This window comes from Dama dama, chromosome 7, assembly GCF_033118175.1.
Source record: "Dama dama isolate Ldn47 chromosome 7, ASM3311817v1, whole genome shotgun sequence".
In the NCBI taxonomy this organism is placed as follows: domain Eukaryota; kingdom Metazoa; phylum Chordata; class Mammalia; order Artiodactyla; family Cervidae; genus Dama; species Dama dama.
Window position 1 is genome coordinate 32864380 of NC_083687.1, and position 243793 is coordinate 33108172.

At 42.0% G+C, this 243793-nt stretch overlaps 10 protein-coding genes and 48 non-coding genes across 69 annotated transcripts in view; 31 read left to right on the forward strand and 27 right to left on the reverse strand.

Annotated features, from left to right (window-relative positions):
- The window catches only part of ZNF184 (zinc finger protein 184), a 17096-nt gene extending 11823 nt beyond the window's left edge, over positions 1-5273 (forward strand). For all 4 annotated transcript variants that reach the window (XM_061147305.1, XM_061147306.1, XM_061147307.1 and 1 more), the window contains exon 6: positions 1287-5273. In XM_061147305.1, the coding sequence (XP_061003288.1) occupies positions 1287-3247 (1961 nt within the window). In that variant the 3' untranslated portion in view covers positions 3248-5273. The remainder of the gene's footprint in view (positions 1-1286) is intronic.
- ZNF391 (zinc finger protein 391) lies at positions 1331-20363 on the reverse strand. Of its 3 annotated transcripts, none has more exons than XM_061147354.1 (4): positions 20279-20363; positions 16833-16940; positions 10961-16064; positions 1331-1465 (listed from the first exon to the last, which is right to left on the reverse strand). In XM_061147354.1, exon 3 carries the CDS (start codon positions 15984-15986, stop codon positions 14910-14912), a length of 1077 nt encoding a protein of 358 aa, XP_061003337.1. In that variant the 5' UTR covers positions 15987-16064; positions 16833-16940; positions 20279-20363; the 3' UTR covers positions 1331-1465; positions 10961-14909. The 3 variants fall into 3 exon arrangements, with proteins under 3 accessions (XP_061003337.1, XP_061003336.1, XP_061003335.1); XM_061147353.1 differs by having other exon boundaries at positions 16833-16943; positions 20279-20334; XM_061147352.1 differs by lacking the exon at positions 20279-20363 and adding an exon at positions 20047-20272 and having other exon boundaries at positions 16833-16943.
- Positions 20364-37844: 17481 nt separating this feature from the next.
- Positions 37845-37917, forward strand: TRNAK-UUU (transfer RNA lysine (anticodon UUU)). Its single transcript has one exon. It is a non-coding gene; the product is annotated as a tRNA-Lys (tRNA).
- Positions 37918-42084: 4167 nt separating this feature from the next.
- TRNAM-CAU (transfer RNA methionine (anticodon CAU)) lies at positions 42085-42156 on the forward strand. Its single transcript has one exon. It is a non-coding gene; the product is annotated as a tRNA-Met (tRNA).
- A 1826-nt stretch (positions 42157-43982) lies between these two features.
- Positions 43983-47072, forward strand: POM121L2 (POM121 transmembrane nucleoporin like 2). The gene has a single exon (XM_061146171.1). The coding sequence runs from the start codon at positions 43983-43985 to the stop codon at positions 47070-47072; it is 3090 nt and encodes a 1029-aa protein (XP_061002154.1).
- Positions 47073-49283: 2211 nt separating this feature from the next.
- On the forward strand, positions 49284-49357 carry TRNAI-AAU (transfer RNA isoleucine (anticodon AAU)). Its single transcript has one exon. It is a non-coding gene; the product is annotated as a tRNA-Ile (tRNA).
- A 7513-nt stretch (positions 49358-56870) lies between these two features.
- TRNAL-UAA (transfer RNA leucine (anticodon UAA)) lies at positions 56871-56953 on the reverse strand. Its single transcript has one exon. It is a non-coding gene; the product is annotated as a tRNA-Leu (tRNA).
- Positions 56954-61228: 4275 nt separating this feature from the next.
- Positions 61229-61302, forward strand: TRNAI-AAU (transfer RNA isoleucine (anticodon AAU)). Its single transcript has one exon. It is a non-coding gene; the product is annotated as a tRNA-Ile (tRNA).
- Positions 61303-64372: 3070 nt separating this feature from the next.
- TRNAT-AGU (transfer RNA threonine (anticodon AGU)) lies at positions 64373-64446 on the forward strand. Its single transcript has one exon. It is a non-coding gene; the product is annotated as a tRNA-Thr (tRNA).
- A 2260-nt stretch (positions 64447-66706) lies between these two features.
- On the forward strand, positions 66707-66779 carry TRNAV-UAC (transfer RNA valine (anticodon UAC)). Its single transcript has one exon. It is a non-coding gene; the product is annotated as a tRNA-Val (tRNA).
- Positions 66780-73145: 6366 nt separating this feature from the next.
- On the forward strand, positions 73146-73218 carry TRNAR-ACG (transfer RNA arginine (anticodon ACG)). Its single transcript has one exon. It is a non-coding gene; the product is annotated as a tRNA-Arg (tRNA).
- A 650-nt stretch (positions 73219-73868) lies between these two features.
- Positions 73869-73942, reverse strand: TRNAI-AAU (transfer RNA isoleucine (anticodon AAU)). Its single transcript has one exon. It is a non-coding gene; the product is annotated as a tRNA-Ile (tRNA).
- Positions 73943-75071: 1129 nt separating this feature from the next.
- On the forward strand, positions 75072-75144 carry TRNAV-CAC (transfer RNA valine (anticodon CAC)). Its single transcript has one exon. It is a non-coding gene; the product is annotated as a tRNA-Val (tRNA).
- An 804-nt stretch (positions 75145-75948) lies between these two features.
- Positions 75949-76022, forward strand: TRNAI-AAU (transfer RNA isoleucine (anticodon AAU)). The gene has a single exon. It is a non-coding gene; the product is annotated as a tRNA-Ile (tRNA).
- Positions 76023-79423: 3401 nt separating this feature from the next.
- Positions 79424-79495, forward strand: TRNAM-CAU (transfer RNA methionine (anticodon CAU)). Its single transcript has one exon. It is a non-coding gene; the product is annotated as a tRNA-Met (tRNA).
- A 520-nt stretch (positions 79496-80015) lies between these two features.
- TRNAS-GCU (transfer RNA serine (anticodon GCU)) lies at positions 80016-80097 on the forward strand. Its single transcript has one exon. It is a non-coding gene; the product is annotated as a tRNA-Ser (tRNA).
- Positions 80098-80624: 527 nt separating this feature from the next.
- On the forward strand, positions 80625-80706 carry TRNAS-GCU (transfer RNA serine (anticodon GCU)). Its single transcript has one exon. It is a non-coding gene; the product is annotated as a tRNA-Ser (tRNA).
- A 2196-nt stretch (positions 80707-82902) lies between these two features.
- On the reverse strand, positions 82903-82984 carry TRNAS-GCU (transfer RNA serine (anticodon GCU)). Its single transcript has one exon. It is a non-coding gene; the product is annotated as a tRNA-Ser (tRNA).
- A 527-nt stretch (positions 82985-83511) lies between these two features.
- Positions 83512-83593, reverse strand: TRNAS-GCU (transfer RNA serine (anticodon GCU)). Its single transcript has one exon. It is a non-coding gene; the product is annotated as a tRNA-Ser (tRNA).
- Positions 83594-84117: 524 nt separating this feature from the next.
- Positions 84118-84189, reverse strand: TRNAM-CAU (transfer RNA methionine (anticodon CAU)). The gene has a single exon. It is a non-coding gene; the product is annotated as a tRNA-Met (tRNA).
- Positions 84190-87592: 3403 nt separating this feature from the next.
- On the reverse strand, positions 87593-87666 carry TRNAI-AAU (transfer RNA isoleucine (anticodon AAU)). Its single transcript has one exon. It is a non-coding gene; the product is annotated as a tRNA-Ile (tRNA).
- Positions 87667-88470: 804 nt separating this feature from the next.
- Positions 88471-88543, reverse strand: TRNAV-CAC (transfer RNA valine (anticodon CAC)). Its single transcript has one exon. It is a non-coding gene; the product is annotated as a tRNA-Val (tRNA).
- A 1129-nt stretch (positions 88544-89672) lies between these two features.
- TRNAI-AAU (transfer RNA isoleucine (anticodon AAU)) lies at positions 89673-89746 on the forward strand. Its single transcript has one exon. It is a non-coding gene; the product is annotated as a tRNA-Ile (tRNA).
- Positions 89747-90396: 650 nt separating this feature from the next.
- Positions 90397-90469, reverse strand: TRNAR-ACG (transfer RNA arginine (anticodon ACG)). Its single transcript has one exon. It is a non-coding gene; the product is annotated as a tRNA-Arg (tRNA).
- A 6360-nt stretch (positions 90470-96829) lies between these two features.
- On the reverse strand, positions 96830-96902 carry TRNAV-UAC (transfer RNA valine (anticodon UAC)). Its single transcript has one exon. It is a non-coding gene; the product is annotated as a tRNA-Val (tRNA).
- Positions 96903-99165: 2263 nt separating this feature from the next.
- On the reverse strand, positions 99166-99239 carry TRNAT-AGU (transfer RNA threonine (anticodon AGU)). Its single transcript has one exon. It is a non-coding gene; the product is annotated as a tRNA-Thr (tRNA).
- A 3059-nt stretch (positions 99240-102298) lies between these two features.
- Positions 102299-102372, reverse strand: TRNAI-AAU (transfer RNA isoleucine (anticodon AAU)). The gene has a single exon. It is a non-coding gene; the product is annotated as a tRNA-Ile (tRNA).
- A 1931-nt stretch (positions 102373-104303) lies between these two features.
- Positions 104304-110638, reverse strand: PRSS16 (serine protease 16). The gene is made up of 12 exons (XM_061146172.1): positions 110569-110638; positions 110332-110492; positions 109379-109478; positions 109108-109237; positions 107416-107539; positions 107092-107169; positions 106961-107008; positions 106219-106509; positions 105260-105401; positions 104762-104941; positions 104537-104682; positions 104304-104419 (listed from the first exon to the last, which is right to left on the reverse strand). The coding sequence occupies exons 1-12, from the start codon at positions 110636-110638 to the stop codon at positions 104351-104353; spliced, it is 1539 nt and encodes a 512-aa protein (XP_061002155.1). The 3' UTR covers positions 104304-104350.
- A 4396-nt stretch (positions 110639-115034) lies between these two features.
- Positions 115035-115117, forward strand: TRNAL-UAA (transfer RNA leucine (anticodon UAA)). Its single transcript has one exon. It is a non-coding gene; the product is annotated as a tRNA-Leu (tRNA).
- Positions 115118-121136: 6019 nt separating this feature from the next.
- Positions 121137-121209, reverse strand: TRNAR-ACG (transfer RNA arginine (anticodon ACG)). The gene has a single exon. It is a non-coding gene; the product is annotated as a tRNA-Arg (tRNA).
- Positions 121210-122375: 1166 nt separating this feature from the next.
- On the reverse strand, positions 122376-122457 carry TRNAS-CGA (transfer RNA serine (anticodon CGA)). The gene has a single exon. It is a non-coding gene; the product is annotated as a tRNA-Ser (tRNA).
- A 4647-nt stretch (positions 122458-127104) lies between these two features.
- TRNAV-CAC (transfer RNA valine (anticodon CAC)) lies at positions 127105-127177 on the reverse strand. Its single transcript has one exon. It is a non-coding gene; the product is annotated as a tRNA-Val (tRNA).
- A 3529-nt stretch (positions 127178-130706) lies between these two features.
- On the forward strand, positions 130707-145878 carry LOC133059825 (histone H2B type 1-K). Of its 2 annotated transcripts, none has more exons than XR_009693631.1 (5): positions 130707-131876; positions 139206-139334; positions 139939-140106; positions 140717-140832; positions 141945-142159. XR_009693631.1 is itself a non-coding variant. In XM_061147420.1 (5 exons), the coding sequence occupies exon 5, from the start codon at positions 145397-145399 to the stop codon at positions 145775-145777; it is 381 nt and encodes a 126-aa protein (XP_061003403.1). In that variant the 5' UTR covers positions 130877-131876; positions 139206-139334; positions 139939-140106; positions 140717-140832; positions 145373-145396; the 3' UTR covers positions 145778-145878. The 2 variants fall into 2 exon arrangements, 1 of the variants encoding a protein (XP_061003403.1); XM_061147420.1 differs by lacking the exon at positions 141945-142159 and adding an exon at positions 145373-145878 and having other exon boundaries at positions 130877-131876.
- On the forward strand, positions 131902-131975 carry TRNAI-AAU (transfer RNA isoleucine (anticodon AAU)). The gene has a single exon. It is a non-coding gene; the product is annotated as a tRNA-Ile (tRNA).
- On the reverse strand, positions 134315-134388 carry TRNAT-AGU (transfer RNA threonine (anticodon AGU)). The gene has a single exon. It is a non-coding gene; the product is annotated as a tRNA-Thr (tRNA).
- On the forward strand, positions 138038-138110 carry TRNAV-UAC (transfer RNA valine (anticodon UAC)). The gene has a single exon. It is a non-coding gene; the product is annotated as a tRNA-Val (tRNA).
- On the reverse strand, positions 138532-138603 carry TRNAH-GUG (transfer RNA histidin (anticodon GUG)). Its single transcript has one exon. It is a non-coding gene; the product is annotated as a tRNA-His (tRNA).
- LOC133059823 (histone H2A type 1-H) lies at positions 144644-145333 on the reverse strand. The gene has a single exon (XM_061147416.1). The coding sequence runs from the start codon at positions 145064-145066 to the stop codon at positions 144680-144682; it is 387 nt and encodes a 128-aa protein (XP_061003399.1). The 5' UTR covers positions 145067-145333; the 3' UTR covers positions 144644-144679.
- A 161-nt stretch (positions 145879-146039) lies between the features above and the next one.
- On the reverse strand, positions 146040-146383 carry LOC133059828 (histone H4). The gene is given in 2 exon segments (XM_061147424.1): positions 146040-146343; positions 146345-146383. Coding segments are annotated over 2 exon segments (312 nt in total). The 3' UTR covers positions 146040-146070.
- A 6778-nt stretch (positions 146384-153161) lies between these two features.
- Positions 153162-153625, reverse strand: LOC133059822 (histone H2A type 1). Its single transcript, XM_061147414.1, has one exon. It carries the CDS (start codon positions 153605-153607, stop codon positions 153215-153217), a length of 393 nt encoding a protein of 130 aa, XP_061003397.1. The 5' UTR covers positions 153608-153625; the 3' UTR covers positions 153162-153214.
- Positions 153626-153887: 262 nt separating this feature from the next.
- On the forward strand, positions 153888-190745 carry LOC133059824 (histone H2B type 1-J). Of its 3 annotated transcripts, none has more exons than XM_061147419.1 (2): positions 153888-154307; positions 190679-190745. In XM_061147419.1, the coding sequence occupies exon 1, from the start codon at positions 153924-153926 to the stop codon at positions 154302-154304; it is 381 nt and encodes a 126-aa protein (XP_061003402.1). In that variant the 5' UTR covers positions 153888-153923; the 3' UTR covers positions 154305-154307; positions 190679-190745. The 3 variants fall into 3 exon arrangements, with proteins under 3 accessions (XP_061003402.1, XP_061003400.1, XP_061003401.1); XM_061147417.1 differs by lacking the exon at positions 190679-190745 and adding an exon at positions 157674-158668; XM_061147418.1 differs by lacking the exon at positions 190679-190745 and adding an exon at positions 158291-158664.
- TRNAS-GCU (transfer RNA serine (anticodon GCU)) lies at positions 162726-162807 on the reverse strand. Its single transcript has one exon. It is a non-coding gene; the product is annotated as a tRNA-Ser (tRNA).
- Positions 170502-170573, reverse strand: TRNAP-CGG (transfer RNA proline (anticodon CGG)). The gene has a single exon. It is a non-coding gene; the product is annotated as a tRNA-Pro (tRNA).
- On the reverse strand, positions 177980-178061 carry TRNAS-GCU (transfer RNA serine (anticodon GCU)). The gene has a single exon. It is a non-coding gene; the product is annotated as a tRNA-Ser (tRNA).
- TRNAI-UAU (transfer RNA isoleucine (anticodon UAU)) lies at positions 183542-183635 on the reverse strand. The gene is made up of 2 exons: positions 183598-183635; positions 183542-183577 (listed from the first exon to the last, which is right to left on the reverse strand). It is a non-coding gene; the product is annotated as a tRNA-Ile (tRNA).
- Positions 190746-195103: 4358 nt separating the features above from the next.
- On the forward strand, positions 195104-195176 carry TRNAR-ACG (transfer RNA arginine (anticodon ACG)). The gene has a single exon. It is a non-coding gene; the product is annotated as a tRNA-Arg (tRNA).
- A 4342-nt stretch (positions 195177-199518) lies between these two features.
- Positions 199519-199591, forward strand: TRNAM-CAU (transfer RNA methionine (anticodon CAU)). The gene has a single exon. It is a non-coding gene; the product is annotated as a tRNA-Met (tRNA).
- Positions 199592-201439: 1848 nt separating this feature from the next.
- On the forward strand, positions 201440-201512 carry TRNAV-AAC (transfer RNA valine (anticodon AAC)). Its single transcript has one exon. It is a non-coding gene; the product is annotated as a tRNA-Val (tRNA).
- A 437-nt stretch (positions 201513-201949) lies between these two features.
- Positions 201950-202022, forward strand: TRNAA-AGC (transfer RNA alanine (anticodon AGC)). Its single transcript has one exon. It is a non-coding gene; the product is annotated as a tRNA-Ala (tRNA).
- A 1477-nt stretch (positions 202023-203499) lies between these two features.
- Positions 203500-203572, forward strand: TRNAM-CAU (transfer RNA methionine (anticodon CAU)). The gene has a single exon. It is a non-coding gene; the product is annotated as a tRNA-Met (tRNA).
- A 5484-nt stretch (positions 203573-209056) lies between these two features.
- On the forward strand, positions 209057-209129 carry TRNAM-CAU (transfer RNA methionine (anticodon CAU)). Its single transcript has one exon. It is a non-coding gene; the product is annotated as a tRNA-Met (tRNA).
- Positions 209130-211732: 2603 nt separating this feature from the next.
- Positions 211733-211805, forward strand: TRNAA-AGC (transfer RNA alanine (anticodon AGC)). Its single transcript has one exon. It is a non-coding gene; the product is annotated as a tRNA-Ala (tRNA).
- A 2005-nt stretch (positions 211806-213810) lies between these two features.
- On the forward strand, positions 213811-213883 carry TRNAM-CAU (transfer RNA methionine (anticodon CAU)). The gene has a single exon. It is a non-coding gene; the product is annotated as a tRNA-Met (tRNA).
- A 2245-nt stretch (positions 213884-216128) lies between these two features.
- On the forward strand, positions 216129-216201 carry TRNAV-AAC (transfer RNA valine (anticodon AAC)). The gene has a single exon. It is a non-coding gene; the product is annotated as a tRNA-Val (tRNA).
- Positions 216202-216642: 441 nt separating this feature from the next.
- Positions 216643-216715, forward strand: TRNAA-AGC (transfer RNA alanine (anticodon AGC)). The gene has a single exon. It is a non-coding gene; the product is annotated as a tRNA-Ala (tRNA).
- A 1197-nt stretch (positions 216716-217912) lies between these two features.
- Positions 217913-217985, reverse strand: TRNAM-CAU (transfer RNA methionine (anticodon CAU)). Its single transcript has one exon. It is a non-coding gene; the product is annotated as a tRNA-Met (tRNA).
- Positions 217986-224542: 6557 nt separating this feature from the next.
- On the reverse strand, positions 224543-224615 carry TRNAA-AGC (transfer RNA alanine (anticodon AGC)). The gene has a single exon. It is a non-coding gene; the product is annotated as a tRNA-Ala (tRNA).
- A 6277-nt stretch (positions 224616-230892) lies between these two features.
- ZNF322 (zinc finger protein 322) lies at positions 230893-243204 on the forward strand. 4 transcript variants are annotated; one of them, XM_061147397.1, is made up of 3 exons: positions 230893-231187; positions 231973-232061; positions 238855-243204. In XM_061147397.1, the coding sequence occupies exon 3, from the start codon at positions 239037-239039 to the stop codon at positions 240243-240245; it is 1209 nt and encodes a 402-aa protein (XP_061003380.1). In that variant the 5' UTR covers positions 230893-231187; positions 231973-232061; positions 238855-239036; the 3' UTR covers positions 240246-243204. The 4 variants fall into 4 exon arrangements, with proteins under 4 accessions (XP_061003380.1, XP_061003381.1, XP_061003383.1 ...); XM_061147398.1 differs by having other exon boundaries at positions 230893-231043; XM_061147400.1 differs by lacking the exon at positions 231973-232061.
- The last annotated feature ends 589 nt before the right edge of the window (positions 243205-243793 follow it).

The following is a 243793-nucleotide window of genomic DNA, read 5'->3' on the forward strand; positions in this document are numbered from 1 at the left end:
GTGGAAAACATATCCATTTCTTATATTGATTGGTTGTTCCCCCCCAAACTTGTTTTGCATTAATCTTCTTGTCCCTGCTAGAGAAATATTGCTGTTATGAGGCTGCCTGCCCTTCTTGCTGATAGGTGCTACGCCATTACCCATGGTTCCAGGTATGGAGAGCATGGTAGGCAGCTCTGGCTCCCTGCCCTGCTCTTCATGCTTGCAGTGATCATGGTGATGATCACAGCTGGGCTAGCAGGTGATTCAGGGTTTGCTGGGGGTCTGCTGTACCTTCCTGTTACTGGTGGAACCAAAGAAATGCTGTTTTAAATACAGCCTATTTTTCTTTACTAAATCTGCCAACATTGACTAACCTGTCATCTTTCTTGTCTTGGTACAAGACAAACTATCCCAGAGTATTCAGCAGAATAGTGTAACTCTACTTCCTGATTATGTACTTTTCTGGTTTCTTATATTCTTTTGCTTATATTCTTTTGTTTGCTGAAAACTGCTTTCTTTCATTAGTATTTATTATTCATCCATTACACGAAACACTCAAGGATCTTTCCTTATCACTGCTCTTTTTTCACATACATTCTTACATCTTTAGCTATTCTTTTCCTTCCTCTTTTGAGCTGATAGTTTCTATCCTATATTTGAACATTTTAGTTACTCCGCTACTTTTGGCATCTTCCATCCCCTCAAACACCATTATAGTGTAGTCCTTCTTTTCTCTTCCTAATTCTGAAAATGCCTAGGATTGACCTTGTCCTCTTCCTCCACCTAAATTATTTTCTTTACTATTTACAACTTTCTCATTTCTAGCAGTGATACAGCTACTGCTTCAGTTTTCTAGGCTATAAACCATGGAGCCCAAGTCATATCTTCTGTTTGTCTTATCTTGAAATCATGGTTCTTAGATTTTTGTTTTGTTGTTCATTGGCAAGGAATCCCTGTTCAGACTGTCCTTTTTAGATCCAGTCCATCTTGTCTCCTCTTAGCTATGTCTGTGTTCACTCTCTAAATTTACTGTCACCTTAAGTGGAGTTCCCTTCCTGGTAGAGATTATCTGTGAAATTAAATTAGGCAGTGTCTTGCTGCTCTCATATTTTATTTATCATTCTCCTTAGCTCTTTCCAAATTTCTCCCCAAATAATAGGGCTGTATTTGAAAGTTCTCAGAATTCCCTGAGGGCTTTGTTTTTAGTTGCATTAGGTCATCCCCACAGTAACACTTTTTTTTGTTTGTTTGTTTTTTTCTTCCCCCTCAATTCAGATAATGCTGACATTTTCTTTTTCTTTCAGACTGGGTGACAAGACCAGAAAATAGCATAACAGCCTCAGAGCTGGACATTTCTGGAGAAGAGCCATCTCCAGGGGCAGTTGCAGAAAAACACAAAAGGGATGATCCTTGGAGCACCAACTTCTTAGAAACTTGTGAATCCAAAGGCAGTCCAGAGAGGCAGCAGGCAAATGAACAGACACTGCCAAGGGAAATAAAAATAACTGAAAAGACCATACCAACTTTGGAGCGAGCACATGTAAATAATGACTTTGAAAAAAGGATCACTGTGAGTTTAGACCTTTTAACACACAAAAAAATATCTCCAAAACAGACCTCTACTAAACCAAGTGTCAAACAGAATTTAAACGCAGTTAAAAAAGAGAAGTCTTGTAAGTGCAATGAATGTGGGAAAGCTTTTACTTATTGTTCAGCTCTTATTCGCCATCAGAGAACGCATACTGGAGAAAAACCGTACAAATGTAATGAATGTGAAAAAGCCTTCAGCCGGAGCGAAAACCTTATAAACCATCAAAGAATTCATACTGGAGATAAACCATACAAATGTGATCAGTGTGGGAAGGGCTTCATTGAGGGTCCATCTCTTACTCAACATCAAAGAATTCACACTGGAGAAAAACCCTATAAGTGTGATGAATGTGGGAAAGCTTTTAGTCAGAGAACCCACCTTGTTCAGCATCAGAGAATACACACTGGTGAGAAACCATATACTTGTAATGAGTGTGGAAAAGCCTTTAGCCAGAGAGGCCACTTCATGGAACATCAGAAAATCCATACAGGAGAAAAACCTTTTAAATGTGACGAATGTGATAAAACATTTACCAGGAGCACACACCTTACTCAACATCAAAAAATCCATACTGGAGAGAAAACCTATAAATGTAATGAATGTGGGAAGGCATTCAATGGACCCTCAACGTTTATTCGCCATCATATGATTCATACTGGGGAAAAACCATATGAGTGCAATGAATGTGGTAAAGCCTTCAGTCAGCACTCAAACCTCACTCAGCATCAGAAAACACATACTGGGGAGAAACCTTATGATTGTGCTGAATGTGGGAAATCCTTTAGTTACTGGTCATCCCTTGCTCAACATCTCAAAATTCATACTGGAGAAAAACCTTACAAATGCAATGAATGTGGAAAGGCCTTCAGTTACTGCTCATCCCTTACTCAACATCGGAGAATTCACACCAGAGAAAAGCCTTTTGAATGCGGTGAATGTGGAAAGGCTTTCAGTTATCTCTCAAACCTTAATCAACATCAGAAAACTCATACCCAAGAGAAAGCTTATGAATGTAAGGAATGTGGGAAGGCCTTTATTCGAAGTTCATCTCTTGCTAAACATGAAAGGATTCATACTGGTGAGAAACCCTATCAGTGTCATGAATGTGGGAAAACCTTCAGTTATGGCTCATCCCTTATTCAGCATAGGAAAATACATACTGGAGAAAGACCTTACAAGTGTAATGAATGTGGGCGAGCCTTCAACCAGAACATACACCTTACACAGCATAAGAGAATTCACACAGGAGCAAAGCCTTATGAGTGTGCTGAATGTGGCAAAGCCTTTCGACATTGTTCATCTCTTGCTCAACATCAAAAAACACACACAGAAGAAAAACCCTACCATTGTAATAAGTGTGAAAAGGCCTTTAGCCAGAGCTCCCATCTGGCTCAGCATCAGCGAATTCACACTGGAGAGAAGCCCTATAAGTGCAATGAATGTGACAAAACCTTTAGCCGGAGCACTCATCTGACTGAACATCAGAATACTCATACTGGAGAGAAACCTTACAATTGTAATGAATGCAGGAAGACTTTCAGCCAGAGCACTTACCTCATTCAGCATCAGAGGACTCATTCAGCAGAGAAGCCTTTTGGATGCAATGATTGTGGAAAAGCCTTCAGATACCGTTCTGCTCTCAACAAACATCAGAGACTGCACCCTGGCATATGACTCTTCTAGGATCACCCTAAACGTAGGGGATGCATTTATTCGGGGATGCATTTACTCTGGTTTGTCCTTTTGTTCAACACAGAAGAATCAGGGTGGATTGAGAAACTGCCGAAAATACTTTTACTTTTCGCTGTTGTGCTGTGGAATTGAAAGTGCATTGGACTGAAATAATCCGATTATGTTGTTACGCAATTTTGTGACATTGGCAAATTCAGCCATTTTAAGCTTCAGTTTCCTCTGTGAACTGAGGGATTTGGAATAGGTCATTTCGGAGGTCATTTAGAGTTTTATATTCAGTTTTGTATGTTCACAATATATTCTTGAATAGGATTATTACCCATCAGCATTTTGCTGTGTTGCATCTAGAGTATATGTATTTATGCATGTTTTGCTAATAGAAAGCATTTATGTTTCAGCAAGTAGACTGGAGGTCTGTTGTACTCCTGTTCTAACACATTCAAGTTCTTTAAGTACCTGGTTCCTAATAAAAAGAATTGTAAAATACTCTCAAATTAACAATTCAGGAGCATATAATGGCTCATTAAGTCAGTACAGGTATTAAATCTTCCTATTATTTTCTGTTCTGGTATGTTTTAACATTCTAGAAGTTTATCACAACTATATAGACCCTCTACTACAGCTTACACCTGTGCTGTTTAACCCTAGTTACATGGTGAAATCACTTAAGTAACTTTTTATAAAATTCTGTTGCCAAGACTCCATCCCCAGTGACTGATTGGCCTAGGGAGTAGGGTCCAGGCTTCAGTATCGTTTTTAAACTCCTAATATGTACCCTGGTAAAAACAACTGGATTAGACTTCAGTACTCACTCCCTTAGTACCTCCTTGTAGCTACTCCTAGAAGCTCACAGGTAGCTATTGCATACACATAATGTAACTTTGACTGTTAGTTTGTTTTGTAAATTGAATTCTCAAACTTAGAGAGGTAAGGTCAATTTGTTTCCTTACCAAAGTGCAGAAATTAAATGGCTGTATAAAATAATGGTCATTTTATTTGCTTTTCCTTGGCCACCTGATACCATAAGCAGATGACAGTGAGTGATACTCCTGAAGATGGGTGGCCCATTGATTGCATGGCCATTTGTGACAACCCTGGTCAAAATAACATTTGAGCCAGAAAGAAATGTGAATCTAGCCATAAAGAGATTGGCCCTCATATTTTCTCCAGATACAGTCTGATTACGTGGTCAGCTTTTTTAGGAGCAATTGACAATTTCCTAGCCTGGCCTTGAGAATGGGGAGCTCTGAGAACAAAAGGTAGCACTGAAATTGATTATTATTTATATAAAGGGGTTCCAGACTCTTCCCACAAAGGAGGTTTGGGGGAGAGACTGCTGTAGCTCACTTCAAGTGAAAAAAAATCCAGTTATTTTTGCTTATATAATGCCAGTGAGCTGCATCAGATTTTTGTCACTTCCTTAAATGAAGATGCTAGGCAGTGAAGAACAGAATTCAGGAAATAAAGTAGCCATTTAAATCACAGGACTTTTTTCTGTTGTTGTTTTGAAACATCCTTGAAGAAATGTCATCTTGGTATTTCTTAATTTCTCAAGGCTTCCCTTATGTAGGGATTTTATTTATTCCACAGCAGAGAGGTAGACAGACACTGGCAGAGAGGAATGGATCTTAGGTTATAGGATACACTTTGGTTGGAATCTGAGCCACTCCCACAGCATGAGGAAATGAAGTTTCTATATCCAGGTGAAGGGTCCTCCTGTTTCTTTTTTTTTTTTTTTTTGGTCCTCCTGTTTCAAAGGAGATCCCAAAATAGAAAATACCAGAGTTTGTCTGGAATGAACAAGAAGACTCTTGTTCTTTTACCACACTGATTCCCATATGAGGGAACAGAATTTATTTGGGAATTTCTCACTAACCTTGGAAGATTTTACTTTGTTCCTTTAATTTGATCTCTTCATAGATAAGGGTCAGATCAAACCCAGAACACTAGGAATGTGTGATCACTGCCTAACTTAATTCTTCTTTTATTAAAAACAAATCTGATCTTTCATGCCTTTATATTCTCAGACTGGATGTGTGCTAACCACTCCCAGATCATATAGGCCTGGAGAAGAGATAGGCAGTGTGGTTCCAGAACTTAACACGATCTCACAACTCTCTGCTAGCTATCCGAGTTTTCCCAAAGTGGGTGAATTTGCAATTGCTGCTGTTTCTCAGAGATACCAATCTACTTATACACTGTGGTAAACTAAGGTTTGGTCCTTTATCACCTGATCTGTCCCTTAGCCATGCACTTAACCTTCCCTCCTTATTCCTATTTTAAGAGCAGAGTGAGTAATTTTGAGTTTCAAACTTTTTTCTTAATTTTGTCATTTATATGCCATAAACACCAACTATAACACTAACATTACTTCCTTAACATCATACTCAAAAGAGTAGAGCCAAATTAAAATCTAAAGGGGAGATTTTGAAGTTAGAAGTCATAACTTCTTCCTTCCTATAACTTCCGTTATAATTAGTCCAGAAAAGGAGCAGAGAGATTCAGTTTATCTTAGAGGCTTCACAGCCACTGAAGCTGTTCAAAAATAAAAGGATCTCAGAAATAACTAAAAAAGCCAGATAGTTCTTTATGAAGCAAAGAATTCCCTATTATTTACCAAAAAAATCTAATACTAATTTTCATATGTATCTTTGGGTGTCTCAGTGTCCTAGGTTGAGCCTTTAGAGACTAGATGCTGTGAGCTTCAGTATACAAGTGGAGAGGTTGACCTTGAAACAGTATAAATGGTATGACTGTTAAAACAGGAGAGAACATAGCCAAATGTTCTAGTGGATTTGATAATTTGGGAACATTTTGAATCAAGAATAAACAGTAACCACAGAACCTGAGCCTCCTAATTTTACAGTAAGGAGGAAGAAGAAAGACAGTGGAAGGAGGCATGACCCTCTAGGCTTATCACCTCAAATGCTGGGCACTAAGTATTTATAATTGATTAACTGGTTGAAGGTTAAGAAGGGAAAGTACATTAAACGGATGGGGGGAGAGGTCAATACTTCAACATGATCATAATCATGGCCCAAGTCCCTAGGTATATTATAGCATCCAGGCTGGAGAGATAAGGAAATGAAATTAGGAAGGGACTGAGAAAATAGAGGGACACAGGGCCTGTGAATACTGTGATATGAGTTCAGGGGGGCTTAAAGAGCTATGTTAAAAAGTCGAGATGCCTCCCTGTTTGCCTTTCGGGGCTAATAGAGATAGCTGAAGACAGAGCACTTTGAAAAATGTTACTTGATCTCTCTATAGTTCAAGCAGCTAAGAAAGATGACTGTACAACATGAGACAGCATGTGGTACTCAAAATCATCCTTGACCTGAGCTATTGGCACTCTGCCTTTGATACCTGGAACATATCCACCTTCATTTCCCTTAGGATGAATTATTTTCCATAAGTTTCTTGACCCTTCATGCAAAACACCACCTGTAATTGAGTCTGTTTATATTTTGATGACTGACTGCTGACAGATTTCAAGCCCCCTCCTTTTCCCTTATGCTTCCTATCTGGGCAAGCTAAATAAGCAAGCCTGGGTGCTTCCTCCCTTGGTGTTTGGGTAGAGGGTGTTCAAACCACACAATCCCTGGCTCACATGCATGAACCCCAATCCCAGTCCAACCCCATCCCACCATAAACCTGATATGGAAATCCCTCCCTGCTCTCTGGCTATTATCAGGCCAGTTTGGGATCCTGCTGTGCTCTCCCCAGAAAGGTTTTATTTATGGACAATAAACCTTTTCATACTCTATTGGAGCATGTGGGGAGTCATCAGACTTGACATCTGAACCAAATTTTCAGTGGGGAAAATCTGCCTGCCTATGTGTGGGTGACCATAGCACCTCAACCCCAGACTGGTCTTTGCATGAACTAAAGCTCAGGTTTCAACACATAAAGGTGTTAGGAATCAAGTTGTTTCCCTGCAGAAATTCTGGTTCAACTACAAAAACAACCTGCAAAATTAAAATCATGTATATGTGGGACTTCCCTGGCTGTCCAGTGTTTAAAGACTGCATTTCCAATGCAGGGGCGTGGGTTCTATCCCTGGTTGGTCCACATGCCCCACAGTGTGGCCAAAAAAATAAAAATCACGTCAACTTGCTGCATTGAAAGAAGATATAATGTTAAATCACATATAATTACTTTGCTTTCTGTGTGGTCTATCAGTGCTGGGGAGTGTTTATAGTTCAAGGTTTAAGAGATGTAGCAAGACATTTTAAAATATTAATTACCTTTTTCCTGTATAAACTGCAAATATTAAAATTTAGTAGTGGTATATCTGTCCAGCTAATGGTAGAGAATGGTTCCCAGGAAAAATCTATGACAAGACCAAAGTCAGAGAAGTTTCTCTTTCTCTGGATTTGTCCTTGGGAAGATGGTTTTGGGGGAGGGGGGAGATGATATGAATGACCTCAAAGTGTGATGGAACCTGTATTCTAGACCCTGTCTTGGACACACCTTTGTCTCAGATGGGCTCAGATGGGTGCCTGGGCCATGGATGAACTCACCCTTGAACAGGGGTGAGGGCATTCATCTCCATCTTGGACTAGTGAGAAAGCATAAAGGCTCAAGATCCAGGTCCAAGAGAATTTATCCTTACTGAGGCCTCTGGGCAATGTAGTTCTGAGCAGATTACTTTGGGGCCAAGAGAAATCTGGAGCCACGGTTATGGCACTGCCCAAGAAGACCAGGAAACAAGGAGCATGTCTATTGATGAAGGAAGATATTTTCAGGGGCCACTTCTTATGTGGTCCATTTTCACTCCACTTCTAGGCAGCGTCCCAGGCAGAAACTAATGATCATACTTAATTTAACTGAAGAAAATTTAACCAAGAGAGGGAACCAGCAAAGGAGAGTGGAACACTAGCATCTACCACTAGCATCTAACATCTAGCACGTGGGTGGTAGCATCAAACTACCACCCAGAGCCTGAAAGAGCAAGAGCAAAAGAAAAATGTATTCATTTTCTACGGCTGCTGTAACAAATTGGTGCCTTAAAACAACAGATCTATTTTCACAGACTTGTAGTCCAGAAGTCTGAAATCAGTTTCCCTGGGCCAAAATTGAGTTGTTGGCTGAGCCACACTCCTGGAAGCTCTGAGGGTAGAATTAGTTGGGTGGGTAAAGCAGCATGTGAATTTAAGTAGAATGTTTTTAAATCAGTTCAGTTCAGTCACGTACTCAGTCGCGTCTGACTCACTGAGACCCCATGGACTGCAGCACGCCAGGCTTCCCTGTCCATCACTTGGTCTTTTCCAATGAGTCAGTTCTTCACATCAGGTGGCCAAAGTATTGGAGCTTCAGCTTCAGCATCAGTCCTTCCAATGAATATTCCGGACTGATTTCCTTTAGGATTGATTGATTTGATCTCCTTGCAGTCCAAGGGATCCTCAAGAGTCTTCTCCAACACCACAGTTTAAAAGCATCAATTCTTTGGTGCTCAGCTTTATGGTTCAACTCTCACATCCATACATGACTACTGGAAAAACCACAGCTTTGACTATGTTTTTAAATAAGAGAGACCTATTAGACTTGTTTGCATCGATGCTGTCCAGCCATCTCATCGTCTGACACCCTCTTCTCCTTCTGCCCTCAATCTTCCCCAGCATCAGGGATTTTTCCAATGAGTCATCTATCTGCAATGTTCGTGCAATGAACATGAACTTCGGCAAATTCTGGGAGATGGTGAAGGACAGGGAGACCTGGTGTGCTGCAGCCCATGGGGTTGCAAAGCGTAGGACACGACTGGGAGACTGAACAACAGCAATTAGACTTGTTTAAAGTGATAATGAGTCACTAGAAAAGGAGAGTCTGAAAAGTGAAAGGAATGTGAGAGCAAAGTCCTCAAGGAGGCAGAAAGAAATGGTATATAATGTTGGGATGGATAGTGGGTGTGGAACGTGTGAAGGACAGAAGCTTGTGGGTGGGGAGCAGATGGCAGGAACCTTTAAAAGGCAGAGGAGGAGGAGGACTTTTGGAACAAGAATTAAAAAGGGAAGGATAAGATCCACTAGTGGGAGAGGAGAAGCACAAACAGCAGCTGCTGCATTACACACAGGCGTGGGGATTCCTGCCTGCCAAGACCCCAAGGTTCCAGATAAACAGCAGAATGTTCGCTGGATGATTCACCCATGTGGATATTGACTCAACAAATATTTACTGAGCAACTACTCTTTCAGGCACATTGGTGCCACTTAGCATGAAATAGAGCAGAAGTCTAAAAGCCAGATAGATGCCATAGTCACGTACATAGGAGAGATCAGGAGAAGACTGAAATGTGGGAGAGCATGAAGGTAAAATGTGTTCTCTAAGGAGCTGAGATTTACTTTAGTTTCAGAGGTACAGTGAAAAAAGCTAGTAAGAAGATGGGTCCCAGGAAAAGGAATCAGTCAGCATTACAGATATAACAGGAGCTGAAAATTCTTCATTTGACCAGAGGTCAAAGGATGACTTGAACATGAGGTTGGAAGGTATTAGCTGGACACATTGTTCCAAAGAGAATGCTAGTATACATTAAAAAAAATTATTACAGAGAATTTCAAATAAACACAAAACAGAAAAGTGAACTCCGGTGTATTCTTCACCCAGACTAAACAATAATGAATATTTGCCAATCTTGTTTAGCAATCCCTCCCTGACTTTTTATTTAAAAAATTTTATTTTTTCCTGGAATATTTTAAAGTAAGATCCAGACGTCATTTGTCTTCTTGTTTGTATCTTGTTGTAAGTATGTTTTGGGGCTTTCCTGGTGGTTTAGGGGTAAAGATCTGGCCTGCCAATGCAGGAGACACAGGTTCAATCCCTGGATGGGGAAGATCCCCTGGAGGAGGAAATGGCAACCCACTCCAGTATTCTGGCATGGGAAATGGTTGCAAAGAGTCAGACACGACTTAGTGACTAAACACCATCACCACTGATGATCAGTTTTTATCTGATCACCAGATATCATCACCACTTATCTTTTAACCAATACGGACTTTTTCTTCCTTTTAAACATAACCATAATGTCATTATCACAAGTAATAAAATTAACAGTAATTTTATAAAGTTGTTTTGACAGCAGATTGAAGCATTTGCTAGGGTTTCCAAATAAAAAAACTGGTATTTAGGAAGCTGGAAAAGGAATGCTTGATACAGGGACAGGATTAGTTCTTTGATGGTACCGTTAAAAATTATATTGGAAAATATTAACTAATATGGGGGAAGTTCAAGATAAATGTATATAGTAAATCTTTTGTTATATAAAACTAAAGCTTTTTTTGTTATGTATACACAAAATCCATCTCCATATCTAGCATATGTAGATATATAGATATCAGAAGAAGAAAAAGAGGCTGAAAGAACATTTACTACGTTCAGGGATGATCTAAGTAATGCGATCAGGCTTTTATTTATTGCTTTTCAGAGTGTGTTTGTGCATGTTAGGATGGGGGGTGGGCGGCAGGGAGAACGTGGACTCTTTTTTTTTTTTTTTTTTTAACGTGGCCTCTTTAATGAAGCTGAATGAATAGCTAAGAAACTGAGATCTTCAATCTCAGTTCACATATCAGAAAAGTAGATTTAACACAGTAGGCGCCTAACACACCAGTTAAATGAACAAAATCTAACGGAAAAGGGTGAAAACTTCACTCTGCTTTATCAATTATCTGGAAAAAGAAGTGACAGAGATTCAGGCTAGGATACCTTCCCCAAATGAGAGGTTCACTGGTATCGCCACAGCTCGTTGCATTGCATCGCCCACCACAACAGCCTTTAGAATCTTCAGCAGGAGAGACATGAAAGAGGGTTTTTCAACGAGGATGGGAATTGGTCCTAAGACTTCCGGGAAATACAGTCTCAGCGCTGTGTCGACTGCGAGTCTCTGAGCTTTCTGGGAATTGTAGTTCTCAGGTGTAGGACGAACTCTGGCCGATCTAGCTTCAGAGCGCCTCCCAGGAAGCTAGAAGATGGCTCGGGGCGGTTGAGACGGTCGCTGGCCCCCATCCAGTGGCTTCTAGGAGTAGCCGTCTCAGCTTTGTTAGGGGAAATCTGGACACACAAAGGTCACCGAGAAAGTCCAGGAACACAGCGAAAGCGCGGAGCTGAGGCCTTTATCCCCGCGGTGGTCTTCGCACTCGAGCGCCTCCTTCTGGTCGAATGACGACAAGGAAGGCAGTTTGCCTCCCAGAGAACCTTTCTCCCAGTCCACCTACGGCGTTTCCAGAAATGGCCCACGCTGAGAGTCTGGATAGGGGTTCCGTGCAAAGACAGATTGTTCTGAAGACATGCTTCAGTGTGAGCCGAGTCACGATGATTTTGGCCGCACTGGAAGATCCTCCGTTTTTCCTTAGACTAAGACTCCCCGCTCCAGATCACTCTTTTGACCCGACTTCCCCCCCAAAAATTCCAAAAGTTTTGGATTCCACATTGACTTTAGAGTCGCAAATTAATCATATCAGGTTTTCAACTGTTTTAACGTTCTGTATGCATGGCTAACTGCTGAGTTAGCCTGTAACTAACTAACTTAGTTAGTTCTTCCACTTCATGCCTTACATAGCTTACATGAAAGTTAACAGCAATTAAGGAATTGCTGGTCCCTCTTCTTCCTGCCCATATCTAGTCACCAATTTCATAGGATTGTTCCTTTAAATCCAGTTGTGGTTTAGTTGCTAAATTGTATCTGAGTCTTTGCAAGCCCATGGACCGCAGCCTGCCAGGTTTTCTATCCATGGGATTCGCCAAGCAAGAATACTGGAGTGGGTCGCCATTTCCTTCTCCAGGGGGTCTTCCCAGCCCAGGAATGGAACCTGTGTCTCCTGCATTGAAGGCGGAATCTTTACGCCTGAGCCACCTGGAAAGCCCAAGAGGTCCAGTAGTGGGGTCAAACCCTGATCCTTGGGTAAGCTGTTTAACATTTGTAAATTTCAGTTTCTTCATCCCATAATATGTTAAGTAAAATCACTCAAATGTGTGAAAAGAGCTGTTCTGGCACCCAGTAATTACTTGATTATGCAGTGTACTCTGTCCTCTGCTGCTTCTAACCCCACCCCACCCCAAGAAGAATCTTCATATTTGCCTTTCTGAGACTTCCACTAAGAACTCAATATTTATTCACTGGGAAATACACTGTTTGCAAGGTGTGTGGAGAACACATAACTTAATTTTTGTTATCAAAAGTGCACTGTATAATTACATGAAGGCCAATGGAGAAATTAATCTTAAATCTATCAGGCTTTCCTTGAAGAATGGACATTTCCTCCCCATACAAATACAGTGTAAGCAAATGAGCACCTCACTTCACCTGAATGGTCACTTTGCATCTCTACCTGAATAACCACATGGCATACCACTATTTGTCATGATCTTGATCTTCTAGGCACCTTCTCCTTTCTCTAATGCTGATTTGTGTTGTTTTCAGTTTTCTGTTTTATCATATCTTGTAAGCTGCCTTGAGTCATTTGTGATACACAATAGAGTTAAAATAAAGTAGGTGACTATTGTCCAGGATGGCAGTCAGAAGAAATATCTTATTTTTTATTGTGATCCTAGTTTTCCATTTCTGTGGTTACAGGTCCTTCAGGATTGAAATTAAAGACTACAGGCAGATATGAAGAAATAGAATGATAACTATTAGCATTTATTGAGTACTTATTATGTCAGGCACTGTTTTCATTACTTTATATGAATAAACCCACCTCTCATGAAGTGGAAAGCTAAGAGGCCAACATCCTAGGAACTCTGAAGGAGAGCCAGTCCCAAGGCTTAATGTACATAATTAAAGATCACACAAAAATGACCAAAAGATTCATGAGGTTATCTCACCATTCCAAAGATTAAAGCAAATGCACCATTAAATTAAACCCTCTCAATTTAAGTTAAAACTAGAATCCATTTGTTGGGTAGATGGGGCTCCTAAGAGATTTAAGACAATTTCTAACTTCAAAAAAGTTCATGGATCAAAAGCACTTGACAGAACCAGATAACAGAATAAGAAATTATGTAATACGGCAGAATGATGCAAACCATCACTGTAAAAGAATTCTTAAGAAGGTGGGCAATTGAAAGTATCACAGTGAAGGCAGGATGTGAGAAGGGCTTTTATAAAAGATTTCTGGAGATGTTAACACAAGGAAGAAAGTAGGACATGTAAAAGAATGCCATGGAATGATCTGAAAGGAAGCCAAGTGTGAAGAGAAAGGGTGTGACAGAGATAAAGGGTAGGGCCGCCCAGTTGTACTGGGGAGTAATGGAAAATAAATAAATAGATCCAACTGTAGAAGGTCTTCAAGTTAAAGCAGTTTGAACTTTTTCCTGGGGACAAATGGGAAACTAGATTCTTTCTGAGCTAAGTGATAGTTTAGTAAAACAGGTAGATAAAGACACAGAGATAAGAGCAGCAACAGTGTGTTCACTCTGGTAATCTAGGTCCAAACTACCAAGGAGTTGGCAGCAGCAGTAGGAACACAGAGAAAGAAATCAACTATTAAGCCATTTCAAATAAACCCTAGCAGGCTGATTACCCATGATGGAGAAGAATCAGTAAGCAATAATTATGGGGCATTTAGTGACCACTCAGCACTGCGGGATGTTTTGTAGGGATCTAAAATAAGATTACTGTCTTTAAGAAGCTTATAATCTAATTGAATAACCGTAAGTATTATAAGCCAATAAAATGAAATTATTCTGGTTCAACTCTTGCCCCAAAGTCACAGAGCTAATCACTGTTAATCAGAGAAGTGCTGGGAGGTAGAAAAATTCATGGATCAGCACAGAATCATGGATCCCAGAGGCTCAAATTTTAAGGCATAAGAGTAGCCCAAAGTGCCAATTCTGCAAATGTCAAGTAGGAAAAGGACTGAGAGGTAGGTACTGCGTTTGTCCTCGATAGATCAGCTTTACAATATTGGTGAGAGTCAGAACCAGAGGGTACACATTTCATGAAGTCTGTAAACAAAAAATGTTTTTAATATAGGGCAGCATTTTTTTTTAAAAAAAGATAATGTAGGAACTAAATATAAGATTTTTAGGACATTTTTGGTCAGGATAAGATAAAATAATACTAGGATTAATTAGGCACGTTAGTAGAACTATGGATTATATTTTGAGGAAAATATAGTGTAGCCAAAAATGGTGAGGGAGGAAGGAAAAGAAAAACTGTCCTTTAAGTCCAGAGACTGAATTCACCTTATTATTGTTATCCCCAAACGAATGGGTAGATTTTTGTTCTGAAGCCAGCTTCTCTTCTGCTACTAGAGCCAGCAAGCCTGAAAACATCCACACGTAGGATTTCTCTTTTAAGTGAAGGGGCTGATGTGGTTGGGAAAGAAAAGGGTTCACTGGTTTTTCAGGGACCAAAGCTCCATGGAAGAGATGAGGTGAAGGACTGAAAGGTGTAAGGTAGTAAAGGTATATTCTAAGACTGGAGCCCTCCGAAATGCTAGATTGAATATCTTAAGGTTTTTAAAGTTCATCCGCCCTTGTTGGAATGATCACTCATTTGACCACTTAGTTTCCACAAAGGAAGGATGGCCAGCTTGAAACTGGCTTATAGCTAGTGGGAAAGGAAAATTCATACAAGTATATGTTTCTCTTCAGCTATAGGAGGTTATGCTATGTGCTCTTATGCCAAGATTAGTGAAAGATTACTCAGATATTACTCTTTAGTGTGAAGTTGCTGATGTCTAATAAGAGTTGAACTTTGACTGAAGGCTTTGTCACAGCTATTACACTTGAAAGGCTTCTCTCCGGTATGAGTTCTCTGGTGAATAATAAGGGAGGAGCTCCGACTAAAGCCCTTGCCACACACTCTACACTCATGGGGCTTTTCTCCAGTGTGGATTCTCTGGTGTTCAGCAAGGGATGAGCTTCGACTGAACACTTTTCCACAGTCATTGCATTCATAGGGGTTCTCTCCAGTGTGTGTTCTCTGATGTTCAATAAGAGATGAGATCCAACTGTAAGCTTTTCCACATTCACTGCATTCATAGGGATTCTCTCCAGTGTGTATTCGTTTGTGCTGAATTATAGTTGAACGGTCACTGAAGGCTTTCCCACATTCATTACACTTGTAAGGTTTTTCTTGAGTATGAGTTCGCTGATGTTGACTAAGGTTAGTGCTTCGGCTAAAGGCTTTTCCACATTCACTACATTCATATGGTTTTTCTCCAGTATGGATCCTCTGATGTAGACTAAGGTGTGTACTCCGGCTAAAAGCTTTTCCACATTCAGAGCATTCATAAGGTTTCTCTCCAGTGTGAGTTCTTTGATGCTCAATAAGGTGTGTACTTCGGCTAAAAGTTTTCCCACATTCATTGCATTCAAAAGGCTTTTCTCCGCCATGAATTCTCCTGTGGACAATGAGGTCTGATTCATAACTAAAGGCTTTACCACATTCATTGCATTTACAAGGCTTCCTTTGCAGAAAGAGTTTTTGGTGTTTAATTAAGTCTGAATTATCTTTGGAGTTTTTCCTAGATTTGGGGGACCTAGCTCCCTTTGGAATTCTCTGCCGTGTATTAAATTTTGAGCTTAGATTAAATTTACTGGATTCAGGGCCTCTTTCCTTAGTGAAAATCTCCTTGAGAGACACTGACACTTTTCTGATTGCTGTTTTCTCAAAAGAAGATTTCTTCTGTACAGGACATTTTGTCTGCCTTGATAATTGGCCCTTACTTTTACAGGCTTCTTCATCCATAGGATGCTGGGCAGTATTCCCTCGAAGACTTTCCATTGCTGACTCTGAAACTCTAGTTCTTCCAAGACAGCCTGATTGGTGGTGATGCTTCGGTTCAGTTCAAATCTTCCCTATCTGAAAGACATTTAGAGTGCAAATGTCACCTGTCTCCAGTGTGGAGAACAAGGAAAATAAACCACCAGAAATAAGAGACAACTAACTCATGCACACTAGCAACTTAATATAGGGAGAAAGTTAAAACGGACAATGAAAGAGAAGTGAACGAGGCCAGAAGAGATAACAGAGTTCTCACAGTGGATGCAAAGAGACATCAAGAAATACAAGTGGACTGGGTAATATGTTCAGCCCCCCAAAATGAAAATGAGCAGACATACCAATTGATGAGTAGAAAATAAGGGATTAGAAATTAAAATGAGCTATTAGCTATTTAGCCAGTTACTTATGGTAAATGAGAGAAAGGAAACGGATGAGAAGAGTAAAGACTCTCAAATGTAGAAAGATAACCACCCTCCTAAAAGCAAAAAGTGAGAAGACTCTGTCAAGGTTGGATGCAACCATTTTCTCGGTTCTGTTCTTGGAGAGAACAGAATTTCAGAAATTCTAATGATTACACCGCTATCCCCACTGAATCCACCAACCCTTCTTCCAACTAGTTTAGGTACTCTTCTAAACAAGTCTACGACCCCAGATTTAAGAGGTTTAACAACACTTGCCAAGGATCTCATCTTAACAGATCTTAACTTAGAGTTCATTGAGGTCTGCTTGCTCACTGGACAGGAAACAGATTGAGTAACTTAAGTCACCCAGCAAATTACAAGAGCTTAGACTAAAACTCATGTCTCCTAAATTTCAAATTGGTGGTCTTTTCACAACACTACTCACCTAAACAGATATTTTTGGTCAGTCCCGTCTTCAGTTCCCTGAAGATCCAGTCTGTATAGTTGTTCTTCCTCCAACTGGGTGATCATGTCCAGTTCACATACGGGGATTCTGCTGATTAGAAGTGATTTAACACAAGGCTATTGGTGCTGGAAACACAGGGCTATTGAGAGCTCAACATTAATGCTTTGATCTATAGAAAAGATAGTGTGAAATTTCACAAGGCTGTGGTAGGAAGCACTGGAGAAAATGGGTATCTGAAAATTCTGGACTAAAATTGGTTCCAAAAGAAGGGCTATACACACACCCATCAGAATCACTTATGGAACTTGTTACTCTAGATACTGGGCATTACCTCAGACCTAGGGAGCATGATGAGGCCCAGGCATTTGTATTTAGTAAGTTCACATGACTTGACAAGTTGTATTGTCCAACATGAACCTTAGAAGAAACACTCTAGGTTGCCTGAAAAATATGCTCACTGGGACCAGCCTTTCTACAAACATTCTTCTCAGAGCTAGAGGATCTAAAACATAAACTCAGTCTCCCATAAGACAGGTGGTTTCTTTCTTCTGCTGGAAGGTCCAACACAATGCCAAGGATCTTGTTTCCAAGTATTAGGTAATTGCATTCCCAGACGACTCCTTTAAAAAGCTGGCACCCCACATTCAGACTGTACCAAGCAGTCTGTTTATCTTCCTACTCCCAAGGTGGTTCTTACACTTTCCTTATGAGAAGGAAGAACAGCAAGGCCTTCTCTGAGAATACTGACCTACACTTAATATCTAGCAGAGCATCCTGGCTCTAGCAGTAAAATGGGGAAGATATGGGAATCTGTGCCTATTCTTCTGAAAGCACTTCTCTGAACTCTTGAGTTTCCCCATTGAAGCTTTTTCCTTAACCTGTTCTCTTGTAAATTTACCCAGAGCCCTTGGGTATGACAGTAGGCAACAAATTGTATAAATAGTTGCCCTAATGGTTCTGCTCACAGCACAATTTGAGATCCACTAGGTTAGGAGCATATCTGGTTTCACAAGTCTTGTCTTTCTCAGAGACTAGGAACCTTCCAGATGTTGAAGTGAACCTTGGAAGATGTTCATCAAGAAGCCATCCATAGAGAACCTCAAGAGCAACATGCTGCTGCTGCTGTCTGTGTCCAGCTTTGCCAAGAACATTCCTTTCAACTGGAAACAGGGAGTGCAAGACCCTACCACTGAGTTGATTGATAAGTCAGAATTTCTAATGTATTTAGAACCTTGGAATAAAATCCAGTTGCATACTTTATGGTGCTAATATTTCTTAGTAGGAATTTGCCTAACTGCTTAGGTTGGCTGGTCTACATTCTTGCAGCCCAGATCCTTAAGCTACTCTGCCATTATTCTGTTGGCAGTTTTGAGAATTTGTGAGGGTTTTTTGTTTGTTTGGGTTGGAACGTTGATTTCATGGTGTTATTAGAATTTGGAGGGGGCCAATGATGATGGCTATTTCTGCAAAAACAAAGAATGTTCCTTATCCTGCCAGATTTTTAAAAAAATTTTTAATGGTTACGTGAGGCTGGAATGCACCATTACTTTTTATGTAAATACAAAGTATTTTGTAGAAATTTGCTATGTAGTGCAAAATCAAGGAAATACACTTCTTTCTCTTTGAATGATACTAGGAATTGTTCACCATTTTAGGAAAATCACACCACTTATGGTATTAGAGTCATAACTACGACATTCACATATCAGCCTGCATTCACAGCTGTTGCATTCACAGTGATTCTATGTATAGGTACAATAGTCTGTTTTATCCAATCATTTACATGCTGAAATACATATTATTCTAAATTACTTTCCTTTTTCTCTCCTTTTTATTACAATTAAGGTAATATAGTGATATTATACCTGTAGGTAGTTAATATTATCTATAAATTTTATTTCAAGATAGTACAAGGGACGGTAGGTCTTAAAGGTAGAGAATTACTTCTCCAGTGCAATGGAACTAAAGTATTAACAGTTACACAATCGATAAATAGTGAATCTCTCAGGCAGTAAAGTGCAAAGCCTCTAAATCCTCTAAAGCAAAGTCCTCATCCCCAACAGAAGTTCTTGAAGATCTGAGAACATTCACACTCCATAAAGGTGACGTAGGTACAATGGGAATTTTGTATATAGTGGGATATTATTATATTTTTACATGTTACAGCACACCTTGGAGAAGGGTTATTTTTGATAAAATGCTCAGGTTTTTGGAGACAAAGGGAAACCAGGAAGATCTGAAATTTGAAGACAGTTATAAACTGACTCACTGGAACCCTTAAAACATAGACTATCTAAAAATAGGCAGAATCTCCTGAACAGAGAAAGAACTAGAACAGAGTTCAAAGGAGAGAGCCAATTTTGAGGGTTTACTTTCATGCTTCTTAATACTTAATGATTGGTAAAATATGCCAGTTTGATATAAGGTTATCTCTAATTTAGTTAATGTGTATATAGTGTGCAGTATAAGAGTTCCCCCCACCCCGGCCCCCCACCCCACCCATACAGTTGTTCAGTTGTTTTGGCATTTCAAATAAGCTCATGACATGTGTAACTATTATGTATTGTTTGTGTATGTGACACCTATGACAGACACATAGAAACCACACTGAAGAAAATTTCTACATTAAACATTTTTTTTTGAATAGCTCTTCTCCTAGTGCTTTGCCTTCTGGTACAGGGCTGACTACTTCCTGGAGCATTTGCCAATGCACCAAAGAGTTAGCCTCAGCAGCCTCCATTCAACTCTAGAACAGAGGTGGTCAAATCTCCAGGTCTATCAAAAGATGCTCTTTAGACAACCGTGTCCATAAAGATTGGCTCAAAGTCACAACAGATTCACAGAATTTGATATACAGGATGTATCAGTACCTCAACAAATAACACCTGCTATGTTCAAGCATCAACCCTCATCATCAGAATCATTAAAAAATACTACCGCTCTCAGGTTCGGTAATTTCAAGTAAGGTACTTCGTCTCTATGTGCCTCGATGTTCTTATCTGTAACTGAGGATAATAGTACATCTCATGGGGTTAAAGCGAGGATTAATGAGTTAATTCTGCTAAAAACTCTCAAAACACTGCCTAGCACCCGCTAAACATCTGGGAAACACCCCCAATACAGAAGCCCTTCCTCGCCCAGCTAGAACGGAGCAGAACGCAACTCTGATCTTTTCCATCTCCCAGGGGCTCACCCGGAGAACATCACCCGCTGTCGCTGCAGCCGAAGGACTAGGCTATGCCCAGCTGGGAGGCGAGATACCGTGCTGGGTCCCAACCGCGGAGGCACCTCTCGGCCGGATGTGCAGCCAGGCCACCCTCAACCTACTCGCTGCTGTTCCCCGCGAGACCTGTTTCGGCACGACCATTTCACAGAATCTCCAGGCCCACCCGTCCAGGCCCCAGGACCCTGCGTGCCCCACTCACCGGCCGGCTCTGGCCGAGCGCCGGGACACACCCTGGCCCGGACCCTGGCTTAGACGGAACCTGAGTGCGCGGAGCTAGAGGAAGCCGGAAGGATTAATGGGAAACCCTTGAGTCGAACTCCGGATCTCACCAAGTTTCCCGAGGTCACTGACATTTCCACTTAGACTCGTGGGCTGCTCAGTACGGAGAGCCAGTCATTGCCTGATTAACCGCCCAGCCCTTCTTCTCCTGGAGCAGATGACCTGTTATAGGACAGAAACGCTAAGGAGAAGAGGAAGCATACCAACGGCCGTGGCTCCGCGCCTGCGCCGCATCGTCCTGAACCGCCAAGCTTTGCTCAGACTTTCTTGGAGATTATTGCAGAGAACCTTCCCTGGTGTGACACTGAGGTTGAGAACTTGACACTAAAGGCCTGGAAAGCGGATCTTCGAAAGATCCCGGAGGTCTTAATACATTCTACAAAGTATAACCTGGTTTATATTTTTAAACAGCATGCCTGCAGAACTGATTAAAATACAGATTCACATGCTTCCCTCTCGTTGGCTTGAGGAAAGTCTGAGAAACACTGCATGTTCAGCAGGCATCCCAGATAATTCTAATACAGGTGATGCTCAGCCCGTCTCTGTGAGAAACAGGCTCCCCCCACCACACAAACATTCTAGATGCTTAAATGCAATTAAACGTAGGACAGGTCCCCAAAATTCCACCAAAAGATGTAAAGGTTAAAAAAATTAGGAAGCCACTATGGTCGTGAAGATTTTTTTACCTGTGTTTTATCCTAAGAGTTTTATAGTTTTGCTCATAAAGTTAGATCTTTGAAGCATGTTAAATTATTTTTTATATTTTAGATTTAAGGGACTAGATCTGATAGACAGAGTGCCTGATGAACTATGGATGGAGGTTCATGACATTGTACAGGAGACAGGGATCTAAACCGTCTCCAAGAAAAAGAAATGCAAAAAAGCAAAATGGCTGTTTGAGGAGGCCTTACAAATAGCTGTGAAAAGAAGAGAAGCGAAAAGCAAAGGAGAAAAGGAAAGATATACCCATTTGAATGCAGAGCTCCAAAGAATAGCAAGGAGAGATAAGAAAGCCTTCCTCAGCGATCAATGCAAAGAAATAGAGGAAAATAATAGAATGGGAAAGACTAGAGATCTCTTCAAGAAAATTAGAGATACCAAGGGAACATTTCATGCAAAGATGGGCTCAATAAAGGACAGAAATGGTAGGGACCTAACAGAAGCAGAAGATATTAAGAAGAGGTGGCAAGAATACACAGAAGAACTGTACAAAAAAAGATCTTCACAACCCAGATAATTACGATGGTGTGATCACTCACCTAGAGCCAGACATCCTGGAATGTGAAGTCAAGTGGGACTTAGGAAGCATCACTATGAACAAAGCTAGTGGAGATGATGGAATTCCAGTTGAGCTATTTCAAATCCTGAAAGATGATGCTGTGAAAGTGCTGCACTCAATATGCCAACAAATTTGGAAAACTCAGCAGTGACCACAGGACTGGAAAAGGTCCATTTTCATTCCAATCCTAAAGACAGGCAATGCCAAAGAATGCTTAAACTACCACACAATTGCACTCATCTCACATGCTAGTAAAGGAATGCTCAAAATTCTCCAAGCCAGGCTTCAGCAATACATGAACCGTGAACTTCCAGATGTTCAAGCTGGTTTTAGAAAAGGCAGAGGAACCAGAGATCAAATTGCCAACATCCGCTGGATCATCAAAAAAGCAAGAGAGTTCCAGAAAAACATCTATTTCTGCTTTATTGACTATGCCAAAGCCTTTGTGTGGATCACAATAAACTGTGGAAAATTTTGAAACAGATGAGAATACGAGACCACCTGACCTGCCTCTTGAGAAAACTGTATGCAGGTCAGGAAGCAACAGTTAGAACTGGACATGGAACAATAGAATGGTTCCAAATAGGAAAAGGAAAATATCAAGGCTGTATATTGTCACCCTGCTTATATAACTTATATGCAGAATACATCATGAGAAATGCTGGGCTGGAGGAAACACAAGCTGGAATCAAGATTGCTGGGAGAAATATCAATAACCTCAGATATGCAGATGACACCACCCTTATGGCAGAAAGTGAAGAACTAAAGAGCCTCTTGATGAAAGTGAAAGAGGAGAGTAAAAAAGTTGACTTAATACTCAACATTCAGAAAACTAGGATCATGGCATCTGGTCCCATCACTTCATGGCAAATAGATGGGGAAACAACAGAAACAGTGAGAGACTTTATTTTGGGGGGGCTCCAAAATCACCGCAGATTGTGATTGCAGCCATGAAATTAAAAGACGCTTACTCCTTGGAAGGTAAGTTATGACCTACCTAGACAACATATTAAAAAGCAGAGACATTACTTTGCCAACAAAGGTCCATCTAGTCAAGGTTATGATTTTTCCAGTGGTCATGTATGGATGTGAGAGTTGGACTATAAAGAAAGCTGAGCACTGAAGAATTGATGCTTTTGAACTGTGGTGTTGGAGAAGACTCTTGAGAGTCCCTTGGACTACAAGGAGATCCAACCAGTCCATCCTAAAGGAGATCAGTCCCGGGTGTTCATTGGAAGGACTAATGTTGAAGCTGAAACTCCAGTACTTTGGCCACCTGATGCAAAGAGCTGACTCATTTGAAAAGACCCTGATGCTCGGAAAGATTGAGGGCAGGAGGAGAAGGGGACAACAGAGGATGAGATGGTTGGATGGCATCACCGACTCGATGGACATGGGTTTGGGTGGACTCCGGGAGTTGGTGATGGACAAGGAGGCCTAACGTGCTGCGATTCATGGGGTCACAAAGAGTCAGACACGATTGAGCGACTGAACTGAGCTGAACTGAACTAAAAGAGTCTGCCTACAATGCGGGAGACCAGGGTTTGATCCCTGGGTTGGAAGGATCCCCTGGAGAAGGAAATGGCAACCCACTCCAGTCCTCTTGCCTGGAAAATCCCATGCATGGAGGATCCTGGTAGGCTACAGACCATGGGATCGCAAAGAGCTGGACACAACTGAGCAACTTCACTTTCTTTCAACAGTACAACTTCATTATTCTGTATGTGGATATCCAGTTTCTCCAGTTCTATTTGTTGAAAAAAGACTGTCCTCTCCCAATTATATAGTGTTAACACTGGTTGAAAATTCCACTGATACATATGAGAAGGTTTTTTGGTTTTTCCTGGGCTCTCTTTTGAGATTACCACTGTGTAACTCTGTGGTAAATTTTGAAATTAAGAAATATGATTCTTCCAATATGTTCTTTTTCAAGAACTGTTTTGGTTTTGAGGGTCCCTTGAGATTCCATATGTATTTTAGGATGGCTTTTTTCTATTTCTGTAGAAAAACATTGTTGGTATTTTGACAGGGACTACATTGAACCTGCTTTGAGTAGTGTTGCCAACTTAACAATCAGTTCAGTTCAGTTGCTCAGTCATGTCCTGCTCTGCAACCCCATGGACCACAGCACACCTGGCCTCCCTGTCCATCACCAACTCCTGGAGTTTACTCAAACTCATGTCCATTGAGTTGGTGATGCCATCCAACTATCTCATCTTCTGTCGTCCCCTTCTCCTCCTGCCCTCAATCTTTCCCAGCATCAGGGTCTTTTCAAATGAGTCAGCTCTTTGCATCAGTTGGCCAAAGTATTGGAGTTTCAGCTTCAACATCAGTCCTTCCAATGAACACCCAGGACTGATCTCCTTTAGGATGGACTGGTTGGACCTCCTTGTAGTCCAAGGGACTCTCAAGAGTCTTCTCCAACACCACAGTTCAAAAGCATCAATTCTTCAGTGCTCAGCTTTCTTTATAGTCCAACTCTCACATCCATACATGACCACTGGAAAAGCCATAGCCTTGACTAGACGGACCCTTTTTGGCAAACTAATGTCTCTGCTTTTTAATATGCTGTCTAGTTTGGTCATAACTTTAGCCTTTATCACTTATATTACATCTTACTTCCTCTTAGGACAGTAGAGATAAAGAGCTTGGACTCTGAAGTTCTGGCTTAATGTGTGACTTTAAGCAAATGACTCAGTACTCTGAACCTCCCTTAAAGTAGAGATTCTATTATTCACTTCATAGGCTCTTTAGGAGAATTAACTGTGTTATATTGTGAATCAGCTTGGCATAAACTCAAGGAATATTAGCTATAAAACCAAAAAATTAATGAGTTTCGTTTCTTCCAAACCATGGAACAATAACTCAAGAGACAGCGTATGCAAAAATGAGATAATAGACGAACACTAGGCTTATCTATCATCTATACCATTTTTCTTTTCTGTTTTTTTTTTTTTTTACCATTTTTCTAAATTCCATTAATATGTATTAATATGTGATATTTATTTTTCTCTTTCTGATTCACTTCACTCTGCATGACAGTCTCTCCAAAAAAGAGGGGATATATGTATATGTATAGCTGATTCATTTTGCTGTACTGCAGAAAATAGCACAACATTGTAAAGCACTATACTCCAATAGAATTTTTGAAAAATAGATAAATATAAGCCACTGCTTTTCAGTGCTAAAATTAAAAGTTAAAACAGTACAGTAAGTACTGTGGGAGATTAGGAAAACTAGGGAGTTAGGAATGTCATGAGACTAGTGTGATTTGAGTGAGACTCTAAAGTATGGTCAAGAATTAGGTAAAACAAAGAAAGAAGGGCTTTTTGGACAGAAGGAGCAATAATAAACTATTACAATGAAGAATTAATGTTGAATATTAGGAATATAGTTAATAAAATCATTAATTTCTCATGTTTAATGCTTGTTTTTTATATTCCTGGATCTAGGGGTCACATTGAAAATAGACACGTCAGTGAAAATCTACATACTGAATAGGGAGACCCTTACCCCACAAATTCTTCCTTTCACTTGGTTCAGAACATGGGCCATCAGACTTCTACATCCCACCCCCTTATAACCTACCAGGATCCTATGGGGTCTTCCCCAAACAGACCCTTCCCACTTCATATCCTTTGCCTGACTCTTGTTTGTAGAAAAACTTTATTTTCCTGGCCTTGTCCAAGTTCTAGAAAGTAAATTTCATCAAAATGAATAAGTAGAAAAAAGGCAAATAGTCAAGCAAGACAAAATGGTAATAATTTAGCCATTAAAAAAAAAAAAGTCAAGGACCTTTAGTTCCTCCTCAAGGGCTGTAGATAATATTCTGAGATGTGTCCTTTGAGCTGTTTTGTAGAAACTGAAACTCCCCAGGTGGAAGAAGTTAACTGTATGCTGCCCACAAGCACAGAGACCCCAGACCATTTGGAACCAGAAGGTTGATGATGTTAACCTCCCAATTACCTCACCACCAACAAATCAGAAGCATGTACAAGCTGATCATGAAGAGGGAATTCATAAGGCCCGGACTCCATCTTCAGCCTGTTCATGCTGATCATGCTCAGCCACCTCTCCAGTGGACTCTGAACTCTGTGCTTCGTGCCTATGGAAATGACAACAGAAGGATAAGACCCCCTCCAGACAGGGGAACCTTGAAGATCGTATCCCGGTTACTTACTGCCTAACAGAAAATATACACTAATCATCCCTGCCTCCAGACAGGCCATAAATTTTTCTGTACCTATAGGAGTGTAACCTCGGGATTATTGATTATTGGCCAATTGTTTAACTGTTTGAGCACATAACACATGAATGATGGGGTTATTGGGATTGTATTTACCCTTCCTTTGTTTATGTAAGTCTCAAGGAATTTGGAGTGGTGGGCTTGGACATGTACACATGGGGTATAAAAGATTTTCACAAATGCTGGTCAGAGTCCTTGGCTAAGAGGAGACTCTACCTTGGACCCACCGGTGTAATAAACTGCACTCCACTATCTGCGTTGTCCTGAGTGAGTTTGTTTCCCAGAATGCGTGGCTACAAAAATCACACACCCCACAACCCTCTTCCCTCACCTTGTCTTTAAAAACCTTCCCTGGAAGCCAAGTCATCCGGAAATCCAGACCTTTTGAGCACTAGCTACCTGGATTCCTTGCTTGACACCCTTCAATAAATGCTGTACTTTTCCTTCACTACAGCCCGATGTCAGTAAATTGGCTTTACTGAGCACAGGCAGGTAGACTCAAGTTTGGTTGATAACACCTTTTCCAAGTAGAAGGTTGAGGTATTTCATTATGGGGAAACTGATCAGTCCAAAATAAAAGACTCTAGGTGCCAACATTTGGAGGGTCTTCTAAGGGAACAGCTACCCAGTCCAGTATTCTGACCTGGAGAATTCCATGGACTACAGTGTCCAGGGGGCCCCAAAGAGTTCAACACAACTGAGCAACTTTCACTTCATAATAAAATAGCCAGGTCCCTGCCCAGTAATCCTGCAGTGAAACCTATTATTCATCATGTCTTTACACAAAACCACTTAGCTTTCACTCAACATATAGTACTCACTCCTAAGTATGAACCTATAGTGAAGGACTACTAGATATGCTGATATATAATCCCTCCTTTGTTCTCTGAGCTTAATGTTTCTTGCTTTTTTATCCTTGACTGAGAATTAAAAAACAACAACAACAACAGTGCAGGTTTGTCATTGGAAAATCCCAGGAATTATTTTCCGTGTCAAAGGAATAAACTTTCCCCCTTTTCAGTCTTTTTCCTTTTAGACCTAGTTTCTGCTCTTCTTACATCAAAGGTAAAGTGATAACATTAGCAGTCATTCATAAAGAGAGATTAGGTAAAACTCTTGCTTTGTGCAACTCAAAATTCCAAATCTAATGGGAAAGTTTATTTGAAATACATTTAAATACCTCTTAGTAGCCTTTGAGATAATAGTTTAAATGTTGCTTAAATAGTTTTGTCACAGAAGATTTCCTAAAACACCATCTTTCTTTGATAAGAGTTTTTTTCTTAATCTGTGCTCATTTGCATATTTCTCTCCTCTAAATTCTATAGTTTAGCCTTTTCTCTAATCGTCCCATCTGACAGGCTGATTACTTCATTCTCTTTGATTACATTATTCTTAAATGATGCCCTTTCACACCAGTAGCCTTTCCATCTCTTCCTTCCTTAGATTAATATACCATATTTCCCCATATGAAATATTCTGAGTATTTTCAGTTTCATTATCTTGTTTCCAATATAGTAGCTTTTTTTCCCCTCCTAGCACTGGACTCATAGTGAATTTGTATTTTTATGTCTAATAGATGGGAAGCCTAGACCTAGAGCCAGGAAATCAACACTAGAGTGGCAGGACATTTTTCAAAGAAGATTCCTCTGAAGGAAAAAAAAAAAATGGAAGAAATTGCAAAGAGAAAGATTATATTGGGAGAAACCTGGAGGCCAATTTAAGAACCAGCACCTAAACAAAGAGAAATATCTGGGAAAAGATTAGTCACCTTCATGAAAATTTCTGCCAAAGAAAGTGATACAAAACATAATGAATTAGGGAAATTTTCAATGAAACATCAATACTTGTTTCAGAGCAGAGTGATATTATTGCAGAGCATTGCCATGAATGTGGTACACATGGAAATATGTTCAAACAAAACTCAGATTTAATTATACAAAGTAAATGTGACTTAAAGAAAACATAAATGTAGTGGGAAAACCTTCAGAGAGGTTTCATTCATTCATACTTTCATTCAACACCATGCACATCATACTGGAGAACGACCTCATAAATGTGATGAATGTGGAAAGAGATTTAACCAGAGTTCCCATTTAACAAATCACAATAGAATCATGCTGAAGAAAAGCCCTATAAATGCAATGAATGTGGGAAGGTTTTCAGTTATTGCACAGTCCTTATTCAACATCATAGAATTCATAGAAGGGAAAGACATTTTGAGTGTACTGAATATGGCATGATATTCAGTCATAGTACATACCTTACTCAACAGCAAAGAATTAATATGAGATAAAATTTCTATGAATGTAACAAATGTGGGAAAACCTTCAGTGATCACTTAGGTCTTATTCAACACCATATTACCCATACTGTAGAGAAACTTTTAAGTGTAATGATTGTGGAAAAATTTTCAGTTACTGTGCAGGCCTCATTCAACATCAGGGAGTGCATACTGGAGAGAAACCATACAAATTCAATGAATGTGGGCATGCCTTTAGCGATTGTTCTGTCTATTCAACATGAAAGAACTCACACGGAGAGAAGCCCTGTGAATGTGGTGAATGTGGGAAAGATTTTGGTAGCTACTCAGCTCTTACTCAACATCAAAGAACTTACACTGGAGAGAAGCTCTATGAATGTAAGGGAATGTGGGTAAGATTTCAGCAGAAGTACATACCTTACTCAACATCAGAGAAGTCATACAAGAGAGAAACCATATAAATGTAATGAATGTGGGAAAACTTTTACCCAGAGTTCATCCCTCACACATGAGAGTTCATACCAGAGAGAAACCTTCTGAATGTGGGAAAGCTTTTAGTGACTGCTCAGGGCATATTCAACATCAGATAACTCACAGTGAAGAGAAATCCTATAAATGTAATATATGTGGAAAAGCCTTCAGTCAGAATACAGACCTCACAAATCACCAGAAAGTTCATATCAGTGAAAAATCCTATAAATGTAATGAATGTGGAAAAGCCTTTAGTTACTGCTTAGGCCTTATTCAACATCAGATCATTCATATTGGAGAGAAAACTTATGAATACAATAAATGTATCAAAGCCTTCAGCTGAAGGATAGACCTTAAAAAACATCAGAAAACTCATATTTAAGAAAAACTCGACAAATGTAATGAATATGGGAAAGTGTTTAGCAAGAACACATATCTTACAGAACACCAGAAAATTCATAGTGGAGAGAAGGCAAATATACATATACATATACAAAAAAAGGAAATCTGTTAGACAAAATTCTTTTTTTGTTCAACCTGAAAAACTTCATGTAGAGAAAAGCTCTGAATGCCTGGCAAGTCTGACTACTATGGAGAACTTTCCCAGGGAACCAAGAGAACTGTGAAAACTATCAATTTCCTAGAATGACCACATAGTTTAGTGGAAAGAGCACATGTCTGGGTTTGGCAAGTCCTGGATTCTAATTCAGTTCTATTACTAACTAGGTCTATTAGTTATTTTGGGGTAACAAGTTGTTTTGCATGACCTCTTTAGACCTTCATTTACTCACCTGAAAAACTGGAAGACCTGATTAATTGATATTTACTATCCACATTTATTGTTTTTATTACAAATGCAGGCTTCTGTAGATGTGGTTCTTAAATTTTGACTTATTTACATCAAGTGTGATGCAATGAAAATATAGGCCACATGCCATATATACTGTTTATTACCTTTGTATTGGTTCTTCAAAATTGAACATTGTGAATATTGAAGAATATTGAGATAAAATAGTATAGATACCATGAATTATTGCAGTAGGAAGATTGGGATCTTAACTTAAGAATATGATGTTGGATAAAATCCCAGCAAAGAACAAATCAAACTGTTGGTATATAAAGCTTGCTTTTTTAGAATTCACCCAAACTTAATCTTGCAATGTAACTTTCTCAACATTTTCTACTATATTGAATATTGTTGCCATCATGTCCTAGATAAAAAGGAAGTAGAAACATGTTTTGGGGAAATTATCAAGAAAAGAGGAAATTGGGAAGTGCATTTGTTATTTGCACACCTAAATATGTAAAGGTGTGCATATTCATATATGAATGAGAATAAATTTTGAGATTCATAACATCTAGAAAAGTTGGTTGGCCTGTTGTCTGACTTCTTCCTGTGGTTATACAAACAGTGGCCTGAAAATACGAAGATTGATTTCAAAAGCCTATGATTTTGAATTCACTATCTAGGGAAAGAAAAAAATTCAGTTATGGAACTTCTTCAGTACATGGTTTTGAGGGGTCCAGAGTGTCAGACTTTATTTTTTGGGGCTCCAAAATCACCACAGATGGTGATTGCTGCCATGAAATTAAAAGACGCTTACTCCTTATAAGGAAAGTTATGACCAACCTAGACAGCATATTAAAAAGCAGAGACATTAGTTTGTCAACAAAGGTCTGTCTAGTCAAGCCTATGGTTTTTCCAGTGGTCATGTATGGATGTGAGAGTTGGACTATAAAGAAAGCTGAGCGCTGAAGAATTGATGCTTTTGAACTGTGGTGTTGGAGAAGACTCTTGAGAGTCCCTTGAACTGCAAGGAGATCCAACCAGTCCATCCTAAAGATCAGTCCTGGGTGTTCATTGGAAGAACTGATGCTGAAGCTGAAACTCCAATACTTTGGCCACCTCATGTGAAGAGTTGACTCATTGGAAAAGACCCTGATGCTGGGAGGGATTGGGGTCAGGAGGAGAAGGGGACGACAGAGGATGAGATGGTTGGATGGCATCACTGACTCTATGGACATGAGTTTGGGTAAACTCCGGGAGTTGGTGATGGACAGGGAGGCCTGGTGTGCTGCAATTCATGGGGTCGCAAAGAGTCAGACATGACTGAGTTACTGAACTGAACTGAGTTGCAAAGTCTGGTGTTTGTTTCAGTGTCTAAGCAGACTGTTCCCATGTAAGGATAAATGATAATGGACTTGCTACAAACTTTGAGAAAACCTGGACTTCAGGCAGCAATGTATAAGCATTTCTGAATTTATGTATCCTTTTAAGAACTATAAAATCATAAACTTTCTCACCAGAACAGATGCATGACGTATTCACACAGTTTGTGAGCAGTTACAAAATAAAGTTAATAGTACTAAAAACACATATACACTGTACTAACAGTAATTTGAAAGTGTAAAGGATAAGAGACTTTATTCACAATAGCAATAGAAATATAAAATATTTAGGAATGAATTTAATAAGAAATAGGAAAACCAAAAAAATATAAACAGTCTACACATTCCCTTGAGAAATGGGATGCTCATTTGAGGGAATTGATATGGAAAATTGTTAAAGGCACCAAATTCTCAACAGATAAGTCATATAAACTTTGGTCAGCAAATACTCTAACCTCTTAGGGTTAGATCTTTCATCTGTGAAAATGACAGGTTACCTGTCAAGAGTTACTTTAGGGATTAAGTAAGATGATATATGAAAGATGCCAGACACTTTGTGGGAAGTTTGCTATTGTTATTACATAGCATTATTATATATAATATTAATTACAAGTTATAATAACTTATACTATAATATATAGTATAGTATATAACATACAACAATATACTATAATAGTTATTGTAGTATGCTATTACAATATATTATACAGATTGTACACTAACATGTGAACTATTATGTTGTGAACTTGATATAAATCATAAATTACTGAAATCAGTCAAAAATGGTAGGCTCAGAAAGAGTACAACATATCCTTTCTATCAAATGATGATGATAATACCAGTGGCCCTGAATCCAAAATCGACTGGAAATGTAACTTGCCAGAGGACATTTTTTGAAGTCAGATTTATTGGAATATAATTAAATCAATAATTTAAACTTTTCTGAAAACAAATGCTCTGGGCACTGATGGATTTACTAGAGGCTTCGGTCAAACAGTAAAGAAAGAACTGTTCCATTCTTCTAGAGTGTAAAAGAGAATATACTCTTTCCAACTCTTTCTGTGTCTAGTATAGCCTTGATACAAAAATCTGACAAGGACAATATTTAGAAAGAAAATTGAAGCCAGGCTCATTCATGATCATAGATACAAAACTCTTGAATAAAATATTGACCCACTGTCTAGCCACATAAGTGTGAAAGACAATACAGCATTACCAGGCTGGGTTTATCCAAAGAACAAAAGTTGGCTGAAGAATATAAATTCAATCCACACGAATTAATCCTATTAAGGAGGGAATTCTCTGACAGTCCAGCGGTTAGGACACCATCCTTGCATTGCAGGGGGCCTAGGTTTGATCTCTGGTCAGTGAACTAGACTCCCACAAGTTGTGCAGCCAAAAAAAAGAATATTAACATTATTTTAAAAATCAAAGAAACACATATGATCATCTCAATGGATGCAGAAATAAGAGTCTACTTACTTCTCTGTGTGTTTCATTTTGCAACAAAATGTAAAACTAAGCAAAGACAAACAAGGAAGCTTTTATGTCATCAATGTGTAAAGATTCCCAAAATATGTTGTGGGCATCAAAAGCAAACCCCAAACATATGAATCTATATATTCACATATAAGTGAATAAAGAAACTCCAGAAAGTTAAATAACAAATTAGTTAAATAACAAATTGTTAAATAACAAATAGTAGAAACCTGTGAAAGGCAGAGAAAAAGTAGGAACCAGGTAGCTGAGTAACAGGGATGGGAAGGAAACTTTTAACTGTATAACTATTTATACTTTATCTGAACTCTATGAGTGTATTATCTTTTCAAAATACAAAACAATCAAATAAATACAATTTCTTAAAAGCATTATTCAGAAGCCTTATAGGAAAGTGTACCTTCTTTGGAAGAGGTTCCCATTCCCTTGTAGCCTCATGTGTTATTTTCATTCATCCTTAGCTCCAGTAGCTCAGGAGTCAGGCTTTATTCCTGGACAGTTGAAGGTTTGGAAACTGGAATAACTAGTGATTACACAGATGAACATCTGCAGCTCTCCAGATGGGATTAGAAGTTGGAGATGCTTAGTCCTAACTGCAGGGTCAAGCTTCAAGTCTTTGCACAAACATTGACTAGCAATGGTGCCTGTGCATAGCATAATTAAACAGAAGACCCATGGTTAGCAACTCAAATTTATACACATAACTACAACAAGGAGGTATATAAATGGAATTCAGAACCTTTATCTATGAACAAACCATTCCTGTATCCTTTCAAGGTTAAACTCTTGAAATCTGCTTGCACATCCACCTGTGTAAAAGCTCATTTATTGTACCCTGGTAGACCATTCAACATTTATTCAACAAAATGCTGAGGATCTGCTATTTGACATGTTCTCCTCTAGATACTGGGATTGTATCTCTGAACAAAATGCGCAAAACTCTATCCTCATGGGGTCTGCATTGTAATGGGAAATACAGACCAATGAATAAGTAAAATGTGTATGAGTAGATGGTGGTAAGTATGAATGAAAAAATATATGTCTGAATGAAGAGATAATGGGGATGGCTTTTTTCTTTGTAATGTTTTGTAATTTTAAGCATGTTGAACAGGTAAGACTTCACTAATAAAGTGATATTTGAGCAGACCTGAAGGATATGAGGAAATGAGTTAGGCAAATGAGTATTTGCAAAAAGGTGTTTCTAGGCAAAAGAAACAACATGTGCAAAGGAATGAGGCAGGAGTATGCCTGACTTGTTTGAGGAAAAGCTAGGAGCTAAAGGGGAGGGTAAGATAGGAAGGGAGAGCTCTTACATGCCGCTAGAGGCGCTTTGACTTTTTTACTGGACAAAACGGAAACTCTTGGAGAGTTTTGAACACTTGGAGAATTTTGCACTACTTCTGTGTTTAGAATAGACAGGAAAGGGGCAAGGTTAATAGCCGGAGGCCAGTGATGGGTCTACCGCAAAACTTTAGGTGAGAGATTGATAAATTTTCTAGTATGATCGCAGTGGAAATAGTAAAAACTGGTTGGATTATGAATATATTTTGAAGGTGGAGCTGATGAGATGTAGGATCTGAGCAAAAGCAAAGATTCACAGATGCCTACACAAATAGAGTAGTTTTGGGGTTATTTTTCCAGTTCAGTTCAGTTCAGTCGCTCAGTCGTATCCGACTCCTTGCAATCCCATGGACTGCAGCATGCCAGGCCTCCCTGTCCATCACCAACTCCTGGAGTTTACTCAAACTCATATCCATTGAGTAGGTGATGCCATCCAGCCATCTCATCCTCTGCCATCCCCTTCTCCCGCCTTCAATCTTTCCCAGCATCAGGGTCTTTTCCAATGAGTCAGCTCTTCACATCAGATGGCCAAAGTATTGGAGTTTCAGCTTCAGCATCAGTCCTTCCAATGAATATTCAAGACTGATTTCCTTTAGGATGGACTGGTTGGATCTCCTTGCAGTCCAAGGGACTCTCAAGAGTCTTCTCCAACACCACAGTTCAAAAGCATCAATTCTTCAGCGCTCAGCTTTCTTTAGACTCTCACATCCATACATGACTACTGGAAAAACCGCAGCTCTGACTAGACAGACCTTTGTTGGCAAAGTAATGTCTCTGCTTTTTAATATGCTGTCTAGGTTGGTCATAACTTTCCTTTCTTTCTTTCTTTTTTTTTTTTTTTTTTGCAGAAATAATGTTTAGTCACATATCTGGGCCCCTTGAGGCCCAGATAACTTTTCTTCCAAGGAGCAAGAGTTTTTTAATTTCATGGCTGCAGTCACCATCTGCAGTGATTTTGGAGCCCCCCCAAATAAAGCCTATCATTGTTTCCATTGCTTCCTCATCTATTTCTTTTCTTTCTTTTTTTTTTACTGAGATGTGAAAGACTGGTGAAGAGAAAGTTTGGGGGGAGGATTAGGAATTCAGCTTTCAGCAATGTTAAGTATAAAATACTTGTCAAGAAGGCAGCTGGATATGCGAATTTGGAGTTTGAGGGAGCAGTCCAAGATGGAAAGACTTTTGCATATATGTGGTATTTAAAGACTAAACCCTGGGCATGCTAATGGAAGACTCATACAAGAGATAGTTATAATGCAACATGTAATAAGCACTACTGATGGGACTGAAATAATCTCAGGAATTCTGGGTATATTTCAGGAGTTTCTAAACCAGTTTTGAGTCAGCAAAAAGTTCCAGAAGATAGTGGGTAATGTCTGAACTGAGATCCAAAGGACAAGTAGGGAATGGCAAATGGGAAAGGGAGAAGGAATTCCAGAGGAAATGCAACTTCCTCATTCAAAAGCAAGAGGTCATGAAACAAGAATTCCCCTGCCTCCTTTCACTTCAACTCCTCTGTCACCGTTACCCTTCTGTCAGAGGAGGGACTTCAGACATTTGGAGGGAAGTTAAACTGGAGAAATTTAACATTTGAATTCAGTGGGCAATATTTTTGTGGCTTCTAGTTACTTCTGTGTGAAATTCTTAAGTCAGCATCTAGCACTGTAATTTCTGGAAGGTACCGCTCAGAGGCAGCCTCCAATAACAGGAGACTTTGTGTGCAGGGACTTACAAAAGGCCTATTCCCTGAGATCAGCTTCAGAAACAAATATCCTGTTTTCAAACATAGGAACTCCTGGTCCCTGTCAAAATGGATCCAAACATTATCCAATCAGAAATGGAATTCCCCAAAACCTGCCTCCCTTGCAGGCAAAGAAAAATCTCTTGAGATTTTTGATAGGTTCTTCTCAAGTGAGGATTTCCTTATGGCTTTGCTCCATTGGCCCCTCCTTGGTTCTCTCTACAATTCCTCCTGTGGGCCCAGACAAACTTATGAAGAAGCAGGTCAGAGACTGAATATTTGGCAGAATGGGAAAGATCAGACTTGGGGGAACCATCTGGTTCTCAAGAGGACAGAAAAGAGTCCAAGAAAAGGGAAGAGTTAGGAGAAGGAAGGAAAAAGACATGGGAAAAAAATAAAAGAAATCATTCTTATGTTTGAAAAACCATTTGTGGTAGTGCAGTTGAATATCACTTTGCTGACAAAGGTCTGCACAGTCAAAGCTATGTTGTATTTTTTAAATCAGTGGCTTATTTTCTTAATATATGTAGGATTATGACTTGTTATCAAAGCTGTGGTTTTTCCGGTAGTCATGTGAGGATGTGAGAGCTGTGGACCATAAAGAAGGCTGAGTGCTGAAGAATTTATGCTTTCAAATTGTGGTGCTAAAGAAGAGTCTTGAGAGTCCCTTGGACTTCAAAGAGATTAAATCAGTCAATCTTAAAGGAAATCAACCCTGAATATTCATTGGAAAGACTGTTGCTGAAGCTGAAGCTGAAGCTTCAATACTTTAGCCACATGATGCGAAGAGCTGATTCATTGGAAAATAAATTTTTGGAAAATTTATTGGAAAAGCCGGGCAAGACTGGAAGCAAAAGAAGGGGGCGGCAAAGAATGAGACAGCATCAGCAACTCAACGGACAGCAATTTGAGCAAGCTCTGGAAAATAGTGGAGCAGAGAGGAGCCTGGTGTGCTGAAGTCCATGGTGTCACAAGTGTCCGACACGACTTAGCGACTGAACAATAACAACAAATTGAATATCAGTGAGGGCACATCCATTTATAAGCAGAGTGGAGCCACTGAAGCTTGTTGGATAAGCCAGAGATCAGTGTATTGGAACCAACCTTAGCTGCAAGTTTTCTAGCAACTCCATTGTTAAACTATATTCAAACAGTTGAACTAAATCTACTTCCAAATCTTACTTATTTTACCTTTCCTAAGGTATTTACTTTTCTAAAAATCATCTCTCTGAGAATCAGTCTACCATAGAAGTGTGGCACTCAAGTCCCACGTTGTCACCTTCCATGGAAAATTTTCAGCCTTCTGCTTGATAAATTAAGACAATTCTGGTAAATTAAAAGACATTTGTCTGTAACACACTGCCTTGGGGTGCTCTCCTCTCTGATTCCCATCATGGGAACAACTGAAAAAACTGAATCCTTCAAACTGTTATTGTTGTTGCTTTTTTTTTTAATGTGGCCCATTTTAAAAGTCTTTATTGTATTTGTTACAATATTGCTTCCATTTTATGCTTTGGTTTTTTGATGGTGAGGCATATGGAATCTGTGTCTCCTGCATTGGAAGGCAAAGTCTTAATCACTGGACCTCCAGAGAAGTCCCAATATGATTTTGTATACCACTTCATGGAGGAGGGAGGATGATAAATTCCACATTTACTTCTATTACATCCTCCATTCAAGGGTCTTTCAAACTATTATCTGTTTATTATGCCTTGGTTATGTGCAAGCAGATGCAGATTAGCACAATCCACAAGAAGTATTTTTAATATTCAAAGAAAATAACGTCAAATTTCAATATTTATACCTGTATTTGATACAGAGAAGCATGGTAGGAAGATCAAGAAAAGACTAAATGCAAAATATGGTTGTCTTGGGATAAAGTTTTGTGAGAGACACGGAATAGAAATAATAAATGGAAGGAAATAGGAGATTTCTTTTCTCTCTCAGTAGATGTTGTGCATGTGCTATCACTTAAGTCCTGTCCGACTCTTTGTGATCCTATGGACTGTAGCCTGCTAGGTTCCTCTGTCCATGGGATTTTCCAAACAAGAATACTGGAGTCGGTTGCCAGACCCTTCTCTAGGAGATCTTCTCTACCCAGGGATCGAACCCATGTCTCTTTACATCTCCTGCATAGGCAGGCGGGTTCTTTACCCCTAGTGCCAATAGATGTTGGTAGGTGTTAAGTTATTATAGTTTTAAAATTCCTTTGATACAAGTCATTATATCCTTCAGCAAAAATAGAAATTTATGAATAAAAATGTTAAATGTCCACTGGAAAAAATGTGAGGGGGAATGTCAAATTTGTCAAAATTATCTTGTGTCTGTGTGTGTGTGTGTGAGTTCGGTCATGCCCAACTCTTTGCGACACTTTGCCTCCAAGAATATTGTAATGAATTGCCATTTCCTTTCCCTAGGGGATTAAGAATGCTCCCAAAGTCATTGAAGTGTACAAGGGAAACAAAGTAAGCCAAGTAACCTTAGAGCTTGGGTAGCTCAGTCGGTACAGCATCAGACTTTTAATCTGAGGGTCCAGGGTTCAAGTCCCTGTCCACGTGGGAAGCTTAAGCTCTTTCTTGTATTAGACCATACTGATGTTTTATCCCAAGGAAAATTTGGCTTAAACTTTGACCACTTTCACCTGCATAGAGTAAGGAAACACCAAGAAATCAGTTACCTTCAACCTTAACCAGTAGCTGAGATTTGATACTGTGTTTTAAGCAGAAGGAGATCTTAGCAGTTCTTCGTGAGGAACACAGTATAAAATGGTTAAGTGAAGTGAAGTCACTCAGTCGTGTCTGACTCTTTGTGACCCCATGGACTGTAACCTTCCAGATTTCCCTGTCCATGGGATTCTCCAGAGTACTGGAGTGGGTTGCCATTTCCTTCTCCAATAAAATGCTTACAGCCCATGAAATATAAGAAAGCTATCCCTTTAGACTAGGGTGTATTAGAAAAGGAACTGGAAAGTATATTTGTTGAGTAAAGTATTCACTGGGTCAGGACTTCTAGATTTTCAGTTATTCTCTCTCACAGCTGAGCTACTTAGTAGATGGGAAAGCCCTGCACTAAGCCATGGTAATGTCACATGCTAATGATAAACATAAATGGTAGGAAGTTATTTCACAAATACTGCCATATAATCTTTAGGTGAAATGCTCACCCTACCCAAAAATATTGACATATTTTACCATCCACTTCTGCAATTTTGTCCAATTGTGTGTTGATACATTTTCTTACTCAGTGGATTGTATTTTTCTTTAGAAATATACATTTCCTCCCTCCATCTCTGTGGAAGGATTGTACTTTCCATTTGAAGAATATATGATGGTTTACATAGAAAATCTTAAGGAGCTAAAAGCAAACAAAAATCCTCCTAGAACTAATAAGTATGTTTAGCAAAGTCACAGAATACAAGATCAAAATAGAAAAATCAATTGTATTTCTATAAAAAATGGACACCAAAATTAAAATACAGTGTTGTTTTTTTTTTTTAAGTAAAGAAGCACTTAGAAAAAAAAAAAAAAGAAGCACTTAGATAAAAATCTACCCAAACATGTGAACATGTGCCTGCTGGGAACAGCAAAACTACAAAATTCTGATGAAAACAAAGACTTAAATAAATGGAGAGAGATTCTGTGTTCATTGATCATAAAACTCAACATAGCAAAGATGTCAACTCTCCTGAAATTGATGTACAAGTTTAATATAACTTAATATAATTCCTATCAAAATCCAGGAAAGATTTTTTTGTAGCTATAGACATGACTATTCTGAAATTTATGTGGAAAATCAAATGAGTTAGAATAACTAGAATGATTTTGAAAAACAGGAATAAAGTGGAAGAAATCATTCTTATGATTTCAAGACTTATTGTATAGCTACAGTAATAAAGAGTATACATTAACTGGAAGAGGGATAGATAGAACCAGTATAGAGAATACAGAAAGCACCACATACAACTATATCTAAATTATTTTTTTTACAAAAATGCAGGAGCAACTCAGTAGAGGAAGAAAAGTCTTACTCTTTTCTCATGATCATGGGAGAGCAATTGGATACCCACTTAATCCAAATTAAAAGATGCTTGCTCCTTGGAAGAAAAACTATGATAAACCTAGATGGCATATTAAAAAGCAGAGATGTAACTTTGCCAACAAAGATCTGTCTTGTCAAAGCTATGGTTTTTCTGGCAGTCATGTACGGATATGAGAGCTGGACCACAAAGAAGACTAAATGCCAAAGAACTGATGCTTTCTAACTGTGGTGCTGGAGAAGACTCTTGAGAGTCCTGTGAATAGCAAGAAGATCAAACCAGTCAATCCTAAAGGAAATCAACCCTGAATATTCATTGGAAGGACAGATGCTGAAGCTGAAGCTCCAATACTTTGGCCACCTGATGTGAAGAGCCAGCTCACTGGAAAAGACCCTGATGCTGGGAAAGATTGAGGGTGTGAGGTGAAGGGAATGACAGGATGAGATGGTTGGTTGGCATCATCAACTCAATGGACATGAGTTTGAGCAAACTCCCAGACAGTGAAGGACAGGGAAGCCTGGTGAGCTGCCGTCCATGGGGTCACAAAGAGTCTGATACAAATGAGTGACGGAACGAGAATTGGATATCTATAGGCAAAAGAAGCAAACCTCAGCTTACATCTCATATTTTATTTTAAAATTAGCTGAAAATGCTTTATAGATTTAAAATAAAACATAAAACCGTAAAACTTTTGGAAAAAATGTGAGAATATTTGGGGGACCTGGTGCTTGATGGAGAGACAGTAAGCATAACACCAAACACACAGTCCATAAAAGACAAACTTGACTAACTGGATTTCATCAAAATGAAAAACTTTCACTCTGCAGTAGACTGCTGAGAAAATTAAAAAAGAGTTATAGACTGGGAGAAAATGTTTACAAATAACATATCTGACAAAGACATATCTAGAATACACAAAGACGTCTCAAAACTCCTTTTTAAAACAACAAGCAATCCGGTTAGAAAATGGGCAAAAAACATGAAGGGACCTTTTACCAAAGAGGATACACAAATGCGAAATAAGCACATGAAAAGATGTTCAATATCACTAGTCATTTAGGAAATATAAATAAAGACCATGATGAGATATCCCTACACACCTATTATAAGAGATAAAATAACAAATGGTAACAACTGCTAAAGGTTGGCAAGAATGCAGAGAAACTGGATTTGTCATACATTGCATATGGGAATGTAGAATGGTAAAGCCACTCTGAAAAACAGTTTGTCAGTTTCTTAAAGAACTAAACTTAACACACCATACAACTCAGCAATTCCACTCCTAGGCATTTATCCCGGAACAATGAAAACTTATATCCATACAAAACTGTGTACATTATATTTATAGAAGCTTAATTTCTAATAGCTCAAAACCTGAAAACAACCAAAATGTTCCTTAATAGGTGAATAAGTTAAAAACTGGTATATCCATAGTAGTATGGAACACTATTCAACAGTAAAAAAAAAAAAGAATGAACTATTGATACACGAAACCTCAATACATTATCTCTGCAACTTCATGAGAATTTATAATTATAAGTATTTATAATAATTTCATGTGAATTTGTAATTATTATTTCATTGGAATAATGTATTTATTGTATAACACACATACTTTCTCTTCTTCATGGACTTGGCCACGTGGCTTAGTTTGACTAATGAAATGAGAGTGGAAATGTCCAGTCTAATATATCAGAGAAGCCTTCAGCTTACAGTACTAAAGATAAAAGGCTTTTTACCTCTAAATGGGCCCTCTCTAGCGTCGTCACAAAGGCAGCTACAAACAAGAGCTGTGTTCAGGAACTTTCCAAAAGTTCTGCTCTCTAACACGGCAAAAAGAAGGACCTATCTTTAAAAAAAAGAAAGAAAAAAAAAAATCATTTTTTTTTTTAAGTCGAAACGACCCTAAACGAGATGCAATCGAAATTGTGACCCCCGTGTAATAATTTGAGCAACAAATTGAGTTAACTTTATTGCAGGCGCACTGTCCTTGTGAAAATCTTGCCCCATTGCAAGCGAATAAAGCATCTTTTATTCAAAGGATTGTATGTGAGATTTTCGACAAACAACACAGGAGATGGTTAACACGATTCCTGTCTGATGGCACCAGAGTTGGTTACACGATTTTCGAGATTCTCCCAGAGAAGGGTCCATCCCGAGTTTTGCTCCGCGGGCGCTTCCTCTGCCCTTTGTGAGTGGCCAGCGGCTCCAGGTAAAGAACCCGCCTACCGATGCAGAAGACTCAAGAGATGTGGACTCGATCCCTAGGTCGGGAAGATTCTCCTGGAGAAGGAAATGGCAACCCACTCCAGTATTCTTGCCTGGGAAATCCCATGAACAGAGGAGCCTGGTGGGCTACAGTCCGTGGGGTCGCAAAGAGTTGAACATGGCTGAGCTCGCGTGCGTGCATACATACGTAGAGGCTTCGGGAAGGGGGAAAGGTGCTGGGGAGGGGGTACATTGATAAGCTTGGTCACTCTTCGGCAGATTGGGAAACTGCAGATCTGGAGGTGATGATCCGAGGACATCTGATTATGGAAGAGCGGATCTTCTATGTGTATGGGAGAGAGAGGGGAGGCGGAAACCATCAGAATGAAAGGAAATATATATATATATATTTATGTATATATATAAAACAAGCGGTGATATAATCATTGAAAGGAAAAACAGTAACAATATCTAGGAGGTGAGCAGAGTGGCGCAGCGGAAGCGTGCTGGGCCCATAACCCAGAGGTCGATGGATCGAAACCATCCTCTGCTAAAGGGGTCTTTTTATATCTGATTGCTTTCGCTAAGGGTCGGACGCGACTGAACTGAACCGATTTTCGCTAAACTTTATTCCAACCAGGATACAAGAACAGAAACCAAGTCAATTTCTACATCTTCCATGTTTAATCAATAAAAATTCATGAGCTTGATAATCCTTTAGTTTGGGTTGTTTCCCGCCTTACTTTAAAATCCCACGATTCTCCCACTAGGCAATTCCAAAACTCTTCTTATCTGAAGTGGCACACTACTCCGAATTGTAAAATTCCTTCCATCCCTGGTGTCCAACAGAAGAGCAATTGGAAATATTCTTTCTGTCGAGGTGGTCTTATATGTTGTATTGCGACCTCATGGAGAAAGAAGTGATAAATTCCATATTTGCTTCTGCTACATCTTCCAGTAAAGAGGTTTTTCAACTTATTATCTACTTAAGATGTTTTGATTGATTGCATTCTATTAGTAAGTGCAAATATAAATTAAACCCCAAATTTACTTACAACAGATTTGTGGTATCACTAAATATTACAATTTCAGATTTCAATGTTCATACTTGTTTGGTACAGACTAGTATAGTAGGATGATCGAATAAAGACTTTAAGCGTAAACATACATTATATTGGCATAAGATTCTATAAAAACGCAAGTTCAAGGAGAAAGAGATCAATGAAATGGGAAATGTCTAGACCCATTTTTGGACGGTGTGGGTTTTGAAGGGAGCCCTCTCTCCGAGTTCCGTAACTTAACCTTGAAATAATCTTTCTTCAAAGAGTTGTCTTCAATCCATGCCAATTACATTATTAGGAGTTGTTCTAGAAATCTTAAAACGTTGTTTTTTAATTTCTCAGAATGTTAGTCCCCTAGTTCACCCTGACTTAGTCTGAATATTCAGCCTCAAATTAAATCTCCCACTCCTTTGCTCCCCTCCAAAAGCCTCGACCGCTCTGGGCTAGGTGAGGATCGAGAAGAGATAGTCTGGGTGGCTGAGCTAGCGACTAAGCCGGGTGCCTGCGGAGGCGCTCAGGTTCCGGGTTGGCTCAGTCCGAAGCCTCGAGACCCCGCCTGTAGAGGCAGTACGAACAACCGGAGGGTGAGCCGGATTCAGTCTCCGGGAGGCTAAGTCTGGAGTTTGTCATCCAGGAGGCAATGACTGACCCCTACTGGCTGCAGGGACGAAAAGGCAAAGGAAAGAAGTGCGGGAATCCTCACCCAGCAAATCCCACTTGAGTTGCTTCCGGCCGCTGGCGCCAAGAATGCAGTCTGGGCTGCACAGGTCCTCGCGTCCGAGTCTCCAGTCCCGCGCTCCCGCGAGCTCCCCCACCCCGACTCACCCTGCGGGCTCGGACTGCACTCATTACTCCAACTCCAGGGAACAGGAGGGCGCATGGATCCCGCCCGCCGCCCGCAGCCAGGACCCTTCCCGCCGGCCGCTGCGGGAATCTGGAGACTCCGCGCCGGCACAGCTCTAGCTCTGCGTGCCTGGGTGAACTCCGGCAGCGCGCTTCCTCTCCAATCCCTTTCCGCCTGCCGCGCGCTGCAACCTGGAGAGGAGAGATCAGAGGCCCGAGCGTCCAGCCTCTGCCTCAAAATAGCCGAGCAGGCCACCCCGACCCCCGACATCCTGCGTGTCCTGTTTTCACAGGCTGCTGACTTTCGGATGCCGGACCTGGAGGATGTGGAGCGCCCCGAGACCCCTGCTCTTTCCTCGTGCCGGGATGCCAACCGTCATCCGAACACTGCGCATTTCGACCGCGGCTGGGTCGTCGGAAACCTCGGGAGCGGAAACCCTAAATCCAAGTCACCGACTCCGCTTCACTGATCCGCATGGGCAGTTACCTGGGCAAGCTGGGACTTTCGCCATCATCCCCAGCAGAAGGGCGCACAGACTTGTCGGAGAGGCCAGTGAACCGCCGGCCAACTCAGTCCCTTCATCAAGTCTACCGGATTCAGCACGTCCATCGTGCCCACCCTGCCCCTCGACACAGACCTGCGAGGAGGCCGCCGGACTGGGTTCCTTCCAACCCCACCGTGTGGATGGTCAATGAGGCTTGGAGGCGCTTTCCCATGAAGAGATGCCAGAATTCCATCATGGGGCCTCTTCCCTCAGACTGGTGGGAAGGTTACTCCCAGCGGAGTATCTGGTCTCTGCGGCACCCCAGGGCAATATGGAGCCCGGTGACCATCAAGATCGTTCCTCCTGAGCGGACAGTGCCCCCCTCCGCTTCCCCAGCAGAGGTAATCAACTCTGCAGGGTCCTCGCCCTCTGAGAGGCTCCCAGACCCTTGTGCAAAGGAAACGGTGCTGAGGGCCCTCAAAGAGTGCAAGAAGGGGAAAGTGAGGTTGGAAGAACCACTGTTTCATGAGATCTTTGACTGTAAGAGAAGTATTCCAGAGACCAGACCATCTGCATTTAAACCTCTGGTGAAAGAGGGAGTCCTCAATTCTTTTGTGCCCAGGCCTGGGCCTCTGAAGAGAAGCCTCAACCCTTGGAGCTCAGATCACAGCTTGAATAAGAGGCCCAGTTGTTCCTCCATGGACTCCTTGACCAGCACACACACAGGCGACTCCCTTAACTCCAAAAGAAATGCTATCACAAGCTCTTACAGCTCTTCTCGAGATTTCTCGGAATCTTGGAAGAAAAGTATTCCCAGTGCATCACTCCAGATACCAGAGTGGCCAGTAAAAAAGAAAGAAAAAGGTCATCAGTCTCACTCTCCATTCCCACTGGTATCAGATGAGTCCCCAGAAACATCTGACAGCTCTGGACAGCAAAATCAGATTCCACTGCTTCCATCTAGCCCTGAAAACCTGCTGTCTCTCATTCCACCTCCCCAGCTTGGTCATCCAGTCCCTGAAGACCTGGCCTTAGGGAAGAAAACTGGACTCCAATCGAGCAACAAAGCCAGAGAGAATACAACTGAGATCACCACAGACTCTGTCCCTGAGACTAGGTCTGCTATTCAGCCTTCCCTGTCTCTCACCCTGCCTTCTGCAGGCACATCTCCAACCCAGGGCACTGATCCTCAGTTGGAAAGTTTAAATAAGTTACAGAAGTCTCCAGGTCCACCGGCCTTCCCACAACCCACTGGAGAGGTAATCAGTGCAGCCCACTCACCTCTGACAACAGCAAGCCTGCAAGCCCCACTTGGGTGCTCGCAGTCAGAGCCCCTTTCAGGCATCTCTTCGGACTCAAAACCCCCAGCTACTTTCATCCATCTGACCCCTGTTTCTCCCACATCATCAGTCACTGGCACCACACGGCTACCTTCGACTTCTCAGGCTGCCGTATACCTAGACTCATCTGCTGTTATCCCTACAGCCCCCGCTGCGCAAAGTACTTCATTTAGACTGATGAGCAGCCCAGCTCCCAATCCAGAAGATGTGCCTCCTGTTGCAGCTTCTGCTGACTACATGTCAAAACCCATTTTGGGGCTCCCACCCAATAGTGAGACTGGGACCTCCTTATACTCTAGAATTTCAATCACAGCTGCTCCATCTTCAGCTCCGGGTACCTTAACTCCCACTTTCAGGCCTATCTTTGGCAGTGTAAGACCACTTAAAACTATCCCCATGATAGCTCCTTTTTCTTTCAAGCAGGCCTCTCCTCCACCTACCCCTGCTTCTACCCATCTCTTCAATGGCCTGGTCAAGGCCACCTCTGTAGTCATGTCCACCGCACCAGCCAGCACACCCAAAGACTCTTTTAAGCCACCTTTGGATTTTGGTGTAGTGAATGTTACCAGTACCATGGGCAACACTTACTCCATCCCTTCCACTTGCCACACTTTCCTTCTTGGGGCTGCCTGTGCCTTCAAGGCCAGTTTCTCCCCAGCTGCAGGCTTCATTTTGCCACCAAGCCAACGTCCTACCATTCCTACTGTACATACAGTCACTATCTTTAGCCAGGTTCTTCCCAGTGCTGTCCAAATATCCCCTACCAGGAGCACTGCCAATTTTAGAGCTGGTTCTCTGTCCACTTCAGCCCTAGGAAACCCCAGTCAGCCTGCATTGTCATCCAGGATCTCCAGTTCAACCTCAGCATTCACAATTCCCTTGGGGTCAGGCCCAAGGTCACCCTTCCCATTATCCCTGGGAGCAACTCCCCAGCCTGCATTTGGGATTGCATATGGGCTGAAGCAAGGAGCCCCCCAACCAGCCCTTGGCCCAAGCTTCAGTAGCTCTCTCATTTTTGGAAACTCAACAGTGGCATCCTCAACCCCAGCACAAACTCTAACTCAACCATCCTTCAACAGTCCCACTCAGTCAGCCTTTGGAGGTTTGGCACCATCAGCCTCCACCTTTCGCATCCCTCCCAACCTCCGGCCAGATGTTAACAACACTCCAATAGCTATTCCCTTTGGTCAGGCTAATACAAATGGTTTTGGAGTTGTTACCCCAACCCGCTGGACTGGGGCTTGTGGCTCAGTGTTTGGTAGCACAGCCCCAAGACCTTTTGACTTTGGGGGATTAGTAACCCCTATGGACTGTGGGGAGACTGGGGTCAATGTGACTGCTCCAGACATGAGTTCCAACTCCAGAGCATTCAGCACTGGAGCAGTGCCAAGTGGGACAACTAGCACCATCACACCCTTGGGTAAAGGCTGGGGCCAAAAAAACCAGGGTCTGGCCAGCCAGGGCACACCTTTTCCTTTGGGGAGGGCCAACATTTCTGCAAGAAAAGCTATGTTTAGGGGCCCTTCCATGGATCCCTTTGCTCAGAGTGCTCCTGTCCTTGGACGAGTTAAGGCAGGCAGCAGTTTTGGCTTTGGGATGCATTCTTCACCTCCCCAGGGCTCTGTTGGAAAAGGATCTTTCAGATCGCCAGCCCCATCATTTTCCTTTGGCACAAAATCAAAAACCTCAAGGAATAGGGAGCAAGGGCATTCTCGAAGGCATCATTCCCATAAGAAATAACCTGTGTTCCTTGCCATTTATACTGTGATGTGGACCTCAGCGTAGTGAATTGCCTCAGCATCTTCTAAGTCTCTACAGCAAAAATACCTGAGATCTAAGGTGAGAGTTTTGCACATTCACCTTGTAGTCCTAATCTACATTCTAGAAGACAATGAAAGACTAAAGTATGACCGACAATAGCAGAATGGAACTGAGTGGAACTAAATCTTTGGAACTGAACAGAGCCTTGCCTTTCCCTCCCTGCCCATTCCTTTCTGTGTCAAGGATGAGCTCAATCAAGACACTGCCTCCTGCTTTTTTTCTGGGAACAGACATGACAGGGAGGCAACAAGTACAGCCCTCTTGCAACTCTGGGAGGAGGAATAGATTCTTTCTAAATCTCAGCCTTCTTTTATTTGGCCCAAAGAAGTGGTTCCTTTATCTGATTCCCCAGGGCAACCGAGTCCTCATTTCTCTCACCTTTGTTCCTCAATTGGTTTTGGGGGGAATTTTAATTTTTTTAATTTTTATATATTTTTGGAGAAGCTTTTAATGCAGTTTGACCTTGAATCCAACTTTTCCTTGAGGATCAGTGGTTAGCCCATGAGAGTACCCACAGGAGGGTTGGAGAGAAAAGGACACAGTGGTGCAATCTTGCTTCTGCTCTTTACACCATAGGTCATAATTCCTCCAGTATAAGCCAGAAATGCTCAGTTAGGGAACCAAAGCTTACACTTCATTTTTTGTTTTAATTTGTATAATACCTTATATAGTCACCCTTAACATTCACATCTCTCCTAGCTGGGGTAGGTAGGGCAGTAAAACTCTTGGACAGGAGAAAAAAAGAGAAAAAGTACATAACCAATGGGAGGTCTATGAGTAAGCCTCAACATATTCCTTAGCACTTATCTTCCTAATGAAAAAAAGGCAAGAATGATTCCCTGAATACATCTATCTCCTGCTTTATGGATACCTTGAAAGAGACATAATTGGAAAAATAATTTTAAATTGGTTGATACAATAAAAGTAAATTGCTGAAATGAGTTTATGGTATAGGAATTGCTATCCAACTCATGTCTATTCTGAGGCAGAGAGATACTAAGAAACTTGCCCAATCTCAACCAGTTAGTAAAGGTTAGATTTGGGATTTAAACCCTCTTGGCTCCAAAGTCTGTGCTCACTTATCCCTCTCTACAGCAAATCACCAAAGTTAGAACTCTAACCCAGGTATAAATGACTCTAAATATTCATGCCATTTCACCTTTTAAAGACATTCCACAATCCAAGATTTCTGTCTTATAGAGCGGGGAGGGATAAGAGGAAAAGTATGAGACCTTTTCTACTACTCTTTACATGATAATTTAGCATTCATATAGTGATGGCTATATGTCCTGTACTATGCTTTGCACCAGATATTCAGAGGAGATGGAAACTCCTGCTTTGGAGATAATAGTTTAGCAGGTTGATTGGTCAGTGAGCCAGTGATTTCAAAACAAGTGACAAAGGCTAGGGGAATGTAAGCAGAAGACAGAAGTTCATCTTACCAAAGAAGTCTTTGAACTTGATTTCTGTTTTAAGGTGTGTATTCTGGGAATAAACTGGGGAAGGGTATCACAGACCAAAGACAAAATACCTGCACAGGATCGTCCAGAAAACAGAGCAGATCTGTTGGGATAACTGTTCAAGGAGTCTGACAAACTTCAGGAGAAGCAGGGGCAGATCATAGATATGCTATAAACCATGTCCAGCGGTATGGATAGGGTTCCAAATACAGTGGAGAATCCTGGAAAGATTTTAAGTTAGGAAAAACACAAGTTTGGGTTTATATTGCTCTAGTTGCCTTGTGAGGAAGGAATCAAATGGGGACAGACTGGAGGCTGGAAATGTGTGGTAGACTGTGGAGACACCAACAAACAAGACAGGTACACCTTCTATGGAGGTAATTGCCTGATTAACAATCAGAATCAGAATAGTTTGAGCCAGGCCCCAAAGAAGTACAGTTCACTGAGGCCAATTTTTTTTTCTCTTTTTCTTTCGTAACTCCGAGACGGGGGAAGAGTGAAATAGGAACAATGTGAAGATTTAAAAAATTAATGGTAGTTTTTGGTTGTTTGGGTTTTTGTGTTCATTATTCTCCCGGCATTCCCAGCCTCCTGCCCCCAAGAATTTGAAGAAACCAATTCATTTCAGTTTTATTTAATTGGATGAAGAGGAAGAGGACAAACATCAGGTGGTCGGTTAGCTCAGTTGGTTAGAGCGTGGTGCTAATAACGCCAAGGTCGCGGGTTCGATCCCCGTACGGGCCAACTGGTATGAGGTGGCATTTTTGCTACCTTTACACACAGATGAAAATTCTGGTCTCATATCCACTGGGGTGTCACAATTACTGTCTGAGAGATAAAGCTGGTTGAAATCCTTCATTTCCCCGAAGGTAGAAGTCCTGTAAAGAATCCGCCTGCAATGCAGAAGACCCGGGTTCCACCCCTGGATCGGGAAGATCCCCTGAAGAAGGGAATGGCAACCCACTCCAGTGTTTTTTCCTGGACAGTCCCAAGGACAGAGGAGCCTGGCAGGCTACAGTCCATGGGTCGTGAAGAGTCAGACACGATTGAGCGATTAAGCGCAGTACATTGAACCCCATCTACAGGGCGAAAGAATAGCAGTGAGTGACCAGCAAGGAAAGTAGAGCGGCTTTGGGCATGTTTTTCCACTGGTTAACTGATTCTGCAAAGAAACTGAACTTCTTGTACTATATTCATCTATAAATAAACTATGAAACTATTGACGCTTTCTACACGTCCACACTTAGGTTTTAACTAGTTCAGCAAAGGATGAAACAAAGTTTTAAAAATGACAGGTGAAAAAAATGTAGTAATATCAACACAGCAGTAAAGAAAAGTGAAAGTTGGACAGTAGCCCGCCAGGCTCCTCTCTCTATCGAATTATCCAGGTAGAGTGGGAAGCCATTCCTTTCTCCTGGGTATCTTCCCCACCCGGAGATCGAACCGCGGCTTCCCACATTGCATTGCAGTCAGCTATTTACCATCTGAACCACCAGGTAAAAACAGCTTCTTCAATCGTCTCTTTAGAAAAGAGTCAAAGGTCCGTCTAATCAAAGCTATGGTTTTTCCAGTAGTCATGTTTGGGTGTGAGAGTTGGACCACAAAGAAAGCTGAGCACCGACGAACTGATGCTTTTGAACTGTGGTGTTGGAGAACTCTTGAGAGTCCCTTGGACTGCAAGGAGATCCAACCAGTCAATCCCAAAGGAGATCAGTCCTGAATATTCATTGGAAGGACTTATACTGAAGCTGAAACTCCAATACTTCGGCCACCTGATGTGAAGAACTGACTCACTAGAACTGACCCTGATGCTGGGAAAGACTGAAGGCAGGAGGAGAAGTGGATGAGAGGATGAGATGGTTGGATGGCATCACCGACTCGATGGACATGAGTTTGAGCAAGCCCTGGGAGTTGGTGAAGGACAGGGAAGCCTGGCGTGCTGCAGTCAATGGGGTTGCAAAGAGTTGGACCCAATTGAGCGACTGAACTGAACTGAACTGAATTGTCTCTTTATAAGAGGGAAACAGCTGTCAATGGCCAGACCTGGAACACTTAGAACTACAAATAATATGGTTTGGGATTATAATCCAAACTGCAGTGTAAAATACATATTCATAAATCCATACTGATAAAAATAAATGATTGAAAAATAAGTCAGTGAATATACCAGAAGGGATACTTTTCCTTTAAGAAAGAATTCCAACCTAAGTAAGTAAATAATCCCCCGACCCACCCAAGACCCATCCATGGAGCTTAATTCCCTCCCTTCTGGAATATGGGCCATATTCAGTGACTAGCTTCTAAATAGTCCAGTGTTAGTGTTACTTGCTCAGTCGTGTCCAACTGTTTGCGACCCCATGGAGTGTAGCCCGCCAGGCTCCTCTGTCCAAGAGATCCTCCAGGCAAGAATACTGGAGTGGGTTGCCGTTTCCTTCTCCAATAGTCCAGTACAAAGTAGGAAAACGTAGGCACTTCAAAAGGGAGAAAAATGGCAAATGCTACCTTAAAAATGATCTAAGTTGACATCACCAATGGTAAGCCATGCTCCTATCATGTAACATCTGATATAAAGTGATGAGACAAGTGCTTTATCTCTTCGTTCTCTCCCAAAAACCTATAACCTCAAGCTGTCACATGAAAAATATCAGACAAACCTTGACTGGAAGATAGTCAAGTATTCTATAAAAATATTTCATCCACACCAAGAAACAGTCACAGACCACGGGAGGCTGAATACAATGTAGGATCTTGGTGGGGGTGGGGGGAGTGGGGGGATGGGGGGTGGGGGAGTAGGGAGTGGAGTAGAAAGGACATTATGTAAGAACAGGTGTGATATAGACAAAGTCAAGAGTTTAGTTATTAGTAAAATATCAACACTGGTTTCTTAGTTTTAACAAAGGTGCCATGGTAATGTAAGAAGCTAATATTAAAGGAAACTGGGTAATGGGTATAAGGAAATTCTGTTTTCTTTGGAACTTTTTGAAAATCACTTCAAAATAAAGATTTAATTTTCAAAATTCTCATAGAAAGCATGTCTTTTTGCCACCACTTAAATCAGCATCAACACAAATGCCTGGTTGAGAGTAGGTCTATGATAGGTAGTTGTTAAAAGCTGAAGGAATGATGTCTTCTTTTGGTGAGGGACATGCAGAGATGTTTACATGGTGATATATGCAAGAAGGTATATTCTTGTCCTGCAGAATATTCTCCCAGAGTCCCATTCCCATACTGAAATGCAAACCAGACCAATAACATTCATCTTCAACCTATAAAAGACATCTGAAATGGAGCTATATGGTTTATGTTGAACTTGAAGCTCAGTGGACTTCTCTCACAAAATTTCAAACCACACCTGAAATGTTTTCTTTCCCGGCTTGACCCTAAAATATTTCCATTTGTGTCAATAAACAGCTTAACCACTTCTCTTTGTTACATCTTGCCTCCAAAACTGAGGTTAGCTATCACACAGTGGTCCCTTTATAAAATCCAAGTTTTTCAGACAGAACAATGGCCAGTGCAATGTTTTCTTGTGGAGGCTTCACAGAGCTCATACTTTTTTCAGGCAATATTAATCACTCCTTCTTTTTAGAACTTGAGTGATTCAGATTACATTAATGCTGGGTGGGTTTTTCCCTTTTATTTTTACTATTTTAACAAAGCTTTTAAAAGTATGGAAAGCAAAGCACTTTGAGTGAAAATATTCTACAAGAGAAATATTCAAAATTATTAGATTGTGGTGGGATTGCAACCAAGAAAACTAGAGTGCCATTTTATTATACTTGAACACCTAAGCTGGGGATGATGTTTCCGTGGTGTGGTGGTTGGCATATTTGCTTTACACGTGAAAGGTTCCCGGGTCAAAACCGGGCAGGAACAGCTCACTCTTCTGGTTTTTGTCACCTTACCGGCAAGTACAAAACTTTCCTTTGTAGTCTACTGCCCTCATGAAGGTTCACGACTTCAAAACAAAGATTTTCCAATGTATGCTCACAACTACAGCCTTTTAAAGTACTGCATTTTAACATTTCTTTAGCTTCCTCTGACTCCAACTCCAACAAATTCACATGTGTGAATTTTATCTGGAGTATCTCCTTCCAGCCTGTGGCTAGTGTTTTTCTCTCTTAGTGGACTTCTGAAGAAAAAGAGGTTCAGTTTTTGTAAGGTACAGTGTAGCTTAGTCCTGTCTAACATATAGTTGCTCATCTCAAAGGCATGGAAGTATTTTGCTACATTTTCTTCAACAGGCTTTATTGTTTTCACTTTCACCCTTGGCCTATTGGCAATGACTTGAAATGCAAGCAACTGGCCTGTAAGCAATGGAGGTATGCCTACCACAATTTCAAATGAACTATTGAATGAATGCAATCAAACAAGAAGCTGAAACCAACAAATGAAAAGCAAAAGGGAATGTTTCCATATGTCTTCCATCTCTGGCATTTCTTTTCCTACCCAGAAATATTTTCAAAAACCTTCAATATAAAATTTGCGTGTGAAGAAGGTGGAAAGGAATGGAGGAGGAGATGGAAGCAATGAATCAGAAGTTTCCTGTTCCCAGAAACTACATGGAGATCTTGTGTCTGGTGGAGATCATTGTTTAACCTCACAGTCCTTTCCTTTTTCTCCTAGTTCCCCCTTGTCAGAGTTTGTACCCCCATCAGTACTCTCAGGGAATTATTCTGCAGTCTGCCTGGATCAAAGTCTATCTGCTTTGCAATCTTTGGATATTTTGGCCTTAATCTATGATGTTACCATTTGAGAGTTTGCAATGAATGCTCCAGCAGTTACTGGAAACCACTGTTGTTGTTTGTATAATTCACACAACCAGTCTTAATTCTTTTTTGCATCCTGGAATATTTACCACACATGATGGTCAATAAATATTTGTGACTGGATCAATGACACTCAATTTCTTTTTTCTACTATTGTGAAAGTCAATAGAATGGAGTTGGACACCAAAGATGCTGATGGCTGCAGGAACTCCTAGAACCAGAAAGCAAAACTTTTATTCCTACTGTGTCTCCCCTGCACCCTCTGCTGACAAGAAAATAAATATTTAAAAGACCTGGGTCCCTTTTCAAAAAGCAGTCTAAAAGGCTGAATTTGGAGCTGAGAAATGCATTAGAAAAAAACAAAACTGTTTTTCCTCCTGTGTGTCTTCTTCACTACTCACACAGAACACTTTACTTCAGACATGTCTAGCCAGTAAAAATGTGGGAGTATCCCACCACCACCAGCACCAAGTAATTCTGCAACACTAGCTGAGTGTCCTACAGTTTAACTCAATGTGGACATTATTTTTCTGGAGATAGCATCAGATCCCATGCGTTACAAGATTAGTCCCTTTAGACCACTCCCATTTCAGATGCCAATGGAACATAGTAGGTCCTTTTGTCATCCAACACATAAATAGATGGTACATTTCAATAGATTGTTGTAATCAAAAGTCAAATAAATATGCTAAATTCAAACACAGACACACAGTAACAGACATAGGATGTCTTTAATAGACTAACAGACTCTATAGAAACTGAGATCAAACTGCCAACATCCGCTGGATCATTGAAAAAGCAAGAGAGTTCCGGAAAAACATCTATTTCTGCTTTATTGACTATGCCAAAGCCTTTGACTGTGTGGATCACAATAAACTGTGGAAAATTCTGAAAGAGATGGGAATACCAGACCACCTGACCTGCCTCTTAAGAAATCTGTATGCAGGTCAGGAAGCAACAGTTAGAACTGGACATGGAACAACAGAATGGTTCCAAAGAGGAAAAGGAGTACGTCAAGGCTGTATATTGTCACCCTACTTGTTTAGCTTATATGCAGAGTAATCATGAGAAATGCTGGGCTGGAGGAAGCACAAGCTGGAATCAAGATTGCAGGGAGAAATATCAATAACCTCAGATATGCAGATGACACCACCCTCATGGCAGAAAGTGAAGAACTAAAGAGCCTCTTCATGAAAGTGAAGGAGGAGAGTGAAAAAGTTTGCTTAAAGCTCAACATTCAGAAAACTAAGATCATGGCATCTGGTCCCATCACTTCATGGCAAATAGATGGGGAAACAACAGAAACAGTGAGAGACTTTATTTTGGGGGGCTCCAAAATCACTGCAGATTGTGATTGCAGCCATGAAATTAAAAGACGCTTACTCCTTGGAAGGAAAGTTATGACCTACCTAGACAGCATATTATAAAGCAGAGACATTACTTTGTCAACAAAGGTCTGTCTAGTCAAGCCTATGGTTTTTCCAGTGGTCATGTATAGACGTGAGAGTTGGACTATAAAGAAAGCTGAGTGCAGAAGAATTGATGCTTTTGAACTGTGGTGTTGGAGAAGACTCTTGAGAGTCCCTTGGACTGCAAGGAGGTCCAACCAGTCCATCCTAAAGGAGATCAGTCCTGGGTGTTCATTGGAAGGACTGATGCTGAAGCTGAAACTCCAATACTTTGGCCAACTGATGCAAAGAGCTGACTCATTGGAAAAGACCCTGATGCTGGGAAAGATTGAGGGCAGGAGGAGAAGGGGACAACAGAGGATGAGATGGTTGGATGGCATCACCGACTCAATGGACATGGGTTTGGATGAGCACTTAAGAGTTATTGATTAATATATTTGTAATCAGAATCTCAGAAGGCGAAAAGAAAGAGAGAAAAGAGCAGAAAAAATATTGGGAGAGTTAATGACTAAATATTTTCCCAAGATAATGAAATACAGGTATTCCTCACTTTTCAAAAGTTCACTTTGCTGCCACTTCATTTTAAGGAAAGACCTGCATTAGTACCTGTTTTGCAGGGAGCCATTGTAGAGGCTGAGCTCATCAGGAGCAGTGAAGGTGGAACTGCCAAGCTCCTCCCCTAGGAACTACAACTCAGCATCTCAATGTCAAGGCACCACAGCTTTAAACTGTGTCTATAAGCATCTGTGCTTTATTTCCACTTATTTCATGCATCTGTATGCAAGAACGGTGCTAAGATAATCACTTCTTCACACCAGTTCAACTTGTGAGATATTTCATAAGATCATTTCCACTCTGTTTTTGGATGGCATCACCAACTTGATGGACATGAGTTTGAGCAACCTCCAGGAGTTGGTGAAGGATAGGGAAGCCTGGTGTGCTGCAGTTCATGGGGTCGCAAAGAGTCGGACACGACTGAGCAGCTGAACTGAACTGAACTACTTTCTGACAGTGGAGGAAACCTGTACATTAAACTTCAGCTCCAAGGTCAGAGAATTCCAAGCTATATCTAGCTAGCTAGCTATGTATTCAAAACAGCAGACTTTTCATCAGATTAGGTTTGCCAGAAGACAATGGGATAACATTTGAAAGTGATGAGAGGCTAATTTTGTAAAATCTGTAAACCCAGAATTCTCTACCAAGCAAAAAACATGTTCCAGAACTGAATAAGAAATAAAAGTCTTTCCTGACAAACAAAAACTGGAGCGTGTTTCTATCAGACCTGCAAAATAGAGAATGTTATAAGCTGGGCTCAGGAAAAGGAAATACAAAGTAATGAGTATCCACAGAAATGGATACAATAGAGGTACATATAAGGAATATTTTTCCAATTTTAATCACTCTAAAAATGACTGACTGCATTAAGCAGAAGTAGTAGTGACATAGTGTACAGCTATAGCATACATGAACGCAAAATCTGTGGCAGCGATGACACGCAATATAGGAGGAAGTATATTATTGCAAGCTTCTTACATGGTACAGTAAGTAGCATAATATAATTTGAAGGTAGATTTTGATTAGGTGTAGCTGTATATAGAAAACCCTAGGGAAACCACTTATGATTTGTTAAGACATACAAATGATAAGGCAATGCTCTAGATATAATCAAATCATGTAAAATGCTCACATATTTCAAAGACAGGAAGAAAGAGATAAAAGAAAGGAACAAAGGGGAAAAAACACATAGAAAACAACTAATAAGATAGTGGGTTTTTAAAATACAAGTATATCATTTACATCATATCTAAATTAGCTAAATTCACCCATTATAGACAGAGCCCATCAGACTGGATAAAAAGAGTTCAGAGTCAACTATATGCTGAACTATTGTCCAATTTTGCACAAAAACTGTCATTTCCAGGTAAGATACATGCTAAAGTAACTTGATCCCTGGGTGAGAAAGATATCCTGGAAAAGGAAATGGCAACCCACTCCGGAATTCTTGCCTGGGAAAATCCAATGGACAGAGGAGCCTGGCGGGCTACAGTCCATGTGGTTGCTTAGCAACAAAAGCAGTCCTACCGGGAGTGGGGTTCGAACCCACGCAGACACATGTCCATTGGATCTTAAGTCCAACGCCTTAACCACTCGGCCATCCCGGTGGTAGCCCCCAATGTCTACATATCCTATATTACAGGCTTATAATTAGACTTGCTAGTCCCTGGAAGACTATGAATAATTTTACAGGAGATTAGAGACCAAGTTTAAAAAAGAAAAATCCTTTTAATGTTTCTTGGAAAAAACCAATGAAACGCATTAAGTCTAGTTAATATCCATCACTCCATATGTTACAAATTTTTTTCTTGTGATGAAAACTTTTAGGATCTATTCTTTTAAGGACTTCCAAATATTCAATACAATATTGCTATTAGTAACTATACTACCACAGTGTACCTTAGATCTATAACTTATTTTTTTTTTAATTACTGGAAATGTGTACCTTTTGACCCCTTTCATTTCTTTAATATCTGTAGCTTCCCTGATAGCTCAGTTGGTGAGGAATCTGCCCATAATGTGGGAGACCTGGGTTTGATCCCTGGTTGGGAAGAGCCCCTGGAGAAGGGAAAGGCTAACCACTCCAGTATTCTGGTCTGGATAATTTCATAGAATCACAAAGAGTCAGACATGACTGAGCAACTTTCACTATCATCTATTTCCTAACTCTGGCAAACATTTTTATTATATGTTACTTGTATATTTAAACAAACAAATAATGTTTGCTTTATGTCAAAGTAAAATGTTGAGAACACATACTAATCACAAACTTAGGAAAAGACTGTTCTGTAGCAGTGGTAACAAGTAGCCACCAGACCTGAATTTAAACCAATTGATCTATCCATGATAATTGTTTTGTGAACATTTGCACAACAAATCACTGTCAACCCCTGCTTTCTGAAATGAGCCAGTCAGGGATGCACTCACTTCAGTAAACATCCCTTTGAGTGCCATCCAAACAAGAGTCTCTCCAGAAGAACCATGCTTCCACAGAATATGTCAACCCACTGACCCTCTGAAAGTCTACCCTAAGCCCCTTCGCAGAAAATATCAGTCATCAGCTCTTCCAAAGGCATAGTGCCTTACCAGCACTGCTCCCTCCTTAAATGAACGTAGGCTTTGGATTTCAAGCAGTGAGTGGTGAAAATGCCCCCTGTCAAATCTGAAATGCTGAAATTTCACTTTTTGCTGGGACCATGTTTGCTGGGGGCAGGGGTGGAGGGGAAGGAAGGTAGTGTCACTGCTGAAGAACAAATGAAGTCAACATTTATTCCCAATTTGATGTCTGCCAGGTTATCTCCGATTTCTTAGATAACTGCAACAAAATTATTCAGTGAGTAAGTAACAAAAGGCTTGCACTGGCCCATATGGGGACTGAACCCACATCCTTGGTATTGTAACCTATGCTCTAATCAACTAAGCTGACTAACCAACTGGCAAAGAAACACAAAGGTAATACAAAGATTCAGATTGCTGTACCTGCTTAAAACTAAATAATACATCAACAAATTAGACAACAGAGAAAATAGATTCTCAGAAACATACAGTCTACCAGGACTGACTATTGATGAAAGAGAAAATCTGAAGAGCCCTATTACTAGGAAGGAGATTGATCAATAATCAGAAACCTCTCAACTAGCAAATGTGTAGGACCAGATGGCTCCACTAGTGAATTCCACCAAACATTTACAGCCTGAGCTACCCGGGAAGTCTCTTGAATTCCACCAAACATTTAAAGAAGAATTAAGACCCATCCTTCTCAGACTCATCCAAAAAGTCGGAGAGAGAGAATTCTTCCAAACATATTTTACCAGGCAAGCATTGTCCTGATACCTAACAAAGAAAACGATGTCACTTCACATATTGAGGGATGGGGAATTCAGGTAAGAAACAAAAAGCTCATCTTTCATCCTCATCTGTAGCCCAGGCTGTGGCCCAGACCAACTCCTATTATGGTGGCCAGACCCCAGGGGCCACCCAAGTGCTGTTTGTTAATGGTGAGTGTGCCGTCAGAACTTGACTCCTTAGTGTCTATCTGGCTGTGGCTCAACACAACATCCTCTCCTTTCTTTCCAGGGGATGCAGACCCCTGGCATGTGCTAAGTGTAACACAGCCTTTGGGACCCTCTGAGCCAGCCCTTCTTATCCCTAGTGCCTCACATTGCTTGGACATGGCAACTGAGAGACCCTCAGACTCACCTAGCCTCCGCCTTGCGCGACAGGTAAGACAGAAAAAGCTTGGAGTGATTTGCATTATCATTTGCATGCTAATTTGCATGTTCCTGCTCTCTACTAGTGCTGGAGTCTGAACTTTCCAAATTCTCCCCACCTCTCTACAGAAAATCTCCCAGCAGCTGCAGACCTGGCTTGGGCTGGCAAAGGAGAGCCAGGGTAGGGGTTCTGTCTGAACCCTACACCCTCACCAACTCCAGTAGGGCCACCTCAGTCCTGGATGAGAAGGCAGCTTGTTCTGAAAGAAGAAATTCCCAGGAATTCACATTTAGCACCTGTCCTAAATAAAACCATCCTGTGTCTGCAAACATCCTACTCCTGATTAAAAGTGCTTTCTTGCAAAGAGTTATATAAATAGTGATTACTCTCAATGTTCTGTCAATTTTGTTCAGTCACAAAGCCATGTCCGACTCTTTGGGACCCTGTGGACTGACTGCCAAGCTCCTCTGTCCATGGAATTCTCCAGACAAAAATACTGGAGTGGGGAGCTGTTCCCTTCTCCACAACTCAATGTGAATATCATTATTTTAAATGTCAAATGTCATATAAACATGGCTCTTCATGCTCATCTCCTCCCCCTGCAAATCAGCTTCAGGCTCAAATTTTGTTCAACTACTGGGCTGGGTGCCTTGCTGCATGTCTGTCTCTGGACTTCAGACCCTGACCTGTCTCTGCTTCTCACTGTTGCTCTCACTGGACCCTCCTCCCTCAGTCTCCTCCTGCCTAAACTGTCTGTCTCTGTCTCTCAATCTGCTCCTGTTTCTCTGAATATCTTCATTTCTGTCTGTCCCTGTGTCTTAGTCTGGTTCTCTTTCTTTCTCTGCGTCTCTGTCTCTGTCCTTGTCTCTCATTCAGTATCTTTCTACTTTCCTCCCCTCTTGCTTGCTCTGTCCTTACTTACCTCCATTGCTCTGTTTCTGTCTCGCATTTTTGGTCTCTGCGTCCGTTTAGTCACTTTCTTTCTCACTCTCTCTCTGCCTCTATTTCTCTCCCTCAGACTTTCCCTGTCCTTTGCTATCTTCTCAATCTTGCTCTCTCCCAGAGGCTCAGTTTGTGTCTCTTAGGCTCTTCCTCTTGGTCTCTACGGCTCTTCTTGTCACCTCATCTTTGTCTTTCTCTGTCTGTCTTTTAATTTTCCCTCTTTTTCACTCACCAATCTTTCCCCATCGTCAAATGTCACTCTTGGGCAATTCAGCTTCCAATCCAAGGGATTTAGGGTTCTGATCAAGCCTTCCTGCTGAGGACACCTCCAAGTTCTGAGAGATTGGACCCAGTCTCGTGGGGGCCCACTTAGCCTGCCTTAGCACTGCCAACAGTACCATGGTCACCGGTTGGTTCAACCCTCACCAGGACCAGGAGTTAGCAAGTCAAGTGGCCTGAGTGCCTCTGGGAAGCTGGGAAGTGGAGGGAAAGTGAAGACGAGTGGGGTGAGGGGAGGGATGGGCAGGAGTGTGGAAACAGAGGCATAAAGCCCATTGGGTGAGGGGTCACTCCCTGCCGTTCTTGACTCCAAACCCTGGGAAATAACACTGTTATCTCTTCTGAGAGGTCAGTCCTAGCCCATATCACAGGTGCCAGCCTGTAACATACGCTGCCATTGCATCAGAGCCACACATGTTGAGGTCTAGCCTCAGTGTCTCCCATCATTATTTAACGTGTGCACCATGGTCTGACAGTCGTGGGTGCTCGATTCCTGTCGAGAGATGAAAGAATGAGGTCTACCCTCCAATCTTCACTTACTCTTGAGTTTCCTCCTACTTTGCTGGATACACCTTCTCTTATTTGCAAACTTCTCCATTTATTATTTAATGGCTTTGGGTTTGGTCCTGGGCTACCTCGTCTCCTCAAGTATTCTCAGAGCCTCCCTACCAATGTGGCCGTGGTGCCAGGCCTAGCTCTCAGGCAGGTGTTCCAGAATATCGATTACCTCAGTCCTCAGGAAATAGAGCTCGTTCACGCCAAGTACTAAGAATACCTCTTTGTTTCCCCCTAATTCCACGACGGGGGAGAGGAAGAATGCGATTTCTTCTGTCTTTGAATATTAATTTGTGGTCGTTTGGGTTCATTGTGTTCCTTTTCCAGCTCCCGGAGAAGCCGTATTGATTCGTTTCCTTTTAATAGCATACACACGATTACGTAGCCGTGTGTCTGGCCGGTTAGCTCAGTTGGTTAGAGCGTGGTGCTAATAACGCCAAGGTCGCGGGTTCGATCCCCGTACGGGCCAGTTTTTGTGGCGGCTACTGTTTTCTACACTTCCACACAGAACGTGCCGCTTCATCCCTTTTAGGTTCACCACTATTTCCCAATTCATAAAACTCTCGCTGAGAACTTTTAACTGGAATCGTACATCTTTTGTCGTGTTTGACTCGCACTTGCAGGACGAAAGGAGAGCAGTCGGTGACCCACAAGACATACAGCGTCGCTTTGGCACATTTTGATCCACAGGGTAACTGATTCCAGCAAAGAAACCGACCTTACTGGATTATTTTCCTCCAAAAATAGACTATGAAACCATCTACACTTTCTGCATTTCCACACTTGGGTCTTAAACTAGATCAGCAAAAGATGAAACAAGATTTTTCAAATGCTATGTGAAAAACCTCTACCGATACAAACACAACAGGAAAGAAACAGTTTTTTCAGCTGTCTCTTTATGAGATGGAAAGAGCCATCAATGGCCAAACCTGAAACTCTTTGAACAACAAAGACTATATAGTTTGAGATAATGACCCAAACTAAGTATAAAATATGTATTCATGAGTCCATGCTCTTATAAATTAGTGATTAAATAAGTAAATCAATGAATACAGGAAAAGGGATGTATTTTTCTTACTGATGCATTCCAACTAAGGTAAGACACTATTCCCCACCCACCCACCAGGAGATGGAGCTTTAACCTCTCCCTTCTGGAATATGGGCCATCCTGACTGGCTAGCTTCTAAATATCCAGGAAGAAGTAGGAAAACATAGGAAGAAACTTCACAAGGGAGAAAAACGCACACACTACCTTAAAAATGACCAAGGTTGGCATCACTGATGGTAAGCTATTCTCCTATCAAATAACATCTGATAGGAAGTGATGGGACGAGTACTTCATCTCTGTGGTCTCATCCAGAAACCTGTAGCCCCAGGCCTTCACGTGAAAACTATCAGACAAACCTAGACCGGAAGATAGTCATAAAAATACCGGATAAAAATAATTCATCCACACCGAGAAACCATCACAGGCCAGAGGAGGCTGAATGCAATGTGGGATCCTGTGGCTCGGGGGGAAGACATTAGTGTAAGAACAGAGGTGACACACACAAATACATGAGTTTTGTTATTATTAAAGTATCAATGTTGGTTTCTTGGCTTTAATAAAGGTACCGTGGTAACCTGAGAAGCAAATGAAAGGAAACTCTGAAATGGGTATAAAGAAACTCTATTGTTTTTGCAACTTTTCTAAATAGACTCCAAAATGAAAATTTATGTTTCAAAATTCGCATAGGAAACGTGTCCGTTTCCCACCACTTAAATCAGAGCTGAGGCAAATGCCCGGTGGGCAGTAGGTCCATGACAGGTAGTTCTTAAAAGCTGAAGGAATGTGATTGATGTCTTCTTTGGTGAAGGACATGCAGAGATATTTACATGGTGATCTGTGCAAGATGGTACATGCTGCAGATTATTCTCCCAGAGTCCCGTTCCCACACTGAAATGCAAATCAGACCAATGACATTCGTCTTCAGCCTGTAAAAGACATCTGAAATGGAGCTAAATGGTGTATGTTGAACTGGAAGTTTGGTGAGTTTCTCTCACAAAGTTTCAAATAACACCTGAAATGTTTTCTTTCCTAGCTTGGCCCTAAAATATTTCCATTTGTGTCAATAAACATCTTAACCACTGCTCTTTGTGACATCTTGCCCTGTGTTCCCATGACAGAATCCAAGATTTTCAGAACAGTGACCAGTTCACTGTTCCTTTGTGGGGTCCTCACAGAGATCGTACTTTGCCCAGGCTATATTACTCACCCCTTCTCTTTCGAACTCGGAGATGAAAGGTTACTTTAAGGTTGGGTAGGTTTGTTTTTTTTGTGTGTGTTTTTTTTTTATTATTCTTATTTGTGTGTGTGCTCTCAAGTGCTTAACAGCAGGTGGTTCCTAACTTAACTTAGTTTTCCCATTAATTCACGAAATACTTGATAAAGTGCGATAGGAGAGGTAAATCACATTGGACAGAAAAATTTAAATCCTATAGCAGTATGTGATTGCAATGAAGGAGTTCTTCAAATAGAAATAAATGGAAAATGTGACCTACCTTTACAGAAGTACTCGAGAAGCTACAGTTGTTGGGAACAAAACACAAAAGTCTCTTATTGCAAGAGATACGGGCAGCTTCCTGACACTATTCATTAGCACCTGTGGAAGCAATATTGTCTATGCGGCCTAGATATAGAATGCTTGTAGCAGTCTTATGGATTGAGGCTAGAAATCATCTACACTACCTGCCAGCACTCTTCACAGAATTTGAGTAACTAAAAATAATAAATGGAGGTTTTACATTTTCTCAAAGTCACAAGTATAATGACACATTTGGAACAAAGAATCAATGGAGTCTGACATCAGAGTTTGAGCTCTAAAGCATCATTGCATACTGGCTCATGCTCAGAGGAGACGACTATTCTCTGATATGTGTGCGTTAAGTGTCTATTTTAGGAACTCAGACAAGTCAAGAACTTTATGACATTTTTAATGTCAGACATGTCTACCAAAGTTTTCATTATCTGTATTTCTGTGTCAATCATTCTTGCATGTTTACGTTTGCTGAATTCTTACCTTCCTTTTCCCTTTTGCATGCCTTTACTGTCCACATTGCTCTAAAATAAATACGAACAGGCACACTCCTCTCTTGTAACATACTGCTGTTTGACAGTGAGCGTAGCAAAAGATGTGGTGAAGCCCTTTCGAGCGCTCCATTTCATGTTATGTTTCAAGACTGATGAGCACCATCGTCTTCCTTTTATAGATTCGAAAGGGAGAAGTATTAGTATCTCCCATAGGAAGGTGCAAAAGTCAAACAACTTGGCTATAGATTTCAAGGGTTTAGAGGTTCAGAAGGTTTTTCTTGTCTTGGCTCAGCATGTAAACATCTGCGCAATTTCAGACAAGAGAAGGTAAAAGAGTTGATAGAAATCTTGAGAAACAGGAAATAGTCCTCAGATTGTCGTGTTGATCTCAAGTTCTTGAGAAATGCATTGGTGAACCAGGGAAGTGAGAACTTCAAATAATATTAGGAACCAATAGTCTACTGTAGCTGGCTCCGTGGCTTAGTTGGTGAAAGCGCCTGTCTAGTAAACAGGAGATCCTGGGTTCAAATCCCAGCGGGGCCTCAGGCAGCACTGTTTTAAATACAGCAAAACAAGTTAAACAGTGGGATTTGTTTACTTCCCATCAAGCCCCTGAGTACCTCAGAGTACTACCTATGCTCTCCTGGTAGCCATAAAAAGGTGGTCCTCACACATCTAGAGATGACAATTAGAAATGCCCCTTGGTCTTTCCTTCGCATTTTAAATCAGGTCTCAGAAGTTGCCAGCTTGGTTTTGTGGGATCTCTTCAATTATGTTTGCCTCCGAGAACGTTTACCACAATGGAGACGTTTGCTTTTCTTCATGGAATCATTGAATTGTCCTGTCCCACTTTAGAGCCACCCCCTCCCCCGCCAACTCCCACCACCCATATTTGGCACCGACTTTACTAGTGCCTTACAGTCGCGCTTCTCAAAATTTTATGAGCATATGAATGACCTGGTGTGATCCTTTATAATGAGGGTTTTAAATGACTGCATCTGCAACAGGGGCCTGAAAGTCAGCATTTCTACAACCTCAGACTCTACACTACTGTTCCATGGATGATACTTCATGAAGCAAGGATAGGGACTTAACTGGTCTAATTCAGTGAGTGTGTTTTCAAGTTCTGCACTTTCATTATGTTGCAGCTGTCTTCCTGAATCACTAGTGAATCCAGCATTGTTTTTTACTCACTTGTCCTTAGTGAATGAAATGAAATCAAAAAATATAAAAGAAGAGGAAGGACGTTCTGATAAAAATTACGGTAGTGTAAATCAAGTTGTGTTATAACTGTTCCCTCTTTTCGATGTGAAATGGACTCTGGACGATACTGGAAATTTTGGAAGGAGAAGATCTAAGGTTATATCTATAAGAGGATATAAAATAGACAATGACAAAATACACAAAATAATATTCTTTTTTTATTTTTTTTAAGGTGTGGGCAAACTGACTTTTTAAAGCATTCTTTGTTTGTGAACTTCAGCTGTTTAAAAAGTACATTTTGATCTGAAAAGCCTTTGTGCATTCACTGGTCCCGTAACTCAAAGGGCTCTTTGCCACCCGCTGCTTGCATAATTTTTCAGGACATCTGGTAGGGTCAGGATTGGGTACATTGTGGGGCTACTCCTTACCGGCTTTAAAATAAACTTCTAATCAAATTATGGGAAACTAAATCCCAAACTTGCTGATTGGGAAATATTGTCTCTCTAGTCCGTTTCCTGCAACGCTGTGATCAATCCCAGTTTCAGTTTTGCTGAGAGCAGGGGCTTTCAACGCTGCTATTTGTGAAAGATGCCAATGCAGAGCTGACGCAGAGAAACCAGGAATTTCTCACATGGAATTTAATGAAAGACGACAGTTTCTCTGCTGAGCACCTTCCTGGTCCTCCAGGGAAGTGCTGGGAAGAGGGAAAATACAATGAGGAAGGTCAGGTGAAATGAAGAGAAAAACCAAGGCGAGGCAAGGTAGGCATCTGTTGAACAGATTCAGATCTCTCAAACCACAGTCGATCCAGGGTAGTGTGAGTGACGCTGGGTAATAAGTTGACTGATGACGCCCACCTTGACTTATTCGGGCGCAAAGTCCAGTCCCTTGAATTCCCAAACACTACTCCTTTTGGCACTCCTTTCTGAGAGTCAAGTGATCACAGGCCATCGCATCCCCGCTCAGCAGTCTCCTCCAGACTAGCTAGGCCCTCTCGGAAGTTCGGTGGTCTTCAGGACCCTGTGCCAAAATTTTTTAGGGTTAGGGTTAGGAAGAGGAAGAGGAAGAGGAAGAGAGGTGGAAATCAAAGGCACAGGACAGTATCGGGTTGTTCCAATCAAATGCCCTTGGAACCCGAGGACACCATGCCTGATGTTTGGGAAGGTGTTTGGACCCTGCTCCCTCCTAGCTCAGGCGGTGAAGAATCTGCCTGCAATGCGGGAGACCCGGCTTTGATCCCTGGGTCGGGAACATCCCCACTCCAGTGGGTTGTCTCCAGATGTCCAGCCTGGAGAATTCCATGGACAGAGGAGCCTGGCAGGCTACAGTCCGTGGGGTGGCAAGAGTCGGACACGACTTAGCGACTAAACCACCCCCACCACTGAGTTAGGTTTGGTTATGAGCCGTAGAGTTTCGATATTATTCTTTTAGCAAAAGGTTTTGAAACGATGGAAAGCAAGGCACCGCGAGTGAAAACACTCTGCAAGAGAAAGATTCAAAATTGCTAGATTGGGGGCGTTGCGGGCTGGGACGCGGGGAGCAACAAAGGGACCGAGTATGCTGTTTTTCTGGGACATGTAATGCCCGTCAGGGGCGTGGCGTTTCCGTGGTGCAGTGGTTAGCACGTTCGCCTTACACGCGAAAGGGCCCCGGTTCGAAACCGGGCGGAAACAGCTCGATCCTCGGGCTTTTGCTCTCTCAGAGATAAGTGCAAAGATCTCCTACGGATTTTGCTGCCCTGTCGAAGGTACCCGATTCCAAAGTATCCTCAGAGCACCCGCGCTCTCACCGACGGCCTTTTAAAATACTTACTCTATTTCAACATTTCTTGACGTTTCTCTGATTCCAGCAGCTTTACAATGTGTCGATTATAATGTTCTCTCCTACTGCAATTTTGAAGAAAAAGGGGTTCATTTTTTGTGAGGTACGGGGGTAGCTTAGTGCTTATTATGTCCTGGACGCTTAGTGCTCCTTCTGGCCTAACAAAGAGTCGCTCACCTCAAATACTTGGAAGTGTTTCGCTACCTTTTCTTCACCAAGCTTTATTGTTTTCGCTTTCACTGGTAGCCTACGGGCAAATGATTTGAAATGCAAGCAACTGGACCGAAGCAACTGAGGTAGGCCTACAGCAGTACAAGTGAATCAATGAAAGAATGCAATCCAATCAGTCAAACAAGAAGCTAAAACCAACAGACCGAAAAATGGGGCAGGTTTCCAGATGTCTTCCATCTCTGGCAATTCCCCCCTCCCCCGTCCCCTTACCAGAAATATTTTCGAAAACCTTCGACATAAAATCTGTGTGTGCAGAAGGTGGAAAGGAATGGAGGAGGGGATGAAAGCAATGAATCAGAAGTCTCCTGTCCCCAGAAACTACACGGAGATCTTGTGTCGGGTGGAGACCGTTGCTTAATCTCACTGTCCTTTCCTTTTTCTCCCAATTCCCCGGGTCCGCCTGCGGATCCCCACCAGTACCCTCAGGGAAGTATTCCGTAGTCCGCCTGGATCGAAATCTCTGCTCAAAAGTTTCCACCACGCGGTCGAAGCCGACTCGCCGCTTTTCCGGGAGCCCAGGCAGCACGCGGTCGTCTGCAGCCGGACCCAACTACCCACCCACCGAGGCTTGCCTGGGAGGACCGGTCACATCCTGCCGCGGCTTGTCCTTCCGTCGCCCAGACCCGTCGCTTCCCCGGGTTCAAAGGACGGTTCCATTTAGGCACAGAACGGTCCCGGCTGAGATCGGAATGGAGTGGAAGTGCGTTTGTCTGCGTGTGTTTCGAGACAAGGCTGTGGGACAGACATACACGGAACGGGGCCTGGGGGCCCTCGCAGGCAGGGTATCTGGGCCAGCAGCGGCTCTTCTCGGACGGTTCGGGGACTCGGCATCGAGATCGACAGGAAGCGCGCGACGGGCAGGCGGAGAAGGTCCACGTCGCCGCGGGGAAACCAGAACTATTCGCGGAGGACCATCCATGGTCAGGACCATGAACAGCGCTCTCCGGATTGGCCAGGCTGTGTGACGGCTTTCTCAGAAGTGAGAAAGGATAGGGGGAAAGGTTTAAATGGTATATTGACTCGGTGCCGCGTGTGTTTTAGGCACAGACTTTTTAAATTTAAAAACCACAGAAAATACCGCACACGGTATTTCCGTTGTGGCTGCTGTTCAGTCGCTAAGTCGTGTCCCACTCTTTGGGACCCCGCGGATTGCAGCAGCACGCCAGGTTTCCCTGTCCTTCACCATCTGCCAGAGTTTGCTCAAATTCATGTCCGCTGTGTCGATGATGCCATCCAACCATCTCATCTCCTGTCGCCCCGTTCTCCTCCTGTCCTCAATCTTTCCCAGCATCAGGGTCTTTTCCAGTGAGTCGGCTCTTCACATCAGGTGGCCAAAACATTCGAGCTTCAGCTTCAGCATCAGTCCTTCCAATGAATATTCAAAGTTGATTTCCTTTAGGATTGACTGGTTTGATCTCCTTGCAGTCCAAGGGACCCTCAAGAGGCTTCTCCAGCACCACAGTTCCAAATTCAGCCCTCTTTATGGTCCAACTCTCTCATCCCTAAAAGACTGCTGGAAAAACCACAGCTTTCACCAGAGGGATCTTCGTTGGCAAAATGCCGTCTCTGCCTTTTAATGCGCTGTCTAGGTATCTCATAGCTTTTCTTCCAAGGAGCAAGCGTCTTTTAATTTTGTGTCTGCAGTCATCATCCACAGTGATTTTGGAGCCCGAGAAAATAAAATCTGTATTTCTACTTGATGGTTCTGAAAGAAATGGTCACATGTTGAGGTATGGGGAAGTCATTCTAGCTTACATATGTTCATGCCTAATGAATGGTAAAAAAAAAAAAAAAAAAAAAAAAGTCTGTTTTAAAGGTAAAGCTTAAATGCTTTTCTCCCTGAGAGGTGAACACTAGTAGTATTTCCCAGGTACCTGGGACAGACTGATCTGATGTGTACTGGCTGATCTGCCTTTTTGTTTTTTTTTTTGAAAACTTTAAGGAATGTGCCATTTCACTTTTGATGTTTTTTGTTCTGACAAGGAATCAGCTCAGTTCACTTGCTCCGTCGAGTCCAACTCTTTGCCACCCCATGAACTGCAGCACGCCAGGCTTCCCTGTGCATCACCAACTCCTGGAGCTTGCCCAAAGTCATGTCCATCGAGTCGGTTATGCCATCCAACCACCTCATCCTCTGTCGTCCCCTTCGCCTCCTGCCTTCAAATGTACCCAGCATCAGGTTCTTTTCCAATGAGTCAGTTTTTCACATCAGCTTGCCAAAATATTGGAGCTTCAGCTTCAGCATCAGTCCTTCCAATGAATGTTCAGGACTGATTTCCTTTAGGATAGACTGGCTGGAACTTCTTGGAGTCCAAGGGACTCTCTCTCAAGGGTCTTCTCCAACACCGCAGTTCCAAAGCATCAATTCTTTGGTGCCCAGCTTTCTTTAGAGTCCACCTCTCACATCCATACATGACTACTGGAAAAACCATAGCTTTGACTAGGCGGAACTTTGTCAGCAAAGGAATGTCTCTGCTTTTAAATATGCTGTCTACACTGGTCATAGCTTTTCTTCCAAGGAGCAAGCATCTTTTTATTTCATGGCTGCAGTCAGCAACCCATCTGCAATGATTTTGGAGACCCCCCTAAAACAGTGAGAGTGAGCCCCCTCTCACTGTTTCCATTGTTTCCCATCTATTTGCCATGAAGTGATGGGACCAGATGCCATGAACTTAGTTTTTTGAATGTTGAGGCTTAAGCCAACTTTTCACTCTCCTCTTCAGTTTCATCAAGAGGCTCTTTAGTTCTTCTTCGCTTTCTGCCATAAGGGTGGTGTCATCTGCATATCTGAGGTTATTGATATTTCCCCCGGCAATCCTGATTCCAGCTTGTGCTTCATCCAGCCCAGCATTTCGCATGATGTACTCTGCGTAGACCTTAAATAAGCAAGGTGACAATACACAGCCTTGATATATTCTTTTCCTGATTGGGAACCACTCTGTTTTTTCATGTCCAGTTCTAACTGTCCAGTTCTAACTTGACCTGCATACAGTTCCTCAGGAGGCAGGTCCAGTGGTCTGGTATTCCGATCTCTTGAAGAATTTTCCACAGTTTCTCTTGATCCACACAGTCCAAGGCTTTGGCGTAGTCAATAAAGCAAAAGTAGATGTTTCTCTGGAATTCTCTTGCTTTTTCGATGATCCAACAGATGTTGACAATTTGACCTCTGGTTCCTCTGCCTTTTCTAAATCCAGTTTGAACATCTGGAAGTTCATGGTTCACATCCTGTTGAAGCCTATCTTGGAGAATTTTCGCATTACGTTGCTGGCGTGTGAGATGAGTGCAATTGTGTGGTAGTCTGAATGTTCTTTGGCATTGCCTTTCTTTGGGACTGGAATGAAAACTGACATCTTCCAGTCCTGAGGCCTCTGCTGAGATTTCCACATTTGCTGGCCTACTGGGTGCAGCACTTTCACAGCATCATCTTTTAGGATTTGAAATAGCTCAGTTGGAATTCCATCACCTCCACTAGCTTTGTTCGTAGTGATACTTCCTAAGCCCCACTTGACTTCCCATTCCAGGATGTCTGGTTCTAGGTGAGTGATCACCCCATCGTGATTGTCTGGCTCATGAAGATCTTTTTTTGTATAGTTCTTCTGTGCATTTTTGCCACCTCTTCTTAATATCTTCTGCTTCTGTTAGGTCCCTACCATTTCTGTCCTGTATTGTGCCCATCTTTGCATGAAATGTTCCCTTGTTATCTCTAATTATCTTGACTCGATCTCTAGTCTTTCCCATTCTAATGTTTTCTTCTATTTCTTTGCATTGATCACTGAGGTAGGCTTTCTTATCTCTCCTTGCTATTCTTTGGAGCTCTGCATTCAAGTCGGTATATCTTTCCTTTTCTCCTTTGCCTTTCAGTTCTCTTCTTTCCTCAGCTATTTGTAAGGCCTCCTCAGACAACCATTCTGCCTTTTTGCATTTCTTTTTCTTGGGGATGGTCTCGATCACTGCCTCCCGTCCAATGTCACGAACCTCCGTTCTTGACATTGAACCTTGTCAAGAACCTCTAGTTCTTCAGGCACTCTGTCGATCAGATTCTAATCCCTTGAATCTATTTGTCACTTCCATTGTATAATCATAAGGGATATGATTTAGGTCATACGTGAATGGCCTAATGAGTTTCCTTACTTTCTTCAATTTAAGTCTGAATAGCGCAATAAGGAGTTCATGATCGGAGCCACAGTCAGCTCCCGATCTTGTGTTTGCTGACTGTACAGAGCTTCTCCATCTTTGGCTGCAAAGACTATAATCAACCTATATAAATATATATAATCAGTCTGTATAAGTAGACAAGGTATAAAACTGCTGAACACCATGTTTCTCCGGAGCCGTTCTTCGGAATTAGCGAGAGACACTCACACAGGGCTATGGTCCTTAGTTTGGCTTGATTCACACTTTTTCTTCTGTTCCCGGTATAGACTGCTTGTTGATTATTTTCCTTGACACCAGAGTACAGACTGCAAAACGGGGGCTCCCCACTAAGGGAAGTGATACCTCCATGTCTGAACTCCCATTGCCTCTGCGCCAGTGCAGTTCAGCTCTTGGGGGTGGCAGATCCCTGAAATTCCAACTGAGGGAGTCGGGCGGGTTGGCCGGGCTGTCCACGGGGACCACCGCTGTTGCCCGCTGCGGGCTAAAGGGGGCTGCATGGTTTGAATGCCTGGGAGGTTTCTCCGCTATTTGGGGGAATTTTAGCTGACTTTTACTCAGATCAGATGAGACTAGATCTCAGATTCTGTGAACGTTGAGAGGACAAATGGATGAAAGGCAGAAAGCAGTGTTTCTGAAAGGGTCGCCTACCACCTGAGCATCTGAGACCTGTTTCATGACATGACCCTTAAGCTTATGCCCTGAAATCCTCTCCATGGCCTCTCCTATGTCTCCAGCTTCCTTTCACACTTCACTGCCCCCCCTCTCTGCCCACCACCCTGTCCTCTTATTTCCCAGAGATTTGTGAATATGCTATTTGTTCCGCCTCTGTTCCTAGTTACTGTCTCCTCAACCCCGAAACTTGCCCTCCATCATCACTCCTTCAGATAAAACTTCCGCAAAGCTTTCTGCCTAAATCTTCACATTTCTGTCAGTTTCTGTACACCTGTCTTTTACTGCAAAGGCCAGTTAGGCAAAAGATGGCAATGCTGGGGTGAGAAAGAGTTGCACTCTGGATTCCAAGTGTGTGCCATCAAGAGCATTACTGTGCCCTGTCTCTCTCAACACACAAAATCCTTCTCTCAAGGCACTTGTATATTTAGAGGTGTTCCTTATGCCCAACTTGAAAACGAAAAGCAGCATATAACCACGGGGTCTAAAGAGAGCATGTCTGTCTGTTTCAATTTTATGTGGTATTCAATCATTTCCTGAATCCCAGCAGTCTCTGCCTAATGTGATTTCTGCGCCTTTGAGTATACCTTTCGTGCCTTCTTGCCTCTTTTTGCCTTTACCATTGGCTTCTGCATGCTTTTATCCGATGCATGATTTATCATAGAATTTGGCCATGATTCTCCCTCTTAGGGAGTATTAATTACTCTTTTAACGCTAAGAGAAGAATGTGATTCTTATGGCCAAATGCACTTCCAGATCAAAAAGATGTACTTTATTGTCTAACACTTAGTTAAAGAGAATACTGGGCAGTCAGTAACCATCCGCAGACACATCATCAGGGCCCCAAAGAAGTGTAGAATAGATGAGGGAGGTGGAAGCACGGCAGATTAACAGGGAGCAGAAATTAACCAGGAGCACTCACAGCAGAAACCTTGCTTGCAAGGAGTGACTTCTTTCTATCATGTATGGAATGTTCTAAGGGTTAGATTTGCTTGTAATCCAAAATGTAGACCTGGAAAACAACGTTGTAGTACATACACTAACCCTAAATGAAGTGAATGGGTGCGAGTCGTCAGTTCCGGGGTTATTTCTATCTCCATAGCAGAACCAGCGACTTCAGAGGCCTCGCTGAAAGAGACACGCTTAAGCCTTCCTGTCGCAGGGGGCCAGTGGCGCAATGGATAACGCGTCTGACTACGGATCAGAAGATTCTAGGTTCGACTCCTGGCTGGCTCGAAACCTTTTTGACAACTCATCTTCCTGCCCTTGAACCACACCCAAACTCTTCAAGCTTTGGCGGCTCACAAGCGCTACGAAAAGCTCGCTCGACCTTGCTTCTTGTTACCCCGTGGGGCCATCCTGCCTCTTGTGGGAGTGCGAAGGACCCTTCAAAGGCTATCACTGGAACATCCACAATCAAGCATTTTCTGGTTTCCATCTCCCACAGCAAATGCGGAGAAAGGACCACATAGGGACACCTGTACTGAGTTGCACATCAAAGAGGCTTTAAGAAAAAAGAAAAGGAGGACGAGCAACAAGAAAGAGAAAGAAAGTAAGAAGAGAAAAGGCTCGGCAGGTTTCTTCACACCTTATTCCCACTGGGTGACCCTTCACCACCCTCCTCCCCCCTTCCGAATAGAAAGAAGAGTGGCTTTGACTGAGGAACTGTTAAATCCAAGAAAGTCCAGGGTGGTGCGCACCGGATATGGGAGCTGGCCCTGCACCCTGACTTCCAGAAGAGTGCTGGTAGGACAGTTCCAAAAGGGAGGAGTAATACGCCGGTGTTTTGGTGTTTTTGTTTGTTTGTTTGTTTTCTTTAATAAGTTACGCACAAATCCAGGGTTCAAATGGGTAAGACCTTGAGTGGTAAGGAGCAAAAGTCCCCTTGGCCCGTACGGGGATCGAACCCGCGACCTTGGCGTTATTAGCACCACGCTCTAACCAGCTGAGCTAACCGGCCACGGAAACCCCTTCTTCCAAATTTAGTCCTCTACTTGCCCTGGTTACATTTCTTTTTCGTGGTCCTCAGAGGGCTGTTCCACGCGGAACCCAACAAACCCCTGCTGTGACCTCTGCATACAAAACCAAACTCGGACAGCAGCCCTTTGGAACAAAGGGCGCCAAGCGAGGGAGCGGGAGACGAGCCTCACGTCCACTCCCTCTTGGTCTGTCAGTTAGCGGTGTTTGTTGTTGTTGTTTGTCTGTCTCTCTGTTTGTTTTAAGCGGAAGACCAAAGAATCTGGGACTGATCACCGACTCTTGACATTTCTGGATTCAGGATGGTTCCGGTTTGCCATTCTCTGCCCAGGTAGTCCATGGCTCGGAGATTCGTTAGCTCAGCTTGCCCCGGAGAAACAAACTGACTTTGGATGTTCCTGATGATATCTACCACCGCGGTGTTAGTGCCTTGAGGATGTTACCGACCACAGCAATTCTTGTCTGACTCTGGTTGATTTGTGCTCAACTGGCGCAGAATTGAGGTCAGAGGGGACAAGTAAGGACTGCCTGGCAGACCAGTGGGCATTTGCCCCTCTCCGCCCCTCGGTTTCTATCAGCCAAACACTGCCCGTCACAGAATGGGCAGCTGCTAGAGTTCGAGGGCACCGAATCTCGCTTACTTTTCACCCAGGATCATTGAATCAACTTCAATCATTGCAGTCCTTTTCTGGCACTCGAGAGATGGCGGTCACAGAACTTCCTAAGGTCACACAAACCCACACAAGACAAAAGTCGAGCAGATTCCCGACGTCTACTGTACCCGGACGCTGCCTAAAACGTCTGCTCTGCCTCTGGCAAGGAATTCTTCGCTTAGAGGTAGTATTTGCTTAGTGTGACTCATTGACTGTAGCATTGCTGGTCGTGATAGGAGGGCGCACTCAACGTCGATCATTTCCTGAAAGAGAAAACCGATTCGGTGTGGTCAGCTTGGGCTAGCCGGGAGTCTCCTTTGTGACCCGGTGGACTGTAGCCTACCAGGCTCCTCCCTCCATGGGATTCTCCAGGCAAGAACACTAGAGTGGGTTGCCCTTTCCTTCTCCATGGGACACCATTGGAGGGCGGAAGAAAACGACTAGGAGGGGAGAAAGCAAGTTTCCGTAGTGTAGTGGTTATCACGTTCGCCTCACACGCGAAAGGTCCCCGGTTCGAAACCGGGCGGAAACAGGAAAAATGCTTCGGGGTTTGCATTTTGAACCGTTCTCAGGAAACTTCCCGGAGAAGGCAATGGCACCCAACTCCAGTACTCTTGCCTGGAAAATCCCATGGACGGAGGAGCCTGGTAGGCTGCAGTCCATGAGGTCGCTGAGAGTCGGACACGACTGAGCGACTTCACTTTCACTCTTCACTTTCGTGCGCTGGAGAGGGAAATGGTAACCCACTCCAGTGTTCTTGCCTGGAGAGTCCCAGGGCCGGGGGAGCCTGGTGGGCTGCCGTCTATGGGGTCGCACAGAGTCGGACACGGCTGAAGCGACTTAGCAGCAGCAGCAGGAAACTTCCGAGAAACTCGGTAGATGAGGAGGCTTCCGAACTCTCACCGAGCCTCACCCGTAAACCTGGGGGAACTACCGACGATCCGACCCATCGAACTCGTCTTCAGGCACCGTATTCCATCTCCTACGGCAGAGCCTGCACTCAGCCCAGCTTAAGGCGCTTTCTGCGAGCCTTTTACACAACAGCAAATTCTTCCGTAGGCCGCAGCTTCCTCCGAGAAAAACTTCGGTTTCCTCGTTCACGTCAAGGAATACGACCGAAAACCAATTGTGCCTTCTTTTCCTTTGGTTTCTTCTCCGAGAAAGCGTCTCGGCGTCTCATTCTTTTGACTAAGGATGGAAGGCAACGACAATGACGAAACTCTCTTAGGAGAAGCAACAGTAAGGGTCAGTTGGAACTTGAGATTTTGGAGGGGGAGCCGGGGCGGAAGAGGCGTTAAGAGGAAAGGAAGGAGAGAGGAGAACTTGCGCAGACAGAGGCCGGTTAGCTCAGTTGGTTAGAGCGTGGTGCTAATAACGCCAAGGTCGCGGGTTCGATCCCCGTACGGGCCACTGTTCTCTTTGGTCACCTCCTCCGGGAGGCTGCCAACTGTTTTCCGAGGCAACGTACCACTTAGCCTACACGTAGGTCCCGAAGATCGTGCGTAGAGTTCCCTTGCGGTTGCGGCTGTTCCGCCGGGACGCCAGCCTCATCAGTCCTCCAGTGTCTCCTGGAGGATGCTGGCTAACCACGTCGTCTTCTGCCGACGCCTTCTGCTTTTGCCTTCAGTCTTTTCCAGTGAGTTGGCTCTTCGCATCGGGTGGCCAAAGTGTTTGAGCTTCAGCTTCAGCGACAGTCCTTCCAATGAATACTCGGGGTGGGTTTCCTTTAGGATTGACTGCTTTGATCTCCTTGCAGTCCAAAGAACTCTCAAGTCTTCTCCAGCACGAATTCTTTCGCGCTCAGCCTTCTTTATGGTCCAGCTCTCACATCCGTCCATGACTATGGGAGAACCCATAGCTTTGACTGGACGGTCCTTTGTCGGCAAAGTTACAGCTCCGCTTTTTAATACGCCGTCTAGGTTGGTCATAGCTTTTCTTCCAAGGAGCAAGCGTCTTTTAATCTCGTGGCTGCGGTCACCGTCCGCATTGATTTTGGAGTTTTCCCCTTCTGTTTGCCATGAAATGATGGGACCGGATGCCATGACCTTAGTTTTCTGAATGTTGAGGTTTAAGCCAGCTTTTTCACTCTCCTCTTTCACCCTCATCAAGAGGCTCTTCAGTTCCTCTTCGCCTTCTGCCATCAGAGTGCTATCATCTGCCTATCTGAGGTTGTTGATAGCTCTCCTGGCAATCTTGATTCCAGCTTGTGATTCACCCAGCCCGGCATTTCACATGACGTACCCTGCATAGAAGTTTAATAAGCAGGGTGCCAATATACATACAGCTTTGCCCTATGCCTTTCCCAATTTTGAACCAGTCCCTTGTTCCACATCCAGTTCTAACTGTTGCTTCTTGACCCACAGACGGGTTTCCCAGGAGACAGGTAAGGAGACAGTTAGAGTCCTCCAACGTGTTCCAAATCCACCACCCTCACATACCTTTTACCCACTCGTTATCCAGTTTAGCTCTCCACTTACCACAAGCCCAACATTTTTCCAGGCAGGCAGGGTTCTCTTTCCTCTGGGACCAATGGATGAGGACAGAGAGCCGGGCAGGGTCAGATGGTGGCCTAAGGAGAACAGTTTGGTGGGAGGTGGGGGCGGGGGCAGTGGAAAAGATTCCTGGCAACCTTTTGTCAAAAGCGTATTGGATTTTAAGTTGTCTTTCCAAAGTAGTTGCTCAATCAACACCCTTTCTCAAATCCTCAAGAGACACAAAGTAAGGAGTCATTCTGAAAAGGTTTTCTTTCCATGTCTCTGAAGACCCTTTATGATTAACTGACAGCCAAGATTGCTGTCAGTTTATCTTAAAGGGTCTTCAGAGACATGGAAAGAGACTGCCCAAGGTGGTGGATTGATTCAGAATACTTCCTCTCCCTACATGTCTGCAGCACTTTGTCCACTTTGAACAAGAAACACAAGACTGACTTTTTTTTTTTTTTTTTTTTTTTTGAGGCCAGGAATGAAATCTGGACTCCTGTCATCAGTTGACAGCCGTGCATCTCCCATGATTGCTTCCGACTTCAAAGGACAATCCAGTATCATGGTCACTTCTCTGATCACTGTGGGGGTTCTTTCCCCAGCCTTGTGTAGTTTCCCTACCTGTGTGCGCTGACCAGTGTTAAGGTCCATGTGGAGAGCTTCCTGGAGTTTCCTCTTCTCCCGGCTCTCTCCTTTCCGGTGCTCTGTCCTGCCGTCTCCAGCTGTCTTGGTCTCCTGGACTTTATCCGCCCCGACACTTCAACTCAGAGAATTCACCAGCCTCTGCCTGCACTGGGGTCTGGAAACTCTCTCAAGGCAGTAAAAACTCGGGTGCAATCCGAGATCTCACGTCAGTTCCCAGCAAAATTGCTCATTCGTTTCTTTTCTGTCCGGGATTTACCATCCTTCTTTGCCTGATGTTTGGTGTCTGGAAAAGTGTTTCTGATCTGTTTTGCCAGGTTCTGGTTCTTTGAGGCAGGAGGATGCGTCTGATCCTTGTGATTTTGTCTTGGCTGGAAACAGGCCTTTCCGCTCTTTGGAGGAGGACGAGGGGGAAGCTGAGGTCTCTTTGGTTTGTGGGTTTGTGCTCTGGGGTTGCAGGCTGCAGGGGAGCAGAGAGGGGCAGGTTGGTTCGTGCAGCGGCCTGTCCCAGGGGCAGCTGGCATCGCCCTTCTGAGAAACATGGGGCCTCCTGCTGCTTGTGGCAAGCAGTGTGTGCAGATATCGGGCCGGGCTCCAGGGTGCAGCTGGGTCAACCTATGTGAAGGGTTCAGGCTACAGGCCCCAGCGCCGGTCACATGGTCTTCTCCGAGGGGGTGAGTGTGTCAGTGTGAGTGTGTCAGTGTGTGTGTGTGTGTGTGTGTGTGTGTGTGTGTGTGTGCCAGGGCTGATTGTGGGAGAGGAGGGCTCTGCTGGGAGAGCAGGGCCTGAGTCCAGGAGTGCCGAGGGGCTGACGTCACCAAAACGGGCATTCTGATCTCTGGCAGGCCCGCAAGCTGAAGGTGGGCGCCTTCTGATGAGGGGGCGGGAGCCTTGGAAGATGGGCGATCCGCACACTCTTTCCTCGTCACCGCCTGGCTGTCACCCGCAGGGCATCGGAACACACACCTGCTGCACCGGTGCCTCCCCCCGAGTCAATTCTGGTCGTCCTCCTTGGTGGCCGGGTGATGATTGCCACTTGGCAGAGCCTCAGAGGCTGGGACTGGATGAACCAACCAGTGGGACCCGCCCAGCACCTGAGTCCACCGGAGGCACCCCTCTCAGCCCCTTGATGCCTCTAGTCCCCGCCTCCCACCCCCAAGTTCTCCTTTCCTTTAGGTTATTACATCTCCGTGGGACCCTTTCCCCAACACTTTATTAAAGGATATTTTAAAATGTAAAGAGCTTACGTGTAAATTGAGCTGGATGAACTTAACCGAGGTATACTACTCCCACGTGACCACCGCCCAGCTCGAGGCTCAGGACATGCCAATTAGTCCAGAAAATCGCCTTATGCCCCCTCGCCAGTCAGTATTGCCTCCTGCAAGCTCACAGCTGTCTGATTTCTAGCGCCAGGTAAAGTGCCTGCTCTTGAATTTCGCAGAAGGTGAGTCATATAGTATATCCTATGGTAAGACTTTTTTTTTTTTTCCTTTTCTTGCCTAGGACAATAGTTCTGAAAGTGATTTGAGTCTTTACATGTACAATAAGTCGTAGAAGTTTGATCTTCTTATTGCTGGGAGGTTTATTCTTCCGATTTTATAAGCAAACCAAAATTTATCTGTACAAGGAAATGGGACGTTGCTTATGGTACTCACGGTAGGAAAGAGCAGCCCAGCTAGGCCGTCTGTCAGCAGAGTGGCGCAGCGGGAGCGTGCTGGGCCCATAACCCAGAGGTCGATGGATCGAAACCATCCTCTGCTAGGCTTTCTTTTCGTGACTTCCATCCAGTTCGTTTCTCGAGCATCACAGGCACGACACAGTTCATCAGCTTACAGATGCACCTTTCTCCCTTCACCACTTCTAGAACCTTCCTAGTTCCTAATCATTATAAACCAGCAAGCGTTTTCCTTTCCCGTCCTTTTTCTTTTCTTTTCTTTTTCTTTTGTCCTGGGCGGGGGCCCTGGGGCCGGGATGGGGGGAGGGGGTGAGGGTGTAATAACAAAACCGGCCCTCCTCACTCATTTCCAAGAGAGGCAAACCTCTGGTCCTTCTTACTTCGGAATAGTTGACAAGTTTACCGTCCATTTCCAATGGATCAGCACTACTTCTTCCAGGGAATAAAGTACACACTTGACTCCAGTTAAGGTTACGTTTCATATCTTCTTTACACTCGAAAGAAAAAAACTTTTGTTTGTTTTTTTCTTGATTTCTGCCTGAGGACTGGTCCGCGAGTCTCCTACTGTCTGTCCCTTGTCTTTTTATGACTATGCACGCGCTGTGCGACGAGGTGGCCGAGTGGTTAAGGCGATGGACTGCTAATCCATTGTGCTCTGCACGCGTGGGTTCGAATCCCATCCTCGTCGTCCGGTTGGGTTTATGGCTTTCCGTTGTGGCTCAGCTGGTGAAGAAACCACCACCCGCAATGCGGGAGACTTGGATTTGTTCCTTGTGTGGGGGTGATATCCATGCCTTACTTTTCACTCCGACAGTTCTAGTTAACGGGAATGTTTTGTAAATCCTTCTTGAAGGCAATACACATTGCTATTACTTATGAAGATTCCAATCGCATGGACTTTGTGGGAAAAACAGAGGGAAAGGAGTTAAGTTAAAAAACGCAGGAGAATCAGATTACAGAAAATAGAGAAAAACTTCACCGTGACTGTGAGGCAATGTAAGTACTGAAGAAGAATGAGAATTAAAGCTGGAAACACAGCAGGTTAAAAGACTATCAAAGTGTTCCCAAGGAAGGAGGAAAGAACCCGTTCTTTGTGTAAATTCTCTGAAAAAGCCTGCAGTTTGGAAGAATGTTACTGGGCACAAACGTGGAACTATAAGGCTTTCCAAACAGTAATATTTTTTAAAAGTTTTCAGAAATTACAGTTTCCTGTGAGACGAGGTGGCCGAGTGGTTAAGGCGATGGACTGCTAATCCATTGTGCTCTGCACGCGTGGGTTCGAATCCCATCCTCGTCGTCCGGTTGGGTTTATGGCCTTCTGTTGTGGCTCAGCTGGTGAAGAAACCACCACCTGCAATGCGGGAGACTGGGATCAATTCCTGTATGGGGAAGATATCCACTCCAGTGTTTTGGCCTGGAGAATTCCATCAACTATAGTCCACCGGCTCACAAAGAGTGGGACATATCTGAGCAACTTTCACTTCTACATGAGTTACTAAATTTAGATTAAGTTACCTTGAATGTTTTGTAAATCCATGTTGAAAGCAATGCATGTTGCTATTATAAAGACACCAGTCGCATGCACTTTATGGGAAAACAAGCAAAGGAATTTAGTTTGAAAGGCAGGAGAAAATGAAATGAATATGGTAAAATAAAAAGATTTCTGCATCAGAATTCAGCTGGCAAATTCAAGGAGGAAAACGCACAAAAATCTTAGGAAAGTTTTTCTTTCTTTTTTTTTGTACAGTACTGTTTAATGAGTCCTTACACTGTGACAAGAAAATAAAAATCCTCGAAACAACAAGCACCATAAATAATGAGAAAACTTCAAAAAAATCAAATGGGGGAAAAATGTGATACAATTGGGACTGGGAGGATGGTGAGGGAAGTGGGGGAGTGGGAGGGTGAGGTGAGGTGTAGAGGGACCTGCTCTCCTGTACTTATTGCTTTGAAGATGTTCTTATTTGGAAGCCCACTAAACTAACATACTTCAACTTACTTTGCCTGGTTACCCTGTGTTGATCACAACAAACTGTGGAAAATTCTTCAAGAGGTGGGAATACCAGACCACCTGACCTGCCTCCTGAGAAATTTGTTTGCAGGTCAAGAAGCAAGAGTTAGAACTGGACAAAGAAAAACAGAGTGGTTCCAAATCGGGAAAGGAGTAAGGCAAGGCTGTATATTGTCGCTCTGCTTATTTAACTTATATGCAGAGTACATCATGAGAAATCCCGGGCTGGATGAAGCACAAGCTTGAATCAAGATTGCCAGGGGAAATATCAATAACCTCAGACATGCAGATGACACCATCCTTATGGCAGAAAGCAAAGAATAACTAAAGAGCCTCTTGATGGAGGTGAAAGAAGAGAGTGAAAAAGTTGGCTTAAACCTCAACATTCAGAAAACTAAGATCATGGCACCTGGTCCCATCACTTAATGGAAATAGATGGGAAAACAGTGGAAACAGTGAGACCTTTATTGGGGGCGGGGGGTGGGGTCCAAAAATCACTGCAGATGGTGACTGCAGCCATGAAATTAAAAGAAGTTTGCTCCTTGGAAGAAAAGTTATGACTAACCTAGACAGCGTATTAAAAAGCAGAGACATTAGTTTGCCAAAAAGGTCTGTGTAGTCAAAGCTGTGGTTTTCCCAGTAGTCATGTATGGATGTGAGAGTTGGACTATAAAAAAAGCTGAGTGCGGAAGAATTGATGCTTTTGAACTGTGGTGTCAGAGAAGACTCTTGAGAGTCCCTTGGACTGCAAGGAGATCCAACCAGTCCGACTAAAGGAAATCAGTCCTGAATAGTGATTGGAAGGACTTATGCTGAAGCTGAAACTCCAATACTTGGCCCACTTGATGTGAATAACTGACTCACTGGAAAAGACCCTGATACTGGGAAAGATTGAAGGCGGGAGGAGAAGGGGATGACAGAGGATGAGATGGTTAGATGGTATCACTGACTCAGTGGACATCACTGACTCCGGGAGTTGGTGATGGACAGGGAGGACTGGCATGCTGCAGTCCATGGGGTCCCAAACAATCAGACTGGACTGAGCAACTGAACTGTACTGAACTGACCCTCTAAATTGTTCAGAGGAGGGACTAGCTGGGTTCTGACCAAAACTTAGGATCCCTTGACTCTGCAATTTGTGCCACAACATGATAGATATAAGCCATATATCATACCCTAAGAATAGAGAGCAATAGCACTCAGTCAAGCATGGAAGAGCACTAAGCTAAGATCTAGAATGAGTGGAGAATGAAAAGATGTGAAACGAGGGCAGAAGTTGAGAACTAGAGTGTCACCAGTGAGGAATGAGATTATAGAAAATAGAGAAAATCACCACAGAGTGAATACTTGAGTATCCGGGTTGAAAATGAAACTGCAAGAACAAACAAAGTCAGAGGCAGAATGAGGTGAGGTAGAAAAGTTGTATACAGTTCTTTTGTCAAGATACGGAGCAAAATTTGCATTTCCCCTCCACCGGAGGACCGACGAGGATGGGATTCGAACCCACGCGTGCAGAGCACAATGGATTAGCAGTCCATCGCCTTAACCACTCGGCCACCTCGTCTCACAGGAAACTGTAATTTCTGAAAACTTTTAAAAAATATTACTGTTTGGAAAGCCTTATAGTTCCACGTTTGTGCCCAGTACCATTCTTCCAAACTGCAGGCTTTTTCAGAGAATTTACACAAAGAACGGGTTCTTTCCTCCTTCCTTGGGAACACTTTGATAGTCTTTTAACCTGCTGTGTTTCCAGCTTTAATTCTCATTCTTCTTCAGTACTTACATTGCCTCACAGTCACGGTGAAGTTTTTCTCTATTTTCTGTAATCTGATTCTCCTGCGTTTTTTAACTTAACTCCTTTCCCTCTGTTTTTCCCACAAAGTCCATGCGATTGGAATCTTCATAAGTAATAGCAATGTGTATTGCCTTCAAGAAGGATTTACAAAACATTCCCGTTAACTAGAACTGTCGGAGTGAAAAGTAAGGCATGGATATCACCCCCACACAAGGAACAAATCCAAGTCTCCCGCATTGCGGGTGGTGGTTTCTTCACCAGCTGAGCCACAACGGAAAGCCATAAACCCAACCGGACGACGAGGATGGGATTCGAACCCACGCGTGCAGAGCACAATGGATTAGCAGTCCATCGCCTTAACCACTCGGCCACCTCGTCGCACAGCGCGTGCCCAGTCATAAAAAGACAAGGGACAGACAGTAGGAGACTCGCGGACCAGTCCTCAGGCAGAAATCAAGAAAAAAACAAACAAAAGTTTTTTCTTTCGAGTGTAAAGAAGATATGAAACGTAACCTTAACTGGAGTCAAGTGTGTACTTTATTCCCTGGAAGAAGTAGTGCTGATCCATTGGAAATGGACGGTAAACTTGTCAACTATTCCGAAGTAAGAAGGACCAGAGGTTTGCCTCTCTTGGAAATGAGTGAGGAGGGCCGGTTTTGTTATCACACCCTCACCCCCTCCCCCCATCCCGGCCCCAGGGCCCCCGCCCAGGACAAAAGAAAAAGAAAAGAAAAGAAAAGAAAAAGGACGGGAAAGGAAAACGCTTGCTGGTTTATAATGATTAGGAACTAGGAAGGTTCTAGAAGTGGTGAAGGGAGAAAGGTGCATCTGTAAGCTGATGAACTGTGTCGTGCCTGTGATGCTCGAGAAACGAACTGGATGGAAGTCACGAAAAGAAAGCCTAGCAGAGGATGGTTTCGATCCATCGACCTCTGGGTTATGGGCCCAGCACGCTCCCGCTGCGCCACTCTGCTGACAGACGGCCTAGCTGGGCTGCTCTTTCCCTACCATGAGTACCATGAGCAACGTCCCATTTCCTTGTACAGATAAATTTTGGTTTGCTTATAAAATCGGAAGAATAAACCTCCCAGCAATAAGAAGATCAAACTTCTACGACTTATTGTACGTGTAAAGACTCAAATCACTTTCAGAACTATTGTCCTAGGCAAGAAAAAGAAAAAAAAAAAAAAAAGTCTTACCATAGGATATGCTATATGACTCACCTTCTGCGAAATTCAAGAGCAGGCACTTTACCTGGCGCTAGAAATCAGACGGCTGTGAGCTTGCAGGAGGCAATACTGACTGGCGAGGGGGCATAAGGCGATTTTCTGGACTAATTGGCATGTCCTGAGCCTCGAGCTGGGCGGTGGTCACGTGGGAGTAGTATACCTCGGTTAAGTTCATCCAGCTCAATTTACACGTAAGCTCTTTACATTTTAAAATATCCTTTAATAAAGTGTTGGGGAAAGGGTCCCACGGAGATGTAATAACCTAAAGGAAAGGAGAACTTGGGGGTGGGAGGCGAGGACTAGAGGCATCAAGGGGCTGAGAGGGGTGCCTCCGGTGGACTCAGGTGCTGGGCGGGTCCCACTGGTTGGTTCATCCAGTCCCAGCCTCTGAGGCTCTGCCAAGTGGCAATCATCACCCGGCCACCAAGGAGGACGACCAGAATTGACTCGGGGGGAGGCACCGGTGCAGCAGGTATGTGTTCCGATGCCCTGCGGGTGACAGCCAGGCGGTGACGAGGAAAGAGTGTGCGGATCGCCCATCTTCCAAGGCTCCCGCCCCCTCATCAGAAGGCGCCCACCTTCAGCTTGCGGGCCTGCCAGAGATCAGAATGCCCGTTTTGGTGACGTCAGCCCCTCGGCACTCCTGGACTCAGGCCCTGCTCTCCCAGCAGAGCCCTCCTCTCCCACAACCAGCCCTGGCACACACACACACACACACACACACACACACACACACACACTGACACACTCACACTGACACACTCACCCCCTCGGAGAAGACCATGTGACCGGCGCTGGGGCCTGTAGCCTGAACCCTTCACATAGGTTGACCCAGCTGCACCCTGGAGCCCGGCCCGATATCTGCACACACTGCTTGCCACAAGCAGCAGGAGGCCCCATGTTTCTCAGAAGGGCGATGCCAGCTGCCCCTGGGACAGGCCGCTGCACGAACCAACCTGCCCCTCTCTGCTCCCCTGCAGCCTGCAACCCCAGAGCACAAACCCACAAACCAAAGAGACCTCAGCTTCCCCCTCGTCCTCCTCCAAAGAGCGGAAAGGCCTGTTTCCAGCCAAGACAAAATCACAAGGATCAGACGCATCCTCCTGCCTCAAAGAACCAGAACCTGGCAAAACAGATCAGAAACACTTTTCCAGACACCAAACATCAGGCAAAGAAGGATGGTAAATCCCGGACAGAAAAGAAACGAATGAGCGATTTTGCTGGGAACTGACGTGAGATCTCGGATTGCACCCGAGTTTTTACTGCCTTGAGAGAGTTTCCAGACCCCAGTGCAGGCAGAGGCTGGTGAATTCTCTGAGTTGAAGTGTCGGGGCGGATAAAGTCCAGGAGACCAAGACAGCTGGAGACGGCAGGACAGAGCACCGGAAAGGAGAGAGCCGGGAGAAGAGGAAACTCCAGGAAGCTCTCCACATGGACCTTAACACTGGTCAGCGCACACAGGTAGGGAAACTACACAAGGCTGGGGAAAGAACCCCCACAGTGATCAGAGAAGTGACCATGATACTGGATTGTCCTTTGAAGTCGGAAGCAATCATGGGAGATGCACGGCTGTCAACTGATGACAGGAGTCCAGATTTCATTCCTGGCCTCAAAAAAAAAAAAAAAAAAAAGTCAGTCTTGTGTTTCTTGTTCAAAGTGGACAAAGTGCTGCAGACATGTAGGGAGAGGAAGTATTCTGAATCAATCCACCACCTTGGGCAGTCTCTTTCCATGTCTCTGAAGACCCTTTAAGATAAACTGACAGCAATCTTGGCTGTCAGTTAATCATAAAGGGTCTTCAGAGACATGGAAAGAAAACCTTTTCAGAATGACTCCTTACTTTGTATCTCTTGAGGATTTGAGAAAGGGTGTTGATTGAGCAACTACTTTGGAAAGACAACTTAAAATCCAATACGCTTTTGACAAAAGGTTGCCAGGAATCTTTTCCACTGCCCCCGCCCCCACCTCCCACCAAATTGTTCTCCTTAGGCCACCATCTGACCCTGCCCGGCTCTCTGTCCTCATCCATTGGTCCCAGAGGAAAGAGAACCCTGCCTGCCTGGAAAAATGTTGGGCTTGTGGTAAGTGGAGAGCTAAACTGGATAACGAGTGGGTAAAAGGTATGTGAGGGTGGTGGATTTGGAACACGTTGGAGGACTCTAACTGTCTCCTTACCTGTCTCCTGGGAAACCCGTCTGTGGGTCAAGAAGCAACAGTTAGAACTGGATGTGGAACAAGGGACTGGTTCAAAACTGGGAAAGGCATAGGGCAAAGCTGTATGTATATTGGCACCCTGCTTATTAAACTTCTATGCAGGGTACGTCATGTGAAATGCCGGGCTGGGTGAATCACAAGCTGGAATCAAGATTGCCAGGAGAGCTATCAACAACCTCAGATAGGCAGATGATAGCACTCTGATGGCAGAAGGCGAAGAGGAACTGAAGAGCCTCTTGATGAGGGTGAAAGAGGAGAGTGAAAAAGCTGGCTTAAACCTCAACATTCAGAAAACTAAGGTCATGGCATCCGGTCCCATCATTTCATGGCAAACAGAAGGGGAAAACTCCAAAATCAATGCGGACGGTGACCGCAGCCACGAGATTAAAAGACGCTTGCTCCTTGGAAGAAAAGCTATGACCAACCTAGACGGCGTATTAAAAAGCGGAGCTGTAACTTTGCCGACAAAGGACCGTCCAGTCAAAGCTATGGGTTCTCCCATAGTCATGGACGGATGTGAGAGCTGGACCATAAAGAAGGCTGAGCGCGAAAGAATTCGTGCTGGAGAAGACTTGAGAGTTCTTTGGACTGCAAGGAGATCAAAGCAGTCAATCCTAAAGGAAACCCACCCCGAGTATTCATTGGAAGGACTGTCGCTGAAGCTGAAGCTCAAACACTTTGGCCACCCGATGCGAAGAGCCAACTCACTGGAAAAGACTGAAGGCAAAAGCAGAAGGCGTCGGCAGAAGACGACGTGGTTAGCCAGCATCCTCCAGGAGACACTGGAGGACTGATGAGGCTGGCGTCCCGGCGGAACAGCCGCAACCGCAAGGGAACTCTACGCACGATCTTCGGGACCTACGTGTAGGCTAAGTGGTACGTTGCCTCGGAAAACAGTTGGCAGCCTCCCGGAGGAGGTGACCAAAGAGAACAGTGGCCCGTACGGGGATCGAACCCGCGACCTTGGCGTTATTAGCACCACGCTCTAACCAACTGAGCTAACCGGCCTCTGTCTGCGCAAGTTCTCCTCTCTCCTTCCTTTCCTCTTAACGCCTCTTCCGCCCCGGCTCCCCCTCCAAAATCTCAAGTTCCAACTGACCCTTACTGTTGCTTCTCCTAAGAGAGTTTCGTCATTGTCGTTGCCTTCCATCCTTAGTCAAAAGAATGAGACGCCGAGACGCTTTCTCGGAGAAGAAACCAAAGGAAAAGAAGGCACAATTGGTTTTCGGTCGTATTCCTTGACGTGAACGAGGAAACCGAAGTTTTTCTCGGAGGAAGCTGCGGCCTACGGAAGAATTTGCTGTTGTGTAAAAGGCTCGCAGAAAGCGCCTTAAGCTGGGCTGAGTGCAGGCTCTGCCGTAGGAGATGGAATACGGTGCCTGAAGACGAGTTCGATGGGTCGGATCGTCGGTAGTTCCCCCAGGTTTACGGGTGAGGCTCGGTGAGAGTTCGGAAGCCTCCTCATCTACCGAGTTTCTCGGAAGTTTCCTGCTGCTGCTGCTAAGTCGCTTCAGCCGTGTCCGACTCTGTGCGACCCCATAGACGGCAGCCCACCAGGCTCCCCCGGCCCTGGGACTCTCCAGGCAAGAACACTGGAGTGGGTTACCATTTCCCTCTCCAGCGCACGAAAGTGAAGAGTGAAAGTGAAGTCGCTCAGTCGTGTCCGACTCTCAGCGACCTCATGGACTGCAGCCTACCAGGCTCCTCCGTCCATGGGATTTTCCAGGCAAGAGTACTGGAGTTGGGTGCCATTGCCTTCTCCGGGAAGTTTCCTGAGAACGGTTCAAAATGCAAACCCCGAAGCATTTTTCCTGTTTCCGCCCGGTTTCGAACCGGGGACCTTTCGCGTGTGAGGCGAACGTGATAACCACTACACTACGGAAACTTGCTTTCTCCCCTCCTAGTCGTTTTCTTCCGCCCTCCAATGGTGTCCCATGGAGAAGGAAAGGGCAACCCACTCTAGTGTTCTTGCCTGGAGAATCCCATGGAGGGAGGAGCCTGGTAGGCTACAGTCCACCGGGTCACAAAGGAGACTCCCGGCTAGCCCAAGCTGACCACACCGAATCGGTTTTCTCTTTCAGGAAATGATCGACGTTGAGTGCGCCCTCCTATCACGACCAGCAATGCTACAGTCAATGAGTCACACTAAGCAAATACTACCTCTAAGCGAAGAATTCCTTGCCAGAGGCAGAGCAGACGTTTTAGGCAGCGTCCGGGTACAGTAGACGTCGGGAATCTGCTCGACTTTTGTCTTGTGTGGGTTTGTGTGACCTTAGGAAGTTCTGTGACCGCCATCTCTCGAGTGCCAGAAAAGGACTGCAATGATTGAAGTTGATTCAATGATCCTGGGTGAAAAGTAAGCGAGATTCGGTGCCCTCGAACTCTAGCAGCTGCCCATTCTGTGACGGGCAGTGTTTGGCTGATAGAAACCGAGGGGCGGAGAGGGGCAAATGCCCACTGGTCTGCCAGGCAGTCCTTACTTGTCCCCTCTGACCTCAATTCTGCGCCAGTTGAGCACAAATCAACCAGAGTCAGACAAGAATTGCTGTGGTCGGTAACATCCTCAAGGCACTAACACCGCGGTGGTAGATATCATCAGGAACATCCAAAGTCAGTTTGTTTCTCCGGGGCAAGCTGAGCTAACGAATCTCCGAGCCATGGACTACCTGGGCAGAGAATGGCAAACCGGAACCATCCTGAATCCAGAAATGTCAAGAGTCGGTGATCAGTCCCAGATTCTTTGGTCTTCCGCTTAAAACAAACAGAGAGACAGACAAACAACAACAACAAACACCGCTAACTGACAGACCAAGAGGGAGTGGACGTGAGGCTCGTCTCCCGCTCCCTCGCTTGGCGCCCTTTGTTCCAAAGGGCTGCTGTCCGAGTTTGGTTTTGTATGCAGAGGTCACAGCAGGGGTTTGTTGGGTTCCGCGTGGAACAGCCCTCTGAGGACCACGAAAAAGAAATGTAACCAGGGCAAGTAGAGGACTAAATTTGGAAGAAGGGGTTTCCGTGGCCGGTTAGCTCAGCTGGTTAGAGCGTGGTGCTAATAACGCCAAGGTCGCGGGTTCGATCCCCGTACGGGCCAAGGGGACTTTTGCTCCTTACCACTCAAGGTCTTACCCATTTGAACCCTGGATTTGTGCGTAACTTATTAAAGAAAACAAACAAACAAACAAAAACACCAAAACACCGGCGTATTACTCCTCCCTTTTGGAACTGTCCTACCAGCACTCTTCTGGAAGTCAGGGTGCAGGGCCAGCTCCCATATCCGGTGCGCACCACCCTGGACTTTCTTGGATTTAACAGTTCCTCAGTCAAAGCCACTCTTCTTTCTATTCGGAAGGGGGGAGGAGGGTGGTGAAGGGTCACCCAGTGGGAATAAGGTGTGAAGAAACCTGCCGAGCCTTTTCTCTTCTTACTTTCTTTCTCTTTCTTGTTGCTCGTCCTCCTTTTCTTTTTTCTTAAAGCCTCTTTGATGTGCAACTCAGTACAGGTGTCCCTATGTGGTCCTTTCTCCGCATTTGCTGTGGGAGATGGAAACCAGAAAATGCTTGATTGTGGATGTTCCAGTGATAGCCTTTGAAGGGTCCTTCGCACTCCCACAAGAGGCAGGATGGCCCCACGGGGTAACAAGAAGCAAGGTCGAGCGAGCTTTTCGTAGCGCTTGTGAGCCGCCAAAGCTTGAAGAGTTTGGGTGTGGTTCAAGGGCAGGAAGATGAGTTGTCAAAAAGGTTTCGAGCCAGCCAGGAGTCGAACCTAGAATCTTCTGATCCGTAGTCAGACGCGTTATCCATTGCGCCACTGGCCCCCTGCGACAGGAAGGCTTAAGCGTGTCTCTTTCAGCGAGGCCTCTGAAGTCGCTGGTTCTGCTATGGAGATAGAAATAACCCCGGAACTGACGACTCGCACCCATTCACTTCATTTAGGGTTAGTGTATGTACTACAACGTTGTTTTCCAGGTCTACATTTTGGATTACAAGCAAATCTAACCCTTAGAACATTCCATACATGATAGAAAGAAGTCACTCCTTGCAAGCAAGGTTTCTGCTGTGAGTGCTCCTGGTTAATTTCTGCTCCCTGTTAATCTGCCGTGCTTCCACCTCCCTCATCTATTCTACACTTCTTTGGGGCCCTGATGATGTGTCTGCGGATGGTTACTGACTGCCCAGTATTCTCTTTAACTAAGTGTTAGACAATAAAGTACATCTTTTTGATCTGGAAGTGCATTTGGCCATAAGAATCACATTCTTCTCTTAGCGTTAAAAGAGTAATTAATACTCCCTAAGAGGGAGAATCATGGCCAAATTCTATGATAAATCATGCATCGGATAAAAGCATGCAGAAGCCAATGGTAAAGGCAAAAAGAGGCAAGAAGGCACGAAAGGTATACTCAAAGGCGCAGAAATCACATTAGGCAGAGACTGCTGGGATTCAGGAAATGATTGAATACCACATAAAATTGAAACAGACAGACATGCTCTCTTTAGACCCCGTGGTTATATGCTGCTTTTCGTTTTCAAGTTGGGCATAAGGAACACCTCTAAATATACAAGTGCCTTGAGAGAAGGATTTTGTGTGTTGAGAGAGACAGGGCACAGTAATGCTCTTGATGGCACACACTTGGAATCCAGAGTGCAACTCTTTCTCACCCCAGCATTGCCATCTTTTGCCTAACTGGCCTTTGCAGTAAAAGACAGGTGTACAGAAACTGACAGAAATGTGAAGATTTAGGCAGAAAGCTTTGCGGAAGTTTTATCTGAAGGAGTGATGATGGAGGGCAAGTTTCGGGGTTGAGGAGACAGTAACTAGGAACAGAGGCGGAACAAATAGCATATTCACAAATCTCTGGGAAATAAGAGGACAGGGTGGTGGGCAGAGAGGGGGGGCAGTGAAGTGTGAAAGGAAGCTGGAGACATAGGAGAGGCCATGGAGAGGATTTCAGGGCATAAGCTTAAGGGTCATGTCATGAAACAGGTCTCAGATGCTCAGGTGGTAGGCGACCCTTTCAGAAACACTGCTTTCTGCCTTTCATCCATTTGTCCTCTCAACGTTCACAGAATCTGAGATCTAGTCTCATCTGATCTGAGTAAAAGTCAGCTAAAATTCCCCCAAATAGCGGAGAAACCTCCCAGGCATTCAAACCATGCAGCCCCCTTTAGCCCGCAGCGGGCAACAGCGGTGGTCCCCGTGGACAGCCCGGCCAACCCGCCCGACTCCCTCAGTTGGAATTTCAGGGATCTGCCACCCCCAAGAGCTGAACTGCACTGGCGCAGAGGCAATGGGAGTTCAGACATGGAGGTATCACTTCCCTTAGTGGGGAGCCCCCGTTTTGCAGTCTGTACTCTGGTGTCAAGGAAAATAATCAACAAGCAGTCTATACCGGGAACAGAAGAAAAAGTGTGAATCAAGCCAAACTAAGGACCATAGCCCTGTGTGAGTGTCTCTCGCTAATTCCGAAGAACGGCTCCGGAGAAACATGGTGTTCAGCAGTTTTATACCTTGTCTACTTATACAGACTGATTATATATATTTATATAGGTTGATTATAGTCTTTGCAGCCAAAGATGGAGAAGCTCTGTACAGTCAGCAAACACAAGATCGGGAGCTGACTGTGGCTCCGATCATGAACTCCTTATTGCGCTATTCAGACTTAAATTGAAGAAAGTAAGGAAACTCATTAGGCCATTCACGTATGACCTAAATCATATCCCTTATGATTATACAATGGAAGTGACAAATAGATTCAAGGGATTAGAATCTGATCGACAGAGTGCCTGAAGAACTAGAGGTTCTTGACAAGGTTCAATGTCAAGAACGGAGGTTCGTGACATTGGACGGGAGGCAGTGATCGAGACCATCCCCAAGAAAAAGAAATGCAAAAAGGCAGAATGGTTGTCTGAGGAGGCCTTACAAATAGCTGAGGAAAGAAGAGAACTGAAAGGCAAAGGAGAAAAGGAAAGATATACCGACTTGAATGCAGAGCTCCAAAGAATAGCAAGGAGAGATAAGAAAGCCTACCTCAGTGATCAATGCAAAGAAATAGAAGAAAACATTAGAATGGGAAAGACTAGAGATCGAGTCAAGATAATTAGAGATAACAAGGGAACATTTCATGCAAAGATGGGCACAATACAGGACAGAAATGGTAGGGACCTAACAGAAGCAGAAGATATTAAGAAGAGGTGGCAAAAATGCACAGAAGAACTATACAAAAAAAGATCTTCATGAGCCAGACAATCACGATGGGGTGATCACTCACCTAGAACCAGACATCCTGGAATGGGAAGTCAAGTGGGGCTTAGGAAGTATCACTACGAACAAAGCTAGTGGAGGTGATGGAATTCCAACTGAGCTATTTCAAATCCTAAAAGATGATGCTGTGAAAGTGCTGCACCCAGTAGGCCAGCAAATGTGGAAATCTCAGCAGAGGCCTCAGGACTGGAAGATGTCAGTTTTCATTCCAGTCCCAAAGAAAGGCAATGCCAAAGAACATTCAGACTACCACACAATTGCACTCATCTCACACGCCAGCAACGTAATGCGAAAATTCTCCAAGATAGGCTTCAACAGGATGTGAACCATGAACTTCCAGATGTTCAAACTGGATTTAGAAAAGGCAGAGGAACCAGAGGTCAAATTGTCAACATCTGTTGGATCATCGAAAAAGCAAGAGAATTCCAGAGAAACATCTACTTTTGCTTTATTGACTACGCCAAAGCCTTGGACTGTGTGGATCAAGAGAAACTGTGGAAAATTCTTCAAGAGATCGGAATACCAGACCACTGGACCTGCCTCCTGAGGAACTGTATGCAGGTCAAGTTAGAACTGGACAGTTAGAACTGGACATGAAAAAACAGAGTGGTTCCCAATCAGGAAAAGAATATATCAAGGCTGTGTATTGTCACCTTGCTTATTTAAGGTCTACGCAGAGTACATCATGCGAAATGCTGGGCTGGATGAAGCACAAGCTGGAATCAGGATTGCCGGGGGAAATATCAATAACCTCAGATATGCAGATGACACCACCCTTATGGCAGAAAGCGAAGAAGAACTAAAGAGCCTCTTGATGAAACTGAAGAGGAGAGTGAAAAGTTGGCTTAAGCCTCAACATTCAAAAAACTAAGTTCATGGCATCTGGTCCCATCACTTCATGGCAAATAGATGGGAAACAATGGAAACAGTGAGAGGGGGCTCACTCTCACTGTTTTAGGGGGGTCTCCAAAATCATTGCAGATGGGTTGCTGACTGCAGCCATGAAATAAAAAGATGCTTGCTCCTTGGAAGAAAAGCTATGACCAGTGTAGACAGCATATTTAAAAGCAGAGACATTCCTTTGCTGACAAAGTTCCGCCTAGTCAAAGCTATGGTTTTTCCAGTAGTCATGTATGGATGTGAGAGGTGGACTCTAAAGAAAGCTGGGCACCAAAGAATTGATGCTTTGGAACTGCGGTGTTGGAGAAGACCCTTGAGAGAGAGTCCCTTGGACTCCAAGAAGTTCCAGCCAGTCTATCCTAAAGGAAATCAGTCCTGAACATTCATTGGAAGGACTGATGCTGAAGCTGAAGCTCCAATATTTTGGCAAGCTGATGTGAAAAACTGACTCATTGGAAAAGAACCTGATGCTGGGTACATTTGAAGGCAGGAGGCGAAGGGGACGACAGAGGATGAGGTGGTTGGATGGCATAACCGACTCGATGGACATGACTTTGGGCAAGCTCCAGGAGTTGGTGATGCACAGGGAAGCCTGGCGTGCTGCAGTTCATGGGGTGGCAAAGAGTTGGACTCGACGGAGCAAGTGAACTGAGCTGATTCCTTGTCAGAACAAAAAACATCAAAAGTGAAATGGCACATTCCTTAAAGTTTTCAAAAAAAAAAAACAAAAAGGCAGATCAGCCAGTACACATCAGATCAGTCTGTCCCAGGTACCTGGGAAATACTACTAGTGTTCACCTCTCAGGGAGAAAAGCATTTAAGCTTTACCTTTAAAACAGACTTTTTTTTTTTTTTTTTACCATTCATTAGGCATGAACATATGTAAGCTAGAATGACTTCCCCGTACCTCAACATGTGACCATTTCTTTCAGAACCATCAAGTAGAAATACAGATTTTATTTTCTCGGGCTCCAAAATCACTGTGGATGATGACTGCAGACACAAAATTAAAAGACGCTTGCTCCTTGGAAGAAAAGCTATGAGATACCTAGACAGCGCATTAAAAGGCAGAGACGGCATTTTGCCAACGAAGATCCCTCTGGTGAAAGCTGTGGTTTTTCCAGCAGTCTTTTAGGGATGAGAGAGTTGGACCATAAAGAGGGCTGAATTTGGAACTGTGGTGCTGGAGAAGCCTCTTGAGGGTCCCTTGGACTGCAAGGAGATCAAACCAGTCAATCCTAAAGGAAATCAACTTTGAATATTCATTGGAAGGACTGATGCTGAAGCTGAAGCTCGAATGTTTTGGCCACCTGATGTGAAGAGCCGACTCACTGGAAAAGACCCTGATGCTGGGAAAGATTGAGGACAGGAGGAGAACGGGGCGACAGGAGATGAGATGGTTGGATGGCATCATCGACACAGCGGACATGAATTTGAGCAAACTCTGGCAGATGGTGAAGGACAGGGAAACCTGGCGTGCTGCTGCAATCCGCGGGGTCCCAAAGAGTGGGACACGACTTAGCGACTGAACAGCAGCCACAACGGAAATACCGTGTGCGGTATTTTCTGTGGTTTTTAAATTTAAAAAGTCTGTGCCTAAAACACACGCGGCACCGAGTCAATATACCATTTAAACCTTTCCCCCTATCCTTTCTCACTTCTGAGAAAGCCGTCACACAGCCTGGCCAATCCGGAGAGCGCTGTTCATGGTCCTGACCATGGATGGTCCTCCGCGAATAGTTCTGGTTTCCCCGCGGCGACGTGGACCTTCTCCGCCTGCCCGTCGCGCGCTTCCTGTCGATCTCGATGCCGAGTCCCCGAACCGTCCGAGAAGAGCCGCTGCTGGCCCAGATACCCTGCCTGCGAGGGCCCCCAGGCCCCGTTCCGTGTATGTCTGTCCCACAGCCTTGTCTCGAAACACACGCAGACAAACGCACTTCCACTCCATTCCGATCTCAGCCGGGACCGTTCTGTGCCTAAATGGAACCGTCCTTTGAACCCGGGGAAGCGACGGGTCTGGGCGACGGAAGGACAAGCCGCGGCAGGATGTGACCGGTCCTCCCAGGCAAGCCTCGGTGGGTGGGTAGTTGGGTCCGGCTGCAGACGACCGCGTGCTGCCTGGGCTCCCGGAAAAGCGGCGAGTCGGCTTCGACCGCGTGGTGGAAACTTTTGAGCAGAGATTTCGATCCAGGCGGACTACGGAATACTTCCCTGAGGGTACTGGTGGGGATCCGCAGGCGGACCCGGGGAATTGGGAGAAAAAGGAAAGGACAGTGAGATTAAGCAACGGTCTCCACCCGACACAAGATCTCCGTGTAGTTTCTGGGGACAGGAGACTTCTGATTCATTGCTTTCATCCCCTCCTCCATTCCTTTCCACCTTCTGCACACACAGATTTTATGTCGAAGGTTTTCGAAAATATTTCTGGTAAGGGGACGGGGGAGGGGGGAATTGCCAGAGATGGAAGACATCTGGAAACCTGCCCCATTTTTCGGTCTGTTGGTTTTAGCTTCTTGTTTGACTGATTGGATTGCATTCTTTCATTGATTCACTTGTACTGCTGTAGGCCTACCTCAGTTGCTTCGGTCCAGTTGCTTGCATTTCAAATCATTTGCCCGTAGGCTACCAGTGAAAGCGAAAACAATAAAGCTTGGTGAAGAAAAGGTAGCGAAACACTTCCAAGTATTTGAGGTGAGCGACTCTTTGTTAGGCCAGAAGGAGCACTAAGCGTCCAGGACATAATAAGCACTAAGCTACCCCCGTACCTCACAAAAAATGAACCCCTTTTTCTTCAAAATTGCAGTAGGAGAGAACATTATAATCGACACATTGTAAAGCTGCTGGAATCAGAGAAACGTCAAGAAATGTTGAAATAGAGTAAGTATTTTAAAAGGCCGTCGGTGAGAGCGCGGGTGCTCTGAGGATACTTTGGAATCGGGTACCTTCGACAGGGCAGCAAAATCCGTAGGAGATCTTTGCACTTATCTCTGAGAGAGCAAAAGCCGGAGGATCGAGCTGTTTCCGCCCGGTTTCGAACCGGGGCCCTTTCGCGTGTAAGGCGAACGTGCTAACCACTGCACCACGGAAACGCCACGCCCCTGACGGGCATTACATGTCCCATAAAAACAGCATACTCGGTCCCTTTGTTGCTCCCCGCGTCCCAGCCCGCAACGCCCCCAATCTAGCAATTTTGAATCTTTCTCTTGCAGAGTGTTTTCACTCGCGGTGCCTTGCTTTCCATCGTTTCAAAACCTTTTGCTAAAAGAATAATATCGAAACTCTACGGCTCATAACCAAACCTAACTCAGTGGTGGGGGTGGTTTAGTCGCTAAGTCGTGTCCGACTCTTTGCCACCCCACGGACTGTAGCCTGCCAGGCTCCTCTGTCCATGGGATTCTCCAGGCTGGATATCTGGAGACAACCCACTGGAGTGGGGATGTTCCCGACCCAGGGATCAAAGCCGGGTCTCCCGCATTGCAGGCAGATTCTTTACCGCCTGAGCTAGGAGGGAGCAGGGTCCAAACACCTTCCCAAACATCAGGCAGGGTGTCCTCGGGTTCCAAGGGCATTTGATTGGGAGCAACAACCCGATACTGTCCTGTGCCTTTGATTTCCACCTCTCTTCCTCTTCCTCTTCCTCTTCCTAACCCTAACCCTAAAAAATTTTGGCACAGGGTCCTGAAGACCACCGAACTTCCGAGAGGGCCTAGCTAGTCTGGAGGAGACTGCTGAGCGGGGATGCGATGGCCTGTGCTCACTTGACTCTCAGAAAGGAGTGCCAAAAGGAGTAGTGTTTGGGAATTCAAGGGACTGGACTTTGCGCCCGAATAAGTCAAGGTGGGCGTCATCAGTCAACTTATTACCCAGCGTCACTCACACTGCCCTGGAACGACTGTGGTTTGAGAGATCTGAATCTGTTCAACAGATGCCTACCTTGCCTCGCCTTGGTTTTTCTCTTCATTTCACCTGACCTTCCTCATTGTATTTTCCCCTCTTCCCAGCACTTCCCTGGAGGACCAGGAAGGTGCTCAGCAGAGAAACTGTCGTCTTTCATTAAATTCCATGTGAGAAATTCCTGGTTTCTCTGCGTCAGCTCTGCACTGGCATCTTTCACAAATAGCAGCGTTGAAAGCTCCTGTTCTCAGCAAAACTGAAACTGGGATTGATCACAGCGTTGCAGGAAACGGACTAGAGAGACAATATTTCCCAATCAGCAAGTTTGGGATTTAGTTTCCCATAATTTGATTAGAAGTTTATTTTAAAGCCAGTAAGGAGTAGCCCCACAATGTACCCAATCCTGACCCTACCAGATGTCCTGAAAAATTATACAAGCAGCGGGTGGCAAAGGGCCGTTTGAGTTATGGGACCAGTGAATGCACAAAGGCTTTTCAGATCAAAATGTACTTTTTAAACAGCTGAAGTTCATAAACAAAGAATGCGTTAAAAAGTCAGTTTGCCCACACCTTAAAAAAATAAAAAAAGAATATTATTTTGTGTATTTTGTCATTGTCTATTTTATATCCTCTTATAGATATAACCTTAGATCTTCTCCTTCCAAAATTTCCAGTATCGTCCAGAGTCCATTTCACATCGAAAAGAGGGAACAGTTATAACACAACTTGATTTACACTACCGTAATTTATATCAGAACGTCCTTCCTCTTCTTTTATATCTTTTGATTTCATTTCATTCACTAAGGACAAGCGAGTGAAAACAATGCTGGATTCACTAGTGGTTCAGGAAGACAGCTGCAACATATGAAAGTGCAGAACTTGAAAACACACTCACTGAATTAGACCAGTTAAGTCCCTAGCCTTGCTTCATGAAGTATCGTCCATGGAACAGTAGTGTAGAGTCTGAGGTTGTAGAAATGCTGACTTTCAGGCCCCTGTTGCAGATGCAGTCATTTAAAACCCTCATTATAATGGATCACACCAGGTCATTCATATACTCACAAAATTTTGAGAAGCGCGACTGTAAGGCACTAGTAAAGTCGGCGCCAAATATGGGTGGTGGGAGTTGGCGGGGGAGGGGGTGGCTCTAAAGTGGGACAGGACAATTCAATGATTCCATGAAGAAAAACAAACGTCTCCATTGTGGTAAAAGTTCTCGGAGGCAAACATAATTGAAGAGATCCCACAAAACCAAGCTGGCAACTTCTGAGACCTGATTTAAAATGCGAAGGAAAGACCAAGAGGCATTTCTAATTCTCATCTCAAGATGTGTGAGAACCACCTTTTTATGGCTACCAGGAGAGCATAGGTAGTACTCCGAAGTACTCAGGGACTTGATGGGAGGTAAACAAATTCCACTGTTTAACTTGTTTTGCTGTATTTAAAACAGTGTTGCCTGAGGCCCCGCTGGGATTTGAACCCAGGATCTCCTGTTTACTAGACAGGCGCTTTCACCAACTAAGCCACGGAGCCAGCTACAGTAGACTATTGGTTCCTAATATTATTTGAAGTTCTCACTTTCCTGGCTCACCAATGCATTTCTCAAGAACTTGAGATCAACACGACAATCTGAGGACTATTTCCTATTTCTCAAGATTTCTATCAACTCTTTTACCTTCTCTTGTCTGAAATTGCACAGATGTTTACATGCTGAGCCAAGACAAGAAAAACCTTCTGAACCTCTGAACCCTTGAAATCTATAGCCAAATTGTTTGACTTTTGCACCTTCCTATGGGAGATACTAATACTTCTCCCTTTCGAATCTATAAAAGGAAGACGATGGTGCTCATCAGTCTTGAAACATAACATGAAGTGGAGCGCTCGAAAGGGCTTCACCACATCTTTTGCTACACTCGCTGTCAAACAGCAGTATGTTACAAGAGAGGAGTGTGCCTGTTCGTATTTATTTTAGAGCAATGTGGACAGTAAAGGCATGCAAAAGGGAAAAGGAAGGTAAGAATTCAGCAAATGTAAACATGCAAGAACGATTGACACAGAAATACAGATAATGAAAACTTTGGTAGACATGTCTGACATTAAAAATGTCATAAAGTTCTTGACTTGTCTGAGTTCCTAAAATAGACACTTAACGCACACATATCAGAGAATAGTCGTCTCCTCTGAGCATGAGCCAGTATGCAATGATGCTTTAGAGCTCAAACTCTGATGTCAGACTCCATTGATTCTTTGTTCCAAATGTGTCATTATACTTGTGACTTTGAGAAAATGTAAAACCTCCATTTATTATTTTTAGTTACTCAAATTCTGTGAAGAGTGCTGGCAGGTAGTGTAGATGATTTCTAGCCTCAATCCATAAGACTGCTACAAGCATTCTATATCTAGGCCGCATAGACAATATTGCTTCCACAGGTGCTAATGAATAGTGTCAGGAAGCTGCCCGTATCTCTTGCAATAAGAGACTTTTGTGTTTTGTTCCCAACAACTGTAGCTTCTCGAGTACTTCTGTAAAGGTAGGTCACATTTTCCATTTATTTCTATTTGAAGAACTCCTTCATTGCAATCACATACTGCTATAGGATTTAAATTTTTCTGTCCAATGTGATTTACCTCTCCTATCGCACTTTATCAAGTATTTTGTGAATTAATGGGAAAACTAAGTTAAGTTAGGAACCACCTGCTGTTAAGCACTTGAGAGCACACACACAAATAAGAATAATAAAAAAAAAACACACACACAAAAAAACAAACCTACCCAACCTTAAAGTAACCTTTCATCTCTGAGTTTGAAAGAGAAGGGGTGAGTAATATAGCCTGGGCAAAGTACGATCTCTGTGAGGACCCCACAAAGGAACAGTGAACTGGTCACTGTTCTGAAAATCTTGGATTCTGTCATGGGAACACAGGGCAAGATGTCACAAAGAGCAGTGGTTAAGATGTTTATTGACACAAATGGAAATATTTTAGGGCCAAGATAGGAAAGAAAACATTTCAGGTGTTATTTGAAACTTTGTGAGAGAAACTCACCAAACTTCCAGTTCAACATACACCATATAGCTCCATTTCAGATGTCTTTTACAGGCTGAAGATGAATGTCATTGGTCTGATTTGCATTTCAGTGTGGGAACGGGACTCTGGGAGAATAATCTGCAGCATGTACCATCTTGCACAGATCACCATGTAAATATCTCTGCATGTCCTTCACCAAAGAAGACATCAATCACATTCCTTCAGCTTTTAAGAACTGCCTGTCATGGACCTACTGCCCACCGGGCATTTGCCTCAGCTCTGATTTAAGTGGTGGGAAATGGACACGTTTCCTATGCGAATTTTGAAACATAAATTTTCATTTTGGAGTCTATTTAGAAAAGTTGCAAAAACAATAGAGTTTCTTTATATCCATTTCAGAGTTTCCTTTCATTTGCTTCTCAGGTTACCACGGTACCTTTATTAAAGCCAAGAAACCAACACTGATACTTTAATAATAACAAAACTCATGTATTTGTGTGTGTCACCTCTGTTCTTACACTAATGTCTTCCCCCCGAGCCACAGGATCCCACATTGCATTCAGCCTCCTCTGGCCTGTGATTGTTTCTTGGTGTGGATGAATTATTTTTATCCGGTACTTTTATGACTATCTTCCGGTCTAGGTTTGTCTGATAGTTTTCACGTGAAGGCCTGGGGCTACAGGTTTCTGGATGAGACCACAGAGATGAAGTACTTGTCCCATCACTTCCTATCAGATGTTACTTGATCAGAGGATAGCTTACCATCAGTGATGCCAACCTTGGTCATTTTTAAGGTAGTGTGTGCGTTTTTCTCCCTTGTGAAGTTTCTTCCTATGTTTTCCTACTTCTTCCTGGATATTTAGAAGCTAGCCAGTCAGGATGGCCCATATTCCAGAAGGGAGAGGTTAAAGCTCCATCTCCTGGTGGGTGGGTGGGGAATAGTGTCTTACCTTAGTTGGAATGCATCAGTAAGAAAAATACATCCCTTTTCCTGTATTCATTGATTTACTTATTTAATCACTAATTTATAAGAGCATGGACTCATGAATACATATTTTATACTTAGTTTGGGTCATTATTTCAAACTATATAGTCTTTGTTGTTCAAAGTGTTTCAGGTTTGGCCATTGATGGCTCTTTCCATCTCATAGAGACAGCTGACAAAACTGTTTCTTTCCTGTTGTGTTTGTATCGGTAGAGTTTTTTCACATAGCATTTGAAAAATCTTGTTTCATCTTTTGCTGATCTAGTTAAGACCCAAGTGTGGAAATGCAGAAAGTGTAGATGTCTATTTTTGGAGGAAAATAATCCAGTAAGGTCGGTTTCTTTGCTGGAATCAGTTACCCTGTGGATCAAAATGTGCCAAAGCGACGCTGTATGTCTTGTGGGTCACCGACTGCTCTCCTTTCGTCCTGCAAGTGCGAGTCAAACATGACGAAGGAGGTCGGATTCCAGTTAAAAGTTCTCAGCGAGAGTTTTATGAATTGGGAAATAGTGGTGAACCTAAAAGGGATGAAGCGGCACGTTCTGTGTGGAAGTGCAGAAAACAATAGCCGCCACAAAAACTGGCCCGTACGGGGATCGAACCCGCGACCTTGGCGTTATTAGCACCACGCTCTAACCAACTGAGCTAACCGGCCAGACACAGCTGTAAAGGATCGTGTGTATCCTATTAAAAGGAAACGAATCAATACGGCTTCTCCGGGAGCTGGAAAAGGGACACAATGAACCCAAACGACCACAAATTAATATTCAAAGACAGAAGAAATCGCATTCTTCCTCTCCCCCGTCGTGGAATTAGGGGGAAACAAAGAGGTATTCTTAGTACTTGGCGTGAACGAGCTCTATTTCCTGAGGACTGAGGTAATCGATATTCTGGAACACCTGCCTGAGAGCTAGGCCTGGCACCACGGGCACATTGGTAGGGAGGCTCTGAGAATACTTGAGGAGACGAGGTAGCCCAGGACCAAACCCAAAGCCATTAAATAATAAATGGAGAAGTTTGCAAATAAGAGAAGGTGTATCCAGCAAAGTAGGAGGAAACTCAAGAGTAAGTGAAGATTGGAGCGTAGACCTCATTCTTTCATCTCTCGACAGGAATCGAGCACCCACGACTGTCAGACCATGGTGCACACGTTAAATAATGATGGGAGACACTGAGGCTAGACCTCAACATGTGTGGCTCTGATGCAATAGCAGCGTATGTTACAGGCTGGCACCTGTGATATGGGCTAGGACTGACCTCTCAGAAGAGATAACAGTGTTATTTCCGAGGGTTTGGAGTCAAGAAAGGCAGGGAGTGACCCCTCACCCAATGGGCTTTATGCCTCTGTTTCCACACTCCTGCCCATCCCTCCCCTCACCCCACTCGTCTTCACTTTCCCTCCACTTCCCAGCTTCCCAGAGGCACTCAGGCCACTTGACTTGCTAACTCCTGGTCCTGGTGAGGGTTGAACCAACCGGTGACCATGGTACTGTTGGCAGTGCTAAGGCAGGCTAAGTGGGCCCCCACGAGACTGGGTCCAATCTCTCAGAACTTGGAGGTGTCCTCAGCAGGAAGGCTTGATCAGAACCCTAAATCCCTTGGATTGGAAGCTGAATTGCCCAAGAGTGACATTTGACGATGGGGAAAGTTTGGTGAGTGAAAAAGAGGGAAAACTAAAAGACAGACAGAGAAAGACAAAGATGAGGTGACAAGAAGAGCCGTAGAGACCATGAGGAAGAGCCTAAGAGACACAAACTGAGCCTCTGGGAGAGAGCAAGATTGAGAAGATAGCAAAGGACAGGGAATGTCTGAAGGGAGAGAAATAGAGGCAGAGAGAGAGTGAGAAAGAAAGTGACTAAACGGACGCAGAGACCAAAAATGCGAGACAGAAACAGAGCAATGGAGGTAAATAAGGACAGAGCAAGCAAGAGGGGAGGAAAGCAGAAAGATACTGAATGAGAGACAAGGGCAGAGACAGAAACACAGAGAAAGAAAGAGAACCAGACTAAGACACAGGGAGAGACAGAAATGAAGATATTCAGAGAAACAGGAGCAGATTGAGAGACAGAGACAGACAGTTTAGGCAGGAGGAGACTGAGGGAGGAGGGTCCAGTGAGAGCAACAGTGAGAAGCAGAGACAGGTCAGGGTCTGAAGTCCAGAGACAGACATGCAGAAAGGCACCCAGCCCAGTAGTTGAACAAAATTTGAGCCTGAAGCTGATTTGCAGGGGGAGGAGATGAGCATGAAGAGCCATGTTTATATGACATTTGACATTTAAAATAATGATATTCACATTGAGTTGTTGAGAAGGGAACAGCTCCCCACTCCAGTATTTTTGTCTGGAGAATTCCATGGACAGAGGAGCCTGGCAGGCTACAGTCCACAGCGTCCCAAAGAGTCGGACATGGCTTTGTGACTGAACAAAATTGACAGAACATTGAGAGTAATCACTATTTATATAACTCTTTGCAAGAAAGCACTTTTAATCAGGAGTAGGATGTTTGCAGACACAGGATGGTTTTATGCAGGACAGATGCTAAAAGTGAATTCCTGGGAAGTCCCTCTTTCAGAACAAGCTGCCTTCTCATCCAGGACTGAGGTGGCCCTACTGGAGTTGGTGAGGGTGTAGGGTTCAGACAGCACCCCTACCCTGGCTCTCCTTTGCCAGCCCAAGCCAGGTCTGCAGCTGCTGGGAGATTTTCTGTAGAGAGGTGGGGAGAATTTGGAAAGTTCAGACTCCAGCACTAGTAGAGAGCAGGGACATGCAAATTAGCATGCAAATGATAATGCAAATCACTCCAAGCTTTTTCTGTCTTACCTGTCGCGCAAGGCGGAGGCTAGGTGAGTCTGAGGGTCTCTCAGGTGCCATGTCCAAGCAATGAGAGGCACTCGGTATGAGAACGACTGGCTCAGAGGGTCCCAAAGGCTGTGTTACACTTAGCACATGCCAGGGGTCTGCATCCCCTGGAAAGAAAGGAGAGGATGTTGTGTTGAGCCACAGCCAGATAGACACTAAGGAGTCAAGTTCTGATGGCACACTCACCATTAACATACAGCACTTGGGTGGCCCCTGGGGTCTGGCCACCATAATAGGAGTTGGTCTGGGCCACAGCCTGGGCTACAGATGAGGTTGAAAGCCCAAACACCTGTTCACATAACTCAAGCTGGGAAGGCAGAGCTGGGAGCTGGGAGAAAGGGCACCCAGGGACCTCACAGGTGACGTCTGTGGAGAGAGGGATTCATCAATGTGGATTATATAGCCAGCCCCCTACCTCTTTAATAATCATGTACAGAGCTCTCCCCAGTAACAACTGAGACAGTTCCAGACCCTCCCTTCTGTGAGTTCATGGTCCTGTCAGAGAGGCACTCAGCCCAAGACACTGATGGCCCAGAATGATCAGGGCTGTGATGGAGTAATGTCTAGAGTGAGGTTGGGGGTGTCTCAGAGGGAGCATAATGAGCCTGGACCAGCTTAAGATGGCTTGTCTGGGCACAGCAGAGACTGTATGTTTTGGAGATGAGAGTTGGGCCAGTCACTCACAGTAGCCGAACTCGGTACAAGTTTGGTACAACCACTGCCGGTCACCCACACTGGACACTTGGAGCTCTGTGACCCGCAGCTGTGCCACTGTCTCTGCTCGAGAAATGCTTAAACACTTCTGACCCAGGCTCTGTGTGACAACCTAAAGGACAATACACATACATATATGCAGACATACATTCCTTTCCATCAACCCTCCCCCACCACCTCACCATCAAGCCAGGGCAGGGCCTGGAGCCATCGGTCCTACAGGTCAAAGGTCAGAAGTCAGAAGAGTGAGTTTCTGAGTTTTCCTGGGGTCACTGGTCAGAGTTGCTGGGGACCTAGGTCCCTGTGGGTTAGAAATTAAGCTGCTAGATGACTAGGAACTTCTCACCTGTAAAGTTGATCTTGGGCAAGTGAGATCTCGGTTTCCTCAGTTGTGTGTGGGGACAATAGTAGTGTTTACTTCCTAGAACTATTTTAAGAATTCAGTGAGATAATATATGTGAAGCACACCGCACAGCATTTGGTGCAGACATCGATGGAAAAATGACAGCGGGATTGTAGAGGTTGGGAGTCGGAGGGAGTCCGAGGCTAGGAGCCCCGGTCTCTAGGAGAACTGTGTCCCGAGGACAACTGTGTCCCCTGGACGAATGTTTTTCCTTCATTCTACAAATACTATTTGAGAGTTTGCTGTGTGCCAGACGCTCTTGAAGGCCCCAGAAAGAGGACAGAACAACGTAGGCAAAATAGTAAGCACAGTCGCTAACATTTGCCTACTGTGCTCCAGGCTCCCTGTTCCCTAGGGCATACTCTACTACCTCATTTCACCTCCGAGGTCCTTTTGAGATGTAATACCCATTTTACAGATGAGGAAACTAAGGTGCAGAAGGGTTTACGCTTGCCCAAGTTCACACAGCGGAGGTGGAACAGGAATCCTCGCTCTGCTCACTCTTGGCGGTGCTCGGGGTTCTCACCTGCACTGCCCGACGAAGCCCGCGGTAGGGTGCAGAGCCGCTGCAGTTGCCCCGATCCCCAACGAGGAGTCTGCAGAGCGGTCGCACACTCAGCGGCGCTCCAGCTTGCCCATCGTACTGCACCGCACCTCCCACGAGTGCCTGCAGCGCCCCCAAAAGCTCTGCCTGGTCCTCAGCGCGCTCCAGGGACCCGCACACTCCCAGGTCCGCGCGCAGCGCTGCCCGAGCCGCCCCGCTCGCGCGCAGCCGCCGCTCCACCTCCGCAAAGGCTGCGGACGCCGCCGCCCGGCACTGCGGATAGCGAGAGGCAGCGTTGGTGAAGACTTGGGTCCGGGGTTCGGCCTTTCCCTTTCCTTGACCCTCATCCTCCCTGGGCTCCCCACTTTTCCACATTCAAATTCATCCAGGGGGCAGTTGAAAGTCGCTTTTCGAGGCCTCGCCCTCTTCCGGCTCCTCCTCCGGGCCGTCCCACCCCAGGCCCCGCCCACACTAATACAGCCTCCTGATAGGGTCGTCCGTCCTCAGGCCCCGCCCCCGTATCAGCCCGCCCCTGTTGGGTCCTCCCTTCTTGGTACTCAGACCCATCTTCAGCTCTCGCGTTCTTACCAAATTCACCCACCTCTCGGGGCTCCCAAGTCTCTGAGACCCCAACACCTTGCAAACTTGAGCCGTTTTCTCAGGCCCTCATCCTAAAGGCCTTTTCCCTTCCCCTATCCCCCTTCGACTGGGCCCCAACTCATACCTCCAGGGATCCGCCAATCGCAGTGTTCATTAGGCTTCTAGACACCACCTAAAGTCCGGCCGCGGGAGAATATCAGGTGACCGCACCACCGAGACCCTCCTCCCCCCAGGCCCACCGCCCGCCATCCTTACGTCATTATACTTGGAGAAATCCAGTACGGCCCGCACCGGAGCGGAAGAGGCGATGGAGGCAAAAAAGAGATGGGGAAACTGAGGGAGGACAAGTTATCAGCGTGAGGGCTGAAGGACTGGGACCCCATATCTGCCCGCCCCTGTGTCACTCGTTGTGTGATCTCAGGCAAGTCCCTACCTTCTACACACCGAACTCTTGTGACGGCAGATTGGGATGGGGGGATGGGGGGAGGAGGGTGTGGAAGGAGGTTTTCCTATTATCTGAGTTAGGGACCTCGCAGTCCAAGTTCCTTTTCCCCAGTCCACCCAGAGGGGTCCCAGGACCTTCAGCCGGGCCCAGGCAGCCAGGGAGCCAGCATAGGAGCCTCCGAAGCAGATCCAGGGGCTGGTGGAGGAGACGTTGAAGAGGCGGGAGAGTGTGAGGCGGGCAGAGGCCACATCCGCCAGCCTAGGGTGAGAGGAGAGGCTGAGTCCGTTCCCATGGTTAGGAATCCCTGAAGATTCCCCGATTTACAGGCGGGGATCCAGAGACAAGAATGGAGAGAGGCTGGCCAGAAGCTAGGGTTTTTTTCTCATGAGGTATTTCTGAGGATTCCCCATACCTACACACTCATTTCTGCACAAGTGCCTAGATCAGAGGAGACTCATTTGGAAAGCTTCCACTCTTCTCTTCCAGACTAGGTGGGAGAAGAAAAATCTTCAAGACAGTTTAGGTGAAAATCTAAATTATAGGAGGGATTGGAGACTGTCAAAGAGAGCTACTCAGGAAGAGGAGGGGGCCTAGGCTGGATAGGTTAGGAGGTATTGGTGGAGAGGGAGACACGATTAGAAATAGAGACAGAGATATTGGGATATATCTAACATCCTTTCTTTTTTTTTTTTTTTTCTTTCCCTTTGGCAGTACCACAAGACTTCTGGGATTTTAGTTCCCCGATTAGCAGTGATCAAACCCATGACCCTTCAGTGGAATCATGAAGCCCTAATCACCTAATCACCAGGGACTACCCTAACATCTTTTTTTTTTTTTTAATCCCAAACGCTTTCTCCCCTCCCTAACCTTTCTGAAACAGTTTGCGGTTAGTGTCATCCTGCTGCAGTTGGAAACTAGTTTAGCTTGTGAAAAGATTAAGAGACAGAGAAGAATATACAGGCAGTGTGATACAGATGGAGACACACAAAGATGGAGACAAAAGTGAGGCAGAGAAAGTCAGACTGATTACAGACAGACACAGAGATAGCAAGCAGAGAAAAGAGAGATAATTCCTGGGGGAAACAATAAAGTAGGTGAAGGGGGGAAGAAAGAGAAGGGATTTGGTAATAGGAATAGGGTGCACTGAAGGAAGTGAGAGAGGGAGCTAGACAAATACCTGGGGGAAGCCCACTCTTTGAAGAAAGCAGAGTTCAAAGGCTCAAGGAAGCGATGTGCCTGCAAGTCTGGAGAACAGCAAGAACTTCAGTGTACCTGGAGCCCAGTAAGAGGGAGAGAGAGAGGCCAGAGAGCTAACTGGGGATCCTCCGAAGCCAGCATAGGAGCTTCCAAAGCAGATCCAGAGGCTGGTGGAGGAGATGTTGTAAAGGTTTTGTCTTTGCTCTGAGTGTGATGAGAGACATGTGAGGGATTTGAGCCAGGAGAGAGGTGATCTGGTTTATCGTCTAATGATCACTCTGGCTTCATCTGGAGAATAGACTGATGGGATCAAGGACAGAAACAAGGAGACCAGTGAGGAAGCTGTGTCATCCACGTAAGGGATTCTGGTAGTCTGGACCAGCTGGTCATAGGGTGATAGCAAAAGCTAAGAATACAGTGGAAGAGGTGGGGAAATAAAAGGATAGGGAAGGAGAGAGATGCAGAGACAGAAAAAGAAAGAGTAAAACACTGAAAGACAGAGAAGAAAACATGAGACCAGGGACTCAGAGGTCAACTTTGGGCAGTGGAAGAAGAGACAAAGATGCAGAGAAGTCAAAATACAGACATCCTCAGTCCCATGACCCCAAACATGCCCTACCCCCACTCACGCATGGCGGCTGGACAAGAAGCGGAGCTGGGCCATGCCCAGCCCCTCAGCAGGTATACTCAGGCCATAAAATCGATGTTCCAGACTTATCACCAGGGCCCCCCAGATTGGGGCCAGAGTTGCAGGGTGCCCTGTGACGAGTCCAAAGGGGATGTGTGTGAGTCGGGTGTCAACTCTTGCAAACCTCAGGCTTCACAGCACTTCACAGTATGCAACTCCCCTTCCTTGCCTCCACCAACTTCCCCCTGTCTTTCCTCACCCTTGCTTCTTACCTCTCATCACTGAGCCAGGTCCAAGGCTGCCTTCACCCCCCAGATGCAGGAATACAGGTCCATTCTGGCTGGTCCAATGTTGGTCATTTACCCAGTACCGCTAAGAGGTGGGATGGGGAAGAAGAAATGGAATTGTGAGAGTTCTGACCTACTCTTTATTCCCTGTTCATTCTGGTCTCTTTCCCTAATGGATCTTTTTAATCTGACATTGACTTGTTTATTTACATGTTCATTTCTCTCCTGTTTGTCTCCTCATCTAGAATGTAATATCTACAAGGGCAGATATTTTTGTCAGCTCTTTCACTCTGATAACTCCAGGGTCAAGAATAGTGGCTAGCAAGTGGTAGGCACTTGCTCTATATTGAGATAACTATTGTAGAATAATTAATGAATGCAGGTGGATTTAGGAATAAGGTCTATGTGAGATGACCTTTGGAGACTGTGGGGAGAGCAAGTGTAAAAGAGTAGATATAAAAGTGGTAAATCTGTTCATTCAATATATATCTTCAAGTGCCTATTGTGAGCCAGTTCTGGTTCCAAAGCTGGTCCAGATTTTTGCTCCATACTGAGACTTGGTGATGGGCTTGGTGATTAACCTGAAGGACAGGGAGAAGGGGGGTGGTAGTTGAGGGGCAATGAGGGAGTGAGAGTGAATGACAGGGAGAAGGAAAGACTGAAGGATAGGACCCGAGGAACAAAACAAGTGGGAGGCTAAAGAAAGGAAGGGGAGACCACGGGATAGAAGGCAAATCTAAGAAACAGAGGAGCTAGACTAAAGGGCCATAGGGATACTGACAGCAGATATCAGGTAAGGCTGATGGGGAGAGGGATGAGGTGACAGAGGTGTAGAGATAGGAATAGAAAGCAGAGAGTGAGGGGTGGAGTAGGGTGGGCTCAGTAGGGACTGAGAAGGGAGTAGGGTGGGCAGTGGATCTCCGCTCTCCTGGCCTTACCTGCAGGAAGGAGCGTCTGTCAGAGGCATTGAAAGGGTCCAGTGGCTGCTCCAACCACCCCTCTTTTGGGAGGGTCACAGAATCTGGGCCCAGCCCCAGGCCCAGGGCTGAGCTCTCCTGAAACCTCAGGATGTGCTCACCAAGGCGCCGAAGGAGGGAAGCTGTGGGATGTGGAGGGGAAAGAGTCGGGCCAGGCCCCCTTGGGGAGGCCCTGCCTGACTCTCAGGATCCTCCTACCTGGAGCTGAGGATGGCCAGAGGGAAACCAGGAGCAGAGGGCCCAGCCATGGCACAGGCCCGATGGCCATGCTGTCCAGTCCTTTGCGGGAGGGCTCTAGTGGCTGTGTTCCCTCCACTCACTCAAGACTTCCTCTATTGTCCCCAGGGCTGGCCTTTCAATTTATAGTCTTTGATCAGGAGCTCAAGTATGTTTACAGACTCTTGTCCTGGAACAGGTCAAGCTTCTGTTGGAACCATTCAAGCAAGGCAGCGACGCCAGAGTCTGTATATAGAGACCTGCGGCTGTGGTCCCTGGATATCCAATTCTCTCTCTGCTCTTGATTTTCTTCTCTCTTGTCCCTTGATCTCCCTTCCCTCTGGCCCTCAGTCTCCATGCCTGTGCCTCACTCTCCCCTCTCCTTCAGGGACCATCTCTTGCTACCTCAGGAGCCCGTCTTTCCCCCTCCCTCTCTCTGCCCTCCAGCATACTTTCAGTCCCCCTCATTTGCCCCAATACCCAGTCTGTTCTTCTCTTTGTTCCTCGATTCTCTTTCCATCTTCTCTCTACTTCAGTCTCTCTCTTTCCTCTCTCTCTCTCTTTCAGTCTCAGTATGTCTATTTTCCAGTCTCCCCTTTTTTTCCTGCTCCCCATCAGTCTCACCCCCACCCTCTGACCCACAATCTTACCACTTTCCTTAGATCCCTTATAGCACTTTGAATATTTCTGAAGAAGCAGAATATTACTCCTGCCTCAGAATGCTTGCCCCTGCTTCTCTCACTCTCTGGATTCCTATTTCTCCATAAATCTTCATGGCTTCCTCCCTCACCTCAGTCAGATCGCTATTCAGAGTCCAGAAAGGATCTTCCATGGTCATCTCTTTAAAAATTGTCAAACCTGAGCTCGCCAGCCCCAAGGAACATCACAGTTACCTAGGAAGCCTGTTACACATGCAGATTCCTGGCCCTACTCCAGAGATTCTGATCCAGTGCGCCTGGGAAGGAGCTGAGGACGCTGCGTGTCTACAAAGTTTGCTTGTAGTAGTTTTCTGGCAAACAGGATCAGGAATCGGGCAGGGAGCCCAGGGCAACAGTAGGGTCCCCATAAGAAAATAGAGGTGAGGATGAAACAGCCGTCTTTGGCAATAACGAGGAGGCAGGTTTAAAAATCCTCCTCCGAACATCTTGGCCAATGAGAGACAGAAAAACAAAGAAGTGGGAGGCGCTTGGTTGAAGCATCTACATCCACAGAGGCTAGAGCAGGGAGGCAGGACAGCTTCGCGCTCCGAAGTCAGTAGAAGGCCCTGGGGAAGCATCCTGGACCTGCCGCTTTCTAGTTCAGTGACCCTGAGGAGGTTTTGTCACCTTTTAAAGACTGTTTCTACATGGTGTCAACTGCCATTCTCTGCCTTTTCCTACTCGTGTCTTTGGCTCAAAGCACTGCCCTAATCCAAAGCTGAAATGAAGAAAACACTTCCATGTACATGAGAATGGAAAAGAAAAAAAAAAAAAAAACCTCAAGAATAAATTAACCAAGGACGTTTAGGACATGTGCCCTCAAAACAACAGAACATTGAAATTAAAGAAGATTTAAGTAAATGGAAAGTTATCCTGTGTTCATGAGTTGGAATATCTTAAAATGTTAAGAAGGTATTAATAAAATGGTCCAAACGGGGAGAAAAAAAAAGGTTAAACCACTAAATCTCCTCTATTCTTTACTCTTCTTCATAGCAATGTATCAGAAGTATAAATATTTTATTTATATAGTTCATCATCTGTTTGCCAGATGAGAATAGTAAGCTCCACAGGGCCAAGGATTTTTCATCTCCTTTGTCCATTGCTCAATGCCTGGTTCTTACAAGAGTGTACACAGTGGGCAATCAATAAATGTTTGTGAATGAAAAATCCTTCAACCAATGTTGATGGGGTTCTACTCTAAAAATTTATCTACAATCCAACTACTTCTCTCCACCTCCAGTGCTATCATCTTCTTCTAGCCACCAGCATCTCTGACTTGGACTATCACAGACGTCGCTTAGCTTTACCTTTATTTTCAAAGCAGACATATTTTACTTCTGGACAATGCACTCTTTTCTTTAGTGATTAAAGCAAAGTATACCAGATATTTTTGATCAGCCACAAGACAGGCTGTTCTAGTTAACATAAAGTTCACGCAAAGTCATGTATAAGTCAGCATACCATTCCTCAGTATGTGAGGTGACATCCTTTTCCTTGTTAGATATCAGGGCAATGCTTGTCTTGTAAAATGTGTTTGGAAGAATAAGTGCAGAATAATTTTGCTGCAGTCACCTAACAAATTGGAGATAGCCTTACAGACATCAAATTGGGAATGAATGTTGACTTCATTTGTTCTTCAGCAGTGACACTACCTTCCTTCTCCTCCACCCCTGCCCCCAGCAAACACAGTCCCAGCAAAAAATGAAATTTCAGCATTTCAGATTTGGCAAAGGGGCATTTTCACCACTCACTGCTTGAAATCCAAAGCCTACGTTCATTTAAGGAGGGAGCAGTGCTGGTAAGGCACCATGCCTTTGGAAGAGCTGATGACTGGTATTTTCTGAGAGGGGGCTTAGGGTAGACTTTCAGAGGGTCAGTGGGTTGACATATTCTGTGGAAGCATGGTTCTTCTGGAGAGACTCTTGTTTGGATGGCACTCAAAGGGATGTTTACTGAAGTGGGTGCATCCCTGGCTGGCTCATTTCAGAAAGCAGGGGTTGACAGTGATTGGTTGTGCAAATGTTCACAAAATGATTATCATGGATAGATCAATTGGTTTAAATTCAGGTCTGGTGGCTACTTGTTACCACTGCTACAGAACAGTCTTTTCCTAAGTTTGTGATTAGTATGTGTTCTCAACATTTTACTTTGGCATAAAGCAAACATTATTTGTTTGTTTAAATATCCAAGTAATGTATAATAAAAATACTGATTTTATTATTGATGACCTTTCATTGATTTAGGCCTTGAGGGAATTATACTAAGTGAAATAGGGAGATGGAAATACTAAGTGAGACAGAAAAAGACAAATCCCGTATGCTCTTACTTACATTTGGAATCCAAAAAACAAAATAAATCAAAATCGAGTTCTTAGACACAGAGAGCAGATTGATGATTGAGAGGGGAATGGAGGATGGGTTAAAGGAATGAAAAGGGTCAGAAGGTACAAATTTCCAGTTATAAAAGAAATGTTATGGAGATATAAGGTACACCATGGTAGTATAGTTATTAATAATAATACTATATTGAATATTTGGAAGTCGTTAGGAGAGTAGACCCTAAAAGTTTTCATCACAAGAAAAAAAAATATCTAAGATGTATATAAAATGGATGTTAACTAGACTTACTGTGTTTCATTAGTTTTTTCCAAGAAGCATTATAAGAATTTGCTTTTTCTCTTTAAAGCTTTGTCTCTGATCTCAAGGGTGTAAAATTATTCATAATGTTCCAGGGACTAGCAAGTCTAATTAATTTCCAGATCTCCTACATTTCAGGAGGATTCTTTTTTTTTTTTTAAACTACTTTAGGTAAATTTAATGACTGTAAAATCTGTTCACAAAGCAGCAAAGAAATGCATTTTCCATTTCATAGAAAGTTGTTTCACCACTTGAGGCTTGGCTCCAAAGCTTCATCTTTCATTAGTGACCAGTCATATTTCTCCGGCTGCCAGAAAGGACTGATGCCAACCACTGAGGTCAGCAATATGCTGTGGAGTCCTTCAGAGTGGTGCAGGAGGATTCTTTACCATCTGAGCCACCAGGGAAGCCTAATCAATTTTTTAAATTAATTAATTTATTTTAATTGGAGGCTAATTACTTTACAATATTGTAGTGGTTTTGCATACATTGACATGAATCAGCCTTGGGTGTACATGTGTCCCCCATCCTGAACTCCCCTCCCACCTCCCTCCCTATCCCATCCCTCAGGGTTGTCCCAGTGCCCTGTTTCACACTTCGAACTTGGACTGATGATCTATTTCATATATGGTAATATACATGCTTCAGCGCTATTCTCTCAGATCATCCCACCCTTGCCTTCTCCCACAGAGTCCAAAAGTCTGTTCTTTTTATCTGTGTCTCTTTTGCTGTCTCACATATAGGGTCATCATTACCATCTTTCTAAATTCCATATATATACTGCTGGGCATACACACTGAGGAAACCAGAACTGAAAGAGATGCATGTACCCCAATGTTCATCACAGCACTGTTTACAATAGCTAGGACATGGAAGCAACCTAGATGTCCATCGGCAGACGAATGGATAAGAAAGCTGTGGTACATATACACAATGGAAAAGAATGAGTTTGAGTAGTTCTAATGATGTGGATGAAACTGGAGCCTATTATATAGAGTGAAGTAAGTCAGAAAGAAAAACACCAGTACAGTATATTAACGCATATATATGGAATTTAGAAAGCCTAATTAATTTTAACCCAGTAATATTTGACTTGTAGATATCAGTGCTCGTGATCGGGATGGCCGAGTGGTTAAGGCGTTGGACTTAAGATCCAATAGACATTTGTCTGCGTGGGTTCAAACCCCACTCCCGGTAGAATTGATTTTGTTGATGCCAAGTCATGTCCAACTCTTTTGCAACTCTGAGGACTGTTGCCTGCCAGGCTCCTCTGTCTATGGGATTTTCCCAATCGAGAGTTCTGGTGTGAGTAGCCATTCCTTCTGTAGGGGATCTTCCTGACTCAGGGATCCAGTTACTTTAGCAACTATCTTATCTGGAAATGATAGTTTCTTGTGCAAAGTTGGGTAATAGTCCAGCATACAGTTGACTCTGAACTCTTTTTATCCAATCTGACAGGCTCTGTCTATAATTGGTGGATTTAGGGAATTTAGATATAATGTAAATGATATACTTGTATTAAAAAAAAAATCCACTGTCTTATTAGTTGCTTTCAATGTTCTCCTTTTATCTCTTTCTTCCTGTCTTTAAAATATGTGAACATCTTATATGATTTGATTATATCTAGAGTGTTGCCTTATCATTTGCATGTCTTAAAAAAGTAAATAAACCTAGGGTTTTCTATATACAGCTACAATCATTCCAAATCTACCTTCAAATTGTACTATGCTGCTTCCTTTACAATGTAAGAAGCTTGCAATAATATACTTCCTCCTATATTGTGTCATTGCTGCCCCAGATTTTGTTTTCAGGTATGCTATAATTGTATAATATGCCACTACTATTTTTGCTTAATGCAGTCAGTCATTTTTAGAGTGTTTAAAACTGGGGAAAATATTCCTTATATGTACCTCTATCGTATTCATTTCTGTGTATATTCATTGCTTTGTAGTCTCTCTTCCTGAGACCAGCTTATAACATTTCCTGTTTTGCAGGTCTGATTAATGCACTTCAGTTTTTGTTTGTCAGGAAGGACTTTTATTTCCTATTCAGCTTTGGAAAATATTTTTTGCTTGGTAGAGAATTCTGGGTTTACAGATTTTTTTAAAAGTAGCCTCTCATCACTTTCAAAAGCTATTTCATTATCTTGTGGCATACCTAATTTCTGATGAAAAGTCTACCGTTTCAGAGAGATAGAGAATTAGATAGCTTGGAATTCTCTGACCTTGGAGCTGAGGTTTGATGTACAGGTTTCCGCCACTATCAGAAAGCAGAACATTCCTATAAAACATTTCACAAGCTGAATTGGCGTGAAGTGAAGAAACAATTATCTTAGGACACTTCTTACATATGAATGAACAAAGTTAGTGGAGATAAAGCACAGATGCTCACAGACACAGTCCAAAGCTGTGGCGGCCTGACGTTGAGATGCAGAGTCTAATTCCTGGGGGAGGAGCTTGGCGGCCCACCCTTGCTGCTCCTGATGCGCTCAGCCTCTACAATGGCTCTCTGCAAAACTAGCTGCTGTTCAGTAGCTCAGTCGTGTCTGACTCTTTGCGACCCCATGGACTGCAGCACACCAGGCTTCCCGGTCCTTTACCATCTCCAGGAGCTTGCTCAAACTCATGTCCATTGAGTCGGTGAGGCCATCCAACCATCTCATCCTCTGTCGTCCCCTTCTCCTCCCGCCTTCAATCTTTTCCAGCATCAGGGTCTTTTCTAATGAGTGAACTCTTCTCATCAGATGGCCAAAGTATTGGAGCTTCAGCTTCAGCATCAGTCCTTCCAATGAATATTCAGGACTGATTTCTTTTAGATGGACTGGTTGGATCTCCTTGCAGTCCAAGGGACTCTTGAGTCTTCTCTAACACCACAGTTCAAAAGCATCAATTCTTCCACACTCAGCTTTCTTTATGGTCCAACTCTCACATCTATACATGACTACTGGAAAAACCATAGCTTTGACTATAAGGACTTTTGTGGGCAAAGTAGTGTCTCTGTTTTTTAATAAGCTGTCTAGCAAAACAAGTACTAAAGCAGGTCTTTCCTAAAAATGAAGTGGCAGCAAAGTGAACTTTTGAAAACTGAGAGATACCTGTATTTCATTATCTTGGGAAAATACTTGATCATTAACTTTCCCAATATTTTTTCTGCTCTTTCCTCTCTTCTCACCTTCTGGGATTCTCATCACAAATGTATTAATCAGTAACTTTTAAGTCCTTCTTATTTTTATTTTTTTTCCTTGATGTTTCAGCTTGGGTAGTTTTTAGGCCTTCAGGTTGATCATTTCTTTTCTCATCCCTATAGAGTCTACTAGTTAGTCTATTAAAGACATCTTATGTCTCTTGGTCTGTGTGTGTGTATGTGTTTGAATTTAGCATATTTATTTGACTGTTAGTTTCCAAAAATCTACTGAAATATGCCACCTGTTTATGTGTTGAGATAATGTGGGAACCTACTATGTTCCTTTGGCATCTGAAATGGGAGCGGTCTCAAGGGACTAATCTCATAAGCTTTGGGATCTGATGCTATTTCCAGAAAAATAATGTCAACATTGAGTTAAACTATAGGACACTCAGTGTTGCAAAATTGCTTGGCTGGGGAGGAACTTCCACATATTTACTGGCTAGAAGTGTCTGAAGTGAGTAGTGAAGAAGACACACAGGAAGAAAAACAGTGCTATTTGTTTTTTTGTTTATTTTGTGTTTTTGTTTTTCTAATGCACTTGTCAGCTCCAAATTCACCCTTTTAGATTTTTTTTTTTTTTTTTTTGCTAAGGGATCTGGGCCTTTTAAACATTTATTTTCTTGTGCCAGGTGGCACTGAAATTTTGTCAGTAGAAGGTCAGAAGAGACACAATAGGAGGAAAGAGTTTAGCTTTCTGGTTCTAGGAATTCCTGCAGCCATCAGTATCTTCAGTGTACAGCTCCATTCTACTGACCTCCACAGTTGTAGAGAAAAGAAATTAGGTATTCACTGATCCATACACAAATATTAATTGACCATCATGTGTAGTAAATATCCTAGGATGCCAGAAAGAATTGAGACTGGTTGTGGGGATTATACACACACAAAAAAAGAAAGAAAGAAAAAGAAAAAGCAGTGGTTTCTAGTAACTGCTGGAGTTCTCATTGTAAAGTCTCACATGGTAACCTCATAGATGAAAGCCAAAATATCTGAAGATTGCAAAGCAAATCACTGATAATCTCATTGCATATGAGAGGGGCATTGTCATCCAACGACAATCTGAATTGTTTGGTGTCCAAATAGTAATTTATAGTGCTTCAGTCATACCTTGTGTGGAACGATTTTTCATGCAACTTTTTACATAGTTCACTCAGTCTTTACTTCTCTTCTTATAAATCTTCCAGTGCCTGCCATCTTCAGAAACCACATCGATGGTAAACATTAGACTCTTAGTTTCCCACATGATTCAGCAATTGGACAACATAGGCTTGATCAAGGTTAATTCCCCAAACTGTGTTTGACAAAATGAAGGCTAACACCTTTCAGAAGGGTAAAGCCTATGAAGAGAGCTCTGCCAGATTTCAATTCAGGATCTTTTATTTATGAAACAAGCTCTTTAACTAGCTAACCCACAGAGCCCTTTTCAATAGAGAAAAAGAAAAACAGATAAAGAAATATATTGTGAGAAAGTTTTCATTTTCACACACTAGGAATTGCTTTTAGAGAATAATACACATTTTTTTGAAGTGAAAATCAAATGGAAATTCTTTCAAATATGACACTGCTGTGGAGCCTGCTCAAAAGAACCACTTCCCTGGCAAATTGATCACACTTTACTGAAGTTACTACATCAATAACCACAGGAAGATGTGAGAGGTAACAAATAATATCACATGATAAGGTTAATTTTTCTAGTAGTCATATTTTAAGAAGCAGAAATAAATGGAATTAATTTTAATATTTTAACTCCAAATATTATCATTTTGACATGCAATCAATAAAAATTAATGAGATATTGCATGATGTTTCTTTAAAAAAAAAAAAACACCTGAATTTAGAAGCATGTGTTAATGTCTACTGTTTTGGACAGGGCATCTTAACCCTAACCCAACATTCTGGGGAAAAGGAAATAATACTCACTTCACAGTATTATCTCTGTAGTTTTTTTTTTTTTTTTTTTTTTTTTTGAGGAAGGGAAGAACTTCCCAGCAATTTTTGAAAAAACCTGCTATCTCCTTTAGGTCCAAAAGTGATTTGATGAATATATCAAATGTGTTTTTGTTTATTTGAAAGGAAAGTTGAAACGGACTTCCTTTTAAAACAAGCCTCCACCACAACGAGAAAAAAAAAAAAAAAGTCCAAAAATCTTGGTTGGTTAAAGCCTCGTGGAATAATATTAAAATTGGAAGTGTCTCCAAATAGACGCTCTATTTTTCCCTTCTACCGTGGAAGTTCCCTGTCGTTACTAGTTGGAAAAAGAGGGTAATAAAATACAATATCAGTTTGCTAAAAATTCATGAGCTGCATCCTAGAATCACTATAGAATCTCCGAGGGTTGAAATCTAGAAAACTGGGCTTAATACTCCTTCCTAGCGATTCTCCTCCGCGCCAAGTTTTGAGACGCGTTTACATCAGGAAGTTCCGGATCCTCTGGGCCATTCTATCCTCCCTACTCTGCCCCCACTCCAGCCTTTTAATTGGGTAACAGCCCAACAGATCATATATCAAACGAGGACTAGACGCGTGGCAGGTTCATTCTTTTAATTGCCAGCATCGCTTAGAACGCACATCTACTGAGCCAATCAACTTCCGTAAGACAAATATGTGAAGAAAAGTGTTAGTCGCCCAGTTGTATCCGACCCTTTGCGGCCCCATGGACTGTATCCAGCCAGGCCCCTCTGTCCATGAATACTGGAGTGGGCAGGCTTCCCCTTCATCAAGGAATCTTCTTGACCCAGGGATTGAACGTGGATCTCTCACATTGCAGGCAGATTCTTTACCGTCTGAACCAAAATACATAAATACTACAAAATGAACGTCTCCTTTGCATGTTTTTGTTCTTTCCCATCTTCACCTCGATTTCCTTCCCAGACACTTCCACCTTGCCCCAAGCGTCTGAAGTCACGCCCAGGAACACCTGGAAAGATCAAGCTGTTGAAAGAGACACCACCCCCAAACTGCTACTTTCTTTGACTCGTTTGACATCCTTGCTCTCTTCCTGTCGGTTTAATTTCTGCCTCGGATTCCTTACAACTCTGAACAGTCTCTTAGTTTGGTGGTGAGGCTACGGCGCTCTTCTCTTTGAGGTCCGGGGCTGGGCGGGGAGATAAGAGTTTGAATGACAGCTTTCTCAGGTGTCAGGGCGGATCTTTGCCAAGATCGCTGAGTTGAGGGGGAGGCTATGATTTCATCTGTCCACAGAAGCATCTTTCCAGATTCAATTTCTCCATTCGATGTCCTTCGTTTTCCCTCTACGACCCATGCTCCCAGACAGAAATTGTGCAGGGAAGAGCTTAAAGAGGGAGAACCCTGCCCAATGGGGGACAATTAATGAAGAAAATGTTGGTCATATTTTTCTTTTCTTTCTTGCTTCTTTGATTTAAAAAAATTAAGATATACTTTATATATATATATATATACTGTAACATTCACACAGAAGTGCACAATTCAGTGTTTTTGAGTATATTCCCAGAGTTGTGGAACCTTCACCATTATCTAGTTTCAAAACATTTCCATCACACGAAAATCAACTCTGTACCCTTTCCCCAGTTCTTGGCAACTACTGTCTCTGGATTTGCCTATTCTGGACATCTCATATAAATGGAATCATACAGCATACGGCTTTTTGTGTCTGGCTTCTTTACTTAACATGTATCTTCAAGGTTCGTTCATGTGTAGCATATATCAGAAGTTCATTTCTTTTTATGGTCAAATAACATTCCACATTTAATTTTTGAAGTTCTTTCCAAAGACCTTTCTGTCAACTCCCCTTCTCTGTATCATTGAAAGAAACGAGATAAAGGGGACATTTTAGAAGACAGATACTTCAAGCATCCATCCAGACTTTCAGCATCCATTGACTTAAAGAAAAGCGAAATTGCTCTGTGTGGCGGGTACCAGGGATGGTTAAAAACCAGATCAGATGATTTACTTCGAAGAATTTTAAGAACTTAAAAATAATTTTTTTTTTTTTACAATTTGAAAAAATGTACAAAGTTTTTTTCCTTCCTCCTGAAAAAAAAAGGGGCGTCGAGCCAGCCAGGAGTCGAACCTAGAATCTTCTGATCCGTAGTCAGACGCGTTATCCATTGCGCCACTGGCCCCCGTCACTTCAGGGTTTTATATTAGTCTTTGCTCACTGGAATGGCTGAGAAAATAGTTGTTTGACGATGAAGACTGAAATCAGTTAGACAGGAAGGAGCTATGGATTCTGGTAAAGCTGATGGGTTATCTTAGGGGTCATTTTGCATGTTACATTAGCTTAAAATATTTATAATTATGAAAGAATTTTCGGCCTTGAAGCATCATGTACGTGACAGAACGACTGTGGTTAGCACCTCCCACCTCCCCCCATTTACGTGCATGCTTGTTTCTATTGTTTCTACTTGTGAACGCTTCATTAATTTCTGCAGTCGTTCATCTGTTCATTCGTCAAACCATTTCATTTTTCTTTAGCACTTAGATGCTGATGCTGTGTATGGATCAACTATTAACGACCCGTTGAATTTTAAATTTTGATATAGTGAAAGTGGAATAAAACACATTCTTGAGGTATTAATCATATGTTTTCAATCTCACTCTCCAAATAGCCAAAACTCTTTCCAGAGGAAATAATTTCAGACACTGCATCAGAGAAGACATTCTGAAATACCCACCTTCTCAAATTAGGCGAAATGAAGGTCATAATTCAATAAAGGTAAACTCTTTGAGAACTAAGTTCACATAGGAACTTGGACATTCAAAGTTAATATAATTATAAAATTAAAAAATACCAGTCATCATTACATAAATTGGCTAGCAATGTTTAAGGGCTCAAAGTAGGCGAAACAGGCACGTGGAAATACAGAAGTGGAAATACAGAAGCGAGGGCAGTCCTTTGAGAGAGAAGTGCAATGGTTTGGGTCTGAGTGCAGTCACGATGCCCACAACTTTTATCCGTACTCTTCCTTCGTTACATTATTGCCTTGGCCCAAGCTGTGTATCTTCTCTTTGCCTCAGCTTCCTCATTTCTATAGTTTTAAAGAGCGCGCGCACACATACACACACCATACGGATATATTTATGATCTTAGATCTTTAAAGTTCCTGCCAGTCCGTTCCGTGGTTGGCTGGTTGCTTTTAAATACCAGAGAACTCTTTAAGGAAGCTACCTGCATTTCTGTTATCAGAGCGTGGAATTTTATTACAGGTTTTTAAAAACAAAATTTGAAGCAGAGACTCGCAGCGAGAAACAAATCGCCTCGCAACTTGAGCAGAAAGATATTGGGAAGCGCTGTGAGCAGGATTTGAACCTGCGCGGGGAGACCCCATTGGATTTCGAGTCCAACGCCTTAACCACTCGGCCATCACAGCTCTGCGTCTATCTTTTATTTGGACATTAAAATACACATCGTCAGGGCCCTAATTTACAATCCTGCCTACCAATTTTGGCTGCTCTTGCTTATTTGGTATGTTTACTTTAAGTATTCATCAGATCGGTCTGCTCAGCGTCATCCAACTTGTCCCCATCCTGCCAGGCTCCATGCTTCGAAGTCTCACCTCTGAGAGAAGTCAATATTCCAGCATCACAAGAATCCTTGATTTTATAAAATTTTCTGCAGTTTTCATGGATTGCCTGGTTTTGCTTCATACTTGGCATGAAATGAAGTAAGTCGTATTAAGGGTGCCTACGATCCTCTTCATTTCTGTATTCCACAAACAAATACACTATGCTTTGAGGCTGCAAGGACAATTGGGCAGGATCTACCAATATTTCAAATGCATATACTCTTTGATATAGCATTTCCACAAATGTAAGAGGTAGACTTGAACACATGAGAGTTATACTGTGTTCAAACTTACACTCTGAAGCATTCATTGAAATAGTAGGATTGGAAAAAAAACCTAATTAGTCAGAATTATTTAACTAGATAAATAATGGCACAACAACACAGTGGAATGCAATGCATATTTAAGACAGACTGATAAAGACTACTATATACATACATATATTATAAAATAAAAGAAAGGTTCAGAGCAATCTCTATAGAATTCTACTATTGGAGATATATTGATGTTAGGTTAAATACACATTTTACAAAAAAAAAAAAAAAACCTCTTAAGGATAATCAGTAAACTCTTGGCAACAGTTCCCAGTTGAGGGGCTGGAGACTAAGGAGGTGGAACTCTTTGAAAGCAGGAGGGAGAAATTTACTACATGTCCCTTTAGACTTTAGATGTTATCTATTAAAAAATCAAATAAAAGTTCAAGAAAACATTATAAATGAAGAAGTAGGGGAGAAAAAATTTTCTAACCAGAATTCTCCTCTGGAATGATGAATAGAGCTTCCTTTCTGGAACTCAGCAATAGTCAGCACTCTGAAGGAGGCCTCCCTTGGAGCCTCAGAAGAAGCAAATCACACAGATGAGATTTGAAATCACTAAGGAAGCCTGAGGCAGAAAGGCAAAAAGGTTTTGGAATGCTGTCCAAGCTTAGACCTGGACACACAGGCCACAGGCGACATGGGAGTCTCCGGAAGAATCACCTGATCCAAGATCAGATGGTTCTGGAATATTCTTCAGACACTGAATTGAATCTTCTGTTTGTGAGCAACTAGGACAAGCTCAGTAGTTCAGACTCACCCTGACTTCAAGGTCCTTGATTTGTTCTAGGATGTTCTCTCTACAGTGTAATCTCGGTGGACTATTTTGTCCAAAATCGCAGAATTTAAATAGCTAAAACTTCCTCCTTTGGGTCTAGGAATACAATTTTTAACAGTCATCTTTGTTTTGTTTTTCTGCTTTGTTTTTGCAGAGAAAGTAGCATATCTTTCTTTTTATTATCTGTCTTGGCCAGAGTGTAGTTCTGTTTACAGTGGACAGTTTCCCAGCAGTTGTTTTCATGAGAAATCCTTTCCAGTTTCCTGTCCCCAGTTTAGCCACTTAGCCAGTTCACAGTTCTGGTGGTTTCATAGAACTTCCAACAGAGCATTTTGGAGAATTGAATAACCTTGGGATGAAGATGTAAAATCCACTCACAAGTTAGGAAGTTCTTTAGAAATGTGTTTGTGTTTTTTTTCCTCACCTAGATTTTGATCTTCTTCCTAGTACTCCTACTCTACTAACGAATTTGGGAGACCCAAAGAGGGAGGGAGAACAAGAAAAGGAAGCAGTTTTTAAATACCCCATCCCAAAGCAGTCACACAGACAGGTCTGGCTGTCTCTTGTCGGGGGTCACTGCTCCCTTCCCTGGGTCCTGGGGCACACAAGGTTTGGCTTGTGCGTCACTGGCGGGTATGAGGTTTGATTTTAAACAAATCAAACTTTAAACAAAACAAGACTGTGCCCCCCTACCATCTTGCTGCGGCTTCTCCTTTGCCCTTGGATGTGGAGTAACTTTTTTTGGTGGGTTCCAACATTCAGAGGATGAGATGGTTGCATGGCATCACCAATTCAATGGACATGAGTTTGAGCAAACTCTGGGAGATGGGGAAGGACAGGGAAGCCTGGCATGCTGCAGTCCATGGGGTCGCAAAAAGCCGGACGTGACTGAGCGACTGAACAACAACAAAAGCAGTCACTGTTCATCCCTTCCTCCCTGTCTCCTCCTTGGGAGTTTAACTTTCATCAGAGTTCTAAATGGTTTCTCAGACTCTCTGTGCCACTGTGAGGCTTCCACACTCTTCTATACATCAACATTCCCCTAGGAGATGTTCTTTTTTTTTCCTCCTGGATGGACACCTGTGGGTTTGGAGCTGTAAAAGGCCAAATGACTGTGGATGGGTACTATCCAGTGGGAAAAAAAAAGTTGATGGAGAAAATGCTGGTAACTTATTATCATGTTTTAAAGCTTCTTTGATTTTAAAATATGTCCAGTCTTCTTTCTCATTCAACTTTCTCAATTTCAGGAAGAAGTGGGAGGTAAAAAATCTTAGAAAATGACTCCTTTGATGGCTCTGAAGACTCAGACTCAACTGACAGGCTTGTATGATGGGGCAGCATTTCCAGATGTGAAAAATCAGTTCAGGATAATTTTCATTCAAAATGTCTTAACAACTGATTTCAGCATCACCTATTGGCCACTGGCCTCCCCACACAGATGGTCAATATTATCCTTAACATAGTTGAGGGTAGAAAAGGATGTTTTGGGGATTGCTGTAGACTGAATGTGCTTTCTCCCACTGCCCCTGATATGTTGAAACCTAATCCTCAATGTGATGGTTTTTGGAGGCAGGTGCTTTAGGTCCTTAAGTCATTCATGAGCAGAATTAGGTCCTTCTAAAAGAGATGGTTGGAGAAGGAAATGGCAACCCACTCCAGTATTCTTGCCTGGAGAATCCCAGGGACAGGGGAGCCTGGTGGACTGTCATCTACGGGGTCACACAGGGCCAGACACGACTGAAGCGACTTAGCAGCAGCAGCAAAAGAGATGGTAGAGAACTTCTTCAACCTTTCTTGTATCTGAGGATATAGTGAGAAGACAGCTGTCTGTGAGACAGGCAGCCAGGAAGCAAAGTTTCACCAGAGTGAGAATCAGCACTGGCCTCCATAACTGTGAGAAATAAATGCTTGTCTTTTAAGCCACTTGGTCTATGGTATTTTTGTTACATAATCCACATGGACTAAAACTGGGAGAAAGACACAAGTGAGGCTCACAAGACTGAGCCAGTTCTGGAAAGGTAAACCCATTCACTCATGATCAGTTTGCACAACATAAATTTGCCTAAAATATTCATGTAAAACAACAACAACCAGCTATCAACTTTAGAACACATGGTAAGGTGGTGATGGTCTCTGTAGACTAATTTATAACATATGATTGAAGAGTTGATATACCCCTGAGGTAGGGTAGGTAAGCTGTACAGTAAACTCAGCCAGCCAAAAGCTCAGTTGCTTCTGATGGTCTTTCTGAATATAGAGAAAATGGCACTAGACATGTTAGTAGCTGCATACCAGGTGCCAGGGTATGTGTACATTCTCTCCCCTAGTGAAAGGACATCTGGGCTAACAGATGCAACTGACATAATCACTTAACCAGATTTACAATAACTGTCATTCTCTATAACAGATTTACCTTCTATGCTTGAGTAATTGAATAGAAATTTGGTGAATCTGTGACCCTGTACCTTTCAAGCTCTTGATGTTGGCACTAACCTCAGCTATCCCTCCAGGAATATCAGTTTCGTGTTTGGTTTAATTATTTTCATAGAGAAAATTCTGGTGGCGTCTTTTGGCCTTTTATGCCATAATAGCCTTCACTCCATCAGTCATGGAAATGACATAGAGATTCTGTCTGGAATTGGGAAAGTAATCACAGGGTGGACTTGGAGACCCACTACGCCCTCAGTGAAATGGATCGAAGGCAAAAACAACAACAACAACAACAACAACCCTTCATAGGTTGTCTGATCTTCATGAATATGTACTTTGCCTGATGGACAGCAGTGGTATCTTGTATCTCTAGCAGTTGATGCCAGTTCAGAGCCAATGTCTAGTAACTCCCGAAAAGTCTATTTCCCCTTCTCTAATGCACAATCGCTTTGGTACACGAACACAGATCCCTTTAGGAAAGGCTGGGAGGAAGAATAACAATATAAACATTTGGCAGCGTACCAATGGTCTTTGTCAAGGGAAACTGGATTTCTCTTCCGTCAGAACTGGTTTAAGTTGGGAGACTTTGCTGCTACAGATCAGGTCCAAGATCAAGGTGCCTTCAGAGTCAGTTCCTGGTGAAGCCTCTTTTCGTAGAAATCCCAGCTCCAAAGGGAGCAACTGTCGCCGTGGCTCTGATTTTGTCTCGGGGACGCGAGCTCGCAGGCCGGGTGGGAGTCCAGCCGAAGAGAGGAGGGGGAACGCTGCAGCGAGTGCAGAGCGAAACCAGGCATCACCGCGGGACTCTCAGGATAATTTCTTTCAATCAAACAGCAAGTGCGAAGACTTGCGGGCTGTGTTATTTTTTACACATAGGGAAACTGAATCTCTTAAATCAAGTAGCGAGGTCTAACAGTTTAGGAAAAGGTGTGTTTCCGCCCGGTTTCGAACCGGGGACCTTTCGCGTGTGAGGCGAACGTGATAACCACTACACTACGGAAACGGCCGACAGTTGCTTCTCCAGCCCTTACTTAACTGAGTTGGCTGCCTGTAGAGCCCACGTTTGTTTATGCGCGTGAAGTGATGTTTACGGTTGCAGGGCATTTCTCTCCTTTTTCCTCTGTTTATGAAAACAAACAAACAAAACCCAACTCCTCTCATATCCCCAGTTCTTAAATAAATTCCAGGAGTGGAAAGCTAAGGCAACATCCTGCAGATTTTTTTTCTTCTTTTTTTGTGTATTGAGGATATCCCGTTCAAACTACCGCACAATTGCACTCATCTCACACTCTAGCAAAGTAATGCTCAAAATTCTCCAAGCCAGGCTTCAACAGTACGTGAATAGAGAACTTCCAGATGTTCAAGCTGGTTTTAGAAAAGGCAGAGGAACCAGAGATCAAATTGCCAACATCCACTGGATCATCGAAAAAGCAAGAGAGTTCCAGAAAAACATCTACTTCTGCTTTACGGACTACGCCAAAGCCTTTGACTGTGTGGACCACAACAAACTGTAGAAAATTCTTCAAGAGATGGAAATACCAGACCAGCTGACCTGCCTTTTGAGAAATCTGTATGCAGGTCAGGAGGCAACAGTTAGAACTGGCATGGAACAACAGACTGGTTCCAAATTGGGAAAGGAATACGTCAAGGCTGCATATTGTCACCCTGCTTATTTAGCTTATATGCAGAGTACATAATTTGAAATGCCGGGCTGGATGAAGCACAAGTTGAAATCAAGATTGCCAGGAGAACTATCAATAACCTCAGATATGCAGATGACACCACCCTTATGGCAGAAAGTGAAGAAGAACCAAAAAGCCTCCTGATGAAAGTGAAAGAGGAGAGTGAGAAAGTTGGCTCAAAACTCAACATTCAAAATATGAAGATCGTGGCATCTGGTCCCATCACTTCATGGCAAATAGATGGGAAAACAGTGGCAACAGTGACAGACTTTATTTTTTTGGGCCCCAAAATCACTGCAGATGGTTTGGTGACTGCAGCCATGAAATCCAAGATTCTTGCTCCTTGGAAGAAAAGCTTATTAAGACAGCATATTAAAAAGCAGAGACATTACTTTGCCAACAAAGGTCCATCTAGTCCAAGCTATGGTTTTTCTAGTAGTCATGAATGGATGTGAGAGTTGAACTATAAAGAAAGCTGGGTGTGGAAGAATTTATGCTTTTTAACTGTGGTGTTGGAGAAGAATTTTGCGAGTCCCTTGGACTGCAAGGAGATCCAACCAGTCATTCCTAAAGGAAATCCATCCTGAATATTTATTGGAAGAACTGATGCTGAAGCTGAAACTCCAATACTTCAGCCACCTGATATGAAGAACTGACTCATTGGAAAAGATCCTGATGCTGGGCAAGATTGAAGGCAGGAGGAGAAGGGGATGACAGAGGATGAGATGGTTGGGTGGCATCTCTGACTCAATGCACATGAGTTTGAGTAAGCTCCAGGAGTCGGTGATGGACAGGGAAGCCTGCTGTGCTTCAGTCCGTGGGGTTGCAAAGAGCCGACACGACTGAGCGGCTGAACTGAACTGAAGGATATTAGTTTTGTTGTTGTTGTTTGTTTTTTAAAGCTCTGATGCTTGAATTCAGATTCCACTGATCTCCATAATTTGCTGGTGTTGTGGAATGAGAATTCTGCATGCTACAGTTTCCAAGACAGAATTTAAGTTACTCTTTTGAGGCCCCAATGGGAGTGATTTTTCATGTAGTCTTTGGTATAAATGAAGTTTTCCACCTCAGCATTTCTATACAAAATAGCACACTGTCATCTCCTGACCTCAAAATTCTCATTTTCTAGGTGACAACAAGGTTCAGAATTGCCTTCACTATTTAACTTCTAAGAATTTTGGTGATGTTATTCCCCAAAATTGCAAAAAGCAAGAGATAAGGATTCCAGACGGATATTATGTTTAAGTAAATATGCCAAGATAATGGAAGCTATGTACCCATATACAGAAGTTTTCCATGGCACATAGTACAAGTGCTTTCACTGGATAATGTTGCTCATCTGTCCTGATTATTTGTGCAGAAAATACACCAGTATCAGACACAAAAGAATGAAGAAGATCTTTTTAAAGGTAAAATGAAAATAATGCCTATGTGGAGAAAACCATCTCCATTGTTTGACAGTTAGTCAGAAGTCATGGTGGTATTGGATTTTAAGCTCTGGAAGGGTGTGGGAAGGACCATGTGTATGTGTGGCTTTGGGACCATCATGTTGGTAATGAAAACTAGACTTGATCATGGTAGATTCTTAATAAACATTTGTCAAATCAGGGGACAATATTAGAGGTAACTTTCTGAAATGTATCCAAATTTCATGTGACATTCTTTTGCCATGCAAATGCCCAGCAGTCTCACTTGGAAGTCTAAGTAAAACCTGGCAACACACCTTCACGTGGTCAGCCATTTTCCTTCTGGAAGTTTTCATGGTGTCATGTGGGTATTACATCTCACTTCTAATTGAGTATAAGAACAAAGCTGGCTATTTTAAAATATCAGTTGAATAAATGATATGTGATATAAGGATAACCTGAAACAATATGCAAAGCACTTGGCAACATTAGGCCCTTGAATGGTTAATTTCCTTACTGAGAGAGGCTAACTAGTCTGTTATATATATTCTAAAGGAAATAGTTTCGAGGAATGACACAGCAGTTTTGGCACACAAATCTGGAAATATTTTAAAAATATAAAGCACTGAGTTCCATTTTTTGTTAAGTTGTAGGAAGTTGCAAGAGTGTTGTCCTCTCAACCTACTAACTAGGTTGTCCTCTCAACCTAATAAATAACTAACGGTAAGCTTAAGAGAAGTAGATTTTCTGAACCCATCAGGAGTTGAGGATACAAAAGAATCAAAGTAAACTAAATTCTAGAAAGGGGCCCTCATTGAAGAAAAGAAGTTTCTAGCTGTCTTTATCTCTGGCAGATGGGCAGTCACAAAGGAGAAAAAGATAGTGAAGACCAGATTAAGGGAAACCAGAAGAAACTAAGAAATTTTAAAGGTATGCTGTGGGCTTGCTTGACCCAAACAGAATTCCAAGTAGCCAAATCAGTTCTGGTTATTTCTGCTAGGGGTGAGTAGGTCAAAAGCGGGTGAGGGAAAAGACCAGAAAGTGGAAATACCCACTGAGGCACTCTCTAGTTCAAAACCTTCTGAAGTTGGGGAGCAGGGCAGAAAAACAAAGAGCAACCAGTACAAGGTACTTTGTATTTTAGCTGCCAACAGCCAAGACTAGAGAACTGAAAGAAACCTCTCCAAGACTTAATGAGTGGAGAGAGCTCCCAGCCAAAAACAGCCTGGGAGAGGGAAGGAGAGCAAAAGATTGCCCAGTCACTCAAACAGCTGACCTTCTGGCCTTTAAGCAGAGGGAGGTTTCTCAGGGTTTGGAAATCTGGGACAGTGGCAGTAAAGCTCAAAGAGAGGAGAAAAGACTACAGATGAAGAACTGTAGTAAAAATTTTTAATGAAAATAAATAAACACATACAATCAAAATTTAAAAATTGGTTTTCTCCGCTCACCTTCCACCAAATTTTTACTAGAGGACAAAGAAAATGAAGACAGCTACTAGTTCATAAGCTGGATGCTGATACAAAGTTAAAGATATACATATTTTTTATCAGTGTATCAATACTAAAGATAAGAAATACCATCTTACAGCTTTTTAAACAATTAAAAACAAAATTTATAAATTGCATAATATAAAACAAGTAAATGAATAGTTAACTTGTCTCATTAAAAGAAATAGCTCTCTTTAGAAATAGTCTTTCAGATCTTACTCGATGTACTATATACATACATAAAATGAGTCAATTAACTTCAAATGCAAAAAAGTAGGGGGGAAAAAAGAGAGAGAGAGGGTCGTAGGGTCCAACAGAGAAAAGAAAGCAAGTAGAAATTTGCTGCACCGTTGGTCTCTGCCAGAGTTGACACGGCTTGCAGGTGATCAGGCCAAACTCAGAAGGGCAAAGATTTCCTAACTCCTTCCTGTGTGTTGCCTGATCTTGGCTTTAGTTCCCTTGCCCCTTTCAGATTCCGTTGTTTCTTCTTGGTCCGGATCACGGACCCTGGCCCGGCCTCGCCCTGGTCTCGATTTCTCTCGTCAAAGAATTGCAGGTTTTAGGATGGAGAAGTCAGTCCTTTTGCCTCCGGGGACCTCAACCCCGCCCTCTGTCGCCACCAAGTGTCCGATGGTCGGTACTGCAGCGTCAGGTCACGGTCTCACTCCGCTCGGGACGAACAGCTAACCACAGACTTAACTTTAGGGCAACCAAGCAACCCACCCTGAGGCCAAGCAGCTAGAGGCCTCTGGGAAGAGGAGACCCGCCGGGAAAGGTCTCCCGGAGCAGAGAATCCGTACCCCGCGCGCGGAAGCCAGATTCTCTGAGCCCTGCACTGCTGGGGCTCTGTGATGACTTCCGTGATCCGCCCGCCGCCATCTCAGGCGTGCAGGAGCTTTGCGTTTACCCTAGGCCTTCTGGGAATAGTTGCAAGGAAGTAATTGTTTCCGGACATTGATCTGCGTCTTCTCGGTCGATTTGAGAAATAATTTGTTTTCCTGGGGAGAAGCAAGGTTTATCTGTGCCGGCAGCTGGGATTTATCTTTTCCTTTTATAGTAGGAAAAAAGAGCATTTTTAAACCTTTCGGAAAGACGGCCTACTTTAATTAGATCAGACTTTAAAAGAGGTAAGTAAAGCACTGGCGTAAGGGTGGCCGGTTAGCTCAGTTGGTTAGAGCGTGGTGCTAATAACGCCAAGGTCGCGGGTTCGATCCCCGTACGGGCCACAGTTGGACTTTTTCTTCCTCCCCCTCCTTTTTATTCATAGACCACATCTCAGGTGGAAAGTGCTGCAGTGTATCCAGTTACAGATTGTCCTAATATCACCAGCACTGAACGATTTGGTTGTGTGTCTGTATTTTTTCTTTATAAGAAATAACGTACCAGAGTCAGGATGAAGAGCTTTCAAAGAGGCTTGAACGAGGTAAGGTGGCTGTATTTAGGAAAGAGGAGATAGGGAGAATTAGAGAATTTCTTGCATCATCCTGGAAAAAACTTAAGGCAATAATGTTTTGATATAGTTTATAATTCTGAAATGTAAAAACATCATTCCTCTGCATGGTGAGCTGCTCAGTTGCTTAGGGTATTGTTTTTATGATGTTAAGATCGCTGATTCGATCCCCTCGGTGATATATGCCTGGTGGTATTTCGCTTTCCTTTTTCTCACTGTGGGAATATCTCAGGCTTGTTGGCGTAGCCTCAGACCAGCAACCGCGAATGCTCTGGGGTAGAATGGTGCACTGGTCAGCCTTTGGGTTGTATCTGACCGTTACTTCTGTGCTGCCACTTACCAAGTCATTTAAAACTCGTCTAAAATTTTTTGTTGTGAACGTTTATCACAAAATCTCTGGACTTCAGATGTGAACGACGAAAACGGGGTGTGCAGTGGGGGATAGGCGGGCAAGAGCCCCTGGGGCCGCTCTCAGTGGAAGCTCCTCACTCTCCCTGTCGGTCCCTTTTCTTGAAGTCTGGCTCCTGGCTCTCTATGCGCCCAGCCTCCTCCTTTTTCTCCCCTCGACCCTTGCACTGTCCTTCAGACTCCCAGAATATTTTTACTTTTTCTCTTATTTAAAAGTCCGGGGTTACTATGAAAACATGTATGATACTGATTAAGTAATAACCGAAGTAATGTCTAAAGCACAGTTCCAGGGACATAGTGGGTGCTTAACAAGCCCAAGATGGCAAGGCCTTCCTCTGTTTTGCTCAGTACTGCATCCTTGGTATCAAAGCCAGCACCTGAAAAACTTTTTTTTTTTTTAAATTAATAAAGGACATCTATTACTCCATTGCATGCATATTAAATAATATACTTATAGATTTGAAGTATAAGAAGGACTCAACAGGTCATTGCTATCTTTGAAGATGAAGGAGGCCACAGGCCATGAAATGTGGACATTCACTAGAAACAGAATAACTTAGCTGACAGCCTTCAAGGAATGAGAAATTCCTAGAGATGTATTAGTGCCCTCTGTTCATAATATGTTTGGAGTTCTAGTGTCGTTTTGCCTAATATTAGACAACAACAGCAGAGTACAGTGAGACATAACTTCAGTTACTTTTCAAAATGTTAACTTGGTTGCACTTTGAATCTAACATCTTCTAGGCAATTGGCTTTCAACTGAGGATTTACATTACTTACATATGAAGCCTTATGAATATATAAATGTGTAGGACCTACTCCAAACTTACTGGGATGGCATAATCTGCTACTCCTCGTGACTACCATTTTTGCTCACATTCCTTGGGAAGTACATGGGTAAGAACTGCTACGGATAAACTAATGAAAATGAAACCGGGTTTCCAATGAAGTATAAACAGGGTTTCAGGCATAATGCAGAACTATTTCTATGAAAGTGAAAAGACAATGACTCTGATAAAACTCCAATTATAATGTTTGAAATTTTTTTTTTAATACCCAATGTGTAGGCCAGTGCTATGCAGTGACATTTTAGCTAATAAACTCTGACATCATTTAACATTCAAGAAATTGATAATCTATTTATGATTTATTTCCTAAAAATATCATTAAGCTCCCAATTTCCACTTTCAGAAGATTCTACTAATGCACAAACAAATACAGTTTTGAGGGCTGTACAAAACCAAAATGACGAGAGTCTAAATTTGACATTCCTCTCTTACTTGTTCTCAGAAGTAAAAATGAGTCTGATTCTAAAAAGTCTTAATTCTTTACCTGATGCCGATAACCAAACTCCATCATTTAGCTGAAAATATTGGATGTCACAGGTTAAGAGAGCTGAAACTGAACTTCCAAGACAGAATTTGAAATTTTGCTCTCTATCAGGTACTGCAGGATAATTTGTGCTCAATCCACACACCAATCATTAGCAAATCCATCACTTTCTATCCTTGTAGGAAAACTGACTCATTCAGGAAACTTACTCACTTTTCCCTTCACCACAGCTCTTCATATTGTGATGCTGGAAAAAGACTGTCCACATCAGAATAAGAATTTAATACAGGACTTACCAGTAATATAAATTGTTCAATGCATCTGCAAGATGTTTGGTGGCAACAACTCTGTTGAAATATAAAAACCAAATGAGAAAGGCCCCGCTGGGATTCGAACCCAGGATCTCCTGTTTACTAGACAGGCGCTTTGACCAGCTAAGCCACAGGGCCGCTTTTCTAAGCTTCAGTTATATCGTATTTGTAATATTTTCTGTGAAATGCAGCATTTTGACAGAAATGTACATGATTTGGTGACAAAGAGAACGAATCTATATTTCTAAGCCATGTTTTTAAACGAAAACAGAAACTTCAACATAAAAATTAATGCATTCTTCAGTGCGAGGTTTTAAAAATTATTTTACATTGGAGTGAAATTCCTATTTCATGGTGACTTTCGCCCTCTAGAGGAAATATTGGATATTGCCACATATTAAAAAATTTTATCCATTTTGTTCACAAATGTGGTCACTATTGTACTTCAGGTAATTTACTAGGTACTGAAGATAGAACAATGAACAAAACAAACAAAAACTTCTCCATCTTTAAGAGTTATATTCTAGAAACAAATAAATAAAGCGAGTTTTAAAAACTTCCCCCTCCAAACAAATGAGACATAAGCACCAGTTCCCCAATCTCCAGGTTACAGACTCTATGATGCTACTTTCTGAGCTAATTCACTGCACAAGAGCAAGACTACCATGCTTCCTTCTATTTTATCTGACCTGGCACAAGAAAGCGAGCAAAGATAAGGACACACTGATGCAGAGGAGATTCTGTCATGGCACCAGTGAGTTAAAACTGACTTGATCTCTGTCTTCATTGACTGTAAAAGTGGGTGAAGGATTCAGAGAAGTGAGGAAAATTAGGGTGCAATGTGGTAGATACTTCCCGCAGGAGGCAGGAGGCAAGGTGCAGGGTGTCTTAGCAGAATCGCATGACCTCTCTTCCCAGTTTGGTGTCAGGTTGATGATTGCAGAAGCGTCTGTGGCATGTTGGCCAAATACAGCTTAAGGTGGGGAAGGAACAGATGAGACCATCTTTTGGAAATGTTTAAATAACTTCCTTGTGTTTTGTGCTTTATGGAGAAGCATTGAAGGCTTATGCATTCACTGAGCACCCACAAAATGAAAGACCCTGGAGAACAGAGAAATCACTGAGATCCTGTGACAAATCTACCTGATTTCCTCTGGGCACCCACCAGCTCTTCTCTGCCAGTGTAGCTTTCTCACCCTTTCTTACAACAAGATTTACTCATTCCCTTTGTCCTTATGTCCTGCTGCCATTCCTGTCCTTACAGAAGCAAGTTTTCTAATTTGTTCATTTTGTGTATTATTTTGATCATACATATATATATACACATATATATCAAAATTGACATTTTTGGGTTTTGTACATATAAATTTATATGCATGATATATTATTATATGCTTATGCCTTTAAAAAACATTTTGACTTTAAGATCCATCAAAGTTGCCCTATGTACACTTAAATCATTGCTTCTAATTTCTGTGTAAAATTCCATAATGTGTATCGCGTTTTCTATCTTCTGTCCTTTTCCCCCCTAATGGTTTGTACTTTTGAGGTTATGCTTAAAGGATTTTTCTTACTAGGTTAAAAAACATTCTCTCTTAAAAAAGTATAGATTTTCTTCTTTTAAATTTGAGACATGATCTGTCTAGCCATATAGGGAAGTCTACTGGTTTTTTATATGACAGTCTGTGGAGGTGAGTCTTCTAGTGCTTCAAGTTTTGGTTTAGTAAGGGTCTTCAGAATGTGTTGATGGTCATGTAGCATCCTTTACTTCCTTTAACTTAGCCTCCTTGTATTTTCATGAAATTAGGTATTTAGTAAAATTATGTGTTTTTCTTGTTAGAATATATATCTGAAAGGTCAGGGAGAGTTCTGACAATCCATCACAAGTCATAGCACATAAACGGTAAATTTTATGAAAATATTTTTTGAATTATATTTTATGAATTTCCCATCAAAGAGCCTTCCAAAGTTTTGTTTTTTGTTTATATTCTTGTAAGCTTGGGCCAATGTTTCATGAGCCTATGAAGTCAATCCTAGACTTTCCAAACTGTAAACAAATACTTTTTGGTTTCTTATTAGAAAAGATATGAGAACAAAATCCTATTGCTATCATTGGTGAGTGGGAAGGTTTTGAAATTAAAGTTTGTAAGTTGTGTATCTACTTGGGTTTAATCCTTGCTCTGGTGCATGAGCTTGTTTTTTTTGATTGATCCTTTTCATTAAGAACTGGAAACTCCGTATGTTTGTTCCAGAAACCCTATGAGTTTCTGTCTTGTGCTCAGGCTCTTTGGTTATTTTTTGCTCTCCTATAATTCTATACCTTACCTGCAAAGCCTAGAAAAAAAAAAAAATCCTAGTAAGCAGTGTTTAATAGGTACATCTTTCCACCATGGTCCTTGCCCACCACCAATTTGGTATAACCAGCCCAAGCCCATCAGTTTTTATGCCCACTGTAAATTAATTGTAAATAGAAATGAAAACTGAGAAGACCTTGAACAACTAGATTATGTGACCCTCAAACAACCTTCTCACCAGTGACTTGACTTCTAAAAGGCTCCCAACTCTTCACTAAGGCTCTGGAAATTAGGGCCCAGAATTTGAAGATTTGTCACACCACTAATATATTACAAGGAAGGAGGGAGAGGAGAGAGAGATTGTGTAGGAGAGGTAAAATTTCTCCTCTACTCTTAGGGTTTCTGATTGGGCCTAAGAATTAAACTAGCATAAAACAGATTGATAGGAGAAACCCATACAAATTTTATTAAGCAAGTTGTACGTGGGAGCCCTCACAAGAAAAATGAAGACTTAAAGAAGCAATTAGAGTCCAACACTTATGTATTAGGATGGAAAAACCTGAAAATGTGACAAGATGAAAGGGTTTGGACTAGGGCAGTTAATTGTGGAAAAGTGACTTGGAAGATAAGGGGTTAGTTTAAGGAGGTTTTTCTTTTTGGGGAAGAGTTCTCTCTGCTTGGACTCCCCAGTCTCTGGTAATAAGAATGCTTCCTTCTTCCTGGTACAGGGAGGGCATATTGTATTTCATCTCCTGCTGTCAGAATCAAAAGGAAGGTAAGAGTGCCCTTTTTGCATTTGCTCTTTTTCAAGTGTGGTTAGCTGTTGAAAAATCAACATATCAGAGGAGAATATTTTGAAACGGCATGCTCTGAACCCCTACAATTGAAATTTTTTTTTTTTTTTGCCTTCCATCTGCATTAATGCACAAATATCCTAAGTTTAACTTAGTGAGCAGTCCCCTAATTGTCTAGCTGTAATTTAGCTGCAAAAAAGAGAGGTCATGAGAGTGCTGCTAATTTTGTTTATAATTCGTTTGAAATAGATACATTTATTCAGCACCTGTTATTTGCTAGGAACTACAGCATGGTCAGATAAGGTGATGAGGTGTGTATACACAGGGGTTTTGATTGTTGCACTGCTCTATCCTCGGCACTTTGACAAGTGCTTGGCCCACATGTTCAACATACATACTCTTTGAGTGAATGGATAAATATAGATTTGTCTAGAAGTTCAAAGGGGCACAAATCAAGAATCGTGTGTTCACAGATAGATTAGAAGTGTTCAAAGGGGCACAAATCAAGAATGGTGTGTTTACAAATGATGCAACTTGAAGATATTTTATGCTTGTGTGAGAGTGAAATGCACTAGAAATGTAATTAAGCACCAAAAGTTTCTGTGTTCAAACCTACCTATCTTTGAATCAATAATTATATTTGCTGATATATTTTGCCAGAAACTTTTCTATCTAGGGACAGAAGACCTGCCAGCTCGTGGTTCCATAGTGTAGTGGTTAGCACATCTGCTTTACACGCAGAAGGTCCTGGGTTCGATCCCCAGTGGAACCAGCTGAGGGGACATGTGTTTTTTTCTCTTCTCCACCTCCAAAGCAAACAGTGAGGTTTCCATGTTCTGTAGCTTAGGCTTCTAATAGCTATTTATGAAACAGAATATGTGATTTTCCCCTGACCTCTCTTTGAGAGATCCATTTTCATATACTGCGTAGCTCTGTGAGGCAGTGTGGAGCATCAGGTTGTCACCTATTTCTCCTTGACTTTTATAATGACTAGAGAGAAATCTGGAAGAAAGTGAAATCCACCATAGAATCCTATATGAAACCTAAGAATTCATAAAGTGTGAGTGTAAAAGACAGCCGTTATTGGCCAGTGCGGGCAGAACATTTGTCTTCTATCTCGCAAAGGCATTTCCGAGGCTGTCTCCATGGCAATGTTGCAAAAACAGTGAGGTGCTTATGAGCAATGCAGTTCCTGCCGTGACTCGGATTCGAACCGAGGTTGCTGCGGCCACAACGCAGAGTACTAACCACTATACGATCACGGCAAGCCATGAAGAAACGCTTGCATCTGGGCTGTACCTCTGCTCTTTTCTCAGGGACATCCATTCCCGTCATCCATAGAACAGGCACTTTGTTTCCCGTCTTTATTTAGAAATGCCATCTCAGTTAATTGCCTTATCCTCTCCTCCACTTTCCAACATCTTGCTCCTGGCAAACAAACCAAAAAGAACAAAAATTGTTTCACTCCGTGCAATTTTTCAAACATGATGGCTCCTCTCTGGGTTGCTAACACTTGTGGAATCACTACTCTCACTTCCACTTCTAATCCATGCACATTTCTTGCTTAGTTTTACAAAGAGTGGTCCTCAGACCTCCAGCTATGGAACAGGGAGGGTGGTGGCTTCGAAGCGAATCTTACTGATTCCCATTTTTGGCCAAACTGGTCAGAATCTTCGGGTGCTTGCTGTGTAATCTGGCCTCATATCAGGTGCCAGAAGTCAGTTCAAGGCAACAAATATGGATCGATCCTGCCCAAACATCTGTGAGTTCAGCCCACCAGGACTCATCCTGCCCAATTGAAACTGTCAGAAAGTGTGGTGTCTAGAGTGCTCACATCTCACTGAAACTATTTTCTCCATTTACCTAGGTTTAGGTTGCCAGAGGGGAAAGTGCTTCTTATGTGGCCTGGAAGCTCTATGGTCCAACCCCCACCCCCTCACAGATGGCTCTGCGAACATTGACCCTAGAGTCAGAGTCCTGGAGTGCTCCTTCCTTGGTAGGAAATGAGTTCCCTTCTTCTCTACACCTGGTTAAATTTCATTTCTGTTTCATTCAGCTTTTCACTGAATTTATTGGGGAAGCTTTTCCTGACCTGTTGTCTCCATACAATATATTCCTCTTGGTCTAAGTCAAATTTTATTTTCTCTGTTCCATGATCCTTTTTTTTTTGGCTTTTCCATCAATATCCCTATATCAGTTTCTTATGATTAATTACTTACCAGAGTTATTCTAAATTAATGTCAATCTCCTCCCTTCTTCCCTCCCCTCCCTCACTGTGTTCCAAGAAGATATAACTGTCTTGTTCAATAGTTTATCACCAGGGCTCTTTATGAATATTGCTTGGCCCCACAATGAATGAATGAATATGCAGAGATTCCAATCCAGTGCTTTATGAGAGCAGTCTCCCAACAGCATGTGGCCAAGCACATGACTTTATTGTGTGTGGAGTACGTTATCAGGTAGGGCTGTGGGGAGGAAGGAATCAACAGAAAATGAAAGCAAAAATTTCATATAACAGCAGCTGTCCATAAAATGCTTCTCAGCAGAGCCAAAATGATGTCCTTAATTTTCTGAGATTTTCTTTGTCTCTTTCCTTCTAGATGACACAAAGCCATCCTAATTACTGGCAGGTTTGCTGAAGAATTCCCAGTATTAATTTGATCTGGGAAGAGAGCTAGGGATTTTCTCAGTCTCAAGGAAATGCGTTCAGTTAAGCTGAAGGAAAGAAAATGCTGCTCTCCAGGGAATGCAGGCTGCTTCTGCCTCAGGTTTGTGTGAGCTGGACCTCTCCTTCCTTCCTTTCCCTCAGGGACTTTCACCCTGTTTAGAAAGCACCCTATTTATGGACACAAGTGCTTTTCCATATTTTCCGCTGTGGTGTTTTTAGCAATGGGATTGATTTGCATGTGGTTCCCTATACAGAGAGAGAAAAGCTCATCCTGTTGCTAGTCCGTGGTGTGGCACAAAGCCTAGAAAATGGCCTCTTTTCTTGTGCTTTTTATTTCTGAAAGCCTTTCTGAGGGTTCTGTCTGACACATTTACAACAGTGATTCTGAATAGGATAAAGAAGGTGGCCTATGCAACTTCCTAGCTCTATGCTTATCAATGCCATGAACTTTTCTACTTCTGATTTTCATAAGTTTTCTATAAAAAAAGTAAACTTAAAACTTTCTCTTTTACTCAGGGGCATAGCTCCAGGAACCCTACCATCTCCCTTTCCTATATTATTAAAAAAAAATCTCTGTAGGAGGCGTTTCCTGGTGGTCCAGTAGTTAGGTTCCTCTGCCCTTTCTAAATCTAGCTTGTACATCTGGAAGTTCTCGGTTCTTGTACTGTTGAAGCCTAGCTTGAAGGATTTTTGGTGGGATTTGATTACAGAACTTCCACAGGATTGGGAAACAGAGACTCCAGGAAGGCACAAGCAAAACCCTGTGCGCACCAGGACCCAGGAGAAAGGAACAGTGACCCCACAAGAGACTGAGCCAGACTTGCCTGTGAGTGTGTGGGAGTCTCCGGCGGAGGTGTGGGTTGACAGTGGCTTGTCGCAGGCCAGGGGCACTGGCAGCAGCAGTCCTGGGAGGCGGTTGCCATTACCTGTACCGTAGAGCGTGTAGTCTACTATAGTGACTGCAAAGTCTAGGACTGGGCCGCCTCAGGCCAAACTACAGGGAGGCAGCACAGTCCCAGCCGTCAGGGGAAAATTGGATTGAAGATTTACTGAGCATGGCCCTGCCTACCAGAGCAAGACCCAGTTTTCTCCACAGCCAGTCTCTCCCTTCAGGAAGATTGTACGAACTTCTTATACTCACCCATCAGAGGGCAGATAGAGTGAAAACCACAATGAGAGAAAACGAACCAAAATGATCACATGGATCACAGTCATGTGTGACTCAATGAGAACTCTGTGTTGCTGCCTCTCCTTCAACCAATTCTTTTTTATAACCTCTTGGTCAACTCCCTATGACCAGTTAACAAAGGGTTAACAATCCTGGGCCTGTTTTGATTGACTTTTTAGAGCATTTTGCACTAGTAGAACTGGATGGCTGTGTACTGCAACTTTACCTCCAACTTAGGAGGCCTTGAGGGGAAAGGGAGAGAGGGACAGTGAGCCCATAAATATGGCATGGTTAGTTTATGGGCAGGGTAATTTCATAGGCTAATGAGTGGAGTATTCCAATTATTTTGGGAAAGGAGCAGAGATTTCCAGGAATTGGGCCACCACCCACTTTTTGACCTTTTTCAGTTAGCCTCAGAACTGTCCTTGTGGCTCAGCTGGTAAAGAATCTGCCAGTAGTGCAGGAGACCCTGGTTCAGTCCCTGGGTTGAGAAGAGCCCCTGGGGAAAGGAAAGGCTATCCACTCCAGTATTCTGGCCTGGAGAATTTCAGACTGTGTAGTCCATAGGGTCACAAAGAGTCAGACACGACTGAGTGATTTTCACTTCAGAACTGTCATGGCGCTAGTGGGTGTGTCATTTAACTGTTAAAATATTACAATGAGCATATGAGGCTCAAAGTCTACTGGAAGTTGAATCGTCTGCCATCTTTGGATTCCGTTGGTTCTAACCAGTCTTTGTCATGTCCTATGGCTATGTCATTCTTTTAAAGGCTGTGCCCTATGCTCTTCCTTCCAAGGACCTGGAGAAGGGAGAGAAGCCCCGTGGAAGATCCTCTCATCAGTTCAGTTCAGTCGCTCAGTCTCTTTGCAACCCCACGAACTGCAGCACGTTAGGTTTCCCTGTCCATCCCCAACTCCTGGAGCTTGCTTGAACTCATGTCCATCAAGTCGGTGATGCCATCCAACCATCTCATCCCCTGTCATCCCCTTCTTCTCCTGCTTTTAATCTTTCCCAACATCAGGGTCCATTCCAATGACCCTCTCATATTCCTTATAATTGTTTTATATCACCTTCCATTTGCAATGATTAAGGCATCTAAAATCTAATTGGAGTACCTGGAATTAGTAAAGATTTATAGATAGTTTTCTCATTTTTCTCAAAAGAAAACATCTCTTTTAAGTTCCCCCAATGAAAACAAAGAAACAATGCTAGCTATGCATGCTAAAGTCAGTTTTACAAATACTATCATAGAATGACTCAACATTGATATTTCAGTTTAGTTCAGTTCAGTTGTTGGAGAAGACCCTTGAGAGTCCCTTGGACTGCAAGGAGATCCAACCAGTCCACCCTAAAGCAGATCAGTCCTTGGTGTTCATTGGAAGGACTGATGTTGAAGCTGAAACTCCAATACTTTGGCCACCTGATGCGAAGAGCTGACTCATTTGAAAAGACCCTGATGCTGGGAAAGATTGAGGGCAGGAGGAGAAGGGGACAGCAGAGGATGAGATGGTTGGATGGCATCACCAACTCAATGGACATGGGTTTGAGTGGACTCCAGGAGTTGGTAATAGACAGGGAGGCCTGGCGTGCTGTGGTTCATGGGGTCGCAAAGAGTAGGACATGACTGAGCAACTGAACTGAACATTGATATTTATATTCATGTTAATGTATGTCATAGACAAGCAAATGCAGTAGCCTGGTCACCACCAAGGAAAGACTTGCTGCCCAACTGCAGAGCACACTTAGTAGGTAGGCACCAGTTCTTGTCTCCAGTGTTCCTGGTGTTTCAGAGTTCCACCCAACGCAAGTCATGCCCTTTCCTAGTGCAGTCCACATCAGTGGCAAAGCAAGGTGGGGGAGTAAAACCTGATCCGGGGACATTTTCACCCAATGTGGGGCAACTCTGAAAGGTAATATAGGCTCCATTGCTCCCCACGTTTGTCTGGCCTGTATTACAGGTTGACATCCTCTGTCCAATCCTATTCCTTCCTCTACCAATGTTGGTCCCTAATAAACATCTTGCACCCCAAACTATCTCAAGCATCTGCTTCTAGAGAACCCAACCTGCACCACTATATCATCATAGTTTTTTTCCTTGGCCTCTTGCATTTTACTATCATTTCATTCAAAAAGGCTTCTGCAAACAAAGACTAGATATAGCAAATAAATCCTGTACTGAATTATAAAGAATGTTCTCCAAAATCTTTCAGTTTTTGAACCACATAATAAGGTGAGGACAATACTATTCTATGGTGTCTTTTTTTTTTTAAGTGGGTTGGATTTCATACTTTTTCTATTTAGCTAATCTGTATTATCAAATTTATTATCTCAAGAGATCAGGGTTGCTATTGTTTTTGATTACTTATACCCATTAAGTTGCACAGCCAAAGTCCTATATTATAGTGGCCCTCCCCCTTCAAGTTCATAACCTCATGGGCCTTCTGGCTCTTCCCAAGAAAAACATATTTTCTGTCTTAAGGCTTTTGCACTTTATTACTTCTACTTGAAATTTTCTTTTTCTAATATCTGTCTTGTTTCTTTTTCAATTTATGTAGGTCTCTGATCAGGTAACTCCTTTAAAAGAGGTTATCTTATAAAATGAGTCCCGATTATGCTCTATTACTTAACTCCTATGTTCTTCACAGGAATATTGTAGTACATATTTATGTGTTTACTTATGGCTCCCTCACCTAGTGATCGACCAGTGGTAAAGAACTTGCCTGCCAATGCAGGGGACCTAAGAAAGATCACTGAGTTCGATCACTGGGTGGGAAAGATGCCCTGGAGGACGGCATAGCAACCCACTCCAGTATTCTTGCCTGGAGAATCTCATGGACTGAGACTTGCAGGCTAAATTCATGGGGTCGCAGTCGTAGACGACTGAAGCGACAGCACGCACGCACTAAACAGGTAACTTCCAGGGAGGCAGATTTTGAGTCGCATTGACTGTCTACACCGGAGTGCGTTCAACAAATATGTGTATCCTAAGGAAATAGGTTCAAGGATTTACAGGAGGTTAGGAAATTACTGTATAATTTTAATCGACAAGCTAATTTCCCATTAGGATAAATCCTCAAGAAAATGAAAGTAAGCAGAACTCAAGAATTTAACCTGATAAAAACTATCCTTTAGTCAGGGCACTTACTCAAAATGTTCCTCCAAGGATTTTTCTACTATACTCAATACTGCTAAATGTTTCCTAAAAGTAACCAGTGCCTTCCATGTTGACTAGACACTACTAGGCAACATGAAGGTCATCTGGTTTCAAGAAATTACCTGTTGATTCATCTCCTGGCTTCTAAGTAAGCCTCTCATGAACATACTAATCCACGTTAACGTCCATTCAGACCGTATTTTGACACGCCAGAACTACTACTTTACACGCTCAGTGTAAGCATCTTGGAACCTTAACACTCAAAACATACAGTAGTCACAGCTTTTTCTTTGACAGTGTAGGTTGGCTCTGAAAAGAGCCTTTGTTTTTCTTCACTTTTCCTAAACTCTTTATTTGGCTTTGTGGTGGCTCTCAGTTTTCTTAGGTAGTAGCACGGCCTGGATGTTGGGTAAGACACCACCCTGAGCAATGGTGACCTTTCCCAGCAGTTTATTGAGTTCTTCATCGTTGCGGATAGCCAGCTGCAAATGACGCGGGATGATTCGCGTTTTCTTGTTGTCGCGGGCCGCATTGCCCGCCAGCTCCAAAATCTCAGCCGTCAGGTACTCCAGCACTGCCGCCAAGTACACCGGAGCCCCAGCACCTACCCGCTCAGCATAGTTGCCTTTGCGGAGCAAGCGATGTACCCTGCCTACGGGGAACTGGAGTCCAGCCCGCGAGGAGCGGGTTTTGGCTTTAGCACGAGCCTTGCCACCTTGCTTACCACGTCCAGACATTTCGTATTCCACAAGTGCAGCGCAGTTAAATTCAGTAATGTAACTACAAGTGCAGTGACTTTTATAAGCCTAATTGGGCGCGAAAAAGAAGACGTGTGATTGGTTAGGTTAGTGGGCTTCATTTTAACCAATGGGAATGAGAAATTGGAGTTCTTCCGTTCTGATTGGGCATAACTAATTTCTGACGTCTTCTTCAACCGCCACCAATCGACTAAGACTTTAACCTATGACCTTATTTGCATAGGTGGTTCTATATAAAAGAGGAACTTTGCGGTTCTGTCGCTTTTTTTCTGGTTTGTGTTTTAGACTGCGGTGTAAGTTTTGACAACTATGCCGGAACCAGCGAAGTCCGCTCCAGCCCCGAAAAAGGGCTCCAAGAAGGCGGTGACCAAGGCGCAGAAGAAGGACGGCAAGAAGCGCAAACGCAGCCGCAAGGAGAGCTACTCCGTGTACGTGTACAAGGTGCTGAAGCAGGTCCACCCGGACACCGGCATCTCGTCCAAGGCCATGGGCATCATGAACTCTTTCGTCAACGACATCTTCGAGCGCATCGCCGGCGAGGCATCGCGTTTGGCGCATTACAACAAGCGCTCGACCATCACATCCAGGGAGATCCAGACGGCCGTGCGCCTGCTGCTGCCCGGGGAGCTGGCCAAACACGCGGTGTCTGAGGGCACCAAGGCCGTCACCAAGTACACCAGCGCCAAGTAAAGTTGTCCATCAATCGCTCTTAGACCCACCACAAAGGCTCTTTTAAGAGCCACTAAGTTGTCAATGTAAAAGAACTGTCAACACGTACTCCAACTTTGTTAGGGACCTGAGTAGCTCATCTTTGATGCATTATTGGCAAAACAATGCCTCAGTATAACCCCGCAGCGTTCTGGAGGAAAATATTAGCCGCTATTGCTAAATCTTTGTGTTCTGTGAACTGTGTTTTCAGCCCTTCCAACGAAAACTTGCGGGCCCTAAAAAGGGCCTTTAAGTAAGCAAGTAAGATCAAACTTTCAGCCGCCGAAGCCATAGAGGGTGCGTCCCTGGCGCTTAAGCGCGTAGACCACGTCCATGGCAGTGACAGTTTTGCGCTTGGCGTGCTCGGTGTAGGTGACTGCATCCCGGATCACATTCTCCAGGAACACCTTCAGCACCCCGCGGGTCTCCTCATAGATGAGCCCGGAGATGCGCTTGACTCCTCCACGCCGAGCCAGGCGGCGAATAGCGGGCTTAGTGATGCCCTGGATGTTGTCTCGCAAAACTTTGCGGTGACGCTTGGCGCCCCCCCTTCCCCAAACCCTTTCCACCCTTACCACGCCCGGACATTTTGAGACCCGAGAACAGTAAAGTACCTTCAGTTTGTCGCAGCCCCTTTAAGACGCAGAGTCTGCGGACCAGAATGAAAACCCAAAGTGCTTTGGCGGGAAGCCCTCCGGGTTGGGGGAGGGTTCTTAAAGAAGCAAGCCAGCCATATTACACTCCCTGTCTGTTCTTTGAGTGAATTTTGATTCCTCAAGGCCTAGGCTGTATATCTCCCCTTTTTCTCATTTAATGTGTTTCTCTCCTCATCCTCGTTAAATACCAAAATCTTAACCTTGTAGATGATACATAAAACAGCACAGAATAAAAATTGTGCTTTTATCTTTACTTTCTCTAATAGTATTTGCATAATGTTATATCTTGTTTTTCTCCTAATATATGAAGGAAACATACTAACTTCCAGAAATAGAACAAGATGTTCTAATAAAATAGAGAATTTTAAGACCTTCCAGGTATATTGCTAAATTTTCTTCAGTGTCAATATTCATTTTTAATAAGTTCCTATTATTTTGCTGATAATGTGTGGAACCGTTAAAAAAGCCAACTCTATAATGATCTAGATTTGGTTTCTGTGTACATAATTAACTTTTAAAAAATTAACTAGCTGGCTAATAAGTATAACGTAATAAATGCTTTCTCCACTGATTGGAGGAACTTAATTGATCATTTATTATTTCACTTAAAATTGTTTCTAGAGTTTTTATTGTTCTGATCTATTTTAGTGCTCTTGAGTTTTAGATTTTGGTAATGTTGAAATATAAGTATTTGCCAGTGAACTCATGTCTCACAATTGTTTATTTCAAATTAATTTTTACTATTATACTATTCTTCAAAAAATCATTCTATCTAGTTGCAAGAACGAAATTCTTTTAGTACTCTTAACTGTATTAAATCTATACATTTATTAGGGTAAATTTGTTATTTTTGAAATAGTTTGTCCTCCTAATCTGAAAAATACTGAAACTGAGTCTTTAATTATAGTCTTGTAGATGTTTTTCTAGGTAACATAATTTTTTAAAAATTTACTTTCATTGATTTAGATCAGTTAATTTTTCATTAGTGAATAGTACAAAATTCAAATATAGAGAAAAGAAAATCTACCTTTGTCTTTCTAAGAAAGTCTTTATAATAAAAGATTATGTATTTTAAACATTCCAGATTACACATGCTTAATTTAAAATATATTTATAATTTAACTATTGCTTAAATTCTGAGAAATTTTAATCCCTTCTTTCAGCATTAGAATGTAATCCTATTGTTATTCAATGATTTTATTTCAGTGAGTTACTTTTAGCAAGCTTGCATTATAGAATTTTCAAAGGACTCCTATAAACTATCAGTTTTATGAAATTAATAAAAAGTTTTGAAAAAAAAACTGATTCAAAACAGGAACAAAATTCAGTATATTTTATAGAGGGGGTAGATAGCTAGTATAGGTTAATTCAAGTTAATTTAAGGGCAAATACAAATTGAAAATAAGAGCTTAATTATCCCTGAGGGTCCCTTTGCTTTCCTTTTTCTCTTTCAAAAATTTTTTCTCTTTCAAAAATTTTTTCTCGGTCCTTTTCAAAGGTATGTAAATTTTCTTAAAGGCTAAAAACACCCTTTGGCTAGCCTCCTATCTCAAGAATGTTTCCTCAAGGACCTGAGAGTCCTCTTTTTGAAATGTGTTCAAGGGAAAGTGCTCCATTTTCCAGTTTTCAGACTCCAGATTGCAAAGCCTACTAATGTAATGGATGTATCCTCTTACCTATGTAACAGGTTTTTTCCCTCTCTTTTTGAAATCTCTTTAATAAAACATTGCCTGTGTTGGGCACAATGGTTTGAATAAGCATGAAGCTTAGTCGATCTTGTTTTAAATTATATTTTCCTAACATTAGTTAACTGGAATATATTTTACAAACCCTTCTCTACTTTTAAAAAAAATCGGTAAAATTCCCACCAACTACTAGCCTCCCTCCCTATCTGATTTCATGAGTTTCTGCATAACAGCTAGTGATTGTAAGACTAGTAATGGGTGTATATGTGAAAAGTTTGTCAGATTCTTTATAATTTCTGAAATTGAGAGACAAAGGTTTATTTTTCTATTAAGATACAATGTATTATAAAAATACAATGCTCTTCCTTTTGTACAGTATTTTATACAATACTATGTTTAAAAACACATAGTAACTGACTTAATAGGTCAAGATAAACTTTAGTTCAAATCAAATATTTTCTTTATATCTTTATGTTCTTTCACAGTTGCAGTGTAGCTGAACATGCCACCCCAAACTATGCCACCTCTCTTGTCCTAAGGATTATTTTGAACTAATTATTTTTGAGAAATAACATAGGAGAATTTCTGAAAACAAAAATTATACTTTTGTAAGAGACGCTTACAGAGGAAAGCTCCATTTATGTCTCCCTCCCCATACTAAGCAGAGGAGGATTCTAAATTGTGAAAAAAAAAAAAAAAAAAAAGAGAAAGCACTCACTTTAATCTGCATTGTGTTCATTGGTTTCAGTCATGCCTGACTCTGTGACCCCATGGACCATAGCCCACCAGCCTCTGTCCATGAGATTTTCCCACAAGAATACTGGAGTGGGTTGCTATGCCCTTCTCCAGGGGATCCTCCAGACCCAGGCATCAAAACTGCATCTCCTGCATTGCAGGTGGATTCTTTACCTGTGAGCCACTGGGGAGGTCCCTTACCTTGGTTTACTATGCATTTTTTGGGAAAACTTCTAATGGCAACCATGCCCCAAACCCCTTCCCTCATACAATTTTGTTTTGTCTTTCATTTCAGTCCCCAAAGGTGTTCAATCTACTGTACAATTGAGCTCATTTCATGTTAGAAAGGTTATGCTCAAAATCCTTCAAGCTAGGCTTCAGCAGTACGTGAACCAAGAACTTCCAGATGTACACGCTAGCTTTCAAAGAGGCAGAGGAACCAGAAATCAAATTGCAAACATTCGTTGGATCATGGAGAAAGCAAGAGAGTTCCAGAAAAACATCTACTTTTGTTTCATTGACTACACTAAAGCCTTTGACTGTGTGGATCACAACAAACTGTGGAGAATTCTTCAGGAGAGGGGAAAAGCAGACCACCTTACCTGTCTCCAAGAAACCTGTATGCAGGTCAAGAAGCAACAGTTGGAACTAAACATGAAACAACAGACTGGTTCAAAACTGGGAAAGAAATATGACAAGGCTGTATATTGTCACCCTGCTTATTTAACTTCTATGCAGAGTACATGATGTGAAATACCAGGCTGGACGAATGACAAGCTGGAATCAAGATTGCCAGGAGAAATATCAACAACCTCAGATATGAAGATTATACCACTCTAACAGAAAGTGAAGAACTAAAGAACCTTGTGAAGAGGGTGAAAGAGTATAGTGAAAAAGATGGCTTAAAACTCAACATTCAAAAAACTAAGCATCTCGTACCATCATTGACGGATTTTATTTTCTTGGGCTCCAAAATCACTGAGGACGGTGACTGGAGCCATGAAATTAAAAGACACTTACTCCTTGGGAAAAAAGCTATGATAAACCTAGACAGTATATTAGAAAGCAGAGACATCACTTTGCCAATTAAAGTCTGCATAGTCAAGCTATGGTTTTTCCAGTAGTCATGTATGGATGTGAGAGTTGGACCATAAAGAACACTTAGCACCAAAGAATTGATGCTTTTAAAACTGTCATCCTGGAGATCCTTGAGAGTCCCTTGGAATGCAAGATCGAATCAGTCAATCCTAAAGGAAATTAACCCTGAACATTCATTGGAAGGCTGATGCGGAAGCTGAAGCTCCAATACTTTGGCCACCTGATGTGAAGAGCTGACTCATTGGAAGAAATCCTGATGTTGGGAAAGACTGAAGGCAAAAGGAGAAGGCGGAGACCAAGGATAAGATGGTTAGACAGTATCGCCAACTCAATGAATATGAATTTGAGAAAACTGAGGGAGATAGCAGAGGTCAGAGGAGCCTGGTGTGCTGCGGTCCATGGGGTGGCAAAGATTCAGATTTGACTTAGCAATTGAACAGCAACAAAGATTATATGTAAGGTGGTGGCTTGGGTCATCTTGAGGAACTTATTTATTTTTCCTAAGTGTCTCTCATATACACATGAGGTATACATGTTAATAAAAATTTGGTGATTTTGAACTTGTCTTATAGGAAGTATCAGCCAAGAATTCAAAGGGAAAAATATTTTTTCCCCTCTCCTACACAGTATGAATCAAATCCAGCAGCAAACTATTGCTTACACTTGTGAAATATATCTATACCAAACCATCATCTATTGCCCCCAGTTTAGGCCAAACCACCATTATCTCTCAAAAAGACCATTGCAATAGCTTCCTAATTTATATCATTACTTCTAAACTTTGTATTCACCATATAGTTGCCTTAGTGAACTTTCAAAGAAATGTAAATTAGGTTATGCCATTCCTTCATTTGAAACCCTTAGAATGATTGGCAAAAACATAACATAGCATATAAAACCTACATGATCATAAAGCCCTACATGATCTGATCTCTTCCTGTCTCTGTGAACTCGCTTTCTAGAAACCCTTGTTTTCTCTGCTCTTGATCTTCCTTAAATATTCTTGATCTTAAACTTGATCTTTATCTTATCTCAAAATGAATAGATGCCCAAACTGTCTGTAATGGAGCATAAATACTTACAAATATAAGAAAAAAATGTTTAACTACATTATTAACCCAGAACTTTGGATTTGAAATGAAAAAAAAAAACAACTTTAAAGTTATTGCAATGGTGGAGGTCCCCATGGACTGTGGTCTGCCAGGATCCTCTTAAGGGGATCTTCTGGACCCACCCAGGGATCAAACCTGAGTCTCCTGAGTGTCCTACCCTGCAGGCAGATTCTTCACCCCTGAGCCATTGGGGTAGCCTGTATTGTATTGAAAGAACTTTAATTTGCTTTAAAACTTTTGTTTAGAAATATTCTCTGTGTATCATTTATAAGGCTGAGTTCAGATTTTTTATTAATATAGATTTTTTACTTTTACAAGAGTATAAATCAACAAAATATTAGTAGTTGGTATTGAAGGATAGAATAGGCCACCCCAAGATACTCCATTTAGCACAAGGATTGATTTGCCCAACTGAAGCATTTGAGATGAAGCAGATACAAGAAAGTCTTCTTGTCTTCCTTTGATTTTCCTAAAAGTTGGACACAAATTGACAGAGACGTCCCTCCTCTCTACCAGGAAGGACAATTTTAATCCCAATAGACAATGGAGAAGGTATCAATTTAAATATGCCTAAAAGAATCTACTCTTGTTTCCCTGGTAACCTCTTCATAACTGACCTCCTCACATCTTCAACAGAAGATAGTATTTATGCTGGAGTTCTTTTTTTTTTTTTTTTGTCTATACCTCACAGTTTGAGGGATCTCAGTTCCCCCAATAGGAAATGAATTCTCAGTCTCAGCAGTGAAAGCCTCCAGAGAACTCCTGGCCTTCAAAGGCACCTTGGGTGGTGGGTTTTTTCCCCTGGGTTTCTTCCATGTGTACATGATGTACACATGTTAAGAAATTTGTTTTTCTCTTTAGAATTTGTCTTTTATTACAAGACTTGTTATCTGAAAACTGGGTTTTGCCCCTTGGTGGGTATCGAACCAAAAGGTACAACCAAGCCAAAGATCAGAAGGAAAAAAGGATTTGTTATTACAAGCAGCAACTAAAGAGAACATCAGGGATATTCCCAAAGCAGTTTCCCCCTGAACAGCAAAATTGGGGGTTTTAAGTGAAGGGAATATGCATATCCATGTAGGGTCTGGAGTAGAGGAGAAAACATAGAATTGGGGCAAAGGTTGACAGAGTCCAAGCTTTAGTTGATTCAAGTCACCAGGGGCAAAATTATCACTCCATCCTCCACCTAGGTGGGGTCCTTCCTGCAGAACTCAAAGATTGTGTCAGATTATCTACACGCCTTGAGGAGGAACTGGAACTTTGTTTCATTGCTGAACTGTTATCTTTTGACTGCTTTTCCTTTATTCCTGCATTCTTACTTCTCTTCAGATCATTGATTACTGAGACTGTTAAAGGACAACCATTGCCACTAGGCTTATATAGAAAGATTTTGGCCAAAATGGCTTATGTCACAAAACGATTCCTGGGGAATTCTGGTGATCCAGTGGTTGGGATCCACTCTTTCACTGTCGAGGACCAGAGTTCAATTTCTGATCAAAGAATTAAGATCCCACAAACTGTAGGGCACCGCCCCCCCCCCCCCAAAAAAAAGAGACAGAGCCATTCCTGGTTCTTTCTGGGGAACCCCTAGCCCATCTGCTTACAGGCTGTCAAAAACTCACTAGTGGGAAAAAGTAACTCCCCCCCCCCCCCCCCCGCTAAAATTGGAAGACATATTTAAGCACAATTGAATAATCACTTGGGTTACATACCTTTTAAACAGCCTGTTATAAGTCAAATATTTTACTTTTTTTGGTAGGCCACTTCAGTGTCTTGGATTGCTAGATATTGTCAACATTCATTCCAACAAGTCTTACTTATACCAATACCAGAATTTTATACATACAACCGGATGAGTGAGATATTAATAGACTTAAATGCTAAAAAACCCCACATAAGAAGCAACTTCAGTGAAAAAAATTAGTTGAAAAAGAATGAGCTAAATTGACCAAATTGGGTTTTTGACCTGGAATCCATAGATGCCACTATATGAAGCTAAAAACTTTCCTAACAAGTTTTGCATTTTCCTGCCATCCAACATTAACAAATGTCAAGCTCTTTTACAGAAAATATGGGTGGCCCTGAAAAGAGCCTTTGGTTTGGATTCCTCGGACTTGCTATAATTCAGGCAGCTTACTTGCCCTTGGCCTTGTGGTGGCTCTCGGTCTTCTTGGGCAGCAGCACCGCCTGGATGTTGGGCAGAACGCCGCCCTGAGCGATGGTGACTTTGCCCAGCAGCTTGTTGAGCTCCTCGTCGTTGCGGATGGCCAGCTGTAGGTGGCGCGGGATGATGCGGGTCTTCTTGTTGTCTCGGGCCGCGTTGCCCGCCAGCTCTAGGATCTCGGCCGTCAGGTACTCCAGCACCGCCGCTAGGTACACCGGGGCCCCGGCTCCGACCCGTTCCGCATAGTTGCCCTTTCGGAGCAGCCGGTGAACACGGCCCACGGGGAACTGGAGCCCGGCTCGCGAGGAGCGTGTCTTGGCTTTGGCACGAGCCTTGCCGCCTTGTTTACCTCGCCCAGACATCGTAAACTTAACTTCACCCCAAACGGCTACCGAAGTAGTGAAAGTTCAAGGGTGGCCTTTTTTTATAACCCTTATTAGGCGCGAAAAAAAAGACATGTCATTGGCTAGGATTGTGGCTTCATTTTAGCCAATGGGAATGCGAATTGGTATTCTTGCGTTCTAACTGGGCAGAACTAATTTCTGACGTCTTCTAGAACAGCCATCAATAAGAGTGAGACGTTAACGTATCACCTTATTTGCATAAGAGGTTCTATATAAAAAGGACCCAACGTATCTTCTGTGTGTTATTCTGGACTTGTTTAATTTGTCTTTCACCATGCCTGAACCGGCTAAGTCTGCTCCGGCCCCGAAAAAGGGCTCTAAGAAGGCGGTGACCAAGGCGCAAAAGAAAGACGGCAAGAAGCGCAAGCGCAGCCGCAAGGAGAGCTACTCTATCTACGTGTACAAGGTGTTGAAGCAGGTCCACCCGGACACCGGCATCTCGTCCAAGGCCATGGGCATCATGAACTCGTTTGTGAACGACATTTTCGAGCGCATCGCGGGCGAGGCGTCGCGCCTGGCGCATTACAACAAGCGCTCAACTATTACATCCAGGGAGATCCAGACGGCCGTGCGCCTGCTGCTGCCCGGGGAGCTGGCCAAACACGCGGTGTCCGAGGGCACCAAGGCCGTCACCAAGTATACTAGTGCCAAGTAAACTGTGAGTCGGTTGCAAACGATTTTAACGGCTCTTTTAAGAGCCACCCATGTTCTCAGAGAAAGAGCTGGTGCTTATTCTCTTTCTGCGCTGGGTCTTGGGAGGTAGAGCAGTTCCTCAACAATCTTGTTTTTGGCACAGTAAGCTCGCGATCCACTAATGACAAATACAACGTCAAAGCTCTTAAGTTCCTTGTGTAATTTTGGTTCTGATCTTTACTGTTACTCAGGAATTTCCTACATGTAAAAAGAGCTCTGCTACTCGTTCTGATAGCCATTAGGATTAAGTAAGAGAACTTTCATTCATATCACAAATACTTCCTAGTCGCCGGTCTGGGACAAGGAGTTTTGAGTCCTGCCTGCGTGCAGAGGTTAGGCGGGAAGTTTAAATTTGGCGGTGAGCGCCAGCCCTTCCTCCCGGGTCCTGATTGGTTGCCGGCATCGAGAAAGGAACCGCTGGTTTCCGTGCGCGGGACAAGCCGGCTAACTGCAGCCCAGCCCAGCACTCACAAGCTCCTTGAATAAACATTTTCGGCTAGTTCGTTCGAGAGTAAGGAACCAGATGGATGTTTTCACACTGAGAAATACTATCGCTTTGTTTCTAACTAGATATATAGATAGTGAAGTCGCTCAGTCGTGTCCGACTCTTTGCGACCCCATGGACTGGGGTCTACCAGACTCCTCCATCCATGGGATTCTCCAGGCAAGAATACTGGAGTGGGTTGCCATTTCCTTCTCCAGGGGATCTTCCCGACCCAGGGATCGAACCCAGGTCTCACGCATTGGAAGCAGAAGCTTTTAACCTCAGCCACGAGGGAAGCCCTTGTTTCTAATTAGGGTACTGCTTTCCTTTTGCCCTATATTCATAAAACAGGAAACAACAAGAGACGAAACATGGCTTTTTGCGGTTCAGTGAACGCAGAGAAACTTGAGGCCGTTTGTCTCACTAGCATGTGAGATGAGTGCAACTGTGCCATAATTGGAGCATTCTTTGGCATTGCCTTTCTTAGGGACTGGAATGAAAACTGACTTTTCCAGTCCTGTGGCCACTGCTGAGATTTCCAAATTTGCTGGCACACTGAGTGCAGCACTTTCACAGCATCATCTTTTAGGATTTGAAATAGCTCAACTGGGATTCCATCACCTCCACTAGCTTTGTTCATAGTGATGCTTCCTAATGCCCACTTGACTTCGCATTCCAGGATGTCTTGCTCTAGTCCAGTGATCACACCATCATGTTTATCTAGGTCATGAAGCTCTTTTTTGTATAGTTGTGTGTATTCTTGCCACCTCTTCTTAATATCTTCTGTTTCTTTTAGGTCCATACCATTTCTATCCTTTATTGTGCCCATCTTTGCATGAAATATTCCCTTGGTATCTCTCATTTTCTTGAAAAGATATCTAGTCTTTCCCATTCTATTGTTTTCCTCTATTTCTTTGCATTGATCACTGAGGAAGGCTTTCTTATCTCTCCTTGCTATTCTTTGGAACTCTGCATTCAGATGCTTTATCTTTCCTTTTCTCCTTTGCCTTTTGCTTCTCTTCTTTTCTCAGCTATTTGTAAGGCCTCCTCAGACAACCATTTGTTTTTCTTGGGGATGGTCTTGATCACTGCCTCCTGTCCAATGTCACAAACCTTTGTCCATAGTTCTTCAGGCACTCTATTATATCTAATCCCTTGAATCTATTTGTCACTTTCACTGTATAATCGTAAGGGATTTGATTTAGGTCATACCTGAATGGTTTAGTGGTTTTCCCTACTTTCTTTAAGTCTGAATTTTGCAACAAGGAGTTCATGATATGAGCCACAGTCAGCTCCCAATCTTGTTTTTGCTGACTGTATGGAGCGTCTCCTTCTTTGGCTGCAGAGAATATAATCAATCTGAGATCGGTATTGACCATCTGGTGATGTCCATGTGTAGAGTCATCTCTTGTGTTGTTGGAAGAGAGTGTTTGCTAAAATCAGGGCATTCTCTTGGCAAAACTGTTAGACTTTGCCCTGCTTCATTTTGTACTCCAAGGCCAAATTTGCCTGTTACCCCAGGTATCTCTTGACTTCCTACATTTGCATTCCAGTCCACTATGATGAACAGGACATCTTTTTTGGAAGTTAGTTCTAGAAGGTCTTGTAGGTCTTCACAGAACCATTCAACTTCAGCTTCTTCAGCATTAGTGGTTGGGGCATAGACCTGGATTACTGTGATATTGAATGGTTTGCCTTGGAAACAAACAGATAATTTTGTCGTTTTTGAGATTGCACCCAAGAACTGCATTACGGACTTTTGTGACTATGAGGGTTACTCCATTTCTTCTAAGGGATTCTTGCCCACAGTAGTCGATATAATGGTCATCTGAGTTAAATTCGCTCATTCCAGTCCATTTTATTTCACTGATTCCTAAAATGTTGATGTTCACTCGCCATCTCCTGTTTGACCACTTCCAATTTATCTTGATTCATGGACCTAACATTCCAGGTCCCTATACAATATTGTTTTTTACAGCATCATGCTTTACTTCCATCACCAGTCACATCCACAACTGGGTGCTGTTTTTACTTTGGCTCCGTCTCTTCATTCTTTCTGGAGTTAGTTCTACACTCTTCTCCAGTAGCGTATTGGGCATCTACCAACCTGGGGAATTCATCTTTTAGTGTCATATCTTTTTGCCTTTTCATACTGTTCATGGGGTTCTCAAGGCAAGAATACTGAAGTGGTTTGCCATTCCCTTCAACAGTGGACCACGTCCACTCCAGAACTCTCCACCATGACCCGTCTGTCTTAGGTGGCCCTACATGGCATGGCTCATAGTTTCATTGAGTTAGACAAGGCTATGGTCCATGTGATCAGTTTGATTAGTTTTCTGTGATTGTGGTTTTCATTCTGTCTGCCCTCTGCGGGATAAGGATAAGAGGCTTATGGAAGCTTCCTAATAGGAGAGACTGACTGTGGGGGAAACTGGGTCTTGTTCTGATGGGTGGGGCCATGCTCAGTAAATCTTTAATCCAGACCTAGGTAGCTTGGATGAAAACCAGGAACCCACCAGGGGCTAGAGGCTAGAAGCAAAGTTCCTCTGGCTCTTCCTCTATTTAAAAAGTATATTTCTCAAAGAGGCAAAAACTTTAAAAACAGGTACAAAATTTATTATTTAGAGACATAAGTGGGAGAGCACATGAGAAAGTTTGTCTTTTTTTTTTTTTTTTTTAAGACAAAAACAAGATAGAAACACCCACCCAGAGAGAAAGGGTGTGGGTATCCTTTCTAATGAGGAGTATAGTAAAGAGGCAGTTAATTTATACAGGGCAGTTCTTTCAGGTCTGTGTTTACCTTTGACCAATTATCTTGATTCTAATCCCACATCTGACCTGTTCTAGGACATGCCTCAACATGAGAGTACATCTTTTCTTCAAGATGAATTCCACCACTGAGGCCTGTGGGAAGTTTGGCATCAGCTGTTATGGGATGGCACTCCCTCCCTTTTGACCCCACCCCCACCCCCAAGGCGTGTTTATGTGCAGGGAGGGCTCCTTAACCTCCGAGTGATCATCTTATCTCTTTACTCCAGCATCTAAAGGAATGCAAATCAGAAAAAAAATGTAAAAAATTAAAATATTTGAGGCAACTGAAGTTTTTTTTTTCTAATACTAGTTATTGGATGATTTAAAATTTTTCTTAGGTGAGAAAATCTTGTATTTTGTTGAATTCTGTATCTGTTGGGATGTTTGAAATATTCATGATTGAAACATGTTTATGATTTCTTTACACTGTAACCCTCCCCCGCAGTGTACCTGGTGGGTGGATAAAAAAACAGCACAAGAGATGTTGGTTAACTGTTGAAACTTTGCCTGACGGGCACTTGGAAGTACCTTATTCTCTTCTGTGTACTTTTGTGTATACTTCAATGTGTCCCTTCCCTGCCTCCCTTCCCCTTTCCCCGAAAAATGTTTTCTTTAAAAAGCTGGACCAATTAACGAACATAATTCTCTTCCAGTCAATAAGGGGTGATAATGAGAGGAATCAAATGTTGGCGAAGAGAAATTCTGGAGATTGAACTAAGGAAACCAGGAAAGAGGCGATTTGCACAGGGGAGTTCATAGCAGCGGTGGTCCCCTTCTTCCAGCGCACAGGCTCGACAATCAAGAAACGCTTTCGCCATCTTGTGGCCCTTTAAGATAATACAGTTAATATTTTGTTCTGTGGTTTCTGTTAGGCAATCCATTGCTAGACTTTAATAACTGTATATGTAAAAATACAAGAAACAATATTACTTCAAACATAATTCTCATCTGATCAAGTTCTCTCATCAATAACAAAGAACCACGTTATTAGTTTCTTATGTGTCTGGAATTTCTTTATACAAACACAAATATATGAATGTGGATTTTCTGTGTCCCCTTTAACTCAAATGGCCAATGGCTATATTCCTCTCAAGTTCTGCCCCTTGCTTTTTTCATTATCTAGCTTGGAATTCTTTCCTATTAGTAAGTAGAGTAGCTAGGACCTCTCAGCAGGTGCACTTGAACCAGTGACCTGAAAGTGTAATCAGAGGTCAAAGCAGTTATTACACTGGCTGCACCTTCCCTGAAAATAAGCCTGATGCTCATTTGAGAGGAAGCATGGGTCTCTTGACAAGCTGCTCAGGAGCTGAACCTGGTCAGGAGAGTTGTGGAGTAGCTGAATTCGTGTTCCCTTCCTGGAATGGGACCACTGTGCTTTGTAAGGAAGGGACATTGAAGTCCTAACACAGGTATTTGTCCTGTTGATGAGGCATTCTTTGAATGTCATCTTTCTATCTGAGCCACCCCAAGCAAATTTCCAATTCCTACTCACCGTTCTTCATAATATGTATCAAGATCTGACATGCTGACAGTTCAGTTCAGTTCAGTCACTCAGTCGTGTCTGACTTTTTGCGACCCCATGAACCGCAGTATGCCAGGCTTCCCTGTCCATTACCAACTCCCAGAGTCCATCCAAACCCATGTCCATCAAGTCGGTGATGCCATCCAACCATCTCATCCTCTGTCATCCCCTTCTCCTCCTGCCCTCAATCTTTCCCAGAATCAGGGTCTTTTCCAATGAGTCAGCTCTTCGCATCAGGTGGCCAAAGTACTGGAGTTTCAGCTTCAACATCAGTCCTTCCAATGAACACCCAGGACTGATCTCCTTTAGGATGGACTGGTTGGATCTCCTTGCAGTGCGAGGGACTCTCAAGAGTCTTCTCCAACACCACAGTTCAAAAGCATCAATTCTTCGGCGCTCAGCTTTCTTTATAGTCCAACTCACATCCATACATGACCACTGGAAAAACCATAGCCTTGACTAGACGGACCTTTGTTGGCAAAGTAATATCTCTGCTTTTTAATATGCTGTCTAGGTTGGTCATAACTTTCCTTCCAAGGAGTAAGCATCTTTTAATTTCATGGCTGCAATCACCATCTGCAGTGATTTTGGAGCCCAGAAAAATAAAGTCAGCCATGGTTTCCACTGTTTCCCCATCTATACTTTACTTATTTTTTGCTTATTATCTTCACCATGCCGTCCTCTTCACCAGAATATAAGTCAACTGAGAGCTGAATTTCTCTGTTTTATTCTACTTTGATCATTATTGTATGCCCAGCTTCTAGAACAGTGTCTGGAACACAGTATATCTCCAAATAAATGGATGAAGTAATATTCTCCCCTGTTGTTATGGTAGACCCTCAAAGACTTTACTCTCTTGGGTGGATGATTCAGTGGAAAAAAAACAAATTGTCTCCACTTCCTGCCATTCTTTGAGTGCTGCTTCTGGTTGAACTCCCAGTTTTCTTCCCCTGAAAAAAAAAAAAAACACACACACACAAAAAAAAACTTAGGTTTTGTTAAAAATTCAGGTTTCTCATTCTTCATGAATTTTTCTTACCAATGATTATTGTTACATACATTATTTCATTTTTATATGCCAAAGAAAAAAGGAAAATATCATGTTGAGTCACTTCAAGATATTGTCTTCTCTGAATCTCCATTCTGTCAGGAAAGACATGCACCCTCATTGGCTTCAGGGTTTCGGTTAACAGGAAATGACAAATCCACCTCTCTTCAGAGTACTGTTTTCTGGATTAATGTTTCTCTCAGAAGAGAAACACCAGTGTCTAAGGAATTCTCCACATGGGTCAACAAGACTTCCATTTTACCCCTACAGTTAAGAGGGACCCAACGTTAGAGGGTGGTGCTGTAGATGACATTCCATGCTCATGGACTTTTGAGTGAGGATAGTTGTGTTTGTCTTTGGCTAGTTTTTTTTTCTTCACCAGCTCTGATTTTCTCAAACTATCTTACCTTCTGAAATTTCGTTCTTTTTTTCACTACCCATAGTCTCCTCCCTGGCCATATTAGATGGAGTATCCCATCTAGTCCAACCAATGAAGGAATGAATTACTTTGAATTTGTCTCCAGCCTAAACTCCTTACTTTAAATCTGCACTTGCAAACAAATGACCTGAGATACTTTTTGAAATACCACCAAAAGGACCTCAGCAATAATTGCCACTATCTATTCAGGACTGTAGATCAGGGAAAGATAAAAAGTGAATCACTCACATTGTTTTATTGAGTCCAGTTTAATTTTTCATGAACACATATCATTATCCTCATTTAAGATGTGAAGCTGAGGCTCAGGGGAAAACAGCTTCTTCAAGTCACATGGCTAAGTGGCAATGCCACTAGTGGAAAGGAGACTTCTTTTTTTACTCTTAAATGTGTGTTCTTTCATCCAACTCATGTTCTCTCCACATTCCTTCTTCACGTGTGCTTGCCAGTTCTCTTAATATATATTTACAGATTTGAAGATTTCTTCACCGGTTAAATACATATCTGAACTCCAAGGACTTGCCAGATCTTGTAGATTATTCCTGCACATTTTTTCTTTTCACTTATTTCTTCATCCATTCGTGGTAAATAGTACTGTGGAGGAAATGCTGTGTCACATATAGGCCACCTCTGACTTTAGAGGCTGATAAAAGGTACATAATCTGGCATCTGGGGCTCTTCCATGTTTGAATAACTTCTGGTTTCTGCATCTCTAGTTACACCATTTTGTAATCTTTCTGACACAGCTAAAGAAACGTAATTCAAAACTCAGCACAGGGGAGGCAAGAGAAAAGAAGTACTAAAAGGGACAGTGAGGCTTCAGGGACAACAGATAAGTTCACTATCTTGATTGGGGTCATGGTATGTGTATACATGTGTCAAAATTCATTAAAATGTACCCCGTAAATATATGCAGTTCATCATATACCAGTTATACTTTAATAAAGCTATTTTTTAAAGTAAAAGTAAAAATTCAGTTCTTGGGCCAAACTAAAATATAATAGGAAAAAGCAAAACTGCAGTATACCTTTTTAAAGTTAGTTATGAAAAGCCTACAAGTAAGGAACAAGAACTGTAATTCACCAGTGGAAATGAATTAAAGCCTAGGAAGTGCACCCAGGAAAATTTGTCTGATATCTATTCTGTGGCTTATGAGAGTCTCACCTTACGTATAGTCAAGGATATCACTTTCTAGCAGGCCAAGAAGATTAAATATGAATACCTCAGGGAAAGAGGACACCCTTTCTTTCAGTTTGGGGTACTTTAGCTGCAACGTGGTAGAGTGAAGAACATGTGCGTCATGTCCATTACCACAAAGAACAAATTTTAATCTCCCAATGGGGTAAAATATGACTTTATTGTTGCTTTATGATACAACCTTCAGTTCACTGAAAGTCTCAGATGGAGTCCTGCAAGTCACTCTACCCAGACTTTCCCAACCATCTCCCCTACCAAATCCTGGTATTCTGACAGTCTCTAAATGATGCTTCTTTTCATGTGGCCTTTACTCAGGGTGTCTTCATTTTCAAGTTCTCAGGGGCACAATTTGGAAATATCCAATCCAATCACACTTCAGCAACAGATTCTTGGGTCCACCCTCAAGCAGAATACTGAATGTGGCCTCTTAGAAAGAGGTTTGTGTGGTTGTCATCTGAAACTAAGTTACCTCCAAATTCCTTGATCTTTTAAAAACTCATGTATTCATCTCTTCAGTGCTATACCTTTCTTGAATTTTGGTCAGTAGATTTGTTCTTGAGAATCTAATTCAAATTCTGCCTTGGTCTGTCTGTTCTGCTGACTATATCTGTTGATAAATTTATTTTATTGCTCATTGGAGTAATAACTTCTAAAATGAGGGACTGGAGAGACCAGATTCCAGTTTCTACCAGCTTTGTCTTTCACTTATCTCTTCCTCCACCTCCCTGAAGGAACTTCATCAAATGACAGTAGCCAAATCAACTTTCAGCCGAATACCACAGTAACAACTGTGAGTAGGGAAGTAACAGCAGCTTTCTCTTAGATGAATTCAAAGTTTAGATCTGGGTAGGTAATCTTCCCTTCTCCTTACTAAAAATGCCAGGTCGACGAAGGTGGGATTCGAACCCACGCGTGCAGAGCACAATGGATTAGCAGTCCATCGCCTTAACCACTCGGCCACCTCGTCTCCACGCCTCAGGTATTTGGCAAGATTTATTTCAGAGTTCATACTGGGGAACTCACTACTTCAGAAAGAAAGACGGTTAGGAGATGGCTTGCAGACGTCTGGGAGACGTGGAGGTGGCCCGTTTTCACACTAATGGACAAAGAGCTGAATTGGAAAAGCTGCAACGGGGAAAAACAAAACAAAACCAAGCTTAGCTCTCACAGGAGACTTGGTAGAAACGCATTTGCGTGGTCCTTCATTCCTTTTCTCCCGCTGCGGGCAGGGGGCACCTCAGCATCAAGTCCGAGTTTGCTGTCACCCTCTCGCGTTCAGGGAGCCTGGTCCAGCGCCCCCAGAGCGCAGCCGAAAAAACCGCAGGGAGCAGAGGTTCCCGAAAACAGTCCCCCTGGAGTCGTTGTCAGGCACTCCTAACTCAGGGTTAATAAAATAATTTGGAAAATTAAACGATGCATCTGAATAGGGCTCAATTTCTATTCAACGTTATTGCCCCTTTTGCAGTACTTTAGGGTGAATTGTGTAGAAAAGAATCCTTAATTCTTGGGGTTCTCCTCTCGGATCATCCACATCAGAGGAACCATGAACTCCGTTTTCCTTCCAAATACCCGTGTGTTTCTTTTCTTTTCTTTTTTTTATTCAGAACTGATTTCCTTTATTTATTTATTTTTTCAGTGGGTTTTGTCATACATTGATATGAATCAGCCATAGATTTACACGTATTCCCCATCCCGATCCCCCCTCCCACCCCCCTCTCCACCCGATTCCTCTGGGTCTTCCCAGTGCACCAGGCCCGAGCACTTGTCTCATGCATCCCACCTGGGCTGGTGATCTGTTTCACCATAGATAATATACATGCTGTTCTTTCGAAACATTACAGTATGCTGTAATGTTCTTTATCTTTCTGGCTTACTTCACTCTGTATAATGGGCTTCAGTTTCATCCATCTCATTAGAACTGATTCAAATGAATTCTTTTTAACGGCTGAGTAATATTCCATGGTGTATATGTACCACAGCTTCCTTATCCATTCGTCTGCTGATGGGCATCTAGGTTGCTTCCATGTCCTGGCTATTATAAACAGTGCTGCGATGAACACTGGGGTGCATGTGCCTCTTTCAGATCTGGTTTCCCCAGTGTGTATGCCCAGAAGTGGGATTGCTGGGTCATATGGCAGTTCTATTTCCAGTTTTTTAAGAAATCTCCACACTGTTTTCCATAGCGGCTGTACTAGTTTGCATTCCCACCAACAGTGTAAGAGGGTTCCCTTTTCTCCACACCCTCTCCAGCATTTATTGCTTGTAGACTTTTGGATAGCAGCCATCCTGACTGTAATGGTACCTCATTGTGGTTTTGATTTGCATTTCTCTGATAATGAGTGATGTTGAGCATCTTTTCATGTGTTTGTTAGCCATCTGTATGTCTTCTTTGGAGAAATGTCTGTTTAGTTCTTTGGCCCATTTTTTGATTGGGTCATTTATTTTTCTGGAATTGAGCTTCAAGAGTTGCTTGTATATTTTTGAGATTAATCCTTTGTCTGTTTCTTCATTTGCTATTATTTTCTCCCAATCTGAGGGCTGTCTTTTCACCTTACTTATAGTTTCCTTTGTAGTGCAAAAGCTTTTAAGTTTCATTAGGTCCCATTTGTTTAGTTTTGCTTTTATTTCCAATATTCTGGGAGGTGGGTCATAGAGGATCTTGCTGTGATCTATGTCGGACAGTGTTTTGCCACCCGTGTGTTTCTTGAATGGTTTTCTAGAGGAAATGTTTCCCAACTTTCATTTGCTCTTACAAGGGGAGCAGTGCTAAAAATGTTAAGTGACTCATTTTTTTTAAATGAGTTGAAAAAATGGTTCTGGGAAAGAGTGAAAAAACCTATTTTAGCTGTCTTTTGGGAACTTTGATTGGTTTGATTGTTTCATGGAATGAATAACATGCACATGAATGAACATAAGTACAGGCTAACTCTAATTATAATGAATCATAAATGTCTGAGAAAAGATGGTAATACTGAAGCTGAGCCTTGAGCAAATTTTCTAGAGGTGAGAAAATGAGGGTGTCCCAGACTGAGGAAAGGGTGTGCTCAAAGCTGAGGAATACCTAGAAAACTGTTGGAAATCACTGTGGCTGATGTGCTGAAGCATGTGAGAGGCTGGTCAGGAAACATCAATAAATCTGAGAATGGAACCTGGTCATGAAAATTTTTCTTGTGAAGATTAAGTAAATCAATCACAGGATGAACAACAGCAAACATGGAAGAAATCCTGTAGGAACAGATTCCTGCTTCATTTGCACACTCTTAGTGTGAGTGTTACCTAAAGGTGCATGGGGAGGGGGTCTGACTGCTCACTGTTCAAAAGCCAGTAAACAGGCCAGGCTGGTGGAAAGGAAAGTTTGCTTTATTTCAGTTGCTGGCAACTGAGCGTAGGGGTGGCGGACACCTGTCCAAAGGCCGACTCCCCGCTCTCCCCCCACCCCCAACAAGCAGGGGTTGAAAGCATTTATAGAAAGAGTCCTTGGTGGAGGGGCTGCATGCAGAAGCAGCACAGTCATCTCTAACAGTTATCTTCAAATTGGTCATCAGTGGTCTGACCAGCATCATCTTGGTTGTTTTAGGTACAGTTAATCCTCAGTTCCAGGGTGCACTTGTTCCCATTTCTTTGCAGTCAGCTCAGAATTGTGGTAGCTCATATCCTGGGTACAGTCTGGTCATCCTGTAGTTAACCTTTTCACCTGGTGTTTTGGAATCTGTAAGACAGCTCACAGGATATGGCTCAGAATATTATCTATAGCCTTTGAGAAAGGCCCTTAACTGTGCTTAATGACTGCATTGTTAGTATTTAGTCTCCTTTGATTGTTTTCCTTTGTTTCAGCATTTCTCACTTCTCTGATTAAACTTATTCTTTGACTAAGTTTTCACAGACAAAAGGCAGGCAAAAGACATGGGGAGTGTGGGGCAACAATCATACAGTACTACTCCATTTCATGAGGACACTACCTTAGGTTGCTCTAACATTTTCTTCAGTGAAAAACCATCCTTAACTTGTCCCAGAGAATCAATCTCTCTTCTTGCTTGGAAAAGTCCTTAAAAAAAAAAAAAAAAACTGGGGAGTGGGGGTGGGAGGGAGGGACAAGAGGTAGGGGACATATGTTTACCTATGGCTGATTCATACTGAAGTATGGCAGAAATCAACACAGTATTGCAAAACAACTATCCTTTGTTTAGAAATAAATAAATTTAAAATATTTTTGGAAAAATCCTTATATTTTAATATAGACTGCATTGTTCTGCCTGGATCTTCACCTCAATTTAACCCATGCCCCTCCACCTTATTTTTAATGCTCAGTCCAATTCACGATATTGTATTAAGAAAAATTTATTTCCCCTTTCTTCCAACAAGACATTTTCCCTCATGGAGTGCTCTTGCCCTTTTTCATTTTAACCTGGATAAATGTTTTTATCCACCCTTGGTTCTCAGCTTAAAGCTTTTTTTTTTTTTTTTTAAATTAAGATGTTTAAAATTATATGTTTCAAAAATCTCAAGTACTTCAGAAATATGTGTGTGTTAGAAAGTGGTTCTCTTCCCCCTTTGGTAGAGGCAAAGATTTTCAGTCATTTGGCTTTTTGTTTGTGTTGTTTTTGTTTTACCAGCATGTTTCCACATATCATGCTATGGCAGAGATGGCTAGTTACCATCGGTATTTGTTCTTTCCTTCCAAGAAACGGAAATTTGGTAGCGTTCATAGACATCCATGAAAAAATTACAGTGCACAACTTTCCCTGATGCGTGGCCATGTGGCCAATTTCTAAACCAGAGCATTAGAGATAAAGTGGATGTAAAGCTTTCAAATTATGTTAAGAATAGGAAAGAAATACCATTCATTTCTCTCTTCTGACTGTATCTGCTTGCTGGAAAAGGCAGCATTATAGGAATGAAGGTGTCATGAAATATAAAGAGATTGGAAACAGTAACCCAGAGGAAGGCGGGAACCATGAGATAGAAGATTAGAACAAACACCCTAGAGCCAAAGTATCACTCTGGGATTGATTATACCTTCAGACTGTTACATGAGAGATCATGAGGCCTTCCTGTGTATCTCAGTTGGAAAAAGCAGTGTGGGAGATCTGGATTCAATTCCTGGGTCGGGAGGATCCCCTGGAGAAGGAAATGGCAACCCACTTCAGTATTCTTGCCTGGAGAATCCCATGGACAGAGGGGACTGACAGGCTACAGTTCATGGGATTGCAAGAGTCGGACATGACTTAATGCTATCTTTCTTTCTTTCTTCTTCCTTTAATGTGCAGTTCATTGGGGTCTTTCTTACAGAGACCAAATTGTGTCTTAATTAATACAGATGCTTTTATTTCTACTTTCAAATTTTTTTCAGTTTAATATTTTCTATCGATTACTTCTTAAATAAAAAGATTCATTTCTCCTTCCTTGCCTTAAATAACACCATATACAGATACCCTTACTATTGATTTTTCTTCTGACTTTACTTATATCATAATATTTATTAATTAGTATCACTGTTCATATATTATGATTGGAAAATATCATTTACTGGTCTCTCATGATATTTTTGTTTCATGAACGTTAAAGTTTTTTCTCAAATTACCACAAATAACTATAAAAGCTTTGACAAAAAAGGAAATTGGGTGTTTTCTGTACTAGCTATACAGTTTCCATCCTGATGTCTTCCTGAGAAAGATTTCATTGGAGATAAGATTTTTTAATATTTTGGTGTTGGAGAATATCTTTTATATTTCTCTGACACTTGCTTAAATATTTGGTTGGGTATGGAATGCTAGGGAATATTTTCTTTCAGGATTTTGAAAGAGTTCTCCATTTTCTTCTAGACTTCAGTATTGCTTTTGAGAATTACTAGGTCATTCTAATTACTATGTTTCATTTGTAATTAGTTTTTTTCTCTTTCAAGATGATTTCTTTGTCTTCAATGTACTCAAATGTCTGAAAGATATGCCTTTGTGTGTTTCTATTTTCATTCACTGTTATGGGAGCTCTATTATATCATTAAGTTTGGAAAAATCATCTATTTCAGTTTGAGAAATTAACTTTATTTTTTTGTCAATTTTCTCACTTATGAGTTCTGTATTCTCTCGCTTTACCTTTTTTTCCCCAGAATATTTTATACTTGGACTTTAAACCTCTGGGATGTTTCCTCTACTTTCCAAAAAGTATTATCCTCTCCTAGTTACAATCTGTTTCTATTTTTTAATAGACTCTATTTTTAAGGCAGTTTTAGGTGTACAGAAAAATTAATACAAAAGTACAGAGTCCACACATACCTCCTATTGTCCCCCACAGCTTCTCCTATGATTTACATCTTATATTATTTGGTTCATTTGTTACAACTGATGAACCAATATTAATACATTATTATTAACATTCTTCATGTTAAGGGTTTACTCTTCACTTTAGACATTCTTTGGGTTTGACAAATGTATAATGACATGTATCCATCATTACAGAATAGTTATATTGCCCTGTGTTCCACATCTTCATCCATACATCCCCTAGTACTACTGGTATTTTTACTGTTTCTATATCTTACTTTTCCCAGGAAGTCATATAGTTGGAATCACACAGCATGCAGCCTTTTCAAATTGGCTTCTTTCACTTAGTAATATGTTTTTTAAGTTTCCTGCATGTCTTTTTATGACTTGATAGTTTATTTCTTCTTATTACTAATATTCCATTGTATTGATGTACCCCAGTTTGTTTATCCATTAATGTATTGAAGGGCATTTTGGTTACTTTCAAGTATTGACAATTATGAATAAAGTTGCTTTAAACATTCATGTGCAGGTTTTTTTGTGGACGTAGATTTTCAGCTCATTTGGGTAAATATGAAGGAGCATGACTGCGGGAGTGTGCCCTTATATTATTACTCTACATTCTGGAAAAAGTCCTTTACATTTTATTTCAACTATTCTATTAAGTTTTTCATGTCTACTCCCACAATTTCAACTTTGAGACTTCTGTACTTAAGAGTTACCTTGTTGAACAGCAGCCTCTTTTAAAACAAGAATAGATGTAATAACATGCCTCAGATATTCTTTCTCCTCTCTGCATAATATTTTCCTCTGTTTTTTTAGTTCATGTTCATCTTTGTCTTTCATGTTAGACCTTCAGTTTAGATGTCTAGTGATCTTTGATTGCTGGTCTGCAGATATAATTAGGCCCTAAAAATGACTGAAAATGGGATTATGAGTATAGTTTATTGACTGTGGGCTTCACTTGTAAAGTGATCTACCTCTGCTATTTACTATCAGGCAATATCTTTAACTCATTCTTCTTGGGATAGTAAAATCCCTTGAAAAAGGATTATTAAATCTGTTTAGATGATGTAAAACTGACTTCTTAAATTCTGAGAAAATTCTTAAAGGACAGAGGTTGGAGGAAATCCTTCTCCAAACGTGTACCTTCATACTTATTGTGTTCCCAAAATTGATCAAAGAAAGACAAAAAATAACAAGGAAAGGTAAAAAAGAGATAATATTTCAGAATACCAAGATGAGCAGGGCCAGGTGAGTCTCTAGGTTATCAAGAAGCAAGGAAGAAACTGAGGTGGTTTGTGTGTGTGTTCACTCTAAGTTTCGACCACATTAAGACGGTTATCCTGAGGATATATCTTAATTTAGCTAGCATGAGCAAAGTAACTGGATTAATACCTTCCCTCTCCATCTTATTTCTTCATCTTCCAAATTTCATTAATCAATTCACTTGAACTTTTTCAACAGTTTCAAATTGAGAGGTTTCTTGGGGTCAAGGAGAAGGTATGGCAAGTTTCCAGGTTTGGGGTAGGGAAACCCTGGAATTTCCAAGTGTTAGTGATTTCTCTTCGTGGTTTTTCTCTCCCGGTGGACAAACTGTGGCCGGCAATATTCCCCGGAAATCTACAGGTGGGCTCTGGATAGTTGTGCTCTGGGAATTCTACACTCCCTCTTAGGACGCAAGGTAATTGCAAAATTTTAGTTACTTGCGGTATTGAATCCCATAGAAACAAAAGCTGGTTTTTAAAAATTTTTTTATTCCTGGTCCCTCACTGCATCCCTGGGATGCAGCAGAGGCAGACACGTAGTATTCACTGAATATTCATTCGTTGAATGAATAGGTAAATAAACTCTGACCAGGGAGTGCAGCTCCAAGGTGCAACGCAGGAAAAGAAAGAGGTTTACATCCCAAGCGTTGATTACAGTGGGAGTGGCGTCGGCAGCAACTAGGAGTGCCTTTTACTTTAGCCAGTGCGGTACCAGTAACTGCTGCCAGTGGGAGAAGGATCACTCAAGTCGGAGATAGCAGTGGATATGCAAAGCCACATCTCTACCAGAGGAAGGCAGGTACTGGTGGACCGTAATTCACACTTCCCCGCTCCGCCCCACCCAGTCAAGTACGCACACGTACGTACGTAGGCACGTACACACGTAGGCACAAACTAGGTGCCCAAGGCCTTCGTTCTTTACTTTTGGAAAGAGATCCACAGGAGAACAGGAACTGTGGGGGAAGCGTCTGCGAACTAGCATCAACACTCCAGATACCTCCCAATCAAGGGGATCTGGAATTAAGTACCCAGCTGCTCGGAAGACAATCCCATTGTCAATACAATGAAATCCCATCTTTTTGCAAGAATATTAGAGAAAATACTTTTCCTCACTATTTATTGGAAAAGGAAGTGGGCTCGTCCGGGATTTGAACCCGGGACCTCTCGCACCCGAAGCGAGAATCATACCCCTAGACCAACGAGCCACTTGCATGACCCATCTGCCCATGTTTAATGTAAGAAGAACTAGAATCAATTTTTTTGCCCCCCCCCCCCCCCCCCACGAAGTCAAGTATGAGTCCCCTATATTTAAATAGCAACTAATATACATTTGGGGGTCTTATGATGGCCTTTTAATTTAGGCCCAAGTTACTAAGGTTTTCATCCTTCCTCCTGTCGGTTATACAGTAACCACTACAAAGTGAGTTCCACCTGTATACTAATCTATGACTTAACTGACAAGATTATATCATAAAGGTCACATTAAGAAAGTACTCTGGTTTTGAACCAGATTTTTAAAATTGAAATATAATTGACCCACAATATTGTTAGTTTCAGATTTGATTCGCAATTTGTCTAAAGAAGTATGTATTCCAGATTTCATTATGTACTTCGTGGTGTGACAAATAATTTGAGTTCTATACTTTACTTTCATAGAGGAAACTGACATTTTCTTTGACAAGTCCCTTGAAAACTTGCTTAGTCATAAGTAAGCATTTTTGTCAAGATATTATTTCAATATGTGGACCCCTAAGCCAGTATTGTACCCCAAGCACAGGTCATTGTTTTTGCATCTGTTTATGACTTTGAAATCTCTATATTCTGTTAGAACTAAGAACAGAATCCTTCAAAGATTTAACACTTTAGAAAAAGATTCCCAAAGATCTTCTCTTCGGTGCAAGCAGCTGTCTTCAAATTTTTTATAGATTGGCATCTCTGCTTTCTGAGTTTCTCATAAGACTTCGCTGGAAAAAAGGCAATGCTGGCAGATGAATGCTTAGTTTGGCTGCCTCTTGTATGTATCTTTAGCTTTAGAAGAAAATTTTGGCATTTCAGTAAGGATTCAGAGAAAGGAATTTGAAGTCTAGCTCCTTTGAAAGCTGGTTCATCAACTCAATTTTTAAATAAAGTTTCCTACTAATGTTTTTCTACTTTCCCCATAACACCGTGTATGAGGAAACTTTTGATCAGCAAAGATGGAATATATATTTGAAAGGCATAAAAATTGGGATTTTACACAAAGTGCACATTAAAGGCTGGTGTTTTGTGTGTAATCAGAGTGCCTGAATTAATCCTCAAAAGGACATGAAATAACTCACATGGCAGCTACAGATTCTATTATCTTTTAATTCTAAGATACTTTAGAGTTTCTGTAGTTCGGTCAAGAGTACATCAATGTTTTAAACTGAGGATATAGGATTCAAGTCCTAGTCTGCAAAGTAGGCACCTAGATTACAACTCTCAATTTTTTTCCACCTCTGAAGTTTCCATGAATTCCTTGGGACAGGCAGTGACTACAACAGGATGAAACTACAAGGAAGTGGTTTATTTTCCACCCTCACTCTCACTCTGCATTTCTTGATTTTTATTTTGGTTATCCTTTAAGAAATGCACCCAATTTTCTCTTCTCCCCAGCCTACTGTGTTAGATCACAGCTTCACAATTGGATGATAAAAAGTGAGAGGTAAAAAGGGAAAAATTCAAACCTCCCAGATGCATATTTTAAGGCTTTTTCAGAACTTAAATACTTTAAAATAATGAATTGAGTCGTCCTGTTAATGAACCTAACATCACAAAACTGTGTCCTTTGTCTTAATTACAAGTCTTAGCCTCTAATTTATGCTGGACAGAATTTTTTCTGGGCAAAATAAAAGTGACTAAGTAATCTCCCTTTAGTTACTGGAGGAATCAATATAAAAAGTAGTTTTCCCAGTTTTCCAGTGTACCAGCAGTTAGCTAGGTAGACATTCCTGCTGATCAACACGAAGAGGCTGAGACTAGCAAAGCCAAATGTTAGAAATATTTTAATATTTGATAATATGTTATTATTTAATCAGGAATAAACCTAAATAGGAGGGAAAAAATGGAATCTGCCCAACACAAGAAAAGGAAACAGATCATGAGAATGAGAACACTTTCAGTAGCTCTGATTTCTGGGGTGGAGTGTTTTGGAAACCTGGAGCTCTGAAATTAGAGGACATACTTATGCGGCTTATACAAATGAAAAGCCATGTACCCACTGCTCCAGCCCGTGAGAACCTGGAAGAAGATGTCCTGCAGAGACATGATAGTGAGGAAAAGCCACCAAACTATTTGCCTGGATGGTAGCATATAGCAATACTCAACATATGGTTTATTTCCAGATTTGTTCATACTATTGCCTGTTGTGATGTTAATTAGAGCAAGTTAGAGCTTATCAGGAAATTAAGGATCCAGAAGAGGGGGAGATAGGGAAGAATTTGCCATGTAGTCAGTGGTTTGAGCTTTCTCCATAAAGTAGTCCTGGGATGACTGGTGATGACTTGAACCATGCTGGGAGACAGATGGTACAGACTGAAAGACCACACGCCACTCTCACCAGATACACCACAGCTCTACAACCACCACCACATGGAGAGTTACTGAAACGAAAAGCTGATATTATATCTGAGATTCCTTTGGTACAAAATGTCATTGTGTTAGCAAAAGGCAGGTGAATAAGAATAAGGTCTACAGGTTTTTTCCTGTCTTCCTGTAACAGACACATATACATGGCCACAAACAAAAAGAAGTTCCCTCCAATGCCAGATACAGTAATAGGAAGATTATTCCCTGGATGAGATCACTCCAAATCATCTTCTAATTTCATGGACAGTCCCAGGGAAAACCTTTTGAAAAAAAACAAATATATAAGGATGACATATTTTATGTCTGTGGCTTCTGTCTGGTTTACTAAAAAGGAAAGGAACAGCTGGATCACTGAAGGGTAAAAGTACATGGTTCTATTTATGCATTCTTTTCAATTCATGCCTTTTCTGTTTGTCACGTTATTTTTCTGCTCTCTCAGTTGATTTATAGAAGGTGGTGATTCCAACATCTACATGTCCAGCACATTATTTCTCTCCCACATTACACAATCCACCTGATTCTGTGACCATTACCTTCTGAATGTTTCACATGACCACATACACGTGATTTAAACTACCCAGTCTATGATATTCTTTTATAGCTGCCTGAACAGATTAAACCACAAGCTTAGACTTCCCTTGCGTAATAAGCTCTCACTGAACTCACTGAACTGTGATGCCGTTGCTTCTTGATTTTCACTCTCCACTTAAGTGTGAGGCCTGGATATATAAACTACACGGGTAACTTACTCACTCACCATCTGTTATCTAAATCACCAGGCTTTGTGCCTGTAAAATAATGTTAAATAAACAGTTTATAAATAAATAATCAAATGAGGCATGGAATTATCATTGTGAAAGTGCGTGTTAATGACACAGAAGAAGTTAGGGGACAATTAGGAGGGACATTTAAGGAGATTCTTCTTCTCTATGAATTTAAAAAGCTGATGACCTGAGAATTCAAGTCAACCCATGTTGAATGATATCTTTATTAGGGACCTCAGTCTCTCCTAAGATAAATGGGTGGATTTGAATTTCAAGGTTACCGTTAATGTTATCAGCTCCAATAAGACACGTGTCATCTTTCAAGAGACACAATAAACTGAAAAATTTACATTTTCTCTTTCTCTGTTTCTGATTAAGTAGTTACTTGACAGGCACCCCACTCCGAGACACCCATAGCAGTTTTCAGAATGAGGATTTTTTTTGTTTGCTATTTACAACCAGATGGACTGGGCAGGTGATACTTTTATGTCTACTCTGCTCACTGGGAGAGATGAGAAGTTACATGTATTTCTTAAAAGAACAAACAAAAACCTTTGCAAGGCTTTTACAGCTAGCATTTAAGGATCAACTAAAGGCAATCTGCGAACATGGTTTACTCCTCCTGAAGTTTTTTGGCAGAGCCTTGCTGTATCAGAACCAGCATAACCCCAAAGTTCAGTGAGATATCTGTCCAGGCAGCCTAGTGATGTTTAAGTCTTCACTAGTGAGATTATTTTTCAAGTCTGTAATGAAGGAACATGGGTTCAACATCAAGAAGAGAGTTGCCAGAAGTTGTAAATACTTAATCTTGGTAATGTAATGCCTTACTTCTGATTCTGACCTAAAGACTTCATTTATCACCATCTATATATCTGAGTTCAATTACTGGGTCGGAAAGATCCCCTGGCAACCCACTCCAGTATTCCTGCCTGGAGAGTGCCATGGACAGAGGAGCCTGGCTGGCTATGGTCCATAGGGTCGCACAGAGCTGGACACAACTGAAGCAGCTGAGCATGCATGCCCCCGTATATCTATGTCTATGTCTATGTCTTTATCTATATCTATATATGTCACTAGTAAGCATTTTTCTTGTTTGAGACTTTCAAAATGGGTTAAACTCAGATACTGCCTTGAAGAATCTAAATCTAGCAGATCAACTCCCTCATGGACCAGAAAAAAGCAGATGTTTCTGGATGGCAGCTGGGAAATTCTTCACCTGAATCTGGCACCTTCCTCTCCCGTAAGTGACAAAAGAGCTCAGACTCTTCTCTCTGTTCCTCACCAGCCCTGCCCCAAATAGCCTCCCTTCCAAAACCAAAGGCAGTCCCATCCATAGTTGTTAGGTATACTCACCTTGGTAGCTCTGTGCAGCATTAGGTGGTGTTCTGGCAGAACGGCAGCAGCCAGGTCCTGTTTATATTTCCCCAAGCCCCAGTATTCAGAGCCTAACTCTCACTGTTGTCAAGATGTCAACATTCTAAGCTTTGACTTCAACAGGGGTAAAGGGCTTCTTGGAGAAGGAAATGGCAACGCATTCCAGTTCTCTTGCCTGGAAAATTTCATGGATGAGGGAGCCTGGTAGAATACAGTCCATGGGGTCACAAAGAGGAGGACATGACTAAGCAACTAACACACACACACACACACACGGCTCCTTAGCCCTAAAGAATATTTCTCTCCTCTACCTAATGCATAATTTGCTGAGCCCGGAAACATTCCAAAGTCAAGTATAGTAAATGGTTAATAATGAGTAGGAGGCACTGTGATGATGAGCAGTTGCTGCAGCACAGCTCCCCAAGAGATTCAGGTTTCCTATTTTTATTGTTGAAGAAGAAAATGATAACCCACTCCAGTATTCTTGCCTAGAGAAGTCCATGGACAGAGGAGCCTGGCTCGCTATGGTCCATAGGGTCGCACAAAGTCAGACACAACTGAAGAGTCTTAGCACTCATGCAGACTCCCGCCATACCTTCCATTCACCACCAAAGGTCAGGAACAATTTGGAAGAAACATCTGAGAACCTAAAGTGGCCATCTTAAAAATAATTTAAAACTACCATATTCATTGATAATGAAAAATCATTCAGTGTTGGAAGAAGGATACTGGATCCCCATGATAGACAGTGTCTGCTGCTGCTGCTAAGTCGCCTCAGTCGTCTCCGACTCTGTGCAAGCCTATGGACAGCAGCCCACCAGGCTTTTCCATCTACAGGATTCTCTAGGCAAGAATACTGGAGTGGGTTGCCATTTCCTTCTCCAAGACAGTGTCTGCTGCTGCTGCTGCTGCTAAGTCGCTTCAGTCATGTCCGACTATGTGCGACCCCATAGATGGCAGCCTACCAGGCTCCTCTGTCCCTGGGATTCTCCAGGCAGTGTCTAGAAGACAGCAAAAGAGGTCACTGGTGCTGGTTTAAAAGATCCATAGATTCCCTTTCCTGTTAATGCAGTTGCTTTTTCTCTTCTTCATAAATAGCCAAAGACTCTAAATGTTAAGTGTTTTCAAGCAAGCTTAATGAAGTCTGTAGATGGTAATCACTGGGGGCATGGGGTGGGGGATAGGGGGAAACCACAGGCTGCAGGGGAGGGAGGGGATATGGAGAAGTTGCTATGAAGTTTGTTTCCTGATGATTTTTTAGTTTTCCAAAGACAGGAATTCGGAAAAGCAAACCAGGAGGAGACCTGTGGGCCAGGCAGTAGAGGGGATTATTTGAAGATCTGAGATGAGTTGAGTTTGTGGATATTTTAAAATATTATGTCTAATTTTCAACATGTTTTAAAATTGCCACAATAAAATGCTTTTACTTTTACTTTTTTTTTCCAAAAAGGAAGAGTTTAGAAAAAATATTTTTACTAAATAATGTTAAAGATAATAATTTGAAAAAAAGATAATAATCTGAAAAGAGAAGATAACGTAATAGGAAAAAACCATTTGAAATTTGAAGAGGGAAAAAACCTCCAATCATTCTCCTAACTGGATAGACTTGAAACATTTATGTAGACATACCCTATACTTCTTGAGCTCCAAAATCACTGCAGATGGTGACTGCAGCCATGAAATTAAAAGATGCTTGCTCCTTGGAAGAGATGTTATGACCAAACTAGAAAGCATATTAAAAAGCAGAGACATTACCTTACCAACAAAGGTCTGTCTAGTCAAAGATATGGTTTTTCCAGTGGTCATGTATGGGTGGGAGAGTTGGACCTTAAAGAAAACTGAGCGCTGAAGAATTGATTCTTTTGAACTATGGTGTTGGAGAAGACTCTTGAAAAATCCCTTGGACAGCAAGGAGATCAAACCAGTAAATCCTAAAGAAAATCAGTTCTGAATATTCATTGGAAGGACTGATGTTAAAGTTGATGCTCCAATACTTTGGTCACCTGATGCAAAGAACTGACTCATTGGAAAAGACCCCTATGCTGGGCAAGATTGAAGGCAGGAGGAGAAGGAGACGACAGAGGATGAGATGGTTAGATGGCATCATCAACTCATGTTTGAGCAAGCTCCAGGAGTTGGTGATGGACAAGAAAGTCTGGCATGCTGCAATCCATGGGGCTGCAAAGAGTTAGACACGACTGAGCGACTGAACTGAACCCTGTACTCTAATGTTGTATGAATATACTAAAATCACTGTAGAACTAGATTGTTCTTTGTATGAAAGAACCTGGCTTACTCAGGTTCCAACAAATTTGGAAACAAAATTGGTTACTGGTTAAAAAGATACATAGAGTTCAAAATGTTAGTCACTCAGTTGTATCCGACTCTTTGAGACCCCACAGCCCTCCCAGCTCCTCCATCCGTGGAATTTCCAAAGCAAGAATACTGGAGTGGGTTGTCATTCTCTTCTCCAGGGGATCTTCCGGCCCCAGGGATCTAATCGGGATTCTTTACCGTCTGAACCTATATAGAGTTCAAAACCCTTAGCCAATTAATTCTCCTAATTATGAACTGGTTGAAAACAAAAGCTCCTCTGCTAAACGTCAAGAGAACAATAGGTTGGATTGGTTAAAGCTGAGGAATAATCTTCAAAACCTGTTTAAGCAGTCAGCGCCTTAAATGTAGGAACTTTCACACTTTAAAAGGGGAGGAAATATGACAGAGTTCATAGAAAATGGAGAGGGAGGTAGCCTTTATCAGGCCAAACTCGGAATACTGAGCAAATACTTGAAGAGAGCGTGACCCAACTGTAAATGCTAGGAAGCTTTCGAAAACACACCCGGTTGCTTCTATCAAAAGTACACCCCCGACGAAGGTGGGATTCGAACCCACGCGTGCAAAGCACAATGGATTAGCAGTCCATCGCCTTAACCACTCGGCCACCTCGTCGTCGTGTACGCATTCCTCAGCGTGCTTTATTTCAGAGTTTATACTTGGGAACCGTCTACCCTAGATAGAATGATATTTAGGAAAGAGATGGTTTGGAGACGTCTGGGAGACGTAGAGGCGGTTAGCTTCCACGCGAATGGACAAAGCGCCGAATTGCAAAAGCTGCGACGGGGGAAAAAACAAAAAACCAGGCTTAGCTTTCACAGGAGTCTTATTAAAAGTGGTGGGGACGTGGTAGAAACACAGTTGCCTGGGCTTTCACTCCCTTTCTGGGGCTGTCTCCTTCCCGGCAGGGACTGAACCTGGGCTGAACCACAGTTTGCTGTCAGGGGAGCCTGGTCCCGGGTTCGAGCGCGCTGCCGGAAGTCCCCCGGGGCAAAGGTTCCCGGAGCCGGGTCCACTGGAGTCGACCTCGGCGAAGCTGGCGAATTTGGACTCCTAATTTGTGGTTAACAAAACAGTCTGGAAAATTAGACGATGGATCTGACTAGGGCTCAATTTCTGTTCAGTGTTATTGACGGTTGTTCAAAAGCTTAGGGTGAAACTGCATAGAGAAGAATCATTAGCTTCGCGGGGCTCTTCTCCCCGGTCATCCTCATCAGAGGAACCACGAATTCTGATCCTCCCCACTCCACTACCTGAGTGTTTTCTAAGGAGAGTTTGTCCAACTTTCACTAGGTTTTCCAGGCGTTCTGGTACCGAAAACAAGAAACTCAACACTAGCGAGAAATAATTCAAAGAAAGAAAGGCGGGGCGGGAGGCTCGGGGGGGAGTGTTCAGCTCCATCCGCTTCCTTGTTTCATAAGAATAAACACGAGAGATAGATGAACGAATACGAATAGGAAGTAATTCTGACTAATCAGATTGATCATAAATGCCTGGGGAAAGAAGATAATATTGAAGGAGAGTCTTGACCAGCAAGTTTTCTAGTGGGCGCGAAGAATGTGGTTGTCGCAGGCTGAGAGGAAAGGTCCTGAGCAAAGGCAAGAAGGCGTGCAAAGCAATCATATGACTCATCCTGTTGTCAATTCTGATAGCAAAGGATAAAGGAGTTATTATATTCTTTTCACAAGGAAGAACAGTATAATTAACAACAACAACAAATGTCAAAAATACATAGTGCTTTCTCAGAAAGTAGTGGTGAATCATTGGGAAAGTAATACACTAACTCACGTATTTGAAATTATTAAACAGGAATTTGAAACTTAAAACACTGAAAACATATACACAAACAGATTTATTAGATAGAGCAGAAGAGAGAATTAGGAAACTGAAAGTAAGATTTGAGGGAACTATGTAAAATACTATCCACTGATACAAATAGTTGGAAATGAAGGAAGAGGGATAAGAAAGATTGTTTAGGAGAGAAGTTCTACCATATATCTAATTAAAGTCCCAAAAGAAATTATTAAGAGAATAGGAAAGAGTTAAGTGTCTCAAGTATGCTTGACACATGCTTTAACAATTATCAACATGTTGTCAAACTGGTTTTCCATATTATTGCAAAGTTTATCTCAGGCAGTGTATTATTTTGTATATCCTTTCATTTGTTCAATAAGAATACTTACTAGAATATTTATTAGTGTTCATTTCAAAACTTCTAGAGTATAATTTGTTGAATAAATCATTTTCAATCAGCCAATTCTGCCACTGTTTTCAGGAACAACAGTGGGGAGAGGACAACAGTTTTTGTTTGTTTATGATGCTATTACCTATGTTTCTATTTATTTTCTACTGTCATTAAAACTCTACAAAGTAGAAATGATTCTAGATTTAACTGTTTAAAATAATATGGTTGGTGCTTAAAACAAGAAGCAAAATTATTCTCAGTGAATTTCTACAAAAGTGCAAGTCTTGAGTAGCATAAGCTTGCAAGTTCAAGACTACTACCTTCCTAAGAGTCTGCTCTATCACTCTCTTCTCCAGCATTTAAACATCAAGATTCAGTCTATAATCGCTCCTCATCACTTTCACTTATCTCTTCTTCCCTCTTTACGTATCCAATACTAGGCTTCTCATGATGATTTAGCTCTCAAATACCTCGAACTGAGTTATCTCATTCTCTGGCCATGCCCCCTGGATGTCAGAGGTCTTCTGCTTAAGTAACCAGCGTGTCTGCTCCAGCCCACTGTCTACCCAGACATCAAGGACTGTAAACCCGGATCCCGAGCAAACTATAAAGCCTGCTTAAAACTCTTTAACAACTATCAACCACCTACCCCCTGGTGACAGACCTCTACCCTCTCTCACCAGCCTCCTCTGCCCTCTTCCAGTCACACTTTGGCTGCATTCTCTATTTGGTAACAATGTATCTGAGGAAAATCAAAGTATCTTCTTTGGGGAAAATATGTGAGAGTAGCTCATATTTTTTCACAAGCCACATGTGGAAAAGTCTGGACTGTGAGGCTGTGCTGGAGCGTTGCTTTTCTTTATATCTGCAGAAGTTTCTAAACTGTTCTATTCAGTGATGGCCTGGCTCTCATTACAAAAGAGAACCACAGAGCAATCGGAGAGACCTAAATAATGAACCCAGTTATCCTGCAGGGGCCTCTTCTTCCTCTGAAGAGAGGTCCAGGAAGTTAAAGTACCACAGAGCTAGAGCTTTTCAAGAGTAACCTTCCAGGCCTAGCTGTTTTTCACTTTCCTTTGCTTGGTAGTCCAGGATGCCTGCCCAAGGCTGCTTATGAACTGTCTCAATTCCAATCCATACAATTTGGCCTTGGTGAGCATACAGTCACCAGTGGATCCTGAAGGGTCTGAAAAAAAAAATTGTATATAGAGATGAAATTGACAACTGCTGTCATTGGCTGAAGACAGAATTGGCTCAAATGGCAGAACACTAGCTTTGCCTGAGAGAGGGATAGTGGGATCAATGCCTGCCTTCTCCAGTTTTGGGTAAACCACTTATGAGGCAGATTCAAAGCCAGGAATAACTGGGTATGTTAAGGGAGGTCGTTAAAACATTCATTTTTTTCTGTTAGGTTGCTTACCATTCTACAGCACCCAAGACAGGAGCACAGTGGTGGGGAACAAATCCAGAGCAAGTGATGACATTTAATGAGGAAAAAAAGAAGGCTGTGGAAAAAAATTCCTTGTGTAATTTATTTTATTCTCTGTAATCATAAAAGCTTTTACGGATTAGAACTGAAACCTAAGTGGAGTCTTGACAGAATCATATAAACTTCAAGCTGATATTTCTTTTTCATTATTTTCTGACTACATTTTTCTTTTTATTAAAAAAAATGCATTTGAAAATATATATTAATAGATTTACTTTGTTTTCTATATGCTATGGTCTGAATACTTCTGTCCCTCTAAAATTCATATGTTGAAAATGTAATGATCAGGGTGATGGTATTAGGAGGCAGGGGCTTTGGGAGATGATCAGCTAATGAGGGCAGTGTCTTAATTAAAAAAAAAAAAACCCAGAATACAACTGATTCATTTTGCTATTTCACCTCTGGGAAGTTATTTTCAGTTCAATTCAGTTCAGTTCAGTTCAGTTGCTCAGTCATGTCCAACTCTTTGTGACCCCCACGGACTGCAGCATGCCAAGCTTCCCTGTCCATCACCAACTCCCGGAGCTTACTCCAGCTCATGTCCATTGAGTCAGTGATGCCATCCATCCATCTCATCCTCTGCCATCCTCTTCTTCTCCCACCTTCAATCTTTCCCAGCATCAGGGTCTTTTCCAATGAGTCAGTTCTTCGCATCAAGTGGCCAAAGTATTGGAGTTTCAGCTTCAACATCAGTCCTTCCAATGAATATTCAGAACTGATTTCCTTTAGGATGATTGGATCTCCTTGCAGTCCAAGGGGCTCTCAAGAGTCTTCTCCAACACCACAGTTCAAAAGCATCAATTCTTCAGTGCTCAGCTTTCTTTATAGTCCAAGTCTCACATCCATACATGACTACTGGAAAAACCACAGCTTTAACTAGATGGATCTTTGTTGGCAAAGTGATGTCTCTGCTTTTTAATATGCTGTCTAGGTTGGTCATAACTATTCTTCCAAGGAGCAAGGATCTTTTAATTTCATGGCTGCAGTCACCATCTGCACTAATTTTGGAGCCCAGGAAAATAAAGTCTGTCACTGTTTCCATTGTTTCCCCATCTATTTGCTATGAAGTGATGTGAATGGATACTATGATCTTAGTTTTCTGAACGTTGAGCTTTAAGCCAACTTTTTTCACTCCCCTTTTTCACTTTCATCAAGAGGTTCTTTAGTTCTTCTTCACTTTCTCCCATAAGGGTGGTGTCATCTGCATATCTGAGGTTATTGATTTTGCTCTCAGCAATCTTGATTCCAGCTTGTTCTTCATCCAGCCTGGCATTTCACATGATGTATTCTGCAAATAGGTTAAATAAGCAGGGTGACAATATACAGCCTTGACGTACTCCTTTCCCAATTTGGAACCAATCTGTTGTTCCATGTCGAGTTCTAAATGTTGCTTCTTGAGCTGCATACAGATTTCTCAGGAGGCAGGTCAGATGGTCTGGTATTCCTATCTCTTTAAGAATTTCCCACAGTTTGTTGTGATCCACACAGTCAAAGGCTTTGGTGTAGTCAATAAGTCAGAAGTAGATGTTTTTCTGGAATTCTCTTGCTGACCCAACAGATGTTGGCAATTTGATCTCTGGTTCCTCTGCCTTTTCTAAATCCAGTTTTAACATCTGGAAGTTCTCGGTTCGCGTCCTGTTGAAGCCTGGCTTGGAAAATTTTGAGCATTGCTTTGCTAGCATGTGAGATGAGTGCAACTGTGTTGTAATTTGAGCATTCTTTAGATTGCCTTTCTTTGGGATTGGAATGAAAACTGACCTTTTCCAGTCCTGTGGCCACTGCTGAGATTTCCAAATTTGCTGGCATATTGAGTGCAGCACTTTCACAGCATCATCTTTTAAGATTTTAAATAGCTCAACTGGAATTTCATAACATCTGCTAGCTTTATTCAATAGTGATGCTTCCTAATACTCACTTGACTTCTCATTCCAGGATTTCTGGCTCTAGGTGAGTGATCACAATTTATCGATTTCTAAGTACCTGCCAGAGGTTACCTGAAGAATGATGGTTACAAGACCAAAGGAGGGGGCGGATGTTCTTTATTAGAAATCAGCTTACAAGACAAGGGGGCTTTCCTTGTGGCAATCCGCCTGCAGTGTGGGAGACCTGGGTTCGATCCCTGGGTTGGAAAGACCCCCTGGAGAAGGGAAAGACTACCCTCTGGCCTAGAGAATTTCATGGACTACAGTCCTTGGTGTCGCAAAGAGTCAGACACGACTAAGTGACTTTCACTTTACAAGACAAGGTGGGGGATAAAGAATTACAGAAGCTAGCGCACTGCAACACAACAAAATCGTTGCTTGGTTCGAACAGTGCTAAGGGACAGGTAAGAATAAACTCTATAGGACAAATTCAAACACATCAAAGATGGTGTAGTAGGAAAGGAGAGCAGAAAGCGTCTCAGAGATGCTGGCAAAACAGTGCTCCAGGTGAGGATCGAACTCACAACCTCGGCATAACCCGCACACATACTGCCGTATAAGTACCGCGCGCTAACCGATTGCGCCACTGGAGCTCTTGCATCTTGCTTCCGGTCACGCATACACGGCCTATGCACCCCAGTCCCTGCATCTCCACCATCACCGTCTCCGAGTCCTGCAACTGCATCCTGAGCGGAAAAACAAAAGCTCAGCTGCAGACCTCACCCAGCCGCCAGTCCTGAAGGGCAGAGGGTGCTCTGTTAGCGGAAACGAGGGTGGATACTTTCAACACAACTGTGAAAAGTGCAGACACTCGGGAGACTCTGACTGCCTCGAGCATTCCGAGGAGGACCTTCGGGGGGCTGAAAGGGCTGGCGAGTCTTCTGCTGCTGAGTGGGTCCCGGAGTCTTTCCATTTGCCTCTCTCCGGGATGCTTTTCCTTAGGGCGTCAGAAGAAGGTTTCCTGTCTGAGCCTGGGGAGGGGTCTTCTGAGCCTGAGCCTTTACGGGCTATCTCAGAGTGTGTGAGCATCCAGAATTCCTGTGGGCTTCCAGGGCACGTTTACCTCTTTAGTTAGGTGGCAGTCTTCTTTCACGAGTTGGAAGACAGTTTACCCCCAAGGTATACCTCTTGTTGAAAGTCTTTGACTTTTTTAAAATGCAATATTTGGATAACTTAAGAATACAGTATTTGACTCTAAAACGTATCTGTATCATCAGTCAGCTGTGACCCAGTTGACTTTAAATGTTATGAATCCAAGTATATAGTTTCAAGCAATGATAACTCATTCTAGCCTGTGTGCTGCTAGATTTTAAATTTTGGCAAGAATATAAACCACTTGGTATGTAAATTTTTATACTGTCCTAAGATTTTTAAAAACTGTTTCATTTTACTTTAAGTTACTTTTCTTAATAAGCTAATAGGGATCAATACTTAATATCAAATTTTAGTATGATGTTTAAAGATGGAGCAAAGGATTCAGATTTCCAATAGTAACTATGATGATGGTTTGAAGTAGAATTTATATAGGACTTCTTTTTTTTAAAGTACTTTTATATTTACTTTCTCAATCTAGTTCTATAGCAATGCTACAGAGGTAGATTTTTTATTAAAGTAATATATAAATGATATTCTCTAATCATTTGCTGTGATTAAAAAAGAATAAGTATTAAAAAAAAGAATAAGTATAAATGAACAAAACAGTCAATCTCTTGTGGAGTTTATATGTAAGAAACCCAGAAAAGTCATACAATTTTAAAACTGTATTAGTGAATACACTTGAATATAATAGAGAGCAGACAGCATTTTCACTCATATGAGCAGATTGTTTACTAAAGAAAAAGAAATTAGCTTCTAGCCCTTTAGGTGACTGAGATGTCAAATTTCTATTTGTAAACTTATGGAAATTTTCAAACATAATGAAGTTGACATAATTAGGTAATGAACTCACATGTAATTGATTTTACAGTCATCAACATTTTACTAATCTTGTTCCCTCTATCTTTCCACTACCATTTTTGTTGGGGGGTCAGGGGTAGGTGATTGAAGGTGGGAGTGGAAGTATTTTAAAGTAAAACCTAGACATATCATCTCACCCTAACTTCTTCAGTCTGTACATCTTCGAGATAAGAATTCTTTTTATTTTATTCCACTTTTCCTTTTTTTAATGTATGTGCAATATCTTTATCACATTCAGCAACTTTGGCAGTAGTCTCTTACTAAAAGAAGTGACTTGGCCAAAAAGTAATTGGCAAAACTAAGATTTGAATCCAGGTTCTCTGTCCTTGGGGCTTCCCTGGTGACTAAAATGGTAAAGAATCTGCTTATAATGTGGGAGACCTGGGTTTGACCCTGTGTTACCCACTCCAGTATTGTTGCTGGGGAATTCCATGGACAGAAAAGCCTGGTGGACTATAGTCCATGCTGTCAGGAAGAGTTGAATACAACTAAGCCATTAATGCTTTTCTCTGGCTCTAGCTTCTCGTACTTGATTCCTTTTCCAAGACATTTTAAACAAAGAGTTGTCTTCTTTAAGGGAGTGTGTGCCTTCAAGTGAATGTGGAGTAATTAACAATTTTTTAAAATATTTAGACTGAGAGGTTGTCTATAAGGGAGAGAGTAAATGACAACTGTTTAGAGTAAATAATTTACTTGATAAATATATTTATAGTTTCTCTTTACTCCTTTTCTGACATTAACAGAAATCTGTTTACCCATCTACTTTGTTTTCTGGGGTCAGTTCAAAGCTCAGGATAAAATATGGCACTCTTCTCAATGGGGCCTTCTACCAACCTTGAGACTTAAAGATATTGTCTTGCAATGACTACTTTTCCTAGGTCTCAGGGCTGGATTTCCACATGCATATGATTGTCTAAAGCAATCTTCACTTTGTTTCCTCTGATTTCATGAATAATCCTTCTTTTTTCAACCAATAGCATTATCATGCTATCTTCTTTTAATAGTTCTACTGATTGACACATAAACCTATAATTCTAAGCTGGAAATATATTACTGTTGCACACTCTAACACCCTAGTTTATTCTAGAAATATGTAGTACACATACAACAAAAATTCAACTGAGAGAAACTGACAGATATACCAACCCCCTGTCCTAAAGATGATCCTTTTGTTCCTAGATTAGTCATTCATTCAACAAATATTTACTTTACACCTGCCTTGTGCCAGAATCCATAAGTGAATAGAATAGACAAAATCGTTGCCTTCCCAGAGCTTCCATTTAAGAAAATTTTAAACAGAGGTTCTTAGCAGCCCTCTGTTTTGTCTTTCATTTATCCATTTATTTGTTAATCCGTTTATCAAAAAACACAGTGTCCATCATTGCCAAGTGGTATGTTAGACAACAAGGTTGAGATCAGAAAGTATTGCATGTCTTAATATTATTTGGGTGAAGGAATTGCAGGGTGTAGTGTGAACCACTGTACCCTTAACACAAAACTGGTTTCCACTTACATCTTTCAGTTATTTCCCTGATTATCCTATTTTCTATCAAGCACTCTTTAATCTTGTGCAGAGACATAGTGTTCCTGCCTATTCTATATTAGAAGTCAGAACTAAGGGCATAAGCCATAACTTCTGAGGCACACGTGTACCAAAGAAAACCAAGACATTGCTGGGTGGAGGAGGTGGGAAATGACATATTTAAAATAAATAAATAAATAAACAGGGCCAGCAGGATAGGATCTCACATTTTTGTTGGGATATAGAGTTCACATACTTATGATGTCACTAAACATTTCTGCCAATGAGGAGACAGGAAGGGACCACAAGGTTCTACTCTTGAAGAGAAGGCTAGGATGGGCCTCAGTGTTAAAAAGTACTATAGAAAACAAAATGTAATCAAAAGATGAAAACTGAAACAGAAATATTAAAAGAAGAAATAAGAGAAAAGGTAACCTCGGATCTTTAACAGTAAGAGAAGAAGGGAAAGGGGCTGTGATTTGAGGGGAGTGATGATGGAGGGCAATGTTGAGACTGCAGATCATAGGAAAATTTTTACTTCCCTTGACATCACTAGGGAATGTATTTGGTGTGCACATTTTTTTTTTTTCCTTTCTGTTAACAGATATTCACTGAGATTCTGCTACATGTAAAGCACTATGCTAAACGTGATGGGAAATTAAGAATTCAGGGCTGTGGTTCTCCAGGGACTTCTAGTGTAGGTGGTGAGACACAATATCCAGACACCCAGGGAAAGCAGAGTAACAAAACAGAGCTGTGGATGGTTGTGTCCAAGTGGTTTAGACACGATATATAGAATAAAGGAGAAAGATGTCAGTTCTTGCTGGTAAGGGACATAGGGTCAGTCTGTGACCTGGGGAGGATTTGGTTAAGAGATGAGAAGGGGAGCTCTGCAAGCCTGAGTATGAAAGGCAAGGAAGTTGGACTTATAAGGGCTTGTATGGGTGTTTCAGAATGGAGAGAAATCCCAAAGTAACTGAGGGCATCTGACTCATTTGCCTCCCCCTGCCCTTTTTTTCAGTCAGCACCCTTTTGTGTGAAATGTGGGATAGTTAAACCATACCGAGTTCTTATCCTCATCTGCAGTTTCACTGGTTCTGCCCTTCTGTGGTGGGCCTTGAACCTCTCAACCTGGGTGAAGATAGAAAACTCACACCAATCCTTGTTCAGTGCTCTCTTTGCAATATGCAGTGGTGAGATCAAATGTTGGGCTCTACCATCAAAATCAAGTAAGTTCTGGCCTTGAAAGGGAGGGCCCTGCTTCAACCCTATCCCTTCCCAGAATTTTCAACCTCCTTTCCTGCCCCAGCATACCTGAAGGAAGCAATTATAAGCCCACCAGTAACACAGGCTCATTTCAGAATGAGCCACGGGACCAGGCCTCTCAAGGGATACCAGCCCAGCTAGAACCACTATTTTAGATCTTTTGGTAGCTTACTTCTCCCTCCATCCCTAAGCTTCCCACCAGTTGCCATTGGTTCCTACCTTAAAGTCTCTGCACTGCTTCTTTAGTATTCTGGGGATTCAGACCCAGAAGGAAGGGGGCCCTAGAGGGAGCTCCTGGCCTTTCTCCCCTCTCCCTCCCTAATTCAGACTACTACATATTTGGTCAAATTTTCATGATCAGCGCCCTTCTTCTCTCCTTCTTCCTGAGCTTTATACTCCTGGCCTTCCCGCATTCCCTTCCTGATACCCGGAAACAGTACTTCATCTTCACAACCACCTTCTTCATCATAGGTAAGGGATGAAATGAAGAGGACTCCTTCAATCATTCTGGTTCTGGGCTGGGGTGGTGCTCCATTGGGCATAACCTCTTAGAAACTGTTGAGGGACTGTTAAGGGCAAAGGTAATACAATGACAACAAGTGGAATGACAACAAAAGGAAAGAAATATAGAGTATGGGGAGTTAAAGCAACAACTTAAGTCTTGGAAATTAGTCCTAAGGCCATAGATTAAACTAACCAGATGGCTTGTTGTCCGCCCCCCCCCTTCCTTTTTTTTCTGCATAACAGGTATCTGTGTGTTCCTTGCACTACTACTGCATTATCTGTATATTTTGAAAACAACTAGCCTTTATAAGGACATGAAAATCACCTTTCTCTACCCCTCTTTCCTCCTTATATTCAGCACCATACTGTTTTTCTTATCTGGTGAGTGTTCTTTGGGCTTAGGGAGTTTGTGGGGGTAGGTACTGAATTCAGAACAATTATATTTATGGGTTTCAAGTATTTCCTTTGAGTACTGCTAATTTTCGGACATGGATTTGGTGCAATGATATCTCATTTGCTCATTGCAGCTCCTCCTGCTCTACAGTGTTAGAATGTTGCCTTTATAGAAGACATAGAATCCATTTCTCCCCTATACTGTAAGAACCATGTCTTGGAGATGGAGAGAGAAATTATAAGAAAGATTGTAGTAGAGTGAAGGGGGGGTGGGGTGAAGATTGGTGTTGACAGATTGGTACTTTAAGTCCTAGACCATACTGTCATTTGCTAATCCTGTTTAAAAACTAAATTTCATAGTAAATATCAAGTTATAGTCATTTTCATCTTCAACATGATCACTCTTTCCTCAGGAATTCTCTGTTTGTGCAGCACCCATCATTGTTGGCTCCAGTGTGTCTTAGTGCAATCAATCCAAGTGAAACCCATGCAAGTATCAGTGGACAATGGGAACTCAGTCACAGAAGGGATACCGGGGAGAGATGGCTAGCCTAACGTCAGTGATGGTGAGAAGGCTAATTTCTGAAGAAAAATCATGTCTACCCTGTAATTCAAGACTTCACAGCTATGCACACACTCTTGTTTAATTACTAAGACTAGAAAGAATTGACTTGTTACTAATCATTATTCAGATATGGATTAAGATTCCAGGAACTCAGATCTTTCACTAGAGAGAAGACACAGTTGGGATGTGGGGATGGCTGAGCGTGTTTGGCTCTGGGGACTTGAAGTGAAAAAACTTCTCCTCACCTTGAAGATTCCCTAGGCACCCACCTCCCAACCCTCTCACTGGTATTCCTGGTCTCCTGGAAATAGATTTTTTTTTCTAAACAGTAACAAAACTCTTTCTCCTGTGAAGCCTTAGTTTTGATAAAAAAAAAAAAAAAATTTCCCTGAGGAATTTTATGAGTGGAATCTTATAACTACTGTATTGTTCAGGCCTTTTGTATTGTTCAGGCCTATGTTTTTGCATATAACAAAACCTTATCCAAACTACCTCAACAACAACATAAAATGAATATATTGGAAAAGATGCAGGGGTAGCTCATAGACTCACAGAAAGTTCTAATATAATTAGGGTTACATGAGAGATGTTGAGGACTGGAATTGGAACTCATTTCCTTCAAGATACTTTTTTCCCCACTATTTATTAAAGATTAATGGAATTTCCTGATCCATAAATAGTAAAGTCCACAGATCCACTATCCCCAATTCCATTTGTTCATCACTTTCAATGAATTATCAAAGCCTGTCGCTTCCACCTCAACCAAACCTCCATTCCCCTCTCTGAGCCCTCCTCACACCTAGTTATCTGGACCAGGCCTTTGTTATTCCTGCCCAGACCATGGTGCGTCTATACTTGGCGTCTCCCTGCACTTCGGTCTACCTCTACAAGTACTGCCCAATTTGATCTTCCTCAAACGCAGAGCTGAGAATGTTCTCTTTGAAGACCTATTTCGCCTTCTTCTGTCTTCAGGATAAATTTCTTATCTTGATTTTAAATAAAGGTATTTATAAATTGGCACCAATCTATCTTTTGGAAAGTTTTAATTTTTTTATTGTGATGCATCTCATACATGTCACATAAGCAAAAAATATCAAAATATGTACAGTTGGAAGGATAAGAAATGAACCACCATATCTAGAAAAAAATAATATTGCCAGTATATTAGAAGCTTCTAGTGTGCCCCAACAAGCTGTCTTTACAGCCACTTGTCCTGATCCTCCAGTTCCTCTTCCCTATGCCAATTAAAACTGTAGTTCTACCTCAAGAAACTGCTTTCCTCCAACAGACCTTTTGTAACTTCTCCTCATACAAATACTGAATACTCTGGCTTTTTATTTCCTCCTCCTTTACAAGGTCAAGTTTGTTTCTCCTTCAAGATTAAAGCCAAATGTGATAGCAAGAAAAACTTCTCCTGACTTCCCTTCCAGAGTTAATTGCTGGACTTCCATTCTGCGGGGAATTCCCTGGTGGCTCAGCAAAGAAACTGACTGATACAGGAGACCCAGTTTCCATCCCTGGATCGGGAAGATCCCCTTGAGGAAGAAACGGCAACCCACTCCAGTGTTCTTGCCTGGAGAATCCCATGGACAAAGAAGCCTGGTGGGCAACAGTGCTTAGGATCACAAAGAGTTGAACACACTGTGTGATGAACACTTTCAGGCTGCTGGCACATTTTCTTTTTTATTTCTGGAGTAGTACTTCTCCTGTTGTAATTATGAATTTAGATATGTCTCTCTGACTTGATGTTAGTTCTTTGAGGAATTCAGATTATTCTTTACCTTTGAATCCTCCAGTTTCACATTCTGCTTTGTAAATGAATATTCAGTAAATGCCTTTGGAGTTATTAAGCTTTAGAATATTGGGAACAGTTGGACATTACTATCAAGGATGGTTACTTTTTATTGACAGCCTAAATAGTTGCCAGGACTTGACCTGCTTTATGTAATTTAACCTCACCACAAACCTGCAAAGTAAGTATCATCTCCATTTTGTAGATAAACTAATGGGGTGACTGAAAAGTTAAGTGATTGGTCCAAATTCACATATTCTAGTAAAGGGCTGAGTCTCTCTCTAAAGCTGCTCTCATTTTTCCATATCAAGTTTCTTCTACATGAACAGTGATAAGAATAGAGAATAATAAGAACCTGCCGTGTAGCACAGAGAATTCTTCTCAGTACTCTCTAATGGACTATATGGGAAAAGCATCTTTAAAAAAAAAAAAAAAGAGTAGAATTTTTTACATGTGTAACATTCATTTTGCTGTACACCCAAAACAAACACAACATTGTAAATCAATGATACTCCAATAAAAATTAAAAAGAAAAAACTTTAAACATACAAAAAAATAGTAAATTTTAAGACAGAAAGTGTTCAACTATGCTTATGCTGGAAAGGAAGAGATTGTGATGAAAAAATAAATTTAAAATGTCACCTGTTAAAGAAGCTACAAAAATAAATCTGGGGATCAGTGAGTGTTATATCTTTTATAGACAAATTTAGGTAGCATAAATTACTGATTTCCAGAGTTAGGAATTTAAGACTCCTGCCCTGCTCTGGAGCTGTTTAAGGTTGAGCTTCAGATCTCTACACTATTATACACTTGTTAGCCTCTGACACTTTAAATTCAAAAACTATAGTGTCATTTTACTATGCAGTCGTGTTAAGATCTGTGATGTATGGCATTATTAATAACCACACTTATACAATTCTGATTTTTAAGTCAATATGTCATCATGAGAGACTCTTGAGAGTCCCTTGGACTATAAAGAGATCAGACCAGTCAACCCTAAAGGAAATAAACCCTAAACATTCATTGGAAGGATTGATGCTGAAGCTGAAGCTCCAATACTTTGGCCACTTGATGTGAAGAGCCAACTCATTGGAAAAGACCTTTATGCTGGGAAAGATTGAAGGAAAAAGAAGAGGGCTGTGGAGGGTGAGATGGTTAGATAGCATCAGCGATTCAAAGGACATGATCTTGAACAAACTCCAGGTAATAATGAAGGACAGGGAAGCCTGGCATGCTGCAGTCCATGGGGGTCACAGAGTCAGACATGACTTAGCAACTGAACAACAACATGTAATCATATACAATTAATGTACTTGTTCTAAATACAAATACTGAATATAAGCTGTATATCAGATGCTTTTTGTAAGGGTTAGCTCTGGAAATTTATGTCTAATGTTGATACTGACAATAGTGGACTTGGCAGCAACAAGGGTTCAGTTAGTCCTTCCCCAGGAGGGTGTTAAAGTATTAGGTAAAAAAGGAAAAGAGAAACCTTGCTGTGCAAGTAAGGTGTGAAAGAAAATCACAAGCGTGGAAGAGAGAGTGAAAGGCGGGAGTCTCCAGTCAGCAGTTCGGACAAGACCTGCAAGTTTGCAAACCTGTTCAAATTTGCCTTGAACTCCCAGGTTTTGGTACCAAATGATCTCAGAGGGAGAGCAATGAGCAGTCCTGAAAAGAGATCTTAGTTTCCTGCCCAGAAATTAAACCTGGGGAACCTGGATGAAAATTGAAAGTTCTAGCCACTAGACCACTGGGGGCTAGAAGTTAGAAGCAAAGTGGCCCTGGCTTGTTGACCCTGTTTGAAAGCAAGAGTATTTCAAGGAGACAAAAACTGTAAAAACAGGTCCAAAGTTTATTATTAGAGACACAGCACAATGTATGGGAGAGCACACAGGAAAACAGCCTCTACCTAACTAGCTTAGATAGAAGACTGACTAACTTAGATAGAAAACTAGCTTCTATCTAACTCAGAAGCTAGGCAGATACACGTCCGGGGAGGAGTGCAGGCATCCTGAGTGTGGAGGAGCTCAGTAAGGAGGTGATGTAAACCACTTATATAGGACAATCATTCTGAGTCTCTGTTACCTATGGCCAATTATCTTGCTCCTTTCTTCACATCTGACTGGTCCATGGATCCTCTCCAAGATGTGTGTGCAACATTTTTCTAAGATTGATCCCACCGCAGAGGCCTATGAGTGTGTGTCCACACTTATTATGAAATGAGGCCTGCTCCCTTTTCGACCCCCAAGAAGCCCTTCCTGTGTGTGTGTGTAGACAAGGAAGTCTTCCTTGACCTTAGGAGTGGGCAGCTTATCTCTTTAGCAGAGCTCAAATTTCAGCTTTGTCCTTGGAGTGTCTGGGTGAGAACAAAGGCTTCATTTTACTCCACTTCACAAACACCAAGTGTCTGGCCCAGAGGCCCACTGTCTCCTACCTCAATGTGAATTAATAAGGTAAGGAATGGAGGTCTTGAACATGCTTAAAAAAAATGCTTACTTCATTTTATTTCAAATATGGGGATGGTGTAGGGTATAGCAACATTGCTTGTTTGTTCCACCACCAGTCACCAACAGCAGAGCCCCTATTCCTCTTCTCGAACAGAAACATGACTTCATTCACATAACCTTTTCCATACTGCCTTGGCTTTGCAGGAGGTTATGATTGATCTAACTGATCACAGTGGTCACATTCTTGGCAGTACTTGGATTAGGTAAGAACATGTGATACAAATCTAGCCATTGTGAGGGGGAAACCCACTAAGGAATGTATAAGAGAAGTTGTCCTCAACAAGAGATACAATCAAGTCTGCCTATTTTCCTGGAGTTTATCTTGATATTGTGAGAGCCAGGGGTACTACAAGGAAACCAGCTGGTATATAAGATCCATATAGTGAGAATGACAGAATGCAAAGACTCGGTCATTCAAAAAATCTTGGTTCTGAATAACATCATAGAGTCACTGAATTAATGAAGCTCATAGCCTCCCTACCTTCTTGACTTGTCATGTATGATAGTAAATCCATTGTAAGTCAGTTGAATGCTGTCATTCAAATAACTGTAGAGCTATTACTGAAAGTGTCCTTTATTGGGGAGGAATCTTTGGGCTAGATGTCTTATAGTTCTGTAAGAATTGTGCTATAAGTCCTCCTGATAGCTGGCATTATGAAAAACTCAAAACAAGCTACATAAATGGTATTAAAAAATATTGGTCTGGTGTGCCCTTGGTTCACTAAGTTTTTTCATTGATATCAGCAGACTCGGCATTCTCTTCACTTAGAAGACCTACTTCTCAGCCACTAGCTCCAGCCCAGCCCTACTGTCTGATTGTCGCTGGCTTCAGAATTAATGGACACAAGCCCAGCCTCCACCCCTGAGTACATAAAGAGCCACCATGAGCCTCAAAGTATATTCAGGAAACTAGAATTCTGCTCCTGTACATAGCATGCCTTTGCTCTTCCACTAAAACATCTGGATTGAGATAGCATGGAATCACAGACTTATGATGCCTAACCTGTACCATAAACTGTTTTCCTGATGCTTACAGGCGTTTTTCTCAACTCGTCATTCACGCATGCAGACTTTTAATGTAAATTTAGTCATTGTAAATACGGAGCATGCTGGCCTTAAGAATATAAAATTGAGTGGGGAGGACCACTGAGCAAACAGCTGTTCACAACAGTGTGATAAATGCTGAAAAGAGGAGTGTGCTCTGCACCCTAGACGTACAAGGAAAGAACACCATCCAAACGGGGGAAGAATTAAGAACTCGATTAGGTTTCCGAGTATTTCTGTTATTTTGTTTGTTTACTCTGGTCCGTTTCATGGTTTCCTTCCGTTCTCATCAGCAAAATCCTAAGAACTCCATCATTTGCTCCTCCCAGGCCCTTCACCATGAGGTCAAGGACTTTAGGCTGGCAGGTTATTGCTATAATGAGGCTTCAAGGTAGACTATAAATCTTTATGTCCTCTCATCTGGGAAAGTAGAGAGCAGACAAATCAAAAGAAGAGCGAATGTACTTCTTAAAGGCCAATTAATGATGGTTTAAAGAGCATCTATACCAATAGGGCCAGTGGCGCAATGGATAACGCGTCTGACTACGGATCAGAAGATTCCAGGTTCGACTCCTGGCTGGCTCGAGGTCACTTCCCTCTGCTTTAGGGGGATGGTAGGGTGGTGTCTTACTCACAACCCACTCTTAAAACCTTTATTGTTACTTGTTTGATCATCACAAAGAATGGAGGGAAGATAACCAGGGTGGGGCTAGAAAAGATACACAAAAGAATAAGAGGAATTTTGCACATCAACTAATGTCTTTTGTACTATCGCCTGTTGCATGGAAAACTCTCCCTTTTGAGAACACTTGCCTCTTGAGAATGTAGTGCTTTCTAGAGAATAGAATCCTCGACGAATCCTGCTAACATTTCTCCAACGTTCAGGTGTCCGTGTGCACACCGAAACAAACAACAGCGATGTCATAAACAACAAAGGAGAGAACCGTAAGTAAGGAGGGCAGAACGCGTGGGAATCAGCGGTCAGGTCTTAGAAGAACCTCGAGTGAGGAAAATCTGTTCGTAAGCGTTCAGATCTTCACACAGTAAACGAGGACGATGTGGATCTTGTATCTATCAAGGACTGGGGGATGAGAATGGGATCTGGCTGCCAGCACGTTTCCCTGCCCCGCAGGTGTCTGCAGAACATCAACCCAATACCGCGCTTTAAGCGCATCAAGCGCAGTCCGGGGTCGGCGACTCAAAGTTGAGAAGTCCCTGCGGTGGCTGCCCTCCAGAAGAGACTCTTCGTGAGGGTCGAGGACGCTCAAGCAGCCGGGTCAGCTGACAGAAGGGCAGTAAATGGACGGGTTTTTCTATCCTTGTCTACTGAGATCCATGCTGAAAGAGCGCTGGAGACGGCAAAAGGAATTCGAGGACAGACAAGAAGAGAAACGAAAACAAAAGAGTGGGAAGAATGGCTCCGTTCATCCTGGCTGCGTTGTGGCCTTTTAGGATACTGTAGATCAAACTTTTAAAGCCTGGAATAGGAGGTGCATTTCTAGAGTCAAAAGACAGACACCACCAATACCACCGCCCAGGTTGCTGAGCCAAAATGTGCCGGGCAGGAGGAAAGCCTTGATGAATTTGCATTTTCATTCCCTTCCTGCTTTCATACTCCTCAGTACCGACCCCTCCCTCTACCGAGCCACCCGTTGTGGTCATGCCTCCCTTTGTTCAGGGGACTTCTAACAAGGTAATGGCTATCTTGATTATCCAGATTACTAACCAAGTTGTTGTAGCCAAACGCTCCAGGAAGCAAACTCACCCAGAAGGACAGCGTGAATAATGGAGGCAGAGTTTTCTCTTTAGCCAGGGACCCCCACCGATTTTTGTAGCAACCTTTTATATCTAAAGTGTACGTGCTCAAGCCCACATCCCCAAATTTCTTAAGTCTGCTCTGGAAAATGTTAGAGATACAATCAGGTTACAGCCATAATTCACAATCTGAAGGTCACCTAGTCATGCAGAGTAGCTCACATCAATGGGCATTACAAAGATTACAGAAGTGATTGATTACATAATGGTTTGTTACACTCTTCCTGGCTTCAGGGAGTCTAGATGCCAGTTCAGCCTGGTGGGGTGTTTGTCCCTTGGGTTTGGGGGAGGAAGTTGCTTGGCCATTTGGTATGTTGTCTCCCTGGTTACAAGATAAGTAGTCCAAAGTTCATTGAGAGGGCAAGATGGAGTTCCTTTCCTTTTAAAAATGGAGTCAGTCCAGTCAGCACAACCTGTTCCTTTCCTTCTTCAAAGTAATGAAGTTAACAGCAGGCTATAACCAATCTGAGAAAACTAACACCCTAATCAGATCTCTCAAGTGTTTTCCAGAAAGCTGAATAATAAACCACATTCCAGTATTTTCCCCTCCTTCAAATTCATTAGGAAGACTTTATCATCTCTTTATTATTAACCCAAAACTTTGGTAACTATGAAACTTGACAGTAGGAAAGTTCAAATGTCATCTGCTCAGTCTGATGACCTCAGTTAAAATGCAACCTACCCTGTTACCCCCAGCCCTCACTGTTTCTAGACCCACTTCCTGCTTTACTTGTTTCCATAGGGCATGAATGACACTCGCTGATGGAAAACCAAATTTCCTCTTCTTCCTCTCCCAGACAGTCATGTTGATCAAAGGCAAACAAATAAATACCTACATTCAGCCCCTCTGCTCCTGGATTCTTGTCCAAATCCCAGTTCCCATTCCAGCCATTTTTCATAAAGGTAAATATTTTGGTTCTCCTGAAGTTTGCATTAACTTCTGATTGCAGTCCCAAACCTGTTATTTGTAAAAGGAAGCATAGGTTATCTTAATATTTCTATTGATTTGGATTCCCTTTCTTCTCAAAACAAGTTGATTTGATTGACATTCTGTACACAGAAAAATAAATTCACATTGAACCCCCACATTAGTATCTTCAGAATGGGAAAGGAAAGCTTCACTGATCACCCTACTGGATGAGGTTGTTGCATTCAACTTCAAAATTAATACCAAGTTCCTCCTCCAGAGACAGACACCAGCCTCACCCTGTCCCCATTGCCTCTTGTTTGTAAAAAAAAATTAGCAACTGAGATCTTCCCTCAACTTCAAAGAGCAAATTTAATCTGAGAAGTGAGAAAATGCAGAAACAAAGGAAAGCAGTCAAACAAGACAGTAGTTTAGCCATAAAATAGAGCCGTGAGCCTTTAGTTTCTCCTCAAAGCCTATGGTTAATATTATGAGCCATATCCTTGAATTATTTTGCAGATATTAAAACTCCCACCAGATGAAAACTTTGACTGCATGCTGATGAATAGTTTGTAGATCTCAGACTGGTTGGAGGCAAAAACTGACGATTGTTACCCAAAACACCCAAATAATTAGCATAAATTATTTATGCTAATTATCATTAATTAGCATAATAACTACCTTGTTACCTCACCATCAGCCAATCAAAGAATTGCACATTGGTTCATAATACACCCTGAGAAAGTCTCCCTCACACTCACACTGTCACACTGTCCTGGGCTCAGTCGCATCTGACTTTTCAGGACCACATGGATGGTAGCCCGCCAGGCTCCTCTGTCCATGGGATTTCCCAGGCAAGAATACTGGAGTGGGTTACCATTTCCTACTCTAGGGGATCTTCCCCACCCAGGGATCAAACTTGAGTCTCTTGCATCTCCTGCATTGGCAGGTGGATTCTTTACCACTGAGCCACCTGGGAAGCCCTTGATTATACACCCTAAGACAGTCACCCTCACACTGTCTTTAAAAACCCTGCCTTGAAAGACTTTGGGGTATCTGAATCGTTTGAGCTAGTTATCCTTGCTTGGCACCCTGCAATAAATCCTTCACCTTCCTTCATCACAACCTGATGGCAGCAGACTGGCTTTGCTGCTCTGGGGCCAGCAGCCCAAAGTTTGGTTTAGTAACCTATGATAAACTGTTTTGTTGCCAAAACTCAGTTAGACTACATGAAATAATCTCCATAAATCTCTTAGCATAATTAATAGCATATAAAGTTGAGGGAAAAAACAGGAAGACCTTTTAAAATTAAGTTCAGTTTATGTTTCTGTAGGGAAGAATGTCTCCAGTCACGTAGATGCAAGTGGAGATGTAAAGATAGAGAGGTATGGACTGTTATGCCCGATGTCCGAATCCCCGAGCGGGAATAGAGAAGGCCTCCAAGACAATGCAACTCGAAGAAAGGGGAGTTTATTACTGACTCGAGCCAGGGCCTTCTGCCGCATCCAACGCAGTGGTGCAGGTCAGAAAGCCCCGAGCCCAAGCTGTTACACAAATTTATAGGGTGAGCGCACGCCGTTGGTTTAAGCGGATTGGTTACAAGTATGCAAAGCAGTTTCATTGGTCAAAACTTTCCCGCGGGCGGGACTTTCCTGGGGGTTTCCGCCCCATCCTAATTTCCTAATTGGCAAACAGTGGTCAGTGTTAAGGGAAAGCTAATTGGTTGTATCCAGGTGGCCTGATAATCTTACCAAGTAGGAAGGCCTACTCCTAACCTAAGCTGCGTTACTTCTGCTCGCCTCACATGGACTATAGACAAATTTGAGGAATACTGATTCAGTCAGTCAGAGAAATAATATTAACTGAGCACCTTCTACGTTTCTTCAACAAAGATCATCAAAGATGTAAGATCAGTTGAGGGCAGGAAACACGATGTCTTTCGAACACAAGACCAGCAAAAGACAGACACAATGAACTGTCCTTACTGCTGAAGTATAGATGGTCCTGTCTTAGGTTGAATCCCGGAAAGGCACAGACTCTTACCTTTCATAAATATGGAATCCTACCCATGTAGCACTGACTTAAACATCGTGATTTTCAAATAACATAGAGTAGATTCTCTAAAAGCTGAAAACAAATGAAGTAGATATGCTTGAAAAATGCTGTTTCATATTTTAATTTCAATGTTCAAACATTAAGCTGTCTGCCTTCTTAGCGCAGCTGGCAGCGCGTCAGTCTCATAATCTGAAGGTCCTGAGTTCAAACCTCAGAGAGGGCAGGCCCTCACTTTTTTCACAGTCGCCCTGGTGAAAAGCCAAGTTGAAAGGAAAGAAAGTGTGTGTAAATCTGCACTTAAAGAAATCAATACAAAGAAAAGTAGCAAATGCTGCCAGATAAGCATTAGATGCTGCTGCTGCTGCTGCTAAGTCGATTCAGTCGTGTCCCACTCTGCAACCCCGTAGACGGCAGCCCACCAGGCTCCTCTGTCCACGGGATTCTCTAGGCAAGAATACTGGAGTGGGTTGCCATTTCCTTCTCCAAAGCATTGGATGGATGTTCCAATATTCAATATACATTCAAGAAAATGGAATCAATTTTCTGGTTTGTTGCACCTCTCAGCAGTTTGAGTGAAATGGACAAGAAATTTAAATTACACCAGAAAACAAAAGCTATACTATATTTTTGATCTTCCTCTCCTCCTGGTGGAAGAAGCAAGGGAAGTTTTCTCTTTCAAATTCATGTGCTAAAGATTGTCCAACCACAGTTAAAACATGGGGAAGGGTAAAATCATTTATTTTTTAAATCATGTAACAAATATTTCTTGTTAATGCACTGTTTTGGGTGCAGTTGAGAATTTGGGGCTTTCCCACTCATGGTGTATGTTTCTGTAAAAACAACTGTGATTATTACAAGATTTTGGAAATAAGGCATAAATATAGGAGGAGGGTAGCTTTTGTAGATCTAACCTGTAGATCTGGGGTAGTTTCTGTAGACCTAATCTGCACCACATTCTAGAAAGTGTCCTGAAAGTTTATTGATTTTATGCAAGTCGTTTGATTAGGCTTGCAAATAACCCAAATATCACCACTCCCATTTGAAAGATGGAATTGAATTTCAGGGGAGTTGAATCATTTTTCTCAAGTCTGTTAGCTCTAAGGAGCAAAACCAGACATGAAAAGCTGGTTGTTTGTTTTCTATATGAAAAGATGTGAGCTTGTTTTTTAATTTAAGATATAGTCTCATAAGTCTATAAGGAATACCAGTTCCTCCCTTCATATATGCATAGAACAAATTTTTTTAAATGAGTATATTGATTTTTCCACTCATCAGACACTAAATGAAAATCACTTCTGTGTCTGCCACCCAGGTTCAAGACTTCTAAGTGTCCTTGACTACTTCTCCCTCAAATCTCTACATCCAGTGTCTTGACACATACTTAGATATTGTAGATCCTTCCTACACAACTCTCCAGAATCTTTCTCTTTCTTCTCATGCACCTATGCCTTGATCTATTCTATGTTTATGGAGAAAGTATTCTGTGCCAGCCAGTGTCTTGGACTGGAGGTGCAGAAAGACTCATGCTACTGCTAATCTCAGAAGCTAAAAGAATAAACCTCAATCCCTTAATATAACTTCTTTTTCATTCTCCTTAATTCCAGTTTCCCCATTTCCTACTTATATGGCATTCAAAATTAAAAATTTATCATAAAATATTACCTTGATTATGTAAGCTGTCTGCATGGATTTTTTCAAGTGTTCTTAAACCTCCAGTTTGCTCCCCAGTGTATCTTCATGTGTCCAAGCTTTTCAACCACTGTTTCCCTTCATGTCTATTTTACACACACAAATGCACATACACCCACTCCAATTGAACAGGTATATTTCTGAACACAGGAATCCCTACCTCCATGCCTTTTCCTTCCATCTTATGTTCACTGTACATCTACATCCTTCAGTGTCCATACGTTTTTCCTTTTCTCTATGTCTCACCTCTAATTTCTGATGGTTCTTGCATGTGATAGTATGTACTTCTTTTTTCTTCTTGCATATAATGTAAATATGTAACTTCTCAAGACCTGCCTCAGTAAGAATCCCAGAAATATTCCAGAAATAAAGCAATGTGTAAGTTTCTGTAGTGTAGTGGTTATCACACTTGCCTAACATGTGGGAGGCCCTTGGTTCAAAACTGAGCAGAAACAATTGCTCCCTTGTACCTTCTACTCTCTGGGAAAACTCAGCCCTCTGCCTCTGCTAAAGGGAACCAGTGATCAACTCACTTCTGTTGCTTTGCTGTTTTAGTTTCATGTTTAAGAAACAGGTTATCAATCTGAGATAGTCCAGCTGCATTAGCCCACTGTTCTGGGTGAGTCCTCCCAAATGGGATATGGTCTCTTCTGTCGGGGAAATCTGAAACCCATAGTTTTTTGGCCAGATTTTGTCACAGTGATTTTCTTTTCTCCTTGGCAGAGGAATAGGTACCAACTACTCTCTTGCCTTGGAGGATCCTTAAGAAGATGGACCCTTAGTCCAGCTTAAAGACTTTGACATTTCCTGAAGTTCTGGCAGCCTGGAAGAATGAATAATGACGTGGATACAGTCCACTGAAAAATGGAAGGAAAAAATTCATGCTGGATGTGGGGAATTAGCTCAAGTGGTAGAGCGCTCGCTTAGCATGTGAGAGGTAGTGGGATCGATGCCCACATTCTCCAGTTTTTACTCTTTCATCTGAGGAACTGCAAATCTTCTAAATTGTAGAAAGGAAAAAATCAGACACTTGGACCCTTCCCTGGGCAAGGGCAAAACAGGACAGCCTTGGCTCTATTGGCCTTCAGTATGTACATCTCTCATTAATGATAAATCTAGTAGATAATAAAAATCAACAAAAAAATAAACACCACCATACATCAATGGATCGAACTGACCTTATACAGCAAAATCACAATGAAGTTTCCCTCAAAGAGTTGAGGGAAAAGCAAGATCATATCAAAAATAAAAAATCAAGAATGGTCAGATTGAAGCAAAGAGACATTTTGGAAGCAAACATTTTTTAAAGTATTATTTAGTTGTAAGTGCCAGGGAAGACTGGAAGTAGTGAAACCAGAAGACTGTCCCTTGTCAATATACATACTTACAACATACATACTCCAGAGGTCTGGGTGGTCAGATTTCTTCTGAATCAACTGGGCCTACTGCAGTGCCAAGCACAGAGCAGCTCCCCAGTGAATACGTCCTGACTGAATGGAAAGGAGGTGATAGATTTAAGAGCATTTCGCAAGAATAATAGTATTTGCCAGGACAGTGAGTGTGGATTTTGAAGATGGAGAATGAGCCAAAATTGACTTGGAAGTCTACGTCCAGAACACCAGCACAGAAGAGGTTAGGAGTTAGAGTTTGGATGGATGAGTTATTTTGGAGACCAGACAGTGAGACCCTCAGCTGTAGCAGAAAAATAAAATCACAATTTGGAATTTAAAAATCTGTTTCTCAATTCATGCTTTGCTACTTAGCAGCTGTGGGACCTTAACTTTTCTGAGTCTCCATTATATCTGAAAAATGTAAATTATGATGCATACTTCTGTTGCTGAAGTTCAATTTGAATGTATGAAATCATCTCCATAAATCCCTTAGTATAATTATAAGGCTGAAACAAATGAGAAGGTTTTGAATTAAGTTCAGTTTGTGTTTTTTTGTAAGGAGAATATCTCCGGGCATGTAGATGCAACTTGAGACATGAGTGAGACAAAGAAGTATGGAGTGCAGACAAATTTGAGGAGTATTCATTCACTTAGTCAGTCAGTGAACTATTAATAGTATTGACTGGGTACTTCTTAAATTTCTTTTGAATATAAGGTACCAAGGAAAGTGTAAGAGTGACTGAGGTCTCTGAAGGAGGCAACAGGCAGATCATTAGACCACAAGAGGGAAAAAGAGCAGCAAAAGACCAGTACAATTGTTACTGGGCCAGTACAAATGGTACTGCGGGCCAGAGGGTCCAGTTGTTGGGTATATGCTGGAAAGGTGTGGACTCCACCATTCCTAGAGTGGAACCCTTCAGGGGCAGCACTGGTTTAAATGGAATGATTTACAAGTGGCATGGCTACATTCTTTAAAAGTTGGAACCTGATGGACATGCCTGGAAAGTACTATTATATATTTTACCTTCAATGCCAGAAGCCCTGGCCATCTGCCCTCTTAGCGCAGTAGGCAGTGCGTCAGTCTCATAATCTGAAGGTCCTGAGTTCAAGCCTCAGAGAGGGCAGGTGTTTTATATTTGTTGCTCAGCCTTGTCCAACTCTTGACCCCATGGACTCCAGGCTTCCCTGTCTTTCACCATCTCCCGGAGCTTGCTGAAACTCATGTCTATTGAGTTGGTGATGCCATCCAACCATCTCATCCTCTATCATCCCCTTCTCCTCTCGCCTTCAGTCTTTCCCAGCATCAGGGTCTTTTCCAATGAGTCAGTACTTCACATCAGGTGGCCAAAATATTAAAGTTTCAGCACCAGCATCAGTCCTTCCAATGAATATTCAGGACTGATTTCCTTTAGAATTGACTAGTTTGATCTCCTTGCAGCCCAAGGGACTCTCAAGAGTCTTTTCCAATACCACAGTTCAAAAGCATCAAATTTTTGGCACTCAGCTTTCTTTATGGTCCAACTCTCACATCCATACATGACTACTGGAAAAAACATAGCTTTGACTGGAAAGACCTTTGTCAGCAATGCAGTGTTTCTGCTTTTTAATATTCTGTCTAGGTTTGTCATAGTTTTTCTTCCATGGAGCAAGCGTCTTTTTTTTTTTTTTTTTTAAGAAAAAAGGGCAAAGAGTCCTCTTAATCCCAAGGAAGGCTTCATTGGCTGAGATTGGAAATGAAATCCCACTCAAGAAGAGCAAGCGTCTTTTAATTTTGTGGCTGTACTCACCATCTGCAGTGATTTTGGAGCCCAAGAAAATAAAGTCTCTCACTGTTTCCATTGTTTCCCCATCTATTTGCCATGAAGTGATGGGACCAGATGCCATGATCTTGGTTTCTTGAATATTGAGTTTTAAACCAGCTTTCACTCTCCTCTTTCACCCTCATCAAGAGGCTCTTCAGTTCCTCTTCACTTTCTGCCATAAGGGTGGTGTCATCTGCATATCTGAGGTTATTGATATTTCTCCCAGCAATCTTGACTCCAGCTTGAGCTTCATCCAACCCAGCATTTCGCATGATGTACTCTGCATGTAAGTTAAATGCGAGGTGACAATACAAAGCCTTGATGTATTCTTTCCCCAATTTGGAACCAGTCGGTTGTTCCATGTCCAGTTCTAGCCATTGCTTCCTCACCTGCATACAGGTTTCTCAGGAGGTAGGTAAGGTGGTATTCCCATCTCATTAAGAATTTTCCGCAGTTTGTTGTGATCCACACAGTTAAAGGTGTAGTCAATGAAGCGGAAGTAAATGTTTTTCTGGAATTCTCTTGCTTTTTCTATGATCCAACAGATGTTAGTAATTTGATCTTTGGTTCCTCTGCCATTTCTAAATTCAGCTTGTACATCTGGAAGTTCTTGGTTCAGGTACTGTTGAAGCTTAGCTTGGAGGATTTTGAGTATGACCCTGCTAGGATGTGAAATGAATACAGTCTGTGGTAGTTTGAACATGCATTGCCTTTCTTTGGGATTGGGATGAAAACTGACTTTTTCTAGTCCTGTGGCCACTGCTGAGTTTTCCAAATCTGCTGGCATACTGAGTGCAGCACTTTTAACACCATCATCTTTTAACAGCATCATCACTCTTCGTCTGTACTGCTCAATGCCCATATTTTTTCCTTCACTGTAACATGCTCTTGTGTCTTATTTCCAATGGCTCTTATCTGTAATATTTTGTACTTTTTTATTGCTGTATTATATGCTGTAGATATATAATTTCTCATGACCTGCCTCAGTAACAATGGGAAAATATCTTAAAATAGAACAAAGCATGAGCTTCCCTAGTGTAGTGGTCATCACGCTCGCCTAACACGCGAGAGGTCCTTGGCTGGAAACCGAGCAGAAACAGCTGTGTTTTTTGCCTTCCACCATCCGGGGAAAATCAGTTCACCTTCTCCCCTAAAAGGAATCAGTGATCATCGCACTCCTGTTGGTTTGTCATTTTCATCTCATTTTTAAGAAACAGATAATCATCCTAAGGTAGTCCTGTTGTATAGCTGGCTGTTCTGGGTGAGTCCTCCCAACTGGGACATTTTCACTTCTATCTCAGAAAGTCTGAAACATGAAATTTGGGGCACTGAATGTTTCCCATGGCTCCTCCTCACCCATTTTCCTTAGAGGAGGAATAGGTACCAACCTCACTTTTGCTTTGGATCGTCTTTGGGAAGACATGCCCTTAGTAGTCCTGGTTTCAAGCGAATAATGGAGATGGTACTCTGAAACACTGGGGGAAAGAGCTTGATAAAAGTGGGGAATTAGCTCAAGTGGAAGAGCGTTTGCTTAGCATGCGAGAGGCAGTGGGATTGATACCCACGTTCACCAGCTTTTAAGAAGCACTGGCAAAAAAATATACATCCAAATTGCAACTTCAGACCTGAAAAAAGAATGTGTAGATAGAAAATAGCAAATACTCAATCCAAATGACAAAGAGACAAGTGTACTTTAAAAAATGGACAGAACTTCAGGGACAAACAGGAAAATAGCAAAGTGCTTACATTCACATCAGTGGAGACCCAATAGAGGAAGGAAGGGAAACAATGGGGGGGGGGGGGGTGGAATTGGTTACTCAAATTTGGCAAAAGATATAAATCAGAATAAAAACATTCAGCAACCCTAAAGCAGGATAAAATCAAATAAACCCATAGGCAGACAGATGACAATTAAACTGCTTGAAACTAGAAAAGTGGGGGCGGGGAGGGGTGGGGAGGGGATTGCTCTAAAAGTACCAGAAGAAAATGAAATGGAAACTGCAATCTGAATGATTGTTAATTTCTCATTAGAAACTGTAAGAACCATAACAAAATAACATGATTTTTATGTTATTTTGAAAGAAAAGACCTGCCAATCTAATAGCTAAATATAGCAAAAATACCCTTCAGACAGACATAAACTTTACCTTCTCATTTGAAGGTAAACTGAGTGACTCCATTGCTAATGGAAGTTCTAGAAAAGAGTAATGCTGTGAGACAAGAAAATGATACTAGGAGGAAATATATAGGATAGTATAAATGAAGAAAGTTAACCAAAATTTCAGAAACAGAAACTCATTTGAAATTAAATAGCCCACATTGGAGGTTTACTAGGACTGCAGCCTGCGAAACACAGATTTAAGAAGCACAAGAGTTGTGTTCCATTGGACTACAAAATGAAGGAAGCTTATTAAAGGGAAAAAAGTGCAAGGCCACACAGTGACATAAGTTGTTTGTCTAGCATTGTAATTGATGCTAATGAGAAGAAAGACAGCTTATTAAGCAAGAATTGGTTAGAGTCTGCAATGGTTACTTAGTTACAAGGGGGAACCTTGGGACTACAAGTTTGCAGCTGGAGGATGTTGTTCCGACTATGGCTGGTGGTGGCCCTGGGTTTGGTACAGTGATACAGGGACTGGTCCAAGGCCAGATTCCTCAATGGCCATCCTCCCCATTTTTGTATGCCTGAACTGTGATTACTCCCTTATGATTTCAATTTGTCACTGGAACCATAGAAGAGAAGGAAATAGCTGGGAAAGCATAATAGATTTTTATGTTCCTCTTTAATTCTTTAAAGTATGTTTGATGCTTGAAAGTGAAAATCATTACATTGTCTGACAGAATTTTCATTGTATCTATATGTACTATATGAAGGGGTTGTGGTAAAGAGACTAAATGGTGGTGAGGTTTCTATACACAACTTGAATGGTAATTTATTGATTCTAAGTATACTGTGAAATATTAAGGATGTATATGGTAATCAATACACCACCTACTAAAAATGTTTAAATGAATCAAGTAAGGGTAGGGAGGAAGAGGAGCAGAGAAAAACAAGAAACAAAGGAAACAAACTATTAATAAATTATTTAGTAAATCTAAAAGCAAACTTACTAGTAATAATATTATTTGAGTTATTATAGTCAGCAATTTATTTTTAATGCATTCTAACAATCCAGATATATCAAATAAAATCAGTTTGTCACAATACGTTAAAAATATATATGATGATTAGAAGGAATTCACTTCAAATAAAGTTAGTTGTGAGATGAAAAGCTGTACTCAAGATTAAAAGTTACATAGGAGATTGAAAGCAAAGAATAGGAAAACAGACCTATGCAAACATTAATAAAAAAAAAAAAGTAGATATATTACTATAAGACTAACTGGATTTCAAAGTAGAGAAAAATTCCAGGTATTGCTTTGAGAAGCTATCAATTATAAGATGTCAATTCACTAATAAAACAACTATCCTAAATGTGTATGCCCCTGACCACAGAGCTTCAAAACCCATAAGCAATAGCTAATGAAACTGAAAAGAAACATAGAAAAGTCCTCAGTTATTGTTGAAGATGTCAACAATCTTCTCTCTTTAATTGATAGATCTAGTAGATAACAAATTGGAAAATACATTGTGGAACTTAACACTATCCACCACTGAATCTAAATGACCTTATTAAGTAAAATTGCAGTGTCAGTAGAAAGAAGGATCAAAGAGTTGAGAGAAAAGCAAAATTATATCAAAACAAAGAAACCAAAAATTGTCAGTGAGAAGCAGAAAAGTAGTATTTCAGAAAGAGTTATTTAGCTGTAAATGCCAGGGAGACTGAAAGTGGTGATACTGGAAGTGGATCATTCCTTGTCCATATTTATCCTTCCTATTCCTGAGGCCTGGAGTAATCAGATTCCCTCTCAGACCCCTGAACCTGCTACAGTGCCTATCACTGTAGCTCCACAACAATAATGCACTGAATGAACGGAAAGGAAGTGATAGATTCAAAAAAGCTGCACAAGAATAATGTTTAGTATTTGGCAGATCATTTGATATGGGTTTTGAAGGACTTGGAAGTCTAAGCCCAAAAGTCCAGCACAGAAGTTGGGAATTAGATAGTGGGTATGAGCTGGTGTAGAGAGAGAACTCACAATTTGGAATCTAATAATTTCTCTCAATTCATACTTTGCTGTTTAACAGAAATATTACTTAACTTCTCTGAGCCATCATTTTGTCTGGAAAGTACAAAATATGATACATAGGTTTATTACCTAAATTCAAGTGGACTATATGAAATAATCTCCATAAATCTCTTCGTATGAATTAGTATGTAAGGCTGAAAAAACAAGGTAGCTTTTTGTCAGTTTGTGGTTTTTGCAGGAAGAATGTCTCTAGCCATGTAGGTACGAGTGGAGATGTGGAGTAAGACAGAGAAGTCCAGACTTGAGGACTATTGATTCAGTCAGTGAACTAATATTAACTAGGCAATTCCTATGTTTCTTTCACCAATGAGATCATGGAAAATGTAAGATCAGTTGAGATTTCTGAGAGCAGGAAAAAGCACATCTTTGGAACACAAGGCTAAGAAGACAGCACGTTAATTGTCCCTAGCCATGCAGCCCAGATAATCTTATTTTTTGGGTGTATACTGGAAAGGCTTGGACTGCATCGTTCCTAGTGTGGAATCCACTGGATTTGTCATTGGTTTATTGGAATGATTTTCAAGTATTTATTAAAAACTAGGAACTGATAAAAGTGTGGGTGGTTGGAAAATACTATTTCCTCTCTACTTTCAATAGGAACTATCTACACTATCTGCCCTCTTAGCGCAGTAGGCAGCGCGTCAGTCTCATAATCTGAAGGTCCTGAGTTCGAGCCTCAGAGAGGGCAGATCATGCTTTTTGGCCTGGCTAAAGTTATGTTGCAGGAAAAACCCAACAGCATGTAAAATTAGGTGGGCACCAGCAAAACATTTGAAAAATGACTGAATATTTGCTTAGAAAGTTGAAATTAGATTTTAAGTTTCTTGCAATTCCCAGTAACTTCAGTAAAATCATTGGTGAAGAAGTTTAGATTCACCAGAAAGATCTCAGATCAAAAAGAGAATTAGAACATGGGAATTAGGTTAAATGTTACAAAGCCTTCTTTGCACTCAAAGCTAGTGGGAAAGATACTTGTTTCCACCAGTTTTGCTCTATCATTCCTTCTCTACAGGACCTGAGTCCTCAGAGGTTCTTTCCTGAACCCAACTTCAGGAAATATTGGATTTCTTTTTTAAATGATGATTTATAAATTTCTGGTTCTTTTCTTATTTCACCCAGAAGAGAGCACAGACTTGGTCTTTGACCAATAATACTCTTTGTCGCAAACAGCTGGACTCAACTTAGTGACTAAGCACGCACGCACCCACTTTCTCATTATGCTACAATAAGGAAAAAAAAAACAAACGTGCTGTGAAGGGAGTGAGCATGATCTGTACTGGAGTATGCTGGCCTTTCCTTCTCAACACTCATGACTTTTGGCTAGTGGGAGAGTGGACCTCTCATCCTTGTAAATAGAGAGAATCTGGTGAAAAGAAGGCTATTTTGTAATCGACATTTATGGGACCTATTGACCTGGGGAAAGAGAGAAGTCTCTTGAGGGACATTTAAAGAGACAGGATGAACAACAGAACTTGTGGGTCTGAGGACTGAGTGGCCTGGGTCTGGGAGGGAACCACAAAGATCCAGATTGTCAAAAACAAAATAAAAAAGATGTGAAATCAGGGGAATTCTTAGAGCAAACTCATGAACAAGAATAGGAGTAGGATCTTTGGGTAGTTCTTCGTTATGGAAGTTTCTTACCCATCCATTTCAACCCAACCATCATAGTACCTGTAATGACAGTCCAAATTAACACCTTCAGAAATATCTCCAAGAATTGAAACAATCTGGTGATATTTGACTTCCACATATAGAATCCCAAATAGAATTTTTCCTCTTTGCACAGGCAGCTAAAATGTTTTAAATGAGGCAGGAGGGATTCCAGCAGGTAATACAGGAAATATATTTCACAGCATTAGTGATCAGATCCTGATGAAGTACCAAAACAGGAAGGAACGTTAAAGAGGGTCATGATTCTACCATGCAGAACTGTGAACAGCCCTTGCACTTTGCTTTTCACTGAAAGACTTCCCTTTCCTTTAACTTGATCTTAAGCTTCTTCAGACACAAAGAATCCTATGGATGATGCCCTTGGAGGCTCTGTGAAAGGGTGGTCCTTCAGCAAGCCCACCATTTGGTTAGGCCTTTGGCACCACAGTCTTGAAATGAGCTGGAAATTTTCTTACATTTTGACTTTTCTGTGGGCATTTGGTAACTGGGCTCTGTCTGGGTTTCCCAACTGCACACAGAGGACTTCTCTTCACCTCTCAGATCCTGACTAATATAACTTCTCATTTTGAATCAGACTTAGTAATATGCCTACTTCTTGGCACTCAGCCCCTAAGTCAAACGTTACTTTGCTTCTGAGAACCCCTTCCCTAGCTAATGCCTCTTATCATGATTTCAATATGTCCATCAACTTATGCCACCTTCCTTACAAGCACTGTGTTTTAGAAATTGTCTTATGAATTTTCAATTAAATTTCCTGTCTCTCCTCTAGAATATGAGGATCTTTAGGCTCAAATCATTGTGTCCTCATTGCCTGGAGTTAAGGCATAAACATGGCTTCGGCCTTGAAATGGAAGTATTAAGTAAGGATAGGAAATAGGTAGATCAAATTAATAAATTATTTTATTAACTTCCAAAATGTTACTCTCTGGTTCTGTCAATTTATTTGGCTCTTTCTTTATGCCTTACTCGATGTTTTAAATTTTATTGATGAATGGCAGTTTATATAACTTGAAATTTTCCCAGACAGAATTTTCTGCTTTCTAATTAGTGAACTGAACTGAACTGAATTAGTGAATAACAAAAAAAGATGTAAGGGAACACAGGTATTTAGGACTACTGTTACAAAAGTCACAACAGATAGCAGTTTAGTGTTAGTCACTCAGTTGTGTCCGACTCTGTGACCTACCAGGCTCCTCTGTCCATGGGATTCACCAGGCAGAATACTGGAGTCGGTGGCCATTCCCTTCTCCAGGATAACAGTTTAAAGTTGGGTGAAAACTAGAACAAATTAAAAGCCTATTTCCTTTTGCAAGTATTTTCTTTCAACCATTTTTTTCTACATGGGTTCTTAATTTCTGGTTTCTCTTCAGTCAACAGTGAAACCCCAGAATGTTGCCTCTGTCTCTTCTTTTTCCCATGGTGACTTCCTCCTTTCCTCAGCAGAGGCGTAGATACCAATCGCACTATTGCCTTAGGCATCTTTGAGAAGATGTGCCCTTAGTCCAGTCCTGGTTTCACTTTAAGGACCTTGATATTTTCTGAAGTTCAGGCTGCTCAGAAGAGTAAATAAAGTGGAGATGGTACTCTGAAAAGCTAGAGGAAAAAGATAAACATGAGGGTGGGGAATTAGCTCAAGTGGTAGAGCGCTCGCTTAGCATGTGAGAGGTAGTGGGATCGATGCCCACATTCTCCAGTTTTGGCTCCTTCAACAAGGAGCTCCAGCTGACAACCACAAATCTTGCAACCTATACAAAAAAAGGAGAAAACACACATTGCCCTCTCCTCTGGGCAAGGACGAGACCAGCTCTACTTGTCCTTTTGGTATATATATCTACTATCAACCTATAATCTGCTTTCTGTTTGTTCAGAATAGCTTGTCATCTCGAGGAATATGCCCAAATGCTCTCTTTATTCCTGTTTCTTCCTGCAACTTGGCTGCAAGGCTGCCTAATCCTGAGAAGCGTAGGGCAGAGCAGGGTCAATATGGGAAAACAGACACCACAGAGTATTAATCAAAAAACAGCTGAAGTGGATATATTAATGTCAGACAAAGTGGATTTCGAATTTTCAGTTATTAAGTGAGAAGTTACAAAATTATAAGGTGTTAGCTTACCAATGAAATAAACTATCCTGTGTGTATATGTCCCTGATCACTGAACTTCAAAATTCATGAACTGAAACTGATAAACTTGAAAGGAAAAATAGAGAAACCCACAGTTATCATCACAGGTGTCAAAACTTCTCTCTTTTTAATGATAGATCTAGTAGTTAACTAAACTACACCATTCACCAGTGGATCTAATTGACCCGATAGAGCAAAATCGCAATATAGAAAGGTGGAAAGAAGAGCCAAAGAGTTGACAGAAAAGCAAGATCATATCAAAACTAAAAAATCAAAATGGTCAGAGTGAAGCAGAGGGACATCATGAACATATATTTTTAAAGTCATTATTTAGCTGTAAATGCCAGGAAGACTCAAAGTGGTGAATCTGGAAAAGGACTGTCCCTTGTACATATACATCCTTCTAGCTCCAGATGTCTGGGTGATCAGATTCCTTCTGAAATACCTGAAGCTACTGCAGTGCCAGGCACATAGCAGCTCCCCAATGAATATGAGCTGACTGAATGGAAAGGAAGTGATAGATTCAAAAGAGCTTCACAAAATAGTGTTCAGATTTGCCAATATTATTCAGTGAAAGTGGATTTTGAAGGAAGAGAATGAGCCAAAGTTTGACTTGGAAGTCTAAGCCTGAAACACCAGCAGAGAGGAGATTGGGAATTACAGTGTGTATGAATGAGCTATTGTGGAGAAGAATGTACAGTGAGATTATCAGCTGGAGCAGAAAAAAATAACATAATTTGGAATTAAATAATCTGCTTCTCAATTCAGACTTCACGGCTTAGCAGACACATTACTTAACTTCTCTCAGTTGCCAACATATGTGGGAAGTGCAAATTATGACATCTAGTTGTCAAAATTCAATTAGAATATATGAAATAATCTTCATAAATCTCTTAGTCTAATTAATAGCCCAAAAGGCTGAAGAAAAACAGGGAGCTTTTTTGTTAAGTCTGTCTGTAGTTTTTTGGTTTTTGTTTTTTTTCCAGTTTGTGGTTTTTGTAGAAAGAACATCTCCTGTCCTGTTCATGCAAGTGGAGATGTAGAGTGAGACAAAGACATATGAAGTGTAGACAAACTTGAGGAGTATTCATTCACTCAGTCAGTGAATTAATATTAACTGGGTATCTCCTAAGTTTCTTTTGAATATAAAGAAAGTGCAAGAGTGAGACCCACTCCAGTGTTCTTGCCTGGAGAATCCCAGGGACGGGGGAGCCTGTGGGCTGCCGTCTCTGGGGTCGCACAGAGCCGGACACGACTGAAGCGACTTAGAAACAGCAAGAGTGAGATCTCTGAGGGAGAGAAGAGGCCAATCACTGGAACACAAGAGAGGAAAAGAGCCGCACAAGTCAGGATTGTTCCTGGTCTTGCTGGCCAGAGTGTCCAACTGGTGGATGTATACCGTAAAGGTGTGGACGCCATCATTTCAGAGCGTAGAATCCGCCGGGTGCAGCACTGTCATATATGGAATGGTTTTCAAAGAACATTGGTTACATTTTTTAAAAGCTGGAAACTGATAGATGTGCCTGAAAAATATCATTTCATATTTTAATTAGAATGTAAGCAGCTTACCTTGTCTGCCTTCTTAGCGCAGTAGGCAGCGCGTCAGTCTCATAATCTGAAGGTCCTGAGTTCGAGCCTCAGAGAAGGCAGCTTGTTTTTTCCTCCGCAGTCGAACTCATCTAATGTTAACTCTGCTAAAAAGAAAACGTATACAGGCTGCACCAAAACCAAACCGAAAGGAACAAACAAAAAATCAACATAAAATAACCCTGGGAGTTAGTGAGGTACAGGGAAGCCTGGGGTGCTGCAATTCATGGCGTCGCAAAGCGTCAGACACAATTGAGGGACTGAACAACAAAGTAAAATGATCAAATCCTGCCAGATAAGCATTTGATAAAGGATCCATTATTTGCTCAGGAGTGTAATACTAGATTTCAAGTCTATTGCACTCCCCAGTAACTTCAGTAAAATCATAGATGAAGTAATGTAGACCACATCACAAAATATGATATTTTTGTGTCCTCTCCATCTGATAGAAGACTGCTCTTTCACATTGGTGCTCTAAAGGACGCTCAATGGCAATTAAGGAATGGAAGATGTAAAATCATTTATTCTTTTAATCATGAAACAAATAATTCTTGTTTACACCACTATTCTGGGTGCAGTGAATCAAGAGTGAATAAAATCTCCAAATTTCCTTCCTTGTGGAGCTACATCCCTCCATCTTTCATGTCTTTTAGAGTGGCAGGATGCAGGGAGCTTGAAGATTTAACTAATGTGGTTTGTGAGGGTTCTTGCACTTTATCTCTGGCATTGTGAGCTTGGAGGCTGGAGGGAGAAAGCAGAGACAGGGGTCACTTCTGGCCTGCTGACAGTGAAGATGGTGTAGTAGCCTTTTCAGGATAATCAAATATCTTGAAACCACTTTATTCTTTGGGGACCAGAGACAATATGGTGACATATATGATTATGGATTGTGGGATTCCAACTTTGCCCAGTTGATTTTCCTTTAAAATGTGAAAGAGAAATGATACTCTGTTTTACTTCTTATACACGTTACCAAAATGATACTCAGAGTTGGATTTCTGAAGGTTAGCTTGTCCAGAGCTTCCTTCCTGCAGATTTGACCTTGCTGTTGCTTCCCCTTAAGGGTTCAAGGAAGGGAGGCACCTTCAGGCTGCAGAAAGCACCATAATAGTTACCTCTTTCTATTTGCTGCCTCTCTGACCCTTTGAGAGATGAATGACCACCACTGGGGACTTGGAATACCGAATACAAAAGAATGAAGAGGAATGCAAAAACTCATGTTTATTAATCTTATGCAAGTTATTTGATTTAGCTTTGCAGTTCATCCAAATATCATTATTCCCATTTTACAGAGAAAATTGAAGCTTAGAATAGTTGAACCATTTTTTTTTCAGTTCGCGTGGCTCTCCAGAGCAAAACCAGAAGGGCAAAGCTGATTTTTCTTTTCTATACTAAAATGTAGCCTTTTCCTTTAACCCTGCACTTAGTCTTTTCCTCCAGAACAATTCATTTATTAATTCACTATTATTATAAATGAGAGGATTTAATCTTCCATGCATCAGATATTAATTCACAATCACTTGTGTTTACCACCCAGATTCAAGTATTCTACATGCCTTTGACTCTTTTCTTCTCCTTCAAATCTCTACACCCAATATCTTGATATGTGCTTAAATACTGTAGATCCTTCCCGCACAGCTCTCCAGAATCTTTCTCTTTCTTCTCATGAACCTATGCCTTTGTCCATTCTGTGTTTATGAAGGATGTATTCCGAGCCAGCTAGTGTACTAGGCCACAGGTACAGAAGGACTCTTGCTATTATTAATCTCAGAGCTTAAAGAATAAACCTTAATCCTTTAAGATATTACAACTTCTTTTTCTTTCTAATTCTATTTTCTCCATTTCCTACCTATTTGGCATTCAAAATAAAAAAAGTTTCAAAAAATATTTTGATTTTAAAGCCATATATGCCTGCATGTTTTTCAAAGGTTCTTAAGCCTCCCCAATTTTTTCCCCAATGTACCTTCACGTGTCTAGGCTTTTTCAATCACTGTTTCTCTCCATGTCTATTTTACACACACACACACACACACACACACACACATTAGCACACTCCACTCCAACTACACAGGTATATTTCTGAACATAGGAATTCCTACCATCTTGACTGTTCCTTCCACCTTGTTGATTGTTTATCCTCACACCTCAATGTCCGTTTTTTGTTTTTTTTTTGGTCTTTCATAGGATCTCACTTCTTATTTTTGATAGGTCTTATTTGTAACAGGGTTTTTTTGTTTGTTTGTTTTGGTTATTTTCTCATATGATGTAGATGTGAAACTTTTATCTCAAAAATGGGGTATGATGTGGGTTTCCGTAGTGTAGTGGTCATCACGCTCGCCTAACACGCGAGAGGTCCCCGGTTCGAAACCGGGCGGAAACAATAGCTATTCTTTTACTTTCAGTCATCCAGGAAAACATCAGCTCACCGCCTCCCCTAAAAGGAACGAGTTATCAACCCACTTCTTTTTGTTGTTTGGGCCCTATTTTTAAGAAACAGATAATCATCCTGAGATAGTCTCGTCGCATTAGCTGACTGTTCTGGATGACTCCTCCTCTTCTGTCCCAGAAAATCTGAAACGGGAACCTTTGGAGTGCCAAACATCCTATGGTTACTTTCTCCTTTCCTGGCAGTGAAATAGGTACCAATTGCGCTCTTCCCTCGGGGCATCTCTGAGACGGTGTGCCCTTAGCCCAAATTCTAATTCTCATTAATGGGCTTGACATTTCTTGGAGTTTGGACCACCCAAAAGAAGGAATAATGGAGAGGGTATGTTGATAAACTGGAGGGTCGGGGGAGAGGCGAAACAGAAGGCTTCATGGTGGGGGATTAGCTCAAATGGTAGAGCGCTCGCTTAGCATGCGAGAGGTAGTGGGATCGATGCCCACATCTTCCAGTTTTACTCTCAACAGAGGCGCTCCAATCTTCCAATCTCCAGAAAGAAATATCTAGAAATTAGACACTTTAGACTCTTCTTAGGGAAAGGACAAGATAGCGATGGCTCTACTGGTTCGTACATCTACTGCCAACGTATGGCTTGTGTTCTGCTACAGAATAGGTGGGTCATCTCAAGGGATATGCCCAATTCCTCTTTTTTCCCTCCGTTTCTTCATGCACTTGGCCGCAAGGCGGCCCAATCCGGAGAAGCGCAGGGCAGGGCAGGGTCAATAAAGCCTCAGCTTTCTGGTCAGGGGCTGAAACCGAGTGCCTCAAGTAACCAAAAATCTCGGGAAAGACCCTATAGGAAGCAAATACGTGAAGTTATTAGTTAACTTCCGGGTGCACCCGCGAGGGGTGAATGAGTGGCTCTGATCCTGAACAACCAACCTCGAGTTGCTAAGACGGAAAATGACCAGCTCAGCCTCCCACAGACTTTCTTCCTCTTTGAGCATGTCGGCCTGCTCGAGACCCCTCATCTCTCTTCCACTATTTTCCTCCACTGGCTACAAAGTTGGCTTGTCAGTTAAGATATCTCCAGCTCTGACATGTGTGAAACCATACAAGGGGTGGTGGGGAATCAGAAAGATCCGATTTATCACACGTCCAATATTTCAATGTCCAAATATTTCTCTGTCTTCTTCGGGCTCATAAAAAAAAAAAAGTTAAAGACTCTCCCTGCCCCTCCAAAAGTCAATGTGTTCTACATCTGTATTGAGCTGTAGTCAACTGGGAAGTTGCGGTTACCGACCAAGGGCTCAAGGAGACGCGCAGGCGGAGAATGCGGGCATGGACCCGGCAGGCACCAGTGAGTGAAGTTAGTGGAGTACAATTCGCCGCGACAGTCTATTTTCAGCTCGTGGTTTTTTCAGCACTAGAAGTTTTATGCCCTCCTTGGTTTTTCGGGACTAATCTGAAGACTTAAGTGTCACTGCCGTCAAGGCGGAGCATCTCTAGAACTTCCGGAGAAACAGCCATTGCGGGAGTGCTCGTCTAAATGGGGACCCGGAACGGTTATCGTGAGAAAACTCTGACACAATCTCACGCCTTGATACTTCACAGCAGAGCAAACTGCATCCCAGAGACAAATGAATGCAAAAGCAGACTCAAGGAAAATGAACGCGCCTAAGGAAAAGCAAAAGAAAGAAAAAAGTCATGCCCTCTCTGAGGCTCGAACTCAGGACCTTCAGATTATGAGACTGACGCGCTGCCCACTGCGCTAAGAAGGCGCTGAAAGCAAGCTTTTGGCTAGGCTATAAAGAAACTGTCTAAGTCAGTGCTTACCCTCTGGCTGGTGCTGCTCTTGTTTTCTGTTCATCTGGATCATTGGTTCCTCAGAGTTAACATTTTCACCATCCAGAGTCTTCTCTCTGAAATAATGAACTCTCACCAAATAGTAGTTGGGTGAATGTACAGAAAAATTTTCACACCTTGAAACATGTATGTAATTTTTTTTGCTCAGTACTTTAGTTCTACCATATTTTCCAAAGTACAACTTGGGATTATTTTTCAAAAAGTTAATGTGTGTTTGGATTTACCTATGTTTTTGTCTATGCATTTTCTCACCATGATTTGCACTGTAAGTCTAATAGAATGCAAATTCTTTGTATTTTTTGTTTACTGATTTGTCCAAAAAGTCTAGAGCAATGTCTCTGAAAATATTTACTGAGAAATATTTCTATGAAAATTTCCTTCCTTTTATAGTATATTCTTGAGATTTCCTTTATTGAGGGTCTCTGTGAGATAAACTCTCAAATTTTCTTTTGTCTCATGCTATCTTTATATCACTATCATTCTTCAAAAATAGAGTCACTAAGTGTAGTTTTAGTTGAAGAGTTATTTTATTTCTTCAATTTGAAAATAACCTTAGCTATTTTCTAGCTAACAGTGTCACGTTTACAGGCAATCTCTTTTCTATTTTTTGAGAATTGTTGCTAGTCATTAGTGTCATTTTGGTACTCTTGCCCCTCTTCTTCCTCTCCTTTTTCTCCTCTTCTTTTACAGTTTCACTGTGATGTAACTGGCTATGGATTTCTTTTTATAGTCCCAGCTTTTGGTGATTAGGACTTCCTGAATCTTTTCTATAAATCTTGAATTTATAGGTAAAAAATTCTCATGTATTTATGCATTCATTTTTTAAATCATGGGTCCCCTACCCAACCTCCTCTCCTGTAGATAGAAATTATCACAATTGTCACTAAACAAGCCAGTGTTCAGTCAGATGACCATCCCTGATAATCAGTAGAAAGAAACTGATGGAGGTATAGCCAAGTGTTGAAAATGTTTGAATATTAAATAGAACTTTAACTTATTGCTTAGAATTAAATCCATATAGAAGATAGTAACAAAACCTCGCCATATTTTATTATCATCAGAGGCAGCCTCCTAAAATGAATATGTATAAATTCTAGAGCTTTAACTTATACTGCTGAGAAGGGATGACCATCAGCAAGATGGCAAAATAGAAAGCCACAGCCCTGACAGAGACACCAATTTAGCATCAGTATATGGTCCAAAAAGCTTTTATGAGCTCTGCAGAAACCAGTTAGGAAGTCGCAGTACCCCCAAGTAGTGCAGAGCCAGGAACAGCTGCATTGAAATGGATAAATAAAACTATGGCATTCTACCCACTGCAGATTTTCCTCCAAGTTGACAAAACTCAGCGAGATCAGAAGAAAATGACCAATTTATTGCTTCTCTCTTCGGACGGAAAGGGAAGAATGTAACATATGCTAAACATTCTGGGTGTTCAGGGATTGGGGGGAGTCTGCCCAAGGGACTGGCTTCTTTCTCACTTGACTAGAAGCGCTCATACCAAACTCTCAGACTTTGGATGCTTGGGGGACCCTGAGAACAAAGGAGAGTTTGACAGCCTGAGGCCGCACCACAGAGCCTGCAATACCATCGATAGACACAAGAGGGAGCAAGAGACTATCCGCTCCAGGAAAAGAAGCCGCTATGGAAGCCTCTAGTGAGTTTTTCACTTCAAATTTGTTTTCTTCAGCTCTGTGACTTCTGTTTGGTACTTTCTTATATTTTCTATCTCTTTGTTGAGGTTTTCATTGTGCTCATCCATTCGCCCAAGTTTGGTGATCATTTTTACGACCCATTGCTTTAAACTATTTATCAAGTAAATTACTTATCTCCATCTTACTGTTACAACCCTCCACCCCCAGAGGTTTTATCTTGTTTTCTCCTTTAGAACATATTCCCTGTTTCCTCATTTTATTCTTCTGTGTTTTTTCTATGTTCTAGATAAAACAGAGCTTTCCAAATCTGAAGGAGTGGCCTCACGTAGGAAATGAACCTTATCTTCAACCTTGTCCTAGCTCTTTTTTCCCCACATATAGACATTTATTTCATTGAATATTCTTATGGTTGTGTGAAGTGGCAGGTTCGAATTCTGTATGGTTTACTTTTGCTATTTTGGCTTGAGCTTTAGATGTCATACCTAAAGGCCATGTCATTCTTTGGCCTCTTTAGCTGCCTCAGCCCTGGCAGTTGGGGTTCATAGTTGAGGAACAGGCTCCAGGGGGGACTGGCCATAATCCTGTGTCTATTTCTCTTGGTGATTCTGGTAGTATGCTCTCTCAAAACGACATAAAGTCTCTGCCAGTGAACTGCCAGATTGTTCAGGGAACCCACTGGACCCAACTTATGAGGTAGACTACCTTCCAAACTTGAGGTAGACTAGGTTCCTACCTGGCTTCCCTAGTGGCTCAAGCAAAGAACCTGCCTGCCAATGCAGGAGACGCAGATTCAGTCTCTGGGTCGAGAAGATCTTCTGTATAAGGAAATGGCTACTCACTGTAGTATTCTTGCCTGGAAAATCCCATGGACATAGGAGCCTGGTGGGCTATAGTCCATGGGGTCACAAAGGAGTTGGGCAACACTTTGAGTCTAAACAACAACAAGGGTCCTACCAGATTGGACATGCTTTATCTATTGTTTCAGTAGAATGGAGGGGCGATGAGAAAGGCAGTCTCCTGTGCAGTCTTTTAGTCCCTATTTGGTCAGATAAGAATGGGCCTTCTGCCTGAAACACATCCTGACCAAGTGATAAACAGCCCACATAGCCTATGTCGGGCTTATAGCCCTATGTGAGAATCTATTTCCCTGTTTCATAGTTAATATGTATTCTTTTGTTAAGCTTACGTGTTCATCAATGACCCTCAGGCCTGCTTACAGCTTCCAGCATTTCAGACTCCCCAGGGAAGGGGTTGTGGCCCTACTGTGGCATGAGAGGGGTATGCATAGCTGCTGTGTGGACCTGCTAGACATGGGGAGCTGACCTTTCTCTGTCTTCTCTATGGAAGTAAAGTTTTATTCTGTCCTGTGCTTGATTGTGTTGTTGCATTTTCCGTGGTGACTCTGATACCAGGGTGCAGTGAGCAGACTGGACTTCTATTTCTGGTGATTGGCAATAATGATGATCTTTGTTTCCCTCCAAGCAGTCAGAGTCCTCCCCTGACATCAGTGATCAGTACAGTCAACCTGTGAATTTATTGCCTTAATGGCAAAAAGGACTTTGTGGATGTGATCAAGGTTACAAACTTGAGATAAGGAAATACACTGGTGAGCCCAATATAATCCTATGAGTTCTTAAGAGTAGAGAAGGTTTCCAGCTATAGTCTTAGTTATGCAATGACATAAGACTTAGAGAGATGTGACATGCGAAGAAAATGTTCCTTCATTGCAGGCTTTGGAGATGGAGGAAGAAGTCTATGAGCCAAGAGCTGCAGGAAGCAAATTCTTCAGAAAGGAACACAGCAGTGTCAACACCTTGATTTTAACCCAGTGTGCCCTGAATTAGACTTCTGAACTACAGAACTGAAAAACAATAAATTTGTATTGTTTAATCCACTAGTTCAGTTCAGTTTAGTCATTCAGTTGTGTCCAACTCTTTGCGACCCCATGGACTGCAGCACGCCAGGCTTCCCTGTCCATCACCAACTCCCAGAGCTTGCTCAAACTCATGTCCATCGAGTCAGTGATGCCATCCAACCATCTCATCCTCTGTCATCCCCTTCTCCTCCCACCTTCAATCTTTCCCAGAATCAGGGTCTTTTCCAATGAGTCAGTTCCTCACATTAGGTGGCCAAAGTATTGGAGTTTCGGCTTCAGCATCAGTCCTTCCAATGAATATTCAGGACTGATTTCCTTTAGGATTGACTGGTTGGATCTCCTTGCAGTCCAAGGGACTCTCAAGAGTCTTCTCCAACACCAAAGTTCAAAAGCATCAATTCTTCGGCACTCAACTTTCTTTATAGTCCAACTCTCACATCCATACATGACTACTGGAAAAACCATAGCTTTGCTAGATGGACCTTTGTTGGCAAAGTATGTGGTAATTTGTTTATTGTTGTCATTTAGTCACTAAGTCATGTCCATTTCTTTTGCGACCCCATGGACTGTAGCCCACCAGGCTCCTCTGTCTATGGGATTTTTTCAGGCAAGAACACTGGAGTGGGTTGCCATTTCCTTCTCCAGGGGATCTTCTGCACCCAGGGATCAAACCCCTGTCTCCTGCATTGGCAGGTGAATTCTTCAGCCCAGTGGCTTTGTTACAGGGACCATAAAGAACTGATTCACACCTCTTTCGGGGAATACAAAGGAGTCTATAGTCATATCTGTCTTGAAACTGCCATTTCTTTCATTCAAAGCAACTTCGGGGTATGATGACCTTTACATGTATAGCCTCCCAGTTAGTGTCTGATATATATTTACTGAGGGGCTTCCCAGGTGCCTCCATGGTAAATAATCCACCTACCAATGCAGGAGACGTGGTTTTGATCCCTGGGTGTGGAAGATCCCTTGGAGGATGGAATGATTACCCACTCCAGTATTCTTGCCTGGAGAATTCCATGGAGAGAGGAGCCTGGCGGGACACAGTCCATGGCGTCACAGAGTAAAACACAACTGAAGTGACTTAGCCCACATGTACGCTATGTACGTTATGTACATGTACGTTATGACTAACTGAATGAGTAAATTGAAACTGCATCTCAGTTGTGTACCTAGATTGTTGAGTAGGCTAATGTTGAGCTAATATGTAATTGTCCTCCAAAAGAAGAACCATGTATTAATTTACAAAACAATCTATTGAGCCACAAATTATTAATACTTCTGTACTATGTTTTACTTGATTTTTCTTCGTTTTCTCTTATCCTCGCTTCCAAAGTTTCTTCTATATTTATTTTGAAGGCTTCTTTTGTCTTAAACACATCAACAAACATCAACGAGAGCACAAAAGCTTTTTATTAACCTAAAGATATTATTCCTCAGCCTGCAGAAGGAATAGTGGACAGCGAACTGGAAGAAACTTGGCTTCCCGAATATTTTGTGGAACAAAGCAATCCTAACAGCCATAGACTGCTATCCCTTTTTGTCAAGTCTCTTCTGATCCCTTTAGACAGAATAACCCACTTCCTTCAACATTCTTGTAGAACTTTGTACAGATATTTTTTTCTAGCTCATATCCTATTGAGTTAAATTTGTCATCAATCCTAAAGGAAATCAGTCCTGAATATTCATTGGAAGGACTGAGGCTGAAGCTGAAGCTCCAATACTTTGGACATCTGATGCGAAGAGCTGATGCATTAGAAAAGACCCTGATGCTGGGAAAGATTGAAGGCAGGAGAAGGGGATGACAGAGGATGAGTCGGTTGGACGACATCACCGACTCAATGGACATGAGTTTGAGTAAGCTCCTGGAGTTGGTGGTGGACGGGGAAGCCTGGCATGCTGCACTCCATGGGGTCGCAAAGAGTAAAACACAACTGAAGTGACTTAGCCCACATGTATGCTCACACTTATGCCTAACTGAATGAGTAAATTGAAACTGTATCTCAGTTGTGTACCTAGATTGTTGAGTAGGCTAATGTTGAGCTAATATGTAATTGTCCTCCAAAAGAAGAACCATGTATTAATTTACAAAACAATCTATTGAGCCACAAATTATTAATACTTCTGTACTATGTTTTACTTGATTTTTCTTCGTTTTCTCTTATCCTCGCTTCCAAAGTTTCTTCTATATTTATTTTGAAGGCTTCTTTTGTCTTAAACACATCAACAAACATCAATGAGAGCACAAAAGCTTTTTATTAACCTAAAGATATTATTCCTCAGCCTGCAGAAGGAATAGTGGACAGCGAACTGGAAGAAACTTGGCTTCCCGAATATTTTGTGGAACAAAGCAATCCTAACAGCCATAGACTGCTATCCCTTTTTGTCAAGTCTCTTCTGATCCCTTTAGACAGAATAACCCACTTCCTTCAACATTCTTGTAGAACTTTGTACAGATATTTTTTTCTAGCTCATATCCTATTGAGTTAAATTTGTCATCAATCCTAAAGGAAATCAGTCCTGAATATTCATTGGAAGGACTGAGGCTGAAGCTGAAGCTCCAATACTTTGGACATCTGATGCGAAGAGCTGATGCATTAGAAAAGACCCTGATGCTGGGAAAGATTGAAGGCAGGAGAAGGGGATGACAGAGGATGAGTCGGTTGGACGACATCACCGACTCAATGGACATGAGTTTGAGCAAGCTCCTGGAGTTGGTGGTGGACGGGGAAGCCTGGCGTGCTGCAGTCCATGGGGTCACAAAGAGTCGGACACGACTGAGCGACTGAACTGAGTAGATACACATCCCAAAAGGGCAGTAGGACCAGTCTTCTCCTTGCCGTGAGGAGAGTGCAATGTGTGTCTACTTTTCTCATTTCTTTGTATAGGTTGCAAGATTTGTGGTTGTCAGCTGGAGCTCCTTAGTTGAAGGAGCCAAAACTGGAGAATGTGGGCATCGATCCCACTACCTCTCACATGCTAAGCGAGCGCTCTACCACTTGAGCTAATTCCCCACCTTCACACTTACATTTTTTCCTCTAGCTTTTCAGAGTACCATTCCCACTTTATTTACTCTTCTGAGCAGCCTGAACTTCAGAAAATTTCAAGGTCCTTAAGCAGATCAAACCAGTCAATCCTAAAGGAAACCAGTCCTGAATATTCATTGGAAGGACTGAGGCTGAAGCTGAAGCTCCAATACTTTGGCCATCTGATGTGAAGAACTGACTCCTTGGAAAAGTCACTGATGCTGGGAAAGATTGAAGGTGGGAGGAGAAGGGGATGACAGAGGATGAGATGGCTGGATGGCACCACTGACTCGATGGACATGAGTTTGAGCAAGCTCCAGGAGTTGGTGATGGACAGGGAAGCCTGGTGTGCTGCAGTCCATGGGGTCGCAAAGAGTCAGACATGACTGAGCGAATGAACTGACTATCTCATGCACAGGGATAGCAAAGCAAAATCCATCCTGACTGACTGACAGACAGTGGGTATTGTAAGACACCTGAGCTTAAGTTTTTGTAAAGTGGAAAAGAAAAGTCACCACTGACTGGTGTTAGTACCATGAATGTGGGGGAGGAAATTAGTAATTTGTCTCACAGATTTTTCATGAACTAAGCAAATATCTATTTCATTTTCAACTATGGTTTATTAATGATAGGAACCAATTTAAAAAAAAAAAAATTCCTATTTCCAGTGCCCAAATAGATCACAGGGTAGACTGCAAACTGCATAAATTTTAATGATAAATGAGACACCCAAAGGAATTTTACAACTGTGAGAAGCCATTCTGAGGCATTTATTCATTCTCCTCTTGTTTGGTTATACTTCAGTGGAAAAAGCTGAGATACCCTAGGAAATCAGGAGGTGAAGAATAGCAATGCTATCCTATTGACATTGTTGAAGCATAAACATGGTGATTTATTTTCTAAAAATATAGTAGTTCAGTCAGTCAGTCAGTTCAGTTGCTCAGTCGTGTCCAACTCTTTGCGACCCCATGGACTGCAGCACACCGGGCTTCCCTGTCCGTCACCAACTCCGGGAGCTTGCTCAAACTCATGTCCATCGAGTCAGTGATGCCATCCAACCATCTCATCCCCTGTTGTCCCCTTCCCCTCTTACCTTCAATCTTTCCCAGCATCAGGGTCTTTTCCAATGTGTCAGTTCTTCACATCAGGTGGCCAAAGTATTGGAGCTTCAGCTTCAGCATCAGTCCTTCAAAGGAATATTCAGGACTGATTTCCTTTAGGATTGATTGGTTGGATCTCCTTGCTGTCCAAGGGACTCTCGAGAGTCTTCTCCAACACCAAAGTTCAAAAGCATCAATTCTTCGGCACTCAGCTTTCTTTATAGTCCAACTCTCACATCCATACATGACTACTGGAAAAACCATAGTTTTCACTAGACGGACCTTTGTTGGCAAAGTAATGCCTCTGCTTTTTAATATGCTGTCTAAGTTGGTCATAACTTTTCTTCCAAGGAGCAAGCATCTTTTAATTTCATGCTGCAGTCACCATCTGCAATGATTTTGGAGCCCCCCAAAATAAAGTCTCTCACTATTTCCACTGTTTCCCCATCTGTTTGCCATGAAGTGATGGGACTGGATGCCATGATCTTAGTTTTCTGAATGTTGACTTTTAAGCCAACTTTCACTCTCCTCTTTCACTTTCATCAAGAGGCTTTTTACTTCTTATTCACTTTCTGCCATAAGGGTGGTGTCATCTGCATATCTGAGATTATTGACATTTCTCCTGGCACTGTTGATTCCAGCTTGGGCTTCATTCGGTCCAGCATTTCTCATGACGTACTCTGCATATAAGTTAAGTAAGCAGGGTGACAATATACAGCCTTGAGGTACTCTTTTTCTTATTTGGAACCAATCTGTTGTTCCATGTCCAGTTCTCACTGTTGCTTCTTGACCTGCAAACAGATTTCTCAGGAGGCAGATCAGGTTCAGTTCAGTCACTCAGTCGTGTCCGACTCTTTGCGACCCCATGAATCGCAGCACACCAGGCCTCCCTGTCCATCACAAGCTCCCGGAGTTTACTCAAACCCATGCCCAAGAGTCGGTGATGCCATCCAGCCATCTCATCCTCTGTCATCCCCTTCTCCTCCTGCCCCAATCCCTCCCAGCATCAGGTTACTGGTTTTTAATTTGGATTTAATCATTTCTGAACAAGACCAAAGTAATACAGATACATTTCTCTGCTTTGATCTTTGATATCTTCTGTTCAAGGCTAATTTCTCTTTGTACTGCAGTTGCCAGCCTCTCCTGTCTCCTAAGTGGCCTCTCTACATCAAATACCCCTTTCCTGGAACCTCAACCTCTCTATTGACTTTTTTCCTTTAACAACATATTAAAATCTCCTGCACCCTGCAGCCTCAGGCCCTGCCCAATGTTTAAGTCCTGTGTTCTTTGCTAGAGATGGTCTTTGTTCATCTTCATAGTGAAGCTTCTGAAAGATGCTTCAGAAGATGATGACACTGCCTATATTCCCTACTTCCCTTTCCACCACACTCCACAGAAGCTGCCCTTACTAAAGATGAAAATCTCTTTTTTCCTAAACTCCACAGAGCCGTTTTAGAGAGAAAGAATAGAGTAGTGGTAACAAGCACAGACTTAGAAGCCAGATCCCCCAGAATTTAAATCCCATTCTGCTTCTTATCAATTGCATGATTTTGCCCAAGTTTTGTACCTCATCTTCCTCATTTATAACAGGGGCTAATTGTGAGGACTTAAACACTTAGGGTTGTTGGATGATTAAGTGAACTAATACTATAAAGTGCTTAAAACAGCACCTAGAAGATCGTAATTATCATGTAAACCTTATCCAATAATCTTTGGTGCTATCTCATCCAGTATCTTTCATAATATTTGACACTGTTCTCAACAACCTTTTAATTGAAATTTTCCCTTGATTGTCATGACCTATTTTTGTTCATTTTCCTAATTTGCTGGCTGCTCCTTCTTATTCTTTATCTTGGTTTCCAGGCTTCCTGTTTTGCTACTCTCTGTATTTAAAACTAAAACAAAATCATATTTTTAAAGATTTTAAGTTTGGGAATAACTGAACTATTCTATGAATGGGTTCCCATTTCCTACAAGATAAAATTCATGATTCGAAATCACATTAGAAAATCTCTGACCTATTTCCCATCCTCCATTCCAGCCCCATCTTCAACTCCTTCCTTCTAATCTTCAAGCTTCACCTCAAGTCCCACGTTGTACAGAGTCATTTCTGACCCTTTCTCAAATAAGTGCACTTCTCCCTGTTCCCACACTACTTTATGTAACTTCTACCTTTGTCACACCATGTGACACCTGGTGCTGTGAAGCCTCAGAGCAATGGAACTGAGTCTTTCCTACCTTTAAATTCCTAACATTCAGCCTGCTGTCTGGTGAATTGGAAGTGTTCCATAAACATCTGTTGAGTAAATGAAACAATGAATAAAATGAGCACCTTTGTATCTTTAAAGAAAAAGCTACAGAGTTCAAGTCAACACTCACTGAGACCTTCCTATATACAATGCAGAGAACAGAATTCAATATCTTACCACAACACAGTCACTACTATTGATGTAGCCATATACACAATCCTGGCAAGCACAGGCTCTGGTATGACTATTCATAATTCAGCTTCACTAGTTACTAAGTGTGTGATCCTGGACAAGTTACTCAATTTCTTCCTGCACCAGTTTCCTCCTAAAAGAAAAATAATAACAAACATCTTGTAGAATTTTTGTTACAAGTTAAAGAGATAATAGGAGGTACTGGTGGCTCAGTGGTAAAGAATCTGCCTACAATGCAAGAAACATGGGTTCCATCCCTGGGTGCAGCAGGATCCCCTGGAGAAGTAAATGGCAACCCACTCCAGTATTCTTGCCTGGGAAATTCCACGGACAGAGGAGCCTGGCGGGCTACAGTCCATGGGGATAGCAAGAGAGCTGGACGTGATTTAGTGACTCAACACAATAACGAGATAATACATGTAAAATGAGAACAATGTCTGGAATATATCACATACTCTGAAGTTATTAAAAATGATTTCAAATATTAAAAAGCTCTGTATAGAATATTTGGGCCTTACTTAGAAATTTTCATTATAAACAAACATAAAACTAAGCTGCAGCTCCTCTGGGGAAGAATTCCAGAATTAGGAACATAATTAGTTGAATGTATGAGTGTTATGGTATGTTTGAGCCCTCTCAGTGTCTCTGGAGGGTATGGGGTTTGATTCTAAACACAATTTTGCCCCTCCTACTGTCTTGCTGTGGCTTCTCATTTGCCCTTGGCCTCCTCAAAGTCGCTCTAGCAACAAATGGCCAACATCTGTTGGAGCATCGAAAAAGCAAGAGTTCCAGAAAAACATCTACTTCTGCTTTATTGACTATGCCAAAGTCTTTGTGTGGATCACAACAAACTGTGGAAAATTCTTAAAGAGATGGAAATACCAGACCACCTGACCCGCCTCCTGAATCTGTATGAAGTTCAAGAAGCAACAGTGAGAAGTGGACGTGGAACAACAGACTGGTTCCAAATAAGAAAAAGAGCATCTCAAGGCTGTATATTGTCACCCTGCTTATTTAACTTATATACAGAGTACATCATGAGAAATGCTGGACCGAATGAAGCCCAAGCTGGAATCAACAGTGCCAGGAGAAATATCAATAACCTCAGATATGCAGATGACACCACCTTTATGGCAGAAAGTGAAGAACTAAAGAGCTTCTTGATGAGGGTGAAAGAGGAGAGTGAAAAAGTTGGCTTAAAAGTCAACATTCAGAAAACTAAGATCATGGTATCTGGTCCCATCACTTCATTGTAAATAGATGGGAAATCAGTGCAAACAGTGTTCATTTTGGGGGGGCTTTATTTTGGGGGGCTCCAAAATCACTGCAGATGGTGAGTGCAACCATGGAATTAAAAAAGGCTTGCTCCTTGGAAGAAAAGTTATGACCAACCTAGACAGCATATTAAAAAGCAGAGACATTACTTTGCCAACAAAGGTCCGTCTAGTCAAAACTATGGTTTTTCCAGGAGTCATGTATGGATGTGAAACCTGGACTATAAGAAAGCTGAGCACCAAAGAATTGATGCTCTTGAACTGTGGTGTGGGAGTAAATTCATGAGCTTCCCTTGGACAGCAAGGAGGTCCAACCAATCAATCCTAAAGGAAATCAGTCCTGGGTGTTCATTGGAAGGACTGATGCTGAAGCTGAAGCTTCAATACTTTGGCCACCTGATGTGAAGAACTGACTCATTGGGAAAGACCCTGATGCTGGGAAAGAGTGAAGGCAGGAGGAGAAGGGGATGGCAGAGGATGAGATGGTTGGATGGCATCACTGACTCAGTGGATATAGTTTGAGTAAATTTCAGGAGTTGGTGAGGGACAGAGAAGCCTGGCGTGCTGCAGTCCATGGAGTTGCAAAGAGTGGGACACAACTGAGCGACTGAACTGAACTGAAGAGTGTTAAGACCCTGATGGTGCTCTCACCACTCCCTAAACTCAGTATTATGCTCCCAATCCAAGTCTTTGGTCACATCGTCCAGGCTTTTGTTCTCTATATTCCCAGTACTCATCCTTCCCCTTTGATGTCTGAGGGCTTTTAGGAAACTTTTTTTCATTGAACAACAAAGCAGGGGGAGATGTAGCTATAGATACATTTACTTCCATCTGAAAGAAAACTCATTTCTGCTCCAACCCAAACATGTGATTACTTAAACTGATTCCAGCCCTGGACCACAATCATGAAGGACTGGGAAACCTCCTACAATCACAGCAGTTCTACCCTCCTCTGCAGTTTACTGTACCCACACAAAGCCAACACTACCCCCTCTTTAAAGCATTTCATCCATCTCTCTGGCCACATCTTAGGTGACGGAACGCTTCCACTGTGTTTTGGAAGCCTCAATTTCTTTCAGATCCTACCCCGGTGTTTTCCCCAGGGTCGGAGGCATCCATCTCTTGTGACGCTACTCTGGCCTACAGTTCTCTTTCAACAGCCTTGAGGAAAGAGAACAGAACTTGGAGACTGTAATATAAACAGGGTTGCTTCTTAGACAAGCTGGCAGTGGGGCCCTCTAGTTACCCCGCACACCTCCGCAGAGTCAGAAAGTACCCTTAAGCACAGTCCTCTTCAGCTCCGCCCCGAACCACCACCACGGGCCCTGCGGCGCAGGCGCCCCAGGGCCCCGCCCCCCATTTCAAAGGCTCGGTCCCTATTGGCCCAGAGGCCGGGGATGGAGCGCCCTGGTCTCGGAACCTGGGAGATCATGTGATTCTAGGGGGCGGGGCTGCGCCGGCCGCTTCCCAGCCAGGCTGAAAGGGCTCGGGAAGCTAGCTGGCCTTGTTGGCCCTTAAATCGCATACTGAATGGCCTGGCCCCAGCTACCCTCGCCGAGCCGCGCAAAGAAGGATGCTCCTGGCTCTCGTCGGCCTCCCAGGTTTGCTTTCTTTCTTTTCCCGAAGGTGGGCCCTTAGGTTCACCGTCCGGAGCCTGCGGCCGCCGGGAAAACCAAACCCCGAGTGTCCGGAGAGTAACCGGAAGTGCCCTCCCAGGCGGAGGGGCGGCGCCGGCTGCAGCCGGGGTAAGCGAGGCCCGCGGGGCTTGGGAGGGGCATGGCCTGCGAGGCCCAGGGATGTGTGGAGGGGTTCGGTGGGACTGGAGACCTCTCGGCCTCTGCCTGGTAGGAGCACCCTCTGTTCCTCGCGACGGTGCAGGGTCTGGAAACCCCCCTGAGGGCGGACTGAAAGGCGGTCAATGAAAAGTTGAAAGAAGGAGAAGCATAGTACTATCATTCCTGGAGATAATAATAGTAAACACTGCCGGGCACTTTTCTAAGCGATCTGTATCTTTCACTCTGGGGAAGAAAAAACAAGGACTTTGAATGGAGTTCTCCACCCACCGCCCATCCCCATCTTTAAGGCAGAGATCGGTCATGTTTCATCCAGTCTGTATGCAGAAGAATCTGGCTTAATCATCCCATAATTATTATTGGAAACCGGCATTGTATACAACTTTGTGTCATATGCACTTATCAACTGCATCTGGAGGTTTATAGTGGTAGAAGAATGGGTCGTTGACTTCAGAAGTTGAGATAATACACTTAGCAGAGGCGAAAAATTGAAACAAGTAGAACAGGATTCAGGGCTTTATTATGAAGTTAGTCATTACCCAGAAGGACTCTCAGTATTTTGTTTAGAGCTCTCTGGGAGGAAACAATGTGAGGAGAAGTGGGAAGAGGTAAGTTATGATTGAAAGATACTGACCAGACTGGGAGGTAAAGGGAACCAATTTTTAGATGTCCAGTGCCAGAAAAATTAAAAATTTCACAAAAAATTTAAATTTCTACATTTTTGACTTTTCCTTCAGGAGAGGGAAGAATTGAGTATTGTTAGTAACTATGGACTGGAGACCTTTTGGAGCCAAAAGGAAGACAGTCTTGAGTCTTTCTTGTTATGGTAAGTAGCATAGCAAACTGTGTTTTTATATAAATGGTGGAGTGTTAGGGATAAGTGAGGGAAACTGGAGGAGAACAGGAAGGAATGGGAGAAGATACTTGGAAAGAAGATACATGACCCTTTCTTAGCTCCTGAGGTAATCCTGCCTACCAGTGTTAGTGTATTTTCTACTCCTTTCCAACATGCTTATTCACCATAGGTTTTTAATTATTCCTTCATGATTGATTTGCAGCCCCCAAAAGACAGTATACTCAGTGCAGGCCCTGGAGTCAGAAGATGAATATTTATATCCTGGCTTTGCTATTTACTAGCTGTGAGTTCTTAGTTATTTAACTTCCCTGAGCATCGTTTTTCTATCTGTAAGGTACAAACATTGCTCTTAATACCTATTTTACAGTCTTGGAAAGATGAAATGAGATAATCCATGTAATCATTGAAAAATAGATAATCCCTAAGCTGGGGCCTGATACAGTAAGCATTAATCAATTCAAGTCAAGTCGCTCAGTCGTGTCCAACTCTTTGCGACCCCATGGACTGTAGTCCACCAGGCTCCTCTGTCCTTGGGATTTTCCAGGCAAGAGTACTGGAGTTGGTTGCCATTTCCTTCTCCAGGGGATCTTCCCGACCCAGGGATCGAACCTGGGTCTCCAGCACTGCAGACAGACTCTACCATCTGAGCCACCAGAGACGTCTATTAAGCATTAATAGATAGCGCTTTATTGACTAATCTGCTTGTCCCATACATCCTTTAACTGTAAGGATGGCCCTGGTCTTTGAAGTTCTACACTCAGCCTGTCGGCTTGGACTTTTACTGCCAGCCTGCCTGTTCTGTGCACTCCAATCCTAGCCATGAAGTGAGAACCAGTCTTTTCCTAGGATGAGGTAAGAGAAACCTCTTAGCAAAGGGCACTCTGAAGCTGAGACTTGAAGGATATATTTTGGTTTGCCATTTGGAACAGCTAGGGCTGTTAGCCTAGCCTGGATTGCTACTGAGGCTTAAGAGGATGATGATGACTCTTTTTTGGTTCTGATATTCATTCATATTTTTCATTCATTCAACAGACATATTCTAGACACTAGGAATATTGCAGTGAACAAAAGACTTCAGTCCTAACCATAATGAAAGTTATATTCTAATAGGAGAGAGAAACAAATGAACAGATATAAAATACCACAAAGTTGGGTGATAAGTGCTATGGAGAGAAATAGCTAATTTAGTTAAAGTTGCCAAGATGTGCCTCTTTTTGAGGAAATAATTTTCAGTCAGAGACTTGAGTCAAATAAAGGAGCAAACTCCTTGGGTGAAAAGCATTCTGAGTAGATGGAGCAAGTGTAAAGATTCTGATGTGTTATGGGAGGCAGAAAAACTACATTAGGTGGTGCAGTGAGAACCTTAGGTTTTATTGTTAGTGTGGTAGAAACAGTTACAGTATTTTTCACTAGGGAAGTATCATGATTTACTTTAAATTTTGACAGCCAGACTATATATTATTTTCTAGGTGCTGACACCCATCTAAAAGACTCAAATATGAATAAGGAAATGGTTTCCTTAGTTTTAATTTTTTTTCCTTGGTGCCCTACAAATTATCGGCTATTTAGGGCAAATATGACACCCTGAACTGATAAAATTAGGGAATGTTATAATTCATTTACCAGGCTATGACCATGCTCAGAATTGTATGTTTATACTCTAACTCTCCTATTGATGTTAACAGCAGTACACATTTTAATAAGATAGAACTCCCGGAAGACCACTGTCTTATAGTAGCTGTTTGCATGACTCCAGAGTTTTACTTAGCTGTGATTCTGAAGTCTTCCTTTTCCTTCTAACATTTCTCCGTAAATGTTTTTTTTTCTAGTTTTTGCATAATCCTCATATTAATCATTAACTGATTGAGTTATTTCATTATTTAGTTAATTATTTTAATGCATTTTGAACAAGGCTTTGCATAAGAGATTGGCACAGAGGATGACCTCAAGAAATGTTAGGGTTTTTGTGACCCTGAAGATGGTATTAAGAAAATAATAGAACCTGCCATTTACTGAGCATCTGTTAATTGAGTACCCAGGTCCTGAGCCAAGTCCTTTATTGACAGTATCCTAGTTCTTCTGGCAACTCCTTTAAGACATGTAATGGTATCTTCCTTATTTTGTCAAAAGGGAAATAAAAACTGAAGGAAGTAACTTACCCAAGTTCTCATAGCTATAAAGGAACATAGTGGGAATTCAAACCAAAATCTGATTCCAGGGTTTGAACATTCAACTTCAGCTAGCATAGTATACCAACTCTCAGCTCAGATGTTTTTAAAACACAAGATAAGATACATTTAAATTTTGAAATAATTTCATATTTATAAAAAGTTATAAAATAATATAAGAATGCTCATATACCCTTCACCCACAGTCCCTAAATGTTAACATTTTACTGTAATTGTTTATATGAGCCTGTCTACTTACTTCTCTGTACATACATGTACCTTTGTGTACATTTTTTTTCTGAACCTTTTGAAAGTACAGACATAATGCCTCATCTCAAATGATGAGAGAATTAAGTCCTAAAGTCATAGGTATTTAATGAATTAACTTCTCTCCCATGTAGTGCTACTAGCTAAATGCATCTTTGGGAGAATTAAAAAAATAGTTACTCAAATCATTTTCCATAGGGCTTCATTCTTTCATAGAATGCTATTTGAAAAAGTCTGTCCTAAATACTTAATTTTTTATTCCCTAAAAACAACTCTATTCTCTTTTATTATCATTACAGTTATCAAAGTTAGAAAATTAACTTTCACATAATACTATTATCTGATCTCAAGACATTATTCGAGTTTAGCCAGTTGTTCCATTAATGTCATTTTAGGAAAAGAAAAACAAGTTATTTTTGTTGTCCAAGATCCAATCCACCATCACCCATTTCATTTAATTGTCATGTCTTTATTGTGGAACATATGCTCAGATTTTGTCTTCCATAACTTTGACTGTTTCTTTTAAGTTTAAGCCATTTATTTGGCAGAATTTCCTTCAATTTGGCTTTGTCTAGTGTTTGCTTCTGATGAGATTCCAGTTACAATGTTGAATGTTCTGTTCATCTCTTTGTGTCATATTAGGAGACAATTTTATATCTTGTTATTGATGATGTTAACTGATCATTAGTTAAGATGGCATCTTTCAGGTTTCTGTGAAATTACTTTTTTTGTGTCTTTGTAATTATTAAATGTCTAGTGGGGAGATATATTCTGATTGTGTAAATATCCTGATTTTCATAAAACTTTTCATCCACTGTATTTTTGCCTGAAACAATTATTGCTCTTCTTTTAATGAGACGTGTGATGTTTTTAATTCCATCATTTCTTCTACATTTAATTGTTGGCTTCTTTAATGAAGGAAGAACTTTCCCTTCTCCCTTACTATTTATTCACTTTTTAAATGAGTATGGATTCATCGATTCTTACTGAATTACTAATTTATTACTGTCTGTATTTATTCGGATGTTGTTTGTTCCAGATTTGTGTAGTGGCAGCCCCTTCAGTGAGGCTTCTGGTCCTCTTAGCACATTATCACCTCTTTGTGAGCACTTCCTTGTTTTCTGGAACAAGAAGATGTTTCAGGTTCATTGTGTGCCTTCTAAACCCTGAAATTAGCCATTTCTCCAGTGAGCCCTGGTTCCTTTCAGTGGGAAATGATATTTAGAAACCAAAATCTGAGTGCTTGGTATGCTCGTTACTACTGGGGTTTCAATGTTTTTGTGATCTCTCAGCAGACATTAGGAGACCAAAAAAAAAAATACTTTAACATTTCTATTTTTTCTGTGTATACTTCAAAACCTTGACTTCCTACTAATACTTTTAATTCCAGTTAAACACTGTAGATATAGAGTTCATTCTAGCCTTTCTCTTTTCTGTGTTTCTGACTCCCTCATCTGACAGTGAGACATCTGGTTGCCTTTATATTTACTTATTTTGTCATTCCTAGTCTATGCATTAAGTAGTGAACCTTTACCAACACGGGGGAAAACTCCTACTAATTACAGTTCAGTAATTGTTTATAGTTCTTTTTATCTTTAGTTTGAGTTTATATAATTCTAATACCATATTACAGAATTTTTTGAGTTATTTTCCCCCTCCTGGGTGGTTTTATTATTAATTTGAAATACTAGACTTCTTTGTTTTTATTTGAATTCTATTTTATTTTCTCCCCTAGCTTTTCTGTTTATTTATTTATTGAATATGTGAAATGTAACAGTTTAAAAAGTTAAAATGTGTGTATTACAAAAACATATACTAAAGAAGAGTATGACTCTCTTTCCTTTACCCTTTGGTACCAGTTTCACTTTCCTGTCCTTTTGATCCCATTTCCATCTGCCTTGTAATAACCAAACTCATTAGTTCTATCTTTTCTAAGTTTCTTTTTGACCAAATGAATAGATCCATGTGTAGTTTTTTAAATTTCTACTTCACTCTTAACGAAAATGTAGCATACTCTTTTACACCAGTGCTTTCTAAAATTTACAATTTATCCTGAAAACTGCTCCACATCAGTTCAGAAAAGTTACCTTCATCCTGTTTCACAGCTACAGAGTACCTCATTATATGTGAACATACCTGCTCTGTGCCAGACACTGTCACAGGTGCTAGAGAAACAGCAACAAGTGAAATGAACTAAAATCCTTGTCCTTTAAGGGGCTTACGTTCTATGGAGAAAAATAAGACGTGAAACGAGAGGAAGGGTGTTACATATGTGGGTCATCCAGGATGGAGATGTGTCATAATTTAAAATAGGATGGTCAGTTATGACCTTACTGAGAATATGACAATTTATCAAAGATAAGAATTAAAGACAATGAACAGATTGATTTCTTTTGAGGAATTTTGCTGTAAAGAGAAAGAAGTTAGAGTAGCTTGAGGATGAAGTGGTTGAGAGAAGTTTCTTTTTGGTGCTGTTTTAGGAGAGGGAACGGCTAGTTTGCTGATTAGTATGACTCAGTGGAAAAGAACAAATTGGTGTTGCAGAAGAGAGAGGATAGAATTGCAGGAGTGATGTCCTTGTGGTGAAAAGGGGGTGGAATCCAGTACCCCGACCAACAGATTGTCCTTAGATTGAGCAGGGGCAGTTTGTCATCCATGGTAACAGAAGGAAAGATGGAGTGCATGACCACACTTGCAAGAGGTTGGTTGTTGTGGTGGAAGCATGTGCAAGTGTTTTTTATGTTATTGTTTTTTGCCTGCCTTTGATTTTCTCAGTAAAATAGAAAGCACAGTCATCAGTTTTTATTCCTTAGGTGACAGAGGAGGGGGTTTGAATATATGAGAAGGTCAAACATAAAATGATCATTGAAAAGAGTAAGTGTGAAGGATATGGAAAATGGGGTTTCTTCCCCTTTTTCTCATGTTTCTTCTTTAGTATATTATTGGCAGTTGATAAATACAATAGTTTATTACATTTATCTTCTTCTCCCTTCAATGAGCCCATTGTTTTTCCTTAGTGTTAGTCTATATTCCTGTATTTCCTGTTGGGCTTGAATCTTTATCTAGTGGTGTAGCCACACAGAAGATAGGGCCTGAGTAGAAAGACCTCAGGCTTCCCAGGTCCTTTTGATCCCATTTCCAGGTGGCTCAGTGATAAAGAATCTGCCTGCCAATGCAGAAGACAAGGGTTCAATCCCTGGGTCAGGAAGATCCCCTGGAGAAGCAAATAGCAACCAACTCCAGTATTCTTGCCTGAGAAATTGCATGGACAGAGGAGCCTGGTAGGCTACAGTCCATGGGGTTGCAAAAGAGTTGGACACGACTTAGCGACTAAAAGACAACAACAGAAAGACCTCAATGTCTCTCTTCTTTCTGTCTCTCCTTTTTAATCTCCCAGTCATTTGAAGATGTGATTGTCTGTCTTACTGTGGAGGAGGAGTAGAATGGTTGGACTGTGAGCACAGGGCCCTTTTCAATAATGTTGTAAAGGAGAATTATATAATTGTGATCTTTCTGTGTATAAGGACTTCTTTAAGATGCTCAATCTTTGGGTATTTCAGTACATGTGCATCCCTCTAAAAACAAGAAAACCTGTTCCATATCCCTTCACTGTACAAAGAAAAGCCTGGCATTAAAGACAGGTTTGAAGCCCAGGCTTTTAGCTACAGTCATTTTTCTTTTTGAGCAAGGTTTGTGCTCTTATAATCATATTGAAGCAGAATCTTAGATCCCTTTATCATAATAATAGTTATTATAAGAGCTAACACAGAATGCTTACCATGAAATACTGATTAACTTATTATTCAGCTCAATGATGTGAGGTAACTCCCATCATTCATCCATTTTATAAATGAAAAAACTAGCTACAGGGTGATTAAGAAACTTGGCAGACATCACACAGCTAGGGTGATAGTAAAAGAGACTTTTCTCTCTCTTTACACTGAAAATTCTAATAATCACTTACCATTTCCTTCCAAACGTTCTACAGAAAGGACTGCACAGGTATTCATAGTCCCTTTTGGGTGGTTTTCCTCAAGAGCAGGCATATTAATTATTAGATGTCTTGATTATTCAGTTGAACCAAGGGAAGAGGAGGAATCCTGGTTTTGAGATCACTTGAATTGATTAAAGAAACAATTCTTCCTGGTACTTTCCATGTATGTGTTGCTGATTTGTTTTAGTTAGAGAAAAACTTCCTGCTTTCAACCCCTGTAAAACGTAGAGCACTTGTGGAATTTGATGCAGAAATTCTGTCTTTTCTACAGCAATTTTAATTTTGAGCATTTTAGTTATGGAAATATAAATAATATTTCTTCTTTGTCTCACAGGGTTGTAAATACCACATAAAGAATAAGTGCATGTGATGCTGGAAACTTGTAGAGAGGAACTACTCATGACTGAAAGGCCTAAAACAGATGTATCTTTCAAGTTCTTATCGAGAAAATGACTATGAAGAAAATGATGGGTCAGGAAGACCAGTGGAAAACTCCCTAGGAGAGAGCCATAGAAAATGTACACTTCAGAAGAGAGAGAGAATCAGAGAACTCAAAAAAGGAAAATATATCATGTATGCCCTCAGAAGGGTAAAAAGATTTTTATTCATGTGCATGAGATTACTCAAATAGATGATCAGATATACCAGTGCCTTGAACGTGAGCAAAACTTTTGTGAAAACTTAGCTCTTATTATGTGTGAGAGAACCCACACTGGGGAGAAACCTTATAGATGTGATATGTGTGAGAAAACCTTCATCCAAAGCTCAGATCTTATTTCACATCAGAGGATCCACAGTTATGAGAAACCTTATAAATGTAGCAAATGTGAGAAGAGCTTTTGGCACCACTTAGCCCTTTCAGGACACCAGAGAACACATGCAGGTAAAAAATTCTATACATGTGATATCTGTGGCAAGAATTTTGGTCAGAGCTCTGATCTGCTTGTCCACCAGCGAAGCCATACAGGCGAGAAACCGTATCTGTGTAGTGAGTGTGATAAATGCTTCAGCCGAAGTACAAACCTCATAAGGCACCGAAGAACTCACACAGGTGAGAAACCATTTAAGTGTCTGGAGTGTGAAAAAGCTTTTAGTGGGAAATCCGATCTTATTAGCCACCAGAGAACTCATACTGGTGAAAGACCCTACAAATGTAGTAAGTGTGAGAAAAGTTACCGACACCGGTCAGCCTTCATTGTTCATAAAAGAGTACATACTGGGGAGAAGCCCTATAAGTGTGGTGCCTGTGAGAAATGCTTTGGCCAGAAATCAGACCTTATTGTACACCAGAGAGTCCACACAGGTGAGAAGCCGTATAAATGCTTGGAATGTATGAGAAGTTTTACCCGGAGTGCCAACCTCATCAGGCACCAGGCAACTCACACTCACACTTTTAAATGCCTTGAATATGAGAAGAGCTTCAGCTGTAGTTCAGACCTTATTGTACATCAAAGAATTCACATGGAAGAGAAACCGCATCAGTGGTCTGCATGTGAAAGTGGCTTCCTCCTAGGCATGGACTTCGTTGCCCAACAGAAAATGAGAACTCAGACAGAGGAGCTGCATTATAAATACAGTGTCTGTGATAAAAGCTTTCACCAGAGCTCAGCCCTTTTTCAACATCAGACAATCCACATCGGTGAAAAACCATATATCTGTAATGTGGCTGAGAAAGATCTTGAGCTCAGCCCTCCCCATGTATCAGAAGCCTCACAGATGTCTTGACCAGACAAGAAGTTATTATACCATAAACAAACAAACAAAAAAAGGTGTATTTACAATGTAAGAGAACTCATTTAAGATGGAGAACTCAAAGCAAATCTCAGATTTTCCTCAGAGCTCAGACTTTATTGGGGACCAGAAAATCTGCAGTTATAGGAACCTGAGAAATGGTTTGACCAGAGAGCTGTCTTTACAGAACCGTATCAATAACTCCAGTGAGAAACCTTACAAATGCCCTGAGTTTTTTGAAAACCTTCAGTCCAAGCTCATGTCTGATCACCCACAAGAGGATTTATACGGGTGGGAAGCTTACAAGTTTGGTGAATGTGAGAAAGCTCTCTAGCAATGCTCACCTCTCCTCATTCCAAGAGAATTCAGATCAGAGGACGATATTTTTTTAATGCCCTGTGAAACAGTGCTTCAGACAGTATGCACGCCTCATTGGACATCAGAAAGCCCCACTGGAAAGAAACCCCAGCAGTTGTGAAAAAAGCCTCTTAACATAACTGTGACTTTATTACCTATCAGAGAAGCCATACAGGTGAAAATTTGTGTATTTGCCTTGAATGTGGCAAAAGCATTAAGTGAAGAGCCTTCTTGGGTTTGCAACCCCCCCTCCCCCAAAAAAAGAAAATCTGATGAAGGACCTTATGAATTCTCTGAATGAGAAAACTTCTGTCAATGATCAGTTCTTGTACACCAGGGAACTTGTATAAGTGAAAGACCCTATAAGTAACCCTAAGTCTGGGGGAGAAAAAAAAATCCTTGCAGGAAATCTCTACCTTATTGGGCCCCAAAGAAACTACTCTGGAGAGCATTTTGTAGACCTCTATAGAGGTCTAACTGTGAACTGTGTACATTTAACAGGTATGAGAAGAACTGTTCTCATAGTTAGTTGACCCCTGTAGTAGAGATGACTTTTAATGGAGTCGACATGCAAACAGTTTTGTTTAGATACCCAGAAACTTGTTCTGGGAAGAGCTAGGGCAGGTCAGAGTAGGCCTGATGGGTTACTCAGGTAAAGATGCTTTTCTTTTATCTGAACCACTGAATGATTGCTTTACTTTCAGTTTTTAAAATTTGGAACTCTAATAAAAGAAAGGACTGTAATTGAGATAGAAAGTGTGGCATGTGTTACTGTTGGGAAAAGAAGTACATTGACTTTGCCTCTGTTGATTTTCTAATTCTTGGGTAGAACGGGGACTAGTGTGTTGATACCAGCATGGGAACCTTCTGCTGGTTGTGAAAAGAACCAAACAGCTAAGGAGTAGTTATTCTAAATCAAAACACTCCCCAGAATTTCCCCTTTGGAGAACCAGCCTCATAATAAGGCAGAATGCTCAGCATTTTACTTGGTGTGAATTGAGGCATGCCCTCAGTCCTCACCCTAAAATATCTTTCAGGTTATTATTGGTATTTACAATTTCAGCTTTAGAGATTTGTTTGTTATCAACACAGAACTGCAAATTCCAGGATGATCATTATGATTTTGCTTGTTGCCATATTTTTGTGACTTCATTTATCACGTTTCTTTCAATGGTAAGAGACGATCAGTCAACTCCTTGCAAAGTGTTTAAGGGAAGGCTGACAGAAAGACTCAAGTCTGAGTCGGCACAGAGTAAAACACATACTGATACATTATTAATGGAGAAATGACTGATTTTAAGAATCCTGACTGAAGAGCTGGTGTTTGTTTTTTCCCCCCGCTCCAACATCCTGTTTATAGCAAATCCAAGCCTCATGATATACCTTTCATTTATTTTGGTTCTGCCAAGGAAATAGAATACTTTTTTATTTCTGGGGAAAGACAAGTCACCACAATATAAGGTGTACATTTGGCTTGTAAAGTAGGGTTCTAAATGCTAGAAGGGAAAGGGAGTTGGCAAATGCATCAGAGGTATCAGGATAAGCACTTATCTCCAATTTAATATGATTAACATTCTCCAGAAATACTCTAATCCAGGGATCTATAAATGCATGCTTGTGAGGTTTTTTTTTTTCCTCTTCCCTCAGGTTAAAAGACATTTAATATAAATACTTAAGAGTTCTCCAGTATTGGGGACTGTAGACTGGTGAATAAATACTTGCGGTCCTCTGATTTATCTTAGCAGATCCTGAACCCTAGGCAGCATTGGTGTTTGGACTCATGGGGGTGGCCAGCTGCTACACGGCCCCTTGTGTATGGCTCCAAGCTTTGATCTTAATGACAGGTTGGTAACCTGGATAATCTTAGGGTCAGAGGAATAACTTATAGTGATAAGGAATCTGACTCTAGGCTGATTTTTCTTTCTTTTAGAAAACAGATCCTGGAAGTTTATTTGATCTGATGTGTTTTGGTAATTTTCATTAGCTCTTACACCATAAAAACTTGCTCAGTGTGATAAAACACACGAGATGTATTTGTTTCTCTTCAATGAAAATCATGCCTATCACTAGTATATGTTTGACAGTTGTAATTCTTAAAATAGTATTGGATGTATGGCTTGGTGGTGATAAAAATTAGTCCTTATGGCTACTTGTTAGTCATTAGAACTTGGAGAAGGGCACAGTTGTAACTTTGGTGGGGCAATCACCTGCCCCTTTCAACTAATCTTACTGGTAATTGTCTCTAGTCTTTAAGTAAATTAAGGATGGACCATCCCTCAGCCAAAACTTTGAGGGTATGAAATAGGTCTGAGGGCTTCTAACCATGGGAAAAAAGGGTGTTGGTATTACTCATATAGAATAACCTGAGGTTGGAGAGGACCACTTGGGAGCCTGTAACCAAAATTAGAAGGTAACTTCTGGAACGGAGGGAGGTTCTCTTGAGACAGTGCCAACCTAAATCTACCTCAGGTAAGTAGTTAGAGGAACTTTATCAAGATTTCAGACCAAACAAGACACTTGTATTCAGTCAGTGTATTCCTATGCTTTAATGTTTTTGTTTTCCCTTAATTCTTAAATAAAAGCATTGTTCTGAAAACTCCATCTTTGCCTCCACTCTACTAAGAAAAAGCGTTTCCCCTACATTTGTGTTACAGTCAAGCAGATGTTCAGGAATCCTTACCGTATGTACATATATTAAACCATCATCATGTATACTTTAAATACCTTACATTTTATTTGTCAGTTACACCTCAGTAAAGCCAGGGAAAAAGAATAAAGTGGATATTCATGTGACCCTTAGGCCTGCTGGTGACACTAGTCATCGGACCATCACTTGAATTCCAGGAATTTTTAAAAAATAGGATCCTGGGAATTTTTGATGTTAAGAAAGAGTGAATGGAAACCTGGAAGGGATTACTGTCTTTGCTGTAGCCTTTGGATTCTATTGGAGCCTCCCCACTGCATTACATACCAAGTGCGGGGAGGAGTAATAGCTTAAACTAACCATATGTGGGGCTAAAACTCAGAAACCAGCAAAACTGCCTGTGGGAATAAGCTACACCCTCAAAGGACAACTTTTGAACTTTCAATTCCAAGTAGAATCCACATATGACTCCAGTTCTACCTTCTCCCACCTTGTCTTATCGTTTGTGGGAGATGGTAAAAATGATGGCGTTGGTGTACCT

Coding starts and splice junctions, on each gene's coding strand:
- ZNF322 (XM_061147397.1), top strand. CDS start 239,037: ATGTACACTTCAGAAGAGAGAGAGAATCAGAGAACTCAAAAAAGGAAA.
- POM121L2 (XM_061146171.1), top strand. CDS start 43,983: ATGGGCAGTTACCTGGGCAAGCTGGGACTTTCGCCATCATCCCCAGCA.
- LOC133059825 (XM_061147420.1), top strand. CDS start 145,397: ATGCCGGAACCAGCGAAGTCCGCTCCAGCCCCGAAAAAGGGCTCCAAG.
- PRSS16 (XM_061146172.1), bottom strand. CDS start 110,638: ATGGCCATCGGGCCTGTGCCATGGCTGGGCCCTCTGCTCCTGGTTTCC. Junction 107,170..107,415: donor CTGCCTGGGCCCGGCTGAAG/GTCCTGGGACCC, acceptor GTCCTCCCTCAG/TTTCCCCATCTCTTTTTTGC. Junction 105,402..106,218: donor GGCTTCGTCGGGCAGTGCAG/GTGAGAACCCCG, acceptor ATTGTCCTTTAG/GTTGTCACACAGAGCCTGGG.
- LOC133059822 (XM_061147414.1), bottom strand. CDS start 153,607: ATGTCTGGGCGAGGTAAACAAGGCGGCAAGGCTCGTGCCAAAGCCAAG.
- ZNF391 (XM_061147354.1), bottom strand. CDS start 15,986: ATGGAAAGTCTTCGAGGGAATACTGCCCAGCATCCTATGGATGAAGAA.
- LOC133059824 (XM_061147419.1), top strand. CDS start 153,924: ATGCCTGAACCGGCTAAGTCTGCTCCGGCCCCGAAAAAGGGCTCTAAG.
- LOC133059823 (XM_061147416.1), bottom strand. CDS start 145,066: ATGTCTGGACGTGGTAAGCAAGGTGGCAAGGCTCGTGCTAAAGCCAAA.